The sequence below is a fragment of the Centropristis striata genome, chromosome 19, assembly GCF_030273125.1.
Source record: "Centropristis striata isolate RG_2023a ecotype Rhode Island chromosome 19, C.striata_1.0, whole genome shotgun sequence".
Classification (NCBI taxonomy): domain Eukaryota; kingdom Metazoa; phylum Chordata; class Actinopteri; order Perciformes; family Serranidae; genus Centropristis; species Centropristis striata.
The window spans coordinates 27942135-28228635 of NC_081535.1; the positions used below are offsets into that span (position 1 = coordinate 27942135).

At 38.0% G+C, this 286501-nt stretch overlaps 12 protein-coding genes across 13 annotated transcripts; 8 read left to right on the plus strand and 4 right to left on the minus strand.

Moving 5' to 3' along the window:
• The first annotated feature begins 565 nt into the window (after nt 1-565).
• On the plus strand, nt 566-10701 carry LOC131992649 (scavenger receptor cysteine-rich type 1 protein M130-like). Its single transcript, XM_059358284.1, has 9 exons — nt 566-815; nt 1852-2172; nt 2251-2289; nt 2398-2526; nt 5161-5475; nt 5554-5829; nt 5938-6267; nt 9008-9090; nt 9184-10701. The coding sequence occupies exons 1-9, from the start codon at nt 584-586 to the stop codon at nt 9235-9237; spliced, it is 1779 nt and encodes a 592-aa protein (XP_059214267.1). The 5' UTR covers nt 566-583; the 3' UTR covers nt 9238-10701.
• A 56635-nt stretch (nt 10702-67336) lies between these two features.
• On the plus strand, nt 67337-74852 carry LOC131992574 (uncharacterized). Its single transcript, XM_059358193.1, has 3 exons — nt 67337-67521; nt 71298-71713; nt 73001-74852. The coding sequence occupies exons 2-3, from the start codon at nt 71439-71441 to the stop codon at nt 73461-73463; spliced, it is 738 nt and encodes a 245-aa protein (XP_059214176.1). The 5' UTR covers nt 67337-67521; nt 71298-71438; the 3' UTR covers nt 73464-74852.
• Nucleotides 74853-91345: 16493 nt separating this feature from the next.
• htr1ab (5-hydroxytryptamine (serotonin) receptor 1A b) lies at nt 91346-92848 on the minus strand. The gene has a single exon (XM_059358275.1). It carries the CDS (start codon nt 92846-92848, stop codon nt 91598-91600), a length of 1251 nt encoding a protein of 416 aa, XP_059214258.1. The 3' UTR covers nt 91346-91597.
• A 2203-nt stretch (nt 92849-95051) lies between these two features.
• rnf180b (ring finger protein 180b) lies at nt 95052-107128 on the plus strand. The gene is made up of 8 exons (XM_059358108.1): nt 95052-95147; nt 97449-97522; nt 97967-98062; nt 99786-100529; nt 102404-102526; nt 102688-102907; nt 104044-104169; nt 106031-107128. The coding sequence occupies exons 2-8, from the start codon at nt 97466-97468 to the stop codon at nt 106228-106230; spliced, it is 1566 nt and encodes a 521-aa protein (XP_059214091.1). The 5' UTR covers nt 95052-95147; nt 97449-97465; the 3' UTR covers nt 106231-107128.
• A 5926-nt stretch (nt 107129-113054) lies between these two features.
• Nucleotides 113055-143879, plus strand: c6 (complement component 6). Its single transcript, XM_059357678.1, has 23 exons — nt 113055-113432; nt 113632-113804; nt 118036-118166; nt 119000-119138; nt 119241-119311; nt 122231-122312; nt 127978-128130; nt 129737-129896; nt 130062-130206; nt 131311-131452; nt 132375-132513; nt 134147-134347; nt 134633-134876; nt 136005-136127; nt 136262-136428; nt 136537-136762; nt 138063-138231; nt 139027-139138; nt 139534-139666; nt 139764-139958; nt 140924-141011; nt 141302-141546; nt 142661-143879. The coding sequence occupies exons 1-23, from the start codon at nt 113301-113303 to the stop codon at nt 142840-142842; spliced, it is 3552 nt and encodes a 1183-aa protein (XP_059213661.1). The 5' UTR covers nt 113055-113300; the 3' UTR covers nt 142843-143879.
• A 1188-nt stretch (nt 143880-145067) lies between these two features.
• On the minus strand, nt 145068-160105 carry c7b (complement component 7b). Its single transcript, XM_059358471.1, has 18 exons — nt 159912-160105; nt 158700-158761; nt 158496-158571; nt 157376-157517; nt 156755-156899; nt 156006-156144; nt 154709-154837; nt 153562-153805; nt 153347-153460; nt 152836-153002; nt 151819-152047; nt 150273-150444; nt 149748-149835; nt 148956-149088; nt 147384-147575; nt 147043-147139; nt 146405-146583; nt 145068-145510 (listed from the first exon to the last, which is right to left on the minus strand). The coding sequence occupies exons 1-18, from the start codon at nt 159915-159917 to the stop codon at nt 145338-145340; spliced, it is 2487 nt and encodes an 828-aa protein (XP_059214454.1). The 5' UTR covers nt 159918-160105; the 3' UTR covers nt 145068-145337.
• A 5260-nt stretch (nt 160106-165365) lies between these two features.
• On the plus strand, nt 165366-198697 carry ghrb (growth hormone receptor b). The gene is made up of 9 exons (XM_059357985.1): nt 165366-165573; nt 172143-172227; nt 182726-182861; nt 186055-186233; nt 187704-187882; nt 189575-189719; nt 191526-191616; nt 191821-191890; nt 194700-198697. Exons 2-9 carry the CDS (start codon nt 172152-172154, stop codon nt 195561-195563), a joined length of 1740 nt encoding a protein of 579 aa, XP_059213968.1. The 5' UTR covers nt 165366-165573; nt 172143-172151; the 3' UTR covers nt 195564-198697.
• Nucleotides 198698-199172: 475 nt separating this feature from the next.
• Nucleotides 199173-208602, plus strand: LOC131992628 (coiled-coil domain-containing protein 152-like). The gene is made up of 8 exons (XM_059358254.1): nt 199173-199553; nt 200893-200998; nt 201355-201423; nt 201715-201779; nt 202811-202946; nt 204404-204531; nt 205244-205348; nt 207328-208602. The coding sequence occupies exons 1-8, from the start codon at nt 199491-199493 to the stop codon at nt 207454-207456; spliced, it is 801 nt and encodes a 266-aa protein (XP_059214237.1). The 5' UTR covers nt 199173-199490; the 3' UTR covers nt 207457-208602.
• Nucleotides 208603-209400: 798 nt separating this feature from the next.
• On the plus strand, nt 209401-218240 carry nim1kb (NIM1 serine/threonine protein kinase). Of its 2 annotated transcripts, none has more exons than XM_059357341.1 (4): nt 209401-210994; nt 211811-212112; nt 214730-214998; nt 216192-218240. In XM_059357341.1, the coding sequence occupies exons 2-4, from the start codon at nt 211839-211841 to the stop codon at nt 216951-216953; spliced, it is 1305 nt and encodes a 434-aa protein (XP_059213324.1). In that variant the 5' UTR covers nt 209401-210994; nt 211811-211838; the 3' UTR covers nt 216954-218240. The 2 variants fall into 2 exon arrangements, with proteins under 2 accessions (XP_059213324.1, XP_059213325.1); XM_059357342.1 differs by having other exon boundaries at nt 211837-212112.
• Nucleotides 218241-220166: 1926 nt separating this feature from the next.
• Nucleotides 220167-221323, minus strand: gadd45gb.1 (growth arrest and DNA-damage-inducible, gamma b, tandem duplicate 1). Its single transcript, XM_059358162.1, has 3 exons — nt 221100-221323; nt 220777-220984; nt 220167-220668 (listed from the first exon to the last, which is right to left on the minus strand). The coding sequence occupies exons 1-3, from the start codon at nt 221240-221242 to the stop codon at nt 220555-220557; spliced, it is 465 nt and encodes a 154-aa protein (XP_059214145.1). The 5' UTR covers nt 221243-221323; the 3' UTR covers nt 220167-220554.
• A 4476-nt stretch (nt 221324-225799) lies between these two features.
• On the plus strand, nt 225800-226729 carry LOC131992595 (growth arrest and DNA damage-inducible protein GADD45 gamma-like). The gene is made up of 3 exons (XM_059358215.1): nt 225800-225915; nt 226024-226231; nt 226340-226729. The coding sequence occupies exons 1-3, from the start codon at nt 225815-225817 to the stop codon at nt 226451-226453; spliced, it is 423 nt and encodes a 140-aa protein (XP_059214198.1). The 5' UTR covers nt 225800-225814; the 3' UTR covers nt 226454-226729.
• A 16687-nt stretch (nt 226730-243416) lies between these two features.
• On the minus strand, nt 243417-277575 carry crb2a (crumbs cell polarity complex component 2a). Its single transcript, XM_059358263.1, has 13 exons — nt 277438-277575; nt 262034-262726; nt 258533-258728; nt 256712-256851; nt 256114-256284; nt 255909-256022; nt 252031-252984; nt 250810-251384; nt 249728-249893; nt 247071-247941; nt 246304-246420; nt 245013-245139; nt 243417-243847 (listed from the first exon to the last, which is right to left on the minus strand). The coding sequence occupies exons 1-13, from the start codon at nt 277502-277504 to the stop codon at nt 243626-243628; spliced, it is 4413 nt and encodes a 1470-aa protein (XP_059214246.1). The 5' UTR covers nt 277505-277575; the 3' UTR covers nt 243417-243625.
• Between the last annotated feature and the right edge of the window lie 8926 nt (nt 277576-286501).

Sequence of the window (286501 nt, forward strand, 5' to 3'; positions counted from 1 at the left end):
GGCTTCATTGGCACATCACACAGTTGATTGTAACATGTGCAGAGATTTATTTTGTGAGGCTGCACTATGAATAACACATGCCTGCAGGAGGAGGAGAGCAGAAAAGGGAAGGGGAGGGAAAGGCAGGAGCAAAATCAAATCAAATCAAATCAAATGAATTTTACTTATATAGCCCAAAATCACAAATCACAGATTTGCCTCAAAGGGCTTCACAGACTGTACATGGTACGACATCCTCTGTCACACAAACAAACAAACAAACAAAATCGCACACAGACAAGAGACAAGCTAGAATCATACTGGCAACCCTCTTGCCACATTACTGTCATTACACTTAAGTCCTCCAACATTTAGAGGAGTTGCTACAGCTAGTGTTTATTTTTTACTGATATTTATTATCTGATTTTATTCTCAGGATTCCAGGCTGAAAAAAAACTAAACTCAGGTAATTAGAGAAATGAAGCAGAACAATCTGGTTTACGTTTAATCTTCTCTTCATATTAAATGTATGTTATGTACTTGTTTCTGTGCAGAGTATCTTAGGTTGGTGGGAGGAGATCGTCGCTGTGCAGGAACACTGGAGATGAAGCATCAGAGAGAGTGGAGACCAGTAGAGGGCCCTTACTGGACCCTGATAGAAGCAGGTTCTGTCTGTAGAAAGCTAAACTGTGGCTCTGCTGTTTCTGTAGAATCAACAGAGACATCATCAGTGAGATCTATGTGGAAGATCACTCCGTATTGTATTTATAGAAACATTGAGATGATTTGTGCAACATCATCGATTTCTAACTCTAGCCTGGACCTCACTTGCTCAGGTACGTCCACAGTGACATCAACTGTGACATCATCTATACCAGTTATGTACCCATGTTGACACACGTGCATGCACCAGCTAGAAAGGCAGCAGGTTTTCTCTGGCAGCCATAATGGAGTTGGATAAGTGGTTGCCTCAGTAAATCTGGGCCACCGACCACCCAACCTGAAAGGACTCCTTCAGGTTCTTTGTACTAAGTTTGGCTTTCGTTTCAGGTATCTTCACTTCCTGCCCTTGTGTGTTTCCCGTCTGTGTTGATTACCTGCCTCGCCCTTGATTAGTTTCACCTGTGTGTATTCCAAGTGTGTATCCTTCCCAAGCCTTATCATCCCTTCGAGTTTGTCGGTGGTTGGTTTTAGAGTTTTCATTCAAGAGGGAGCAGAAGGTGGCAGTAATGCACCTATTGATATAATGAAAAAGAAGAAGAGTGGGAAGGCGGGCACTTGTGGTCTCGAGAGAGAGAGACATGAGATGGGAGAGACTGGAGCTCATCTGAAGATGAAACCGAACTTTTCAAACATGTTTGGAGTATCTTATAGTAACCTTTTTCTTTTCTTTTTAAATCCTCAGCCATGGAGTTATCCTCAAAAGAAAAGTAGAGAAAGTGTTCCAAGAGGCAGACATTGTCTCAACCTTTTGAGTCTGAAACAGTTCTTAGATGTCCGGACCACATCTTTCTGGTGTTGAGCACCACTTTGTTCCTCTGTAGTGGTGAAGTTGTGACAAAGGGCTGATTGTATCATATGATAGAGCTTACTTGGGCAGTTTATAGGTTGCAAAAAAGTAAAAAAAAAATAATAATAATAAAGTAAAAATAAAAATAAAAAACTTGCAACATGACAGCATGCTCGGTGCCATCTTTATGGAAATATTCAAATCACTTGTTTATTAAAGATGCATTCTGCTATTAATGATGGACTTATGTTGGATTGTGCTGCGTCAGGTTTAAAGTACTGTATTGTTGTTTCATGACACATTTGAATTTTGTGTCTGGTGTCTTTTATCTCTCTTTATTTTATCTTCTGTCATCCCTGCAGACTCTGTCAGGCTGGTGAATGGGAGCAGGAGCAGTCTGTGCTCAGGCAGACTGGTGGTGAAGTCTAATCAGTCCAACCATCAGTGGTCTTCAGTGTGTGAAGCTAACTTTGACCGGCAGGATGCAGAGGTGGTCTGTAGGGAGCTTGGCTGTGGGGCTCCTTCAGTCCTCCAGGGGGCGCTCTATGGAGAAGGGGAGGCTCCAATGTTAACCAGAGAGTTCCAGTGTGGAGGAAATGAGTCCTCTCTCCTAGACTGTAGAAGCTCAGACTCAGCTGCAAGGTCCTGCTCATCTGGCAAAGCTGTTGGCCTCACCTGCTCAGGTAGAAGAGATATGTTTCATTCTGTTCTGATAAAACTCACTTTGTCCTTTAACTAATGACTCTGTTGTTTCTGTTCAGCACCTGTCAGGTTGGTGGGAGGAAAAAGCCGCTGTGCAGGTGAGATGCAGCTGAAGACCGATGAATGGAGAGAAGTGAGCGACTTGACCCTGGATGATGCAAACGTTGCCTGTACAATGCTGGACTGTGGCTCTGCTGTTTCTGTAGGACGGGGAAAAGGGCACCCAGAAAGATCTGTGTGGGTGATTGAGCCTGAATGTGTTCAGTCCGGATCTGCTGTGAGGGAGTGTGTAATGTCAAATTCCTCTCTACTCTTCGTACATCTCACCTGTTCAGGTAAGTCCAACAGTAACATAATCCAGCCAAAAGTCTGGAAGAGGTTTTGAGGCGAGTTGACCCACACTGGGTGGGAGTCTCCAGCTGTTTGGCTGATGCAGAGCAGAGAGGGGGCGAGCAGGAGTGTAGGGTTTGACAAGGTCCTGGATGTAAGCAGGGCCTGAACCGTTAGCAGCGGAGTAGACCAGAGCTAGAGTATTGAAGTGTATCCACGCAGCAACTGATAACCAGTGGAGGGAGGGAGGAGGGGTGTTATGTGTGAAAATTTGGAAAGATTGAAGACCAATCGAGCAGCTGCATTCTGGATGAGTTTCAGAGGTTGGATGGCTTTGGCAGCCAGACCTGCCATGAGGGAGTTGCAGTAGTCCAGGCGTGAGATGACCAGCGCCTGGACCACGACCTGAGCTGCCTTCTGAGTGAGAAACGGGCTGATGTTATGCAGCAAGCATCTGCAAGATCTTGTGGTAGCGGTGATGTTTGTGGAGAGGGACAGTTGGTTGTCAAGAGTCACGCCAAGTTTTTAGCTGTTTCTGTGGAGGCAACCACTGTGTTCTGGACAGTGATGTGGAGGTCAGCAGTGGGAGAGCCCTTCCCTGGGAAGTAAAGTAGCTCAAGTGTTGTCAGATGTTGGCTGGATTGGTATGGTTGGCTTGACGTCCTCATCATAAACTGGGCAATCAGTGGGTGTCTCATTCTCTTTGTCCAATTGACCTGCATTTTCATCCACCTCCTGGTCACTGGAATCACTGGTGTCCGATTCAACCTCAAAATTGCTCTCTCTATTTTGGACAGCATCAATAACATCTTGCATATTGTAGTAAACATTTCTCCTTGCTGGTTGCATTCTGAGATGGAAATAATAACAGTTAAAGTTACAGTATGTGAAAGTCTAAATGATTTGAATGCAAATAAATCCTAATTATGTGATACATCCCACTGACGTTACACAATACTGTCTGGATCGCTAATTGTATTCTCTCCTTAGCATACTAAAAGGAACCCCCAGACCACGTACATCCCACACATTACAGAAAATTCACACCTTTCCCTTAGCCCATGCAGTAACCATCTCATATATTTTTACAAAAAGTTGATATATCCAGTCCAGTGAAACATGAAGTTTCCAGGAAAGTTTGCAAGTTGTACAAGTTCATGGCCAAGACCTATTCAGACATTTACGATCCAATGGCATTGCAAGACCAAACAATAGGACCTACTGAATATATCAATATGTTCTTTAGAGAAACAAGAAAGGGTTAAAGGAGAGAGTCCAGTTCCTATCCCGTTTAGAATTGGGGGTTGCATATATTTTCTTCCGTTTCAGAAGAACATGTGAGTACTGCAGGATCACAGATCATGCAAATCCATCCTGTCGGACTTCAAGCTTTGTCTTTGTGTCCGCACAACGAATTTGGCCAATAAGCATCCTGTGAGGAGCTACTGGCAGCTTTGTGATGACACAAACTGTCCGTTCAGGTTCAACACAACAATATGGTAAATGCATCATTTTTATCAGAACTTTATTAAATTAGAGATTTAATTAAAGGAAGCACAGAACACCGCACTGAAGCCTCTCCCAAGTGGTTTCACCATGGATGGTGTGTGATGGTGATAGATGGTTCATCCAATAACTTGCCTGGTATTTTTTTTTAAATTGTCTCCCCTTTTCCCAGAAGTGTTCTACTGATGGCATCTCAGATGGTAATGTGTATCAAAATTACCATCATCCAAAATTGCTGTAGTCTGTGGCGTCGATTGCATTTTGTCAAAATGTAAGTTTGGTCTCGTTTTCAAGCGGATCATCTGCTCATCAATTCCATAACTGATATGTTTTATCCAGAAAAGTTAGGCATGGTAAAAGATGAATAAACGCTTTTTTTTAAATAATCATCAATAATCCATATCTTGACTTTCAGAGGCCCGGAAGGGACAATTGAGTGAGATTCAGATGGGAGGGACACAGCTAGCAGATATCTGCACATTACAGTCAATGATGAAGTTATGGGGCGTTCCCGGTGGCACATCTGGTAGAGCGCATACCACAGAGGCCCAGTCCTCGTAAGCGGGCGGCCTGGGTTCGAATCCGGCTCGAAGCCCTTTCCCGTATGTCTTCCCCTCTGTCCACCCCCCCCCCCCCCCCCCCCTTATGTTTGAATTGGGCTTATTTGAGTTTGGGCTACATGTTGGTGTAGTGATTTGTACTCTTGCCTCACAGCCATAGAGACACCGGTTCGACTCTGGCCTGCGGCTCTTCTGTGTGGAGTTTGCATGTTCTCCCTGTGTCAGCGAGGATTCTCATCGGGCACTCTGGCTTCCTCCCACAGTCCAAAAACATGCAGCTTAGGTTTAATTGGTGACTCTAAATTGTCCGTAGGTGTGTATGAGAGCATGAAGGGTTGTCCGTCTCTATGTGTCAGCCCTGCGATCTGGAGACCTGTCCAGGGTGTACCCCGCTTCTCTCCCAATGTCAGCTGGAATTGCGACCCAGCGACCCGAGTAAAATAATAAGTGGTTATGGAAAATTAATGAATGAATAATTTGAGTTTGCATCAATGATTTGTTGTTTCATGACAAATTTGTATTTTTTTGTATTTCTTTTATCGCTCTTTATTTTATCTTCTGTCATCCCTGCAGACTCTGTCAGGCTGGAGAATGGGAGCAGTCTGTGCTCAGGCAGACTGGTGGTGAAGTCTAATCAGTCCAACCATCAGTGGTCCTCAGTGTGTGAAGATGACTTTGACCGGCAGGATGCAGAGGTGGTCTGTAGGGAGCTTGGCTGTGGGGCTCCTTCAGTCCTCCAGGGGGCGCTCTATGGAGAAGGGGAGGCTCCAATGTTAACCAGAGAGTTCCAGTGTGGAGGAAATGAGTCCTCTCTCCTAGACTGTAGAAGCTCAGACTCAGCTGCAAGGTCCTGCTCACCTGGCAAAGCTGTTGGCCTCACCTGCTCAGGTAAAAGAAATCTGTTTCATTCTGTTCTAATGAAACTCACTTTGTCCTTTAACTAATGACTCTGTTGTTTCTGTTCAGAACCTGTCAGGTTGGTGGGAGGAATAAGCCGCTGTGCAGGTTACCTGGAGGTAAAACAGGGAGACTGGAAAGGAGTAAGTGAATTTCGCTGGACCTTGAAGGAAGCAGATGTTACCTGTAGAGAACTAGACTGTGGCTCTGCTCTGTATATAGGACAAGAGCGTGCCCAATACAGCATAATGCAATCCTATGCTGACTGTGTTCAGTTTGCGGCTGTCTGGAGGAATTGCATAACAAAAAATCCCACTCCTTTCAATCTGAATCTCACCTGCTCAGGTAAGCCCATCAGTGTCAATATCGATGATATAATGGTTGACATCTTATTTTAGGGGCCATTGTATTGTTGGGTGAAGGTGACCTGTCATCATCTCTCTGTGTTTACAGATTTGCTGCTTCAGCCCAAAATCTCTGTGTCCTCCTTCATGGATGGGGACTCTGAGGCCCAGCAGCAGGTGTTTCGAGTGGTAAAGGGCTCCACCTTCACCATCAGCTGCTCCATCCAGCCCCAGTACCCAGGAGGCTCCTTCCAGCTCACCTTCACCTCTTCCGACTCAGCACACAACTACACTCAGCCAGCTGTCAACCACTCTGCCAATTTCCTGTTTCCTGTTGTAAAGCCCGCCCACCAAGGAAACTACAGCTGTGTTTATCACCTCTATGTTTTTTCTCATAACTTCTCCTCTGACAGCCGTCTGCTCTTTGTTAATGTCTTAGGTAAGCTAAAGCAGAAACACTCACTGTTCACATGCCGGTTTGGAAAACATGATTTGTCCAAACTGACTGTCAATAATCCAGATGATCCACTGTGACTACCCTCCCTCACCGTGTTATAGTGATGGTTCATTCACAAATGATTTGTTCCAAAGAACTCCAGCCCGCCCTTCTCTCCAGTCTTCTTCTTCTTCTTCTTGTGTTTTACCATTGGTTGGCATTCAGCATAATAGGTGCATTACTGCCACCTTCTGCTCCGGAGCTCCCTATCTCCCTCTTGGATAAAATGCCATTCACTGTCTAGGCATGGTCAGTCAGTGTTTGGGTTCATGTCCTCAACGTAATAGTAAAGTGAACAAGAGCCCTGATTAGATAGATAGATAGATAGATAGATAGACAGACAGACAGACAGACAGACAGACAGACAGATAGATAGATTACTTTATTCATCCCCGAAGGGAAATTCGGTTGTCACAGCAGTCCGGTATTCAAGTACAATAAAATACAATAGAATAAAATACTTAGGTAGCATAAATAAAAACAATAGAAAAAAACACAGAATAGAACAAGGACACTTAAGAAGTAAAAAAAAAAAAAAAAAAAAGAACATCGGTTGGTAGGATGGTTGACAAGATGAAGGTAATTATACTGGTGATATGATGGCAACAAAGCTATAGTGACTAGACGGTATATAATAATAATAGTACAGTATATATATTTAGCTCTCTGCCTCTGCAAACGCCAGTCAGTCATGGGTTAAGGTTAGGGTTACCCTAACCCAGTTTGCAAAATGTAGCTTTATCCAACTAAATTCTCAGCTCAATGGCTTATTCAGTTAGCTCACGTAGTAATCAGAACCGAACACTTGGCCGTGTTTCAGCTCTGTGAGTTCTGATACACAACCATAGCTGCGGTTAAGCACAGAATGATGCAGTGAACTAATCTTTACAAGTCTTTTTAATGTACTGATTCTAGTGATTCAGTACAGCGAACAGAACTTATTCTGTCCTCAGTGTGTGGGTGTCTGTACACAAATCGACAGATAGCGAAAAAGTTCCACGAGAAGGACAGAAGCTGGAGTAATGTTCAATGGTCTTTACTGTTGTCTTACAAAAATTATTTCATGAGAAAAACTAAAATGACAGAAATAATACAGCATAAATCACTGACTTGTTGGTCAAACAACACAATATACTAACAGAGACAACAATGTAAATAGCAGCACACAACATGACAGTTACATGCAAATAAACTAAACATTGAAATTATTGAAAAACATAAACATAACTCACAAGCGATCCTTTTCCTCGGCACAACAGTGGGAGGAAAATGATGAAGCTAGCTGGAAGCTACAAGCTGACCGCATGGCATGGAGAAATCTAATGCTTTAATGATCAAAGCCTCAACATTATGACCTGGCAGTGTCATGTGACCTAACCCACCTATCACAACAAAGGCTGGACTTAAACAAGAAAAAATGAATTACCCTTAAAGGCACACACAGGCGAAGCTTACACAGAATATGACAGAACTGTCATCCCACCACAACTGTTTTACACATGTTATATAGCAACCAAACTTGTAAAATGTATAACAAATAAAACAAAATATATAAATGGCAACACCAAACAATAAGAGCATGCTAGGTTAGCTCTGGTTCTCTGACAACAGAGAAATATTTCACAATGAGAAGCACCTTCTGACATGACCAATCACAAACACTTCACTGTCACTACATCCATCACTTTTCACACCTTAGTAAGAGTGTCATGACATACATATTGAAAATTGGTCGAAGTGTGCTTTAAATTTTTTCAGGGATGACAAAACCAAAGATTTGACCTTATGACCTTAGTGTGGTACATTTCAGAAAAATATGACACACAATGTAGCTTATTTTTATCAAGATTATCAAAGAAAATTTGATTGACAGTTGTCAGGGCTAGTGATGTGCCAATGAAGCTTCATGAACCATTTTCTTTATTTTCTGAGCCCACTAGATGGTGCTCTCTGTTCAACAAAGGGCTGAAAGTACATTCAGTTACCATAGCTTGAGCCTTTTTTTTTTTTTTTTAAATCAAGGGCGCCATCTTGTGGGCTCATAAGATAAAGAAAATGGTTCATGAGGCTTCATTGGCACATCACTAGTCAGGGTGTAAAAACCCACAATCTCCTGATAAATTAACAACTGATACTCTAACAACGGCAAAGCCTTTAGAGATAAAAAACAAAAAACAAAAAACAAAAACAGCTTTAATAAAAAAACTGAATCTAAATGTGACCTGAAAATTAAAAGCCCAACCCTCCACGTAAAGCTGCTTTTACACTGCCCTGTCAGTTGCCCTGAGAACTGCCTGCCCTCAAAGTGTTTTTGAAAGCGTCTGCTGGAGCTCACCATGTTGAGCTTCGCATGGCAGAGGAAAAATCTGTGGTCACTGCTTCATATCCCTACTGCCGTGAATAAAACCTGCTTCCCCTCAGTGAAATGACGGGATGCAGTCAGTTAGCATGCAGTGGTGTGAAGGCCCCTCAACAGAGTCCATTAATCCTTAATCATTAGTTGGAACGAGCTCATATGCAGTAAAAATGAAGCATTAAAAGTGAAGTTTAAGATACAAGTCTCTGGCACTGAATCAAACAGCTCTATGTTAAAGTGATGTTAGAAGACTTGAGGTCACCACAGGCTGTGTTTAACGGACTGATGATGTTGTGTGATGTAATAACTGTCCATGTGTTTGATCAGATCCAACACCTCTTATCATCAGAGCGGTTGTCCTGCCATTGACTCTGCTGCTGGTGAACACTGGCATGTACTTCTACTGTAAGGTACTGACATGTCTGTTGTTCCTCAGTCTGTGTTTATTGAATGGAGAGAGCAGTGATGCAGGAAGTCACATGTGTGCTGTTATGTCTCCCCAGGCCAGTAGGGGGCAGAAGCCACGCATACAGAAGAACACTGAGCTGGATAATTAGAAGCCTGTTTCAGCAGCTGAAAGGCCGACTGAAGAGAAAGGAGCTATTATGTGTGCATTTTCTTACTCTCATCGTCAAGAGACTGAAGCAGAATGTGTCTTTTCATACTTTGTGTGTTGTGTAAAAACAGTATAGTGGGTAGTGATGTTCCAATGAAGCTTCATGAACCATTTTCTTTATTTTATGAGTCCACTAGATGGAGCTCTCTGTTCAACAAGAGCTGAAATCACACTCAATTACCATAGCTTGAGCCCTTTTCTTTAAATTAAGAGCACTATCTAGTGGTCTCATAAAATAAAGAAAATGGTTCATGAGGCTTCATTGACACATCACTAATAGTGGGGTCCAATCAGCGGACGCAACTGAAAACCAAAGACACTCTGACCAAGGATGACTGGGAACAACTTTGATCAAATAAATCAAGATGTTAAATGAAATAAGCTTGAAACATTGTGATACATCTTTAGTATTACAATGCTCGACGTGAAAATAAAAAAATTGACAATTTAATCCTGGGATAACAGGAGGAACATTGTAGTTGCAGATCTGGAGCACATCTAGTGAGATGTTGAGAATCTCCTTCAAAAAATGAATCAGAAATTTGAGAAATTGTATCAGAAATATATGACCGGCGAAATAGGACCTTTGTGCTAGTTGGTACCTTGCATTAAGTTAAAAAATAATAATGGCAAAAAAAAAAAAAATTGAGTTCTAATCCTATTTGTTGTGTTGAAAGATTTAAATTAGAATTTAGGTTATTTTTCTGGTTAAGGAATATTGATATTGTCTTATTTTTTATAATGAAGGAATGTGTTTGTTTCATTAAAAATATATAATTTTGTATTTAAGAATAATTTCAGTTATTATAAAGGATTTTTGAATTTCATAATAAGTTTGCTTATTTGTATTAAGAACTTTGGTTAATATGGTAATTGAGGAATAAACCTATTTTGTAGGAATTTAGTTTCATTTTTTATGAGCAATTGTGTTTATATCTTATTATAAAGGACTTTGTTAAATTTTCTTAAGATGTTATTTCATAAGACGTTTACTTAATTCTCTTCTTCAGGATTTTTCTTATTTTGTAACAGTTTGGCTTATTTTTCTGTATTTCAGGACATTATTTAATTTTATGTAATTATGCAATGGATTGATATTATGTAAAAAGTAATTGTTTTCATTTGATAAGAAATGTACTTGGTTTCATAATTAAGTAAGCATATTATTTCATAATAAGAATTTTGTTTAGGTTTGATATTAAGATTGTTTTCAGTTTCAAAGGGTCTTTGTTCATATTCATATTTGTGAGCATTTTTCTTTAAACCAATAATAATAAAGAAGCCTCAAGGTTCATGAGGCTTTATTGGCACATCACACAGTGTGATACAACATATCCAAACAAATACTCTTAATAGAGATGAGAGATGAAATGATCAAGATCACTGTAATAAATGTGTTACTATTATCTGTTCAAAGAAAATAAAGTTACTTTAATAAACTTGAAACTGTGAATGAGCTCATTTTAAGTGGTTCAGAAGAATTGGAGGGTTTGTTTCTTTCCATTTAATTGTGTATTTTGGATATACCAAAGAAATAAACTCCAAAGCTTTGGTTGTTTGTAACCTACTATCTCATTAATAGATCTGATAATTACCATAAAACTGTCTGTTAAGAATGAGATACAGATGTAATTATGACAAAAGCTTAACAGTTATGGATTGTCACTATTTGAAAAGACAGAGGCATGATGGAGCTACCTGGGTTAATGGTGTCTTTATTGATTTTCATATTCAAACATCAAACATCCCATTCAAGACCAAATAGTAGGATTCAAAATCACAGATACAGGTCTAAAATAATATATATATATATATATATATGTGTGTGTGTGTGTGTGTGTGTGTGTGTGTGTGTGTGTGTGTGTTACATCCACCAGCTTAAAGGGGTAAAAGGAGGTAACAGGTGTTTTTAATAAGAAATAAAATAGCAGTAAGATATGTACAAACAAAAGGACCCTTCAGGCTAAAGGTTTAACAAAATAAAATAACAACAAAAACCAGGGTCAGTTTAACTGTTACACAATAACTAAAGAACAACCACAACTAATCACAGTGTACAATATAACGAAGCCGAGCACAGACAAAGGTTTGGGCGACGGTTCACATCAGATCCAGCCGCTCCTTGACTGAAGCTCCAGCCAGCCTTTTGAAAGTTGTGGAAGACTAATTGCCGAATCTGATTGGCTCCTGTGGTCGCCGGAAGCTCCAATCATCCTTCACCAGCAGCCTGAGGGGAGGGAGCAAACACACACACACGCACGCATGTGCACAGACACGCACAACCACAGACTATACGGCAGGGGCCGTAACAATATAATAATAATATTATCATATAATATATTATATGGGCGTCCCGGTGGCTCACACTGGTAGAGCGCGTACCATTAAGGCTGAGTAGATGGTGCTCTGTGTTCAACAAAGAGCTGAAAACACACTCAATTCCCATTACTTAAGCCTTTTTCTTTAAACCAATAGCTCCATCTAGTGGGCTCAGAAAATAATGACAATGGTTCATGAGGCTTCACTGGCACATCACTAGTCACCGGCCAGAGTCAAGCACACTCAAATTTTTTTTTGAAATTTTCTACTTAGCTTTTATTTCCTCCTTAATTTGAGACACTTGATGATTATGGGGATGGTTTTATTAGTTGTCTGTCATCTCAGACCCTTTTCCAGTTGTTGTACTATTATATTAACTGATTTAATCATACAGCCAGCTTTCTGATTCAGTCATCTTGTGGCTTTAAAACAACACATTCACCTGTAGTTCATATTGTTAGCCAGAAGAGAGCAGCATATTCATTTACAATACAACTGGTGGTTTAAGCAGAAGATTAAAGCCTCCACTGTATTGGTCTCTGTGGTATTATATGAGTGAGTTCGTACATTATATGCTAAAAAAAAAAAGAGTAAAGGAATGCCAAAGATTAAGAATATGTTTAAATATTGTAATACTGTATTTTAATACTTTTGATATAAATTCTGTTCTAGTACTTTGCTTTGTTTAAATTACACATGGGACCACAGAAAATGATATATCCCTAGTAGCCAAGTGCAAAGACAGAATGTATATTGATTTTTATTAACATTTATGGATGAGGCCTGCATGCGTCATTAAAGAAATAATTATCATATTTAAATACTACTAATCTGAAACACAAAATGTGGTTCAAAAGAAACACAATCTCACAGATTTATTTATTTTTAACAACGCAAAGAGTAAATATCTTGAATGTAAAGTCTCAAAATATTAATACCTAATGTGTCTCCAAATCAGTGGTGGAATGTAACTTAGTACAATTTTGAGGTAATTGTACTTTACTTGAGTATTTCTATTTTATGTAACTATGTACTTCTACTTCACTACATTTTAGAGGCAAATACTGTACTTTTTACTCCACTACATTTAGCTGACAGCTTTAGTTACTTTTCAGGTTGAGATTTAACATAAAAAAAAAACATGATAAAGTTAAAATGATTAGACATTTTTATAAATCAAACCTCATAAAAGTATATAAAGTAGGTAATATGAGCCCTATCTTTACATAATTAAAATGTTGCTTGCATAAATGCATTGAAATAATAATACAATAACATTTAGTTAGAATATATAAAACAATCTGTCATTTCTGCATAATGCATACTTTTACTTTTGATACTTTAAGTACATTTTGATGCTGATACTTTTGTACTTTTACTTCAGTAAGTTTTGAATGCAGGACTTTTACTTGTAGTGGAGTAATTTCACTGTGTGGTATTAGTACGTTTACTTAAAGGAACACTCCACCGTTTTTTCATATTAAAACATGTTATTCGGTCAAGTAAGACGAGTTGATACAGACCTCTTGCGTCTCAATGCGTGCACTCAATCGCCCTGGCGTGCGACGCCACTTGGCTAGCACTTAGCTTAGCCCCGTTCATTCATTAGCACTTCGACTCGGCGCAGTAATATCATCACTCCTGAAAAATCTTCTCCCCTCAGGAGTGATGATATTACTGCGCCGAGTCAAAGTGCTCCCAAGTGCTATTCCGCCATACATTATAGTTATCCTTTTTATCCGCTTAGAAAAGCGCCACGTTTTATTTTGTGTCGCCATACTTGGTCGTTTAACTACTCGTGTAGCTGTATTTAAATAGGGAAAACGTGGAGGAGTTTGGTCGCTTCTAACTGTCCATCTGTTTGGATCCTAATGAATGAACTGGGCTAAGCTAAGTGCTAGCCAAGTGGCGCCGCACGCCAGGGCGATTGAGTGCACGCATTGAGACGCAAGAGGTCTGTATCAACTCGTCTTACTTGACCGAATAACATGTTTTAATATGAAAAAACGGTGGAGTGTTCCTTTAAGTAAGGGATCTGAATACTTCTTCCATCACTGCTCTAAATGTTCACTGAAGTGTTATTACCAGAAGTAAAATCTTTTCCTCATCAGTTCCTAATGAAGTGTTTCAATAATCCAAACCATGTTTTTTTAAACAGCCAGCCCCCATTCAGACCACTCCTAGACCATTGTGCTGGGGCTTTTTAGCCTATATTTTTGTATACAATGTGCTAAGTATCAAGAATTATTCATCAGCAATTCCAGTTTGCAATGTACCCATTTATGTACAAACAGCTGTCCCTGGATTACTGTGACACTAGAGAAAACTTTGAAATGTTTCGTGTTATGATAATGATGTGTATTTTTGATAATGGCATCATGACTTCAAAACAAATCTTTGGACATCAGGGTTCCCATGGTTACGAAGAACCTGGAAAATATACATATATAAAATATTATCCTGGCCTGGAAATGCCATGGAATTAGTTAAAGCCCTGAAAGTTTTGGAAAAGTCATGGAATTGTGTTGGAACACAGATAACAGTCCATGTAATATACAGTCATGGAAAAAAAATATTAGACCACCCTTGTTTTCTTCAATTTGTTGCTAACAACAACCAAAATCATTATCAAGAAAACCATGGAACTATATTTGTTGTTATCATTATTTGTCCAAACAAATGTACCTTTATTTGTACCAGGCATTAAAATGAACAAGAAATTGAAGAAAACAAGGGTCAAATATTTTTTTCCATGACTGCATATACTGTATATATCATGTTTTATTTTTGTTTTTATTCTAATTATTTTATAACATTTATTGCCATACTGTTTTACTAGAATGACATCCACTCAGTAATGGAAATTTAATTATGGCTCCATGAAAGGTGATGAAAAAGTTGTTAAAATGTGTTGAAGTATATATAAAGATATCCTCAGAAAGTGTAAGTTACACCGAATAAGTTATGTCTGTGTGTTCAGACGAGTTATGACTCTAAATAGGAGGATGCAAATTGTGGCAATCGGGCGATAAGTAGTGATGTCCCAATGAAGCTTCCTGAACCATTTTCAGTATCTCCTGAGCCCACTAGATGGCGCTCTTGATTTAAAGAAAAAGGCTCAAGCAATGATTATTACGTGTGCTTTCAGCTATTTCTTGAACAGAGAGCGCCATCTAGTGGGCTCAGAAAATAATGAAAATGGTTCATGAGGCTTCATTGGGACATCACTAGCAATAAGGGTTTTTTACAATAACAAACTTCCTGCTGTTTTCTAGTGTCTCAGCATCATGTCTCTGACCTAAACCTTACCAGTCTCCAATGTCTCATTACTGGATGCCAATCTGCATATTGCATTAACTATTCCTGTTTGTCTTTTGATCTGCATGCTCATCAGAGGACTCAATGATAATTTATTTAGTGCTGAAAGGGTTAGGGTTGTCTGTCTCTATGTGTCTACCCTGTGATAGTCTGGAGACTCGCCTCTCACCCAATGTCAGCCGGGATCGGTTCCAGCGCCCCACGACCTGAGTGCAGATAAGCGGTTAAGGATAATGAATGAATAAATTATTGAATACGGAAATACTTTATTTACAAACTAACAAGTCTATATAAACAGAAAAATATTCAACAGCTGTTTTGATATTTATCTCAGATAAAACTTTATGTGTCCTTCAAGGTAGTGATGTCCAAATGAAGCCTCATGAACCATTTTCTTTATTTTCTGAGCCCACTAAATGGTGCTCCTGATTTAACCCTCTTGAGTCCATGAAAGCGCCAGAGCATGACTTCTTCATGACGTAAAAATGAAGCAGCATGGAGCCCTGCTGTCAGCTTTTCTCTAAAGTTTTGGCTTTTCCACAAGTTTCCATGTCCAATTTAGTGTGTTAACTCTTTTTCAGCAAAGGTTAAAATCACCACGACCAAGTGTAACGTGATTTTACTTTTACTGCAGAGATTTTTCAGATTTTGCAGTGTGCGTTTTAACATTTTTAATGCAACCTTTTTTTTTTTTTTTTTTTACTGTTTTTTGTGTGATTTTGGGCTATTTTTTGTGTGTTTTTTTGTGTTTTTTGTGTGTGTTCTGTGTTTTTATGGGGTTTTTTTGGTAATTGTTTGGTTTTTGTGTGTTTCTTGTATGTTTTTTGTAATTTTGTGTATTTTTTTGTATTTTTTTGTGTGTGTGTTTTTTGTGTTTCAAAATGTTAAATGATCCAGTGAGTCAAAATGACTTGATAATAATCAGGTGAGGTTGTGCTGAAAAAGATGATACCAGCATGGCATGGTAATTATTATTTAAGTTGCATATACAGGCAGAATGAAAAAAGAGTAAAAAAAACAACAAAATAGGGATATTGCATATGAATTTGACAAATTTGAAACAAAATCTTCTGGACTTCAGAGGTTTAAAGAATAGGGCTCAAGCAATGGTATTGAGTGTGATTTCAGCTCTTTGTTGAACAGAGAGCGCCATCTAGTGGATTCAGAAAATAAAGAAAATGATTCATGAAGCTTCATTGGAACATCACCACTTCAACGTGTCCCAGATAGAACATGATGAAGTGTGCTCTACAGCAGTGGTTCCCAACCTTTTTCACACACACACACACACATACACAGAGAGAGAGAGAGAGAGAGGGAGACATGGACACTTCTCTTCTGGACTTAATCCAGTGGTGGCTAAACTCCAGCCTCAATCAAACAGTCCATTTAAATTGCAGACCTTTCTCCACTCCAGGGATAATTACCCTCATTATTTCATTGATGAAGTGGCACCTGAAAAATCCCTTTAATGTTTTTATCCTCTTTGTATTTTGCAGCAGCAACACGCCTCTTGTGCTGCATAAACCAAAAAGTTCTTTAAAAAAAAAAAAAAAAAAGCTTGTAATGACTGTGTGGGCGCTGGTTCAACCTCCAGAAAAACCAAATGTCCACCTGTGTCAAACTGCATGAAAAAGGACACTAAACTCCACGTGCTGCTTCCTTCTTTGTTCCTTTAAAATATCAAACCATTGTATTCTGTGATATAACACAGAAAGAAATATGACGTTATTCCTCAAGCTTTAGAGAAGTATAGGTCTTGTTATTCATTCATACCAGCCCCTCCTGTACTGCCCTTCCCCACAGAGGTTTCAGTGGCACGGCAGCCGTCCTCATTTGTTTGCAAACTAATTCAGGGCTATCAGCAGCCAGGCCGATTAATTAGGCAATCGGTCGGGAGCAGAGGGAGTTTGTCACAGCGAGGTCACTGCATGAGGTGTCCATTATTCCCATCTCCCACTGAGGTGTATGTAAGCCTCTTACTGTTGGCTTTTATCAGTGAAAACAATACTAACCTACAACAGAAATGTCTTAACATTACTGTGCAATCAATTATTTTAATGCAGGTCTGATTAAGACGTGGCATTTCAGCTCAGGAAGTTACTGATATAATTCATCAACTACAAAAGTGCACTCAGTAGAGTACAGATCTCTGCCAGCTGTTTCTTCCTCTCCCCTGCCAAACAAAGAAAAGTTGAATGTCACTCAATTGTCCCGCCCAGATCCCTTAGGTCGCTTTCACAACCCAAGTCTGTTTGGTTCGTCCGAATCAGAGTGACATTGATGTATTTGGTTTGTTTTGTATTTAGTCTGGTTTGCGAATGTAAAATTAATGCAGTTTATGCTGAGGCATAATGGCTTTATTTTCCAGCCTGTCCTCTCCTCAAAAAACGTCAGTATAGGTCAGGGGTCTGCAACCTTTAAGAGCAAAACAGCCACTGTTGAACAAAAAATGAGTAAAAATGTTGGAATGGAGCCACAAAACCTTATTTCAAGTCTTACAATGAAGATAAAATGGCATACTAAGTTAAATTAACCTACCAACATTACTAATAGGTCATAATGAGCATTTATTGATATGATTTTGTAATGCAACCAGGACACAAATGCAAATTTGTAATTGAAAGCTATATGGAAAACTCAAAACTTGACTTAAAGTTTGCAGAATTTCGAGTTTCAGGCAACAGGCTGTGAGGTTTTGCAAGCAATGATAGACTTTTTAGTTGATTAGTAATGCCTTTTATAAGCTACACATTTTTATAATTGAAGAATACAAATTGCTTTGGGCCTAAACCAATGTGACAAATGAAAATGTAAAGAAATAACCATTTCAGTTTGTATAATTTTTTTGTCACAGTCACAGGGAGCCACTGCAGACAGCCTGAAGAGCCATGTGGCTCCAGAGCAGCAGGTTGCCTACCCCTGGTATAGGTCCTGTGTACAGGCAGCCAAAAAAAAGTTATATATTAACCTCTGATTTAATGTGTCTGCCGCCATCTTGCAGACGTAGTAGTTATTGACAGCAAGGGAAGTTCACTAGGAGGCTGGGGTGGTGGATGAGTCAAACAAATGGCAGACTTTCTCCCAAGAGAGTGGTGTTCGTGTTCCATGTGAAAACAAAAGTAAATTATTTTATTATTCTTGCTGACGTGGTAGTGATTGACAGCCAACCAAAGTTGAAAAGGTGGACTTCAACAAACGGCAGACTTTCACCCAGGAGAGTGGGCTTGGAATCCCATGTAAATTATTTTTAACTTAAGTTACGTTAATCACGTTTTTGAACGTAACTTATGTTTTTTAAGTAACTTGCGGTAGTCACATGACCCTTGTAACTTCACTTCTGGCATTTACGTACATTTATTCACTGTTTAAACCAGGGGTCTCAAACTCAAAATACCACACACAACACGGTAAAGTGGCATTCATATAAAACTCACATTAAACTTTCATATCAAGGTGGGGGCCACAAAATGTCGTCACGAGGGCCCCGAGTTTGAGACCCATGGTTTAAACTGTCTTACCAGGAAGTGTTTTGCCCTAAACCTATGTCAGTGGTTTTATAACATAAATCCACAGAAACTGCAGACTTGTTTACAACTGCAAGTGTGCGATGTGTGTGTTATTTATAGCATGCACCGCTGGACCGAGAGACGTGATACGTACATACGTGTCGTAATTTGTGGTGCTGACACACAATCTCTTCTGTCGTTTAGGTTGGAGAACATGTTTATATTTGCAGCATGACCTCATTTGAAGGCAACAATTATTTATCATTATTATTTCTGTTGGCAAGCACATTGCCCTGACCAAATAGTTGCCGGTGGCTTTAAGACTGTACATGGTACGACACCCTTTGTCTTTTTACCCTCACAACTGCCAGGGAAAAACTCCTCAAAAACCCTTTTAAAAGGGAAAAAAAGAAGAAACACAAGACTTTCAAGACACTCAAATCAAAACTCAACATTGTTATTTTAAGTTCCATGACTTACGTAAATTACAACGTAGTTACATGCAGAATGACTTATCTTGAACCTCTGATTTACAACATGGGTTGCAACAAGTGACGATAATTTTTTTTACTTCACATCTTTACATGATATGTATTTTATTTCTCAATATTTGTGTAAATGTGCATGTGTGTCTATGTGCGCCCCACTGTCTCACTAGGGGACTTACCCAAAGCCCAGTCATGCTGTGAAATATTAATTTGCAATACATAATCATTGAGACTGCTGAATATATGCAGTCTGTATTTTTAGTTATTCAATATTCATTTATTCAGCATTATATGTTAACGGTAGGAATCAAATCAAGAATTTCATCTAAAGAAAATCAAACTAACGATAAAACAATAGGTAAAACAAACTGTATTTCGAGTGTATATGACATTGAATCAAATGACAAAAGGTCACACAATTTTTCTGTGCAAGTTTGCCTCGCTGTAAGTGATCTGACACATCATACAGCTGCTCCCCGATGCAGCAGTCCCAGCTCTGAACATCTTAAAAAGGCCTGGCAATATTTTTGCTCTTAACAGTGCACAGGCGAGTCAGCTCATCCCCTTACGCTCGCCGTTCCAGTCTCTGCAATAGCCTGAACTTAATGAGCCGGTGACCTTTCACAGCATCATTTTGCACAGACAGTCTACTGCTAAGTCATAATCCACACAGCCTTACCAGATTGTATGATTTGCATTTATATTGACGGGAGGAATGTGTTGATTGATGCAGTGGTGGTTGCAGCGGCTGCAGCCTGGTCACTGTCAGATAAAATGACATATTGGATCATCTGGACGCCTTTTGGTCTCCCTAGCCGAGCCGAAAGCAGACAACACTTTCTTTCTGTTTCACATATTGTTCTGATGAAGTCCCAAAGGTCAGTGTGAAGATTGGGGTCGATGATGACGACCAATCAATAGCTGCTGGGAGAATAAACCAATATGAGAAAGTGCAGGGACATTATTGAAGAGTTTTGCTCTTTCTAACAGTGCTAATGACAATCACAAAAACACTTTGGATCAGAGCCGTTACAGCTGTTTTATTTCTATAAAGAAAAATGTATCAACTGACAATGTGAAACAATGTGATAATGGAGAGTGGTCACTCATACTAAAATATGCAGCTCCCCTTGGCTTTATGGAGCTCTATAATGAGTTTTAGCAAGTTTTAGTTTTGGCTTACTTTCACCACTATTATAGTCATTTTCAGCTGCAGCAAGCTGTAGTTGTGGAAAAACTTAATAATTCTAGATGACAAAAGTTTCTTCGAAAAACAGCCCTGTGCAGGATTCAATCCAAAACTACGGTGGCCCTGAGAGCTCACAGCGCTGCAACGTAAGAAATCACATGCAAATACACAAAACACAAGCAAATTAAGAAAACATTTTCAACACAAGCGCAGCATTTAGAAAATGCGCTGCAAGACCACAACACAATAAGTAAAAGCGCAGCAAATACACCACAACACAACAGAAGTGTTTCCAGAGGACACAAAGTGATACACATGTCTGGACAGGATATTACCACATTATTTCAAGATAATTTCTCTTTATTGAGAAATAGGTGTTTGATATACTGATATCTTGTAATACATTTTTCCAATGAAATCTCTAATATAATCCCTGCTTTTAATGGAGATAACCATGAACAAAACCTATGGCGATTTGGTTGGAAAAGAGAGTAGTAGACTATAAGACCTCAACAGTGGCGGTTCTACACAGGGACCTCCAGGTGCCACTGCCCCTATGCAGAAGGCCTTGGCCCCTGTTGTGGCCCCTGTGTCAAATTATAATAAAATGATCAATTTATAACGATGAATGACGGAACAATTCTTACTTATTGTTCAAACAAAATCTCACCCACACAAAAGGAACCCAGAATGTGTACATTGTATAATAGTTAAATTGTGCATAAAAGCTTGTATATAAATAACAAAAAGATCATTCTCACTATACTGCACTTTCAAAATAAAAAATTGTGCACAAAATGAGAAATGTCATTGTTGTACAAAAACAATTGTTTTTGTTGGTGAGTCTCATTGTTTCAATCAATATATTTGTATCTCCCAAATATACTTAAATGAGATTTAAAAAAAAAAGCTCAAATAAAGGTTTTGAATGCTTAAATATCATCTTTGCCGTTTTTTAATGTGCCCCTCTAATTAATCACTGGCCCTTCCTCGGCCCCCACAGTGAAATTGGTCTAGAACCGCCACTGGACCTCAACTAACCCAAATACAAATCAATTAAGTCAGACACTTTCTAATAGTTATTAGCATACATTCACTAACTACTTTGATTAACTATCATGAGATACGCAGGTGGATTATAAACATTGTGCTCTAAAAGCCCACTGTACACAGCATCGTCTGCTAAAAATGCAATTTCCATACAACCAAATAGAAATGTAGGCTACAGAGACACCACGTCATGACTTGTATTTGTATCTGTTCAACCTGTCTCTGTAACTATTCAGATAAAGGAAAAGTTTATATTGGATATTATTTCTCCAAAGGGGGAACTGGAAGAACACAGTGGTTGCGAAGTAAAAGATAATAAGGTGATGGCCATAAACCAAGATGCCGACAGCCAAAACACCAAACTCAACTCTTCAAAACCGGAGTCCTCAAACCAATGTGTGGTCAATGTGACTACATCCACTATTTTTATACATCCACCATTTCTAAACAGAATCGTGCAGGTAAAATATTAAAGTAGGATAATTATAGTTAGCTTTTTTTGATACTGGCTTTTTTTGCAGTGAGAGAAAGACAACGATTGATAATATTTTACAAAAACTAATATGCAATGATTTGTATTAAAATGTATACACAACAGTTCATTCACAACAGACATGCTATAAAACTCAAAATGCACGACAGAGATCTAGTTTCAATACTAAAAAGGCATTTATTCCAAAAAGGGTCGGTACACAGGCAGGCAGTCATACAGGAAAAAGGCAGTAGGCTATAAAGAAACATGCAAGGTTCAAACATGACAAGGCTATGACTATGAGAAATGCTGGAACGTGAGCTTGGAAGAACTGTAGCGATGCTGTCATACTTCCGGGAACGCCCCGGACTCGAGCATGCCCTCTTTTCAGCAAATCAAAAAAATGCCGGTATGGGGGATTCAAGATGGCGGCCCGCGGCTACTGATAAGGAAGAGGTCTAGTCCGTCCAGTGTCTGCTCCGTTAGCCTGCCAATCCCTGGCAGCGGGTTTTCAGTCCGTATTATATACTGTAGCGTTCGCTTCTCACCATTGAATTAATCCTCTTGCTCCAAAAGTCCTGGCTTCAACCCGATGGTCCTTCTCCGACGTCTGCCGGCAACTGGGAGGTAAAGCCGCGGTCAAAGCTGGTTTATTAGACGCCTGAGGTGGCACTTAGTTTGGGTTTTGGTTGACCAACTTTTATTTTCCAAAAACTGACTATTTTGTTTATTTATTGGGTACCTGAAGAGGGCTATTTTTGGTGTTTTGGCTGTGTGAATTATGGGTTGAATTTGGGACACTGAATTGTATAATACACTGTGTTGCATTGCAAATTCTTGTATTCGTATCCGTTTATTTCAGTCAATACATGTCATTAAAACAGAAGTAACAAACCAGAAAAAAAAACATTGATCAAAGTAAACAATAAGTAAACAGAGAAAGAAGATTGATAATAGACATTTGGACCGAAAAGGCGTAGGCCAGGGGTCCCCAAATTACGGCCTGCGGGGCCACTTCCGGCCCGCCAAAGCAATTGGAATGGCCCACTTAACTATCCCAAACAATCCCTCTAAACATGGCCTGTTTTTTTTAAATTGCATTTATTATATATTTGTTTATAAAATATCCACATGTAATGATTAAGGTAGGCGTTCTAATTAATATTGACCTTAGTTATGAATTATTTACAGTAGTGGCTAATTTTCACCCCCTCACACAATGGTATATTCCGATCTACGTGATGCCAAACCGTAAGCGTCAAGCTTTCGCGGGCAAGGCAAGCTAACGGAAGAGAGTCGGTCAACAAAATGTGGGAACGGAAAATAGATTCTGAATGCAGAATCCATTTTCACCTGTACCTGTAATATTGGGATTGTAAATAAGCTACTATAAGAAAAATAATCAGAAGCATTAAAAGAGCAGCATTAACCATTAAAAGGGCAGCATTAACAAAATAGCATTAAAGGTAATATAAGCTTGAGTGAATAGAAGAAGTATTAAGAAATGATTTTGTAGCATTAAAGGTAATATAAGCTTGAGTGAATAGAAGAAGTATTAAGAAATGATTTTGTAATAAGCACATAACACATCTCACATGTTGCAGACACAGACACACACACACACATAGATTCATATCTATAAGTCTTATAGGAAGTTAGAAGATGAACTCGAGATGGCCTTTTGGCCACACCAGATAAGCAGGAACCCAACTCGAGATGACCTTCTGGGCACACCAGACAAACAGGAACTCAACTTTTGAAAAGCATACCGTAAGTGATAAGACATGACAGTGGAAAATTACAAGACTAAGAAGTAGTTGATCAAAACCTTACTTTGAGATAAACATGCAGACACATAGGAAAATAGACAAAAAAACAACACCCTAACTGAGTAGGAGGAGACACAGCGAAGCATGCTATATTAACAAGACCACGCTAGACAACGAGCAGCCTTTTCTTATGTACTGGTTGATGTATGTATTGAACTGAGCTCCACACTTCATGAACTGTGCTTGAAGAAAACATTAAAGTGTTTTCGTTTGACTCTTCCACCGTCTCCTCGTCTGCTCTCTCTGCTCCATCAACAACTCGGAGGAGTACAACTGGTGTACTCAACAGTAACAAAATCATTGTTAACTGGCATCAGCTTGTGTTTTAATTTTCTACAAAATAAAAGGAATATCTATGGTACTTCAAATAAACATGTGAATACTTTTTATTACTTTTTTGCAAACCAACAGGTGGTGCCAAGGCCAACAAATGATCGTTATATTTACACAATAACACTGGTGGTCACTTTGGCCCATATCATTTCCTGTTATAGACTGACCCCGGCCCCCCATCACAGAAAGAAAAGTTGATGTGGCCCCCACTGAAAAAAGTTTGGGGACCCCTGGCGTAGGCTGAAGCACAGCTTATTACGCCTACCCTGTAACAACTGTATCAAGTAAATTTTAAAATTAGAAATGTACAATCTGTTATTTATTAATAAAAGAAATAAGCAGTCACAAAAGAAAGAAGCTGCTTGAGTTTTCTTTTTCCTAAATAGTAGCCGCATGGAACGTGTCACCAGTCACTCTACTGGTTACTACTAGTTACTAGTACTACTAGTCTACTAGTTACTCTAACTTATATAAATTAATCATCCTATTTTTAAGTACTTTTTTGAATAAGTTAATGGTATTGTGTGTGTGTTTTGTGTTTAATGGGTCGCCTTTGGAAAAGGTTTCTGGTTGTTAGTAGGGTCCATGCATGGGTAGGCAAGGGTCCTGTGTAAGTTTGACGAATCAAAAATTCAAAAGAAAATTGTCAGATTAGCTCTGACTGGCACCCCGGCACTGTCAAACCGCTACAGAACAATGAACTGGCGATGAGACAAGACACAAAGGGGGTTATATACAGGGCCAATGGGGAGTGATGAGACAGGTGTGGAAGACACAATCAGGGATCAGGTGCTCACAGACCAGGAGGGGGGCGGGGCAGACAGGAACCTGAAACAGAGACAGAAATGAGCAATCACAAAATAAAACAGGAAACACCAGACATGAAACATGATGGGGGAAAAAATTACTTAACAGACCGTGGAGTCAGGAAAAAGACTATTTAACGTTCTGACATGACCACACAGTTGCTGTTTTTAAAAATGTTGTGAACGTAAGATGGAATTACTTGGTTAAGTTCAGGCAACAAAACTACCAGGGTTTGGGTTAAAATAACTACTTCCATATGTAACAAATGGATGCAGTTCTGTAGGTGGTGCTGAAGGCTGTGTAGAGCTAGAGCTACGTATAGTGATGTGCCAATGAAGCTTCATGAACCATTTTCTTTATTTTCTGAGTCCACCAGATGGCGCCCTTGAGTTAAAGAAAAAGGCTCAAAATGGTAATTGAGTGTGATATCAGCCCTTTTTGAACAGCGCCATCTAGTGGGCTCAGAAAATAAAGGAAATGGTTCATGAAGCTTCACTGGGACATCACTAGCTATGTACACAAAGTTCATTTATAGGTAAAAATAACAAGTTTTACTTTCAAATGGAACACCCACTGACTCATCCTGCCCACCTTATACGGCCTTGTTCTGTCTTTATACTACGATGCCTCATTTCCTGGTTTTTCCCCCAGTCAGGTATTATCACTACAAGCATTTGAGGTCATCATCTGACAACAAACGACATTGTGGTCGTTATAAACTTCCTGACTCACAATTACATAAGTTATCTATGCATTACTTTTCGACTTTATGAGTTTTGGAATGCTGGTGCAACAAAGCTATTAGCTATTAGCTTTGTTGCACCAAAGCTAAACTATTTAGGGATGTCACGTTAGGCTTTTGGTGGACATTTTTTTACTGTTTTCTGACATTTTATAAACTAAAGAATAATCAGAAAAATATGTGTCAGAAAGTGTATACATTGTAAATATTCTTCTACGCCCTTGAATTTAATTTCAAGTTTAAATAGATTTGTTTTGTGCTGCATGTTCATTAATTTGACCCCCATTATGCTAATAATGACAATCCTATTTTATCTGTAGCTATTAAATTGTATATGAATATCATTATTTTTTATCAGAGATATCTGATATTTAATTAAGGTCCCATACTGTCATATCAGTCTAACCCAATTACTTTTAATAAGTTACTTTTAATTGACTGAATTAATAATGTATACAAAAATCCTGCAACTGCTGAGGCGTGAGCGCGCACACACACATACATGCATGTGCACGAAAACACACACATACAAACACATACACAAGTGTGCACACAGAAACACATCAACACACACAGGCGCGTACACACTCACACACACACAAACGCATGTGCACGAAAACACACACATACAAACACACACACAAACACACATCCACGTGTGCCTACACACACAAATGCGCATATACACACACACACACACGCAAACACCTTAGTGTTATTTTTACCTTCCCTTTTAATTACTTTTCCCTCGCAGCTTATAATGACTTTTGACTTTCTTGAATGACTTCCAGGAAGTTTGATTCCTCTGACACACAGACAGGTCTTATGTGATGTTAGAAGTTTTCCATGATCACATTTAGGGAAAGTTTCAGATGATGGCTCCAGTAGTTTTGTTTTTCCATATGTAAGCAGATGTATAATGTGAGAAGCTGCTAAGCCGTGTCAGGCTGGCAGATGGTAGCAGTGGGTGACGCCGTCTGTTCCATACTGCAGAAATGACTGGAGGACAAAAAAGGAGCAGGGGTCTGTGAATGACAGGAACTGTGGCATTTTGAGATTATGAAGAGGTCACGCTTTGACAAAAAAAGTACTTCCTGGCAGGTAATCACTCTTTTTTTCTTCACAATCATGCACCATTTGAATGCCTGGGCAACCTAAAAAAAATCCAACCTGGAAAATGCCACAGACAAAAGTGTTTTTTTTCTCTACTTATTCTGCCTTTAAATTGATTTCAGCTCTTGAGGAGGACTTTTCTGTTACTTTTAGTTAACAAAGGTACAGAATATGAAGAAGAATTCCATAGTTTTCCAATCTACAGGAGGTTGAAATCATATTAAAAGCAAGAAACCACCTTGAAATTGGATCACAATGGCAATTCAGACCAATTCAGAAGGCAAAGTGTGTGTCCTTTCCCCCTATCTTTGCAGTCTTGCTTAAATCACATCCATCTCGGTTAATCAGGTGTCCCACTTTATGTTGAACAGCACAGCACTTCATAACCCCATACCTTGTGCTACCATACGAAGGAGTTCAAGTATCTTGGAGTCTTGTTCCCGAGTGAAGGTAGAACAGAGCATGAGTTGGACAAGCATTTTGGTGCGGCGTTAGCAGTGATGCGGGCGTTGTACCGCACCGTTGTGGTTAGGAAGGAGCAGAGTGAGAAGGTGAAGCTCTTGATCAACTCCCTGATTCAGGCATATGCTACCTCACCACCATTGTGTTCTACCAATGAACGGCGCCTGGCTCTGCCAGCCATTCGTTCAAGGCAATCCAAACTCTTTGCATTTGTTGTTCCCTGTTGGTGGAACTCGCTACCAGTTCCTACCAGAGCAGGGGCGTCCCTCTCTACCTTTTAAAAACCTCCTGAAGACCGAGCTCTTCAGAGAGGACCTCCTTTCCTAGCACCACACCACAATTCTACTCCTTAAAGAATCCCCACTAGTACTTATCGCTGCACTAAGCTCTTATCGCACTTATCGCACTATAGCTTGATTGTTTCCTTTTTTCTCTAAGTTGCTTTGGATAAATAAAAGCGTCTGCTAAATGACTAAATGTAAATGGGTAGTGACCGAATAAACAAGATCGCAGGTTTAAGCGGCTGAAATTATTAGTTTCCTCCGTAAGGTGGCGTTGAAAGGAGCCAGCTGAGGTGGTTTGGGCATCTGGTAAGGATCCTCCCGGGCACCTCCCGTTAGAGGTGTTCCGGGCATTTCCACGGCCTGGGAACACCAGGAGGAGTTGGACTTTGTGATTGGGGAGAGGCTGCCCCTGCGACCCGGCCCTTGATAAGCGCCAGACGGATAAACTAACAACAGCTTAAATAGCTACATGCATTTAAGCTACAATAACAGTTACCCCCTGTCTTACAGGGCAGCACACTGTGATGGTAAGCTAGCACTGGTCATTTTTCCACACTTAAAGATGCAAAAAAGTAGAAATTGTGCTCAGTCTTTATGTCCTCTGGCCTCTCCTGTCCCCCCAAAACATGAAAGACAGAGTCTGTATCCAGATAAAAGCCCTCATCACATGGAGATGTGTACTTCTCATACAACAAGTGACTCCCATGTCCTTTGAACATTTACATGAGTCATGTCACTTATTGTGATCATTATGCAAACAATACACTCATTAAAGCAAGGGGAGGTAGAAATATTTGTTATCATCAGGCAAAATTTCCGGCATATTCCCCCACATAAACATAAATGGCTGATTGAAACCTAAACTAAAATGTAGCAATAGCATATTTAGAAATATAGTACATTTCAGAAATTCAGGTGATATGCGAAATCCTTGTAGCATAGCTTGCACACAACCATGCTCTTATCGACGCTTCCATCCGTTGGTTTTTTGTAACAAAATGTCCCATCATCCACGGGGCCAACCAAAGCGTCTCATCAGCTTCTTCCTTCATGTTCACTGTGGTTTGTTGTTGTCTGAACTCATGAACGCTAGTTGGTGCTCCAGTATAATCGGTCCGCCTGAAACTCATCCAGTGAGAAACGTTCTGCAGTGCAAAAATAAATGTGATTAAAACACGTCAATTTTTTTAACGCATTCATTTTTGTGTAATTAATTAATCTTAACGCGTTAATGTCCCGGCCCTAATATATATATATATATATTCTCTACCAAAGCTAAATTATGTGTTTTTAACTTTGTTACTGTCGTCAGTTTCTGGCTAAATGCATGAAACTTGAATCCTGAGTCATTTTTCATTTTCTGACCTTTGTCAACAAATTGATAATGAGTGTTTAGTACCCTGGGATATTTATGGTCCTTTATATTCATATAACAGCTAAGTCTGAACTCTGGGGTGACTTTTAGTCACAAAGACACAATGTGCCCACAGGAGTATGTTTGCCTAAAATGATCAGGACAACAGTTAACATGCTGGTCAACCCAATTTAGAGAAAACGCCAATTCATTTAACCAAAAAACTTTCTATGTATTTTAATGGATTCTTTCTGAAAAAGTTTTACAACTGAAATCAAATATGTTGTAATCAATTGTTATTGTTGTTATTTTCAGTCTGGCCTATTGTATGCACATGATTGCTTCTTTATCCAATCTATAACATCTCCAAGCGTGATGGACCATGATCGATGGCTCTAATAAGCAAGGTCAGACCTTCAATAGGGTGAGTGTGATCAATATGAGCAAGTCATGAAAAAAGGAGACACACACACACACACACACACACACACACACACACACAGAGGGATGTACACATGGCTGTGAAGGAGTGACATATGCTCCAAAGTTAGGCAAAATGTTGGTGAGTGAGTCATTTTCAAACAGTCCCTTGACCTTTGACTTCAAGACATCTAAAGCTTTTCCCAGTGGCAGTTCTAGACCAATTTTACTGTGGGGGCCAAGGAGGGGCCAGTGTTTAATCAGAGGGGCACATTAGCACATTAAAAAATGGCAAAGATGATATTTAAGCATTCAAAACCTTTATTTTAGTGTATTTAAACATCTCATTTAAGTATATTTGGAAGATACAAATACATTGATTTAAACAATGAGACTTACCAACAATAACAGTTTTTTGTATGACAATGACATTTCTCATTTTTGTGCACAATTACTTTTTTATTTTGAAAGTGCAGTACAGTCAGAATGATCTTTTTTATATACACACAATGTTTTATTGCACAATTAAACTATTATACAATGTACACATTCTGGGTTCCTTTTGTGTACAATGAGATATTGTTTGAACAAAAAAGGTTAGAATTGTTCCATTGTTCATCGTTATAAATTGATCATTTTATTATTAATTTGACACCGGGGCCATAGCAGGGGCCAAAGGCTTCTTCACAGGGGCTGTGGCCCCTGGAGGCCCCTGTGTAGAACCGCCACTGGCTTTTCCCATGTAGTTTTTCTGATGCAGACAAATGTACTATTTTTGACTATTTAATTTTAAATATATCTCCATACTGAGGTCCCTAAACAGTCTTAGAATTGCACAAAAGACTGGGAAGCTGAGCCCCTTGTTCAATGAGCCCTTTTGTAATCATTAGTGATGTCCCAATGAAGCCTCATGAACCATTCTCTTTATTTTCTGAGCCCACTAGATGGCACTCTCGATTTAAAGAAAAAGGCTCAAGCTATGGTAATTGAGTGTGATTTCAGCTCTTTCTTGAACAGAGAGCTCCATCTAGTGGACTCAGAAAATAAAGAAAATGGCTCATGAAGCTTCACTGGAACATCACTAGTAATCATGTGTGATGATGTTAGCCCCCATTGTCAAAAATTGCAATTCTTGAAGAAATTTTTAAAATGTCAAAAGCTTTTGATGCCAAATAAAAGAATGAATTTCATCTCAAACAATCTTCAAGTTCTTGCTGTCTAAATGTTGTAATTTGGAGAGATTTTTGACCATTTTGTTTCATTTCTCAAGTGGCCAGAAATGGTTACATTTAGTCCGAAATCTGTGTTTAAAATGGTATTAACACAAAAAATTGTTGCATCAATTTATGAGGCACAATAGAGCATGGGAAAGACCACAGTATACTAATGTTCTAACTGTCATGCCTGTTAATTCCTGCTATAAACACAGCAGCTTGTGCAGCCTACATCTCTGATTTAGGACATTAGAAATTGAGTGCAAGGTCTCTTGTTGTCCCTGACAGCTCCTTGTGCATTTTAAAGGGAATGCATGGTGTCAGTATCAGGAAACCTGCTTCTCCAATCTGAATTTACATATTACTTTGTGTATGCTAAGCATAAAGAACCTCATGTCCAAAGTTTAAGCCAACAGAAGTAAACTAACACAAGAGATGAAATTACCATTACTGTCATACATTGTCCTTTGGCTCACTGCTGACTTATGACAACATGACATACGTTTAATGGCAATTGTAACATTTTTCCAGTAAGATTTACTACCTACAAGTTATTGATTGAAGAGCATGCATTGAGTCTTTGACAGTGAATTTTATCCTCCAAAAAAATCTGAGGATGCCATGTAAACTGCTGGTAAATGTCAAGTTTTGTATTCTTCCATTTGCTTTTTAGAAATTGACACGGTGGTCAAAGCATATGTTTATTTCTGGTGTAAAATTGCAGTTTTTTTCATCGCTCTACACAATGTTTTGTCTTTTGGCAATTTTTGTCTGGAAAATTGAGTGGCATTTATAAGCACATGTGCCACATCTGATACAAGTGTTACATTATAAATGTTAAATTATAAAGCCAACTGTTCATAGCCTCATCTGGGCTGCTGGAATAATTAATCTGGTCTGATATTATTGGATTTAAAATGTGGATGATACGTCAGTACTTTCCTAGTAGAATCACAAGATCCAATTAAAGAGACAAGTCAGAGCAGTTGTAAACCTTTTAGCCCTGGAGACTTAACGTTAGCAGCTGGTATAAAACTGATAACAGTTAAACAATCACTTCCAGCTCTTAATAAAGAATAAGCAAACTGTGTTAACAGCATCTCCGAATCTATTTTCTCCTCCAGACTCGTTAAGCTTTCTGCATTTGTATTTTCCATAGACCATATATAAATAATGGACGTAGTCACCGTGACGTATAGTCACCCATTGGTTTGTGGACTGCCCGTTGGAAGCCTCCAGTTCAGCGTTACACTCGTCACCATCTTGCGTCGCCATCTTGTTTCCGATACACGGAGCAGACCATATCTGGACTGTGGAGGAGGAGAGGGATCTGATCACTGACTACAGCCTCTCTACGCCTCAACCTGACTGAGAGAAGCCACTGCTAATTCATGTTAGCATTAATTGAAGCATTAACTGGGATGTTAGTTTTGGCTAGCAAAAAAACAAAAACAAAATGTATGTTACTGACCTCAGTCCAACCAAAAGACATTTTTACTGAACAAAACGTTCAAATAAACTGTCATTAAGTGAAAATACAGTGAAAGGGTCAAAGTTATGAGACCAAATCGGTAAACGTCCTCTTCTCTACCTATATAACTTTATTGACACGTTGCCGTGGATACACATTGCTCTGCTTCTCCTGGTGACGGCACGCCCTGTTAGCCACCTGTCATTCAAAGGTAGCCACGCCCCAAATCATACGATTCTTTATCTTCTATTTTCTTCTAAATGGGGCCATTATTAGAACTATTAACATCAAATTGTCTTGAAGAAGATTTTTTCCTAGCGATTGAAACCATAGTGTTGTCCTGAAATATTTTTCTGAGGTAATAAATCAAGTGAGAAGTTTTCAAATTTTGCACTGAAATGAATGGGCAGATTTTTTTTTGCAGCCAAACTTAGCACCCCCTGCTGGAATTTTCTGTAGAATGCAGGTTTAAGGCACTTCCTGGTTAGCCTCCATGCTCAGACACGGAGGTTGCCGCCTGGTATTTTCGCACTGCAAAGCATTACGTTGTTTCACCGTGTTAAGTCTCTGTTTTTTATCTGCCTCCCTTCATGTGAGTTGGTGAGGTGCTCCCTTTGGCATGATAATCTTAATAATAATTTCTTGTAGTGAGAAATGCATGATTATTTTGAAATCATGTTTGAGATCTGTGAAGATTCTACATATGTGTTGAAGACAACCTGATTTCAAAATCTAAAACGTCTGTAGCCCGGGTGGCAAATACTGATGTGTTGAGCTTTAAGGAATAGAGATTTTGTGAGTATTATGAGCATTATAGCCTTTAGGTGCTGTACATTTTTAGCTCTTCTGCCTTCACTGCTTTTCAGAGAGCTTTACATTACAAATACCTCTCTCCATGTGTAGTCCAGAGAGAATAAAGCTTTGGTGGACCAGTAGAGGCTTCCCATACAGCCCTAGCAGATTTATATTCCAAGGCCAAAATGAGCCACAGGCTTCTTTTTCCTCCTCCTCTACAGGCAGAGCCCCATGATCAGCAGCTGGGCTCTGACTTTAAACTGAGGAAAAAATAGCTCACACGGATGTGGAAACAGGGAGGGAACTGGAAACAGAGTTTACACAAGCTGCAGCTTTGAAGTTGAGGCCATCTATCCAAACTACACCCATACTGTCCTCCTCAGCCATGTACTGCAGCTCCACCCGCTGTAACCTGAAAACTTCCCAGGAAACAGGCCATCACAGGCCTGTGTGCTCCCTATTCTGTTTCTGAATATGGTTATACACAGAATGGACTTTTTAGTTTTGCAAAACTATTATACTCCCAACTATAAGATTTTTTTTTATCTGGTAGCTTGTACAAATGTATAGATATTTTTAATCTGGTAGCTTCTAAAATTGTATAGATAAATTAAATCTGGTAGCTTCTACAAATTTATAGATTTTTTTATCTGGTAGCTTCTAAAATTGTATAGATACATTTTATCTGGTAGCTTCTACAAATTTATAGATATTTTTAATCTGGTAGCTTCTTTTAATGTATAGATTTTTTATCTGGTAGTTTATACACATTTATAGATATTTTTATCTGGTATAGCTTCCAACAAATGTATAGATTTTTTTTATCTGGTAGCTTCAACACATTTACAGATATTTTAATCTGGTAGCTTTTTCAAATTTATAGATTTTTTTTTCTGGTAGCTTTTACAAATTTATTAAAAAAATGTATCTGGTTGCTTCTACAAATGTATAGCTTTTTTAATCTGGTAGCTTTTCATTGTTCAAGTACTAGTTAGAATAGTTATATTTTGGGAAATACACTTGTAAAAATATTGATTTCCCTCTCATGTTTGTATGTCTGTACTTGGACAGACTTTGGACATTGTTAACTTAATTAGCATAAAGGTTAGAAACAGGGAGAAGCAGCTAGCTTGACTCTCTTCAAAGGGAATGTATAAATCTTACATATTAACATACTAAATCTGGTTAAGTTCATAAACCAACCGTTTTATGGAGATTTATATGGTGAAATTACTTCACAGAGAGATGAAGCCAGGCTAGCTGTTTCCCCCTTGCCTCCAGTCTTTATGCTAAGCTAAGCAAACCACATCCCAACTTTAGCTCCAAGCATTAAATCTATAATCGATCTGCTGGACAAGCTGGAAATAAAAAATGTTGTTCCACACTAGAAGGTGGCTCTGTGGAGTGTAAAACCTGCAGTCAGAGAGAGACACAATAATTGTGTACCCATTGTAATAACTAGAGGTGGGGGGAAATAGATACAGCATAGTATCGCAATATTTTGTGTGGCCATATTATATCGATTCATGGCCTCAAAGTTACGATATTTAGCGTTCTGACGCTGTTTTCCGTAGGCCGTAGCAGGTTCACTGTTAGGAATATACTGGAGATACTGGTATCATATGAAACTAGAAGATCTAAGGAATCTATAAGCATCAGGTGCATCAGGGAGAGCAGTGAAGCTTGTGAGCTGTCTCCAACATGTTAAATTATTCCTTCAATGGGCAAAACAAAAACCAAAACAGCATAAATTCATTTTTGTGACGGTCATTTTTATTATTTGGAAATAGAGCGGTAATTTTTGTTAAAGCCATGAGCACAGAGCAGAATATTTCATCAGTGTGAAGTTGAAACCTCTGATATAATTACTTTTTTCACCTGGGTCTCGACTGAATTACGTTTATGCGCTGAGGGGCCCACACATAACAAAGACCTGACTTACCATCATGTAGGTCACGACCCTGTCAGAGTCAGCTCTGCTTCTGCATATCATATGAACATATAAACTGTTCCCACACAGTGTTTAGATAACACTTTAGATTGCCCCCAATTTGGGCCTACATGTGTAATGTTAATCTGTCAACAACAGCATGAAATGTTCTCTGCCCCTCCACTGAGGGATGAAAGTCAGCAGTTAAACATACTTATTCATCATTACTTTTCAAAACAGTAAGTCTTTCAGTCTTTTACAGATGTATCTTGAGCCTTATGCAGTAAAGCAATTGCGTATTGCTTTCGAATATGTATTCTGCCATATTTACGAAGTTCAACCGAATGCACCATTCCCATCAGTGCCTACCGTATGAAACAATCTATATGGGCATGTTGTCGTAGCGGGTCCACAGTCATAAAGTGGTGGACAGAAGTACAGTTAGCCCATGACAAAAGAAAGTTAACTCTGACATACAGAAAAAGGTTCCCCTCCGAACATGTTTATACATTTTGGCTTGCAGCACAACTGTTTCGTTAGCTGGTAGCTAAGCGCTCATGGCGAAGTTAACACCAACATACATACTCTCTTCATCTTGTAATTCCACTGCAATTACAATGGGTCGTCCTTTGTTTAAAGCAGGTAGTCACATTAATCAAACAGAATGTTACCATTAATACAATATTCCCTGACAGCATAGCTGTGTTGTAAGCTAGTGGTTTACTTGTTAAGTTCGGACACAATACGGTAAATAATTCACCCTGGAAGGAATTTTACCAAAGTTTTGTTTTCATTGGACAAAAGGACAAAACGCATAGAAAATGTTTCAAAAGCTGACAGATCTATCCCAATAGTCTACATCCAGTGAGTCAAACTAACCCAAACCAAATAGTTCACAACATTAACCATGTGTTTGAAACTGGAACTGTTTCATCATCAAGTGTTCCAATTTGGGATCGAGTTAAATAGTATGGTCATATTTGTTGCTTTGGGAGCAGGCAGCAACCTCCTGGTCTGAGCATGGAGGCAAACCAGGAAGTGCCTAAAGCTGCATTCTACCGAAAAAGTTTGGTTCCAAAAAAAAAATCTGTCCATTAATTTCAGTGCAAAATGAGAAAACTTCTCATTTGATTTATTACCTCAGAATTTTTTTAGGACAACAATATAATCTCAATCACTAGTAAAAAATCTTCCTCAAGACAAGTTCATGTTAATAGTGTAAATAATGGCCCCATTTAGAAGAAAATAGAAGATAAAGAATCGTATGATTTGGGGCGTGGCTACCTTTGATTGACAGGTCACTAACAAGGCGAGCTGTCATCAGGAGAGAAGCAGAGCAATGCGTATCCACGGCAACATGTCAATAAAGTTATATAGATATAAAAAAGAACGTTTAGCGGTTTGGTCTCATAACTTTGACCCTTTCACTGTATTTTCACTTAATGACAACGTTTATTTGAACGTTTTGTTCATTAAAAATGTCTTGTTCAGCGTTTGGTTGGACTAACAGACACTCCAAGGAGTCGCTGTTCATTTTTCTGAGGTCAGTAACGTACATTTTGTTTCTGTTTTTTGCTAGCCAAAACTAACATCCCAGTTAATGCTCCAGTTAATGCTAAGATGAATTAGCAGCAGCTTCTCTCAGTCAGGTTGAGGTGTAGAGAGGCTGTAGTCAGTGATCAGATCCCTCTCCTCCTCCACAGTCCAGATATGGTCTGCTCCCCGTATCGGAAACAAGATGGCGATGCAAGATGGTGACGAGTGTAACGCTGAACTCGATGCTTCCAACGGGCCACAAACCAATGGGTGACGTCACGGTGACTACGTCCATTATTTACATACAGTCTTTGTTTGGGAGTAACTGGTAAATAACCTATTCAGTTGTTTAGGTATGATGGTGTTAGCTAGTTGATTAACTGACTGGGTGTTTTGCTTGGTCTGTAACTGAAACTGTATGTATTTTTCGGAGAGGCGGAGGATGTATTTAAGTCACCCAGCAGCCCCTGGACAAATACATCCTGTCCAGTTGGCGCTTTTAAAAGAAGCTAAGGCTTTCTACGTCATGAAACATTCCCAGGTCATTTTCAAGTAATTGTTAATTAAACCACAAGAACTTTGTTTTCAATTGAAAACACTGTAAATCCCTCTATCAGCCTCAGTAAAACACCCACAATGTAAATGTGAATGTGTGCTAACTTTCCTGCCAACAGACCACATTTTATCCCACGTGACATAAGATTGAATTTCTTGAGAACGACCGGCCGTGACGTGTTTACATCTTCCTGCACGAGTTGTTGACGTACGCAAACACTCTCATGTCCTCGCTTTCTCCCCTAACCCCCTCGCTCTTACAAACACACGCATGAATACAAAACGGCTGAGATTCTCAGACAAAACACCCAGACAGGCACGAGTCGAGATGACTATCATTACAGTGCATCTTCTAAGTATTCCAACTCAATCAGAGGTGATACAAAAGGCCTTATCAGAGCTGACGAGCTGTCCTCTCGAGTCCCCTTCTTCCTTCTTCTGCTGATTGCAGCCATCAGCGGCTGTGTGGGCGAGATGCCGTCTGATAACTCTCCCTCTCTCAAATGAGCCCATCTTCCACGTTTATGCTGGGTGAGGTGATGTCCCCAGTAGGTGTCATGCAAAAACACCATGTGGCGTGTGTACGAGGCTGAATATTTAATGTAGTGCACTTCATGGTTGAATGTCATACACCATGTGATGAGAAATAGGATCATGTTTTCATCAGCCTGTTTCCAATTATTGTTATTATATGGATTTCAGACCTGTACATTTATTGTATTTGGTTGTTTAAAAGCAAGATAGAAGGAAATATGTTCACTTCAGCAAGCTATCATTATTGTGTCTATAAGGACAAACACAACCTTTGATGCCAGGTTTGGTTTGTTGGTTGGTATGGTTTCTTAATATGACAAGTGATATCATGATCAAGTTGTTCAAGCCCCAGTCTGAGCCCCTTTAATACCGGTTTACTTTGATACACTGTAAAAAAAAACAACTGTTGTTTTTACGGTAAAAAGCCGGCAGCTGTGGTTGCCAGAACTTTACCGTAATAAATACGGTGCAACTTTTTGTAATATTATGGAAAAATGATATTAGCACTGTTGGTTTCCCGTTTAAGATTGCCATTTTATTCCATATTTTACCATAAAAAATAAAACGTTTTTCCATAAAAATAAATGCCGTTCTGCCATATAATTGACAAGAGAATACTTTATAAATGCTGCATAAATTAAAGATTTCACCAGTAAATATTACAGTATATTTCTGTTAGAGATATGGTGTTTAGTACATTTAACAGTAAGAAAAAGTATTAGTAGTAACTAATAAATTCAAACAATAAACAATACAAATTCAAATTATGTGATTCAAATTCATTTTTTTTTAATGCAATTATTAAAGTTAAGCAATTCAAATATAAATAATTTAAATTCAGTTTCTGGTGGCACATATTTCAGCCCATACTCCTACATTCAATTCCATAAGCTTCTCATGGAATTGAATGTAGGACCCAGAATTCACATCAGCTAATAATGTTTTCAAAGTTATTGTATAAGTGTCCAAAGACCAGAGAAAGACAGAACATAACACCAATTTCTCCTGATAAGCAGTGCATCTTAAAATACTCTGCAACACTGAGTCCAGAGAAGCAACAATGTTGAGTGAACAAGTTCTGGTACTATATTCCTTTACATTTTGGACACAGGGGTAAAGACGGGAATTAAGATCTGAAGCCTGATGTAAGGAGAATGCCCACAAGCATTGCTTGAGAACTACCTGAGCTAAATTACGCCGGATGCAAAAGCCCTGTATCTGCAGCCCAGGAGGGCTACAGCTGCGACAACATCTTTTCTTGTAAACTGCTGTTCCCCTGGGTATAACCCAGCTGTCACAGATGTTACCCAGGATGTGTAGAGAGGAAGGGACTTACACATCTTACACCAGCCATAGCCTGCCATGCTTATTTCTGTTAAGAGTTGAATAAAATCACACTCGAGGTTGTGATGTTGTACTGCACATTGGCTGTAATTCGGTCACTAGCCAAGAGCTGAAGACAATCACAGCCATGATGACAGAATAACATCACTCCTTTTCATGTGAATAATCTAGAGGCTTGGCTCCATCAGCTCTGCTAAATCTATGTTAGATATATCCTCTTGTGTCTATCTGACAAATATTGGTTAGTTTGGGTTCTTATTAGGGCCGGGACTCAATTAAAAAAAAATAATCTAATTAATTACAGTCTTTGTAATTAATTAATCGAAATTAATCGCATTGTAATCGCATATAAGTATTTGAACAGAGAACAGTGAGAAGTAATTTTTTTCACATGGATTTTTAGTCTAATGACTGAATACATAAGCTTAAGCAACAAAAATATTGTTTATTTTTGTTCAAGTCCAACAGACCAGTGCAATTTTTGCCATTAAGTGTAGCAATAGCATATTTAGAAATATAGTACATTTCAGAAATTCAGGAAGCCTATAGGTAGGTAGACCTTCTGTAAACTATAATACTTCATGTTCACTGTGGTTAGTTGTTGTCTGAACTCCATGAACGATAGTTGGTGCTCCAGTATAATCGGCACGGCTGAAACTCATCCAGTGAGAAACGTTCCGTGGTGCAAAAATAAGTGTGATTAAAATGCGTCAATTTTTTTAACGCATTAATTTTTGTGTAATTAATTAATCTTAATTAACGCGTTAAAGTCCCGGACCTAGTTCTTAAGAATTCACTTTAAACGCTGTAGAACACGCGTTTGACCCGTGAAATCCTTTGTTCCTACTGATGTCTTACTTCAAGGTCAAAGTTCACAGCTACTTACTTATGTCGCTGCACTCGGGCCCTTAACCTGAGCTGGCGCTATGAACATCATAGCAGAGACTGAAGATGAAATTGACAGATAAAGAAAAGGAGAGAGCGACCGAGCAAGAGGCCGCCTGACAAGAGTAAATCTTGGACTGGCTTTTAGACGTTGGCTAGTAAAATAAAATTCTACAATGTCATTTTGCAGACGCTTTTATCCAAAGTGATGTACATTTGAGAGTTAATACAGCACAAGCAAAGATGAAGTCAAGAAATGTGTAAAAAAAAGTGTAAGTGCCATCGGTAAAGTTTAAGTCCATTAGGACGCAAGTGCTTTTAGGTCGTGTTTGTTTTATTTTATTTATCATTCATCTGTGTAGATCAAGTGTGAAGGTGTTCAGTAAAGAGCTGGGTCATAGTCTTTGATTGATAGGGACTCAGCAGAATGGATAGAGTTCGGAAGTTGGTTCCTCCAACGGGGAACTACCGAGGAAAAGAGTCTTGTTGGAGACATAGGGCCCTTCAGTAGCGGAGGACCCAGCCACTTTCATTTGAAGAGCGTAGTGGGCGAGAGCTGGTTCAGGCTGGTTCAGGTTTGTGGACCTGAACAAAGGAGTTCTTAAGACTTAAGCCAGGCCTATTTCCTTGAGTTGTTCCTTGCATGAGTCTAACCATGTAACTAAAAGCAGAAATACATATTTGGTGACATTAGCAAAGATACTGTAAAGTGGCTCAGTCACTTTTTTAAAGTGGCTGCTCTAAAAGAATGCACAGTTTGTCTTTTCTGAACATGATGTCCAGCTTTGATCTGAAAGTGTATTGTCTTTATATATATAATTGTCATACTATGGCTTTACCACACGAATGAACAAACTAGCATATAATTATGTTCTGTTTTATGCGCATATTCTAAATGTACATAAACACAGGTGTATGTGGACATAATTGCTGCTATGCGCAGTTCTTTGTCACTTCAAATTGAGACGTTGTTGTATGTGATCAAGCGGCAGACGCTGTCATTTGGTGATGACAGATAATTAGCAGCCAATGTAACGCTTCAGTGGGCATAACAAAGCAGAGAGATTTCATAACCTGAGGGTAATGAGAATTATGATCATCATGTTGAGTGGGCAGCAGTTTGGACAGCTTGTTTAAAAACCAATCATCACTCAGTGGCGGTTCTTTGATGTGAGCTGGTTGACGAACACTGGAAAATTATCAGTGTGTCATCTCGTCAGAGGTGGATGGGAGTCGTTCACACTTGCATCACCCTGGGGTGACACACAAGAACCAGTCACTGCCTGGCACTCGCACATGATAATCACAGAGGCTTTTCATCAGCTGTGAGAGTCCCAAGCAAATATACTCCAAGACCTGACCAGAAGGTGAAAAGAACTACTGGCAGGTGGTGGATCTGCTGGTCTACATGTTTGTCTGCACTTCTGTCTCCATCTCTTCTGGCTCAAAATGTCTCATTTTCACTAATTAATTATCAAACAAACTTTCTTTTTGGGTTATCTTTCAGTTTATTATCTCAAATAAAATAATTAAAGCTTTTTTTTTTCAGGAAAAAAGGAGTTCAGTCAGATTATTATTATTATTATTATTATTATTATTATATTTGACAGAAGACATACCTCTCTACGGCAGATATCACCAACACTGGGTTACTCACACCAAAACAATCTAGATTGTTAAAGACCACTACAGATATTGATTTTGGGGTGAACTGTCCCTTTAAGAACCATTCAGAAAAACTGATGGTTTCCTGGGGGCCTGGTCAGTAATAATAAGAAGCATGCAATGTCTTGTAAGTGCATAAGTGTTTAATCGTGGTTGATTTTTTTTTTTTCTACAGGACTTTTCTTTGTCATTCCAGTGACTAGACAGTACACCTCAAAATTCAACATTATTGGGCTATCATGTAACATGTAAAACCTTTGTGAAAAATCTGCAATCACGTTCATTTCAACTATGAAGAAATTGCCTCATAAACACATAGTCACTGTATCTGTATCTTAATAACCCATCACTCGTCTCTTCTTAACGAGATGTGAAATGTTCTTTTTGCACAGTGGTAATTGATCCATTTTGCTTCTTCTTTCTCTAATTGACCACATTCATTTCGGAGTGACTCTAAATCAATGAAAAGTGATTTTACTATTCTTGTTGGCAGCCTTTAGTTTGGTCACTATTGATAAGTCTAAATTGGGAGTTTAGCTAATTAATGGATTGCCTTCTTTTATGGATATAATTAGTATAGAGAGTAGAGTAGTTGGATTGATTTTCTACATAGTTAAAACCCCAAAACATAGATTGTAAGATTGTAAAATACTTGCTCAGACTTTTTTTTTCATTTACCTGCACTTGGATGCTAACTCATCAGGGACAGACCAAAGTGACACCCCCTAAAATGCCCTTCTCACAGGTTAAAATGTGGATTGTCAGTGGGATCTAGCTTGCGGATATGGGGGAAAAACTCACCCTAGAATTTTTGTTGTCGCACTCTGTTTGACAGTGAGCAAAAATGGCAAGTAAGCCCCTACAACCGTAGTTAATAGCCTTACCACAAAAAGGTATTTAGCATGTCCCGATGTGTCAACCTTCTTAAAGAAATCTCCACCATTGAGGGCTCCACCCTCAATGTCCATAACTGCCTCAAGCTTCAACCAGTCCCAGCTTCACTTGCTTCTCATACCTGTCTCAATCATCTTTACCGAAATCACATTGCAAACATTCAAATGGATAAGTCAACTATCACAAATTTTGCCAACCCAATCTTGCATTCACTCAATTAATGACTTTTATGTTTTTGCTTATGTGATATCAACAGAACTGTGTGTGTGTGTGTGTGTGTTGTGTGTGTGTGTGTGTGTGTGTGTGTGTGTGTGTGTGTGTGTGATGGCGTTTGATTTTTACGACCAGCTAAAGGATTTTTCCATTCAGTTTCATTTTGACAGAGTTCCTATTTCCCTGTGAAGTATTGATGTACATATCAATAAAGGAACGTTGCAGGAACTTTACAACATATAGAATCCTTAAATATGCCTTATTTGTAAAGGTAAATTATTGAATTTATCAATTCAATGCAATTCAATTCAAACAACTTTATTAATCCCACAAGGGACAATTCATTTTGAGCAGCAGGTTGTCGTGGTTCATACGGCCCACATGGGCCACAACATAGTACAATAGTCGACACAACACACATTAGACAACATGGAGCTTAGAATGGACACATTATAAAAGCCTGTGATAGCCTACTGCATAGAGATTATTATAAGCCACTTTGCTTTAATAATTTAAGAAATAAGGAAAAAATGAAATGGAAAAAAAACCCTATGAAGAACTTAAAAGTCTTAAACTTAAAAGTACTTATGTTATGTACTGTATATTTCATCTGTATCTGTCTGTATACTGAACTGGCACAGTTTAAACTGGAAGTGGGTGAGATCTAAGTGGAAGTTGTTGTTTTGAGCCCGAAATAGGTGTTGATTGATTTGTGATTAAGTATTTTCTTGTCAGTTATATGGTAGAACAGTGCTTCTGTGGCTCAGTTGGGAGAGTTGGTTGGCCCCCAACCGAAGGGTTGGTGGTTTGATCCCTGACCATCGCAGCCTACATGTCGAAGTATCCTTGAGCAAGATACTGAACCCCAAATTGCTCCCGATGTGCTGTGTTCATCGGTGTGTGAATGAATTCCCAATGGTGGCAGGTGGGACCGTTTAGGGTTGCCTCTGCCACCAATGAGCGCAGTCTGTAGTGTAAAGCGCTTTGAGTGGTCGCAAAGCGACTAGAAAAGCGCTATATAAGTGCAGGTCCATTTACCATTCTTTCGATGGAAAAACATTTTATTTTTTTACAGTAAAATATGTAATATGTGAAATCAACAGTGCTAATATCATTTTACTGTCATATTAGAAAAAGTTGCACCTTGTTTATTACGGTATTACGGTATTAAGTTCTGGCAACCACTGCTTTTTTACTGTAAAATCAACAGGGGTTTTTTTACAGTGTAGTTAAAGGCTTTTGATACAGCTCAGCAATAACTGATGATGAATATAATCAATAATTGATTTGATGCCACTCTGTGTTAAAAAAAATGTGGACTTCTGTGGAAACCTAACTTAAGCTTACAAACAAATACCATCACAGGAGCTGGTCCTATGAATACTTAGGCAACACAGACAGTTTCCAGTAACAGGAAATGCTAATGTCATGTCATGTTATCGCTCATGTTTTCTCTTGGGTGATCCCCACTGTGTTCCTGCCCATTCACAGAAAAAATGTCTCAAAGTTACACCATAGAAAATGCAATGAGTGACTCAAGAGAAATGGTTTGCAGACAGTTATGAGAATAACAATAAAATACAATACTACTATAAACTCTTTATTGAAGGAACTGTTATACAATCCAAAGGAGAGGATGTTGGGGGGAACAAATGGGTCACTGCAGAGAAACAACAAAGGCGTTCGGGAGATTTACACATTTTTATGCACATTTTGAAGTATCACATTAGGAAAACCTTTTACACTTGCTTATGCTGATTCTTTTTTTTACCTTTGTCATAAAACAAGATGATGCACAAAATGGGTTATGGAAATGCAGTTGCCAAATGAGTTCTGAAGAAGAAAACATTTGGCTTACATGACTGAGAAGCTGTTAATGATGTTAGTGTCTTCACTGGTATTTTATTTGTCTTTGTTTTTGAACAGCATAAAAAATGGCCAATACTAGCTGACATTGAAGAACCATTAAAACATGCCCAATTTGTTAAAAATAAAATTAATTATATTGAAATTAAATTCCTTAACACCTCTCCATATTTCTTTTGTGGATAGGTTAGATGGCAAAGGCGACCAACTCCAATTCGCAAACTCTTCTTCTTCTTCTCTGTTAATTAGCAACTTAGAGCTTTGCTTGGTCTATAGCACCAACTACACAGTAGCTGAGTTTATTTGCTTCAAATCAGTTGATGGAAACTTGCCTAAGTCCATCCATCCATCCATCCATCTATCTATCCATTTTCATCCTCTTATCCATGGCCGGGTCGCGGGGCCGGCTAAGGAGGCATTCCAGACGTCCCTCTCCCCAGCCACAACGTCCAGCTCTTCATGGGGGACCCGAGGCGTTCCCAGGCCAGACAAGAGACACAATCCCTCCACCGTGTTCTGGGTCTTCCCCAAGCTTCCAATCAGGTGGACGTGCCCGGAACACCTCTAACAGGAGGCGTCCGGGAGGATCCTTACCAGATGCCCAAACCACCTCAACTGGCTCCTTTCAAGGTGAAGGAGCAGCGGCTCTACTCCGAGCTCCCTCCGGATGTCTGAGCTCCTTACCCTACCATTTGTATCCGCAATCTCGCACTTTTGGTCACTACCCAAAGCTCATGACCATAGGTGAGGGTTGAAACATAGATGGCCCGGTAAATCAAGAGCTTTGCCTTCCGGCTCAGCTCCTTCTTCACCACGACGGTACAACGTCCGCATTACTGCTGACGCAGCACCAAACAACATGTCCATCTCACGCTCCGTTCTACCCTCACTGCTGAACAAGACCCCGAGATACTTGAACTCCTTCGCTTGAGGCAGTACCTTCATCCCCCGCAGAGGGTAGAGTCCACTATTTTCCAGCAGAGAACCATGGCCTCAGAGGTGCTTACTCTTATCCCAACTACTTTGCCTAAGTCTTATTTCATTATAATCAACATCTGAAAAGTTTGCTTAAAATTAGCTAGACAGTTGATTCGGAAACATAACTTGTGACTTTCTAGTGGTACCATGTTCAGTCTGGCTACTGTGTTAGTGGTTTGTTTGCTGGCTTTAGGCAACGTTTACATGATGGCGGTCTGAACAGAAGACGCAAAAGTGGCGTTGCATCTTCACTTTTTATTCCACGTTTAGACGAGCGTTTTCGGGACGAAATCTGCGTGCATACAATGACGCAAAAGTGTGTGAATTGGATTGGGTTTGCATGCCAGACGGCATCGCTTAAAGCGATAAGAGCATCTTTGGGCATGCAGAAGTTTAAAGGCCATGCATTTTCATCAGCTACTCCTTCCACAAAGTTATCCACCATCCACTAGATCTCCCAGGTCTCGTCCAAAGCCGTCTGGCTCGCCTCCGACCAATTGGTGCATCCAAAATGTGCTAGAGGTAATTACAGATCCTTCTCTGTTCACGAATACTATCTGTACATATCCTGTACATTTGGTGGAAAGACTCCTGTAAGTTGATTAGAGCTGCCAGAGCAGCTTGATGTTCCGACGGATGGAAACAATCCGTTTGTTTATTTCCCTGTACTGGAGCATGTATGTGACGTAAACGCGTAGCAGAGTTTTGTGTCTTGGCAGTGTAGACGGACACGCTATGGCGCAGCGGATTCAAGTTTTCCACTCTGGAGGGTGGTTTCAGATTTTTGTGTTTTTAAGCCCTTAAAAACGCCGTCACCGTCTAAACGAAAGGCACTTCTGATCAAATATTTTGTCGTTTTTACCCGCAAGTGTCCTCATGTAAACAGGGCCTTAGTTCACCAACTAGCCCTGTAAGTAGCCACAATGTCACAATTATTCTAGAATCACATATTCTGTAAAGATGTGGTTTCTTTTTTTTAGAATAGCCAAAACTTCCAAATGAGCATTTCACAGTAGCTGAATGCAGACTGATGAGTCTAAAGAGAACACAGATTCTTCGACTTTCAAAAATGCAGCTTCACACTCCAGGCATCATCACACAGTGTGGTGGCAGGTCAGCGCTCATCCCCCATCATATAGCACATTAGGCACACAGAGGGCCTGTGGTTGGGCGGTGGCGGAGGGTCTTGGCCTGAGGCACCATTTGTCCGACAAACCTCTGCTGGATCCAGTCCTACATGTCCTGAGTTTGTTTTCTACGCTTTCATCACTGTCTGATCAGACTCAGCCACCACACAGGACAAGAAAGTTGCTGCATCTCCCTCTCACTCTGTTTGAACCCCCTCCCCATCACTTCAAATCATTATGAAGAAGAATTGCGTCCAGTAATAATTTCTTCCCACCTGCCATTATTCACATGAGCCATTTTTTTTTACATTACATTACATGTCTTTTAGCTGACGAATTTGTCCAAAGCGACTTAAAATAAATGCATTCAACCTGATGGTTCTAGCCTTAGACCACAGGAACCAAGTGAGTACATAACTTTAAGAGCCAACTGTAATCGCTACAGGAGTGCTTTACGTGAAGCGTTTTACGTGACGTTTTTTTACCGCAAAAAACCACAACAGGTTTTTTTTTTTTACAGTGTAGTAGGCTTCTGATACAGCTCAGCAATTACTGATGAATAGAATCAATCATTGATTTGATGCCACTCTGTGTTAAAAACTTAATCTTACCAACAAATTCTATCACAGGAGCTGGTCCTATGAATATTTAAGGCAACACAGACAGTTTTCAGTAGCAGGAAATGCAGAGTCATGTTATCGCTCATGTTTTCTCTTGGGGGATCCCCACTGTGTTCCTGCCCATACACAGAAAAAATGTCTCAAAGTTACACCATAGAAAATGCAATAACACAAGAGAAATGGTTTGCAGAAAGTTATGAGAATAAAAGTAAAATACAATAACAGAAAGGAAGAAAAGAAGAGCATTTTTTTTTTTTTTTTTTTTTTTTAATGTAGGTGACCATGACTTAACAGAGGTATTGTTGGAAGAGGTAGGTCTTCAGTCTTCAGTGGAAGATGTCTTGGCTGTCTGAGGGTTAGTGTTAGGGTGGTGGGAGTCTCCAGCTCCCTGAGTCTCCCTGTAGGGGTGTAGGGTTTGACAAGGTCCTGGATGTAAACAGGACCTGAACCGTTACCAGCGGTGTATGCCAGAACAACAGTCTTGAAGCGTTAACCAGTGGAGGCAGCGAAGAAGTGGTGTTATTTGTGAAAATTTGGGAAGATTGAAGACCAATCGAGCAGCTGCATTCTGAAGGAGTTGTAGAGGTCAGATGGCTTTGGCAGGCAGACCTGCCATGAGGGAGTTGCAGTAGTCCAGGCGTGAGATGACCAGCGCCTGGACAAGGACCAGAGCTGCCTTCTGAGTGAGAAACGGGCGATTCTTCTGATGTTATGCAGCAAGAATCGGCAGGATCTGGCGGTAGCGGTGATGTTTGCATTGAGGAACAGTTGGTTGTCGAGAGTCACGCCATTTTTGGTGCATTATGACATGATTTAACAATCAATCAATTAATTGAGTGACTGCTTCAGCGTTATAGTGCAAGACTTAGAATACATATCCCCGTACATTATTGAATATAGCTGCACTTGTGGGCACATTTATACATAATTCATTGGAAAATCCATACACTATTTATTCCAACCTATTTTTTCATGCACTTACAAAAAAAACCAACAGGAATATTCTACACCAGCCCCCAGCAGACACTGCATAATTACTTGATGTTTATATACTGAAGCAGCTGTTTTTTTTTTTTAATCTATTTTTTTTAATGAATTTGTGAATTTTTAGAGCTTGCTTTCCCTCTCTTTGTCTTTTTCTTGTGTTTTAACTCTGTTATTCCTTCAAACTGTCTACTTGGCTTTCTTTCATACATGCACAAATGCTGTGGAGGCCATGTTTTCAATCCTCTAGTGGCTAAATGATCTTAGATGGATGCACTTAACATGTACCGTTCTACGTTTTCCCACCTGGGCCATGTTTGTCAGATGTTCTATTCAGACCATTTCAGACCACATGACCCAAATTTCACTTAATGTCCACATGTTTCAGTGACAAAGTTGCACCGTTCTTCGTAACCATGGCGACTAAAAGCATGTGACTTTTGTGTTTGTCAGAGCATTTACACGCCCACCCTTTAAAGGACAAAGAGCATATTTCAAGAATTAGCGAGGCTGACTAGATGGAAAACACATTAGTAAACGGAAGGTTGCATGAGACGATGTCTCATTCAAACGTTGCGTTCAAGATCTATTTTTATTTCACGGAGAGGAACGTAGAGCCCTAACCTTCTACTGTAAAACAAGTACACATCTTATATTCTCATCTCATCCCTTTTTTTAAATTTAACTATTTAGATACCATTTCACACATTTGGACAGTGGTGGTTTATACATCAGTGAGGAAGATACATGGCACCATCTACACTAGACACCAAATATGTCTGAAGGAAGACAAATACACATCTGTGCATGTAAGCTTATGGAAAGAGGGTGGGATCTCCAGCTAGTCAAGGCTAGTCAACAATAACTTTGTTGCCATCAAAGTCTAATTGATTGAATCAATTTGAAGCAAAATTTTTAAATGTTGCATTAAGGAAAAAGTGATGTTTCCTTCAACTGAATAAACAGAGCTGCATAAACGTACTTTCACCAGAAGATGGCAGTGTGATGTATTAATGTAGGCTAATCCCAGGCCAACCAGGAAGTGCCTTAAGCCTGCATTCTACCAAAAATTCCAGTAGGGGGTGCTAAGTTTGGCTGCAAAAAAAATCTGCCCATTCATTTCAGTGCAAAATTTGAAAACTTCTCACTTGATTTATGACCTCAGAAAATTTTTTCAGGACAACACTATAGTCTCAATCGCTAGTAAAAAATCTTCTTCAAGACAATTTGATGTCAATAGTTCTAATAATGGCCCCATTTAGAAGAAAAGAGAAGATAAAGAATCGTATGATTTGGGGCGTGGCTACCTTTGACAGGTCACTAACAAGGCGAGCCGTCATCAGGAGAGGACAGAGCAATGCGTATCCACGGCAACGTGTCAATAAAGTTATATATAACGTTATATAGATAGAAAAGAGGACGTTTACCGATTTGGTCTCATAACTTTGACCCTTTTACTGTATTTTCACTTAATGACAGTTTATTTGAACGTTTTGTTCATTAAAAATGTCTTGTTCAGCGTTTGGTTGGACTAACAGACACTCCAAGGAGTCGTTGCTCAGTTTTCTGAGGTAAGTAACATACATTTTGTTTTTGTTTTTTGCCAAAACTAACATCCCAGTTAATGCTCCAGTTAATGCTAACATGAATTAGCTCCTCTCAGTCAGGTTGAGGTGTAGAGAGGCTGTAGTCAGTGATCAGATCCCTCTTGCTCCTCCACAGTCCAGATATGGTCTGCTCCCCGTATCGGAAACAAGATGGCGACGCAAGATGGTGACGAGTATAACGATGAACTCGAGGCTTCCAACGGGCCACAAACCAATGGCTGACGTCACGGTGACTACGTCCATTATTTATATACAGTCTTTGGCTAATCCGTCCGTAAAAAGTAGAAGAAGAAGAAGAGATTCATTCATACATTATCATTAACCAATTATCCACACTCGGGTCGCGGGGACCTGGAGCCTATCCCAGCTGACAGTGGGCGAGAGGCGGGGTACACCCTGGACAGGTCTCCAGACTATCACAGGGCTGACATATAGATACAGACAATCACGCTCTCAGTCACACCTATGGGAAATTTAGTCACCAATTAAAGTGCATGTTTTTGGACTGTGCAGTCCAAACCGGAGTACCCGGAGAGACATGGGGAGTACATGCAAACTCCACACAGAAGAGCCGCAGGTAGGAGTCAAACCAGTGACCCTCTTGCTGTAAGGCAAGAGTGCTAACCACTAGACCACCGTGTAGCCCTAGAAGAAAAGATAAAGTGCAAAAAAAAGGTTGCTAATCGGAGAACTTTGGCCACCCATGAGAGATAATAAAGAGAATTCTTCAGTAATTAGATTCAATTGGGCAACTTATAATTGTTCTTCATGTCAGAGCAGAAACAGCTGATCAGTCCTGAGTTAAATGTTCTCTACCTCAGAACCTATCTGCAAAAAGTGTTCCCATCTCCTGTTTAGTACATTAACTATTCTATACTATTCTTGTCTAAAAAGACAAAAAACACCTCAAGTGAGCATAAAAACTTTTGTGCATTTTCTAATTCTGGTGTTTCTCCTGCAAATCTTCAAAATGCACTTTAAAATTAGTTGATGGAAACATGGCTAGTGTCAGTCAACCTGCAACCTGATAACGCTCCTCTTGTTGGGTTGCGCATCAAGATGGGTAGCATGAGGTCGACCAGTAAATGATCCCTGATTAACATTGAAATGTTAAAGCCTCAGTAAGATCCAGACTCAGATGATGACTCTTTTGACCACCAACAGACTTGTTAGCTTCACAAATGACTGTCAAGTTGATAATAAGACAGAACAAAAAAATAATAATTTAAGACCAATGCACACAAGACAATAGTAATGACCCACAACAGAAAAACATGTTTTTGAGCAGGTGATCTGTTAGATTTCATCATTCAGTTGTAATGGAAAGGAAGAATTGAAGTACAAAGTCAACACTGTACTGCATTGTTAAGTTTTAAAGGTGTTTTCTTATGTTATTTTCTGGAAAACCACCAATTTACTGAGTCCTGTTTCACAAAACATGTCACAAGCACCTCAGGTTTTCCATTTCTGCTTAGTTTCTGTCTCCATCTCTGTTAGTTTGCACTTACTCTGATTTTAGCAGACTCGAGGGTGTGAAGCTTGGGGGATCATTTGGAACAGAGCCTCTGGATTTGTCACTGTGTACCACAAGCCTTTTGCATGAGCCACAACAGAGGTATTTTAGCAATTCAAATCTTCAGATGAATCCAAATCAGTTCAGCTGCAAAAAGATGCCCATCTGTGGATATAAATATGATAGGAGCAGTAATCTGAATCTAGCTTTATAAGCCACAAAACCACCTGCTTAAGAGAATAAACATATCACTTCACCACATACTTCTGCACAGTAGTCTAATCCTTTTAACAGTATCTCTCCTGTTTGTCTTACTGAGGGCAACATGAGGACACAGGAAGAGACGAAAGAAAGCACAGTGATTACAGTATGTCTGGGAGCAAACTAAATCAATTTCTCTGAATGTATCTGAGGTGTTAAATTTAGATGTGTGCCTCCTCTTCCACCTCCTCTGATGATGATGGTATTACAAAGTGAGGAAGTGGGAGCCGTTCAAATTAATGCAATTTAAAACCCTCACTTCCTGTAAGGGAGATGAAGAAAATTACTATATTGTCAGCAACAGTCACTGTTACCAGTATTAAAGGATACCCCAGGGATTTGGTATTGCACTTAGAAATTGTAAAGGGGCTTTTGAGAAATCTAAAAACTGAGGTGGCAGAAGTTGAAATATCTTGACTTTCAGCGCCTAGTACAAGTCAAGTTCCAAACACACTGGATCCTACACTTCTCATTCTGCAAGCTGAGCACATTTTTTTGGTTCTCCTTGCCTAATTGCATAAAGTGCCCACATCCTTCAAGCTCATCAACAACAATTAAAAAAAAATCTGTACTGGAAAAAGTCTTTAAGTAGTAGTTTTTGTTGTAGTGTGTATTGTGTTTGCATGTGTGTTGGACAGAAGTTGTGAAATAAGTTAACAAGTTAAATTTAATGTCCTTTTAATATTAATATTGGCTGTCAGCATTCTGACTAACAGTTAGAATCAACTGGACTTCTTCCATGAGGGAGCAAAGGTGCAACTAAAACAAAATGGATGGATCCATCCTTTTTCCTCCGCTTATCTATGGCCGGGTCGCGTGGGCAGCAGGATAAGCAGGTCATTCAAGGCACCCCTCTCCCCAGCCATAACGTCCAGCTCCTCCTAGGGGACCCCGAGGCGTTCCCAGGCCAGGCAAGAGATATAATCCCTCCATCATGTTCTGGGTCTTCCCCGGGGCCTCCTACCAGTTGGACGTGCCCGGAACACCTCTAACGGGAGGCGCCCAGGAGGATCCTTACCAGATGCCCAAACCACCTCAACTGGCTCCTTTCGACGTGAAGGAGCAGCAGCTCTACTCCGAGCTCCCTCCGGATGTCTGAGCTCCTCACCCCATCTCTAAGGCTGAGCCCAGCCACCCTACGGAGGAAACTCATTTCAGCTGCTTGTATCCGCGATCTCGGTCACTACCCAAAGCTCATGACCATAGGTGAGGGTTGGAACGTAGATGGACCGGTAAATTAAGAGCTTTGCTTCAGGCTCAGCTCCTTCTTCACCACGATGGTCCGGTACAACGACCGCATCACTGCTAAACATAACACAAGTAGTTTTGTTTCCTAAACCTAATTAAGTACAAATTTAGTTTGGTAACCTAACCGAACCAACTGGGCCGTTTTTTGGTTGTTGTTTTTTTCTTCATTTCACGACATTAAACATGTTTTAAAATGCAACCATGATCTGGGAGAAATTACATTTCCCTCAAAACATAATTGAGAGTCTATTCTCTTTGTATGGGAACATAATTTTGATGAGACAGGGTTGGGATAACTGGTTGCATCTTATTTTTTTCCCCTCAAGATTTGCATATGGAACTCTGTCTGACCCAATCACTGAGTAACTTCTGGAGAGTTGAGTACCTGTTCAGCCCGTCTTCTTAGGCACTTTGCAGACCTTGTCAGTCCACCAGGTACCATCAGACTTTACAGCTATGTATTTGCCATCTGGTACTGTATTGCACAGCTGCTCCTAATTAAATTCAATACATTTCTTGTTTGCTCAGTGACATTACATTCAGTCTGTAATCTGCTTCCTATCTCCGGACCTGCCTGACCCTTCTGGACTTGTTTGCATACTTAGACCCTCCTCATCTCAGCCTGTTTCGGATTTCTCTAAAAGTCCTCTTAATTCACCCTTCCCTGCTTACCTGCTTCTGTGTCTAGGTCCTTTTGCCATGTCCCCCATACCTGACCTTAGGAACATCAACATTGATTATATTGATTATAAAAAATAAAAATAAAAAAAACATTTAATTTTGATTGCAATTTATCCCTCAATAACAGTTAAAAATGAGTTGATAAATTAAATCAATAATTAAGTGTGTGTGTGTGTTTGTTTGTGTGTGCGCGCGCGCTTGCTTGCTTGTGTTACTGCATACAAAAGGAGCTGACAGGTGCTCGGCCACCTGCCTGACTGAAAATGCAATTAAAGTTATGAAAGTCATGAGTCAGAGCAGCAGAGACGAATTTATTCAGAGCTTCTTAGTGAGATGGCCACGTCTGGCTGAAAATGAGAACATGTTAATTATTTTTGTGGAGGTTACTGCAGGTCGGTAGACAGCCCACCTCAACGATACGCAGACATACAGTGGTTAGTTGTTGGAAATGATTGGGTGATCAGGTGATGCGTACACTACATAATGTCACCTACAAAAGACATGAAGTGATCTGGAAAGTTCAAACGAAAAGTTTTTTCTTGCCAGATCCTTGAGAGATAAAGCATATTCTGATATCTTCACACATAATACCAAATAATTAATAATGATCCCAATAAACAGTGTTTTTTTTTTGTTGTCTATGATTATTTAGTTAGAATTAGTTTAGTTTAGTAGATGTTTTATATTTTGTGTGTATGTTAATGTTAGCTTATATTTGTTTTTAATTATTCTTTTTAGAATTATTAATTATTTGCTTGTGTATATGCACTAGCAGCCATATGTTAATATGCTTTCTGTCTTTTTTCCTTTTACCACTTTGTATTGCATACCCAATGATATAAAATTATGAACTGAATAAAACTAATTTTTCTCATTTTGGCCATTGCCAGCTTGTTTTTTGGGGGGCCAGTTGTAACCATATTTGGACAAGGTTCTTGAGGTTAGCAGCCCAGTGGGCCAGTATCACAAATGCTAAATCAACAGCTAACACTAGCGTTAGCTACCTAGGTGGTTTGCTAGCTTCATCAGTTTGCATTGCCAATAATGTAACCTTTAACTGAAAACAACAAGTGGACATAGCCTAAATTTTAGCATTTTGGCTGTTGGCATCTTCTTTTTTTTGGAGTCAGAATGTGGACGAAAAGGTTGTTAGCAGCCCAATGGGGCCAAGTTGCACAAATGTTAAGTCAACAACCAATACTAGCGCAAGGTAGCTAACTTGCTAGAATGCTAATTGTGGCTATTGTTAGAGACTAATAAAATGAGCAATGGTCTGCATTATGACCTTTAGTAAAATGCTTCTTAGAGGTGTATTTGGCGGAGCATGGAACACACATTTTATGTGCCAGGCACAGCACACAGAAGTAAAGAGTATCAACAGAAAGGACATACTGATAATAACGCTTTGCACATCACCACATATTTGAGGGCAAGCAGATGAAAAACTGAAGCACTCTTTGTGCTACAACTCAAGGCCACAGGCCCAGGTGGAGATAGCCACTGACGAACACTAGACAAGATACAAAAGTTTGCTGTTAGCTTTTTCCTTCCACAGAGCATTCACCGGAAGCTGAAGCACCAAGAGGCTAGGACTAGCCTGTGTGCCAACGAAATGGGCGGGCCGAGTCTAAACCATGGTGCTTCCCCAATCAGATAGTCACACATTTAGATTATAAAACTCTGTGTAAAAGTAAGTTAGGCATCCTTTTCTGGGAGGGGGTTACAGAAGAAATCAGCAGCCTGTGATTTCTGAACAGAGAAGGTCCATGTACATGCTCACTCTTTCATTATTGTCTTAAATAAATAGTCAAAAGGATTTTACTCTCCTCTCATCTTTTCTGCAAAAAAACTAACCCTAACTATCAAAATACAGGCTTAATACAAAATTCACTCACTGAAAAAAATGAACAGCTAACCCTTAGTACAACTAAATGCTAAACAAGACATTATTACTTTGTTACAATTAACTTTTATGGACTTATAACCCATTAAGGGGTTAAAGATCTGGGAAGAAAACATAGACAACACCCAAGTTGGCATACTCTGCCTTATCCTCTATTTTACTCTTAATGGGACCATAATTTACAAAATGAACATCAGGCTGTATTGAAGAAGATTTGAAACTAGCTATCGAGACCATAAACTCATTAGGAAAATGTTTACTGAGGTAATAAATCTAGTGAGAAGCAGGTTAATTTCCAAATAGACATAAAGATAGATAGATATAAAAAGTTTAGTTGAGTTTTTAGACATTCATATTTACAGTTTGAGTTGGGAATGTTTAGCCTTTCTGCGGTTTCCAAGGTCACAAATGAACTTAACTAACTGAATCAGAATGACTGTCCAGCAGAAGAGTAAAACTTAACCGTAGAATGTATTGAAAGGCACCTTGACAATTATTCAAACTCTGACCTCCACGTAACTGACATGAATATGGAAATAAAGTTGTGAATTATGAAGGTTGATTGAACAACTGCCTGACGAGTGTGAAGCATTTATTAAGCATTTGGTTAGAGACTAATGAAAGCCTTTTCACCTCTCATCTCCATGTTGAAGCAAAACCAAGCCTGACACTAAAGTCCACTTTGAGTCACGAGGCATGAAAACTGATCCTTAAAACACACTCGCACCTCTAAAGCTGTCAAACATGTTGTGAGACGAAAACTTCTTACTCAGTTGGAAAGTTTTTATTTGCAGATGTGGACTCTGACTCTGACCATAATATATCACAAATTTTTAATGAATGCTTATACATGTATGTATGTTTTCATATTTTTTGCAAATCCTCATTGAAATCATTTTCAGGCTGCTAAAAAAAAAAGCAAGTTTTCACAGCTTTTTAGAAATAATGTATGTTGCCTAAAAAAACTTTACCTGACCTCTGTGTGTTATGGTGGTGCTGTGTATTTACTAGTGATGTGCCAATGAAGCCTCATGACCATATTCTTTATATTATGAGCCCACCAGATGGCGCCCTTGATTTAAAGAAAAAGGCTGAAGCTATGGTAATTGAATGTACTTTCAGCCCTTTGTTGAACAGAGAGCGCCATCTCGTGGGCTCAGAAAATAAATAAAAAATCCCTAGTATTTTCTGCAGTGTTGGGCTTTTTGGAAATGGGAAAGTGTTTATTGAAATAAAAAATCTGAAACAGAGCTTAACAGTGTGTTCCAGGAAGTTAATATAATTCCGAAATTCCGAATCAGGATTTAACCACAATGTTGTAAGCATCCAAGGTAGTCTTACCACAAGCTATGACATTGTGAAACAATGGTATATGATCCTGAAGAAGCCATGTGTGAATCAACCCTGTTGTAGCCCAGGTTAACGGGGTTTGTGTTCCATGTGAAAACAAAAGTAAACATTTTTTACATTTCTTACCCGGCTCACGTCACCATCTTAACTACTTCACTTATTTACTGTTTAAACTGTCTTATATAATGCCTAACCAGGAGGTTTTTTGCCCTGAACTTAGGTCATAGGTTTTGTAGCATTACTACCAAATTGCATTGTACCAAAACAGCAGCTTTTTTTACAACCACACGTGTATATATAATGACGTGTGTGCTATTTTTAGAACACTCGGTGTGAAATGCTCATATGGGTCATTCTGACAAATGGTCAGAAGGCCTACTGTCGCATGGTTACTTTGCATTTTAATTTTTTGCTTTTTAAATCTAGGATTACTCATGTTTGTATATTCCCACCCCTAATCATATTGTCTTGCATCGAGGCTTAGCTTTTTCCTTTTAGGGTTGGGGTTAGGGTTATTTAGGTTAGGGTTAGGTTATTTGCATTTGCGCGTCAAACAGCCCGTAGGCCTACATAGGCCTATTTGCCATGGAATTTAGCAGTAATGGTGGAAAAAGTAACAGACCGGGGAACATAGGGACCTTTTCGCGAAAAGCGTGGAAAAAGGGTCCCATGTTCCCCAGTCTCATACAAAGAGGGGAACAGAGGACCAAGGGAACATAGACACGCTCCCGTATTAACGAACGGTCTTTCCTGTCGTTAAGGTTGGAGATCTTGTTGAAATGTTCACAGCACCTGCAAACCGGTGAGTTAGCACTAAACTCTACAATCATTTGTTACTTTTATCACAGAGCAAGAGTGTCCATCTCCTCTCCAGATGGGGATGGCCGTTGACTCTTAATGAGTTCATCGCCCTTTGACAGGTCTTATTTCTTCGTCCTGCTGGATGTTCACCCACCCTTCTCATCAAGTTAAACCTGATGGGGTCGAAGGTTTAGCTGGCAACTCGACAAGGCAAGGACGCTTAGTTCCTTGAGGTGTTAATCCACCCGCATACAGAACAAATACTGATATGTGTTGTTTAAATGTTGTATGTGGTAATTTCTATTATGGTACAAGATATAAATTATTATTATTTTCTATGTGCATTTTAATCCAGGTGTTTATTTACTCATTTCAATCAAAACGACACTCGTGTTACAGCACCTTTTATTCTTTGCACTTAATACTACTTTCAATTCTGACTTTGTACTTATTATTTATACTGTAGCACTGAACAAACACAATTCCAGCCCGTGTACACTGAGAATTGAAAATGGAGTGATTGAGAATAAATTTATTTTGAACCTTTTTCATTTTGTCACATCTGTGGATGTAATGACCAGAGTGGCCTCTTGGGGACATTAGCAGGCTTTCAGACTTATCGTCTTGTCTCGTGTCTCTGTGTATGTGTGGGTTATTTGTGTGAGTTGAAGGGGTTTGCAAGGTCAAACTCTTCAGTGATCCTCAGTGTTTTCTCTCTGACACAGAGACACATTAGACAGCAGCACCAATTTCCGCCCAAGCAGTCTGATGATTACCATCAAGAGTCCTAAACAGCTCGCATTTTGTCCTCTGCTCGTCTATTAAGACTCGACTCATTCTCAACCTGTGCGTTGTCTCCGAGTAGTGGGAGGGGAGAGGGTCATGGCTCGGTGATCAGAGATGGACTCTTCACTGCTGTGTTGTCGTCTCCATGACAGACAATAAGCTGAAAGATACACTTGTACACTTTGTAAAGGATAAGACCTGCTCAGCCTGTGTTGTTCATGCCAGTTGTTATAATTGTATTCACATCTTTCTTATTATTTTATCCGTCTTCCACTCCCTCCGTGTTTTCCAACCTCCCTAAAGTAAGTAGTAACGTTACCTTGATTATAAAGTTAAAATTAGGGCCGGGACTCGATTAAAAAAAATTATCTAATTAATTAGAGGCTTTGTAATAAATTAATCGAAATTAATCGCATTTTAATCGCATATAAATGTTTGACCTGAGAACAGTGAGAAGTAATTTTTTTCACATGGATTTTTAGTATACCATTGAATAATGACTGAATACATAAGCTTAAGCAACAAAAATATTGTTTGTTTTTGTTCAAGTCCAACAGACCAGTGCAATTTTTGCCATTAAGTGTAGCAATAGCATATTTAGAAATATAGTACATTTCAGAAATTGAGGTAGCCTATAGGTAGGTAGACCTTCTGTAAACTATAATACTTTGTTTTTTTAAGTAAAACACAATCCCCGCTAGCTACCACACTAGCCGCTAGCTGCTATATGTTTTGCATTGAGGTGATACTTTCATACACCTACGGGGGCCAACCACGGGGCCAACCAAAGCGTCTCATCAGCTTCTTCCTTCATGTTCACTGTGGTTTGTTGTTGTCTGAACTCATCAACGCTAGTTGGTGCTCCAGTATAATCGGTCCGCCTGAAACTCATCCAGTGAGAAACGTTCCGCGGTGCAAAAAAAAGTGTGATTAAAATGCGTCAATTTTTTTTAACACGTTAATTTTTGTGTAATTAATTCATCTTAATTAACGCGTTAAAGTCCTGGCCCTAGTTAAATATAAAAATGCAATTTAACCATTTCCCCTTGATTCGTTTTGACATTTATTAAAGAGATATCCGGGATGTAATGGGTGTCATATCTTAATTGTAGTCAACATGCCAACTGGACACAAATATCTTATCTAAAGGTCCGCCTACTAAATTATTCCATCACATCTCATCTCATCGTCTTGCTCCAGCCCGATCTCACTAAATATATATGGAAATTATTACTATTAATTTACTCTCAAAAATATAGAATAATATTTTAGTAAGGTATATTGACTACTACGTAATAAATATAGCTAATGTATAAAATGTAAAGAATGTATAAAAGATCCTGATTTGAAGCTTTGCTATCTTTTATACTTTTGGTTTTATTTTTGTTTTTCTTTTGTTTTGTTCCTTTTTTCTTCACTATTCCCATTGTTAACTCTTTAAGTTTGTTTAATTTAAGTTGTATGTACTATATAGTTGGACCCCAGGAAGAATAGCTGCAGTTGTGCTGCAGCTAATGGGGATCCAAATAAAACAATAAACAATAAACTCCCAACCATAGACTATATATAAATAATGGACATAGTCACCGTGACGTTACCCATTGGTTTTTGGACTGCCCGTTTGAAACATAAAGTTCAGCGTTACAGCTGAAGAGAGACCATATTTGGACTGGAGAGGCATGAGGACGGGTGTATCTAAAAAATATACTGTTAACGCTAAAACAAAATGTATGATACTCACCAGAAAAAAATTAACCACAGTCTTGGAGTGTCTTTTACAGACATTTTTAAATGAACAATATGTTCAAAAAACTTTCATGAACTGAAAACACATGGGGAAAGTGTCAAAGTTCTTAGACAAAAACACAAACAGCGAAAAACACGTTCACAGCTTTTTAGATATACAGTAACGTGGATACGCTTTGTTTTGCTTCTATCCTGATCCTCGCCCCAAATCATACCCTACTTTATCATCTATTTTCTTCTAAATGGGACCATTATTTACACAATTAACATTATATTGTATTGGAGGAGACTTGAAACTAGCGATTGAGGTAATAAATCAAGTGAGAAGTAGTGTCATTTTGTATTGAGATAGATAGGACCGGAGTTATTTTGCAACCACCGTTGGTAACACATGTTGGAATTTTAAAAGAATGCAGCCTTCAGGTACTTTTGCTTCACTGCTCAGACCAGGAGCTTGCCACCTGCTCCCAACTCATCAGAGACCTGTGGTTTGTCACATCTCTCAATGCATACTGACGCATGCCCAATACATTTATTGTAAACCAATCTATGGTACTATTAGATGCTTAGAGTAACGGACTCTAGATTTCATACTTATTTCACTTTTATTTGTTTGCTGTTAATGGAATAGTTAAAATAATTTGGAAGAAAATATTAACTTTATTGCTGACAGTTGGATAAAAATATAATTTACACTCTCACAGCCATAAGGCTGTTAGTTTAGCATAGAGACTGGGAACAGTGGGAAAAGCTATCCTGACTCTGTCTAACAGAATATTCCTTCCTGTGCCTCAAAATATATTTAATTGAATACAGTATGTCCCGTGTGTTTAATCCATAAAAGAAATAAACAGAGTGTTAGCAACCATTTGTAGCCCAACAATGCACAACTTCATCCAGTTGGCTGGGTAGTTTATGACATTCACAAATGCCCAAACATTCACCATTGTATTCAGATTAAGTTAAGCTTTGAGTTTTGCATTTCTCCATACTGCTCTCTCAAACTCTCTCAATCATGCTTCCACTGTCGTCTTCCGGCAATGAGTCACCTCTTGTGAGATTTCAGAACAAGCCTTTTCCAACTTTAAATAATGTTATCAGACACTAAGAATACCACTCTGACCCTGTCAGTGACAAAAGAAAGCACTTTCAGTGGACATTGACATTGCAAAGTTGCCCCCAAGCTGCAGCTTGATTCATGGCTGCCTATTCCAAAAATACAGAAAATGCCTTTAACCTTTATGTGGTTCCATAACCAAGTAGGGACTAGGTCACATACATAATTATGTCGCATTGTGATTTTAAGCCAAACTATAATCAAAGGAGTTTGGTTGCCGAAATACAACAAAGCAGTTTTGGCGCTTAAATCTAACCGACCAGTTGTGCTTCATGTCATGCGACCATTCCATCATATATGCTGTTTTGACAGTTTCTGGCAAACAACCAATGTTGTCATTTAGGTATGCGGACATTTCGAAGATGGATTAGTATGGGTTGGGTTAGCTATTTCTATCCTGTTTCATCCATCCATCCATCCATCCATCCGTGAGGCATTTCAAGGCCAAATCAGACAAATAATTACTGCAACAGGTCGGCCCAGAGCTTCTTACCACCAAGGAGGCATACTTACATCTCTAAGGCAGCCAACCTTTGTGTGTGCAGTTTCTATCTGTTGATCACTCCCCAAAGCTTTAGACTCCATTTGTCTATCACTCATAAACAAGTCTTCCAGTTCCCCTTTAAGTCTTCCAGTCAAGCTGACTGTCTCCTGGCTGGAGCATCATATTCAATGGACAGATACAAGAATGGTATCAATCTTCTAATCTAACTGTGAGGAGACCTTTTCCAAATTCATCAACACTCATCCTTTAAGCTAACATCAATTAAAGTTAATACTTCTGACACAAATGTTTTACATTAAATGATTTCCAGTTGCTCGAGAAATCAACCAAATATTGTTGGGTTTTGTACTGCTGGTTGGACAAAACAAACAACTTAATGACGCCAATTTCAGCAGGAAATTGTAACATCGAATTTTGGGGAGATTTTTATCTGACATATTAAAGACCAATTGATTGAAAAGGAAGTGAAATAACAGTCACAGCCCTATATAATGGAACTGGTAAGACACCTCAGCACCTAAAACCGCATTGAACTTTACATTGATACTTAACCATCAATGAGATAGTAAATCATTCCCAGAATGTCAGAATGGGCTTTCAGATGGAGATATTTAGCTGTGATTGTGTTTGTGTGCAGAGAGGTGCCACCCTGACGGCTGGTGAGCGCAGGACAGCGGCTGACTGAGAATGAATGTGGACAGCTGAGCGACCGGGGGGCAGCCCCGGCCGAGGGTCGTCGTCTGATGACCTTGTGCTGTCTGCCGTGGAAAGCTGATCTGACAGCGCGGGGCCCGGGGCCGCGGACACACATGTGGGGAGCGCAGATAGCCACCAGGACGCAGAGAGACTGGCCGAAAGACGTGGTGTCGGAAGGATTGAGAGGACTTGGAGGCGTCGGGCTGTTAACAACGATGCTTTGCACGTCAATTAAACAATTAGTGCTCTTTTTTTTTTCTTTTGGATTGGCAGTGCAGAGTTGGTGGGGTTAGTAGTGACGCATTTTGCGGGTCAAGAGTTCTTGCCCTGCAGCCAGTCAGTGCTGAGATGTCCAGGAGCGAGATATTGAGCTCCTGAGATGTTGCTTCTGACTGTGTCTGCCCATCACCTCCAGAACAGTCAATAGATTAGGAGATACTAGTCCAAAAACTGCCCAACATGAGAAGTAAAACAACATTTTCTCCTCTTATGTGATGTCACATGTGTCACTGTTGAAGAACTTTAATGAACAGTTGTTGGCAGACCATTGTTGGTTTTGTTCTTAAGAATTTGTCATAAATCAGAACAATACAAAATATTAACGCCTTATACTTGAGTATGATACTGTAAATCTTCTGGGCCAACAAATACATTTACTTCACTGGAATGCACTTATTATTAGGAGTCAGAAACAACACGTCTCTTTTGGGCTTGCTGTGTTTAACTTAAACATAAAGAATTAATTTAATCAAAGTTTTCCCCATTGCTTACATCGCTAGGGTTTGATGAAGCAGGTAAAAAATCCTTCAAGTAGGAATTTGCTTCAAATGGCTTTAGCCCTCAGATAGTTATCTGTTAGCCCTGTGCTGTGTTATTGAGCTCAACATCAACAGCCACTTTGCTCCTGAGCTGTCTGAGCTCAAGCAATGGTTTCAATTTCCTGATATCAGTGTAACAAATGAATCACACAGTTTATAATTTCCTTCCACAAACACATTCTCTATCTATGAACTGTACCTGATATTATTGACAATTAAAACTCTGTGCTCGGTCCCTGGTGCAGTGGTCGTGCAGCTTGCCTGGCTGGATACTATTTAGGTTGGAATTTACATAAATGCTGGTAAATGGTTGACTCGACACATTAGGCTGAATTACTCCATTGAGATTTTCAGAATAGGTTGAATTACGCATTGAATTGACTCCTACATGTAAAGCGCTTCAACTAATAAATGCATTAGGTTTTGCATGCAGCTCAAAACTGTTTCATGTAGTAAACATCATATCTGGACATTAATTAACAGTGCTGGAGCTGAACACGTGCTGTGGGATCTGTACAAGACTTTCAGAAAATTAATATAGCAATAAACAAATACTTGATATGTAAACATATCGTGGCATAATCGGTGTTCATGCGTTCATTGAGCATGCTCTTATTTTTGGTGAACTGTTTCATCATTTTGCAACAAATTAACCTAAACATGAGCATTGTTAACTTTTGCAACAGTTGAGGCACGGGAACTAGAACCAGGACTAAGAATGCAGACTTTCAGAACCCTGTTGCACTTAAATGAGAGGTTTTCTAATGGCAGTCTAGTGCTAATTAAAACACTCGATTTTGTATATAGGGGCTGCAAAAAACTCAACACAAAATGAAAAATCCTTTTTAGTTACTTTAAATAAAAGTAAAAAGATATAAGCATCAATACTTGAAGTACCAAACTATTCACTGGACCATTTAAAATGTAAATATTACTGGTTTATATTATATTGATGCCTTAATATCCTTATCCCTTTAGTGTTGCAGCTGGTAAATTCGTAGCTATGTTAAATTAGTTCATATATTAAGCTTAACCTATAATATTACATCTCATAATACATCACTTGATTATTTAACTTATTTAAAGAAAAGAAAATTGTACTGCCATCACTGAAGATTGGTGAATCCCTTTAATGTTAGAATTGTTAACCTGTCTTTAAGATTTTTAGTGTCAGTTTAAATAATTAGTGAGTTTAAAGTCACATTTTCTACTAACATTAACATAAAAGCCCATAAACCAAACATTGTATGGTTATTTAAATATTAAGATACATTCTCAAGCCAAACAGTGTCTTAGTATGATTCTTTGTGGACACAAGCAGCCTGGCTTTCTTCCCCCACACTCCATCACACTTAAAGGCCTCTGAAGGTGGTTGTGGAGAGCAGGATGTGATGAACAGTCTTGTATTTAACAGTGTAGGTTAACAGTGGATAGCCAGTCAAAGAGCACTTCACAGCTCCCTGGTAGTCTTTAGTCATACACACAAAAACAGTCCAATCACTGAACTCCTACTTCAGCAATGCACTGACTCCGTCAGCCTGTCGGAGCGGCAGCTCCAACCATTAGCTCTTCACATGGAGAGCTCATGAATAGATTTACATATCTGGGATCATTAATGGAATCATTCTCTCAACTGCTTCACAATGTCTTTAACACACACACACACACATACACACACACAATCAGCTTCATTCTACTCATTATCATCATCAACATCATCTCTTCATTATTATTTTCACAATTATCATGGCCATTATCAGTCTCATCTTAATAATCCTCTTCCTGGGCAGATATGGCTCAGTTGGTAGAGTGGTCGCCCACTGATCGGAGGGTTGGTGGTTCGATCCCTGACGACGGCAGCTACATGTCGAAGTATCCTTGGTCAAGATACTGAACCCCAAATTGCTCCCGATGCTGCGTTCATCGGTGTGTGAATGAATTCCCAATGGTGGCAGGTGGCACCAGTGTGCCCTGGTAGCCTCTAACATCAGTATGAATGTGTGTGTGAATGGGTGAATAAGCGTAGTGTGTAGTGTAAAGCACTTTGGATAAAAGGGCTATATAAGTGCACCCCATTTACCATTTTACCATTTCCTCATTATAAACATCATGGAATCACCATCCTCGTTGTCTTTTGTGTGCACCTTAATAAAGAATAAATGTCAGTAATCATTCATTAGTGATGTGGAGGTCAAAACCTGGCTAAATTTAAATGTAAAATATAAGCTTATTAGATGTCTAAATTACATTTGACCCTTTTTATATATTAATATAATTTCATTTTTGATATATAATCATTCAGTAACCTTGGGTCAGAGCTATTATATGACTACATTAATTTGTAATATTGTCTGTATAGACGTCTAATGAGCTTTAAGTTTTCAACCACTTTTTGCCCATTAATTGATTAAATTAGATCTTTTTCATGATCCTCACTACCACCATCATCATCATTACCATCATCCTCATCATCATTAGTTTTTCCAATTCTCAGCAAATTGTCATCTTCATTCTCATTCCGCCCATCATTCTACTTATTATGGTCACCATCATCAGCATTATCATCATAATTAGAAGTAAGTGTTGGACCTTATTAGTCGTTATGTGCCTCATAGATATAGGTTAGAAGGGGCAGCTACTACAACTAGGTTCAGAAAACCAAAATCATCTATTCACATGGTAACTGTCACAGTTTTAATCACTTGGTTAACATTGTGAATTGAAACAAAACTAAGTTGTTAGGGTTGAGAAGACATCATTATTTAGGTTTAAAATAGTACTTTTGTTACGCAACTTAAATTTCACTGAAACTTTCAATCAATAAACAAATGACAAAATACAAGACTGCCCCCCCCGCCCAAAAAATCCCCCCATGTGTTGTTACGTTTACGTATGTTTATTGTTAAGTGGCGCCCTGTAGTGGCCATAGTAAGGATGACAGAAGTGAGGATGTAGACCAGTGTTCATGTCCCCAGTAAAAAACAAAAGTTGACATGGTTATTTTAAGTTACATATGTAATTTCACTTAATTGCAAAACTATATCATGTTTTATATCATGTAGGTAACTACAAACAGCAATAAATATTTTACACCAGACTATCTTTTCCGAAGCCTTACCATATGGATTTTTGCCATAAACCTAACCAAGTAGTTTTGCCACCTAAACCTAACCAAACAGTGACAATGCGACCATTATGTTTAGGTATGAGGACAGTTTGATGTACAAACCGCTACAGGTTGAGGTTGTAGTCCTCAGAGAGAAAGGGTTAGGGTACATATGTAATTGTACTTCAACACACAACTAAACCATGTATTATGTTATGTAGGTAACTAGCGTAACTGCCTTACAAAGGGCAATAGCTATTTTACACCAGACTATCCTTTTCTAAGCCTTACCATATTCTTTTTTGCCATAAATTTAACCAAACAGTGACAATGTGACCATTATGTTTAGGTATGAGGACAGGCTGATGTCCTGCTACAGGTTGAGGTTGTAGTCGTGTGGGTTTTTAGCTATTTCGTGGAAGGGGGGGGGGGGCAGAGCGGGAGACATGTAGGAAAGGGCACGAGCCAGATTCAAACCCATGCACGATGCATTTCGAGGACTAAGCCTTAATGATGGTAGCATCTACAGGTGAGCCATATCACTCTACCTGCAGGATATCCAGGTATCCAGGATATGGAAATTATCCAGATGGTGCAGTAGTTCTGTAGTATATGGGGAAAAATAACTAGACTTTTAATGCAGGAACCCTGCAAGATACAATTTTTATTTATTTTTATTTTGTCCATCCCCTGTATTTATGACCCTTCTCAACAATGTAAATTTTAGAATGAATAAACTAATGGAAGGTATCAGAATAAAGGCACTTGTTTCTCTTATCGTCTTTGTGATTTTAAGAAATAGAACAGCTCCTGAATCCTAGCAGGTTGTCTGGGTGGACCCCACCCACACCCCCTCTCCCTTTCCAAACTACAATTGGGCTTCTGATAACAGATCTTTTAATATTACTCTCTTCTCCAATATCGGAGGATTGTGAAGGTGCCAGGCAGGGATATTGAGTGAGAGCTAAGAGTTTCTCCCTTTCGGCTTGGCCCGCCATCAAAACTTATTAGACAGATAAATGAGAGCTGGACTTGCGTTGGCGCGGCCCTCTTTCTGTGCCTGTGTGTCATTTATTCGTCCCCTGAATACTGGCTCAATCAGATAGCGGCCAGCCTTTCACAGCCGCCACCATCTCTCTGCATCTGTTGACCTGCTCTGGCACAGCCGGGACTAATGTGAGCTGCTTTGGTGGCACTGAAACAACCATTTCCCTTTCACTTTGAAACTGCTTTTGTTAAATGTGTTCATTTTTCCTCAGATAAAGCTCAGACCTAAAGGTCAGACTGTGTTTTTGTGGCTCTACTACTCTATTTGGTGTTTTGTTCCCCGATTTATCAAAGTAAAGAAGTCTTGTAAGCCCCTTTAACACAACACCTGAAGTTTTAGACTTTTATTATGTGTAAAATAACATTACACAGCAGGGATTAGAGTTTATCTGTAAGACTTGCAGAATAATCTTTTTCCTCACCAGACTTGTGCAAACTACTGTTCATATGTGTATTTTCTTCAGACCCACAATCAACTCAAAATGAAGTCCTTAAAAAAAGACATCCTTGACCAGTTTCCTGTAACCATGGCAATAGGAAGTGCTCTCCAATCATGTCTCTGTATCGTGTGTTAGGGAAGTGCACTGTTTCCTGCTGTTTTCACTGGCTTCCTCCCATTGGTGTGTGCTTGGGATTGTACACTTGGTACTGGAAAGCCACCCACTTCTTAACCAGTGATCCCGTTAAGTTCAGTTTCATTTGTTTTTTTTAACGAAACAACGCCATCAGATTTGAATGAAGTAAGTTGCAATTTTCTTTTCAGACACACATTGAATGAGTTTTGGTTTAATGACAGAATTTCATTAGCATATTTTTCTCTTTCTTCCCTTTTTCTTGTTTTTTAATAGCTGCTTGGTTGTGTGATTACTTTTGAATAAAACGCTGAGATTAAATTACTTGTTTAAAGACATTGTCTAAATACTGCAACTAAATTTCAATACATTGAAATTATTGCCATTCAAAGCATGGTTGTTCATAAGATCATAATCATTTATTCCTTTTGCATTGGAGGTGATAGCAGGTCAACAGTTTATACCACATAGAATTGCTTTACCACATCTGAAAGCTGTGAAAGATCAATTTGAGTTGCAGCTCAACAGTGTGTCAACTAGTCATAAATCTAGTCATAAATAAAAAATGATTGATAATAACAATTATAATGATGATATTTGTGTTATGCAACTTTTTTTGGTTGATATTATAACCATTTGTTACCTAGATTCGCAGCTAAATTGGGTCAACTTTGACTGCTTTAGAAAAAAAAATGGTTACAAAAAACACAACTGCTGTGACAACCCCTTATTGTCAATGTACCCAGGAAAGCCACACATTATCTGCATGCTACAAGTCTCTAGTTTGTGGTTGTAAATATTCATGAGGCTGTGATTATAGTGGTAACAACTGGTCATTTTATACAGTGAGGTCAAGTTTAAATGCTCTCACTACAATGAAAAGATTACTATGGGGGACTAACATCATTACACATGAATGCTACTGGGCTCATTGAATCTACTGCAATTAAGACTGTTTCAGGACTACAGTATGCAGAAATATTCAATTATAATAGAGACATTTATACTGCAAGAGAAAATGTGCATTGTTTTACCCCAAAATGCACTCCATTTTCATTCAGATATCTTGAGGTCTCCCCTTTAAAAGTGGCCGAAATTTAGCGTTATTTTGTCACCTGACAAGATATCAGGCATGGTTGGTACCAGCATATTTCTAAGATCTACTTCTAGTTTCACATAATACCAACATCTTTTCTGTCACTTTTGTCTCTAAAAAAAAAGTCAACGTGGTCTCTGGGTGCCGTTGGAACCTTAAGTAGTTAAAGGTACCCTGTGGAGTTTTTTAACACCAATTAGTGCTAAGAAGAAAATCCTGTTTCTTTCATGCTATTCTTTCAATTGACAGTTGCTAATGGTTACACACCAGGAAACCTATGTAATGCACCTGCAAAGGCAGGGAAACGGAGACTGCTAGCAAGCAAACGTTTCGTATCAAAGCAGCTTTAATGGATATTTTAATGTAAAACAAAGTATAATGTTAGAGGGGTTGTTTGTAATGTGATGAATGAAGATGTTTAGACACAAAACATATTTAGATGTTCTAAAATATATTATGTTATAGTGCAGCTTAAACAATGAGTCAATTTACAGAAAATTGATTTATATACATTTTGATAATTGTATATTGTAAAACATGAATGGCTCCATGAACCTACCCCTACCCCTACCCCTAACCCCCAAGTTGTGACTGTTGGTTGTGAAGGTGTCATTTCAGGCTCTGTTGGCAAGTTGCAGCTTGATGATCAACTGTCTAGCTGCAACTTCACTGTTTTCATTCACTTTCATCACCCTCATGGTGTCAATTTCAGCCGAAGCTGACAGCTGTTTTCAGAGAAAACACTCTTAAACCCCACTGCACACTACCTGCTCAGCAGCAAACAGCAAACAAACACAGTTAGAGACTAGCTGGTGAACACAGTGGAGCATTTAGCAGCTAAAGAGACAGATATTTCCCTCTGGAGCTAGTAGAGAACAAAAACAGCTAAAAGAGTGTATAATATTGGGCTTATATGTATTGGTTCGTCCAAAACATGACTCCAAATGAATAATAATTTTGCTCTGTAACTACTGGATGTGGAAATAAATATTCTGGTCTGTTCGGGTCCGTCCAGTTCACTAAAATGTGAGATTTAAATGAACTCTATGCAAGGTAGATTTGGTACATCACTACTTTGAAAACCAATCACTGTCTAATTTGCAAAAAGTTTTAAAAGAAACATGAAACTTCCAGTGCAGAGCAGACATGTCAGTACAGAGAGTGAGAGCATAGTGTAGCATTGGGGCAGATATTATTGTGTTTCACAAACACTTACACTGTGTCAATCAGTGCCAGTTATAAGCTAACAAACAACATAAAAGATGCTAACAACAGTTACAGTTCTGGTGGGCAAGGCAAGGCCAGAAACAGAAATTCTGAATGAGTAAGAAAGACTATATGTGCTTCCCTTTTTGTGTTAACAAGCCATGTTAAATAAAATATTAATAATAGTAGAGTATTTTGACATACTTTAAAACATGTCTGGATGAGGACTTTAAATACAATAAGTCAGCTTTTCAAATGTATACAGAAGGAAATGCACTCAACACATACAGTGTATTAGGACTCAAGGATACACAGGGGTGAATTCACAAAGAATGGATTGTGGCCACTGATTGTATCATGAATTGCATATCTCTTGCAACCTCTATCTGCCCCATTGAATAACTCCCAATCTGACTGTGTACTTGGGCTGAGCTTGTGCTGTTTTTGTTTTCATAAACTGGCTCTGCTCATTTAACCACAATGATAAGTGTGTCTTCAGAGACAAGAGGGACGCAGTGCATATTTATGCACAAGACACAACAGCTGGTCTCCATTGATTATTTAAAACTCCAGAGTCAAACCTGCCGACCAGCCACACAGAAGTCCACTTTCACACAGTGAGCATATGTGAGCACATCAGCTATGGAAATCATAAGTCAAACTGAGCCAGAAATCTATTTGTATATTAACCTTATTAATTTCTCATGTATTTCACAAATGACACACAGGAGAGCTGAGAGGAGTATCCTGCCACTGAATCCCCCAAAAAAAGGAGTTTGAGTCGATCTTATATTCGTCCTTATAAATGTTCCCTGCTCTCTGAAGACACTAATAATTTCACTCTAACTGCTACAATTTAAAGTCCCCCTCCAGACATGTTTCAAAGTATGTAAAAAAAAAAATCCAGCTATGATTATAATTTTGTTGAACTTGGTTATCCAAATAAAAAGAAAAGAAAAAAAATTCTGAATCCAGCCTTTACCCCGCCCACCACCGCTGCTCACATGCCAGGTTAACTGGTAAAAGAACAGTGGAAGTTGGCCATAGTGGTCTCCAGACTGTGCCAGTAATGTTGGTCTGGTAATGGTAATCTGGTCTATTTTTTCTCCTGCTGCTGTTTGGCTATTAGTGCTGGTGTTTGTGAACTGGACTTTTTTGCAATGAGACTCTTTTACATGGAAAGGGGCCAATTTTGCACCAAATATATGTATATATCCTAATGCAAGTGCACCAAGATGCAATTTCCTTGGCAGTGCAGTTTGGGGTACTATTTACCCTTTAATAATCACACTTTGTTTTTGCCTAATTTACACATGTTTGACAGCTGCAAAAGATTTGCAATCTTTTTGTGAATTTGCCCACAATGCATAAAATTATTTTTCACCTCTGACCACAGTCAACAATGAAGCCTGGTTGCTCTGTTGCCCCTGTAGCTATGTCACTGTGTGCCAACACACCCTGGAGTACGCTTGTACATCACTGCAGCAATGTAAGAAGTTACTCCATTGGAAAAATAGGATTTTCAGTTGGTGTTAAGTGGGTGTGCTGCAAAAGACACAAAGTGCATGTGATTGAAAAGGACACACAAAGGCTTAGAAGCTTTATTCTGAAAAATGCAGTGATTGATCCTTTTACTTTACAGAGTACCCAACACTTAAAGCCATCTGAAGCTGCCTCCTTGGAGAGACCTGTTCACACTTCTGCGAGTGTATTCAACATGTAGAAATAATTTACATCAAACAACACTCCACCGCTCTTCCCCACTGGATCAAACCTGTCAACAATGCAGGCTGATCATCAGGTAACCAGCAGCACCTCTCTACAGATCCCTCCGAAGCCTGAGACTGCCCAGCCCATGCTGGCCCAGGCCATTATCAACCCTAAACGAGGCATGGAGGGACCCCTCCAGACACAACAGCCTCCCAGGACCTGCAGCTCAGGCGGACCTGCTGGGAAATCCTGCTGGGGCTTGGATGCAAGGGTGGCCATGCTTCTGGTGACTTTGGCTGGAGCTGTAATCCTGCTGCTGCTGTACAAGCTCTTACAGCTGAGACACAGGTATGTATGAGTCACAGAGTAATACGAGATGTAACAAAACAACTTGAACTACAACCCATGACTTCAAATTAATGTCTGATGGGGTAGCCTTCAGGTCTTTGCAAAACATGATGTATAGTTGTGACAAAAAAATATCACAGCATCATATAATATAGCGACTAAAGTAAATCCTTGCAACTTTTCCCATCAAGTTAAACATTTTGGACATGCAATTTTAAGAGACTGACCACTAGCAAGCTATGTTGTTTGCTTGTAGAGCTTGTTTTCCCCTCTATTTCTAGCCCTTATGTACAATCCCAAGAACAAAATGCAATAAGTGAATGGTATAGATTTACGCATCATGTTGTGAACTTTAACCCCACAAGTCCAGAAGCTGGTCGTAAGGTAACCAAAATTTCCCAACATGTAAGAGCGGTACAATGGCAAACAACAGCACAACAATAAGCGTTGTTGTCATCCCTCATGGCAGGATTGTACATCAGTACAAAGTCATCACGAAAGAGTTCAGTGCCTCTTCCATCTTCACAGTTGCTCGATAAACGATGGAATGCTACAATACTCAGGCTGTTTGCATCCACTGTTCGGAGATATGCATGCTGAAAATAATGCTCTGAAATTCAAAAAGGAACCCATGTTATTGCGAGCCAGGAGGTGCTGCTCATTTGATGTCAGGTGGCCAGGTGGCTGTAGTAATTATGATGACAATGAAGCATGAAGTGAGGGGAGGTAGATCGAAACAGACAGTCCCTTTAGGGCGGATGTGAAGGGTGGTGAATGGGTCCAACAAACACCGTTCGTGTCCCATTTGAAACTCAGTGGTCACATGGTTGGCCACCGCAATGTGACGACAGGTTGCGTTTAAACAAACTATCCACATTCAGATTAATGGGAGGACTGGCTTTTTGCTCCAAAGCCTGATTTAGGGTGAATTTAGCCCTAAAGATTAGCTCACCAGTAGTGATGTGCCAATGAAGCCTCATGAACCATTTTTTTAAATTTTCTGAGCCCACTAGATGGTTAAAAAAAGAGCTAAAAGCACACTCAATTATCATAGCATGAGCTCAGAAAATAAAGAAAATGGTTCATGGGGCTTCGCCAGCGACACTATTTAACCGCCAAGTTTTGAGTCATTACTTTGTCATTAAACTTCGATAATCTATAAACTATCATTTATTTATTATAATCTATGATATACTGTATATTTTGCTTAAACTAAAATGAATGAATTTTACTGGTGTGACCAGGCATTCCAGCTTTTTTCACATTAGTTTTTGTTGTGTCCTGCAGGCTGAGGTTGGCCAGGGCGAGGCATGCACTGGAGTACTACAGCTTCTACCACACTGCCACCTACACACTCAAACACGCAGGGTCCTGTCAGGACCTTCCAGCCAAGAACGGTATGATCCCTGAAGCAGCATCGCCTGTCCAAACTGTGACCCTGATGACACCCACTGTCACAACACTTCCAGCCCCGCCAGTGCCTTCTCCACCCCCACTGCCGCTCCCCCCACCTCCTGTCCTCCCTCCACCACTACTCCACACTTCACCATCTCTCACTCCAACTCCTTCTGTCCTGGCCTTCCCTCTCTCACTGCCTGTGATCCACACCACCCCGCCCAGCCCTCACCTGTCGTGGGGGGCCTGCTCAGACGCAGATGTGTACTCTCGGATCGGAGCTTTCAGGCCCTCCAGGCTCTCCAGCCTCTCCAACCACTCGAAAGTCATCCTCTTTGAACACTCCTCTCTCTGACCTCTGATGTAGACCATGACTGGAGATGTCAACATGTGAGAAGACTGTAGTGAATACAAACAACACATTAGTTTGATGAACTAAAAAATCATCTGAGGATGATTAAGTGTTTGCTTCAACGCATTATTTGAAGTTTGTAGCAAAACAATCTTAACTGTTTGCTCATCCTTCAGAGCCTCACAATCTACCAGGATCCTCTTCAGAGTTCTATTTTTCTGAATGTTTTCAATAGTAACTTTGTCTTTTGGGTTTGCAATTTTTACATAAACTGTAAATATGACGAAGTTGAGAAAGCATCATGAATATTTAGATAACAGACAATTTAAAGTCCCCCTCCAGACATGTTTCAAAGTACGTAAAAAAAAAACCCAACTATGATTATAATTTTGTTCAACTTGGTTACCCACATACAAAAGAAAGAAGATAAATTCTGAATCCACCCTTTACCCCACCCACCACCGCTGCTCACATGCCAGGTTAACCGGTGAAAGGACAATGGAAGTTGGCCATAGTGGTCTCCAGACTGTGCCAGTAATGTTGGTCTGGTAATGGTAATCTGGTCTATTTTTTCTCCATTAGAGAAACATGAGTGGGCTTCAAGACTGTGCACCCAAATCGGTGACTAGCAGACAAATCAGAATGAGAAATGCAGTTAGCATCTTTATGTTGATTGTTAGCTTGAAGAGATTTCAAACAGTGGCAGCAGTGGCTGACACAGCCCATGTGGTTGTGTAGGAGGCTTCAGGGTTTTTTTATGCACCTAGTTTCACTTTTGCTTATTTGGTTCTCAAATTTTAGGAAAGACCCATTCATCCCTTGTTATTCATTATACTTCTACCTTCCTGCTGGGCTTGTACACTCCATTGACAAATTACTACTGCACCGCCTAAAAATACAAGTTAATTTGGGAGGTGATAAGCTGCATACAATGACGTATGGGGACATTTTTTGGGGGATGACAGTCTCTCCGACAGTTATCGGTTAATGTCACAGTCAGGCTACCTGGTTCCCCCTGTTTTCAGTCTTTGTGCTAAACTTAGCTAAGCTGAGCACGTATCCCTCTAAGATCTTCTCATCAAATTCTCCAACAATGAATGAAAATGTGTATTTCCCAAAATGTCAAACTTTTTGCTTCAAGTTAAAGACTGAAATGAATAGAAGCCTTGAGATAGCTCTTAATGTAAGAGTGAGACAGTTTGACAAAGCATGCAGTTACAATGAGTTTGTGATAAAAGATGAAATGATTTATTAGGTTGGTTATGGGATTAATTTCCTTGCATACATTATGGTGTAAACTCTGTAAGTTTACCTGTATAGCACAACTGAAAAACACAAGTAAACAGGACATTCTCTCTTTCTAATGCATTGCAAACAAATATACTAAGTCCTGAAGTCTGGTGTGTTGGTATAATGTCTTTATTTTTACAGCGTAGTAATTGTAGGAGAACCCATTGTTTTCCCAAATCGGAGGCATTTCCTGAGCTGGTTTTCCATGGCAGTGTCCCTCCCTGTTTCACACCATTCTCAGCATTGTCTGTGTTTCCTCTAACTCTCTCTGTAGATTATTTTGCATTTCCTTCACTTACAGTCCTTAATTATGACTCTGAACATGTCCTTTATTAAAAACTAATGTCACAATTACAGACATGAATTTAACCTGTTAATTTGTCTCTTGAACACGTTGAAAATCACAGTACAACAAAGATATAATTAGTATGTGTGAATAATTTCTTCCTAAGTGACCAGACTATAACATTTATAGATTAGTACAAATTGATCTTTCTCTAAAGTAACCTTGCTGACACACAGGTAACATATGTCTGTTGATGATATGGAAACTCGAGCATCCACCTTGGCCTTAACAAGCTGTTAAGATGAATTTTCTTTCAATATTTAACCACGTTTTCCCAACAGGCCTCTCGTTTATAATTCAACAATAGTTCAAATTCATGAGGGAAACTGTTTTAGCTGGTGCTTGTTTGTTGCTTTCTGCTTGCTGGGGTGAAAACCGAGACCTTGTGTGACATTCCTCTTTAGTCTTTTCTGTATTTAAGTATGTTAGTGAGGCAACCGTCTCCATACTAAAAGCCAGTTAATTCAATCTGTGCATGTACTGCGGCATTGTCTCTTAATTGGTTGTAAGCTGAGCAGGAAAGACATTTGTAACAATATACTGCTGCCGCAATTAAATAAAACAAGGGTATGTCATGCAAGGATGAATATGAATGTGTTTGTGTTCTAGATGTGATTGTTATTAATTGAAGGTTTTCATCTGAAAATGTTATTTGTCCATTTGAGAGTGTTCATAGAAATGCTTCATACAGCAGTAAAAAATATACCCGTTATATTGTTGTCATTTTAGCGGTTATAATATACTATTTTTTTCTTTAATTTTGTTTTGGCCTCTTTAAATCATGATGAGCAGGTTGGTGTTATAGTTTTAAATGCAATTTAACCCTTGTGTTGTCTTAACTCTCTGTATATACCACTTGTCCTAAGGGTAAAAAATGACCTGCCTTCACTTAACCCCTTAAATAAAGCAGCTTGTTTGAATTTTTAAAACCCAAATCTATTTTGAAAGAGGTAACAAACTGTCATTCATCACAAACTTTGTGAATATCTAGGTTTACCCGCTTACACTGCAGATTAACTGGATTACATCAGTGGAATCACCCCTTTTTTATTACAACACACCTGGCGTAATTGGTTTACTGTTTTACTAAAGTGGGGGTTTATTTTCATTGGCAAAGGTACTGCAAGGGTGTAAACAATTTTTTAGCAAGCGTGCACGGTTTTTATGGTTTTGGGGGTATGAACATTATTTTATAGCTGCCAGGTCAAGAATGACCCTTAAAACAGGATTTGTCCCCTGTTGGTGTACAGCTGTCATGAAAATAAGAACAAAGGCAATGTTTTACTTTTTCTCATGTTGGGGTTATTCTAGGAAAAGTAATTGGATTTCAAGTTGAGAAAAAGATCATTCAGGGGGTTTCCTATGCTGTTTAACATAGTTGCGGATCATTTTTTACCACCAAGACAACAAAAGGGTTAAACATGAAAAGTGTAATGCACAGCACCTCAAATAGCTCGTTTTAAACTAACAAACTCACTCATTCATGTTTTGTTTCTCCACCAGAGGGAGCTGTTCTGTTTGCACCTTACCTGAGCATAAGAAAGAAGACCTGTATATATATATCATATGTCACTGTAAAACAATGTATAAAAAAATTCAATCTTAACAGCAAAAAGGTTAGAAAGATAGGTCCTCTCAATGTCAGTTTGTGAGGTGGGTCCTCACATTGTCATGTAAACAAGTGTTTACCCTCCCGACATAATTAGCAGTTGTAGAAATCGCTGTAGAACCCTACAGAACAGGGAAATGATTACAGATGTATCACTCATTGCTTATAGGGGGCGCTAGAGTGTGTGGCGACATTTGTTTGTGTGAATCTGCAGATATGTATGTCTGATGTTAGCTGAGCTTGGTTTCAGTACATGACATAAACTCAACATTTGTGTCCTTGTTCCTGAAATGAATGTAAACAGAGTTTTGTGAGGAACAGACTTGACTGATAGTCATCACTCTACTGTTTCATAAATCTCACCCTGACTCCCCGTAAATGACTGTTCATCCCAGAAGCCCTTGAATCAAAGTGCAGATTCTTGGTAATTGCATTTGTCCTCATTTTCTACTGTAAACTCTGCAGCCGCAATGAGAGGAAATGGTCATTGTTTCAATTGTCCTCAGTGTTGTCACTTCTGCATGACACCAAAACTTCACTTGTAAAACTGAGGGAGGCAAGTTAGGGGACGTGGAGGCTAAACATCCCCTGACCATTTCAATTTGATACACAATGCATGTTTGATATTGAACAAAATCTGATGAATATGTAAAAGCTGCTCAGGTTTGAAAGTAGGTTTAACTTTACTGTTCAGCATCAATTAATTTAGTCATATGAGTTGCACATCCAGACATTAATCCAATTTTTGTATTTTGTATTTCACTGTACATTTTATACATTAATTAGCACCACTAAGTATTGTATATTAATGGCACGGCTGACTTTTTTACTAGGTGAGGCTAGTACATTATAGGTTGCTCTATGTATTTTGGTAGTTTTTGTTGACATGTATAAGTATTTGAAATGTATTGATCATGTCACAGAAACCACCCATTTGCTCTCTCTTCCCCAGCTCTCTGATGCTCTGTAGTTGTAATCAGACTCTAATGGGAAAAGGAAAAATCTACTGCATAAAGGAAAGGCAAATTTCAGATGATGGTAATGGATAATGGAATCGTGCAGTAAAAATCTTGAGAAAACTAGACTTAACTTTTAACAACAATATGAGGCTTCCAGCTTCGGATGTGTCTGAAAAGGTCCAGACAGTCGGATTTAAGAGGCAGATGGAAAATGTCATGGATTGATCCGTCCTTAATAACTCTGAATGAGAAGGCTGGAAATTGCTCTGCCGAGTGACATACCTCGCTGTTTTCAAATGATGCTGTGCTTTCAGCATTTCAAAATGTTATGGTGTGATTTTAACATTCAGAGGTTCATTTTACCTTTTAGGAACCGACTGCAATGGATGAATGAAGAGTATAATTCTACCAGTCAATTATCATTCCTTTGTATGCATTTGCGTCTATTGTATGAGTGTTATTCAACTAGAATTTGATAAATTAAGTCCAACAAGATGACAACTTAGGCCCACTAGAGTCCCCTAGAGGATACAATTTCCATTACACCCATAGTAGTATATAGTAGGGTAATAGTTTCTACTGTATAAACTAATAGTAAAATGCAGTTGGAATGATATAAAATGTGTTGTAATAGGTGATATTTTAATTGTTGTCATATGACATATGTTGTCAAAAATGTCCTTATAGCTGCTCACAACTACATAATAGTGAGTTTTAATGTTGAATGTTTCTTAATCCTAAATATGGGGCTTGAAATACACTTTAAAGTCATTTTGGGATGAATTTCTTTAAATAAGCAAGACAAATGAGCTGAAATAATTGTCAAATTTTGTAATGAATCTGCATAACTTTGCATTTTTATATATCTTTTCATTTTCAATTCTCTTTACAGTGTTAGTAAGTGCGATCATCAGACACATCCGGACCAAATAATGGAGTTGTGCAGTTAACTTTTATCTTCTGGAGCTGGAGATGAGAATGAATGAGGTGGAGAGGAGAAGGAACACCTGCAGAAGGTATTAAAACAGCAAGACAACAAACAATGAGCCTCTGTTTGATGTCCCACTTAAAATGACTGCACAAACAAAGTGACAGCACTGACACCTGCCTCGGGTTCAGTGGGGTCGGGTTTAGGGAGCCAAAAACAGACCAGGCTTTAAGACTTAAGAGAGGATTGGAAAGAAATGTGAAACCAGCTTGTGAATAAACAAAACGTTGAATAATAGTTGGCAGATCATGGCCACTGAAGTTCAGATGTAAAATGTATTTTCCTTTTTCTTCATTTCAGTTCCAATGCAGGGCCACAGCAACAGATAAATTAGCCCTCGAGTTGGTGAAGTTCATTTAATAAAGATGTACACGTAATCAGTCGTGACTTCATGATTGTTGGAGGAGCCCTGTGAAACTTCACAACCTCCCAGCAGATACTTCATTTGTTTGCTGGAGAGACACTCATGCATGACCAGCAATCCATGTTTTACATGATCCCATCAAACAACAAGTTACACTTTGAAAACTGCACAATTTTCAATCTAAAGTAAGCTGAGTTGACCGAGTTACTCATAGATACTAATGTTATATCTCAAAAAAGCAAAGTATTTATGATATTGTACAAAAGAACCATGAGATTGTTAATTATACCTTAAAAAAGACAACTAAATGTTGATCAAGGTATTGTGATGAGATAATGATCCTTAGCTCTGTCATGACAAAACTTTGAGCCAAAATTTCAAGTCCAATGTAATTCTTGCAAGCAGAAATAGCAGATTCTTCCTCTTAAAAAGTTGATATTATGGTAGCTAACCTTTTGTAAATATGGTATATGACAACATTCCTAAACAAGTCGCAGCTTATTATGGACCTACATTGTAGTTAGGTGACGGCCTCTATTGGCCATAATAATTATGGCTGGTGGAAAGCAGGAGTTGAGGCGATTGAGCACATTGTTATATTACATTGTTATGTAGAATAAACAGCCGACTCTTGTATTTTTTAGTCCGACCAAACACAGAACAAGACATTTTTAAGCGAGCAAAATGTTACAGTCCTTTTGATGAACTGAAAATACACTGGAAAGGGTCAAAGTTCTAAAAGGAAAACACACAGTGCACTTTGGTAGCCAAATATTAATCATAAGATAGCCACACTCTAAAGTATACGCTGCTTTATCATCTATTTTACTCTAAATGGGATGGTCATTTATAAAAACTACAGATTTAGAACAATAGCCAAGTCTCATTTCCCCATTGACTTTCATTCAAATTGTATTCTTTTTGCCACCAGCGAAGTTGCCCCCTACTGGCCATAAGAAAGAATGCAGGTTAAAGGCACTTCCGCATTGGTTTCACTTCTCATACCTTTTCAGAATAAAAACAAAAGTTTTTTAAAAAACAATAAATAACTGAAATTGTATTGTGTGGTAACAAAACTGAAATCAAAAAATCAAAGTGAAAATGTCCTTCGTTTTCGTCTTTGTCAACTTTTTTCATACATAATCCAGTGTTTCTATTTCTCCACTGCTGAGTATGTGTATTTTTCGGATAGTGTAAACCGTTTAGTTATTATGGTAATCTGAAGTGCACTTGCGTAAACGTGTCGCCGCTGTAACGCTGTAAACTTTGGATGTTGTGCTTTCATTGTGTGCAAGTGAAAGTCTTCAATTTGGCCATGATATTAAAAATCACTTCTTTTTTTGGCAGAGCCCAAAATCCAGCAGCGGCGGCATATAGGGGCAACACTGCATAATCCTTTGTGGTTGATGTGAAATTTGTTTATTTAGCTCCGACCAAATAGCTGCTGGTTAGTGAACAGACAGGAACACATGGTAAATATGAGACTGGGATGTCTACACTCGAAAAATTCAAAACACCCGGAACTGTAAGAGTTAATAACCTTATTGGGGCTGAGATGGATAAACCAAAGGAAATAAAGGCAAAATGTATTATGACCTCTTTGAATCTCACACCCAACACATAGCCTATTACAAAAAAAGTAAAACTAACACTAAAACCAATAAAAACTAAACTTAAACTCACTCAAAAAACTAATTAAAACTAATTGAATTTGAAAACAAAAATTCACAACGAAATTAAAACTAAAACTAATGAAAAATCCAAAACTATTATAACATTGGAAGGTATGTGGTCATACAGGTTGGAGGACTTGTTAAAAATGATATATTTTTTATTTTTAGGTCCTTATGTGTCTGGTTCATATTTCCCATGGTTTGAATGGGCTGAATGCAAAACAAATTCCATTGAGAATGTCTCATTATTCTACAAACAAAAACTCATGCCACCAGAATAATTTAAACATTATTGTAAATGTAAGGACTCTACAATAGAACAGACAGGATCTGCATTGCTGCTTTGATTGCCACCCTGCAATGTCCATAAAAAATATACACTTATTTATGTAATGTTTGGTTTTTAAAGAGAATCGTCTTCATCTCCTGTTCTGCTGTTTGCCTCTAAGCTTGTTAACAACAACAGTTCCGAGAAGAAATCCAAAAAAGACGAGGAGGGTTTATCCCTGCGAGGCTGTGGAAGCCCGTAACGTAATTCCTCTGACAGCAGAACGCCACCGGCAGCCCTGCAAGGGAAACATGACGGAACAGTTCAAGAGCGTATGGATGAAATTTAATCCACACTCTTCACCTCCTCCAATACGCTCGCTGATTTACAGCCAAGTGCACTCAGCGGCAGTCTCTGAGGAAGCACAGAAAACAAACACGAATACACAAGCATCTGCAATTAGACATTAGAACTCTGTTGCAGTGCTTTAGAGGTTTTACTGTCGTCCTGCAAATTCTCAAGTATGTTTGTTTAGAGTTTGAAGTCAAATTCTTTAGTCAGCAGATTGTGTTTGTCCTTTGGATGTTGTTTCTGCTATTTTGAGAAATTATCTTTTGAAAGATTGTCCAAATCACCAATCTGACTGACATCCTGTTGTTTGGAGGGGAAATAATTTCAGAGTTGGGCTCTGAAGAGATGGCATGACTGTTGTGAAGGAAATGTATCTGTACCGATTTCTGTCTTTTTATTCAGCATGCAGTTTTTCTCAGTGTGTTGTTTTTCACCTATTTTTTTTTCCTATTGTATATTTGAGTCCCAGTAGACCTGCAGTCATAGAATTACATACATTGTCTGGTCTGACTGGAAGGCTAAGACTCTTGTGGATTCAATGAGCTCAGCGGTTAGTCCCCATCTCTACACTGTAAAAAATGTCTGTAGATTTTACGGTGAATAACTGCTAAGCCCTGACAGTAAAAGACCATAAAATGTTAAAACAAATGGGTTAATTCAGTTTCAGTAATAATGAAACACCGTGACTGTACAAATCTGCAACAACAGTATTTTTTTTAACCTGGTCTCACAGGAATCCGTGAAATAGCCACGGATTCGCTTAACTCAAAATCCGTGGAATAGCCATGGAATCACTCAAATTTCCGTGAAACTGACACGGATTTCGTTACAATGCAAGTTAATGACAGTCATATCCCGTGGCTATTCCATGGATATTTTTTCCGATTGGTTTGTTCCAAGTCACGTGACTTTTAAGGTCCCGGCGGTCAGAACAAAAAACATGGCGGACAGTTGTCTCATTTTTTGTGAAAAAATCAATATTTTGACTTAGTTTCTGCATAAAAATGGATTTTGATCACATTTCTAGCGAGAAATATATGTTTTATTTTCTAAATATTCACTCAGTGAATGCACATAATCACTTTTTATGTTGGAATAGCCACGGGATATGACTGTCATTAACTTGCATTGTAGCGAAATCCGTGTCAGTTTCACGGAAATTTGAGTGATTCCGTGGCTATTCCACGGATTTTGAGGGGGGTTTTTTTACATTTTTGGAGTGGAAAAATACATTACTCCACTGTAAAATACACTGGCATCGTGTTTGTAACAAAAATATACTGTAATATATATACAAGCCATCACTTTAATTTTTGTTTGTCCTTTGTATGTTGTTTCTGCTATTTTGAGAAATTATCTTTTGAAAGATTGTCCAAATCACCAATCTGACTGACATCCTGTTGTTTGGAGGGAAAATAATTTCAGAGTTGGGCTCTGAAGAGATGGCATGACTCTGTTGTGGAGGAAATGCATCTGTACAGGTTTCTGTCTTTTTATTCTTCACACCACACAATAAATATGGTAGCATACTGTGGGGGAATATGTATCGTTTGGATTGTCAATGAACACAATGTGCAAGACTGAAAATGTTTTTTATTACTGATTTGATCTGTGATATTAAAGGATTTCCAGACGGTCAGAGATGTGAGCAGACATTGCTCAGCTCAGTTCACACTTTATGATATTGTTGGTTAGTTTGTTTTACAGTAAAGCAACATATTTTATGAGCACTTTGCTTTTCAGGAAAACACAAAGAGACAACTGAGCTAACAGAGGTCTAAGTATCTGGAAAAGCCAATAACATAATTATATTTTTTTCTCAATTGTTCCTTTGAGAGAACAATTAATTAAACTATGTCTACAAATTGCTTTCACTCACACAGTATATCTGTGCATCTCAGCGATTCAGCAAGCATTGTTTTTTTCCATGTGTGGATAGCATAATATGCTAATTCATCAATTTGTACACTATGAATTTTTAGTATTATAATTTTTCAGAGTGTCAAAGCCTCTGTTGGTTTTTGGATGGTTTAGTGGTAATTTTGTGTCTCTTTTATAATTGTTTGGATCTTTTTGTAGTCGTTTTTGCCTCTTTCTGCAGTTTTTTGTCTCCTTGTAGTTGTTTGTTGTCTCATTGAAGTCAGTTTGTGTTACTTTGTGGTTGTTTTTCAACTTTTCATAGTCATTGTGAGTCTCTTTGTGTCTCGTTGCAGCTGCTTTGCATCTCTTTGTAGTTGTTTTGCGTCTTTTTTAGACTTTATTTTATCCCTTTATAATATTTTTTTGTTTTTCGTTGTAGTTATGTTGAATCTCCTCTTGGTAGGCCTGCTCAGTAATCCATCCATGATATCAAATATATTTTGGGGAAATTTTGTCCAGAATTAATGATCAAGACATCACAGATATTTCCATTTGTTTGAACATGAAGCATGAAAAAATTAACATTCAAAGTCTTTGATTTTGATATTATGCTGAATATAAAATCAAATCATCTAGCTTGAATGCAGAGCTGCACCAAACTGAAACAGAAATTAACCTTATTGAGTTACACTGTAAAAAAACAACATCTGTTGTTTACGGTTTTAAAAAATGGATATTGGCACTGTTTATTTCACATTTAAGATTGCTATTTTATTCCATTTTTTATTGTATAAATAAAAAGTTTTTCCATCAAAAGAAATGCTGTTCTGCCATATAATTGCTAAGAAAATACTTTATAAATGCTGCATAAATTATAAATATTACAGTATATTTTTGTTAGATATATGGTGTTTAAAACATTTAACAGTTAGAAAAAGTATTTTTTTAAAAAGATAAATGCAAAAATTACAGTGATGGCTTGTGTACATATATATATATATATATATATATATATATATATATAAATTGCAGTATATTTTTGTTACACACATGGTGCCAGTGAATTTTACAGTGGAGTAATGCATTTAACATGAAAAAAACTGTAAAAAAAATACTGTTTTGGCTGATATGTACATTTACAGTGTTTCATTTTAACTGAAAGTGAATTAACCCATTTATCATTTTACGGTCTTTTACTGGTCTTTTACTTTAGCAGTTTTTCACCGTAAAATCTCCAAACATTTTTTACAGTGTACCCAATGAGGAATAAAAGGAGAACACCAACTTTAAACAGAAAAAAGTTTGTAGCAGAGACCGTACGGTACAGTAACAGTGACTGTTTAACACTGTGAGGCCAAAGAATAGAAAAGAATAAACCCCACACCTGCTTATTGTCTGCAGGAGCTGCCAGCTGTGGGCCCCTCACACACACCTCTATTCCTGTGTCGCAGCAGGCCTTTGATCAGGTAATTGCCCCTTCGGCTCCCGGAGTTTGCATCCACCATATGTCGCTATGGCGACCACCTCTCCAGCATCCATCTGTGTGCCCCCTTCACAGCCTTTTTAAGATGGACTTATATGTTATGAGGCTGTGAGTGACGGAGGAAAAGGGCAGCGAGGCGCAACAAGAAGGACCCTGACCACTTCAACAGCAACCTTTTTATGTGTGTGTGTGTGCGTGTGTGTGTGTGTCTGTCTCTGTCTGTTCTCTGTCTGTTTGCCCACCCACTGTTACCCCATGGAATGACGAAATATATGTTTTTCCAACTGTCTTTGTTTCACAATCAGCCGTGAGAAGCAGCAGATCCTCACATGCATGTGATGAGAGGATCAGAGCGCGGGCGGAGCTCAGGGGAAACACTTTGGGGGCTCAGGTTGATGTCTGAAGACACTTTGAGGTTGACACATTTTCTGTTGCAGGGGATCAAATGATATGAAGATTATAAGATAAGGACTAAAGTCCCACTGGGATTAATTTACATTTTATTAACCCTTGAACATGGAGTTTTCTCCTCAAAATCACTCTCAAAGGTTATCAAAATATTTTTTCCCATGCTGTTTAACAGGATTACATGAATGTTCTATGTTATTTATTGAGCTCTTTATTTTAAGCTTTATGATGTTTACATGGTGATTAATCTTCAAATTGAAGACCTCATATTTTATCAGTGATATATTATTTATATTTTATTTTGTCTCATTTTATCGTATGTCTGCACCTTTACATTCAATTCAAGTATTTTATTTTTTCCAGGTCTTTATTGAAGCTTTATAATGTTTACATAGAGAGAAATGTTTAGCTCAAAGACCCCATGTTTTATTTTTAATTTAATTTAATTTAATTTAATTTAATTTAATTTAATTTAATTTAATTTAATGTTATTTTATTTTTTATTTTTTATTTTATCTTTTTTATTTTATTTTATTTTATTTTATTTTATTTTATTTTATTTTATTTTATTTTATTTTATTTATGGACACATTTTTTTTTATGTGGGTTGAAATACTGCTAATCCTGTCACCATTCTATCATGTAGCTCAGCGTGGGTGAGGAGGTTTTTTAGGCTCAGAGGAGAAAAAGAAAATCCACACCTGCTGGTCACAGCCTCCACTGGGGAAAGTGTCACATTAGTGCCTTGCTTGAGGGCAAAGCAGTAGTGGAGGCCAGATGTTTAATGCCATCATTTCAATGCAAACATCTAGATCTAGAATTATCTACACAGAAAGAAGAAAAATCTGGAAGAATAATACACATAGGATAAAAGATTCAAGAGCCCTTAGCCCTGGCCATTTACAAATGGGTCCTTTCACCTTTGACCTCAGAATATCTGAATGATAATGGTTTCTATGGACACCAGTGAGTCTGTCCTTGGACATGCGCTTTTTTTTTTGCTAATTTCATGCATTTTGGGCAAAAAGCATGCAGTTTTTCTCAGTGTGTTGTTTTTCACTTATGGTATTTCTATTGTATATTTGGGTCCCAGTAGACCTGCAGTCATAGAATTACATAAATTGTCTGGTCTGAATGGAAAGCTAAGACACTCTTGTGGATTCAATGAGCTCAGCGGTAATCATATATAATGATGCTAGTCCCCCACTCTGCACTGTAAAAAATGTCTGTGGATTTTACGGTGAAAAACTGCTAAGCCCTGACAGTAAAAGACCGTAAAATGTAAAAATAAATTGGTTAATTCAGCTTCAGTAACAATGAAACACCGTCATTGTAAATATCTGCAACAACAGTATTTTTTTTTTCCTTTTTTTGGGGGGGGGGGAAATACATTACTCCACTGTAAAATACACAGGCATCGTGTTTGTAACAAAAATATACTGTAATATATATATATATATATATATATATATATATATATATATATACACACAAGCCATAACTGTAATTTTTGCATTTATTTTTGTAAAAATACTTTTTCTCACTGTTAAATGTACTAAACACCATATCTCTAACAAAAATACACTGTAATATTCAATGGTAAAATCTTTAATTTATGCAGCATTTATATACTTTAAGTATTTTCTTGTCAATCATATGGCAGAACAGCATTTCTTTTGATGGAAAAACTTTTAATTTTTTTTACGGTAAAATGTGATATTTAAAAAAAAAAAAATCTTAAATGTGACATCAAAAGTGCTAATATCATTTTACCGTAATATTAGAAAAAGTTGCTTTCATTATGGTGAAGTTCTGGCAACCACAGCTGCTGGGTTTTTTTTACCGTAAAAAAAACAGTGTTTTTTTAATCAAATCAGAACATGGATTCTGTTACAGTATCTACAATTTCACAATTTTAATGAATATGTTGTGAATGAATTGTATTAAAGAATCATGAGTAGAGAAACATGACACAGTGCTGAGCTACTGGTTCCCACTTGACACTCCCCAGGACAACTTTATTCTTTATTTACAGAACAAGAAAAGGTCAAACAACTTAAACAGGACATAAGGTAAATAATCAAAATAAAAAGTAGATATTTACAACACAAGGTGATGTTAACATTGATTTCTGATGGTTAAGAAGTAGGAGGAGGGTTATTGTATCAGTATCAGAGCAGCTGAGTCTGTGTATCATTTTAAAAAACTTTTAAAAACCCACTTGTACAGACTGCCATTTGTGCAATGATTTCTAACGTTCTCACACATATTTTAATTTTGTATCCTATTATTTTTGCTTGTTCACTGTGTTTGATGATGCTCTGTTATTTTTGTTTTAACTGTTGTATTGCCTCCATGATAATGTACTTTGTAAAGCACCTTGTAACCCTGGTTTTGAAAGGTGCTATAGAAATATAGTAATAAATAAAATAAATTGTGTATCCATACATGTATGCTGATAAGCAGACAGACAGACAGACAGACAATCAAGGAGGTAGCCTGTGTGTGAATGTGTGTGTAAGTGTGTGTGTACTTTGTATTTAAGTGCTTGTATATATGTGTGAATATTTCAGGGAGGAAAAAGAGTTTTGTTGTAAAGTTCTGTGGAATTGGGATCAGGCTCTTGAATAAAGATAGGATAATTCTTCCATAGTATTAAAGTATTGCTACATGTGGAGTAATGGTATTGGGAGTTGTACTGCAGCAAACAGTAGGGGAGACGGGGCATGTTTGTAACATTAGGACGGTTATAACACCACACCAGAATGACCTGAGAGTCCTGTGAGACATGTTATGTATCTCCCCTTCCTTCCTGACCTTCTGTGTATGTTTCATAGCTGAAAGTAATCTACACTGTAAAAAAATTTTTTTTTAAATTAACAATAACTACTCAATAAAATTGAGGCAACAGATTGCACGCAATATTTTTAATTACATCTAACTACGTTACAAGTTGAGTTAATAACAATTTAACAGGAAGTGCCTATCAATTAAAAACGGACTAATTCTATTGTGTTGGATTCATTCAAAATTCTCTTGATTTAGAATTACATACACATAAAGATTATATTTAATGTGGTCAAAATAAGTAGATTCTATCTCAAACATTTTGATATTTAAGTTACTTCAACAACTGCCTCAAAATAAAGGACGCATTTATATTTAATACATTTTATCAAATATATTAAGTAAAAATGAAATTACTACAGAATCATTTATTATAGTGTATATTTTGATTAGTACTGATACTGTTGAAGTCAGAATGGTGAAAGTTGTATAAGATGAGAGAGTATCTTAGGTACATGTGTGATTTCATGCTCATTTCAAACCAGCTTGTTGCTACAGCTCGCTAAACAATGTCTGCTAGGGCTGTGGTTAGCTGAAACACTTGTGAGTCTCTTTGTGTCTCGTTGCAGCTGGTTTGCATATCTTTGTAGTTGTTTTGTGTCTTTTTTTATTTATTTTTTTTACCTCTTTGTAATATTTTTTTGTTTTGTTGTAGTTATTTTAAACCTCCTCTTGGTAGGGCTGCTCAGTAATCCATCCATGACTCACAGAAATGTCTTTGGACACAAATCTGAATGTGTCCAAATATATCACATATATTTTGAGGAAATTTTGTAAAGGAATTAATGATCAAGACATCAAAAATATTTCCATTTGGTTGAACATCATGAAAAAATCAACAAATAAAAGTCTTTGATTTATATATTATGTCGAATATGAGCTGAATACAGAGCTGCACCAAACTGAAATAGGGCTGTGGTTAGCGTCACACTTGTGTAATGCTATGACCCAAATATCAACTACACAAACGTTATTTTCTATATTTTACTCCATTTTTCAGCATGGCCAAGACAATAAGTGAGGAGAACTGAGATGAGTGTATGCTTGAACACTACCAGTCAAAAGTTTGGACACACTGTCTCATTCTCTGTTTTTTATTTATCTTTCAACATTGTGAAGTGTGAAGGAAATTTGGTGTTTCCTGCATGGTGGGACATGAAGTAGGCGGCGACCTACTTGATATTCAAGACACAAGGCATTGTGGGAACTGACTCTGTGAATTTAACTCTGACGACACCATGATTGAGGGGAACACGTAGATGAGTGGGGTCTGTCCTGAGGTGATGTATAGGGCAGGAAGATAGGGCCACATTGAGACTTGCTGAAGAATCAATGCTGGGAACTACAACACGGGACTTTGTTGTACTGTAAAAGAGCCATTCGGGATTGTGCAATGTATGGAATACGAATGCGCTAATAAAACTTGCTGAACAGAGTATTGAGTGCTGTGTGTCTGGCCAACTCACCCATTAACTTAGTGCAGTTTAACCCATAAGAACCCATGGTGACACCCGTGTAACAAACACTTTAAATCTTCTAGAATCTAAGATTAAACCCATTTAACAATTCTAACCATTTAATATGGTGTCCTGTATTTCATTTAACTTGTTCTGACCATATTTCCTGAACAAATTAAAGTCACAATTTTGATAAATGTTGTGGAGATGCAAAGAAAAAGGCAAATTTGTGTTTCTGTAAGCAGAAAACGTCTAGTTTATTTATTTTAAAATAAGAAATATTATAAACACAAATACTATAAACGGCCAATGTAACATTTATGTCACATCACAGATCCTTGACATTTAGGGGTAGTATTTTTTTTTTTTTTTTAAACATCATAAATGTGTTCTATGTGGTCAACTTGGTCTGTGGTATATCCCCCATAATTTTACTTTAAGGTTATTTGGGTCTGGGTTCTAATGGGTTAATACTGAGGACATCAGAACTATGATGGAACACATGGAATTATGTAGTAAACAGAAAAGTCTTAAACAAACCAGAATATGTTTTCTATTTTAGATTCTAGCCACCTTTTGCTTTGATGACAGCTTTACACATTTCTGTTATTCTCTCAGTCAGATTCATGAGCTGCTCACCTGGATGGTGTTCAGTTAAAAGGTGCGCCTCGTCAAGAGTTAATCTGTGGAATTTCCTCCCTTCTTAATGTGTTTGAGAGCATCAAAGCATCTAAGCAGCAAGTGTGTTTGTTTGTTTATTGTTTTCTACATAATTCCGTGTTCCATCATAGTTTTGATGTCTTTAACCCTCCTGCTATGTTCTTTTCTCAGGAACAGCAATAATGTTTCTGGGTCAGTTTGACCTGGTGCATGTTTAATTATCCAAAAAATCCCAATAAACATTGTTTATATTTCATTATTAATTCCATTACTAAACATTTCAATCAATATTTAGTGCAACAGTGTTCTTTAACTCTCACAGATCATGGTTCAATGAGGATAATTCACTCGTTTTTCATTTTTTAAAAAGCATGTTAAAACTTTTTTTATGTACAGTACATTGGAAAGGATTAAAATGGAAATTTTAACATTTTTTTTTTCTTTAACCTTGGAATGGGTCAGTTTGACTCACAACATAACAGGAGGGTTAATATTAATCTACAATGTAGAAGATTTAATAAAAATAAAATAAAAACATTGAATGAGAAGGTGTGTCCCAACTTTTGACTGGTACTATATATATATATATATATATATATATATATATATAGATATAGATATACGTATGTAGAAAAATCTGCATCAGATGAGGTGAGGCAGGGAAAGACAGTTAGATCTGTTCCCAGAGAATATTTTCTGTGTCTCATGTGACACCGAGCAGCACCAAACAGAAACACACTGCTCTGTTCGGGCGATCACAGCAGTCAAAAAGTCTTCAATGCACAGAAAAAGGACTTGACTGGAGTTGACTGAGGCAGCAGGCTTGTGTTTTGGACACTTGGAGGCACTAAGCTTGTGACAGTACAGGTTAGTTAGACTTTAGTAGGAAAAGGTTATACGTAAGTGTCCGTTTTTATGTGTAATTGTATAATTTTTCATTATTTTATTACCCAGATTGCAGTGTAGGTTGTAACAATGTAACTCCTTGTATCAGTTCCTGAATTATGGGATGTAGTTGGAGATGTTACTATCTGTAATGGGCAAATAAAGGTGAAAGTTGTAACTCTCTTATCCCCTATTGATTAAATATAAAAGTCTTCAGTTAGTGGACTGTCATAATCATATTTTCACAAGAGCCTGGGGCAACATCAGAAAATGTCTCCTGTTCTCTGACCCACATATAAAACAAATAAAGCAACAGAGTTTTACATTTTTGCTTAAATACTTTTATACTCTTTATTTATTTATTTTTTTACACAATTGTTATTTTCTACTGAGGTCAGTAACAGGAGATTTATATTCACGCTTATTTTTTTTAGAAACCAAATAATTTAAAGGTTTTAAAAAATCTGCACATACATTTTAAAATCACGACTTCTGGAAAAAAAAAAGTTCTGAGTATTTCTTTATTGAACATTACAGAACAGGATGAGGAACATGGAGCTTTACCTATGCATAGGCTACAGACTTCTGTGGGGAGATTTCAGTACTGATGATGATGATCGACAGAATACTCTCTGTGTTCTGCTTTTTATAGGCTGTCGGTTTTTAACGGGCTGTTCTCTCTTCCACCATCACGGTCTGCAGAAATGACACTTGATTATTTTCTTGAACGCGCTCTGAAAGTCTTTGTTGAAGTACGCGTAGATGATGGGGTTGAGTAAAGAGTTGGAGTAGCCCAGCCAGTTTATCACATCCACCAGCCAGGGGGGCATGTAGCACGAGTCCTGGCAGAAGGGCATCACCAGGGCGACGATGAAAAAGGGCAGCCAGCAAAGGATGAAGGTGCCCATGATGATGCCCAGAGTCTTCACCGTTTTGCGCTCCCGAGCCAGCGCGATCTTCCTCTTCGCCTCCGTCGCCTTCTCGTGCCTGCTCTCGAACAGCGGCACGGAGCTCGGGGTGTTGGGCAACGGCAGGTTGCCTTTGGAGTTGCTGTGGACTTCGATGATCTCCAGAGACTCGCCGTCCTCCGCGTGCTTCACTGCGCCGTTGACGCTCGGCAGCGGCCGGGGCTCCACGCTCCGTTTCCAGCTCTTGCCCTGCGCGTCCCCGGGAGTCTTTTTGTGGAACAAAGCGGGAGACAGCGCCAAACAAGAGTCGGACACTTTCTTTTTCTCCGTTTTACGCACTGTCCTCCTGATCCGAAACCTGGCTGCTTTAAATATCCGCCCGTATAAAACCAGCATGAGCGTGAGCGGGATGTAAAAAGCCCCAAAAGTTGAGTATATTGTGTACCAGGGGTCTTGCCGGATCTGACACTGCTTTGGGTTCGCCCGGTCCTCTGCCATGCTGCTGGGCTGGGAGCGCATGATCAACATGGGCGGCACCGAGATGGAGAACCCGACCAGCCAGGTGACGCTGATGAGGACCGCGGCTCTCCTCGGCGTCCTCTTCTTCATGTACTCTATGGGCTCGGTGATGGCCCAGTACCTGTCCAGAGCGATGGCGCACAGGTGCAGGATGGACGACGTGCAGCACAACACATCCAGAGAGATGAAGATGTCGCACGGAATCTGCCCGAGAGTCCAGCGGTTTAACACCTGGTAAAGCGCCGCCATGGGCAGCACCAGCACCGACACCATCAGGTCGGTGACGGCCAGAGAACCGATCAGGTAGTTGGCCACATTCTGGAGAGATCGCTCCAAGGCGATGGCCGCGACCACGCACGCGTTCCCAAATATTGCGCACAGGATGAGCGCGCCGAGTAGGAAAGACGTGAGGATCTGATAACTCAGCTTCACCTCCTCGTCTTCAGGTTCGGGGGTTTTGTTGGAAAAGTTGTCAAACTGAGGCCAGGCTGTCGTGTTGTTCGCGCCCTCCATTGTTCGTCAACTCGGAGTGTTTGGAGAGCTTCCGTTACTCGGTGGAGAGCCTGGTGCGCGTCACACCGTCGCACCGTGCAGAGCGCATAGTGGACCGTCGGACAGTCTGAACTGTGAGTGTCGGCTGCTGAAGGAGAATGATGCTGCGTATTTATACCAGTGATGGAAAATGCGTCATTTGTCTGTGAGGATGGAGCACAGAGGCTGTTTGGGTGTCTTTAGTCTGCAGCTGAGGCAGTGAACTTGTGGGAGTTATTGCAGACATATAGGTTCAAAAATTATATCTTACTGTCTATGCTTTACCTTTTATTAATTTTATTTATAATATTGTATTTGTTCATTTATTGCGCTTAAGGCTCTACGTCAAACCAACATGCTGTTGTTTTTTTAAAATCGAATTTTCTTGAAACAAGTGGATTTTCGAAATTTTCGTCATTTCGGTGAGAAAAAAAAAAGCATTGGGAAAAATTACCTTTTTGACAAATGAAACTATAGTGTCGTTTGTCAATGAAAGAATAAATGAAATTACACTGTTATCAAGCTTTTATATGCTTTACTGAAGATAATAATGAAGATATCAACAACACCAATAATAATAATAATAATAATAATACATTTATTTGAGTATAGAACAATTGTGTAATTTTAATAATAACAATACATTTATTTAAGTATAGAACTATTGTGTAGTTTTATTATTATTATTATTATTATTATTATTATTATTATTATTATTATTATAATAATAACAATAATTTATTTAAGTATAGAACTATTGTGTAATTTTAATAATAATAAATTAATTAATCTGGCTATTGAACTGTGGAATGGATTTTCCTCTACTATATGAAGAACTAGTAACATACCACAATCAAATGAAAAGCTTCAAGTTGACCCTGTTAGCAGTGAATATATTCTTCATTCTGACATTTTTATGACCTTAATGTCACATAACTTTGTTTTTAAAAGTAGTGAGTCGTTATCTTCCTGTTTTCAGCACCACGGTCAGCGCTGTGGGGCCGACAGGAGTCACACTGCCACCTGCTGCTGGTCTGCTGTTATAACACTTACAACACTGTGACGCAATCATTTATTATTTTTAGTGGCACTAACATTGTAGATAAATATATATACATATTCATGAAAAGACGGAGCATGAGATAAGATTATTGTATGCAATATAAAACACACAAAGCTACTTTGAGAAAAGGTGATGGGAATTTAAAAGGTTGATTATTTTAAGTTACCAGACTTTGTAGACTAAGTATGTGGATACATTGGATGCCATGATTTGTAATGACTTGTGAAAAGCTCTTATTTTAAAAAAAAAAATAATAATATTTTCTAACAAAGCAGCTGTATGTCATTCAGAAACACACACATATAAAAAACAGTTTGTTTAAAAAATAAGTTACAGATCACCAGCTTCTCCTTTCTCTTTTTCTTGCATCTCATGGATGAATGCTTTGTGTGTTTTCTGCAATTTAAGCACTAATAAACTTGGCAGTTATTCCTGATGTTGCATAGTCTACATGTGCTGTAATTTTCCATTAAAATGCAGCTTTGTGCAGGACAAGCCATTTAATATTGTTCCTCAGTGGTGCAAATTCCTATACAAATTAATCAGATTAGTTATGAACCATAAGGTCTGATAAGCTCTATGAGTACAATGTCAATGAGTAGACAATGTCTATATGTAAAATGTCAAATTAATACCATTTTATGCAACAAAAACAATTTTAAAATGGTGATACATTAGGCTACATTTAGCCTACAGTCCATTTATGTCAGTGCAGCATGTTGTCATGTTTTTGGCTCCCTCTCTTAATTTAATTAACCAAATTTTGTCTCTATTTTAAATATGTTCCAAACGCACAAAAATATTGTAATGTTGGATTTCTACTGTAAATGCACTCACAAATATATGCTATTTTCTTTATTTTAATGGACGGAGAATCTAATAGTAAAAGTCACGTTGGTGTTGTGTTTTAAAACACGCACACATAATATACTGCATTGAAATACTGCATTGATTTATTTTATTGCAGAATTTCCCGAAAACAAAACAAAAAACGAATATCTATCATATGAGTGTACCATTTCTGCAACTTTGGTGAACTGTCACTTTAAATTCTCAATGGGCGTCACACTTTTGGTCTATCAGACTTTCCGTAGAGTCCAAGTTTTTATTACGTCACAGCTCTGCTTAAAGCGAAAAGGCTCCTTAACTTTGTTGTTTCTGAGCTCAGACAAGCTTTTTCTTCATCACCACGACTCGAAAAGTCCTTTCAGCTCTTAGGTAAGCGAGTTTGTATCATAAAAGTATTCACATTATGAGTGTCATTATTTTAAGAGTATTATTTTGCGGTGAAGAAACGCCTCAAGTGAGCCTGTTGTTGTGATTACCAGAGCTAAGTTAGCAAGATATTGTTTTTATTTTGCCGCCGTTATTAGTTAGTATTAGCTGACATTACGAGCTGTAACTTAATGTGACATGTTAAAACCTCATACAAGCTGTGTTTAAAACATGAGAAGATCTGTCATTAACACTGTCAGGGACGGGGAATCCTCTCAACCAGCTACAGAAGCAACACCTGAGCACACATTATAACTCATTTATTTATTTACAGCCAGATGTTGCTTCAGATTTTAGAGCAGGGATGGGCAACTTAAATGAAAACCACAATTTTTCATCGCCACTACCACAGGGCCACATATAGGACCGTGTACTTAACCAGATATGATCAAACTGCAATTTAAATATGTTTACAGTGCAGCAACTTAACATATTTCATGCTCAAATGCATGTTTAATAGCATTTAGAAATACAAAAGGTTTGAAGCAAGGTTATAATAGTTTTGGATTTTTCATTAGTTTTAGTTTTAATTAATTATTAATTATTATCACAATTATATCACAATTAATTATTAATTAATTGTGATTTTTTTGTTTTCAAATTCAGTTAGTTTTAATGAGTTTTAAGATTGTGTTTGCTATTTTTAACTATTTTTTTTTTTTTTTTTTTTTTTTTTTATTAGTTTTAGTTTTTTTGTAATGGGGAATTATATAGTATATAGTTGTGTGCCAGATTCAAAAAGATCACAATAAATGTTGCCTTTATTTCCTTTGTCTGATCCACCTCAGCCCCAATAAGTTTATTAAGTCATAAAACCAGATAGATTAAATAGATTTCATATCAACCAAAAAGGTTTACTTATGAAAAAGTTCACAAAGACGAAAAACGAAGGACATTTTTACTATAATTTTAGTTAGTTTACTAGTTAGTTAGTTAGTTAGTACAGTTTCAGTTAGTTATCGTTTTTAAAAAAAACTTTATTTCAGTTAACGAAAATGTTTTTTTAATTCAAGTTTTCATTATTTCCTTAGGTTTCATTAACTATAATAACCTTGGTTTAAAGCAAATAAAAATAACCACTAACTGTGATTTTTTTTTTTTCAGTGCAATAACAGCAGACCAACATTTATTGCAAGAAGTAATTTTCTTTTTTTACACTGCATTTTAAGATTTCATGCTCAAATGCATGTAGTTGTACTGAGGGCCACTTCAAGTGAGGGTGTGCACCGTATGTGACCCCCGGGCCTCCAGTTGCCCATCCCTGTTTTAGAGCATGGTAGTAAATATTTGTAATTGCATGCAAAAAGATTGTGGAAAGACTCATTCACATACTTTGGTCTGCTTTTGGTTTGGGGCTGTTTCTCATGTTTTTTGTTTATTTTTCAGCTCCCTATGCTAAAGGCATACAGTAATATATTTCGTAAACAGTATCAACACATCATTTGTGTTTACTCAGTAGAATTGTTTATGTCTCTCATTTCTAAAGAGGTTCACTCCAAAAATAGCCACATCAATATAAATGTAGTCAGGTTGCAGCATCAGGTTACCTCATATGTATATAACTGCTCACTGCAACAGCCTCCTTATTACAACTCTTTATTTTTAAGTGTCAAGCCTGCGGTTTATGCAGCACTTCTCTATATTTAACCCTCTGGGGTCTGAGCCTATTTGCCCTTTATATATCACATAATATTTACTATACCAATGTTTGGTATTTGGTATTTTCTCAGCACAACTTCAACATGATCTGACTAAAAACACACAAAAATCATGAAATCTGAAATACAATTATACTATTTATGACAATAAAAACCACAAATAATCAATTAATTGAATAAATCATTTTTTAAAGACAATAAGTCCAAATTCTCTGATTTCAGCTCCTTCAATGTGAATATTTCTGGTTTCTTTGTTCCTTTATGACAATAAAGTGAATATATCTTTGGTTTGTGGACAAAACAAGAGATTTGAGGACGTCATCAAACACTGATTGATATTTTTCAACATTTTATTGACCAAACAACTAATCGATTAATCGTTTAAATAATCGTTAGTTGCAGCCCTACACCTTATAAATTAAACACTGGTACCAGATTTGTATTCAGTATTGGCTAAGACCAAAAGCCCAGGTATTGGTGTCGAAATCAGGGCTCAAAACGTTGTATCAGAGCTTCCAAACATGTAGTAGAGATGTCTGATTTAACTGAGCAACAAATAAAAAAACAACTTTTTCATCATCAACAGCCTGAAGAGAGAGAAGCATGCTCCGCTGCAGGAGGTGTCGGAAAGGCATCGTAGACTCAACATGTTTGTCAATGGTTGGTGAAAATTTTGTGTATCTGATGAGTTTTGCTCCTCTTTTGGCTTGTATTGTTTTTTCCTTCATCTCAGGAAGTGTTGACTCTCTCTGAAACTCTCTGTTTCTAACTCCTTAAATGCCAGTATTTACAGTTTTTTTTTCTGTTTATATAATTGCAAATTAAATATCTGAACTGTGATGGCCATTTTTCACAATTATGTCACAGTTTACAGACGCAATGATTTGCTAATAAATCCCCCACACGATCAAGAGTGATGATGGAAATCATTAGTTGTAATCACAGCTAATAGTCTGTGAGGTTTTTAGGAAACATCAGGGTTTGAAAACTCCAAGATAACAGCTTGTGTTTCAGTCATAAAAAAGACGGTGGCTATCAGTGTGAGAGAAACTGGGTCTGATGGGAGCTGTTCTCACTGATTGTGTGTTCTCTGTGTGGGAGCAGGTTGAGGCCACAGATGAAAGCTCAGCTGCTGTTTGCAGTATTTGGCACGTGAATGTTGACACGCTGCCAGAGTGGATACTGACCTCAGTTCACCAGGTTAGTCTCTCCGCTCAGTGAGCACAGTCATTCAACACTCAGTGCTCTTTTTTTCTATTGGAGAAACGCTGATGTGAAATAAAGTCAACTTTATTCTATGTCATTTTAGACTTTTTGTCAGATTTATATATAATCCTGAATTAGGGGTGTGCCATATCGTATCGTTCACGATAATATCGGTATATTTTTTTTATGGTTAAAAAAAATGCATATCACGATATTGTCAACGTTCCTACTTCTTGATGTAGTGGCGTAAGGTTGAGTGTCTGTCACCAGTCAGTCAAGCTTTCAAAATAAGAGCACAGTGTGTTAAGAGAATCCACCACAGAATTTACAAGAAGACTGTCAAAATAAGATAGCTTAAATAAAACATACAAGAACCTTTATTCTCATTTACAAAATTTCATTAAAATATGCCCCCAGATCCCCGAAATGGTTATTTTTATTATAAATATAAAATTATATTTTTAAGAGTAATTTTTTTGTATTTGGCAACTGTTGAGATTTGCACTTCAAACTACATTTTAGATTTGTATTTATTTATACAGACTAAAAAAAAATCATATTTTCTATATCTTTTTAAGTATTTCCTAATATCGTCTAGAATATTGTTATCGCAAAAATAGCCTGAAATATCGTGATATTCTTTTAGAGGCATATCGCCCAGCCCTATCCTGAATGATGTAATGTGTTTGTATTTCATTGTTTATGCTAAATGTTATACACATTTCCCAACTGGCTGTCCAAATAGGACAGGTGGGGGGAAAAAAAATTATACAGCATAGTATTGCAATATTTTGCGTGGCAATTTTAGATCAATTCATGGCCATATCGTTTATTTAGCGTCAGTATTTGGGGTTTTGGACTGCTATTCATTCCAGTATTAGTTACAGCCTTACATTTTATTCCAACCCCAATTCCAGCTGGGATGCTATGAAAAATATAAATACAGAATAATCTTATAGCTAATCCTCAGTGACCTGTATTCAGCTGAATACAGAAAACAATATATCTAATGGTCAATCTGAAGAACCTTTTTTTTAAAAGTAAATTCATCCATGTTCTGAACTTCAGTGGTGTAGTACATTAACTCAAGTACTGCACTTAAGTACAATTTTGAGGTAGTTGTAATTTATTTGAATATTTCCACATATGTAACTTAATACTGCTGCTTCACTATATTTTGAGGCAAATATTGTACTTTTTACATTTAGCTGACAGCTTTAGTTACTTTTCAGGTTGAGATTTAACATCAAAATCATGATCAATTTTTCATTAATTAAACCACATAAAAGTATATTAAGTAGTTAAAATTAACCCTACCATGACAACAGTAAATTAAAGCTTACATAATTGCATCAAAATAATAATACAATAATATGTTTGGACAATCTGAGTGGGTCCATTCTGCATACTTTTGATACTTTAAGTACATTTTGATGCTGATACTTAAGTTTTGAAAGCAGGACTTTTACTTGTAGTGGAGTAATTTTACAGTGTGGTATTAGTACTTTTACTTAAGTAAATGATCTGAATACTTCTTAAGCTAAGCTAATAGCTAAGCTAAACTTTCCCTTTAACGCATTCTGTTTTTATCTACTTTTTTCACATAATCCCAACTCTTTTGGAATCAAGGTTGTATACAAAACAATTTAAATGGATTGGGCGTTTAATTTTATCGATTTGGAGATTTTGCTGATTCATGTGTCGTGATTCTGTCCAGGCCCAGTGGACTGTAGGAAAACTCAACTGCCAGAACTGCGGAGCTCGTTTGGGCGGCTTCAACTTCATCAACCGCAGCGAGTGTCCCTGCGGACGAGACGCCGCAGTCCACTTCAACAAAAGCAGAGTGGACCGAGACCACAAACACTACGTCCTCATCGTCCAGCCGAGGAGGACGAGGCCTGAGAAGCAAGCGGCGGGTCTGCTGACGGACGGCTCTCAGAGCAGAGAGCAGAGGCCTGATCTTACCAGGACCCCTCTGGACAGCTTACAGCTGAACTGTGCTGCTGTCATGTCCCACATCAGCCCTGCCGAGGCCTCCAATTCTCTGACTGACAGTGAACACAGCCAGTCGTTCTCCTTCAGCCCTCTGTACTGCATCTCCCACAGGAGACGCTGCAGTTTAGAGGACGACACCGCCATCAGGTCCTCGTGTTTTTGCCCTTCAGTCAAATCTGCTGCTGAGAGTACAGGGAGCCACGAGTCGACACAGTCAGCGGTCTCGTATCCCACAAGTCAACAGTTTGACACTAGTGGCGAGGCGTCCGTCAACGCTGTCGCCTGCCGTTCATTTGTTCCTGGAAGGACGCGGTCACCTCTGGGTGGACGGCTGCTGAGAACTGTAGAGGAGGTGGAGTCTTCTCCAGAGACCACGGCCGTCCACGAGGACGTGTCTGCTCCAGCCCTGTTCCTCAGAGGGAGGTCCATCTCTGACAGTGTGGCCGAGCAGCACGATGAGGCCACGGTAGGTTTCTGGTATTAACACATTTCAATAACGTGCTTTCATTAGCACTGGTACTAATGTTTTTTTCATATGTAATCATGTTATATTAACATAATTCTCCCGTTCATTCCATTTTCTTTTTTAACCTCCTTTTACACATTAGATTTCACATGATATATAGCAGTGGTGGAATGTAACTAAGTACATTTTCTCAAGTACTGCAATTTTGAGGTACTTGTACTTTACTTGAGTATTCCAATTATATGTAACTTTATACTTCTACTTCACTACATTTAGCTGACAGCTTTAGTTACTTTACAGGTGAAGATTTAACATAAAAACATGACCAATTTAAAGTCATTATTAATTAAAACACATTATTCTTAGTTTAAATGAGCCCTACATTGACAGCAGTAAAACACTGTTTGCATAAATGCATCAATATTAATAATTATATTAATCAATCTAATTATATATTTAGAATATAATTATACAATTATATTATTATTATAACAACCTGAGTGGGTCCATTCTGTATAACGAGTACTTTTACTTCAGTGAGTTTTGAATGCAGGACTTTTACTGGTAGTGGAGTAATTTTACAGTGTGGTATTTGTACTTTTAGTAAGAGGTCTGAATACTTCTTCCACCACTGATATATAGTGACATACAAAGAGATATTTCCAGCCTATGGAAGGTATAGAGGAGCAAGAGGAACCATTACATTCAGGATTTACTCCAGTGTTTCATAGCAGAGGTTGACCATCTTACCTGAAACACCTCTTTCACTAATGTCACAAAAAATGGTATAACATAAAATATGAAACAAGCAACTTTTTCTTACTAACTACATAGGTATGAGACAGGATTTTTCAGTATCTGGGTGGATTATTACCATGACTTTCCTACAGTTTCTTCTGGGAAATCGTTCTGTTCCAAAAAAAAAGTAATAACATAAATACCAGGCAGGAGAGAAAGATTCAAATCAATACTGGCCTGTACATGCCTGTGTATCTGAGCATTATAGGATAAAATATGTCTATATGTAATAAAAAAAGAACAAAAATTTGTATTTTTGTTCTTAAAGAACCATGAACAGTAGTAACCAGACTTTCATGAAGTGTGCTGAGACATGTTCATGATGCTCAAATAGGGTAAACTGTGTTGTTTATGGTGACCTCTTGACCTTTTCTGTGAAACAACATTTCTGCCAAAAAGATCCTGAAAATCAATATTATGTAAAACTTTCTCAAAATAATGACTTAGTATCTTTTTAGAAAATTATAATAATTATTATTATTATCATTATTATTATATTGTTATTATTATTATTATTATTATTAATAATAATGATAATAATATTAATAATTAATTAGCATTATTATTAATTTATTTTGAGATACTAAGTCATTGTTTTGACATAAGTAGTTATTTTGAGATTCGTTTTGAGATAAATATGATTTATGATTTCAAGATAGTTATTCTTTTGAAAAAAGCTCCAATTATTTTGAGTTAACTTAGTTACTATTTTAAGCTACTAGGTCATTATTTCAAGATAAGTAATTATTTTGAGAGAGTTTCTCATGTTTATAAGATACTAAGTCAGTATTGAGATGAGTAAGTCATTAATTTGAGGAAGATTATTTTGAGATACAAAGTCATGCATTTTACTCAATGATAGCACTTTAATATTGTGGGACATATGGAACACTATAGAAAGACCTGTGTGTTGTTGTGTTGTTCTCACTTGGTTTCCATGTCTTGTAAAACTCAGAAAAGAATGAAGTGCTAAATTGTGTGTCAGTTGTTGTAAAAGCATGTCTTTATAAAGCAGTAACAAACCTTAATCTTCATCAGGGATTCTTTTGACGTGTGTGTGTGTCTTCCCCTCTCAGCCTCCAGCCTCTTTAGGCTCCCCCGCCTCAAGCAGGCTGAGCAAAAGAGAGAAGAACCGCCTGAAGAGTCTCCGGAGGAAACAGAGGAGGAGAGAGCGGTGGCTGCACAGCCAGCTGGAGCAGGTGAGACTTCACACTAACATTGTGTGTCTCATTCAAATTCAGTGAACGACACAATCAAATAAGATAGGATTTAATAGGATTGAGGTTGTTTTTAAAGCTGTGTGTGTGTGTGTGTGTGTGTGTCTGTGTCTGTGTCTGTGTGTGTGTGTGTGTGTGTCCAGGCTGAGAGTGTGAGCGGGTCACTGCTGGACAGTGAGGAGGAGGACAGAGAGGGCCTGACCTGCGCCGTGTGCCTGGACGTCTACTTCAGCCCGTACAGCTGTCAGCCCTGCGGACACGTCTTCTGCGAGCCGTGTCTCCGCACAATCGCCAAGAACCGACCGACCAACACACCCTGCCCTCTCTGCCGCACCCTCATCTCACACACCAACTTCCACAAAGGTAAGCCTCCTACACAACTGGACAAAGTACTGGAGTATCACACATACTGTCTTTTCCTGTCTGATGCCAGTTTTAAATAATTAGTAAATTGATAGACAGACAGACAGACAGATAGATAGACAGATAGATATCTATAAGACATAAGAAAAATCCTGAAAAAATTATAAAGATTTTTTTTAACCATTTTTAATCTACAGAATGAGCTTGCAAACAAATTATGACTCCTTTAATTATTTCTCAGACAAAAAAACAAAAAACAGATTTCTGAAAAAATCTGAAATATTCTGAAACTGCAAACTATGCAATGAATGCATTATAAAAAATAATATATAATATAAATATATAAATACTACAAAATACCATTGCACCACCCGTACATATTTTTACCAACCTGGTCATGTACATATTTTTTCGAATGACTTTTTCATTTATTATTATATTTCTTTAATTTTAATTTTATTATATTAATATTATTATTATTATTTGCTCACGTGAGAGCAAGAAAATCATAGTCAAATTCCTAGTATGTGTACACGTACCTGGCCAATAAAGATGTTTCTGATTCAGACTCTTATTCTGAAAAACTTAAACTGAAAAAAATATATTTTCTCTCATCTTTAACAAATGGAAGAGAATCCCTTTTTATTTGTGTAGTGCACAAACAATGCATACGTCCTCTTAAAATTGCAACTGAAGTTATATTTTATGTTAAATAACAAACAATACATATTGATTTTCAAAACAAATACCACATCAGAATAACACAAATGAATAGTTCACTTCAAATAAAAAAACTATGGCATGTGTTTCTGGGGTTAGTTGTAAATAGACATAATATTGATTAAAAAAAAAACTTCTTATTGTATTATTATTATGATTAAAGATGCCAAACAGTTGCTGGTAGCAGTTTCTCCAATGTGAGGATATGTTGTTTTATATTGTTGTATATTGTTTTATATGGTTTTTGGACTCCTGCTCAGGATAAGTGGGTATAGATAACAGATGAATAAAAAAAACATATTCATCACATTCATCGTTCTGCAGCCTGCCTTGATAGAAATGACCAACAATTCAGTATTAAGGAATAATGTGTCATTCAGATAGTGACTGTAGCTACTCTTCTCCTTCCTCTTCAGAGCTCAATCAAACAGCCAAGACCTTCTTCCCTAAAGTGTACTACGCCCGCAAGCAGAACTTCCAGAGTGCTTCGTGTGCTAAATGGCCTCTGCCCAGCTGTCGCAAACGCTTCCGGACCTTCTGGGGTGAGAAAGAGTTTGTAATAGTAATATCAGCAATATTCTTTTTTTTTCCAGAAAGTCGTTCCAGTCTCACCTTTCTACAGGGAAATCCTGAGATTACCACTAGATGTTGTGTAAAACACGTACCTGTATTACTGACCTTTTTTTCACCCTTTCCTCACATCGTCCATGACCTCCTTTACTTAGAAAGCAGACACCTTATTGCTTTCTTTTCCAGCCTAGCAGCAGTAATAAACTTTATCTTTACGATTCAACCCATAGTCAGCTTTACAGATAGTAAAACAGCAGTTATAAATATCCAGTTAGATAAATGTTTTTGCACAGTGAACTTACTGCTAGTGATGTATAGCGTCATATTTGAGACATTGCACGCGCGCAGATCTCTCTGCACACGCGCAGATCTAAATTATTTCGTGTCACGCGCACAGATTTCAACTGCCGCAGGCACTCGTCTGATCTTCGCACACATATTCAGCAACCGAGTGAAGCAAAGGTAGGTGTGAATATCAACAACTTTCCTGATGCACATGGTGCCTATAGATTCCTTCGATGTGCTAGTTTCATATGATACCAGTATATCCCACTACGGCCTCCGGAAAAAACAAAAAACAGTAACAAATACTGACTGCCCAACGGACGTCAGAGCACTAAATATCAATACTTGGCGGCCATGAATTGATATAATATTGCCACTCAAAATATCGCGATACTATGCTGTATCGATTTCCCCCCACCTATATATACACTGACACTGATAACCTTTGATAGTCTAATATCGGCTGATCATATCTATGGAGATGCCAATATTGAAGTAATTGATTTCAGAAAAATGACATTTTGTTTTGTTTGTTTAGTTTGTTTGTTCATTTGCATGTGTTTTTTTTTTTTTTTTTTTAAATGCAGAATCACTGCTGAAATGAAAAGTGTGACAAAAATAATGCGATAAATGGGAGATTTCCTTTTTAAATGATGGCCTAAAATTAGATCATTATAAAGAAAATGAAAAGGCAATGGTCTATATATTCCAGAAAAATGTGCATTGTTATGTAGTTGATGAGCATTGCTCATAGAGATAAATCCAATATACCTTATGTGTTCTGAAGTCTTTATTATATTATATTATGAGTAGTTTGATAGATTTGCAGACTCTAACCAGGAGTAAAAGACCTTATGTTTCAGAGTATGAAATTAATAACTTTACTCCCTTAACCCATTTAAGCCAGGAAAGCATTACTGCATTTCTACCATTAAAATCGGGGGCGCTGTTGCGTTATTCTACCATTAAAAAAGCAGCCGTTGTAGTATTTATAGTTTTTTCCACATATTTTCGGTCTCTTGGCCAATGAAATGCATCACAGTACATGTGGGAGTGTTGCAATGCAACACGTTGATTTTTTAAAAACTTTATTGAAGGTTTGGACAAATAAACTCAACTTCTCATGAAAGCCACAGGTCAAATACTTTTTGAATTTAATCTGCTCAAAGGCTGAAAAATCGATTATTTAGTAAGTGTTGACACTTCTGTTGAATCTCCAGGAAAAACTTCAGGTTTTAGGGGGTTATGTTAAAATCACCCATAGGTTTTACAGGCATTTTTTCCAGGCATTTTAGGCCTAAATGGGTAAAAAAAAATGTGGCATGGATGAAGAAAAAAAAAATCAGTCTCATGATTTGTTTTGGCTTCAATCCTTTGACTAATACATACAATTACATAAAATAACAGACATATCCTACTGCCTTCTTGTCATTCTATTCCACTGTGCCGTCCAGAAGGTTGTCAGTCTCCATGTGAATGCAGCTTAAGGAGACAGTGGTTGAACCTCTTTGAATACAGATGATCATTTTATTATCTGTCTGTCTTCAGGAGAGCACAGACAGGCAGCGGCGGCAGCAGGGAGACGCTGGCACTTCGTCCACGGAGGTTTCACGCTGGATGCTTTGGACTTCACCGATATGCGCGGCTGGCTCTTTGACATCGGCCTGGTCATCGTCTACATCCACTCAGTCAACTGGATCCTGGCCTTCCTCTTCCTGTGTTTCCTCATGTACTACTTCTTCCTTTGAGGAGTGGTTGAGAGTTTGCAGTGCAGGTTTATCTGGAAAGTTTACAATAACTGACTGAAAAGTAACTTGTGAGAATTTGAACAGAGCTTTTTTTTTTGCCAGTATTAAGTAATCATGGTGTAAGTGCAATAATGAACTCTGAGGTGTTCTGATATACAGAAATAATGGACAAGACTGAAGGACAAAAATATACCACTGCCTGAAGCAGAGTGGCATCTTCTGTTAATTATGTTACTTTGGACATCAGGAAAACCTTGTCAAACGCATGGTGTTTGGTAGTGAAACCTTTGGTTTCTGGTAGAACTATTTGGTATTAACGGTAGTGATGATCAGACGGCGGGAAAAGATTGATGAATGATGCATGATGTAATCCGACACTTTTTTTTTAACAAGGAATAGTTAAATATTTTGTGGAAATATTCTTGTTCCCTTTCTTTCAGAGAGGTAGAAAATCAATACGATTCATGTCTGTGCATAAAGTACAGTGTTGGTGCCGGGGGGCAATTAGCCTAGCTTAGCATGAAGACTGGAAGCAGCTAGAATAACAGTAGAAGTTGGAAGTTATGCGTTGAAACAGTATTTCTCGGCAAAAGAAGCTGGGTGCAGTGACTGCACAGCTTCCCATGTGCAGTTTGAAATATTGCATTAGAAAAGCTGTATGGAAAGGTGAAATTTAAAATTAAATGACCACATTTCTTACTCAAACTCTGTACTTAAAGGGATAGTTCAGGATTTTGGACATTAAGTTGTATGAAATTCTTGCCAGAAGTGTAGTGGCTGCAAAGCTATTAGTAGTGATGTGCCAATGAAGCCTCATGAACCATTCTCTTTATTTTCTGAGACCACTAGATGGTGCTATTGGTTTAAAGAAAAAGGCTCAAGCAATGGTTATTGAGTGTGATTTCAGCTCTTTGTTTAACAGAGAGCGCCATTTAGTGGACTCAGAAAATAAAGAAAATGGTTCATGAAGCTTCATTGGAACATCACTAGCTATTAGCTTCCTTTCTCCGTTTTTGACCGGTTGTGATGGTAGAATAGATAGTTCCAGCAAGCTAGCAGGGTCATGAAACTACAAGGTTTTACTCCACAAAACTACACTAAAAGGTTGCCCATTTCACCACAAAACAACGGTCCTCAAGCATATCAACTAACTTCACTTGGCACTATTTTGTTTCATGTAAAAGCCAGTGAATACAAGTAGTGCATGACAGCATGGATGAATATTACTACGCGCTAGTGATGTCCCAGTGAAGCTTCATGAACCATTTTCAGTATCTCCTGAGACCACCAGATGGCGCTCTTGATTCAAAGAAAAAGGCTCAAGCTATGGTAATTGAGTGTGATTTTAGCCCTTTGTTGAACAGAGAGCGCCATCTAGTGGACTCAGAAAATAAAGAAAAAGGTTCATGAAGCTTCACTGGTACATCATCACTACTACGCGCTGTACACTGGCCTGTACAATGTAACAGCTGCAGCGCATGGTAATATTGTTGGAACTATCTATTCTACTATCATAACCGGCCAGAACTCTGACACCAGGGCTTGGAAAGTGAGCAAATAACAATAATATAACAATAATATTTCATACAACTTAAAGTCCCGAACTATCCTAGACATAAAATATATATTTATGATGGATCATATCATTATAACTCTATAATGGAAAGCAAACAAGTGACCCTCCTAAATACTGAACTATTTCTTTAATGTAGCACAGGCAGGATGTTGGGAGAAAAACTGGTACTTTTCTGAGGGAGGAAAAAAAATAGATTTTTTTGTTTTGTTGAATGATGCTCAAAGTCAAAGTCAAATTTGCAGCTGAGCCGCACCAAAGTGCATAAAGTGCATAAAGTGCAATAAAATACAGAACTGACAAATGTGAAAGAAATAAAAACAAAACAAAAAGGGTTAAAAGACATTGCCTGCAAGGGTTAAGATAAATGAAAAGAAGAAGGCATCATTTTAAAGGCATTGTGGGATTACTATGGGACACTCTTCCCTAGCACTTGCCGGACGAAAACTTTAATTGAAGGAAAGAGAAAAGAGGTGCGTTTTTAAGTGAGATTTAAAAACATGTAGGGACTGTGCTGCACGGTGGAGGGGAGGCAACTCCAGAGTCTGGGGGCTGCTACTGAAAAGGCCCTGTCGCCCCTTAATCTGGACCTGGGCTCCTCCACCAGCAGCTGGTCAGCTGACCGTAGAGCTCTAGAGGGGGTGTGGTGGTGCAGAAGGTCAGACGGTATGTAGGTATGTAGGGGCAAGACCAGTAAACAGTTAGTAGAAGTTTATAGTCAATGTGGTGACGGATGGGGAGCCAGTGGAGCGATGGAGGACCGGGGTGATGTGATCACGTTTTTCAGTGCTTATTAAAATGATGCAGATTTAACATTGAATTTGAAGTGAGATGTACAGTAGTAGGGCTACACGGTGATGTAGTCTAGAGGGTCGCCGGTTCGACTCCCGCCTGTGGCTCTTCTGTGTGGAATTTGCATGTTCTCCCCGTGTCAGCGTGGGTTCTCTCTGGGTTCTCCAGATTCCTCCCACAGTCCAAAAAAACATGCACCTTAGGTTTAATTGGTGACTCTAAATTGCCCATTGGAGTGAATGAGAGCGTGAATAGTTGTCCGTCTCTATGTGTCAGTTCTGTGACAGTCTGGAGACCTGTTCAGGGTGTACCCCAAAGCCCAATGTCAGCTGGGATCTACAAAACGGACATCAAATAAAAATCTAAATCTTCGGTCTGGAATGGAAATTTCAACAGTAGCAAAAAAAAAGAAAAAAAAACATTCAGATTTATTGACATTTGACACCCGAGTGCGGTAAGCGGTTAAGGATAATGAAAGAATAAATGGATGAATGTACAGTAGGGTTGGGCTAGTGTAAACATGTTCAAACAAGATGGATACTAGGCCAGACACTGGACCGGATTGGAATAGCCTACTTGGTGGTGGTCATGTAACTCTCAGCTGGTTTTGCTAAAGAAGAAGAAGAGAGTGTTTTCATATTGGTAGTTTTAGTTTTCTTTTTTTAATTAATTTAAACAAAACACAACATAAATCACCAATGGACAAACACAGTAAAAAAAGAAAAGAAAACAAAAAGAACAACTACAAAATCACAAAACCAACGTAAATAAATAAAACAACAATAATAAATAAGAACTTTACCACATTAAATAACATTAAAACTAAACTAGACACAAACAAACATCAAACATAATTACCACATAAAACATACAATATATCAGTATGGTGATATCCAGTATGATGAACAGTTTTAGTTTTCTTTGACGCAAACTCTGACGTGACTTGTCTTGTCACCCTGAAAAAAAAACATGAACGGTATCATAAACTAACATATTCTCTGTACGCATCAAACTGGTTTCGCCGGAAATCGACCTAACTCTAGTGAGATACACTGCCGAAAAAATTTAGCTTCTACAAGTTTATATTTTATTTTAGAGGGATGCTCAGGAATCAAATATGTAGTGAGTGGAAGTAAAGATGGCAGCAGTTATGAATGGATATGAATGAATGATTGATCTACAGCATGAGCAGAAAACAAAAACGCAAACAAAATCAGATAACACAAATGGGTAGGAAGCCCATTTCAGTTTGGTGCCTTTGCTTAGTCTGTGCCTTCTGTCTGTAACAAGTAGCTTTAAGCTTTAAGTATTAGCTCTCTGGCACAGAATGTGCTGTATTCATAGGAAGTCAGAAATAAATTTAAATTAATGAAGCCTATACTCTCTCTCTGTTAAAGGACAAGGCTTCCAAAAGTCTGATTAATAAAAAAAATCTTGGTGTTCATCTTGTGTAGAGGTAAATGTCTTACTGAAACTAAATTACAAAGGCAGAAAGGTGTCTCATTGGCGCTCTGCATCTCTGCATTTTTTATTTGAACAAATAGGGGTAAGATTAGCATTTTGATCTTGAGAGCGATATTGTTTTATTGTATTATTGTGTGTATGGGGGGATACTTTTGTTCACGTTTTTTTTTTCTGTGGTTTAAGTTTTGTTTCCTCCATAGCTCAGTATGAAGTAAAAAAAAAATTGGGCCATATTAATAAATTAATGGATATGGTGTATGAATAAAAGTGTATCTCAGTAAAAGAAAAAACAAAACAACTGACTGATGAAGTCTTTCTTTTCGCTGCTCTTTCTACATTTAATATACCTGCAATACCTTTCAACAAACAACATGGCTTTTACCCAAAATATCAGTGTTTCTATCCCGTGTGAAACCAAAAGTCAACGTTGTTATTTGACAGTTATGTCACTTAATTTCCAGGTGTAGCCTGTGGTTAGCTCGTCATGACCGCACTTCTAGTAGTTAGTGATGTGCCAATGAAGCTTCATGAACCATTTATGTTTATTTTCTGAGCCCACTCGATGGCGCTCTCTATTTAAAGAAAAAGGCTCAAGCAAATATAATATAGAGTGTAATTTCAGCGCTTTGTTGAACAGAGAACGCCATCTAGTGGGCTCAGAAAATAAAGAATATAGTTCATGACACAGGGCCACAGCAGGGGCCAAGGGTTTCTTCACAGGGGCAGTGGCCCCTGCAGGCCCCTGGGTAGAACCACCACTAAGGCTTCTATAACTATTTGGGGAAAATCTGCCTTTGTGTAATTTATGTGAAATTTTTTAGACATATATTAGACGTATTGAGGAAAACCAGGTTGTTGTTTGCAGTCTTACTGGAAAAAAAAAAGGTGACTTTTTTCCTTCAACTACAAATCACAAATGGTGCTCTTCAAAATAAAGCCTACAACAGGGATGGGCCGCATAAGGCCCGCACCCTCACTTGAAGTGGCCCTCAGCACAACTACATGCATTTGAGCGAGAAATCTTAAAAGTGCAGTGTAAAAATGTACAAAACTACTTCTTTCATTAATGTTGGTCTGCTGTACTTGCACTGAAAAAAAAAGAAATCACAGTAAGTGGTTATTTTTTATTTGCTTCAAACCTTTTGTATTCCTATTTATACTGTTATACACTGCAAATTATTTGGTTATAAAACAAAGATAAAACAAACTTAGATTTAGAAGCGTTAGATAATGTATCTTGTTTTTTTTCAAGATTATTTTTTGGGGCATGTATTTGCTTTATTGAAAGTGATAGATTGAAAGGGGGTGATAGAGGGGAAGACATGCGGTAAAGGGAACTCAGGCCGGATTTGAACCCGGCTCCGCCGCAGCAAGGACTCAGCCTACATGGTAAGCGCTCTACCAGTGTGAGCCACCGGGACACACCAATGTATCTTGTTTTAAGAGTTAATTCCTTATTTTAAGCGTCCAACATGCTTATTTCTAGATTCAACAATCTTAATTTAAGAAATCTTGTCAAGTGAAATTATCTGTCCATGCAGCAAGATAATTTCCCTCAGATTTAGTGTTTTTATCTTGTTTTGAGACACACTGTTTTTTTTGCAGTGTACATGCATTTGAGCATGAAATATGTTAAGTTACTGCACTGTAAACATATTTAAATTGCAGTTTCATCATATCTGGTTAAGTGCACGGTCCTATATGTGGCACTGTGGTAGTGTCGATGAAAAATTGCGGCCCCCTCCAGCATTTAAGTTGCCCATCCCTGGCCTACAACAATAGGAGCAAAAATGTGCGTGTCAGTTTTTAATCTGTGACTTGTAAAATAGGATTTGTGCACCAGTAATTAAGAATTTGTGACTTCAAATTTACTGATATGCATACACAATCACTGCACACAACTACAGATTCCAGTTAGAGGTGCTCAAATTTTTTGCACCAATAATACCTTCATACTAATCCCCTTACATACCACACAGTGTGTATAACCGCTGCAGTGGCGGACAGTTGGAAAAAGCGCGATAAATTGCCCTCTAGAGTGGTGACAACGAGAGGAAGTGCCTTATTGGCTGCCCTTTACACATGCAAAAAATGATTTGGTGCCCTCTAGGGTGCCCCTTCATATAATAAATTATGATGATGTGCCCCTCAGTGCAAGAAAATTCGATAACGTGCCTTAATGAGTGCCCTTCTAGTGCCCTTTTTCCTGTTTGGTGCCTCCATGGTTGAAAAAGCGTGCGAAAGTGCCCTCTAGAGTGGTGAAAATGAGAGAAAGTGCCTTATTGGCTGCCCTTTACACATGAAAAAACGTATTGATTGCCCTCTAGGGTGCCCCTTTATACAATAAATTATGATGATGTGCCCTCTAGAGATTCTTTAATACGGTGTCACCCAACTGTGAATAATGTTATGTGAGATGTTTGCTCTCATTTAGCTCTCAAAGTGCACAAAATAGATGCATTTTACTTTAAAACGTACAAATTTCCCCCCGGACCCCCCTAGATGGTTTGGTTCGATGGTTTTAATTGTCAGTACCATATCATATACTTTGATCTGGATCTCCTTTTAACTCAATGCTAATATTTCATCTTTCATGATGCATCATAGCTTTTTGCTGGCTGGTGGGGCCCATGTTGTGCAGAATGTGCCCTTTTTATTTTTTCGCCCCTGCCCTTCTAACAGTCTGAGTCCGCCACTGTCAACAAGTACACAACTAATAGAGTATGTGACTTCTAATTTACTGATACGCATACACAATCACTGTACACAACTACAGATTCCACTGTTAGAGGTGCTCAGATCTTTTGCACCAATAATTCATACCAACCACACAGTGTGTATAACTGCTGCTTGATGCTCCTAAACAGTTAACAGTCAGTCGGAGGGTGACGACTTGTTTTGCTGTTGGCTCGTGCTGAATCCTCCTCACACGTGAGCGCGCGGCGGAAGACGGAGGAGCCTCCCTCTGGCCTTCAGGAGGCTGAAGGTGACTCTCCTCTCGGCTGGGATGCAGATCGAGCTGCTGGGGGTCCGTCCGGCCCGCGACACACTCCTGCTCCGGGAATAACGACACACACACACCTGCGGGGGGCTTTAAGCATCAACCGAACCCTCCCCGCTTCCGTCTGAGAGGCTCATTTTCTTCTATATAGAGGACACAGCGGCTACCAGGAAAGAGGGCATCTGTGTGTGTGTGTTTGTGCGTGCGTGTGTGTGTGTCTGCGGTGGTGGGGGTGCATGCATGTGTTCTGCACCGTACGGGCGGAAAAAGCGCCCAAGATCTGCAGGGAGCATTTTTCCTACCAGCAAAGTGGCGCAGACAGAGCTGGAGCGTCGGGAGAGCACGGAGGGGGCCGTGGACGGCAGCAGGATGGTCAGTGCTCAATAAGTCCCGTTAATGATTAGCAGGGGTTTGTTTGCTTTGTAGCTCTGCAGCACCAAGGACAAGCTTCTTGCATTTACCACAGAAACGATTTTTAAAAAAATCATGTGCAGGTGCAGCAGTGGCGCAAAGGGACAAAAAAATACCCCACAAGTGCTTTTAACCAACACTCGCTGCTGTTTTTCTCCAGACAGTGCAAGAATTCAACACCCTCGTCGCGCTGTACCGGGAGCAGGTCATATCCGTCGGGGAGATCTCCGCGGACTGTCCGTCTCTGCGGGCTCAGATGCACCACACACGGTCCAAAGGATGCTCCATGGCCCGGGCTGCACACCAAGACCTCACCGCCATCTCTGTTTCAGGGTAAGAAGGAAACAAAGAGTGAGTCATGTAAAAAAAAAAAGGAACATTTTAAATGTCCCCTTATCAGTGGCGGTTCTAGACCAATTTTACTGTGGGGGCCAAGGAGGGGCCAGTGTTTAATAAGAGGGGCACATTATAAATCGTCCAAAATTATATTTAAGCATTCAAAACCTTTATTTTAGCTAAAAGTCTCATATTTGGAAGAACTACATTGATTGAAGCAATGAGACTTACCAACATTAACAGTTGTTTTTGTACGACAATGACATTTCTCTTTTTTTTTTGCACAATCGCTATTTTTATTTTGAAAGTACAGTACAGTGAGAATGATCTTTATATTTAGCTTTTATTGCACAATTAAACTATTATGCAATGTTCACATTCTGGGTTCCTTTTGTGTACAATGAGATATTGTTTGAACAAAAAAATAGATAAGAATTGTTCAGTAGTTCATCGTTATAAATTTATCATTTTATTATTAATTTTACACAGGGGCCACAGCAGCAGCCAAGGGCTTCTTCACAGGGGCAGTGGCCCCTGTAGGCCCCTGTGTAGAACAGCCACTGCCCCTTATCCTTAGTTTTTCCAACACTGGCAGACTCAGGATGTTTTGGAGGCGCGGCGGGAAGAATAAAAAGGGCACCAGTTGTATGCTGTGGGGCACCAGTGCACAAAAAAAACAAATATTTTCTATTGAAAAGGCACTTCATCATGCAACATTAATGCACCAGGGAGTCTACCAGTGGTTTTAAGCCTCCTGAACCCTAATTTCTCCCTAAGTAGTTCAGCAAAATCATGCAATTACAATGTCTGACAAAGTGCCGGACTGATGTATCAGTTAACCCTTTTAGACCCACATAGAACAAGACACCAGAGAAGATCTTTACATTTTTACATGCTGTAGTGCCATTTTTTTGGAGTATTTTAATCTGCTTTATATCAATACAACCCTTACTTACCAAATTATAATACTATATATTAACTTAAATCAAAACTAATTAAATAAATTGCTTAAATGTGAAAAAAGAACACAAAAAATTGAAATTGATTTTTATTTTACTCACATTTTTCTAAATACATAAATGTCATAGCTATATCCCTCAAAAGTGTAAATGGAAAAAAGTTGCACATAATACTTTCAAACCACAGTAAATTTATTTTGAGTTTGTTCATAGCTTACTTTTTGAGATACACAATTTTTTTATAAACTATTCCAAAAACAAAAATAAAATGCACATTGTGCACCATTTTTGAAGTCACAGCATGTACATCAAAATAAACTATTTACAATAGTTCAATCAAATCTCTAAGTGTGTAGGGAGTGTAAGTGTTTTTGTGAAAAAGCAAAAGATAAAACGAGAACGAAAGTGAAAGTGCGACTCCGTGCTGAAAGACGTCTTTCCCGTGGAAAAACTACATTTCAAAATGATGTCACATCCTGTTGTCGCGGGTCGTGACACGCAAAAAAAGACGTGACAGTTCATGCTCACAAGCTGATGTCAGAAAAAAAGATAATGGCTTATTCAGAAATGTTGTCATCACGCAGTTCGTCCAGCAGAGTCAACCCTATAGTGTCATTCAACACAAGAAAAAAGAGTGTAAAGTCACTGTATTAAAATACAGCTGGTGTCAAGAAAACATCGACATTTGGAACATCAAACAGCAAGTTAACAACTACGAGCCCATTCTGCTTGTAGGTTATAACATGAATAGGACTCTATGGGTAATTTTACATGTGTATACATACTATATTAACTGAATTATCAATATCAGAATTTTTTAATATCTGTATCGGCATCATTCTCAAAAGATCCATTATCAGTCAGGCTTGAGTATGATAGCAATAAGGTTCCATATATGCTTCCTTTCCTTTGATGGTATATTATGCCTAAATTAATGATAAAATAAGTAACAGTAAACTTTTTATTATTATTATCACCTTTATTTAACCAGGAAAATCCCATTGAGATTAAGAACCTCTTTTTCAAGGGAGACCTGGCCAAGATAGGCAGCAGCAAATACAAAACAGTTACAAAATTACATAGTTAAAACACAAACCAAGGACAAACAAAAAAGCAAAAATGATTACATTACGAACAGATTAATCCAATCCAATCCACTTTATTTGTATAGCACATTTAAACACCAAAAACGTCTCCAAAGTGATGTACATATAATCATAAAAACAATAAAACAAGCATTTCAATCAGCAATAAATAATCAAATAAGTGCATAAATCTAAAATGATGCTATAAATAAAACAATAAAATCAAACAGATAAACATAGTCAAATAAATAAAAGACGTAGTTAAATGTAGTAAAATAAATAAAAGACACAGAGGACCACAAAACTCACGCAAAGCCAGGGAATTAAAAAAAAAGATTATGAATAAGTTTAGATTTAAAAGTGCTCAATGATAATAACTCAAACAACGCAAGCAACAATAGACATAACTAAAATATCCATAAGGTTCAAGATTCAATAATTGATTGCCATGTCAACACAGTTAATAGGAATTTGCCTTAAAACAGACAAACACACCAATGTACAGTGGCCCTGAAGGTCAAAACGCAACAATATTTAAGAAAACAAGACATTTCAGAAAAAGAAATAAACATTTCAGGAAACAAACCTATGAGAGGCAACAGTGTGCTGCAAAGCATCCAGTCAGTCAGAAATGTAAAAGAAGATTAAGCTTGTAACTGACTGACAGGCAGAGCGTCCAATCAGTGATGAGGAATCATTGTCCAGCACCTCCCTTCTCCAGTTTGACATAAACAACAAAAATAAATTAGAACATGATTGAAATGGACACAGAAGTGGGCTGTTCCACAAAAAAATTTAAATCAACAATAAATAGAGAGAAACCACCACAAACGTTAAAACAATAAATAAAAAATAAATGGTTCAAGTTAAAGTGGATGTGTTGAAATACACCCTGTTACTGTGATAAAACTATGACAGTTCATTCTGCAACTTCCTTTAGTTTATTTGTAATGAAATTAGTGGAAAACATGCAAAAACTGAAGTCTGTGACACTTTATCAGCCTGAATGTAAAGTCAACATTCCCCTTTTCTGTTTGTCTGATTGTATCTCCCTCTCTCCTCCCTTTCATCCTCTCCTCCTCCTCCTCCTCCTCCTCCTCTTCCTCTTCTTCCTTTTCCACCTCCTTCTCTTCCTCCTCCTCTTTCTCCTCTTTCTCCTCCTCCTCTTCCTCCTCCTCCGCTTCTTCCACCTCTTCTCTCTTCCTCCTTCTCCTCCTCTGTCTTTTTCCCCTCTTCCTCCTCCTCTTTCTCCTTCTACTCCGTCTTTTTCCCCTCTTCCTCCTCCTCTTTCTCCTTCTCCTCCGTCTTTTTCCCCTCTTCCTCCTCATTTCCTCCTCCTCTTCCTCCTTCTCCTCCCCTGTCTTTTCCCCCTCTTCCTCCTCTTCCCCCTCCTCTTTCTCCTCCTCCTCTTCCTCCTCTTCTTCCTCTTCCTCCTCCTTCTCCTCCGTCTTTTTCCCCTCTTCCTCCCCCTCTCTCTCCTCCTCCTTCTTTTCCCCCTCTTTCTCTTCTTCCTCCTCTTCTTCCTCTTCCTCCTCTTCTTCCTCTTCCTCCTCCGTCTTTTTCCCCTCTTCCTCCCCCTCTCTCTCCTCCTCCTCATCTTCCTCCTCTTCCTCTTCTTCCTCTTCCACCTCCTCTTCCTTCTTCTCCTCCTCCGTCTTTTTCCCCTCTTCCTCCTCCTCTTTCTCCTCCTCTTCCTCCTCCTCCTCTACTTTCTCCTCCTCTTCTTCCTCTTCCACCTCCTTGTCCTCCGTCTTCCTCCTCTTCCTCCTCCTCTTTGTCCTCCTCCTCTCCCTCTTCTTCCTCTTCCACCTCCTTCTCTTCCTCCTTCTCCTCTTCTGTCTTTCCCCTCTTCCTCCTCCTCCTCTACTTTCTCCTCCTCTTCTTCCTCTTCCACCTCCTTCTCTTCCTCTTCCTCCTTGTCCTCTGTCTTCCCCCTCTTCCTCCTCCTCTTTCTCCTTCTCCTCTTCCTCTTCTTCCTCTTCCACCTCCTTCTCTTCCTCCTTCTTCTCCTCCATCTTTTTCCCCTCTTCCTCCTCCTCTTTCTCTTTCTCCTCCTCCTCATCTTCCTCCTCTACCTCTCCCACCTCCTTCTCTTCCTCCTTCTCCTCCTCCTCCATCTTTTTCCCCTCTTCCTCCTCCTCCTCCTCTTTCTCCTCCTCCTCCTCCTCCTCCTCCTCCCTGCAGGCCAGAGGACGGGGAGATCCACCCTGAGATCTGTCGGCTCTTCATCCAGCTGCAGTGCTGCCTGGAGATGTTCATAACAGAGATGCTCAAATCCATGTGCCTGCTGGGGGTGCTGCAGCTGCACAGAAAAAGTACCATCACAAAATTATTATGCCACCAAAGTTAAAGAGAAAAATATAGGAGTAATTGAAACCAGTTAAGTAATCTGGGGATTTATGGGAATAAAACCAGCGCAGATTAATAAACCAGTAAAAATCTTTGAAATTGGCTTTTTTTTTCCCACAGAGTCCTTAAAATGTAATTTCAAACTGTATTTTCAACATCATTACAATCTAAATATGCAGCACTTCCAATGTAATGTGGCCATAAAACCTGAGCCAGCAGAGGGCAGCAGAGAGCTGTCAGTATGGTCAGCATGAACAGAGGAGCTTCATTTATATTATATTGGAAAAAATCTGATTTATACAAATACAATTTAAACAAAATAAAACAATACTTATTTTAGATTGAGAGAAAAAATTGTCTTACATTGATAGAAAAATCGGATGAAATGAATTATGAATTTTCAGTGAACATGTAAGATAAGATAAGACTTTATTTATCCTGCAGTGGGGAAATTTAGTTGTCACAGCAGCTCAAGATGCAGACACACATATATATAAAAACAGAATAAAGAATGTAAAATACATACATTCTATAAATACATTTCTGCTATTTGGCATTTATTATTCATTTATATTTTTTGAGTTTTTTGTTTTCCTGAAAGTACTTTGCATTTTACAGATATTGCACATTGGAGAAAAAATATTTTAGCCTGTTAAATAGGTTAAATGGGTTGTTGCATGTAGTATCTGACATACTGTACAGTCCTTGCAAGGCTGGACACTTGTAGAAATGTTACAGTAATACCCAGAACGTGTTTGACTTGCCCTTGTTGACGCCTCATTGCTGCTGTCTCCTGAAGGGACGGACTCGGAGCCCAGACTGGACTTCAGGGTGGATGAAAGCTCTGACGTTCCCATCCTGGAAGAACGTTCGTCCTCGCCCATCGACTTTCCTCAGGAGCAGTTGCTGGTGGGAATGGATATTGAAAATATAGAGAGGTACTTTTTGAATTCCTTCTCGTACTGATAAGCTGTATTTTTCTACTGTTAATGAATTCATCCAAAGTGTGAATGAGTCTGTTTGTTTGTTTGTTGTCACAGAGATATGCGAGAGATGAGAAACCTGCTCAGCAAACTCAGGGACACGATGCCATTGCCACTGAAAAACCAAGGTATGTATACTGTGATGGATGAAATTCATAACATTGTTCATGTTCCGGTTCAAACTCACTTCGGGCACCTTGAGCAACACGATAACTTCCATATCCACAAAAACATACTTTGGTAAAAAATGACATGGTGTCCAGTACAGTTGTAGATGCTTATTTATTATAGGGTGACCATATTTTGATTTCCAAAAAAGAGGACAATCAGCACGGCCTCGAGACACAAATTCAGACAGGCTTCTCGGAGGTTGATGAACATGCTTTATTATGCTTCAGTGGTGCAAAATTAACTTCTGTAATAAAATAAAATGAAATCTGTAAAAACTTGTAACAAAATAATAGCTCTCGTAGACTCTTTTCAAATAAATGAATAAATAATATGAAATAATGTTCTAAAATCTAGCTTCAACAATATATCTCTTAATAACTGCAATAAGATAAATAATAGCTGTTGTGGTGTTTCACAGTATGAAATGCCATTCTCCCACAAGGCAGCCTCTTGGTAATTACGTCTCGCAAAATTGTGTGCAAAGTGCCGGTCAATTTACGTGCACGTGTACTGGTCCTATGAAAAACAGTGAACACCGGACATTTTCGTGAATTTATAAAACCCGGCCGGACGCCCCGGACAGGACGTAAAAAGTGGACATGTCCGGGCAAAAGAGGACGCTTGGTCACCCTAATTTATTATACGCCTTGTAGAAAGTATCCAAATCTAAATTCATCATTCAGGAAAAACACAAATAAGGTTTTGGAAACAGATGTGCTTGCTATGTCTCTTTCATTGACATGTTGGTGTGTCAGATCAATTCATATCATAATGGATAGCATCAGGATTAAAATTCTCGTCTGTTTGCAACATCTTTGATTTCACTTACTATTGAAGTGAATAAGAGAGGCGGACTGACAGAGAGTGGAAGAGAAGGTGTTTCTTTCAATTATTAATAAGTTACTTGGAGCTCTGTTTATTCACTTTTTGGCTACCCAAAGCCTTAATACTTTCTGCCAGGCTAACCTGAAACGATTGATGCGCCAATAAAGCCTCATGAACCAGTTTTCTTAAATAAAGAAAATGGTTCATGAAGCTTCATTGGGACATCACTAACTGAAACCACCCAAGACACAGGTTGCGTAGGAGTAACGAGACAAAAGCCTGCAATCTATACATTAAAAAAACAAGTTCTCCAACCTTAACCACAAAATAGATCGTTTGTCAATACCACCCATAAGGAAACATTTGAGTGTCCAAATGAGCGTTTCACAGCTAACGGTTTAGCGGAGCGCTCTAAAAAATAGCACACACGTCGTTATACATACACGTAAAGTTGGCGGTTGTTATAAAGGCTGCAGTTTCTCCTCCTGATAAGGCGTTAATTAAAGACAGTTTAAACAGTGAGTAAATGTACGTAAATGCCAGAAGTGAAGTAGTTACCAGGGTAAGGTGAGCCACGGAAGTTACGTAAAAAATGCAAGTTACCTAAAAAGTAATTTCATTTTGTTTTCACACGGGACACAAACCCCGTTCTCCTGGTTTGTAAATTTGCCATTTGTTCGACCCACCCCCCTCCATGTGTGCCATCCTACATTTATAATCTGCATCACCGTCAATCATTACTACTACGTCAACAAGAGGGCAGTGGATGACAGTCTATATCAGACCTGGGCCACATCGGCCCATTGGCTGTCCTTCTCCGGCCCGCTTGAGGTTACCCAGAAATTAGAAATCAATACAACCGCAGTGCTTTTATTTTGAAGGCGATTTACGTATATCTGAGTTACTTAGGTAACCTTGTCAAAAACACGCATTGCTTTTTGCATAAAGTTAATAAATTACTGGTTTACTGCATGACATACATGCTCTATATTGTTTTTGTGGTTTGAATGTATGTTTAGTAGCAATCCTGGCTGAATGATGGTCGACTCTTTAACTGAGATAACTAAGATTTATTTAAAATCGCTCCATGAACATAAAAATAAGACATTCTTTGGTCACCTTGTGAATCCACCATAAGAGCTACGAGGTGGAAAACAATAACAAACATTAGCATTAGCACTTGAGAAAACAAACACTTTTGTTATAGTTAAGACAACAAATATATCCACTAATATATATGACAGAAGAAAATAAACTTTAACAAACCTTGTTCCTGTCAGCCAGCTATAGAAGCCTTTTTGATACTTTACTTTATACTTACTTACTTATTTACCGTTCGTTTTTCATTTTACCGTTCCACCTGTTATTTCCCGTCACTACCTTTCAAAATTAAAACACCCGTTTCACCTTTTCAAAATAAAAGCATCACAACATTGTAAAACACCTAGAAAATTTAAAAAAAGAAGAAAAAAAAGCTATATAATATAAAAACACCAATAGGAACCTTGCTAAAGGTCATTTACAGTTGTGTTTAAATCTATCAGTCTATATTTGATTTACTCCACATTATCCATCAGTCTATATTTGATTTACTCCACATTAACAGTCTTATCATAACATGTATATGTAGCAGCTCAAAACCAGATAATTTACTGTATTTTATAAAGTGGTTAAATTAATATTAAGCACCATTTAGCTCAGAGTTTTGGTCCGGCCCCCACAACCTTCGTGGTATTGGTCATGTAGCCCCTTGGGAAAATTAATTGCCCACCCCTGGTCTAAAAATAAAGTAAATATGAGTCGTATTTTACTTTGTGTACAAACGCCTTATATTGTTGATTTTGAGGGGAGACCAGTCTCTCTCTGTGTGCTAATTCTCTCCACTTACAAAACCCTGGTCAAAATATAATCTAACTCAGCATCACAGGAATATAAGATTATTCCCTGTCCTTCCACAGCGGGCCCAGGTTCAAATCCACCTCTATATTCTATACATCTATAAAAACTTTCTCTAATGTTTGTATGATGAATATAATTATTGTTTGTTCCAGACGACAGCAGCTTGCTGAATCTGACTCCACACCCGCTGGTCAGACAGAGGAAGAGACGCTTCCCTGGACTCTGCTGCATGGTGTCTGGCTGAGGCAACACACATAGGAAAGGACTTTCATTTTATTTTATCACGTATATTAAATAAGAAATACACTAATCTTATTTCTTATATTCTTTATTTAATTCCAGTATTTTTCCTCATATTATCTGAAATTGTAATCTTGTAGTACCTGTCAACTAATTCAATGCCATTTGTCTTATTCATCTCGATGTTAAAGTTTTTTTTGCTTGTTGGTCATTCTGATGTTGAGTCCTGAGACTCTCCTGGTTGGGTTTTGGTCCATTTAGTGCGCTTTCACAACCCAAGTACGTCTGGTTAGTCCAAATCAGAGTGAAAATGATACATTTGGTTCTTTTTGTGTTTAGTCTGGTTTGCTTTCACAGTGCAGAAATGTAAGCAGACTAAATAAAAAGATTTGAAGAGTGGCGTGGTCGAAGGTGGAGGGCTGGAAATGTATTATTGGTTGAAAGATTGGCGGTAAAAAATGTATTTTAAAAAAAAGCAAAACGGAACAGAGCGCAAACGAGTATGTTTGATTATACCGGCCGTAATCTGCTCTGGCGTTCCGACCAAACTAATGTGGAGAGAAACGTACAGAACGAGCTTCTGTTGAGGCTCTGGGTCGTCAATAATGTGTTGATCCATTATTTCCACAAACGTTGTGCTGCGATCAGACAGCTGTAGAATTGGAGAGGGCGAACCTTGATGCTCCAACCACAATCTGCTTTTTTGAGCAACATGTTAATAATACTGCAATTACAAATTAGCTTTAGCTCAGTGTTAGCCTACAAAGTGAAACCAAAGGACACAAATTTAATCTTTATGCTATTATCTGTGTACATCTCACTAAATGCCCTCGCAGGTAACCCACAATCCACTGCGTTTTGGTTAATTTCCTTTAATTGGGTCAGATTCTGCTCGGATTACGTTCACAGTGCAATCCAACCGCACTAGGGGCCGTTTGGAAACGGATCGAGACCCTCTCTGCAAGTGGTCTCGGACCAGTTTTTCTGTTCAGCACCAGAGTATGATTGGAGCGTTCACAAGCAACCAAATAAACCGTAACAAGGATTTTTACCACTAGAGTTCGATTAAAACAGACTACACTTTGAGTTGTGAAAGCGCCCTTAGTGGCATAAAATGTTTGGATCGAGTTTGGTTGTTTTCAAAAGTATCTTATCTTCTAGGTAGATAGTACATTCACAATGCCCAGTGGAAAAGGGCAAATAGTGAAGCCAAAGGTCTGTATTAGCTTCTTACAGTCAGAAGTAGGGAAAAGGAGGTACCGATATTGTACCAGCTAACGAGTACAGTGGTAAACTTAAGGACGCAGACCAGGTTGGGGTTCATTTTTAAATTCATGGAGAACTCTGTTTTGTTTTCTGGTTCTTTTTCAGATGAGTCATCTTTGCATTTTATTTCTTTTTTTCTTCTCACATTTGCAGCCATCCCTCCTTATCTTTCTGTTTTGTGCCAATTTATATAACAAAATAATTAAAATGTACATATTCAGGCTATGCACTGGCATTTCTCGTGTTCAGCTGTCTCACTGTGCTTGTTTCACGCCTCCACGTTCGAATGTGTCACAATATGAGATGTTTTAGTCCCAACGACCTCCTGATGGATCCATCTGAACATCGTTCAGTAGAGGCTCTTGCCAGCTGAGTCTCTACTCGCCTCTGTGGTGTGACACCCCGTAGACAAAGCAATTCATACAGTATTATGATCCATACACTCAACTATATTCATGACATTTTCTTTTTCTATAGGAAAAAAAAAGAGTTTGAATTTATTCAGCAGCACATGTGTAAAGATAATCATTATGTGAGCTAAATAGCTTTGCCTAAATTTTGCCTTTTAGACATCAAGAGTAGATTTTCTGCCTATCTACTTTCCCAGATATCAGCATTGCTGGATTAAGATGTTGTCCAGTACTTTGACATACTGAGGTATTCAGCTACTGGTTACTTATGACACTTAGTTGATATCTGATCATTTAGGTTACCCCCCAGAACTTTTTAAATAAAGATCAACATTTCCAATCGAGCAACAATTTTGTCCACAGCTGAGGACCTTAAAAAACAATTAGCAACATATAGTACATACTATATGGCACTTTCATTAAATCTGCTGTGGTTATTCATGGTTCCCAGAGGATGAAAGCTAATAAACTTACTGAGTTTTGCAGCCATAAACTTCCATTTGTGCCAAGACACATCAAAATGTAACATTTATATCTAAAAAAACTGAGCATATTGAATATGAAATCTATTAATCACAAGCTTACTCCCCAGAGGATAAACCGCTGTTATTTTAATGGTGTGTTCACACCAACAGCTAAGGAAATATTTTCATCCATGCAAAGTCAATGCAAAGATGCAAATGGACATATATTTGAGCCATGTGACACAAAATGATGCAGACTGCAAAAAATGTGTGTAATTCGCGTGGCTCTTATGTCACAAAAGCCTATTATTATAGCATTTAATCTACCCAATCTAAATATAAAACACATGATATTTTGTTCTCGAAACATAATTTGTACGACTTATAATATCAAAACTTTGTCTTGTAAAATTACAACTTGTAATTTTACAGTTGCTCTAACAGGAAATAATAGCTTAGTCATCACTATAATTTGTCCAACACTTATTATACTTATTATTTTCACATATTTTGGGGTGTAATTATCATTGCAGTCTCCAGCGAAAAACTAGCCGGGGTTTAGTCTTGTTTTTCATGAATGTGCAGCATGTCATTAGCAGTCTTCCTTGAAAAAATTAACAATTTAACTCTCAGCTTTGATTTCAAGGTCTTTGTAGGTGTTCCAATACACAAACAACAACAACAAATAGCCACACACAGACTAAAAAAAATTAAAATTGAAATCCACCGATTCATCTGAAGCACTCCATTAGAGACATTTTCCATTGAATGTAAGTGTAATTTGTAAATTCGTGTTTGTGATGTTTTTTTTTCTTAATTTATTGTAATATTAACTGTGATGTCTAAATTGCTGAATTCTTTGTTTTGGCATGTATATGACTCTGAGTACGCCATGTGTAGTTAGTGTGTCCTGCAATGTAGAGAATTCACAGCTAAAGCTATGTACAGCTTAGGACATTTTATAATGTGAATAAAGTTTTATATACAAATAAGATCATATTCACTTTTTATTGGCTTAAACTTCAGAGACTAGTTCAACATTTGGAGTATAGTTATTTGCTTTCTCACCATGCGTGAGATTTGGCAGCGGCTAGCGGTGCTGCTTGCGCTAACAGTGTTAACACTGCTGATAGAGCTAACAGTGCTAACACTGCTAACAGTGCTGATAGAGCTAATAGTATTAATAGAGCTAATGGTGTTAGAGACGGAGCACATTGAAGCCCCGCCCCCTCCAGAGGAGAAAACAACCCATTGCTTTCCACGTTGTCCTTGTTACTTCACTTCTGGCATTTACATGAATTTATTTGCTTTTTAAACAATCTTTTATAACGCGTAACAATCTTTTACAACAGTAAACCTTACGCTAATGTATAATCATGTGTATGCCTTTCTAAGAAATGCTCCGCTCTGTACCAGCGAAAATACTCACATGGGTCATTTTGACAAACCGGTGAAATGCTCATATGGGTCGTTTTAGGTGGTTTTGACAGACAAACTTTTCTTTTGGAGATCTTGTTAAAATAATCATATGATATGCTTTTTAGCCTTTTGTTAGCCTTTCAGCCAATGGTTGTGTATTGCAGCACCAATAGCTTTCCCCTCCAGTGGGCGTGGTCTCAGAGTACGATGCATGCCGCTCTGTCTCTATGGCGGTTAGCTCACACTCGCTAGTTGACGATGACCACCAACATCACTAACAGTGCTAGCAACATCAACAGTGCTAATGGGGGTTAGCCATGGATGCACTATGAAACTGGATACATTGCCACCACTTAGCCTTTGCCGCCAATCTTTACCAGTGGCTTCTGGTGGTATTACAGTGAAATATTCCCCTGCAGCCCAAAAAGCATTTCACCCATAGACCACAATGGGCTAGTAAAACTGTTGACAGGACACCTCAAACTGCAAACACTGTCAGTTATGACAACACCATTCCACAAGGATGACACTTGATTAGCTAAAATGTGGGACATAGCCAGCTGGGCTACTAAAACAGAGGACAGAGAAGTTGGGATCACACACAGAGGCAGTGTGACGTCATTCTCAGGATGCAAATTTTTTTTTTCCTTCTATATTAGGATTAAAGGTTAGGATTCTTTTTTGCACACTGAAACAGCAAGCAGTGAGTTTGTCCTCTGCAATTAACCCATCCTTTACACACAAGTGAACACACCATGCTCGGAGAAGTGCAGCACGTTGCTGTGCCTGGGGAGCAGTCAGGGGTTAGCCTTGCTCAAGGGCACCTCAGCCTTTGACCTGTAAATCCTGCGACCGGCCACCCTCAGGTTACAAGCCAGATTCCCTCACCTTTAGGTCACGGACTGCCCTAGTGATGTTCTGAATGTCTATTTTTTTGTGTGTGTTCCACATCCTCTGACTGCAAAGTTCACAATCAAATATATATATATATATATATATACTTTACTCATATTTTAAGGCGGTATCATCTTGCATTTTGCAAAAAACCTACACTAAAATACAAAATTAGCTCATTATGGCATTTCATGTCTATCTTTTGCAACATATTTTCCTCCTGGAAAAAATAAGCATTAACAACATTTTATTTGGTAGTATATGACAAAATGTTCCAATCCTACAATTTATACATTTCTCATCATTTTACGAATGAGGGTGAAATCACTTCAATGCCTTTTACAACATGGATGGACTGTGAAAGTGTTTAGTGCCAGATTGTGCAAATCCTTGCATAAGTAAAGAAAGTGTGGAATGAAAAATGTTCCCCTCCTCCGTATCTACAAAGTGTCAAGTCTCCAACATCTGGTTTTCGTCTCTGCAGCCGGGAAACTCCAGTTTCTCCAGAATTCTGTACTTCCCGTAACAATGAGGGACAAGAAGATCTGTTTAAGTTTTGGAACACAGATTGGGCAATGTAAGTCAAAGAACAACTTGACTCCCATGAGATATCACAGAGGGAGGTTTTATATCGCTGCCTGAAACTCAAGTCAGATTGAGCTCTACTTGCAGTGCAGACTGGACTGCAGAACTCTTTACTGCCAATATATCCATATACAAAGTCAGGAGCTACTGAACTGTATGCAGTAATATCTGCTGAAGAGGACATCAGTGTTTTTGGTAAGTCAGATTTTGCTTTTTTGTTGACTAAACTTCAGAAATATAAAAAAAACCTGTATCAATATAAATGTGTTTTTCATGCTTGTGCATCTTTTGGGTCATTTTTGGCTTTTTCATATTTTTTTTATCATTAAAGTTGTGTTAATGCATATGGCAAAAAGTTCCCATATGAGTCCATATTCCAAAAATATAGACACTCAACACACTGTTTTCTCATGTTTGCCCTATGGGTCAAATACTTGCGGTTTTTCTGTTTGTTTGTTTGTTTTTTCGCACTATTGCTGCTGTAGTATGGAGCACTGCAGCTGTCAGAATAAAAATTTAGTAAATAAAAATAGCAAATTAGTCAAATTTGATTAATGTAATGACTAAAAGAAGACGTTGTTGATACTGCTCATCAAATACTTAACAGAGGAGGTGAACCAGGTTCCTGATGGCTCCCTGCAGCCGGTTGCTTCTGCTGCTGCAGCTCCTCAGCTGGATGTCAGCTGGCCTGGCCTGTTTCTGTGAACGCTACCCCTGGGGATCCTGGTCCGCCTGCTCCAGGACCTGCAACCACGGAACACAGCTCAGGCGCAGGTGAGACACACAGACACAGGTGAGACAAGACAGACAGGTAAGACAGGGCAGACACAAATGAGACAGAAACAGGTGAGACAGGGCAGACACAGGTGAGACAGACACAGGTGAGACAGCATAAAAATGGGTGAGACAGGACAGACACGGGTGAGACACACAGACACAGGTGAGACAGGACAAACACAGGTGAGACAGCATAGACACGGGTGAGAGAGGGCAGATGTAGATAAGACAGGACAGACACAGGTGAGACAGAACAGACACAGGTGAGACAGACACAGGTGAGACAGCATAGAAATGGGTGAGACAGGACAGACACGGGTGAGACACACAGACACAGGTGAGACAGGACAAACACAGGTGAGACACACAGACACAGGTGAGACAGGACAAACACAGGTGAGACACATAGACACAGGTGAGACAGCATAGACATGGGTGAGACAAGACTGACAGAAAGACAGGGAAGACACAAATGTGACAGAAACAGGTGAGACAGGTCAGACACAGGTGAGACACCATAGAAATGGGTGAGACAGGACAGACAAGGGTGAGACAGCATAGACATGAGTGAGAGAGGACAGATGCAGGTGAGGCAGGACAGACAAAGGTGAGACACAGACACAGGTGAGACACACAGACACAGGTGAGACAGGACAAACACAGGTGAGACAGCATAGACACGGGTGAGACAGACACAGGTGAGACAGAACAGACACAGGTGAGACAGCATAGAAATGGGTGAGACAGGACAGACACGGGTGAGACACACAGACACAGGTGAGACAGCATAGAAATGGGTGAGACAGGACAGACACGGGTGAGACACACAGACACAGGTGAGACAGGACAAACACAGGTGAGACACACAGACACAGGTGAGACAGGACAAACACAGGTGAGACACACAGACACAGGTGAGACAGGACAAACACAGGTGAGACACATAGACACAGGTGAGACAGCATAGACATGGGTGAGACAAGACTGACAGAAAGACAGGGAAGACACAAATGTGACAGAAACAGGTGAGACAGGTCAGACACAGGTGAGACAGACACAGGTGAGACAGCATAGAAATGGGTGAGACAGGACAGACAAGGGTGAGACAGCTTAGACATGAGTGAGAGAGGACAGATGCAGGTGAGGCAGGACAGACAAAGGTGAGACACAGACACAGGTGAGACACACAGACACAGGTGAGACAGGACAAACACAGGTGAGACAGCATAGACACGGGTGAGAGAGGACAAACACAGATGAGACAGGACAAACACAGGTGAGACAGCATAGACACAGGTGAGAGAGGGCAGATGCAGGTGAGTAGGAGTATAAAGTTGCCTGAATTGGGAATACTCCAGTTACATTCCAACGCTGCAGGAGACACACACAGACATGTGCTGGCGTATGAAGCCAGAATTAAAAGAACTTTGTATTATGCATTTTGCAAACAGTTAATAAAATGGAGCCAAAGCATTTGTGTAATCAAAAACTACTTTTCTTCTTTCCTCTGCCCTTTTCACTTATAGTTGTGAAATACAAATACCCAATGCAGATGAGGCCAACAGCCACTTTATATAAAGTGACTTTCTCACTTTTTTGACAGGAATCCTAATACTAACGATGGTTATTACTGGAAGAACAGCTGTAGACAGCTGTGTCCCAACCATGACACAAGATCTTGTAACGAGCAGAGATGTCCAATCAACTGCCTGCTGTCAGAGTTCGGGCCTTGGTCTGACTGCTCACCCTGCGCCAAGAAACAGGCAAGAAGCACACAAATCACGCTGCTTAACCCTGCAAGAATATTTCCTGTCACAGCTCTGTTTACAGTCTATGCTTACGGGTAACAAAATAACCTCACCTTGTATCTCATTGCCTTCGCTCAAGTAAATGGAGCTTCTTCTTTCTCTCACATGTCATCATCACAGTTAAGGACGCGGTCTGTCGTGAGGCCGTCCCAGTTTGGTGGATCGGCCTGCAGCGTGGAACTGACAGAGGAGAGGGACTGTTATCCCTCCACAGAGTGCAAGTTACCACCCGTCGACTGCAAAGACGACTTCAAATGTGACAGTGGTAAGTAGTGTTTTTAAACCAATGATGTGTGGATGAAGTAAAAAGCATCACATCAGCATTTTTTCAGTCACAGGATACACATGTATCACTTTTGTGGACATTACATTAACTTACAATAATTTCCTGGAGACTAACCATAACCCTAAAATTCTTATATAGAATCTTAACACTTTGGGAATTAAATACTTAAATTAAATGTTCTATTAAGGGAATAAATACAAATAAAAAATACTAATATTTTTCTGCTTTTAATGAATTTTGTGTGTGATTTTTATTTTGTATATGGTTTGATTTTATGTTTTTATGGTACTTATTTGTTGTTATTTTTTGTTTGTTTTTTAAAAATATTTTTACTTATTTATAGCACTTATTTTTATACTAACAGAGCAAACTGTATTTATTTTCTTATTAAACACATTGAACATTGAGTTTTAATCCCACAGCATTTATCCCACTACACCTTCTAAATTATTATTCTAAGTAAGTAAAAATTTTCCCCCTTATTATTTATTGTTATTTTCCATTTAAAGGTGTTATTGTTGTAAATTTTACTCAACTTATAATCTCCTCTTGGGAATTGAATGTGGAACATAATATATAAATTATTTTTATTAATAATAGATTTCATCAAATGAAGAATATGTTGCTCCTTTAACCTGAAAGCCTTAGCCTCTTGTCTCTATCTTTTAAATTACTTTTTAGATAAAGGGCACTTTTTTAAAAAGCTTTTGCTAACTTTTTAAAGGAACCTTTTAAGTAGTGATGTCCCAATGAAGCTTCATGAACCATTTTCTTTATTTTGTGAGTCCACTAGATGGCGCTCTCTGTTCAATAAAGGGCTGAAATCACACTCAATAACCATAGCTTGAGCCTTTTTCTTTAAATAATGAGCGCCATCTGGTGAGCTCATAAGATAAAGAAAATAGTTCATGAGGCTTCATTGGCACATCACTACTTTTAAGTATATATTCATACGGTCCTCCTGTGGCCGTGTATTAACCAAGTCTTCAAACTAAAGTATAATGATTAAAAGGGCAGGCACGTCCCCATAATACACAAACACAAACACACACACACCAACATTTTTTCTTCTTTCTGCTCCAGGACGCTGCATCAACTCAACGCTTACATGCAACAAGCAGGACGACTGCGGAGATAACTCTGATGAGAAGGACTGCAGCGAGTTCACAATTGTGTGTCCAGCGGACAAGAGAGTGGCCCCTGGTGCGGACCTGGTTCAAAATGGGTAAGCTAAAGGTCAAAAAGTCACTGCTGAGTTTACAGCATTTTTAACATTCCTTGCTGTTGTGTTGAGAAATCACATTCCGTTCTGTCAAGTACTCTTCTGGCATGTTTCTCCTCAAAACGTTTTTTATTAGTGTGTCTTAATTAAACTGTTTGCACAGTATTGCACTGACTTAAATACTCTGTTAGGAACTTTACAGTGGTGGAATGTAACATTTACTGAAGTACTGTACTTAAGTACAATTTTGAGGTACTTGAACTTATTTGAGTATTTCCTTTTTATGTAACTTTATAACTCTATTCCACTACATTTAGAGGCAAATATTATACTTTTTACTCTACAGCTTTAGTTACTTTTCAGGTTGAGCTTTAACATTAAAAAAAAAAAGCAAGATTAGACATTTTTATAATTAACCTCATAGCAGTATATTAAGTAGTTGAAATGAGCCCTATCTTTACAAAATTAAAGTGCTTACATAAATGCATCAATACAAATATTCTAATAATATATTTGGAATAAATATAACAATCTGAGTTGGGTCAGTCTGCATAACGAGTACTTTAATACTTTACTTTTGATACTTTAAGAACATTTTGATGCTGATATTTTTGTACTTTTGCTTCAGTAAGTTTTGAATGCAGGACTATAACTTGTAGTGGAGTAATTTCACATTATGGTATTATTACTTTTACTTAAATAAGGGATCTGAATTCTTTTTTCACCACTGTAACATTGTTTTACCGCCACTCGAAACAGCCCAAAGTAAATTTTTGTAAACATAATTTTGTAAATATTATATGTTAAAATATTATATCTGAATAATAAACCTGTTTATTTTTCTGTAATTTCTTTTTTTTTGAATGGTTCTTTATCGTACAAGAAAAGCCAGTGAGATTTGACATTAACACCTATTTGTGTTAAGGTTTGATGGTCTAGCGCAGGTGACGAGGGGAGCGGTACTGGACAACATGTTTATGGGAGGAACTTGCATCATCAGGAGGCCTCAGTCCACACTGATCTACCATAGAGTCCCTCACAACTTTGAGGCCTTTGAAATTAAGGTAGTTTTTTTGTTTGCAGTATGTCATTTTTACAGCCCTTCAGTAAAGCTAACCGTGCTCCAGATCTGAATTGCCCTTAACTCTCATATTAGCCCGTTTCATAAATTATTGGTAAAAAATTCAAACCCCCACTGCCAAACAGAAATCAACTCACATCGGCATAATGTTGGGCTGAATGGCTGAATTGAAATGAATTGAAATTATTGTCCCCTACATAATTACCCAGATTAAAGCAAACCATAGTTTAGACCAGAGGACTAGTGATTAGTAATGTGCCAATCAAGCCTCATAAACCATTTTCTTTCTTTTCTGAGCCCACTAGAATGCACTCTCTGTTCAACAAAGGGCTGACTCAGGCTCACACTTAGGCTGTCCCAGAAGATAAAGAAAATGGATTAAGAAAATGGTTCATGCGGTTGTATTGGCACATCACTGCTGTTATGTGTGCCAAAGTAGTATTACTGCTGTCTTGTTTTTGGCCTGGTGATTAATTGCATTGCAATTACATCTCAAAAATGCTTTAATGCAACATTTAACTTAAGGTTAGTTGACTCAGCTCCTTCAGGCTTTAAACAGAGGTTTTGATCCACAAAACCTGCCGTTTCTCTGTTTCTTTCTTTGTTTTATCAAAGTTTTAATGTTGGTAGTCAATAGCCCCTTTCATAGTGCGGTCCCGCAAATGTGCCACTATATTGCCAGAAAGATCTGTGCCAGCTTTTCGCCTTAGGGCGTTCATAGTGATCCCACGAAGGCGAGATATTCTGCCCTTTCATAGTGCAGTCTGGCGTCGCAGAACGAGGTGGGAGGAGTCGATATGCAACAGAGCAGCAGTAGTGTTGCACAGTACCACAGTGCTAATAGGCTAACAGTTAGCTCTGTAGCAGTACAGTATGTATGTGCTGCAATAGTATGTGTTCAGTTAGCAACTTCTGTTTGTTTACAACAAGCAGCAGACACTGTGCACAGTTAGCGACAGCAGCCGCAGTTGTTGTGTTGCTGCTGAACAGTGATTCGATGACTGTCGGACCAAGTGGGAGGTGTGTCTGAGACGTAACACGCAACATCAAATATTTTGCTTTCCATGATGGCCTGTTCATAGTGGTCCCGCTTCCAACACTCCCACTCATTTTTCGCCACTGTGACTACCTTGGAAGGCGGAAAATTGGTGAGATCACTTGATCCCGACATCCCACTTCTGGCGGTGTCATAGTGCAGGTGAGACGTTACAGAGCCCTAAATATCCCGGCATGAAACGGCACTATGAAAGGGGCTTTTGCCTCTGAACCCGCCTCCAGTTGCCTGCCCTCCATCTGAAAAACACACTTTAGTATGACATATGTGCAAAATGGTTTTACATTTTTGTTTATGTTTGAGGCTTTATTGGCACATCACTTAGATATTGGTAAGAGTCTTGGTCATTATTGCCGTCTGCTGTAGTCTGCTGTTTTTTTGTCCACTAGGAGAAGCCATAGTTTTCATTTTCATATGCTACACATAGAGGCTTCAAGAGAATATAAAAAGTGTTCATCAGTGGTTTGTGGCAGATCTCTTCTCAGCTTTGGCTTTGTTATTACTCTTCTTGTTGGTATATACAACTTTACTCTGGTTAATGGATTTGCTTGTGCTTGTAAAGGTTGCAGAGCTGAACGACTTCAGCACCGAGCCCAAGCCACTGAAAACCGAAACCATCAGTGTGAAGAATTCCCGTTCGTCTGCAAGTCAGCAAGATCCATCTCGTGGAACCCTTTTTCTCCCAATTCTTTTTTTCCTCCATAGAAGCTCTCGGAGTTATGTCAGCTCCAACAAGGAAGCTTTTGAAGCTTCAAAGAAAACGGTGAGTCTAAAACAACAACGCACAAATGTGTCATTTTTATATGTGTGGCAACGTTCGTCTACATAATGCATTCCCTAATCCTATATAACCCTAACCTTGACATAAGTAGACAAAATCTCCCCATTTCACAAAAATGTCCTCACTCTCACATGTGAAATGTGGTGCCCACAGCATACTATAGGTACAAAAGCACACACACACACACACACACACACACACACAAATCCATGCACACACAATGCTGGTTGCAAATAAACTTCTTAATTTCCTATCTTTCTTCCGTAGGACTCCAAGTTTTTCCGAGTGCACCAGGTTCTGCCTACATCCACGTTCAAAGTCAGGAATTACAAGGACCTTGTCCTTACACTGCCTTTTCTCCAGTTCCTTCACGCTCTTCCTCTGGACTACAACTACCCGCTCTACAGAGACATCTTCCTGCGCTTCGGGACGCACTACTACAGCTCAGGGAAACTGGGAGGCCACTATGACCTGTTGTACCAGTATAGCCGAGAAGAGCTCCGAACCACAGGTACAACAGCACTGCCAGGTGGTCAAAAGTCAGAATGACTCCCTGGACTCTGGAAAGTCAAATTTTGGAAAAAGTCAATTACAGTCATACATACTTAGGTCACATAGAATCCACAATGCAAACTTTAGTAGAAACATTTACAAGTTATGTTGGTATCTAGCTGCAGGTTGTATCTTCAAAGTAGTAATGTCCCAATGAAGCTTCATGAGCCATTTTCTTTATTTTCCACTAGATGGCGCTCTCTGTTCAACAAATGGCTGAAAGCACAATTAATTACCATAGCTTGAGCCTTTTTCTTTAAATCAAGAGCGCCATCTAGTGGGCTCAGAAAATAAAGAAAATGGTTCATGAGGCTTCATTGGCACATCACTATATATACTATACTATATTTCACCTTACCGCATTGAAATGTCAAAACATTACTAGAACTATCTTACATATTTGGCTGAGTTGTGTACCTAAATTTACTTACAATGGCCAAACCCAGGGAAATCAGTCATTTTAACCAAGAACATGTGGCCTGTGGCCATATTCACAGGTGTCGATTGTGTGTTATCCCCTTTATGCGTGCCACAAATTGTCAAAAATGTTTATTTTATCCAGTTTTAAGCAATATTCTGCGATACACTCATGAAGACTTAGGTCTTCATTTTTTTACTTTATATTTTAACTGGATGAAGAAAGTTTTTGGATGTCCGGCACTTAAATTATCAGAGAAACAAGAGAGACAGAAAGTTTTTCAGAGACCACTGTGTATCCAGTGTTTTTACTGGTTTTAATCATTTGGAGAGGAAGTGACCGCTTCAGATAATTCTGCTCCCAATAAAAACTGATTGCAATTGCTATGTCTTTTGCTATTGTTTTAATTGAGATAACCTTAGCAGCAGAAAATGTGATTGTGTCTAGTTATGCTAAAAATAATATTACCAGATTCTTATCTTCATGGACAAGACAATTGTTAACAGGTTGGATTATAAATTGTTAAAGTGAAAGAACCCCTAAATGAGTGGACTGAAAACAGGGCTAAAATAAAATAAAATCAATTTAAATAGCATAGTAGTGTAGTAGTAAAGTGCTTTATAAAAACAATAGTTGTTGCTTTGTTTCTACCCTCTTGCTCTCCAACAGGTGAAACAGAAGAACAGTTCAAAAGCTGCATGGGGAAAGAGACCACCTGGTCCATCATCCTGTACACAGAGCACAGCAGTGTAACCCGATGCAAGGACAACAGAATGACTGAGAAATATGAAGGTTTCATACAAAATCTGCCCGAAAGCGCATCTTTATTCCAAACTCTACTGTTCATAGCTTACTGTGTGAAATGATCTTACTATCACCATGCACTTTCCTTTATTCAGTATTCATTAAACATTTCTTTGGTCCAGGCTCATACATTCAGTCATCAGAAAAGTCTTTCTCCATGGTGAAAGGAGGTCGACTCAGAGAGGCAGCGGCTCTGGCCTGGGAGAGGCAGGGCCCAGCTCCGGGCCGAAAGGCCTACAGTGACTGGGCTAAGTCAGTCATCGAGAACCCTGCTGTGGTTGAATTTGAGGTTAAACCAAACATCACTGAAATGTCTTTAATTCTAGGTAACATTCAAAAAGAAAAAAAACAAATTTGGTAAATCTGACGTTGTGTTCACATGTGTGTGTTTGTCCAGGACCATCTCATCATAGATCTGGTTCGGGGGATCCCATGTGCTGTCACAAAGAGGAGACATCTCAGGAAGGCCCTGCTGCAGTACCTGGATGAGTTTGATACCTGCAAGTGTTCACCCTGCCCCAACAATGCCATGCCTTTTCTCTCCGGCACTGAGTGCAAGTGTATTTGCCAAACTGGCACATTTGGCTCTAACTGTGAGCAACGAGCTCCCGACTACACTTCAGGTACAGCAGGACTGCATAACAACACACTATGTTTGATGTTCAAGTTAAGTTGCTGGGAATGATCAATAAAAGGGTAGAAAACTAAAGTTCAGCATTGTTACCAGCCACTACAGCAAGGTATGTATTGTTTTCACCTTGCGATTTTTGTCTCTCTGTCTGTGGACAGATTTAGTTTCTGCAATGGCGTTGCAAGGTTTGGAGGTGGGTGCAGTCCCAGCAAGGCAGCTGGAAGTAGGGGGCAGGAAGCAGGGATATTACTCAGCAGCCCTTTGAATTCGAGTCATAGACTGCACCCATTCGTTTGTGAACTGCCTGTTCGAGTTCATCGTTAAACTCGTCGATATCTTCTTTTTTGTATGTCGCCATCTTGTTTTCGACACCACACTACACGCCATCTACACCGGCAACCTGACTGAGCAAAGTCACTGCTAATTCATGTTAACATCAACTGGAGCATTATCTGGGATGTTATTTTGGCGAGCAAAAGACAAAAACAAAATGAATGTTACTTAAAACGAACACCTGACTTCTTGGAGTGTCTGTTAGTACAAAGAAACGCTAACCAAGACATTTTTGAATTAAAAAAATGTTCAAATAGACTGTCATTAAGTGAAAATACAGTGTGAAAGGGTCAAAGTTATGAGACAAAACCCAACGAAAACACGGACAATGACAAACAAGTTAACAGCTAATTAAAGCATTGTTCCGCTTCCCTCCTGATGACGGCTCACCTTGTTAACCACCTGTCAATAAAAGGTAGCCACGGCCCAAATCATACAATTCTTCATCATCTATTGTCTTCTAAATTGGACCATGATTCACACAACTAACATCATATTGTCGTGAAGAAGATTTTTTACTAGCGATTGACGCCATAGTGTTGTAGAGGTAATAAATCAGCTGAGAAGTTGACTCGTTTTGTATTGAGATAGATGGGACCAAAATGCTTCTGCAACCGCTTCTAGCGATGCATGTTGGAATTTTTGGTATAGTGCAGGCTAAAGGCACTTTCGGGTTTGCCTCACTGCTCAGACCCTGAGGTTGTTGCCTGATTAGAGTGTAGCAACACTAGTCCACTTGATGGCAGTAATGCACCTCGAAGCTGGTCTGCCAGTTGTCAGTGGACAGATCTTGGATGTGTCCAACACTTTAATAATGTGTGATGTGAAGAACACTGCAACAGTACTAGACTTTTATGCTAAAATATGTACACAGTACACAGTCTGTACTAGAGAACAAACGGATTCTAACGCAGCTTAGTTATGTTCGCACTGGACATGTTTGTGTGTCATATCTACAGACGCGCAGGATGGTTACTGGAGCTGCTGGGGGTCTTGGAGTAGCTGTGGAGGCTCAATGAAGAGACATCGGACTAGGCGGTGTGATAACCCAGCCCCCCTCGGAGGTGGGGAAACCTGCAAGGGTCCTGCCAGAATTGAGGAGACATGCCATATCTCCATCTTTGAGAAGTAGGCCAACAATTTGTTTAACACGTGTTACTGCTGTAAGAGCAAAGTCATTGTTGGCAATTCCAATACCACAAAGCCCATGGAAGATAGTACCTTAACTTAACACTGCATTATAATCAAATTAAAATGTTTTTCCTTAGTGAAATGTTGACATTGTTTACCATTATCAATTGTGTTATGATATATGCAACCAATATGCACTACTACTGCTACAGACATTAAAAAATGTCTAGGCTGGATGTTGGCTTCAATGTGGATGTACATCAGCGCTCAAAAGTTTGGGGTCACCAAGAAAATGTCTATGTAGTTTTCCATTGAAACAAACAGTTTTATTCATGAAATGAGTTACAAAAATGGATTAAAAATTTAGTAAAGACATTGAAAAGGGCAGAAATAATCATTTAACCTGTACAAATCTCCAGCGTTACCTCTAGATGCTCAACTAGCCTGAAGAAGGATAATTTTTATTGCTTCTCAAATCAGCACTAAACAGTTTTCAGTTGTGCTAACATAATGCTCAGGTGTTTTAATAATCAATTAGCCTTTCAACACTATAAATGTGGATTAACACAATGTGCCACTGGGACACAGGAGTGATGGTTGCTGACAATATATAATAGATATTCCATAAGAAAATCAGCCTTTTCCAGCTTTAATAGTCATTTGCCACATTAACAGTGTCTGTTATTTTATTTTTTAAAATTGTGCTTTTCTTTAAAAATAAGTAATCCCAAACTTTTGAGCAGTTGTGCATATAACACTGGATTTACTGTGTGTTTATGTTTTTGTGTCCAGAAAGGACACCTGTGACAATGATGATGACTTCACTGTAGGCTGGAAGGACGAGCTGCCTCCTGGTGTTCAGGGCTGTCTGAGGCCACAGAGGCCCACCAACAGCTTCCTAAGGGTAAACACGAACCATCCAGTTAGTTTATTGTTTATTTGGATCGTCATTGCAGGAGTTGTTACCCAGGTAAAAGTTTACAGGTAATCTTCCTGGGGCCCATATTAAACCAAAAACCAAGCAGCAACCAGAAAAAGTTCCTTAAACTTGTATTCTTTGTTAATGTCCAGCAGGGGGCGACTCCACTGGTTGTTAAAAGAGGTCTGAGTATATGAAATCTAATAAAATAATTTATAGCCCAGTATTACAATTGGAAAGGCAATAGTGACAAAGCAGTGAGAAATGCAAGAAATTGGGAGGACACATATAATACCAAGTACTATTAAAAAAATCTAAACGAAGGGTTTATATTTGCATCCTTACTCTAATTTTCTGTATTTATTCACTTGCTCTGGCAGAAATCAAAGCAGTATTATAACTTTGGTGAGGATGAGGAGTTCCAGTGCTTCACTGGCTTTGAACTGGATGGTTTTCAGTACATCAACTGTCTTCCTGATGGGACATGGAGTCAACCAACTGGAAGTTGCCTCAGTAAGTTTTTTCCACAGACAACTGAACAGTGATCAAATAACTGCTAATTTTGTTACTCATTGTTTCACCATTCATATCTGTCCTCCTGTTGCTTTAGGGAAACTGTGCCTTCCACCTGAGATCCCTGATGGCATGACGCTGTTCCCCACCAAAGAACAGTACAGAGTGGGGGAATCGGTGGGTTTGAACTGTGACGAGCCGAGCCTAGCGCCGGTGCCAGCAGGCTTCTATAAATGCAGCGACAGCCTCACCTGGGAACCTCCATTACCTGCTGACTTACGCTGCTCTGACGGTAAAGTAGAATACTCTGTCGGAGTCATGAAACATTGGGAAACCCATCCAAACCCAAAACTTTAAATCCAGGTGTGTCACAGGAGCTCAAAACCTTAAAGAAAGTAGGATTCCCATAGTTCCGTTAAATAAATATACACAAGAGTTAGAGCTATGATTGGGTCCAAAGAAAATCACATGGTAGCAACTCAATGCATTAAGGCATGTAGACATGGTGAAGACGACCTGCTGAAGTTCAAACCGAGCATCAGAATGGGGAAGTTCGGTGTCGGAGTTCTGGACAGTTCTGACCTTAGAATAGATAGTAATATTACTACGCACGTATTTACTGGCTTTTTCAAGAAACAAGATGAAGTTGGTTTCTGATATGCCCAAGGACCATTGTTTTGTGGGTGACCTTTTAGTGTACACATAGTTTTGTGGAGTAAAACCTTGTATTTTCGTGACCCTGCCAGCTTGCAGGCACTATCTTGCCTATGATTGGAACCAGCCAAAACTCTGACACCGGAGCTCGGAAAGTAAGCTTAGAGCTTTTCATCCACTACACTACTGGCAAGTGTTTTATACAACTTATTGTACATAATCACGAACTATCCCTTTAAATGACTTTAGACAAGTTGTGGTTGTTGGTGCGAGACAGGCTGATCTGAGTATTTCAGAAACTGTTGATCTACTGGGATTTTCTCTAGGGTTTACAGAGAATGGTTCGAAAAAAAGAGAAAATATCCAGTGAGCCTTGTTGATGGCAGACGTCAGAGGAGAATGGCCAGACTGGTTCAACAGTAACTCAAATAACCACTTGTTATAATTAAGGTCTGCAGAAGAGCATTTCTGAACGCACAACACGTCCAACCTTGAAGCAGATGAAGACCACACCACCACTTTATTAGGTACAGGTAATAAAGTGGCTGGTGAGTGTATATGTATATAACTCAAAGGACTCTCTTGTGTATTTCCTGTGTGCAGAGCAACCATTTGTTCCTGATGCCCAGTGTGGTCCAGGACAGAAACAAAAGGGATCTAAATGTGAATGTATTGAACGAGAGAGCTGTCTGTAAGTTTTTTATGAACTTTTTAACTATGCTTTTTTCTTTTTCTTTACATTTTATGAGCATTTCATTTAAAAACAAATAAAGGTTATTATTTGAAGGGCTGTCAATTACATTTTATCTGTTGTGTTTTATGAAAGGTTATTTTTAATGAAAACAAATGTAAAATAAATTTGGGTGTTTTACGTGAAACAACAGCTACGTGATATAATCAGTTATTATTGTTTTTATCAGCAACTTAATGACTTACTGTGTGCATGTGTGTGTGTGTGTGTGTGTGTGTGTGTGTGTGCAGTTCACATCCACCAAGTCTCTGCGTCCTGAACACGAACCTTGGTGTCACCGTGTCAGTGTCCCTGTGCTCCTTCAATGCTGGTCGTTGCCACGGTGATCCGCTCTTCTTCGTCGCCGAAGGTGTGTGTGACTCGGTGGACGCGGCCAAACTGGAGTGGGCCAAGTTCAGAGCCAATATATCCTCTAAGAGCTCAGTCCAGCAACCCTGCGATCTCGACACGTGTTATGAATGGGAGACCTGCTCTGGTGAGTTTGTCTGATATGAAACCATTTTTATATTCAGTTTATGGTTTCAAAAACAGTTTTTTTTTCCAAGACCAATTTCAAGTTGACCTCAAGGCACTTTTTTTCCTTATCCAGTCACATAATGTCACTAGGGTTTCAAAGGGGTGGAATATGTCCGGTAAATTTCCAGAAACTTTCCATGGGAAGTTAAACTGGGCAATTTTGGAAATATTCTGCATAAAAAAACATGACATGTCAACAGATTTATTTGTAAGTAGAACTTTATCAAGTTTAACTATTGTAACAATTAGTTTGATATTACTCTGAAATTAAAATTTAAACTCAAATTGATTGTGATTAAAGATTATGCTAAAATATATGTTCCCCAACTATATTCAGTACCTTCAATTTTGCAAATTCACGGTTTGTTCCCGTAAATTCCCCTGGAAAGTTTCCAACTTCTACAATTCACGGAACTTTGCAACCCTAAATGTGGCACTTCCCGGTGTTTCCAGTCAATGTTAAAAATGTTAAACAAATGTGGTTTTAATATTTGTAGACTTCACATACACTACCCGTCAAAAGTTTGGACACACCTTCTTATTCAATGTTTTTTAATTATTTTTGTATTATTTTCAACATTTTAGATTAATACTAAAGACACCCGAACTATGAAAAGACACGTATGGAATTATGTAGTAAACAAAAAAGTGTTAAACAAACCAGAATATGTTTTATACTTTATATTTGTTGACAGCTTTGCACACTTCTGTTGTTTTCTCAGTCAGCTTCATGAGCTGTTCAGCTGGATGGTTTCCAGTTAACAGGTGCACCTTGTCAAGAGTTATTTTGTGCAATTTCTTGCCTTCTAAATGTGTTTGAGAGCATCAAGGCAAAAGGTTAAAGGTTACTCTGAAGAATCTAAAATATAAAACATATTCTCGTTTCTTTGACATTTTTTGTTTACTACATAATTCCATACGTGTCTTTTCATAGTTCTGATGTCTTCAGTATTCATCTCCAATGTAGAAAATAATAAAAATATAAATAAAACCCATTGAATGAGAAGGTGTGTCCAAACTTTTCACTGGTACTGTATATTAAACTATTCTCCAAACTCACATCTGTTTTTCAGCATCTAAGAAGTGTGAATGCAAAGTTGGTCGGGACTGCCCCCGAGATGGACCGCACACGTTCTGCTTGAACCTGACCAGAACACAGCGGACCCGCAGCATGAACCTTTGTTCTATGGCCGCCCTCAAATGTATCAACTATGAGTTTGAGATTCTCAATGAAGGCGATTGTGAGTCCAGCTGATCCTTCAAAAGCTTTTCTGTGCTGTTGTACTCTGAATTCGTCTCACACCTGGCCTTATAGTCATTCGCACATCTTTCATTGTATATTCTTTAAAAATGTACATCTATAAAAGAGACTGGTCAGCAGGTTTACTGGGGTCCAAGAACCTGAAGCAACTCCTAACACCTAACCAGAGTGATGGGAAAGCCAAGTCTTAAATTTGGCTTAAACAGGTGGTTTAGGATTCACGCATATACTTGGGTGGGCTGCAGTTAAAGTACACTTTCCGAGCAGCAGGAGACAGTGGGCAACAAGTCATGTTATATACAACTTTTTCAAGAAGAGCATTATTGGATTTTCACCAACTTTGCTATAACAATACTGGAGGGTTCCAACTCTAAATGTAACATACTGCCCCCTAATTTTTGGAATGGTTAATGCGGGGTACATATTGGATGTGCATAACAAATTTGCGTAATTTGGAGGATTGGTGATTTGGAGCGAAAAGCACCATTTGATGTTGGTTAGTATGACTAGACTGCAGGATAAACTGGGTAGGAATGTTACCTGATATAAGAGGGAAACATTCTGTGTCAGATGTGTTGGACCAATAGTAAATTTGACACAAATTTGTCTGCAGCAAAGCATTTATAGTGACTGGGCCGCTATTGTCAAGCTGCAACTAGTTTATCAAGGTCCAATTCAACAAAATCTCATTGTGCTTTATGATTGTGCTTGATTTTTTATCTTTGTCTTTGTGAATAAACTGAATTGAACTTTGCTACACTGTATATGATTTCATTTGGAGGGTTTATTAATGAGATAAAGGGGCCTGTTTACATGATCTATAGCAGATGGTCTAAAGTGCACAGTGCAAGTGCATATAGGTTGTGTCCTTCTCCACATTTGCAAAATAAATGGCGAAAGGAAGATGCATTTAGTCTATGTTTGTATTTAGCCTCTATACTTAGATTTGCATCTCTCTTCATTGACTTTGTATTAAAAGAAGGACCCTCTTTGTCTAATCTGTCTGTTAGAAAACAACAAATAAATGTCTAAAAGCTGCCGTGTGGTAGTGTGTAAAGTACACATAACTAAGTTTTTCTAAGCTTTCTAAACAAACTGAAAAAAACTGAATATGATTATATGTATACAGATGATAGACATCAGCAGTTACAATGGGGAATCCTCTACGATCCTGAAACTCAATATATTTAATGCTAACTTACTTATGCAGTGCATTTTGTCCCTAAGTCATATATCTAAAGTCAGTTTTAGGCTAACTACATTACTGTAAGTTAAACTAAGCATCTGACAGGATGTAACTCAAGTTGTACTAGAATATGGATAAATTAGAAAGCTATGCAGTATTAGGGGCCTTAGCTTGCTAACACATAGCTAACATTAGCTCGCTAACACATAGCTAACATTAGCTCGCTAACACATAGCTAACATTAGCTTGCTAACAGCTAACTTGTCTTTTCTAGTAGACAGAGAGGGCTAAAATAATCACGTTTAAATCTAATGGTTTTAACTAGAAACATTCGATTATGTTGACATACTGTAGGTCAGATAAAAAAATACTGTTATAAGCTTAAATTTCCATTTAGTAAGTTAGAAATCAGAGTCAGAGTCTCTGAAAAGAGGCCTGCTGCTGATAAAGCATGGACATGTTGTAATTGTGATACCTAGTTTAATTAGGTCAATTACTTAAGTTTTTAGTGTTTTTAGCCATAAGGGCTTTCTGACGATGCTGATATCGAGCTTTGGTCACATTAAGCCTTGTGATCAGATGAAAAGCCTCTCAAACATCTGTGACATGGCATCACTGTGAATCTTGTAGTTCCTTTTTGATTCTGACAGGATGTAACTTGTGTTGAAGTAGAATGTGGATAAATCAGAAAGATATGCAGTATTAATCGCCTTAGCTTGCTTAGAGCCAACTTGATCTGTCTGGTAGACAGAGAGTGCTTAAATAATCATAAATGTTGAAATCTAATAGTTTTAGCTAGAAACAGACATTTTGATGATGTTTTAGCTCATGGTTGTACATTATGCTACAGATAGTTCCCCCCTCCTGTGTCTCTATAGGTGTGTTTTGGTTGTAACATTAATTAAACCAACCATCTACTCCATTCAACTGAGGAGAAGGGCTGATGTGCGTCCTAATGTCTAAAAGAGAGTAGAGGAAGTAGAGGAATAACCTAAAATATCTGATAACATAACAAAACCAAGAGAACAAAAGCTTGTTCTAAAAAGTAATTTATTAACATCCTATAGCAAAATACAATTAATAACAAAATACGTTATTTAAGATTTTATCAGACTTTCAGAACAGAGCCTCATGTTTACTTGACATGCAAATGTTGTCTAACATTAGTCCTTTGTGACAAATATAAAAAGAAACACATATTTACATTTAGTGAAAAATTATTAGATTCTATTTACAGTTGAATTATTTAGAAAAAACAAGTGCTCCCTTCTTAATGTACAGCGTTACAGTTCAGCAGCCGTCTTTATGCTGGACAAGCCTCAATACTGACAACATTGACCTGCTCCCCTGCGCACCGTTTGGCCCCCACCTCACATTCAGTCATCGTCACGGTAGCACTGCCGACACCGGAGCTGACGCACAGGGGGGCGGAGTCTTTAGGGCAGGCCGACGCAATCTGACAAACGCATTTGGATTCTAGAAAAGAAGAATAATAGTGATTATATGTACTGATGTAATCACACAAGTTGGGATGTTGTCCAAAATGTAAATAAAACAGAAAGTTAACAATTGTCTAATCATGTGTGACATGTATTTTATTGAAAACTGTATAAACATTTTATGTTGAAACTGATCTAATTAGGGTTATTTATGTTAGGGTTATTTATGTAAGGGTTAGGGTTATTTGTGTTAGGGTATTTTATGTTAGGGTTAGGGTTACATTATGATAGGGTTAGGGTTATTTATGTCAGGGTTAGGGTTATTTATGTCAGGGTTAGGGTTATTTATGTCAGGGTTAGGGTTATTTAAATTAGGATTAGGGTTATTTATGACAGGGTATGAGTTATTTATGTCAGGGTTAGGGTTATTTATGTTAGGGTAAGAGTTATTTATGTCAGGGTTAGGGTTATTTAAATTAGGATTAGGGTTATTTATGACAGGGTATGAGTTATTTATGTCAGGGTTAGGGTTATTTATGTTAGGGTAAGAGTTATTTATGTCATGGTTAGGGTAATTTATGTTAGGGTTAGGGTTACATTATGATAGGGATAGGGTTATTTATGTCAGGGTTAGAGTTATTTATGTCAGGGTTAGGGTTATTTATGGTAGGGTTAGGGTTATTCATATTAGGTTTAGGACTATTTATGTTAGGGTTATAGTTAGGGTTGTTTATGTAAGAATTATAATTGTATATAATTAGTATATAATTAGTCATTTATGTTATGGTTAGGGTTATTTATGTTAGGTTTAGGGTTATATTATGTTTTACGCACTGTCCTAACTTTTTTTGGGTTGTATAAAAGTTGAATAACAAAAATAAAACCCAAGCTGTAATAAGTATTGTGTTTAAAGATGGTCCAGCAGACTCACCCTGACAGACTGTCCCTGGTTTGCAGTTCTCGCAGGACGTGAACGTCTCCGCTGGCCAATCACAGTTGCTGTTAGTGGCCAACTCAACGCTCCGCCCCATACACCGCAGAGCTCCCAGCTGACAAACACTGAGCAAACGGGTTCTTGTTCCCATCGTGGCACACAACTGCAGAGAAGTCCTGAAAAAAGACAATACATGGAAAGATTTAAATTAATTATTATTATTTGTTTTTTTTAATGATATTTTTTCCCCTTGGAAGCATAGTGCATTCACATGAGAAAAACATATTTGCAGTTTTTCTATATTAACAAGATTATTATCGCAGATTTCTGAGGGAAGCTTTATTGGAAATAAAAATCTGCTCATTTTTTTTAAATAATGACATTTTCAAGCAATAATAATAATAATAATTCAATTGTTAACTTTCTCATTACAGAAATTAAGGGAAAAAATCAGAAAAAAAATAGCATACTTCTTTTTTCAGGAAAAACATTTTTTGCAGAATTTTGAGCTATTTATCTTATTAATTCAGAAAAAAAACTCAAATCTTTTTTTCTCATGTAAATGTGTTATACCTCCATATCTCCACATCTCTGTTTGTGTGCTGCGATAAAAAAAGATCGAAAATCATACTCACAAGCACTGAAATGGCATTTTGCACACACACTCATCTTTTCCTATGCTCTCCCATGGCTTACACTTCAAGTTGGCTGGTGGAGGGGGAGCTGAGGGCACTGAGAAGAAAATATAGAAAGCAGTCATAGTTTTTTTCTGCTTCACTCTAGGGGCCAAAAACTCAGTAAATACTCAGTAAATGAGATTTAACTTTAGTTATTTTAATTAAAGGTGCAGAAATTTATTTTTTTGCCACTAGGGGGCAGTAAAATGGAAAAAGAAATATCTCACAATATATTGTAATTATATTTTTAAGTATGAACCTGTTGAAGCTTTTTGAATCTGGGAATAAAAATACTGTACCAGCGTTACAGTGAGCCCTGTCCGGTGAAGGAGACCACTGCAGACTGGGACTACACATGCTATGTGACTCCTCTGCTTCCAGCACTGACCCCTCAGGACAGGACAGGGACACACGGTCTCCAATATGATAGGCTACTTTGGTGGGCGTGGCTATAACTTCACTATTGAGCTGAGGAATCCCACACGTGGAACCTTTGAATGGAAGAGAGGGATTTTGAGAAAAGAAAGTGAGGGAAACAGCACAACTTTATGATTCCTACAATAACAGCTTGAGGGTGCCTGAGAGTGAATATGGAATAGTATTTAGAAATGATTCATCCTGTCACGATGATGGTAAAATATGTATATGCTTAACTGATGGCAACAAAAGTGAATCACCTTCATCAACCTCCAACTAAATTCCATTTAAATCTCTGACAGTAAGTGGTTTCTTTGAAATCCTGTTGAGGAAGAAACAGCAAAACCAAACCAAACTAGTGATGTCCCAGTGAAGCTTCATGAACCATTTTCTTTATTTTCTGAGCCCACTAGATGGCGCTCTCTGTTCAACAAAGTCTGAAATCATTTACCATTGCTTGAGCCTTTTTCTTTAATTCAAGAGCACCATCTGGTGGGCTCATAAGATAAAGAAAATGGTTTATGAGGCTTAATTGGCACATCACTACCAAATACGACAGCCCCTTTCAGACTGCCGTTTCAAGATGCAATATTTACGTCTCTGTGACCTTTTCGGCTTAAATCTGAACAGCCCAGAGGCTCTGTACCGCCTTCGGAGTTAGTAACAGGCGTTAAATGGGCGAGACTGTTCGAGGCGAGATCAACGTGAACCGACAAGACAGAAAATATGTGACTCTGTCATGATTCCACTGTCTGTTAAGTAACTTATATTCCCTTCATGTTTCATATCTGGTGTTTCCTGTTTTATTTTGTGATCACTCACACCTGTCTCTGTTTCAGGTTCCTGTCTGCCCCGCCCCCCTCCTTCTCTATGTGCACCCAGTGGCAGCAATCTCCGTGTCTGAGCACGGCTGAAGACCTATCTCTTCCAACAATACCTCGGTTAATTCGTGGGCGCCTAACTTAATTAAAAAAATAAAAATAAAAAAAATAAAATGCTCTTCTTCTTTAACGTAAAGCACTCCTGTAGCAATTACAGTTGGGTCTTAAAAGTTATGTACTTACTTGGTTCCTGTGGTCTAAGGCTAGTACCATCAGGTTGGATGCACTTATTGTAAGTCGCTTTGGACAAAGGAGTCAGCTAAATGTAATGTAATAAAAAAAAATGTTTTGAATATTGGAACCTGATGTCTGTCGTTGCATTTGAGTCCTGCCTTCTGATCTGTGTCCCTTGACACACTCAGGTAATAAGGAATTACGTGGACTGTATCATCAGAAACACGGCTCTCACTTGAGTCCAACAGTAATCAAATCATCTTAAGAATCCAGAATCTCTGCCACCGTTGCCGTGGGGACGCAAGTATTATGCCGTTGTGGAACCTGAATGAACGTCCTAAGGAGAAATGACAGCAGAGCTATAACCTCCCTGGCAGAGTTAGTGGAGTGCAGACGTACTTTTACAAAGCTTCCCTCCAGTCCTCCATGTCTGGTTTTCAGTGCATTCAGCCACAGCGTCCCCACTGAGGTGATAATCATTTATGCAGGAGTACTCCACCCTGTTTCCAACCAGGTAAAAGTCTTTGGGACTCTGAAAAAAATACAACAATAGCAGCTAAGCTCAGTCACCTCCTGTGTCATACAGTAACTAGAACAACCTGGTCTCACAGAAATCCGTGAAATAGCCACGGATTTCGCTTAACTCAAAATCCGTGGAATAGCCACGGAATCGCTCAAATTTCCGTGAAACTGACACGGATTTTGCTACAATGCAAGTTAATGACATGTCATATCCCGTGGCTATTGGTTTGTTCCAAGTCACATGACTTTTAAGGTCCCAGCGGTCAGAACAAAAAACATGGCTAACAGTTCTCTCATTTTTAGTGAAAAATCAATATTTTGACTTAGTTTCTGCATAAAAATGGATTTTGATCACATTTCTAGCGAGAAATATATGTTTTATTTTCTAAATATTCACTCAGTGAATGTACATAATCATAATCTGTCATTAATTTGCATTGTAGCGAAATCCGTGTCAGTTTCACGGAAATGTGAGCGATTCCGTGGCTATTCCACGGATTTTGAGTTAAGCGAAATCCTTGGCTATTTCATCCTTGGCTAGAAACAACACAGATTGTTATTATTTGTTTATTTCAAATATACTACAGATTTGAGAACCCAAAGGACCCAAAGGGCCTGCTGGTCTCCAAGCTGTAAATACATGTTAACACATCAATCAGGCCCACCCACCTGAATATATCCGTTCCTGAGGTTCGGAGGTGCTCCACATGTCTTTGGTGGAGTCACAGGGAGGCCGAAGCACTGAGGCTCCATCCTCCTGCACACAAACATATTACAATGAGAAAACTGAAATAGTAGACACCTGCTGCTTATTTAGCGTCTCTGATATTCCAAACAAGTGTGTGGATTAGATTAGATTAAACTGTATTGGTTTATGAGGACCTGAGTTCCTGAGTCGAACCAAGTATTTCTGTTGCCTAAACCTAATCAAGCTTTGACCAGTGGTGGAAGAAGTATTCAGATCATTTACTTCAGTAAAAGTACTAATACCACACTGTGAAATTACTCCACTACAAGTAAAAGTTCTGCATTCAAACCTTACTGAAGTAAAAGTACAACATACAGTACTTGAGTAAATATACTTAGTTACATTCCACAACTAGCTGTGACCAACATTAACTGTATAAAAATGTGATTATTAGTAGTCTATGTTCTTGTATGGGTTGGAGGTTCAGGTAGAGCCTTGTTTCTTACTGTAAGTGCTGGATGTCTGTGTCCTCACAAGGCTTCTGCTCCGCCTGGAGTCCGGAGCAGTGCTGACCACCACTCCTGGGGGCGGGGTTGTTGCAGCTTCTGGTCCTTGACTTTTGACCTCCAGAGCAGGATCCCCAGGAGGACCAGCAGCTCCAGCTGCCATGGATCACCCCTGAGAGAGAAAGAGGGATGGAAACAAAGACATAATAAATGAAAGTGGGTTAGACCTATTCAGTTTGTTGAGGACTTCAAACCTGGATTAAATTTTGATTTATCTAATTGAGATACATCACATTTTAAACTAAACAGGATTATTTTAATGCTTTCTTTACATGTTCATTTAAGGTCATCTATTGTGAGAGTTTGATGACTTTTTTCTATATCATGAAGCAGGTTTAGGTGCTATATAAATATAGAGAGCAAAAGAAATTATGTATTATTGTAGGCCAACCTGGAAGTAGCATCACCATTGGGTCTATTGTTTGAATTAACCTATGGGATTTTTGCATTGGATTTTGGATGATTGCAGAAAATAAGCTCAGTGGTAAACACACGTTTCTGATAGAACTGGGGGAAAAATCGTCACAGCATATTATCACGATATTTTGCGTAGCAATATTATATGGACTTGTATCCACCATGTATCGTTCAGCGTTGCCAGGATATCATGTTGGGAAGTTGTTGGATGAACGCTGCAAAGTTCGGCTTTTTTTGTTCCATTCAAAAAAATTGAGAGCAGTGAAGCTTGTTGTTTTTGAAAGTTTGATAAAATGCTGCAGTTGTTGTCGTCCATACATGTTTGATATCAGTTCAGTTCAGTTTGACTGAATACTTTGTTGGTCAGTCTGTGGGTTTGACTCTCATTGTGGAGAAATAAAAAAACTGAAGTGAGATGAATACACTCAGAATTTTTCTTATTGGACAAAATAATTCTTGATTGAATGTAATTTTGTGGACACAAAATGCAGCTAAACAGTTAAATCGCAATATATTGTATCGCAATACCCAACATATCGCAAAATGCTTAAAATCACAAAAATATCGCAATAAAATCGTATCGTGACTCAAGTATCGGGATAAAATCATATTCTGGGGATTCTGCTGATTCACACCTCTAGTTTCTGATGCTTACGCGTTTTGTTCAGCAGGATAATCTTCACAAATGTCATTAATCATTAATCATTCACCACTTTTATGATGTTTGAAGCTTTAATGCAGCCGACTAAAGTAAAAAGCTAACGTTATGCAGCCCATATTCCACCTTCAGGCGTCAATACTACTGTAAGCTTCTGATGTCACAACTGTCCTATATATAGGTGTAGGTTAGATTATATATAAGTGCCGCTACAGTGTTACTGCTGCAACAAGCCCCCAGGAACACTGTAGGGATTTGAAAACAATTTGACACAGTAGTCAAACCATGCATTAATAACAGCTAAAACAGATGTCTGTAAATCAACTTCCCAGTCAGAACTTTTGAATTAAATCTGGTTATATTATATTTAGCATTCTCCATTCTCCCCTCAGGGTTTTGTGGTTGTTTTACCCGGTTGTTCTCCGGTCACAGCCCCTCTCTCGCAGGCTCGTCCTGATGTTCCTGGCCGGCAGACGCAGCGACACGTGGAGCCTGTCAGCACCGGCTGCCCGTTGTTCTGGCAGGGCCGGCAGTGACAGGGATGCTCCTCCGCCAGGTACTCCTCTGTGGCTCTTTTCATGTGGAGCTTCTTCAGACCTGCACACTGCACTTCCTTCACCAGCTCATAGAGAGGACGGAGCTGGAAGACAAGTTATTATTAATGAATGTGCTTATATAGAGAAGGAAGAACTACACGATGTACTAGAAACTAGTAAAATAATCAATAATTACCATATTTGCATAAATATATGAATAAAAATGTATTTTATTTCCATCATTACTGTAATAATTGTACAGAAAAAGAATCCTGTAACTTTATGTACCCATGTAAACATTAGTATGTCTGGTAGGGTCATCCCTATGCTCGGGGAACATAGGACCCTTTTTTAGAAAAAATGTCCTATGTTCCCTGTTTTTCCCAAAAAGGGTCCTATGTTCTCCTGTAGCAATACATACCGTATATGTTCCCCGGTATGTATTATAGCAATCTATCAATCTTTACGGTAGACTCTCAGCAGGCCTACCGTCACATGGCCCACCTTAGCTCAAGCAGCCCAAAACTAAATTTGCACAGCAGCTACTTTCTGGTTACTTTGCAGTTCATTTTTTGGGGTTTTAAAGAGGGTTAGGCCTATTTGCCATGGAATTTGGCAGTAATGGTGGAAAAAGTAACAGACTGGGGAACATAGGACCCTTTTTGGGAAAAGCGGGGGAAAAGGGTCCTATGTTCCCCAGTCTCATACAAAGAGGGGAACATAGGACCTGCTCCCTGTCTGGCTAACTAGCTAGCTTAACTACCTACAGTAGTAACCCTGACCTTTTTGTCTATTTGGCATACCCGAATGAAAAAGCTTATATTAAAAGAATAAGACCAAAATGCAAAGATTTCATATCAGTCAAACACTAAGATACAACCAAGCTGTGTACCTTCTGGTCTACGACTTCAGGGAAGTCTTTGACAGACGAGGCCCAGTTATCGTAGACTTCTCCGTTAGCTTCTGGGTTGTCCAGATCCAGAAGAGACAGAGCGCTTTGAAAGGCTATATCTCCTCCGAACGTGTTGACCTTAATGGGCATCTTGTTCACACTGTGTTCTGCAGACAAAAAGCAACAAAGTTCTGTCTGATAGTCAAGTTTAAACTTTTTTAATGATGTGCCAATGTAGCCTCATGAACCATTATTTTTATCTTATGAGCCCACCAGATGGCACTCTTGGTTTGTTTGTTTTTAAAAAGGCTCAAGTAATGGAATTGGTTGTTGAATAGAGAGTGCCATCTAGTGGGCTCAGAAAATAAACAAATAAGTACATGAGGCTTCATTGGGACATCACTATTCAAATCTAAACTTAGGGGGAAAAAAAGATTGGATAACTGATATCTTTGACCGTTCAGGGCACATTGTGTAAATTTCCACTCTAAATAAGAAAGCTTTCACTTACGGTTGCTGGTAGCTAAAGCTTTTGTCAGTTTTTCACAGACGGTCGTGACCTTCTTCCTGAAGAGACGGCGTTTCACCTTTCTCCAACACCTCTGGTAATCTATATTGGTAGTACCTTTACAAAAACAAGGCAGGAGCAAAATAGTAAAAATAGCAATGTAAAGGAACTGATAGCATAAGCAACATTATTATTATTATTATTATCAAAGTTCTTACTGGACGATTGGAGCGCCTGGCGGTCTAACTCCAACATGGCTTGGTATTCCCCTCCGAGTGAGCCCTCGGAGAGGTAGTGTGTGCCGTATGTCTCAAACAGCTGGCGGTAGGCTGAGTAGTCGTATGTGTACGGCAGCGAGGACAAGGCCTTCCAGAAGCCTTCAGACAGAGTCAGATACTGAGGGGCCGAGTTCTGGAACTGGGCCAGCTCCACTTTATTCTTCAGGATTATGAGTTTGTAGGCCTGCATGATAGATATGTTAAGACTGGGATGTCATTGTCTGTAAGTATTAACAAAGCCCAAGGACAACAGTATGAATACCTTTCACGTCCAACTTGTACAGTAACATGTTTAAAGTAACTGATTAGTGAAGCAGATCAGGTTAGATATGACTTTATTTATCCCGCAGTGGGGAAATTAGTCGTCATAGCAGCTCAAGATACAGACACATAGGTATAAAAAACAGAAAACAATAGTGTAAGTGTGATAATATTACAATTAGACGTGGGAATCAGCAGAACCCGCAATACTATTTTATCCCAATACTTGAGTCACGATACGATATTATTGTGATTTTATGCATTTTGCAATATGGTGAGTGTTGCGATACAATATATTGCAATTTAATTGTTAAACTGCATTTTGTGTCCACATAAGAGAAAATTCTCAGTCTATTCATCTCACTTCAGTCTGTTTATTTCTCCACAATGAGAGTCAAACCCACAGACTGACCAACAAAGTATTCAGTCAAACTTAACTGAACTGATATCAAACATGTATGGATGACAACAACTGCAGCATATTATCAAACTTTCAAAAACTTTAAGCTTCACTGCTCTGAATTTCTTTTAATGAACCATAAAAAAAGCCTAACTTTGCAGCGTAATTTCGACAACTTCACGACACGATATCCTGACACACATGATGATACCAGTATCTCCAGTATATTCCTAAAAGTGAGCCCGCTATGGCTTCTGGTAAAAAAACAAAAAACAGAGAAAATACTGACAGCCTGCCATTGGAACGCTAAATATCGATACTTGGTGGCCATACATCAATATAATATTGCCACGTAAAATATCGCAATAATATGCTGTATCGATATCGACAATATAGGTATAATAATACAGTAAAAAAATGCATTACCTTATCCTCAGTGACCTCTTTATGAAAAGAGCGGCGGTCGTGTCCAAATAAGGCGTTGGACGTGATGTGCTGCATGTAGGACCAGGAGCTCTCGTAGGATTCATCGCTTTCTTCATTGTTTACTGTCACCTGCAGCACAGAAGTTCAACATTTGGTTTATTTAGAACAGCTGCTGTGAGAATAAGTACTTTTTTATTAGCCATGGCTCCATGGATGACATTATTTGTAGTGATGTTCCAATGAAGCATCATGAACTATTTTCTTTATTTTCTGGGTCCACTAGAGGGCGCTCTCTGTTCAACAAAGGGCTGAAATCACACTCAATTAATATAGCTTGAGCCTTTTTCTTTAAATCAAGAGCACCATCTAGTGGACTGGTTCATGAGGCTTCATTGGGACATCACTAATTATTTGTGTGTTGCTCAGGCTGTGAGGTTAATGAAGGCAATATAAAATACTGATGACTGAAAGGGTTACAGACTGTGGCCAAGTCTGGAATACCACGTTTATTTTTTTTGCAGTTTGAAAACCCATAAAATTCTCACTAATGAAAGACTGTTTACCTCTATGGGGAGCCAAATGTTAAAGGTTGGTTACAGTTTTCTTGCTGACAGTTATTAGACTCACTTTCCTCACATTTAGTTAATTTTTCTCACATTTGAGACAGAAATTCTATTCTATATCTTTTTTGATTTGTGAGTAAATAAATTAGATTTAGAGCTACTATTTAGATATAGATTCAATATTTTGATTTAAAAAAAAATTTTAATTCAACATTTAGATTTAAATTTATCTTTTTAATTCAACATTTAGATTTAAATGTATCTTTTTAATTCAACATTTAGATGCATTTTAATATTTTTATTGTACATTTAGATGTATATTTTAGATTACAAATAAATTAAATATAAATGGAATTTTTAGATTTAACATTTAGATTTTGATTTTATAATTAGATTTCATTTCTAGATTTAAATTACATTTCAGATCAAATATCTAGATTTAATATTTAGATTTAAATTTAATTTTTAGATCTAACATTTAGATAAATATTTTAGATTTAAATTAAATGTTTTAATCACATTTTTTGATTCAACATTTAGATTTAATATTTAAATGTAACATTTATATTTACATTTTAGATTTATATATACTATTTATATTTTATATTTGTATTTAAAAGTTCCGTCTCAAATGTGAGGGGAATTAGTTAATTTTTTTAAGTAGATCAGCTGGAAAATTCTGTATTATTTATTTTAAAATATCTCACATTTGCTAAGTTTCTTGTTGGACTCACCTCAAAGTTGTACCTGAGGATGTTCTGTGGCAGTCTGAAAAAGACTTTATGGTCACCACTGAACACCTTCCTGCACTGCCCTCCAAAGCTCAGAGTGTTGATCACACCTGCTCTCAGTTTGCCTGTCAACACGTTGTACCTGTAGAGCACGACACAACAGCTGTTATTTAAATTCATGAACACTGTAAAAAAAACAGCTGTGGTTGCCAGAACTTTACCGTAATAAATACGGTGCAACTTTTTCTAATATTACGGTAAAATTATATTAGCACTGTTGATTTCACATTTAAGATTGCCATTTTATTCCATATTTTACCGTAAAAAATAAAAAAGTTTTTACATCAAAAGAAACGCTGTTCTGCCATATGATTGTCAAGAAATTACTGTTTTGTTATAGATATGGTGTTTAGTACGTTTAACTGTGAGAAAAAGTATTTTTACAAAAAATAAATGCAAAAATTAAAAGTCATGGTTTGTATTACAGTATATGTTTGTTACAAACATGGTACCAGAGTATTTTACAGTGGAGTAATGTTTTTGTTTTTTTTAAATGTAAAAAAAAACACTGTTTTGGCTGATATATACATTTACAGTGTTTCATTCTTACTGACACTGAATTAACCCATTTATTATTTTACGGTCTTTTGCTGTCATTGTTTAGCAGTTTTTCCACCGTAAAATATACAGGCATTTTTTACAGTGAAGGTAAAAACCTGTTTTTTAGCTGTGTTGTGGTTATAGCTACTCACCCTCTGCCTGTGAAGTCAGAGTTGGGAGGAGTTTTGTCGAGATCACATGAGTAGTTGCTGCCGTCTGGATCACAGTTTCTCTCATCCAGGCCGTCCTCACAGTCCTGGTCCCCGTTACACACCAGAGACCGGCTGATACACTGACCTGCATCATTTCACATTGCAAGAAACATTTAGGAAAAAAAAAAAAACAGTGATGTGATTGTGCCAATGAAGCCTCATGAACTATTTGAACTATCTTTATCATTTGAGCCCACTAGATGGCGATCTTGATTGAAAGAAAGACTCTCAGGCAATGGTAATAGAGTGTGAGTATTTAGCCCTTTGTTAAACAGAGAGCGCCGTCTACTGAGCTCAGAAAATAAAGAAAAGGGTTCATGAAGCTTCACTGGTGCATCACTAGACACTAAACACTGAAAAAGGTCCTTCTTTTATCATATCTGTAAAGTCTTTTTGAATTTAAGAAGAATGTGTAATTAAGTATTCAGACAATGGAGAGATAAACCCAGCACAAACTTTAAATAAATAAATAGATATTGGGCACTTTTTCTCCATTTGACCAATAGTTATAAAAATGTAATTAAAAACTTTTTGTTAAATACGATGTATATCACAACATACCAGAGGTACAGCGGAACCTGTCTCCACAGCCTATTGCCAGGGGACATGTCTTCGTTGGGACACATGGTTGTGTTTGCGTAGCTTCTCCTACACATGGCAAACCCCCATACTGGCCGTACACCTCCACATGGCGAGTCCGCACCTGAGAAGGAAGAGACCATAAACATGAAATGAATTAAAGACGTGAACAAATGAAATTATCAGCAGAGTCTGAATTTATTCACTTTTTTTATTTATGCTGGCATCAATTTAGATGCAATGGAAGGCACACTGAATACGATGTCATGAAGCTGTAATGAAACAGTGATTTTGTACTTTTTGTCAAAGATGGAGGCAACCTCTATTGGATTATATACCTCTAGTACATATATTTAATACGTCTTCAAATATGACAAAAAAATATCACAGTATCAGTCTTAGAAATTTCCAGTGACCATGCCTGCATTTCAAGCTTAAATATATATAAGGCTGAAAAAATAATCCAAAGCAAAGTGTCAAAACTGCAGTTTCTCAAATGCTCACGATCCCCATAGATCCCCATGAGAAAAAATACCCACATTTTCAGCAGACATAAACATGTTTACAGCCTGGTACAAATATGGTTTTGGTCTCTCTAGCTTAAATCCATATTCATAACAACTATACAGGGGTATATGCTAGGTTCTTATCCCAGTCTATGAGTCACACCAGTATTGAAATTGGTTGTATGTTGCAGCAAATATCACTTATTTTTAACGGAATCTTTATTATAAACCTGGATGGGAAATTTACAAATCTGCACAAATCTTCAGTTTTGACTCAGGAATTTGTGCCTCTGTTGGAATTATGAAGGGTAGTTTAAAGCTTCGGTTTCAGTATTTTGCAATTAGTAGTGATGTTCCAATGAAGCTTCATGAACCATCTTCATTATTTTCTGAGTCCACTAGATGGAGCTCTCTGTTCAACAAAGATTACCATAGCTTGGGCCTTTTTCTTTAAATCAAGAGCGCCATCTAGTGGACTCAGAAAATAAAGGAAATGGTTCATGAGGCTTCATTGGGACATCACTAGCCATTAAGGTTACCTTTAATCACACCTCCAGTGTGAGTCTAAATAATGTTTCACATGTGAGTATCTGTACCTTTGTACTGGAGCAGCCATCACACTCAGACCACTCTCCATAAGAGCCCCATCTGCAGTTTACAGGCTGCTGACAGCTGAGAGGAAAGGACACCAACCTTGTTAAAAATATTTTTATATATCTGACTTATACAGCAGCAGTAAAATATGATTAGGTCAGTGAAACTAAACCACAGGTCTTTAAAAACAAATGTTGTGCACCTACCAAGCTGGGGACAGGAAGATGACTAACAATGCCAAAGAAGAAAGAGCTGCAGGCAAATTCAACTGTAAAGCAAGAAAACAGAGAACTCAATGAATCTTGTTAAAAGATAATCAGAACAAATGAAACCACTTATAACGTCCCATTTTAACAGTATGCACCATTCATAAAGGTCCCATTTTCTCCATAAAGTTCAGATTATTATTGGTTATAACAGACAATATGCTTTAAAAATGCTCATTTATATTAGCATAGATAAAAATGAATGTATTAATTGTATTTGTGTCACAGTCACCATCCTGTGGCGTTCAGAAGATGAGGCACTGAAGAAGGACATTAAGTTTTGGAAATAATTTCAATACATTGTTATATACTGTAGCTATGGATACTAGGTTAGTTTAATTGTAACTAATACGTCAGGAATTGATGGTGCCTCCAGCCAATCACAATTGAGTATTCGCCCAAACTATTGATCAAATAAATTCACAGAGATAAACCAGGCCAGATTCACAAAACATTCTTAAGAAGAAAATGCTTCTTAAGTGCCACTATTTTCTTAACTTTGCTCTTAAAACAAAGTTTAAGAAGATTTGGTATTCATGAAGAAATGCATATCTTTTCTTTAGTTTTTTTTTCTGAATTTTCTTCTGAATTTTTTCCTAGGATAGAACTTCAGAACATATGAGATTATTGAAAACAACATTCTCAGATTTCTTCTCATATTTCTTCACAACCTTAAGAGAAGTCCTCACCAGTCTTAAATCAGCTACAGTGAAAAGCAAAGTCTTGATATGTATTTACATGAACATTTTTTTAATTAAATTTATTTGATTTCTTTAATATTTAGTTTAGCCCAAGACAATGTGTTAACAAATTTATTATTTTGGCAGTTGACATATAATTGAAACGTCCTTTCAGTCTGTGTGACATGTTGGCCTATTCCTAGATTACACTACAATGTACTCTTAGTAAATCACTGACGTAGTTTTTATATTTGATATTACTTAATTAATGATCTAGTGATCTTAAGTTAAAAATCTAAGAACTTCCTAAGTGAGAAAACTAAGAAGACATACGACAGTTCTTAAGAAAAAAATGGTGAACATTTAAGAACATTCTTAGGAACATGCTATTTTTTTCTTAAGAATTTTCTTAAGTTTTATCTTAAGAAATTTTTTGTGAATCCGGACCCTGAATAATAAATGTTTACAGTACCTTCATGATGTTCTCCTCTCGTCTGGTCCGGTGCTGGAGCTTTCTGGGTCATATAATGAGTCGGGGAGGGGGGATTACACAACAGATGCCCAGTCAGGAAATTCCTTGTTGAAGAAATTTAGATTCATCCCCATCCACCCCCCTTTTGTTCACTTGTTGAGTCATGAACAGAGGTTCATTGTTTGTTTGTTTCCACAGCTTCAGTCCAAAGCCAGGCGTCTTGCTCATTTACAGTAATGTGCACTCAAATGTTTCCAACACTAACTTTATGTCCAGATACAATTCTGATAATCATGTTTACTTTGACTGTTGAAGGGTACAAAACTAAATGTGCTGAAATGTGCTTTTTTTGTAGTGTGTCAGGACTGGTTGCGCAACATTTATTGATACTGGCCGTCCGGAGCTGCAGCAGAGTCTGCAGGATTTGGGCAAAGGTCAAAAAATTCCCACCTGGCCCGAATGTTAATGCTGTTGTTCTGTAAAGACAGAAAGCATGTGGCAATATCATCCAGATCTTCACAATTTTATATTTATTCCAGCATAAAAATATTAATTTAATCCACATTTTATATGTATAGCCATAAACACAGTATGTATAAGTATTAATCTGCAGTTATCTAAGAATTTTTTTAAATTTTATTTTAAAGTTTTATCTGTTTGTTTTATATTAGTTTGTTAATATGAGATAAGATTAGATAAGATTTTCTTTTTTATTAGGAAATTTCCAGTATTATAGCAGCAAAGTGAGAGGAGCTTCAATAAAAATAACAATAAATAGTAAACAAGCAGTATAAAATAGAAATATAAGAAAGGTATTAGCAGTCAAACAAGTAGAAAATATATATGTTTTAAGTATTAACAATATATAATTAAACAAGTAGAAAAATAAAAAAAAATATCAATTTAAACAAGTAGAAATATAATAAAAAATATTAACAATTTAGACCAAAGGAAAATAATATATATATATTATTTTCCTTTCGTCTAAATTGTTAATATTTTTTATTATATATATATATAATTTTCCTTTCGTCTAAATTGTTAATATTTTTTATTATATTTCTACTTGTTTAAATTGATAATATTTTTTATTTTTCTACTTATATATATATATAATTTAATCTCCACCAATACTACATACACACTGCACAAGATATCTAAATATTTTGTAGAAAATTGAATGTCTTATTTATTTTCATCTTGGACACAAACTGATGAGTTATTTATTATGTGTCACTTAAACTCACTTAACTACAAGTAAACTCAACATTCTGCACATTCAAACACAAACTAATACATACATACTAAGTAACATACGCGGTGGCCCATAAAAGTTGGAATAAAATATTTTTCTTTCCTCTTTCCATGAAATGATTGTGATTTATTCTTCACAGACAAAGTGAATAATATCTCAAAACTCAAAGGTGTTCCAACTTTATGGGCAACCTTGTATAAAGAGGAATATAATTAAATAAATAAAATAGAAGAGAATGGAAAAGCAACAAAAGAAAAAATGAGAAAAAAATTAAACAGCAAAAAGACAGCACTAAACCCCATAAAAACAACAAAAAACGTAAATGGACAATTTAAATGCTAAATGGACACGTACCTGAGGTCATCATGCCGTTTGCTCCAGAGAACAGGACACAACGTCACAATGAGTCCCTTCTGACCTGGATCTTATCCAATTCGAATAAACAACACCAGGGAGGTCTGACCAGGCTGGAAATTTACAAAGTACATTTTCTTCTTTTAAACGTTGCTGCACCAGGTTGTGGTATTGGAACCAGGTCCTTTATGTATCCACTGCTGACACATACCCAGTGGTGGAAGAAGTATTCAGATCTCTTACTGCAGTAAAAGTACTAATACCATACTGTGAATTTACTCCAAGACAGTAAAAGTCCTGCATTCAAAACGTACTGAAGTAAAAGTACAAAAGTATCAGCATCAAAATGTACTTAAAGTAACACAAGTAAAAGTACTCGTTATTAGTGATGTCCCAATGAAGCCTGATGAACCATTTTCTTTATTTTCTGGGACCACTAGATGGCGCTCTTGATTTAAAGAAAAAGGCTCAAGCTATGGTAATAGAGTGTGATTTCAGCTCTTTGTTGAATAGGGAGCTCCATCTAGTGGACTCAGAAAACAAATAAAATGGTTCATGAAGCTTCACTACTCATTATGCAGAATGGCCCCACTTACAGGTTTATATTCTACATATTCCAAATATATTATTGGATTAAAATTGATGTATTTAAATTCTCTCAAGGGAGGGCCAATTTTAACAATTTAAAATACAGTAATGAGGTTTAATTTAAAGAAAATATGCATAATCACTTAAAATGTATCATATTTTTTATGTTAAATCTCGACCTGAAAAGTAACTTAATTAGCTACATCTGAATGTAGTGGAGTTAAAAGTACAATATTTGCCTCAAAATGTAGAGGAGTAGAAGTATTAAGTTACATAAAATGGGAAAACTCAAGTAAAGCACAAGAACCTCAAAATTGTACTTAAGTACAGTACTTTAGTTAATATACTTAGTTACTTTCCACCACTGCATTGCATTTTGTTAATTGATTTTTTTTAAAACCTATTAACTAGTGATGTTCCAATGAAGCCTCATGAACCACTTTCTTTATTTTCTGAGTCCACTTGATGGCGCTCTCTGTTCAACAAAGAGCTGAAATCACACTCAATTACCATAACGTCAGCCTTTTTCTTTAAATCAAGAGCGCCATCTAGTGGGCTCAGAAAATAAAGAAAATGGTTCATGAGGCTTTATTGGGACATCACATAGACTGTATATAAATAGGGACATCACTACTATTAACATTTCTATTTTTGTAAGCATTCTTATTTTACAGCATTTTTTCATACCTGTCTGAGACTTTTGCACAGTATTGTATATGTTTCAATTTTGTCCAATAAACACAGTACAATGTCTTTAACTCAAGAAAAAGTATGACTGCATCAAAGTATACTTTGACTCAAGTTCTGGAGTTGTATACCTTGTCCACCACTGTGGATGACTGGGTGGAAACCAGTGAGCAGTGAGTCTTCACCTTTATACAGTCTATGGTCTTCACCCACAGTTTATAACTAGATGTGGTCGCCATCTAGTGGCAACTGGTGGTCTTCTTTGGGATTTAGCACCAAGACATGAAACAGTATGGCTTCAGTGCATGTCTACCAGTTTTCACTCAGTGGTGGAATGTAACTAAGTACATTCACTCAAGTACTGTACTTAAGTACAATTTTGAGACACTTTATACTTCTACTTCACTACATTTTGAGGCAAATATTGTACTTTTTACTCCACTACATTTAGTTGAAACCTTTAGTTGCTTTTCAGGTCAAGATTTAACATAGAAAATAGGATAAATTCAAAGTAATTAGACATGTTTTGTAATTAGACCTGATAACAATAGGTCTATGTTAAGTAGTTAAAATGAGCCCTTCCTTGAGAAAATTAAAATGTTGCTTACATAAGTGCATCAATACGAATAATCCAATAATATATTTAGAATATATAAAACAATCTGAGTGGGTCCATTCTGCATAACGAGTACTTTTACTTTTGATGCTTTAAGTACATTTTTATGCTGATACTTTTGTACTTTTACTGTTATGGTTTAATTTGAAAATGAAATCTTATCACTTTAAATGTATGTTGATTTTAATGTCAAAAGTAACTAAAGCTGTCGGCTAAATGTGGTGGAGGAAAAAGTATAATATTTCCCTTAAAATGTAGTGAAGTAGAAGTTACATAAAATGAAAACGCTCAAGTAAAGTACAAGAACCTCAAACTTTTACTTAAGTACAGTACTTGTGTCATTTATTAGTTAGTTATTTTTCACCACTGGTAAATACACAAGTTTTCCATACTTCGGTTGCCACTGCCCTCTAGTGGCCAAATAATTAGGCTTTTGTTAAGATGGTAGTCTTACACGAAGAGTAACTAGTATTTAACCAGGCTTACTGCAAAGACATTAAGCCTGTGAATGCATGCATCTCAGCCTGTGTATGTGTGTGTGCTATGCAAAGCATGTGCAGAGTGTGTGGGTGGTCCCTGCAGTCAAAAACAAGTTGCTGACATGTGAGTGGGTGAGACTCACATGTTCCACAGATTGAACATGACCTGAAATGGGACTCCACAGGCTGAGAAATACCCCTCTAAAACTGCCGAGGAGCACTTCCTTTACATGTAGACAAACTACATTTCGAGTTATGCAGTAGAACAATGCAGTATAGTTGGACTTTATTCAGTTTAAGTAGGTGTTATTTACCTTTTTTTAGGCTGATCATAGTTTCCACATTATTTTTTGCACAGGTCAAGGATTGCAAAGGAATTTGCTCACTGCTCCTAAGCATGGTGTGTTCACTAAATGCAGAGGTTGAATTTCCCCATTGTGGGACTAATAAGGGAATATTAATCTTAATCTTAACCGTAATACAAGTTAAGTATAAAGAGATACTTTATGTGAGCATTTCCTTTTTGGGAAACTTTTTTTCGTCTCCATTTCACAGAGAATTACTGAACATATTTCACTGGATGTACTTGGTGGTTGAAGTTTCTGTGCAGATTGACCCTATTATTACATTTTACTGCTAATACTCCTTTACTCGTAATTATATAATGTGTTTAATGTTGGACTTTTTCTGGTAATATGGTATTATAATGACTTTATGGACTTCACTTTCAAATTGATTTACAAGTTGGAATGAAATATATAATGTATATATATATATATATATATATATATATATATATATATATATATATATATATATAAAGTTTTAGTTTTCGAGATACTAAGTCATTATTTTGTCATTAGTCAAAGTCAAAGTCAACTTTACAGAAAAAAACAATAAAATACAAAAAGTGCCATATTTAAAATAGAAACAATAAACAACACAGGTGGCGCTTGACTGTAAGAAAAAAGTAAATATTGTGTACATATAAATGTGCAAAAAAGCCATTTTTGTCATTAGTCAAAGTCAAAGTCAACTTTGTTGTCAATTTTCCATATGTACAAGACACTTGACATTAAAAAAATGTTTCCCACAGAAAAAAAGACATTCAAAATAAGGATAGAAACAGGAAAATAAACTGAAACAACTTAAAAAAAACAATAATTGCAATAATTAAAATAAAAACAATAAACAACACAGGATTTAATGTAAACAAACAAACAAAATTTGCAATATTTTGAGATACTAAGTCATTATTTACAGAATATTTTTTCATCGCAAGGCTAAGTTTTTATCGCATTGTTTTATTTTATTGGCGCAGTTGACCTTCCATAGATCCTGCCGCTCCCGTTTCAGTGAGTATTCCTGGAGATCTCCTGCTTGTGTCCCTGCTGTAGCCGGACTCCACCGACAGATGTCGCCCTTCTCTCCGCCCCAGCAGCAGCAGGGGGACTACAGCTGTGCTGCGGTTGAAAACACACACACACAGTGTGTGAGTCAGTGTGGCAGGGTTTCTTCGACAGCGTTACCACCCTGCATGCACCTCGACTAAACACAATCCCAGCAGGTTTTCAGACAGCGGTCGCGGATTGTTGGAGTTCATTTGTGTGAGCGAGTTTTCGATGTTGTTGCTTTTTTATTAAGCAAAGCTGTGAGACCTTACAGGACGGAGGACAGACTGCGGTGAGTTACTTTTCACGTCTGTCCTGCATGACATGTTTTCGCAGCATTCCGCAGGTAAACCCACATAATCTGACAGCGTTAACTCTTAAAAAACAACTGAAACCACGTTGGAGGCAGCTACAGACTACTTGTTGTTGTTACCGTGTTTTATCAGAGCTTAATCTAAAATTTCCCCCTCCTGTAATCTTGCACAATCTCAGAGAGCACATAGGGACGAAAGCCCACACTGTGAAATGGATTTGTCATAAACTTATTTAACTGAAACTACAGTGAAAGGGGTTGCCAACAAGTTATATTAACTTTTATAGGCAGCTGTTCAACTTAGCCAAGTCAGTAAGTCAAACCTACAGGTGGTAAAGGCTGGAAAATAACATAGATAGATAGATAGATAGATAGATAGATAGATAGATAGATAGATAGACACCATGCATGCATTAAAAATACAAATAAACTTAACCTATAAATAACAAACCTATGATAAATAAATCTGAATTTACATTAAAACCTTTAAAATCTAGTAAAAAAAACCGTAGCCTATTTCAATCAAGACTCCATCAGGCTCAGTTTTCGGGAGTTAAGTCAATAGTTCTATGTTATTTAGTTATTTATTTAGTTAGTTAGTTAGTTAGTTAGTTAGTTAGTTCAATCAGACTTTATTTGTATAGCACTTTTACATAAAAGAGGAGAAAGTGATAATAATAATAATAATAATATTAAAATAAAGTAAGGTAAGATAAAATAAAATTAAAAATAAAAATAAACAATAATAACAATAAAAAGTCAAAAAAAAAGCTAGATAAAAACAATAAATAAATAATTAAGAAGTAGAGCATGAATATATATATATAGACTAATAAATAGTAGCAAATAGATAAATAAACAAAAGACAAGATGTTATAACACTAAGATGCATGACCAAAAAAATGGTTCAAGTAAAAGCCGAATTAAAAAGGTAAGTCTTAAGTTTGCTCTTAAAAATATGAACAGTTAATTAGTTATTTAGTTAGTTGGAGGTTGGTAGTTTTCAGGCAGGGTCCGATGGGCAAATTATGGGCTCAAGTACTTGATTATTTACAATTTATGCTACTCTAAACTTGTACTCTGCCACATTTCAATTTTAAATATTGAAAATGTTGTACTATTGTACTTTTTACCAAACTACTTTTAATTGACAGCTTTACTTACATTGCACATCCAGATAAATCTAATCAACTAAAGAGCTCTGATATGATTACAGGTTGAGGGTTAAGCTACACAGTGGTAGGCTATATAAATAAAAATAAACATTATTGTAAATTGTGAAAATGAGCTCCACCTTTACTCGCTGCAACAGTCAAGTTATGAACACAATAATTAATCAATAATTGGGCTATAGTGCAATTATATATATATATATATATATATATATATATATATTACATATTACATATGCCCTAATCTGCATTACTGAGTTCATACTTTTGATACTTTTTTGTATATTTTGATGCTTTTACTTGTGTATTTTTACATCAGTAAAATTTGAATGCAGGACTTTTATTTCTGCACAGCAGCATGCTACTGTTTTGTTTTAACTTTATGATTGTGCAGTTTTTAAAAAAGTGTTTTATTGCTTATATTCAGAAGTGAAACAATTAGTGAAACTGTCAGCTGGTTGGTTGAGCAAGTATGAATCGTTAATTAGCAACTTTTTAAACTATTATTTGTGTAATTTTTCAATGAAAATGCCAAACATTCCCTCGTTCCAGCTCTTACATTGTGAATATCTGATCATTGTCTTTGTGTCATGTCATGTCATGTGAGTATTTGGTTTAAACAGGATATAATTTTGTGGTTTAAGATATTGCATTGGGCTTTTGTTTCACTGTTTTACATTTTACTGAGAAAATAAATGATGAGTAGATGATCAGTTATATTGTTAGCTGCAGCCTTAGTAATATTAGTATGTTTAACTAAAATGTATTATGCATTTTAATGCATAAGTTTTTAAGGCTATATTACAACCCTGATTCGACAAAAGCTTGTAAATATACACTCTGAATTCGATGCATTCTATTTATTTATTTTAACACAGCTTTCCAACATCTTTGGAATTGTGGTTGTAGTTAGATTGTAAAGGAAAAATAGCCTATGAAAGGCTATTTGAATACTTTGTTGGTCAGTCTGTGGGTTTGACTCATTGTGGAGAAATAAAAAGACTGAAATGAGATGAACAGACTGATAATTTTCTCTAATTGGACAAAACAATTCTTAATTGAATTTAATTTTGTGGATACAAAATGCAGTTAAACAGTTAAATCACAATATATTGTATCACTATACTCACCATATTGCGAAATGCTTAAAATAGCAATAATATCGTATCAGGATAAAATCATGTCAAAATCACACCTCTAGTGTACACTCGTTTTAATTGTGTAGTGTATACATTTGGACAGGTTTGTGTTGTCTCAAATGTCAAATTACAGGAAGCTCAGTAGATCGGCTGTTGATAGTCAGGCCATGGACATCACCGTGTATCAGCAGTAATTCAATTCAGAATGATACATTAACCCATTAAAGGCTTCTGTTTGACTACAGTATAAGAATAAACTTGTACAACTTGCAAATTAGCAGCAATGTAGGAAATGTTTGGAAATGCCTCATTTTCGCCTTTATCAGTTTATCCTCTCTTGGGGTCTGCTCTGATTGGTCACTGATTCCACGCCTCATTCATCTTAACTGAATGTGTGTTATCTGCAGCTTTGAGGGTTGTTGAGTCTGTTTGTGTGTCTAATCAGCATGAGACATCCCCTTACCCAGAGTGTAAAATGGTTTGATCTCAACAGAGCTACAGTGGTGAACACGAGCAATAATACTTTGACTACAGCACATCCTGATTCTCACTCCAGACACTTATAATTATGTATCTAGCTCCACCCAACACAAATTATAAAAGATGATGTAGCTATTTTTAGCTTATTGTGAACCTATTGAACCTAACACAGAGCCTGACTGACACTGAAATTATCAAGTAGACAATGGAGAGGATAACCAAATGAGTACAAACACTCTTTTTGGCAAGTAGCCTTCATATCTGATGAATATAGAGCTGTTTGTAATGATGCAGGATACTGTACAGATTAATTTGTTTATTTATTGTGGCTGAGTGATATGGCCAAAATCATACACTTACCTAATAAAGTGGTGTTCTTCATCTGCTTCAAAGTTGGATGTGTTGTTAGGGCTGGGCGATATGGACCAAAAGTCATATCCCGATATATTTAGGCTGAATATCGATATACGGTATATATCCCGATATTTTTATTATAAAGTGAGAGCAAATGTTCAGTCAAAGTCAAAGTCAAATATGACATGTCACAAGTAGTTTTATTGAAAACATTTAATTAAGCGAACATTAATACTGTATACCCACAGGAGTACCTTTTTTTTTTTTTTTTTTTTTTTAAATCAAAGCTCCATAAAGTGCAAATTTAAATAAAAAAATATGTTAAATAAAAATAGCCTATGAAACTTTTGGATAAAAGTGTCTGTTAAATGATATTGTAGAATTGTAGAATTGTTTTGACAATATATATCAGTGATCATTTAGCCCTATCATCAGTCAAAATCAAACCCTATTTAACCTTTTATCCATGTTTTGGACAAAAGTATATGAGTTGAAGGAGTAGACTTCACTGGAAATCCAATTATTGTAAACAATAACATAAATAAGTTAAGCAAAAAGAAGATAAGCAAAATTTAATTAAAACAATATTTCTGTAATTAGTTATTATCGCTCTGCTAGCATATCAATCAAGCTCAAAGTCACATACATAAAGAGCCCATATTCTGAGGTTAAAAAAAATCTGCTTTATAAGATAAAAATGATATGAATCATGTGTACAAGGCTGAGTAAATAGAAAGTTAATGAGGACCAGCATTAGTAGTGATATATTTTGCATGTGCAGGCAGGAACACAGCTGTGCTGACAGGATGTGGATGTTATTATGGGAACAAAAATGTTCTCTCCAGGAAAGTTAAACAGTATGAATACCACAAATAAAATCTGAATGAAACATGCTGAGAATCTGATTTAGATCTGCTGTTCCTCCCTTCTGCATAATAATGTGTGTGTTGTACTAATATCCATCACTAAGATTCTTATATGGAAAAAGATATGAGACATTGGACAGGTCTAACTTTTCTAAATAAGATGTACGTATTCTTGCCTGTTATGAAAGACTGCAACAAACATTTACATTACATTTCCCAACATATTGAGTCTTTGAAGATTGTGAAATGACAACAATATGAAAGATGATCAGGAAAATGAAGGTGTATCTGAAGGTGAAGCACTGAAATGAGTTGATATGCCAGTTGTTAAAGTTTTAAAGTTGAATAGGGTGTTGTAAAAAAGTCCAAGTGTTAGGTTACGTGTAGGCATAAAAAATCCAATAAAGGAATTAAGATTTCTAAGTGGCAGTTTAAATTGAAGTGCTGAAAAGAGAGAAGTTTAAACATGCAAGCAGCGAATGAAGCTGAAGTGACCATTTAAGTGTGAGCACTGAGTGAAGTTAAAGTGCAGTAGTAGTTGAAGTGATGCTGAGAGAAGCCGACAGTAGCAGTGTTTCCATAAACAAATTTCAAATGATAAAAGCTTGATGCAAACACCAAAATTCGTCAAAACTTTAGAAAATGTGCATACAAGTTTTTACGCTCGCTTGAGCCTAAAAACTTGTCTTTTTCGAAACAAAACAGGAGATGGAAGCGCTTTTTGCAAATAAGTTCTGATGTAGATAACATTTAACCCACATGGCTGAACAGCTGTTTCCACTCTGACATGAAGAACAATTATAAGTTGCCCAATGGAATTTAATTCCTGAAGACATATTTTCTCTTGTGCTGGCCAAAGTTGTCCGATTAGCAACCTCTTTTTAAAATATTTTCCTCTCTTGCTCAATCTCTTCTTCTTCTACTGTTTACTGAGGGATTAGCCTGCAGCGACACAATACACTGCCATCTTCTGACCAAAGTACGTTCATGCAGCTTTGTTTATTTGCTCTAAAACAGTTGATGGAAACGTCCCTAATTCGCATTTTCTTTAATGCAACATTTCAAAATTTCGCTTCAAAATTTGATTCAACTTTAATGGAAACACAGCTAGTTACAGCTGATTTGTAAACTTGAAGTTAAACTGAATACAGTAGTTTCAATGTTAGTTCAAGTATATATAATAACAATTTTTATAAAGCTGCAAGAGTTGAAGTTATATTCTGAAATGACTTTGTGTCAGTTCAAGTGTAAACACTGAAAGAAGATTTCTTAAAGCAGTTGAAGTGGCAATTAAAATGGACGTGCTGAAAGAAGAAGTTTTAGTGTAGATACACGGTGGCCTCACAGCAAGAGGGTCGCCGGTTCGACTGCAGCCTGCAGCTCTTCTGTGTGGAGTTTGCATGTTCTCCCTGTGTCAGCATGGGTTCTCTCTGGGTTCTCCAGCTTCCTCCCACAGTCCCAAAACATGCACTTAGGTTTAATTGGTGACTCTAAATTGTCCGTAGGAGTGAATGAGAGCGTGAATGGTTGTCTGTTTCTATGCGCTAAGGATAATGAATGACTATGAGTATGTGTTAAATAAAGTAGTTTCAGTGTGAAGTTAAAGTACATTAGTAGTGAAAGTGAAGCTGCAGAAAGGTGACTTTAATGGTCAATGCAAACGTGGATAAATTACAGCCATGTACGCAAATACATAACCCCTCCACTGCCACTGTTTTTGGGGGACTTGACCCTAAACAGCTTCTCATTGTTCCACAGTGGAGAACTCTCTGCTCTCTAGAATTCCTGGAAAGCCACTTCACTAGAAATCTGCTGGCTGTTCTCTGCGACTCTGTGCGGACGGCTTCGCTGTTGTGCAACACATTTCATATTCACGCGAATGCCAAAGCAGCAAACTATGCTGCTGAAAGGTATTGAAAGTGGTCGAAGTGCAAACATAAGTAAAAGCAAAAAATGGAGTTGACATGTGAGCTAAAATATGAGTTATAAAAAGAGATGCAAAGCTGCAGATATCAGTAAAAGTGCCAATAATTCAAATTACTTTGATGAAAATCTGAAATAAGATCATTTTAAAGCTACCAAAGGTGTGACTACACATGCAGAAGTCAAATAAATCAAAGTCAACCTCATTAACTTGGATGTCTGACAGCAGTGCAACAATCGCTATTATCCATCTTAAACAGGTTCAACAGGTTCAGGAGACAAAAAGGGGGCCTCTTGAGTTCCTGACAGTTCAAATTTCAAGTCTTCAGCTACATATTTGCAAAGTGGGAACAGAGTGAACGTTAGGATATAGAATAAATAAACAGATAAGCTGCTACGTGTGCACTGGAGTTAACAAACTGAAACATTCAGTCTGTCGTTGAATGCTTGTATCTAAAGCACTTTGCTGTTATGTACCTTATGTGGTTTTATCATGGGTGTACCCAGCCCCTCTGTGTGTTTAATGGTGGTGGTGGGCTGGGCCTTCATATATTATGTGGTTCAGCTGGGTGGACTGCACTGAGAAAGTAACATTCGCCACGTTTCCTCCACAGCTCAACACCATGGCTGCCACTCTCACCATGCTCCTGTTCCATTACATCGTCACTTTGTCAGTGTTGGGATCAGCCTCTGAGCAAGGTATGATTATGAATATTTATTTAATATGTTGGGACTTGAACTTGGAACTTGAGAAACACTTGTAATTATTAATATTCATCCAGTTGCTATATTAACGTGTTGAGTTGTTTGAAACTTTTCTCCTTGGCATTGGTGATGGTTTCTTTGACATCTGGGGTCTTCTGATGCCCAGATTTTTATAGTTTGGCTCGGAATTAGAAAGTTGTGCAACCCGAGATGGAGCACGTTTTTGAGATAAATCAGCTTTTAAAGGGCCACAGGACAATTCCAGCCCAGAATAATACAAAACATGTGTAGTTATCCCTACTGTGTGCTCTGTGCTGCTTTGGCATTCATGTGAATATGAAATGTGTTGCACAACAGCGAAGCCGTCCGCACAGAGCCGCAGAGAACAGCCAGCAGATTTCTAGTGAAGTGGCTTCCCAGGAATTCTAGAGAGCAGAGAGTACTCCACTGTGGAACAATGAGAAGCTGTTTAGTGTCGGGCCCCCCTCTCTACAAAAGTGCTCAACAGTGGCAGTGGAGGGGTTGTGTATTTGCATACATGGGCTGTATTTTATCCACATGTATAAACTGGGTCTGCATTGACCACTAAAGTCACGTGCGGACATCCTGTGCTTTGTCTTGTTACATAACTCTGTCAGGATTTATGCCGAGGTGTTGACCAAGGAATGGTTCCCCTCTATTCCTGTTCTCCTGCCATATGATTTTATTCTGTTGTTGTTTTGAATGCCTTTATGAACAAATCTGATGTGCTCTGACATGCATGTTTTCTCCCTGTGGGAAAAAAAGGGAGTGAATGCTTTTCAACTTGCTGCCAGATTGTTCACTGAAACCTATGGTGGCTCAGATAAGTTCTTTTTAGTTTTAAAAAAGTTGCCAAATCTGTATCAGATTTGGCAACTTTTAATAGCCTGCAGATTTGTGAATCGCTGCCTTAATCACACATTTTGTTGAGTGATTCTAATGGTCTGGTGTCACTGTGTGTATGGCTACATGCTAATACAAAAAATGAAGAGCAAATATCAATTTAATATGTTCATAGTCTCAGTATTTTCAAAGAGAGGTTTAGTTGTAGTTATATGAGAGAGGTGGTTACCAGTTCTAGCTAGCTAGCTTACTAACTAGGGACAAGAGTTGAAAAATAGCAATAGCTATAAACTCTTTGTACAGCACATCTGTTGCACACTTTATATTGTGCTATGCTATGCTAAACTGCATTCTACCTATTTAAATAAAATTATATTCTTCTTCTTCTTAGCTAGATGCATCAGTAAGTAACCCATTAAGGCCTAAAACGCCTGGAAAAAATGCCTGGAAAACTTATGGGCGATTTTGAAAGAGCCCCCTAAAACCTGAAGTTTTTCTGGAAATTCAACAGAAGATTTTTCAGCCTCTGTAGCAGATAGAAATGAAATAAAAAAAAGTATTCGAGAGCTTATACCCGTGGCTCTCATGAGAAGTTGAGTTTATTTGTCCAAACCTTCAATAAAGTTTTTTAAAAAATCAACAAACTCAGCAAATGTTACATTTGACTAAATAAAAATCCTGTGCATAAGACTAATACATGCCCATTAGCAAGATGCAAACATGATATGGCCATTGGAAGAAATAGACATAGTTCTCATTAGCCTACTGTAATAAAAATAATAATTATCATAATATAAAATTATAATACATTTTATCTATATTGCACTTTGCAGGGTACTCAATGACATAAACAGTCATGATTTCTTATATCATCATCACTATCAATTATTATAATTATTATTATAATTATTAATATTATTATTATCTCCAGATGGCCACAAATCTCTCTGTTCTTCGGTGAAAATATCTTGTCTAAAAACATATTCCTCATCCATAAATCCCAGTTGGTTGGTTCCGAGGGTTCAAAGTCCGAATCAGCAATAAAATCATCGGCACTGTTTTCATCAAGATCACTTCCGTCACTTACTGCTGAGCTCCTCCGCTATAGTCGTCTTCCGCCATGATTTCAAAGTTCTGGAAAAGTCCGATGTTACATTGCGACACTCCCGCATGTATTCTGATCATGATTCTGATGCATTTCATTGGCCAAGAGACCGAAAATAGGTGGAAAAAAATACAAATACTACAAAACGACATATCCGCTGTCCCGGCCTTAATGGTAGAATAACGCAACGGGTTCCCGGTTTTAATGGTAGAAATGTGGTAATGCTTTCCCGGCTTAAATGGGTTAATGTTTACTGCAATATTGAAAGGGTGCTAATTTTGGCTAGCAAAAAACTGGCTTAAAACAAAACATTCTCCATCCGTCCATCCATCCATCCATCCATCCATATATCCATCCATCCGTCCATCCATCCATCCATCCATCCATCCATCCATCATCCATCCATCCATCCATCCATCCGTCTATCCATCCGTCCATCCATCCATCCATCCGTCCATCCATTCATCCGTCCATCCATCCATCCGTCCATCCATCCATCTATATATCCATCCATCAGTCCGTCTGTCTGTCCATCCATCCATCCATCCATCTATATATCCATCCATCCATCCATCCATCCATCCATCCATTTTTTTCCACCTAACCAAAGATGGGTCACGAGGGCAGCAGGCTAAGCAAAGTATTTCAGATGTCACTCCCCTAAGCAAAGTCTTCCAGTTGAGGTGCTCCCACGCCAGACAAGATAAATAAACTCTCCAGCTTGTTGTGGTTCTGCCTCAGGGCCTCTTATTAGTTCAATGTGGCCAGAAAAAACTCCCACGGGAGGTGACCGGGAAGCCTCCTGATCATGTCCATCATTTGATGTTGTCAAAACTAACTTAACTGGTCCTTGGCTTCACTTTTCAGACCTGGTCCAAACCTAAGTCCAGTTTTGTATCCAGTCTATGAGTAGAACCCAGCCATTGTGGCTACATCCGATACCTCCAAGGATACACAGGCTTCTATTAGCCACCTGGTGGTTTTCCAAGGACTAGGATCTTTCTCAGTTCTTGCGGTGCAGACTCAAAAAAAGGTGGTTTCTTTGAGTTATATTGAGTTATATTATTGTTATATTCTCAGAACTATGAAAATATTCCTCTGGTCCAAAAGCATCAATTGTGTCTTTGCAGAATGGACTGCAATTTTTACTTTGACTATTTTAACACGAGTGGCTTAAAATAGCTCCTTTTACCGCCCAGCTATTGTTGCACCAGCCGCCGGAGGTGCCAATTCTACAAATTGAATGGTCCCTGTACGGCTGAACATGTGTTTTCTTGTTGCTCACCACCTGAGCACCACTCTTTATATCTCTCCGCAATCAGGACATTGCTTCTTGATGTGATTACTAGTTCAAACTGTCAATCCTCACTTTGTTTGTTTTTCCTATTTTCTCTTCATGCTTTGCCCATAAGGCTTGTTAAGTTATCGTAAAAGGTTCTGTAATTATTGTTGAGAGCATTGTGGCTCTTAGCCAAGGAAGGAAATGGCTCTTTTTAAATGCAGAGGATGAGGTATTTCCTCCTGAGAGTGCACTGATTGATGTCTGAACACGTGACTCTCTAAATAACCGTTTGCTCAGAGGAAAGCCATTAATGAAGGCTTCCCACTAGCACACTGTGCACACATTTATGGATGCTTTAGGAGGAAAACACACACTAAAACATAATGGGCTTGTTCTCCCTGATAATAGAGGTGATCTGTACGAATGAGTCCTTTAAAGGAAATTAATACTAGCTGCTCGCCTGCTCCCCTTCCAAATTGTGGCTGGAAGGAAACGCTTATAAAAACAGATTGATAGAGGATGTTTTGCTTCACCCTGAAATAGGCATGACGTGTCGGCAGGCCTCAGAGAGAAAACGTGCTGTAAACATGTTTACTTTGTAGGCTTGTGGCAGTTTGTCTCAGAAAGAGGAGTCCTGTAATGAGAATACGCTGTAAACTGATATTACCATCACTTCAATTGTGTGTGTGGTTTGTGGCTCTGTCGGCTGTGTTCACAAAGTGCTCGGCTTCCTCCGCGCACATGTTTACTTACACCAGGAGTGAACTCGGCCTGGCAGCTGGTGAGCAAACACAGCAGCACTTACTGTGGAAGCACAGAAGCAGAAAATGAAGGTTTAGAAAGTTAATCTAATATGTGAAGGTGTACAGGGTCAGAAATAGCTATTATGGAGCAATACGGTCTTTTCCTCTTTATTAACCTTTCTCACTCTCACAGATCTAATACGTAAAAGTAGCAAAACCACAATGTCAAATAAGTCCTGCATTCAAATAAAGGATTATTGTCAGCAACATGTACAATAAAAAATACTTAATTGATTAAAGATGATCAGAAAGTGGTGAAAAAGTTTCCAGATGTTCTTCAAACTCTATTATGTTCATGTCCGAACAACGGTTAAAGTAGCCTATACATTTTACAATCATATATAAATAAGTGGTGAAATGTACCTAAGTACATTTACTCAAGTAGTGTACTTAAGTACCATTTTTTGTGTACTTTACTTGAGTATTTCCATTTTATGTAACTTCTACTCCACTACATTTAGCTGACAGCTTTAATTGCTTTTCAGGCTGAGATTTAACATAAAAAAGATGATCAATTTAAAGTGATAAGATTTTTTTTTAAATAAATCTCAACAGTTTATTAAGTAGTTAAAATGAGCCCTGTTGTTACTAAATTAAAATGCTGCTTACATAATTGCATCAATAATAATAATCTAATAATATGTTTGGAATATATAAACAATCTGAGTGGGTCATTCTGCACACTTTTGCTACTCTAAGTACATTTTGATGCTGATACTTTTGTACTTTTACTGCAGTAAGTTTTGAATGTAGGACTTTTACTTGTAGTGGAGTAATTTCACAGTGTGGTATTAGTACTTTTACTGAAGTATGAGATCTGAATACACATTTAAGCAGGAAATCTTAACCTTTTGAACCAGAAAAAAAAGTTATTAAAAAACTGGAAATACATTTTCTGTGGATCAACTTATCATATATAATTATTTCTGATCATTATTATTTACCCATTTATATGTTAAGCATGCTATGTTAAGTCTATAGTAAACTATTTGTAGGCATTCTTAATTCAGAAGATATTTAAACACATGTTTTGCATACAGCCCTAGTACTAGTGCTAGTAACTAAAGTCTCCAAACAAACAACTCTGTCTCCTTGAAACTCTTTATCAGCATTATGAGGAAACATTAATTAACCTGTGGCAAGCTGCAAAATGTTGAAATACATCATCATGTATCATCTGATCTCACCTGACATTTGTTTGCTTTAATATCTTCTCTCTTGTGCAATTCATGTTCCTATCAACTAAAGAATGAATAAACATTTTTTATGGATATCTTTTGGCCCTGTGAGCACTTAAGCTCTTAGTTTATTGAAAATGTCAACAATGACATGAACCACAGGATGTTTTTACTTAGACTATGTAGCTGCCTGAGGGTAGACTACGCCCTTACAGCTGTGACTTCAGCTCACCACTGTCACTACCTCCGCTGCCGGCTCAGAGGTGGAAAAAACCTGTCCTCCTATTCCACCTCCATAACCTTTTATACAGATGGCTCAGCAGACTATTGCCGCCTGATGGTCAATTTAATTGACAATCTACAATGGTTTGAATCAATTCACAGTGCCTATCTAGTTGTCGATGCATTGACGATTTTTTCTTGCCACAAAAACAATACCAATGTAGAATTTTAAAGTGTACATACAATATAAACCTTTTTCGACCAAGATAGTTTGAGGGCCGGTTCAAAGCCGGTGCCTGATGTCAAACCAGTTCTTTGCACTTCGACAGCTAAAGAAACTGGCTCTCGGCCAGGAAAACTGGATTCCAGTGTGGCACCAACTCTTTGCTGGTCTTGAACCTCAAACTGCTTTTGTCATGGGCTGGGGGCGGGATTATCGTGACCAACAATACCAACTAAAACTAATTTGATTTCTTTAGCTACAATTTGATCGACAGTGGTGAAAAATGTATTCAGATCTCTTACTTAAGTAAAAGTACTAATACCACACTGTGAAATTACTCCACTACAAGTAAAAGTCCTGCATTCAAAACGTACTGAAGTAAAAGTACAAAAGCATCAGCATCAAAATGTACTTAGAGTATCAAATGCAAAAGTACTTGTTATGCAGAATGGACCCAATCAGATTGTTTTATATATATATATATATATATATATATATATATATATATATTTGATTATTATTATTGTTTCAGTTATGTAAGCAGCATGTTAATTTCCTCAGGATAGCGTTCATGCTAACTACTTAATATACTGTTATAAGGTTAATTAAAAAATGTCTTATCACTAGTGATGTCCCAATGAAGCCTCATGAACCATTTTCTTTATTTTCTGAGACCACTAAATGGCATTCTTGATTTAAAGATAAAAGCTCAAGCTATGGTCATTGAGTGTGATTTCAGCTCTTTGTTGAACAGAGAGCTCCATCTACTGGACTCAGAAAATATAGAAAATGGTTCATAAAGCTTCATTGGAACATCACTACTTATCACGTTACACTGATCTTGATTTTTTTTGTTAAAAATTGACCTGAAAAGTAACCAAAGCTTTCAGCTAAATGTAGTGGAGTAGAAGTATAAAGTTACACAAAATCGAAATTCAAATACAAAGTACAAGTCTATCAAAATTATACTTAAGTACAGTACTTGAGAAAATTAAAGTTACATTCCACTATTGGTGATCGATTCCAGTTAGTGTGAGCTAGGTAGCTAGTTATACCTAGCGGGCTAGCGTTAGCTTACAACAAAGTCTAACACCAACATCTTATTGTTTAAAAAGAATGTAATTACGGTCCATAGCGATCAAGACAAACAGCAGAAACATGTTGTACCAGTCCTGTTTGGATGTCAGCGTAGGCTTGCAAAGCCATGAGCTAAATTTGTAGAGAGACGATGTAGTCCACTGTTGTTGTTATTATGCTTGAAGTTGGCGCTAGCGTTTCTGGTTAAACGGAGACATATACAGTAGTGATGTTCCAATGAAGCTTCATGAACCAATTTCTTTATTTTCTGAGTCCACTAGATGGAGCTCTCTGCTCAACAAAGAGCTGAAATCACACTCAATTACCATAGCTTGAGCCTTTTTCTTTAAATCAAGAGCGCCATCTAGTGGTCTCGGAAAATAAAGAAAATGGTTCATGAGGCTTCATTGGGACATCACTAGTATACGGACACATACGGTGACGTAGTAAGAATTCAAGGTAAAACGGGGTGAGTAATTGATATACGAACAATCACTTTTGGGGGTGAAGTATTACTTTAATTCAGATTTATAAGTAAATAATGTATAATAATAATAATAATAGTATATCAGGAATATAGCAAAGTTATCTCACAGATTTCAAAAAACCCTTATAAACCCCTAATAAATCAATATGAATATTCCCTGTCACACACACAACTTAGAAACCAGTCACATGTTCTCATATATCATGTTGAAGTGAGCCACCTAAATGCTCTTCATAGCTCAGTGTCAAATTGATTTTTCTCTTAATCCTGAGCTAAGCAGAGTTCCGAGGAGCAGTCACGGATCGGGTAAACAGGTTATTTTTAACCTGTAACTCCCCTTCCCTGAAGTACCCGAAGTGGGCCAGAGGTATTCAACATCCTCTCAGAGCGCTGCCTCTGGGCTGTAAGGGAGCCGTCGTGTCCCCACATGTCTCGGTGGTACTCAGCCAGCACGGCTCATGTGTTGTTCCTCTCTGACATGTTGATGAGGTCAACTGATTCCCGCTGCTGTCCCCAGAATCATTTATCATAAAGCCTCCTGGTAATCAGCAGTGTTTACTTAACCGAATGTGAAACGGCTCCCTCAGCTGCTTGTTTAAAGGGCCGGTGTGCCCACATCTCACACACGTATTTTCTCACTAAAGCCTGGATTATACGCTGAAAGTGACGTACATGGACAGCTGCAGTTCAGTTTATATCACTTTCTACAGTTCGATTGGAGGTCGCGCTAAATGAGCATCTACAGGATTTAATATAACTTCTTACCATGGATAATATAATAATTGCCCTTCATGAATTGTTGCACAAAGAGCCTATGCATATACCCTATGATGATGAATATTAAAAAAATTGTATAAATTAGAGCCCGGCCTACATGGTGGGCTTTAATAAAATAAAATAGACCTTTTTTCATGTGGATTGTGCAAAGATTTTTCACCACTCTGCACATGTACCCTGAGAGCTACTTTCTCTATACTCAAATAAACTATAATATATAAAATTGTGATACATTATTATTACAATTATTATATATTATACAAACAGTGTATTACTTTCCCAGCCAATTCTATGACTGAGAAAAAAGAGAATAAAAATAATAAAATAAATAGCTAAATAAACAACATAACTGTTCAGTGTTCACTATTAAATAAATGAGGATAAAAAAATTATAATAGCAAACAACATTTCTGAATCATGCCAAGCAGAATTTTCTGAATTATATATTGCGTAAAAAAAAAATCATAACGGCACATATCAGACAGTATATACACCTACACCGATCAGTCAACCAATATACTGTATCAGTTGGGCTCTAATATAAATATATGTACAAATTATCATTTTCTGTGGGAAAAAAGATTAAAATGATCATAGTCAAGGATCAGTACCAAACAAAGATTTCTCATTAAGTCTGAAGAAACCAGATCAAGACCTCTCTGCACCAAAACATTTAATTCAGACAGGCATTTTGACACATTTTTCACAAAACAAATATTGCGCCTTTCTGCAATTGTAATATTGCAACAGTCAGGACTGCGACTTTGAGAACATTTTGGACATTTACAGCAAAAAGAGTAATCTCTGATGGACAAACTATGCAATGGCAACACTGTCTATGCATTCCCAAAACCCTCACCCTAACACGAACCTCTACAGCCTTACATGGAGTAGCTTCTAAGAAAGGCCCTGGAGGTTCAAGTCCAGTTGCTGTGTCTGCAGCTTATGAGTGAATCATCCAGTACTGCAGATTACAAATTATTGCATATCTTGGTTTCTTTATTGTAATTCCATGTCACGTAAACTGATAAGCTAATACCTGTCGACAGTGTCAGCCTGGTTAATCCACAGTCAGCAGTTTTCATGGGAAATTGTGCCCATATAATCTTAAAACTGCTGATGGTGTGCTTTGTGGAGTAACCAGAAGAGTGTTTTGTGAAACAGATGTTTCCATGTTGTGACTATAATAAAAAATAAATCTGATATACATCTGTCTTGTATAGGAAGGATATCTTAAAACCTGAGCAAATAAAATAAGCCTATGTGCATGGCTCCATTGGAAATGTTTCTCAAAGTTAAAGAAAGAGAAATGTTCTAAATCGATGATGCTGAAATCTGCTATAGTATTCCATATATTATTTCTCCTTATAAAAAACAGGTTTCCACTATCCAGCTATTTTTTTAGAACTTTTTCCGAGATTTTTCTTTGGGCCAATAGTGTCGATTTACAGCACACTTTAAACCTCGGAGGTCCAGGAAATTTTGGTTCAAATTTGTCAACTTCCTATACATTAATTTCTGTCTCTGTTTAGCATCTTTCAGTCTGTCCTTACATCACATGCATGGCTCCTTTTTCTCCACACAAACTTGGCTATCAGTCAGTTTTTTCATTTTATTTTAATAAACAAAGTATTAAGCTGCCAGGAACCCAAAATACAAACAAAAGACACAGGTTTCTATGGAAATGTACCATTTTTAAAAAACGTTTTACCATTTATACACACAAAAACAGCAGAAAAACAATAGATAGTAAACCTACAAAACAGTTGCATTTGCATGTAAATTAAAAATAGTAATAGTTTTCATTGTAGAAAGAAAATCCACATTTTAAAAATGGGCTCAATGCATAAATGGCACACTGTGAAAGCTCCTATGATTGAACTTTCAACTGGCAGCTTCAGCTTGTCTACATATCATATATAAATAAAGTTATTACTGTAAATAAAAGGTGTATTTTCAATAAATAGATGGACTCCAGAGGGTTAAAGTTAAGTCATTTTCTCCATGTATAGGACTGTCTTGTCCATTTCACACTGTAAGCACACTGCAGACAGACATGAATTAGACACAGCTATGGTCTGTTGTAAGCGAGTAGTAGAAATGTGCTCTGTGCACACATGGTTTCAGTGTCGGCAGCTAGTAAAACAGGATCCAAGTAGTACTTTCTGTACACACGGTACAGAGAGAGCAAATAGCTCATTCCACATGCAGCGTGGCCGTGATGTTCCTGGCTGCAGCTTTCTCTTGAAAAGCAGTAAACTGACTTCCAGGAAAATGCTGATATTTTCCCTGTGGCTCGGCTGCCCCCTGGATTTATGTTACAGTCCTTGAACCCTGAACTGCAGCAAGACCTTGAGTCGTAACAGTTGCAACAAAGAAAAGAGCGCAAACAGATGTTTTTATGTGAAAAATAATGAGATATGTCATTATTTTTTCTCTCTCTTTCCATTCCCTTTGCTTTCTGTCCCCTACAGTCCTCCCCCAGTCACACCCACACCTCACAGGCTGTGTCTCTGCCAACATGGAGACTTTCCGCTGCAGATGGAATGTCGGCAATTCCCAGAGCCTCTCCGAGCCGGGAGATCTACGCTTGTTCTACAATCACAACAAGTAAGAGAAATAAGCGCACAAACTATACTACCACATGTATCAACACAGTATAATTGGGCCATTTCTAGCATTTTTTAAGGCATTTTTCAAATTCGACAATTTTTGACAGTAATCAACATACTATGGCATTACTTTTTTCCGTTTTTGGACATCCCATTATATGGTGTTTTTCTGTCTTTTCTGGCCATATTATGCTCTTATAATCTGTGTATTTTTTAATAAAATCAGGGTCCCAATTTAAAAAATAGACCAGAATATATATGTGTATGTATATACATATACAGTATATGTGTGTAGCCTATATATATATATATATATATATATATAGGTGTGTGTGTGTGTGTGTGTGTGTGTGTGCATATAAATATGTGTGTGTGTATATATATTTATATATTTATATATAATTTATTCTCTTTTTATTTGGATTTAATTAGGACTTAGAGTACAAACAGTGTTGTCATTACAACTAAAGCCTATAAAAAATATACAATAATTAAAAAACTATCCACAAACAACACAACAAATAAAAAGTAGCTTTAAAAGAAAAATATATATATTTTAAAATTTTGAAAAATGTGTAATATATAGGTGTAAAGTGCATAATAAACAAATTTAAAAATTAGCATCAAGCACAATACAATACAAGACAGAACGATGAATGAAAAGAAACACAAAAATTAAAAAAAGAGATTACATGCAAAGTTAATGTATACATGCTCTATATGTCTGATAACGAAAGGGAATGGAAGTGTCAGATGCTAGAAAATTCTTGTAAGTGAATGTAGGACAGAGTAGTAAATGATTTGAAAAATTCCACTCCAAGGTGAAGCAGGGTCCCTGCTGTTACAACTGCACATTGTTGTGTCTGGGCCTTATCTGCACCTGCTCACTCTGTGTTGACAAGGCAAAGTCCAGGTCAGGCTCATATAGTGCTTCAGCAGGGCAGTCCGTGGCCTAGAGATTAGGAACTGGGCTTATAACTGGAGGGTTGCTGGTTCGAATCTTAGGACTGAAGTGCCCTTGAGCAAAGCAATAACCCCACACACACAGCTCACTAGTGTGTCAAAATGGATGGGTTAAATTTAATTTAATTTAATTTTATGAAGGATGCCATAGCAATCAACTAGTCTTCCTCGGGTCTGTAACACATACAACATACAATACAATCACAATTAAGAACTATACAAAAACAAAAATATCAAATAAAAACAAACCAATACATACAATAGAAAATAGACGAACCCACACAATAGTTGACAATATAATAAAATTACTAAACCTACCCAACTAAATACAACTGAGTTATTCAAAACAGATCATTCCCACAACACACCCAACAGATGAATTACTGTCTTAGATAGACTTTAAGTTTCCTTTTAAAAACTTAAAAATTTACTGTCAAGACAACTTGATTATACAAAAACAAAGGAGTTTTACTACTAGTGACCGACTTAAACATTACTAGCGTGTCGAATGATAGTCTCTTCTCCACTGTGAGCCAGGAGAGGCAGTCAAATGCGGGGTTGAATTTCCCCATTGTGGGACTATTTTTTTTAATCAATTCTGGATTATGCTGATGTTATCTATAGACATGCTTCTGCCTCCACTACCTCATTGGACTCTGTTTATCACTCTGCACTCCCATTCATCACTGGTGACAGTTACTCCACCCATCATTGCATCCTATACAACAAGGTGGGACGGGCACCTTTATCTACGTTACGAGACATGCACTGGTTCCTTCTCATTCATAAAGTCTTGATAGGTCAACATGCCACCATACCTCAGCACTTTGGTAAACTGGTCACATTAGTGATGTGCCAATGAAGCCTCATGAACCATTTTCTTTATTTTCTGAGACCATTAGATGGTGCTCTTGATTTAAAGAAAAAGGCTAAAGCTATGGTAATTGAGTGTGATTTCAGCTCTTTGTTGAACAGAGAGCTCCGTCTAGTGGGCTCAGAAAATAAAGAAAATGGTTCATGAGGCTTCATTGGAACATCACTAGGTCACATAGTAATTATCCCACATGCTCAAGTTATTGCTTATTGCCATGATAACCAATAAGTCTGCCTTTCATTGTAACTGTTTTCAATGTTTTCAATTGTTTTGTCTGTGCTGTTTGTTCTTTCATTATGTGTTCTTCTGTGTTCTCCACATTATTGTAAATGAGGGGTTGCCCTCAAGGATTCCTCGAGAAATACATAAAGGATAAATGAAAATTAAATAATAAGGGAATCTTAATCTTCACTACTCAGTACTTCTGAGGATACACCGTAGTTTTTCTCTCTTTTTGAATATTTAACATGACACGAGTGGACAAGCGAAAAAAGGTTTTAAATCCTCATGTTAATCTATTCATTTACCATTAATCTATAGATGGACTAAATAACAAAGTTTTTCATTATTTCATATTTAAATGAATGGGCAATAAAAAGAGAAATTTACAAATAAAATATTAATAAATCAATAAATAGTTTTTTCAAATAACAATATAAAATGGTCAAGAAATATGCCATTAAAAAATAATTATTTCATGAATATTACCTTTTATGTATTTACAGTAGTGATGTCTTGATGAAGCTTCATGAAGCGGTTTCTTTTTTTTCTGAGCCCACTAGATGGCACTCACTCACTTAAAATAAAAAGACTCAAGTTATAGTAACTCAGTGTGCTTTCAGCCCTTTGTTGAACAGAGAGCTCCATCGAGTAGTCAAATGGTTCAAATCCCCAAATAATGTTTCCAGAATCTTCAAACAGAGACATTTATTAAAAATCTTTTTTATGCAAAACAAAAAGTGTTAGAAAACACTAAAAACACTGTTGCTCACTTACATTTCAATTCCCCAAATGCATTCTAAGAAGCACTTTCATTCCATTTATGCAGTTTCGTGGTTCAGCAGATATAATTGATTAACCATTAACTTATTGACTTTCTGAATCAGTATTTAATCAGGAATGCAGCCCTGTGGACAAAATACCAGCTCCGTTTCCAAGCTGTCTCATAATGTAACACATTTACATTTACTGTGCACATGCACGCTCCTACTCCTATTTTTACAACAACTTTTTCTTTAACATCAAGGCAAACTTTACATTTACATCAGCCCCACTACTGGTCTTTAGTGGTGAATTAAAGTGGTTTCCTGTCACCTCCTTCCTCTCGTTCACACGTTTTTTCCCTTTCTTCCAGACCTCCCCCAGCTTCTATGAAAGGCTGGACCGAGTGTCCTCAATACAGCACCGACAGGCCCAACGAGTGCTTTTTCAATGAGAACCACACAGTTATCTGGACTTATTACCATGTCCAGCTGCGCTCCAGGGACCAAGCTACCCTCTACGATGAGAACCTCTTCCATGTTCAAGACATCGGTCAGTTTATTGCCTCACTGCAAACCTCTAATGATCCAGCTTCAGGGGCCACCATACGAATCCCTGCTCCCAGGTGCCAAAATCTAGTTACAGCAAGAGAGTCGCTGGTTCGACTCCAGCCTACAGCTCTTCTATGTGGAGTTTGCATGTTCTCCCCGTGTCAGCGTGGGTTCTCTCTGGGTTCTCCAGCTTCCTCCCACAGTCCAAAAACATGCAGCTAAGGTTTAACCTCCTGAGACCCAAGCTTTTGTTTTGTATGTATTGTTAGTTTCTCCTAGATATTTTGGATCAGTAGGACCTGATTAGTACCAAAACTAAGCATTGTCTTTGAACAGGAAGTCGTTTTTGAAAAAAAAAAGATTGGTTAATTTTACTGTATAACACAATTAATTCACTAGTTTATAAAGCTGTTTATTTCTTTACATTTACACCCTCTCATTTAAAGAACGATAGTAAAAGTCTATTCGTTCTCAAATGAGTACTTCCTGATTAGCAGTGTCGTAGCTTGTTGCTATTGCTAAAAAAAATTTTAAGCACAAATAAACAAGTTTTAACCATAAAATCTGATCAGTTTTTGTACCTGGTCCACTTTTTTCTGGGGATAAGCTGCTGATTGACTTTACCAAGATGCTGCCATTTGATTTTTATACTGATTAATGTATTGACTACTGAGGACAACAGGTCATAGTTAAGCAAAATTAAGTATTAGGTCCAGCAAACCTAAAATTAAATGTCCACATATGAGGACGCTGGGTCACAGGAGGTTAATTGGTGACTCTAAATTGCCCGTAGGAGTGAATGAGAGTGTGAATGGTTGTCTGTCTCTATGTGTCAGCCCTGTGATAGTCTGGAGACCTGTCCATGGTGAACCCCGCCTCTCACCCAATGTCAGCTGGGATCGGCTCCAGCCCCCGTGACCTGAGTGCAGATAATGAATGAATGAATGAGTTTGAGTGTGAGTTTATTATTAAGATCCCCATTAGCTGCAGCAAAGCTACAGCTATTCTTCCTGGGGTCCAACAGTATCAAATATACAGTTAAAAACACAAAACATAAACATTCTTAAAATTAAAAACTGAAAACAAACAACAAGTGAGCAATATGCTTCACCTAACAAAAAAAACTGGGTGAGAATTTTACACTTCTTAACTGTGCTTCATTCATTCTTTGTTATATTAATTATTCACATACTAATCCATATTACACACATTTCTACATATCATATATGTATACATCATTACACAATCTACTAACACATAATACATATCATATACATTCATTCTACAGCATATACATTATAATAACACATATCATATATCTATAGAAATATTCTACATACATATAAATATACCTTCTTATTTTGATAAATACTGTTTTATTAATATTTTGAATTGCTTTATGAATGAATGACTCCAACTAACATGCCCTCACTACCCTTAGATAACAGAGCTATTATCTTCTGTGCCACAGTGCAGCCCGATCCCCCGTTCGGCCTAAACTGGACGCTGCTCAATGTGAGTGTGACCGGCACTTACTATGACATCATGCTGAGCTGGAAGCCGCCTCAGTCTGCAGACGTGGAGACGGGCTGGATGACGCTGCAGTACGAGGTCCAGCACCGCAATGTAAACTCCGACAAGTGGGAAACGGTGGGTGTCTTCTCAGCTTTAATAGTGTGTTAGCCTGGGTATACCCATACTGCCTTGCACGCTCGATTTAATTTTGAACTGCAAGACAGTCTAGTGTCCATGGCTGATTCTTAGCCCTGTTTTAGGGATCCAATCACAGAACGGGGAGGGACGGAGGGACGATGACGCGTACTATTGGACAGATGGAAGCTTGTAGTTTTGTAGTTTTCTCACGGATCCAACATGGCTGCAGCAGACGCGAAACCATCTTTGGATCTAGCTGTAGACAGTGTTCTAGGTAGTTTAGAGACAAAGTTTATTTTAAAAGAAGAACGTTTGACTTTACAACTTTTCCTGTTTCACCACCAAAAAGGATGTTTAGCCTTGCTTCCGACTAGCCTGGGTATACCCATACTGCCTTGCACGCTCGAATTTCATTTCAAACCTCCACACAGTCTGGAAACTACAGCCGTGTCTTAGCCCTGTTTTAGTGATCCAATCACAGAACGGGGAGGGACGGCAAGACGATGACGCGTACTATTTGACAGACGGAAGCTTGTAGTTTTGTAGTTTTCTCACGGATCCAACATGGCTGTAGCAGACGCAAAACTCTCTTTGGATCTAGCTGTAGACAGTGTTCTAGATAGTTTAGAGCCAAAGTTTATTTTAAAAGAAGAACAACGTTTGACTTTACACTCCTGTTTCACCACCAAAAAGGGTGTTTTAGCCTTGCTTCCGACAGGATTTGGCCAAAGCCTAATCTACCAACTAGCCCCGCTACCGCTCACTGCTGTAACGCCGGGGGACAGCGGAGCCGCCCAGAGACCCGCACGGCTCTGGAGGATCGTGAACCACGCCTCCTCTACGGAAAAATGTATTGGTTGCATCCAGACTAGATCTCATTTGGGATATAGTCTGGCATTAGCCAGGCTAGTAGTGTGTGGTTAAGTTGAATTTTTCTATCATATTAAGTAAAGGTGGGGGGAAAAATCGATATTATAACAATTCATGGCGGCCAAGTATCGATATTTAGTGTTCCGACGGCCAGCAGGCTGTCAGTATTTTCACAGTTTCTTTTTTTTTTCAAAGGCAGTGGCGGACTCACTTATATGCTGGAGATACTGGTATCAAACTAGACGATCTAAGGAATCTATAGGCCCCATATGCGTCGGGATATCGTGTCAGGAAGTTGTCGAAATAACGCTGCAAAGTTTGGCTTTTTTTGTTTCATTCAAAAAAACAAGCTTGTTGTTTTTGAAAGTTTGATAAAATGCTGCAGTTGTTGTCGTCCATACATGTTTGATATCAGTTCAGTTCAGTTTGACTGAATACTTTGTTGGTCAGTCTGTAGGTTTGACTCTCATTGTGGGGAAATAAATAAAAAAAGTGAGATGAATAGACTTTTGTGGACACAAAATGGAGTTAAACAGTTAAAATGGTAATATATTGTATGTCAATACTCACCATATCGCAAAATGCTTAAAATATCGTATCGAGACTCAAGTATCAGGATAAAATCGTATCGTTGGGCCTCTGCTGATTCACACCTTTAATATTAAATCATACTTTTACATGCATCAGTTAACCTCAGTTAATTAGTCTATGATTCATATATATATTACGCCTTTTATAATTGTCAAAGGAAGCATGTACATTTGTGACTCTGCAGCACTGTCTGCTTCTGCTATTTGAACCTTGTTTTCTTCACCACAGGTCGACCTTGTGAAAAGCACACATCGCTCCTTATTTGGGTTTCAAACTAACATGAATCACGAGGTTCGGATCCGCTGCAAAATGTTCGGTGGGAGAGACTTTGGAGAGTTCAGCGACTCTGTGTTTGTTCACGTTCCGTCGAAAGGTAAATACTAACTGCAGTGTTTACAGGCTGGATAGACAAAGCTGTTACAGACATATATATAAGGGTATAATGGTTTTTCAATTGCACATTATAGCTATAGAGGCTGCAGCTGAGTGTCCTTGTCACTGTGAATAGACCTCTTTCTATTCCTGCTTGCAATTCACCTAACAGCTTCCTTCTGCTGAGCATCAGAAGCATTAAATGATGATAATAGGATATTCCAGTCATTGCCTGGTATTCTTAATGTTTCAGAATGTACCAGTAAGTATGTAGTAATCCCTTAACCCCATTTTGTGCCTAAATATTTGATCATTTTACATTAATGAGCCACAGAAAGCCATTGGTTTTGTAAAACAGCAAGCAGAAGAACAAATATTTCAGTATTTACAATCCTTTTGAAGGTTCCCATATTGCTAAAAGACATTCCTGCTACAAAAAATGTTCCCTTCATGTTGGCAGCCATAAAAGAACGCTGCTTTCAGTTTTAAACCACTTGCTAAGTGTTCGACCTTGGTATTTTCAGTTCGGCACATTATCAGGCTAACCTTTGTGCAGCTGACGCTCATGGCTGCATCATTCAGTTTGCAAATATTTGGTCATGAATTAAAGTGTCGGGACCACTCGTATTATTACAATTCATCTTTAAGGGAACATGCTTATGTGTACTGAATAACAGTCTGTGATATTAGGAGCATTTCCCTCTTCCATATGTTATGCAATTTATGCAAAAAAAAGTGAGTGGAATTGGCTTAATTTCAAAATGTCTTGAATTATTATAAAGCACTTTGAGTTGCATTTATATGTATGAAAAGCGCTATATAAATAAAGTTTGATTGATTGATTGCAAAAAAGGAGGATATAACAAACAGAAATTTCTACATTTTCTACATTGTTTTTCACAGTTTGAGGTTTGACTGAGGCTCTTTTATCTATTCCACATAACAGTAGTGAATGGAAGCAAGCATTCATTTCAATTTTCTTTTGCCATTAATTTTTCGTAATTCAAATACATTTGGATGGAGACCTGGCTGTAGACTGAGTAATGGAGGTAGCCTCTGGGTCTGAAAAGTGAAGCCAGTGCAGAATTGCCTTAAACCTGCATTCATACTAATGGCCAGCAGGGGGCGACTCCATTGGTTGTAGTTGTTGAAGTCAGTGAGAAAATGACCCTACTTCTACACTTTATCAATTACCTAAATAAATTGTTTTTTTTCATCTCAGTCTCTAGTTTCATCTCTTCAATAGGCTACAACATGATGTTCATTTTTTAAATAGAGTAAAATAGACGAAAAAAAAGCAGGATACTAATTAGTCAAAGGCATAGCAATGCGTATCCATGGCACTGTGTACATTTAAAGAGCCGTGAAGTTGTTTCTGGACGTCCATGTGTTTGTAGCTATCTTTGTTAGCGACTTCGTACATCATAGCCAGTGACATTACTAGTGTTGTCCCAATGAAGCTTCATGAACCATTTTCTTTATTGTCTGAGCCCACTAGATGCCGCTCTCTGTTCAACAAAGAGCTGAAATCACACTCATTTACCATAGCTTGAGCCTTTTTCTTTAAACCAATAGCACCATCTAGTGGTCTCATAAGATAAAGAAAATGGTTCTTGAAGCTTCATTGGGACATCACTAGACATTACTGTGGCTACATCCACTTTCTTTGTACAGTTTTTAGACTGGACCAAAGTGGTGGACTAAATCGCTAAAGAAATAAACATAAAACTTAACATAGCCTTTTCATTTTTCCATTTATTTGGATTACTTTAAAATGGTGTTAATTTATGTGCTTTACTTTTCCCAGTGTCCAGATTCCCAGTAGTGGCCCTGCTCATCTTTGGAGCCTTGTGTCTGCTGACCATCCTGATGTTGGTCATCATATCACAGCAAGAAAAGTAAGTATCTTACAGAAGAGCAGTGAGCAGCACACTGTGTGGGCTGCTGACCTTGAAAAACTGCCTCGTTGTCTGTGTTATCAGGGGTGTCATTCACAGGAAACAGTGTGTATACTGTATGTACATACTGAGGTCTGGAGTCAAGTGGGTTTTATTTTCTAATGCTAGTCACGTCTAAAACTGTCCTTTTTTTCTTTCTCTAAGGTTGATGGTTATTCTTTTGCCTCCTGTACCTGGACCTAAAATAAAAGGAATTGACCCTGAGCTACTCAAGGTACTTATCTTTATGTTATGATGCTCAACAGTATATTAAATCATTTTTTATTCTGAAAATTTATAACAATAATAGGCCCACAGAAAACTCTCACTTAAATGCGACTGTTCAGATTTTCGTTCAGTGGGTATCCATCTGGTTTTCAACGTTGGGATCCAGAGTCCCAATGAAGCTTCATGAACCATTTTCTTTATTTTCTGAGTCCACTAGATGGCACTCTCTGTTCAACAAAGAGCTGAAATCACACTCATTTACCATAGCTTGAGCCTTTTTCTTTAAATCAAGAGCGCCATCTAATGAGCTCATAAGATAAAGAAAATGGTTCATGAGGCTTCATTGGCACATCACTAGTTAACATCCCTAGAACCAAGTCCAACAGAGCAAGAACACAAGCTTTCAGATAATAAAGGAAGGTTTTGGTGTGTTAATTCCACTCACAGAGTGTTACATTTAACACTTTTTCTGAGTTTATATAGTTCTCACGGATTCTGAGTTAAAATTACACTTTGAAAAGTGTTAATATTTTAACTCTTTAATAGTTTTAAATATTTGACAGCCTTGGTGTTTTATGACACCACATAAGTACACTTTTAACTCCAAATTGTGTTATTCCTTTTCACTTTGAGTGTTAATTTTTATATTATTAACATACATCATGTTACTTTGACACATTAAAGTGTATTTTTAACCCTAAAATCATGTTATTTCCTTTCACTAATGTGATAATTAACATTCATTGTTTTGTTTTGTTGTTTGTTCAAAGTGCATTCTGTCTTTAGCCGAACATACAAGTCACAAAATCTGAAAATCAACTCCAACTGAAGTGAATCTAACTCAGGTGTCAGGTGTTAACATGTAACAACGGAGCTTTTTGAACAACTACAAGTGTTAAAACAACTCCAAATCAACACTAACCAACTCAAAATGATCAACACTGAAGAAACAACACTACTGATTTTGCTGTGTATCTGAGCCATTTCATTTGACCTCATCTAATATTGTTTTAGTTCCCAGTTCTCAGCAATTAACTTTTTTTTAACAATATAATAAATACAATATGTAAATATAAAAGATACAAAAATAAAACCAAGGTTATAATGTAGTGGGATCAACCCTGAAGCAGCCAAACAAACTCCCCACCTGTGTAATGCTGGGCTTACACCAAACGATTTCCCCAGTCCCAGACTAAAAACTGAAAGTCTTTAGTAAATCTGGAGTTTTACTGGAGTCACAGTGCTCCCGTCATCTCCATCGTTAAGTTTAAGGTAGTAATCTGCTCTGTTTCATATCAGTCTTTTCCTAGTCTTGGGTTTGGATCATATCAAACGTGTTTGATATTATCTCAAGTCTCAGTGACGTAACACAATCACCAACCAATAGATGAGCGGGGGAAAGGTCCCCGGTTCCAGACCGGCCAGTAAAACCACTTCCACAGGAAAAAGGAACATCACAATAATGTTAGTAAGCTCAGTACTAAATAAAAATATAGTGATGTCATATATTTAGATTTTTGGGGGCGCAACTCCTTAATGTTGTCTTAGTAAAGACAACATTAAGGAGTTAAAATGTATACATAAATGTATACATAAATAACTCATAAATAATCAGTGATTAATGTATGATTAACTAAATGAAAGTTGATAGAGCTGATAAGTATAACTATTCAATTAAACAAAGTATAATTAAATAGGACATAAATGTATATCATGAATTCATTTCTAAATGTTCCTTTCCTTTATTCTTCCTTAAATCTATTTTACTGTAAAATAGTCAACTATTCATGTCAGAAAAACAGAAACCCCTTTTCAGCTTTGTGAGGGGCATTTTGTGGCGTCTTCTCTTCTTTTTGTTGTTTTCTTTTTCAACACAAATCACTGCACACACAAAAATTGCATAGTAGGTAAAACATGCTAAAGGAAATCTAGTTGTAGTCTTGTAAATAGTGACTCTGAAAGATTGACAGTCTTTGTAGAATCTCAGTCTGAGACTAGGCTGGGACTAAAAACTCTAAACGCTTGTCTTTAGATGTGAGCAGGTGTGAGCTGATTGCAGGAGTCTTTCCACATCTTTTCAAAGTCTTCTGGTGTATAGGTAGTGTAGGAATAAAGAATATATGCGGATTGGCTGAGTTTCTAAATTATGGTCAGGGTTACTTTAGAAGGCATGTGTAGGAGTTCAGCTCAGGCCTGGGCTGTGATGAGAAGCAGGATAGGGAGGAGAGAAAGGATGAAAGCTTCAGCAGACAACAAACACACACACACACATAGATTTGAAAGGTCGAGGAGATGTCAAATCCTCAGGTGCACGGTTAAGGGGGGCAACCGAAAGCATCCCACAAAAAAATTGACCAATTGCGTTAAAAAGCCCACCCAAATGGACAGGGTGTGCCCAACCCAAGAAGAGGAATGTAGAGAGAAAAAACTAAAACAAAACAAAAAACACAACAACAACAAAATCACAAAACCAACCCAAATAAATAATAATACATTTTGTTTTGTTTTAGTTTTTTCTCTCTGTGTTTGTCCATTGGTGATTTGTGTTGTGTTTTGTCTAAATTAATTTAAAAAAAGAAAGAAAAAAAAAAGAAGAGGAATGTAAAAGTTGTAATCACTCTGTCTTGTGGTGCCATGGAGATCACATTGCAGAGTCCAGCGCTGAGCATTGTATTTGGCTATTATTCTTTCAATAAATGTTTCACTTTAGAGTGTTTTGTAAGACCAAGTTAAGAAAAAAGAACCCGGGTGAGCGTGGGAGGTTTTATAAGTCCGTGCTCTAACAGCAGCATAACTCTGTTTTCTTGATCACACAGAAAGGGAAGCTGAGGGAGCTGACCTCCATCCTGGGCGGCCCCCCTGATCTCAGACCGGAGCTGTACAACAGTGACCCCTGGGTGGAGTTCATTGATCTGGACATCGAGGAGCAGAGCGACAGACTGACAGACCTGGACACGGATTGTCTCATGGAGCGCTCCCTGTCCTTCAACTGCTCTCCCCTCTCCATCGGCTTCAGAGACGACGACTCGGGCCGGGCCAGCTGCTGTGACCCAGACCTCCCCAGCGACCCCGAACCGTCCCCTTTCCTTCCTCTCATCCCAAATCTGGCCCTCAGTAAGGAACTGGCGTGTCCCACTGCCTGTGAGCCAAGCTCCCCGGTCCAGAGCCCCGCGGCTGGGGAGCCTCCTTTTGTAGCGCCGGACCTGTACACCCAGGTCACTGAGGTGAGGTCTTCTGGCAAGGTGCTGCTGTCACCTGAGGAAAAGACCGAGGTGGAGACAATCACAAGCAAGGACGCGGAGAAAGACATCATGGCGGAGAAAGAGAAGGAAAAGAAAGAATTTCAGCTCATGGTGGTGAATCCAGATCATGGAGGTTACACCTCGGAGCTCAACGCGGGGAAAATGAGCCCAAGATTGTCCTCAGGAGACATGAGTGAGCCCTGCCAGACCGGAGGAGTCTCATGTTCTCCACCGTCCCTGTCCCCTTACCAAGAATCAGACATCGTGTCCCCTCTCTGCCCTGCTCCCGTCTACACTGTGGTCGAAGGCGTTGACAGGCAGAACAGCCTCTTACTCACACCAAACTCGACACCTGCCCCCCAGCTGATAATCCCCAAAATCATGCCGACACCAGATGGGTACCTGACCCCCGACCTTTTGGGAAGCGTCACACCATAGATCAGCGGTGAACTGTGCAAAGTTAAGACTGTTCAATCAAAGGCACAGATAAGCTGGGAACGAGCTCGGGATTGACTGTTGAGGGTCCCAGGGTTGAGTGTTTAATATCAGGTCTCCTAAACTAGTTGGGAGGTATCTGTGGATGTGGTGCCACCTCCTTGTACCTCCTCTGCTCCTTCCGACGGGGCTGTTAAGGGTTAGTTAGATGTTTGGTCTCAGGGAGGAAGAGCATAAGCGTTGTGTGTTTTACTGCAGTTGTGGAATGGAAGAAGAGAAACTCTATCTTTCATCTGGAGTCGTTTTTCTGTCCAGTTAAAGAAAGTTAGTCCAATATTTAGTCTCCCTTGTCCCTGGTAACCTGTTCTGGGTTGCATAAAACCACTCAGCTGCCCTTTTCATCTCAGGACGCCTTAGAAAAAGAATAATGAAAAAGAATGCACTTCACTATGTGAAGGACGTACGCCAGGCAAACTGGATGAGGTGAATCACAACTCTGAAAACCTTACAAAAATTGAAAAAGAAACCTGAACCCTCCAGTACATAGCGGGCTTTTCAGTACAAAGAGCGAGATCGCACCGTAACGTCATAGCAGATGATATTGTCTATTCAACAACCACTAACACTGTGTCAGCCACTGACTGTTAACAACCTTATCAACGACATAAACGAGCTGAAAGATGCTCACTGTACTTATCTTTCTGATATGTCTGCTGGTCATTGACTTCAGTGCACAACAGACTCCTCGTCTGAGTCTGGAGGCTCGCCGTTGTTCCCTCTAAAGAAGAAAATACAGTTGTGTGCAAAAGCTTGGGCACCCATGACAATTTTTATTATTTTCATTTATAAATCATTGGGTGTTTGGATCAGCAACTTAACTGATCTATCAAATAGGATTGATAGAATTTTCAACTCGATACCGATACTCAGGAAAATATTCGATACCATTTTCGATACCACAAGGATAAAAACAAAGACCCCAAAATTTAACAGAAATATTTTTATTAACAAGAAAAATGCAACATTTAAAAATTAACAGAACCACAGGTTAAATATTTATCATAAAAAAACAGTTGTGCAAGAAGAAACTGCAACTATGATAACAAGCTTCAGATACTCTATACTTTTGAAAATGAGTATTGTATCCGGATACAACGTTTTAGTATGGATACTTTTTTGAGTATGGATACTTTTTTGAATATCAATAGTTTTGACAACCCTACTATCAAATAACTGATGGACACAGCAATATTTCAGTAGTGAAATTAGGTTTTGATGGATTAACAGAAGATTTACAATAGGCATCAAAACAAAATAAGACATAAAAAAGGTGCAAAAACGTGGGCACACCACATTGTAAGGTTAATGTTTGTACTAGGAACTACGTAGCTTGCTAGACAAATGTTAATATCACAAGTCACATATCTTCCAAACATTCTCACACTGATATGTTTGGGGTTTTTTTAACTGACAAATTAGGAGATTTACTTTGTTTGACACATTTCTCAATCTCAGCAACAGACTCTTGCAGCACAAAAGCAGCATTAACTACCATTTGTGAACTATTTTTCTGAATATTAAATGTTGCTATTACATTTACTATTGACATTTACTACGCTTTTTTTTGTAGTAAAGTAGCATATTAACTTGGATCATGTTATGTAACATATCGATTTTTGTCTTTTTTTTGTATCGTCTTAGTTGTCCAGTTGGAGAAGCTACACTGTAAATAATCGCTGTGAAATCTACAGTCATTTACTGATTTTTACAGTATAGTGCTGTATAATTTACATAAAAATTGGTCCTTGTGACAAAATCACAGAAGTTAAAACATTACTGTAGAAATTACTTGCAATTACTAGTTATTTCTATAAAAAGTAATGATGGAATTATTACCAAATTAACAGCATTGTTTACTGTGCCATATTACCATATACAGTACCATTAAAAATCACAGTGTTAAACTGTTTTTTATTCTTACAGTAAACAAATCAGTACTGCAAACACAACTAAAAATCAGTGTTTCATTTTTTTTATTTTACAGTAAAGAAACCAGTATTGTTAATAAAACTAAAATCAATGTTTAATGTTTTTTTTATTTTACAGCATAAAAAAACAGTACTGTAAATAAAAAATACAGTAGTTCTACTGTAAATAATAATTACAGTAAGTTACTTACTAATTGCTGCAAATAAGTTACTGTAAAAATCACAGTAAATTCTTTACAGTGTAGCAAAAGCTGACAGCAACGCTGTCGAGTAACGTAAAAGGATGTGAGTGAAGCGTAACTATGGTAACTGTGCACATGTGCTGACAGTAACTACCGTGAAAGCCCCAGTCTAAAAACTTAGACAAGAAACGATCTAAGCGCCTTTCTGAACCTCTTAGCTTAGGGAAATATTTTTTCTAAAGGGACAAATTTAAGTGTTAAATTAAAGTAGTTATGCAACCGGTAGTAGTCATTTCATAGAATGTAAATAGAAGAATAACTCTCTTTAAATAAAAGTTATTTTACTGTCACATGCTTCAGTCCTTTATTTTGTACATATCAAAAGCTTTATTTTTAAGCTTAAAATTAGGTCATATGTCATTGATATTCTCTGTGAAAGAGCATGTGCCCTCTTTTTATAAATTCAATATTTTTTATGCTTTTCATAATGTTTTTATTCCTTTACAGGCTTTTAGACAAATATTCCCACAAGGAAAATGTTACTAAGCCAATAACATACTTGGTGTCATTGGGGTTCATATATAATGTTGTTGTGAACACACAAACTACCAAAAAAGTGAAATAAAGCATGAGCTGTACAGTACGTATGTAAAAGGGTAAACTGGAGCAAAGGGTTTGTTTTTTTATTTGTGTATTTGTTTCTGAACGCTGAAATGTTTTTAGAGCTGACAGCCAAAATTATTTGGTTTGTTACTCTTATGTCCAGTCAGTATTTCTTCTTGGGTGCATGGACTGTAAGATTTTTTATTTTTTAGTTGGTTCCTGGTTGACAATGTATTTTATGCTAATTAAAAGTTTGGGGAACATGGTCATCAGTGTTGAAATTGTACAGTTATTGCATTTTAACTGTTACAGTCAGTCTTAACTGTTGTAACAAGTGTTACAAATAAACAACTTTCATAATTTTGCTATTTGTCTGTCTTATTAATATCAGCTAATTTTTTACTGCATAGATGATAATAAAGAATTGGAATCAGTACATATCATTTTTTTAGGGGTATAAGTAGCAGCCTCAATTGGGAGAACACTAAATTAAGGCAGATATCCTGCATTGAAATTTAATTCAACAAAAAGTTAACAATTATGTAAAATGTATTTAAGTAATTGTGAAAAAGCATGCTATAATTATTGAGATCAATCACATAACTCTACATATAAACCAGTGGTGGAAAGTAACTAAGTACATTTACACAAGTACTGTACTTATGTACAATTTGAGGTACTTGTACTTGAGTATATCCATGTTATGTAACTTTTTACTTATACTCCACTACATTTTAAGGCAAATATTGTACTTTTTACTCCACTACATTTACCTGCAAGCTTTAGTTAATTTACAGGTCATATCCGTTTTGAGTTAAATGATCAATAAATATCATACGTTACACTTTTGGTTAAAAAATTTTGTGTTTCCTGTAAAACTTGAAAAAATTACTTAGGCGATTATTTTAACAGGGAGACGATATGTAACCATGTCTATGTATGTAACTGTAATCGAACCTGAATAATGTGCACGAGCACACAAGCACGAGCAGTAAAGTGTAAGCTAATGTTAGTTTAAAGGGCCTGCAGCCAGCAGCTAACTGTCTTTATTTATCAACAACGGTAGCTAGCTCATTGAAACTGAAGCAGTAATAGCATATTTTGTTTTTCCGTATAACTAGCCGTCTTTTGCTCTTTCTTGGACTATCGTTACTAACATGACGAAGTCAACCTGTGTTAATCTTGACAGGTTTATGGACGAGTTTACACAACTAGAACAGGTAGCTAATGTTAGCTATGCTAACTCACTAGTGGCTAATAATGGCTGTCTGTCATTAAGTTATTGGCTGTTGTTTTTGTGTTTTTGTAATGGTGGAAAGTAACATTTGGAAACATGTGGAAAGTACATTTAATCAAGTCCTGTACTTAAGTACAATTTTGAAGTACTTGTACTTTACTTGAGTATTATGAGTTACATGTTATGTAACTTTATACTTCTACTTCACTACATTTTGAGGCAAATATTGAACTTTTTACTCCACTTCATTTATCTGACAGCTTTAGTTACTTTACAGGTCAATATTTAACATAGAAAATAGGATTAATTCAAAGTAATAAGACATGTTTTGTAATTAATAAATGAGCCCATCTTGAGAAAATTAAAATGTTGCTTACATAAATGCATCAATAATAATAATGATCCAATAATTAGAATATACAAAACAATCTGAGTGGGTTCATTCTGCATTCTTTTACTTTTGATACTTTAAGTGCATTTTATTGCTGATACTTTTGTACTTTTACTGTTATGAGGTTTAATTTTAAAAAAAATCTTATCACTTTAAATGTATGTTGATTTTAATGTCAAAAGTAACTAAAGATGTCAGCTAAATGTGGTGGAGGAAAAAGTATATTTACCTTAAAATGTAGTGAAGTAGAAGTTAAATAACATGGATATACTCAAGTAAAGTACAAGTACCTCAAATTGTACTGAAGTACAGTACTTGAGTAAATTTACTTAGTTACTTCAACACTGCTATGTGATTGATGTCAATAATTGTAGCATGCTTTTTCACAATTACTTAAATACATTTTAGATCAATATTTAACATGAAAAACATGATCAAGTGATTCGACTTTTTTTTAATTAAATCTTTTAACAGCATATGAAGTAGTTAATGAGCCCTACTGTGAAAAAATTAAAATACTGCTTGCATAAAAGCATCACTACAAATTATGTGATAGTATATAAAACAATCTGAGTGGGACCGTTCTGCAAAAGTACTTTTACTTTTGATACTTTAAGTACATTTTGATGATGATACTTTTGTACTTCGGTAAGTTTTGAATGCAGGACTTTTACTTGTAGTGGAGTAATTGCACAGTATTGTATCAGTACTTTTACTTAAGTCAGGGATCTGAATACTTTTTCTACCACTGCTTCTTAGACATAAACATAATTACTCACATCATATTGATATTCATATTCTGATAATTTCACAGAATTTCTTAAGCATAATGTTTGAATTTAACAATTGTCAACACAATGACAGCGCTAATGAGTCTGAATTAAGTCTGAAGTCTACAGTACTTTCACTTACCTTTGGTTTTATCAAACAGAAAATTACAGAAGTAAGTGGCAAAAACAATGTGTTGGAGATCATGTTGGAAGATGCCAATAGACTCATAAAATATCATCTGACCAAGGAGAAAACTCTGATTGAGGGTGAGTTTTTGTCCTTTCATTAGAAACCTGGAAGTAAGCATTCGTTTATGGTGACATTTTTACAACAGTGTTTGTTTTTGAAGATTTATGATCCTTGAGGTGTTTGAATTGGTGTTTGTATGTCTCCCTCTGCTGGTGATTTTGCATTAAAGTGTACAAATAAGCTGATATATAAGAGATAATCTAATTTATTAGTTTTAATTGATTAATTTAAAAGACAGCTTGTTATATTTTTATACAGTACTCCTGTCATTTTTATAGTACATAAAGTCATTAGTTGTATTAATGTTTTGTCCCTCATAAAACATTTTTTTTAACTGTACATATGTATGGTACCTAAAAATCATCTGTTGCAGAGAGAGACAGTCTTCTTGTCAGTGTGAACAGACTGCAGCAGACTCTGCAGGAGCAGTGTAACCTCAGAGGTAAAAAAAAAAATACCCCAGGATATTTTCAATACTCAAATCAATCTTTTTCAGGCTGAAGACCTATATGCATGAATAATACTAAACGTTCCTGTAGCACAGGCAGGGTATCTGCGGGCTGTTAAAAAGTCTTAAAACGTCTAATAATTTGAATTTAAGGCCTCAAAAGGGCTAAAATTCTCTTAAAATCTCATAAAATGTCGATTGTTAATAACGCAATAGCAATACTGCAATGGTAATTTACATTTAGTAAAGTATAAATGCGGATGAAGGATTTTGTTCATGTTGTAGTGGAGAATGAGAGACTGAAGAACGATATGGCTGACCTGAAACGACAGAATGAGAAGACAGCAGAGGTAAGAAGTGAGGAAGTCATTTAAAGTAAATTGAATAGAACAGTTGAACTGTTTCCATGGCGTGTGTGGACAATGTAATGTTCTGTTGTCTGATGTCTGTTTCTGTGACGTAAATGTTGTGTTTAGAGACATTTATTTAACAATGTAGTTTGTACACAATAGCTAGTCTACTGTGCAGCTCCCACAATATAAGTAAGAGAAGCTCTGAATCAATCAAGCTACACTCAGTTTTTATAACAGAAATGTAATATAAAATGTATGTTTTGATTTACAAGAGTTTACAAGAATTTACAAGAGAGAAAAGTTGTACTTTTTTAATATGTATTCTATTTCTACTATTTTTAATAAAAGTACAACTGATAATTGATCGAAACATTGGTCCTCAGCAGTGGTGGAAAGTAACTAAGTACATTTACTCAAATGCTGCACGTACAATTTTGAGGTACTTGTACTTTACTTGAGTATTTCCATTTTATGTAACTTTATACTTCTACTCCACTACATTTTAAGGCAATTATTGTACCGTTTACTCCACTACATTTAGCTGAAGAAGAAGAAATAGATGCATTTTTTTCAGTTTTTTCCCCCCCGATTACTCTTAACCCTTGCTTTTAATCAAGTTTAAGTGGACATCTTGCAAAAAACAAAATTTTATTTATATTTTTAATTTATTTTATTATATTTTTAATTTATTTTATTCTATTGTTGCACTGTGTTTATGTATTTTAGTATTTTAGTTTTTACCGTATTTCCTGCAACTGTGCTATCTGTACAGCACTTTGGTCAACCCCGGTTGTTTTAAATGTGCTCTATAAATAAAGTTTGACTTGACTTGACTTGACTTAAATTGAATTACTGTGCCATTTGACATCACATTTATCAGTTGATTTTTTTATCCGTAATTGTGCATTTTTACTAATATTTTAAAGCTTGTTGGTGTCTTTCAATACCTTATAATTAATAAGCAAATTCCAAATGTTTGCTTAAAAGTACTTTCAACTCAAGCATCAGTCGGCGGTGTGTGTCATCAGGACGGAGAGGCTGAGCTCCAGCAGCTGATCAGTGAAATGAGAGCAGAGGCAGACAGACACCAGAGGGAGCTAGAGACTGTCAGGCAGCAGGGCAGGAGAGAGGTGGAGGACGCCCACAAAGAGGCTTTCAATCAGTGTAAGGCCAAAACAATAACCATTTTTCACTGACACTTTATCAAAGTAACATTGTGAGAGTTTAGTTACAATAACAATGGTGTAACAGCAAACACTGGACTATTAATGACTGTTGTTTGAACGTCCTGTTTTGGTTCCAAAATAATTTTAAAAATTAAAGTTGTGCACATATCCATGATGTTACCTGACCATCAAATGGACATCCTGCCTCTAGCAATGTCAAAATAGGTCTCTACGACAACGGGCATACTCAGCAACAAATTTAGTCAAAATGTTCACACACAGTGTGGAAATCATAATAACTGGAAATAATAATGCTAAATCCTGGTTTTGCTGTCTGCATGACAGAGGATATGAACTCCAATCTCCATGTGACAGTGCATATCTCTTTCAGTTTACTCTGATATCTATACTCTGTGACCTGACTTTTTGGCAATCCTCAAAGCAATACTTCTAATATACAATAAATACAGCTTGAATAATGACATGTGGCTCTTTTAAACACTGCAGGCTTAAAACCACAAGACATAAAGATATTTTTCATGTAGTTGAAATAACGCTTAAAGAGATAGTTTGAGATTTTGGATATTAAGTTAACAGTTAACAGGGAAACCACATGTACACTAAAATGTCACCAATTCCACAAAACAACGGTCCTCGTGCATATCAGAAACCAACTTTTTACTATTTTTTTCACTATTTTGTTTTTTGAGAAAAAGCCAAATATTTAATGTATTTACGTAGAATGGCCGTCATCTGATGACAACCAAATAAATTGTCAATTGTCAATCAAATAGCAGTAATATTATTAACACTCAAGTTCTGTATTTAAGTGCAATTTTGAGGTACTTGTACTTTACTTGAGTATTTCCATTTTATGTAACTTTATAGTTCTACTTCACTACATTTTTTGGCAAATAATGTACATTTTACTCCACTAAATTTAGCTGACAGCTTTAGTTACTTTACAGGTTGAGATTGAACAAAAAACATGATACATTTAAAGTGATTAGACTCTTTTTTTTTTTTTTTAAGTAAACCTCATAACAGTATGTTAAGTAGTTAAAATGAGCCCTATCTTAGGGAAATTAAATTGGTGATCAGTACAAATAATCTAATAATATATTTAGAATAGTGTGAGTGGGTCCATTCTACATAACAAGTACTTTTACTTTTGATACTTTAAGTACATTTTGATGCTGATACTTTTGTACTTTTACTTCAGTAAGTTTCGAATGCAGGACTTTTACTTGTAGTGGATTAATTTCAGACCACCATTGGATATGGAAACATGTCACCATGTTGCCATCCACTGATAACTGTGGTGCAGTTTTTGGCGTCTAACTGGGACCGTTGTTGCCCAGGGACACAATGTCACTGTCCGAGCAACGTTTGCTGGGTATATTAAGGAGTAACCTATGTTTGTCCTGGGCCTGTTGTTGTGTTGTTTCCTGGCAGTGGAAGCTAAAGATGCTGAAGTACAGAATCTGCTGGAGCAGAAGGATGTGGATCTGGAGGAGCTGAGGAAGAGGCTGAAGGAGCAGGAGAGGGAGAGGCAAAGCGAGCTCCTAAAGTTACAGATGGAGGTACATTTAGATTTAAAGCTCCCTCCCAGGAGTGATTTTATTCAATGAAAAATATCAAGAATGTACTTTTTTAGTAACTTTTTGAGTTTAACCCTTGTCCATCCCTTTAAAGAAGTTGTTCGGAGGATCCTTAGAGAATAAAAATATGAATTATTTTCTGTATACTAAAAGCTAGGGGAATTATTTTCAATTTCTGGGGTTTGTAAATATTTCGCAAACAACACTGATTTTGATACATTTAATTTTTCCAATAACATAAAGGAAAAAAATGTGATACTTAAGTGAATACTTTTTGTTTGAGTGCATGATTTGATGCTGAAATTTTGCTTTTAATGATTTTCAATGTTTGTTCTTAAGGGTCTGACTGTGTATTTTATTATGATGAGTTCATTATAGACTTATTGTTGGAGCTGAGGTTGAACTGTGCATTAACATAACCAAAATGATTGAAAATGTTCAAATTAAAATGACAAAAATGCCCCTAGTGATGCACAAAATCTTATAAAGCTTTATAACACTGTTATAAATTTGATTATTTTTCATGCATGGACACCATAACATTGTTTATATCAGTTCTGAATATTTTCAGGCAAGATCTGTGAAATAAGCAAGAAATGATTTCAAGATAAAATACAACTTTGATTTTGTTTTGAGTTGCCAGTTTCAGCATCTCTCTGACCTTGTTGGTGTTTTGCTTTGTGTGTTTTGGCAGTTTGGTGCAAAGTTAGCCAGAGTTCAGAGTACAGCTCAGTGCAACCAACAGCAGCAACAACAACAGCACAGCTCCCACCTTCTTCCACAGAGCGTCTTCAAGAGGGTGAGCAGCTCAGTCTGTAACTTTTACACTATAGAAGTTTATGTGGTGGGTTTTATCAAATAGTTGGTTTGGTTTTTACGGGTGTGAATGCTCAAACAAACTCTGGTTTACTGAAAAACTGGGGTCTCGGTTAATTTCCAAGTGCACCAGAATTTGGTTCGCTGCAGGTAAGAACGCAGTCTGAACTACAGGAAGGAAGTGAACCACAACACAGTGCATTCTGGGTTGAAGGTGGGTGAAATTTTGAGAATCAACACCAGGCAAGGTAGTAGCTGGCCTAAAAATTGTCTCGTGGACAAACTTGGTCTAATGATGAAGTAGTGGCCCTTACTGGAAATAGGCTCAGACAATCACATAACACAGTTGCTTGTGGCTACACACGAAAACAACAAAGTCATCAAATGACTTAGCGACTGAATGGTGGCTACTAGATTCATTGCACAGCAGATTATTGCAGTAAAAGTGAAAAAACTCAGCCATCAATAGATTAAAGTCTCCGACTTGCTTTGAAGAAGTGTCAGCTCTTTTTAGAGGCCCACAATGCGATTTTATCCTGATACTTGAGTCTTGATACGATATTATTGCAATTTAAAGCATTTTGCAATATGGTGAGTATTGAGATACAATATATTATGATTTAACTGTTTAACTGCATTTTGTGTCCACAAAATTAAATTCAGTCAAGAATTGTTTTGTCCAATAACAGAAAATTCTCAGTGTATTCATCTCACTTCAGTCTTTTTATTTCTCCACAATGAGAGTCAAACCCACAGACTGACCAACAAAGTATTCAGTCAAACTGAACTGAACTGATATCAAACATGTATGGCCGGCAACAACTGCAGCATTTTATCAAACTTTCCTCAACTTCAAGCTTCACTGCTCTGAATTTTTTTGAATGAACGATAAAAACTTTGCAGCATCATTTCGGCAACTTCCCAACACGATATCTTGACCCACATGGTGCCTATAGATTAGATCTTCTATTAGATCTTCTATCTATCTTTCATTTGATACCGGTATCTCCAGTATATTCCTAAAAGTGAAATACGGCTTCCAGAAAACAGTGAAAATACTGCTCTGTCGAAACGCTAAATATCAATACTTGACGGCAATGGATCAGTATGATATTGCCACGCAAAATATCGTGATACTATGCTGTATTTATTTTTCCCCCACCTCTAGCTCTTCCCCTTACATATTCTGTCCAATAGACGAAGGATATTTGTTAACAATGCTTAGTGTGCTCGGTGAAGCAGAGTATGGAAGCAAACCAAACCAAATGAAAGATGCAACAATGTTGCAACTTCACCACTGAATCACAAGACTTTATATGTGACAGCGACCTCAGTGATGCTACTGATGTTTGGTCCTGGAAGGTTTGGGTTCGGCACTTTGTATCCTTTGCATGCAAACCTCCGCTGAGGACAAAGCAAATTTGATTAGATTTGACCTGCATGTCTCATCCTATTATTCCCCACCTTCTAAAGCCATTATCAGACTTGGCATTAAGTGATCAGACCAAGACAGACAAAGAGACAGCTGTAAGTACGTCAGTTCACACCTGGCAGAGTTCGTCTCGGTCCCCACATGCGCCTTTCGTGACCACTTGTGATTGGATCTCGCTTACCTGCTCTATATGCAAATGAACACGGAGTAAACATGTGGTTAACGTACGAAGGTTGTGACGTAAGATAACTGGAATGTCAATTGTGTCACCTAACATATTATTCGTTTTAGCTCTTAGTGGTTTCTGTGACATGAGGAAATGCAGCAGCATAGATTCATTTACACAATAGGAAGCACACCACAGTCATTTACTAAGTGCAGCCCTTCACAAGATTCACTGAATAAGAGATTTAGAATCAGTGGGTGGTTTTATGGGTCATCACTGGGCAGTTCAATACTGGGAAATGTGATGCATGTCATGTTTACATTGCTTCTTTCTAGTACTGAGTGTGGATTAATTGTGTCCTCAGAAGCTGCAGTTCTTCCAGGAGGAGAAAAACAAGGAGATTGTGGCTCTGCGTCAGAGAATCAAAGAGCTGGAAGAGAACCAACGTGTAGGCGTCTTCAATGATAACCGCCTGAAGAAGAGAAAGATGTAGTTTGTCTAAAGACTAGAAGCTGCAGGACTGTCAGCTCTGCAGGTGCATCAATCGTCTGACTTCCCAAAGGCCAGAAGTTATGTGTTAAATTAAGTGTTTTCATATTTCCAGATTTGAATTTCAGTTTAATTTCAGAGTAAAATTCACTTCCCCAGAGTTGCTGACCAGTTGTACACATCACTTTTCATTTAACTTGGCTGCTTCTTGTGCACTGTCATGCTTGACTAGATTAGCAGCTTCACCACATTGTTTGCAGGTGACCAGTGTGCAGAAAAGCACATGGAAACACAGGCCATGTTCGTTTCTAAGGCTTTAATCCAATCAGACGCCCGCATGGTAGGGCAGGAGGAGGAGGAGCTAAAAACAGGAGAATCGCACCTCAGAGTGAAACAGATAGCTGGAAGGACAATCCCATTCAGAGAAGCCAACCTGTTAATCTCCTTTCATTCAGAGATCAAATAACTCATTTAACTCTCTCATTTCTCCTGAAGTCAAACTTGTGTTCTGCTAATCCGGACATTTTAAATAGTAGTGCTCTAGAATTTAACTTCCTGTAATTACTGTTGATGTTTAGGAAAGTAAAAGCTGCAAATGCCTGATGTTCTCAGTAGCCTAACACTTTTACCTCTGCTGGAATAAATAAGTAAGAAGAATTTAAGATTTTTTTTATTTTTGGTGAGAACATTCATGGTAATGCCCCAATACCCTGAGTGGTACTCCTGCACATCTGATTTGGGTCCAGAAGAAAATCCACATCTGCGATTGATTATACAACATTTAAGATATGTTGGAATTTCCACATTCCAAATGTATGCTGAATTTTGGAGGACTGGAGAGATATTTGAGAGTTAAAAACATCTAAACTAAGATATATATTGGTGGATATTTGTTTTACAACATGTTTTTAACTAATAACATTTTGAAACGCATTGTAAGTAATTTCTTAAGCATATATGCCAATTAAGTTGCATTGCACCCAAGAAGTTCTCTAAAATTTTCAGCCTGGGATTACTTTTCTGCTTTATAAAATGTACCTGGAACAATAAGTTCCTCAAAAGGTTCCTAAAGTCCCTGGGGAAAGGTCTTATGGTTGAAAAGGGGGCTGCTTCCCAAATGTGAGGATTTGCATCTCTTTTTAGACTGTTGGTTGGGGGAAAAACAAGCCACATGAAGACACCATCTGAGAAAATAATATCAGTCAATAATAAAAAACTAGAGACTATCTCACAATGAGATGACACCAGCGATGACATCATTTCAGGCCAGCAGCATAAAAGTTGGTGCCTCATTCTCTACCTTCTACGCTTCAACTTTAATGTCCCCTTGCCCCAACCACACCCGATCACAGTGACACAACCTGTCGAGTCCTGGACTTGAGTTGGACTCGAAGCCTGATTTTCCGGACTGGTGACTGGATTCGGACTCGCACTCTGATGACTCGGATTTGTGCATTCTGGTGCACAATGACTTGGACTCTATATGCTCGAGCATATTTAAAAAATATATTTTTCTCAACAATGCATATCGTCCCCCTGTTAAAATAATCGGCTAACTCATTTTTTCAAGTTTTGCAGGAAACACAAAAAACTTCACCAAAAGTGTAATATATGTCATTTATTGATCCTTTCACTCAAAAAGAATGTAACAAAGGATGGCTATTGGCATAGTAATAACACTGTGTGTAAATTATGTCACTTAAGAGAAATAAATGACTCAGGCAATTTTTTGAACATGCCTTTGTGACTTAAGCAAGATATGGTAACACTTTATTTTGAAGGTGTCTACATAAGAGTCACACAAGCCTGTCAGAAACATGACATGACAAGTATCATGAGCATTAATGTTACTTCAAAGTGTCATTAATGTTCATGACACAGCCCATGTCATGTTTATGACACGCTCATGTCATTCTTATGTAGACACCATAGAGTCAAGTGTTACCAATATTAGTGTCAACAATAAAACACTGATAAACTAAACTGATAACTAAACAATCTGTCTAAATTATCAGATGCCTATGAATTTGGCAAATTGTCAAAGAAGTGATGATATTAAAGGGGTAAAATCACATGATGTGATCAACTGAGGATGTAGGCGATTTTACCATAGGTGGCCGGCGTCATGAGGAGATAATTTAGGCTAAAAAACAAACAATTTTGACAAAAAATGATACAGGCGATTATTTTAACAGTGTGACGATATTAGGAAATGGAACAACCTCACGGATTTTGGACACAAACTCAGGTATAAATGACTCGGCTCACGAGTGACTCGGACTCCAAATTGGTGACTCGACTATAGCACTCCCACAGACAAATAAACCTTTGGCAAAGTATTCAAAACCACTTTTGTGGTAGTTCCTGCACCTTTAGGAGTCTCCAGGACACCAAGGTCAAAACAATGGAAACCACTCACTGTTGTGGATTCTAATAATGCTCCTTCAAAAGATTAACAATTCTTTTCCATAACTAGGCTAGCTTTGGATTCCATATTTGCACTTGGGTCCTTGCTACATTCTGACAAAATCATATTAATAAATGACTAATAATAAGACCCATTAGTAATGTTGGTACGCTAATTTAAACTCTTTTAAACAAGGTTTGCAGATCCAAAGCAACATTTTTTCTCTAAACAGTGGCTCTTTGGTTAGCTAAGGTTGCCGACCCCTGACCCACACAATAAGAGAATAATAGAAATTAAATGATAAGCTAAAAGCATGAATGTGCTCTTATAACTGTCCTGATGCCTTTGAGTGTCCCCCTGTTGTCTCTGCACTGCACCTCACGGGGACAACACACCTGAATGAAGACGCTCCACCCTGTGCAGCGCTGACCTCATGCTTTGTAATCTCTTTATCTGTGCTGCTCAGCCAGCGTCTAAAGGGGCCAGAGCTAATCCCTATGGGAACATTGGGTAATAGTATTGCATAACATTTCATCTTCACAGAAGCCAAGAGATCAACCTTAGCTGCATAACAACCATGTTCCTAACACAGGTGTGCTTTGCTGCACCTGCAAACCAAACCACACCACTCGTACTGTAAATACTGGGGACACAAATGCATGTGCACATTTTGTGGTCTTTTGCATCCTTGCGGCCTCATTTTTGCCGCCCTGCACAATAATAACTATTTGATGGGATTGGCTCAGACCCAAATGAAGCCAGGATTAGAGTTCATGACACCACCTTAATCCTTCATCATTGAAGAGCAGAGGCAGAGGTGAGCTGTGAGGGGTGTGGCCAGGGAAGCTCGACAATCCGTTCCCTTGTCTCAAACAGACGTGCCCCCTCCCCTCCTGAGTTGTTGGCCATCGGTGTACAGTAGTCTGTCAGAGAGGACAGAGGAGCAATGAGGGCATCATTCTGCTTGGTGCATTGCAACGTTCTGCAATGATCTTGACACAAACCGTCAGACTTCAGCATGTAAGTGAAGGACAGTCGTTTTTCTAGGTCCTTCTGGGCCAAAACAACTTCATATTGCTGTGTGCGATGGATTCTATGGCCGGGTGTTGATGCAGAGCTGCGGTTTGGAAACTTGGTAAGAAAACAAACATTTCTTGATCTCTTTTTTATTAAATTTCTCCTGTCTTTTTGCTGCTATTTGAGCATACCAGTTTCTCTCTAGAAAATTTACATTCATTCGTGTGGTAACTGTGGGGCGGCTGTGGCTCAGTTGGTAGATTGGTCCACTGGTCGGAAGGTCGGTGGTTCAATCCCTAACCATGGCGGTCTACATGTACGTTCATTATTGTGTGAATTAATTCCCAATGGTGACATGTGGCACCAGTGTATCAATGTGTGTTTGAATGGGTGAATGAGTGCTGTCTCTAGTGTAAAGCGATATATGTAAGAGCCGGCCATTTTACCATTTACTGTTGCATAACACCTCTGAGAATTTCTATTTATTTTGTTGAATCTTAAGTGATATAGCCTCAGTGAAGCACTGGAAGAAGCAAGTGTAGAATAATAATATGTAATGTTACTTTTTACTTGAGTATTTACTGTTTAATTAATGATGAAGCTGTTTAGTGTTTCCAGAAAAGTAAATATGGGTCTCTACACCGTATGAATGGTAAATGGAGTGCATTTTTTTTATCCAAAGCGCTTTACACTACACACTACGCTCATTCACACACCAGTTCACACTGGTGATCGAGGCTACCAGGGCACACTGGTCCCACCTACCACCATTGGGAATTTATTCACACACTGATGAATGCAGCATCGGGAGCCATTTGGGGTTCAGTATCTTGCTCAAGGATACTTCGACATGCCCATATGAGAAATTTAAGGGGGAAAAAGTAACTACTGTAGAGTACGTCCAAACCATAAAGACCTCATTGTGTCCTTGCAGATGACCTTTTCGTCACCCTGCTGCAGAGATGCCTGGAAGCCAGTACCAGGTGACAAAAACCACTCGTCACCACAGCCTCTACAGCCTGACGGACAGCTCTGAAGTGGGCCCGGAGGATGATGAGTCCGAGTCCATGCCGTCCCTCACCCCCCTGCAGAAGCTCACCACCGACATGTGCAAAGACGAGAAGACCATCAAGGACCTGATCATAGGCCGCAGGGTGGGCTTCTACAAGGTCCGAGGGGAGATCGGCTCCGGGACCTTCTCCAGGGTCAAACTGGCCTTCCATGCTCTGACTAGAGGTACGCTGTGTGTTAGCAGACTGTGCTAGGGAAGTTAGCTTTTACAAGCACAAAGCATCATTAACCGTCTGCTTCATTTCTGTTCTCTGTTATCAAGTCCAATCTCTTCCATTTGCCTGTGTCACGGATTCTTTCCCTCATTCATATTTCTTCACTGTTCAGGCCACTGTCACTCCAAAGTGGGGGTCCCGACCTGCGGAAACTTTGACATATGTTCTTAAATATGTCTTTTATAACAGAAGACACAATGTAATGAATAGAGGTGGGGGGAAAAATCGATACAGCATAGTATCGCAATATTTTAAGTGGTAATATATCGATTCATGTCCGCGAAGTATCGATATTTAGCATTCCAGCGGCCCGTCAGTATTTTTGTCGTTCTTTTTATTTCCGGAGGCCGTAGCGGACTCGGTTTGAGGAACATACTGGAGTTACTGGTGTCATATGAAACTAGAAGATCCAAGGAATCAAGGCACCATGTGCGTCAGGATATCATGTGTTGTTGTTGATATAACGCTGCAAATTTAGGCTTTTTTTTTTTGGCGTTTCATGGTGAAAGTTTGATAAAATGCTGCAGTTGTTGTCATCCATACATGTTTGATATCAGTTCAGTTCAGTTTGACTGAATACTTTGTTGGTCAGTCTGTGGGTTTGACTCTCAATGTGGAGAAATAAAAAGACAGAAGTGAGATGAATAGACTGAGAATTTTTCTCTTATTGGACAGAAAAATTCTTGATTGAATTTAATTTTCTGGACACCAAATGCAGTTAAACAGTTAAATCACAATATGTTGTTTCACAATACTCACCATATCGCGAAATGCTTAAAATCGCAAAAAGCCCACTGAATATATGCAGTGTGCATATGAGATTTTATGCTTTGCAGGGTTCAACGTAAATTTTTCATCTACAAGGTGGGAAGAGTGAACTGCTCTATTTACTAGCCATACAAAGAAGATGGCCTACTTTCTCATTAGAGTTCCACTAAAACCTAAAACTGGCTCCTGTCCTTCAGCTGGCCAGACTAATGCAATGATTTGGCTACACACCTTTTTCCTCACTGGGCACTGCGTGTGCCAAGTGGCTTAGGGTAGTTAGGAGAGCTACTATAAAGCATGAAGCAATTGGCACACACACACATCATTAAGTGTGTATATATTTATGTTTTAAAGACTTGCAGATGTCCAGATGTCAGATTTTTGTGACTAATCTAGCCATAATATATTGTATGTCACATGCTTAAATAGAGACTTTACTATGAGTCATGCATTGATATACATCATTCTCAACCCCAGCAGTCATCATTGCATATAACAAAAACACCAAAGACAAGACAAGAAAACCATGATAAAAATAGGTTTGCCTTTTCTATCACATATTCCTAATCACATTTAGCGTGAGGTCTTCTTATAACACAGGTGTATTTCCCAAACTGAATCATTTGCAAGGGCCTGATCTCCACCCAACACATTTGCTTGAGTGCAACTGTCTGTATTCACACCCCTGCATATCACTGAGACATTTCTTAATAAGTTATATTCAAAAAATTAACCCAATCCCAAGTTTAATGCCGCAAATCAGACAGCAGACTCTAGACTGCAGCTCCTAACAGTGTTAAATAAATGTTCACTGTAGTTCAGCAATTTGTTAAATTTCTCACATTGTATTTTATTAGATGCAATGAAAAAAATGAAATCACCCACCCTGTTCTCTAAATATCTGCCATTAAATGTCTGCTATTAACCCTCTGAAATCTTGGGCTATTATGCCTGTTAAAAAATCTGTTAAAAAACTTTACCATGCCATGTTGGTATCAGTTTTTTCAGCACAACCTCACCTATATGTCCTGATAATTAATTTTTAACTTTGACTTACATGATCAAAATTTTGAACCCAAAAGAAAGAAAGGAAAACATAAAATCTGTTGCAAAATGTGGCAAAAATGAACACAGGTTGCAAATATAACATATAACAGGTAGAATGAGGATCATATCTAGTTCTATATTTTTATACTAAATATATTTGACATTATCTCCCATTTTACTTGGCCGGATATCATCAAAAAAAATATCTGGTATGGAGTTTCAAGCCAGAACTTTAGAGGGAAGCTGAGGGCAAGGCTCGACGTTTCATTTTTTCATTTTTAATAATGTTCAGTTTACAATCATATGAAATATTTGTCACGACCTGGCTCTAAAGCCATGACAAAAGATTGGGAAACGCAGACAAAAGGCAATTTAACGAAGAATAATAATCGATCAAAACACAAACCAAAGACACGATGAGGTGTGATTATCAGTAGTGTATGCATGAGTGTAGCTGTAATGTGAAAAGAGGATGTTGTGTGTCCACAAACAAAACAACAAATGCATAAAAGGAGAGAGAGCGCCAGGTTCCAGGTAAGCGGGGATGTATAATTACTATATCAACTAATCATCAGTGGCGCTCGGGCTCCAAGGCACCTGATATAATCAACAATCAGTCAGGGGACTGTCACAGAGAGTATTAAATCTGGCATTGCTTAATTTTCTGTCCATTAACAAATTGTTTCAGCACAAGTTTTGAGACTTTTCCCCCTGAACTCCTTGTTGACAGATGTTTAATGTCTCTCTCATAGACAAAGTGGCCCTAAAGATCCTGGATAAGACCCGGCTGGACAGTCACGCCCAGCGTCTGCTTTCCAAAGAGATCAGTAGCATGGAGAGCCTGGCGCACCCCAACGTGGTCTGTCTGTACGAGGTGGTGGATACGCCAAGTCGCCTCTTCCTGGTGCTGGAGTACGCAGGAGGAGGAGACCTCCACAACAGGATCTGCACTGAGGGAAAACTGTCTGACAACATCAGTAAGATCACCTTCGCACAGATCCTCTCTGCCATCAAATACATGGTAAATGACAGAAACATTTCACTTTGTGCTTGTTTTTTCCAGCATGCAGTTGTATTTATATTTTTAAGCAGTGGTTCGGGTTTATTGAAGTGTTGTATTAGGTAGCTTACTATAGTATCTATATCTATATATCTATAGTATCTAGAGTATATTTCCTACAGTAGATGGCTGTCAGGTGGAAGAATAAGGCAGTAGTAGAATTTAGCTAACCGAAAAAAGGATCACCTAAAAAAATCTATATAAGTGTATGCTAGATTTAGTTTCAAAAGCCACCAGACTTCTTTGACAAAAACAGTCATTTTTACTTCCTGGGAATTGATGGTCTACTGTCCAGTGTTACTAGTAATGTTTTTGTCAAAGTAATCAGATGGTGACTTCAGTTCCCTGTTGAAAAAGGGCTGTCTGATGATAAAGGAGTGATATATTCCAAATATAAGGTTAGGGTTAGGGTTTCATATCGTTCTGTGACTCCCTTATGTATTTTAATCCAAACATTCACATTTTGGACCACCTATGCATGTTTTAGCATTAAATGCTACTTTCCGGGCCCTTCTGAAAGCGTTTTCCAACATGACCTGACCACCTAAAAAAAGGAAATGTACATTAGTTTAAGTCTGCATAATATTAAGAATATTTTACCATGCCATCAAACAGCCCTTTACAATGGAAAGCTGAAACTGTTATCTATGCTTTAATTGAAAGAAAAACATTGACAAAAACTGACATTTTTAATTTGCAGAACATGGAGTGAACAAGGAGTGGCTGTTCTAATGTTACCACAACCTTGTTCAGTTACTTAATTATTGTTGTTGTGTGACTTTCAGATCCATATCAGGGTCCACAGCAGAACATTTTGTGCTTTGATTTCCAGACTAAGCCGTGACTCAGCTAGTGTTATCTTTCACAACATACTGTAGTTATCTACATTACTGCTTTTTGGGAAGGCTCAGTGGGCATTTCCATTTCAAAAGTACAGAAAAAAATGCAGGTCAAGTCGCACTTAAACTAGTTTTGCTGCTGCCTCCCTCCACATACCAATGAAACTAAACTATCATGGTAAAATCAGACATTTTTGAAGCACACCGGGCTGATCGCCAAGACTTTCAAATTACGATCCATGTTTAAAGACAGAAAATTTCAGATTTCTTAGATATTTAGAAATAACTATCAAGTTGTTGTGTTTTTCTGTGCAGCACAACAGCAACATCATTCACAGGGACCTGAAGGCGGAGAACGTTCTTTTCACCAGCTCCGGCTGTGTGAAGGTGGCAGACTTTGGATTCAGCACGCGGGTTTCGAACCGCAACGACGCCCTGGACACCTTCTGTGGCTCGCCGCCCTACGCCGCCCCAGAGCTCTTTAAGGACGAGTGCTACCTGGGGCCCCCAGTGGACGTTTGGGCAATGGGGGTCCTGCTCTTCTTCATGGTGACAGGCACTATGCCGTTTCGTGCAGAGACCATGGGGAAGCTGCGGCGCTGCATTATTGACGGCATCTACACCCTCCCTCCCTGGGTGGCGGGCCCCTGCCAGAGGCTCATCAAGGGCATCCTGAAGGTGGCCCCCGCTGACCGCTACGCTGTGGACCAGATGCTGGGCTGTGATTGGCTCTTACCTGTGGAGTATCCTTGGGCGTTGGTGCCTCCCGAACCATTGAGCCCTCTGCAGGGCCTGCTGGATTCCCAGTCTGGGAGCATGGAGGAAGAGATGGAGGAGGAGGTCAAGGGCTCCCTGGAGGAGCTGGGCTTCACCACGGAGCACCTGCGGAACAATCAGCCCAAAGACAGCCGCAGCCCCGTCACCGGGGTTTATCGGATCCTGCTGCACCGAGCCCAGAGGAGGAGGGGCTGCGACAGCCCCCCGGTGGTCCGAGGGATGGTGAGGGACCCCAAGAGGGAGGGGCTCCGGGCCTACAGGGGCCTCAGACACACCTCCAAATTATGTGTGCTTTCATAAAAGACTGGGACAGACGCTTGGTTTTTATACACACTGCTTTTATACAAAGATGAAATCAGTAGAAACACTGAGTTTTTTATGTTGCATTTTATATTGTTAAAATAATTGTGTTTAACTTCTTCCAATTCAACTTTTATGGAAAGCCTGAGGATGGAGTCTACTGGAGAACTGCAGCAGTGTTGCTTCTGTTGAACTCTATAGGTTAAGCAGATGAGATTCAGCTTGTTTTCTGAGAGTTGCATGTCGGACAATTAGAGTAATAAGCATAATGAGCTAATATATAGAAACGGAGCACACGTAAGCCCCGCCCACACAAGAGGGTTAATCGCCTGTCTGGCTCTAATCTCCTCTTGACGTGTGTTGTGTGAAGGTGCTTCCTTGTCAATTCCGGCTGCTGGCCAATATCAGAATAGTGTTTAAAAGCTGCTGTGAACTACTAACAGAACCCAGAACTAAGTTTTTATAAGCTGAGGAACTAAGAAAAGTGTGATCTCCTGAAACTCAGTATGCCTAACGTTCTGTGTTCAGCAAACATTTTGTCCCTATATCCAAAGTGAGTTTTGAAGTTTACGACATTTCTGTAAGTTAAGCGAAAGCATTTTGACAGGTTGCAACTTGCATAAGAGTGGAATGTTGATAAATGTCAGTATTATGTTTCCAAGTGCCTTAGCTTAGAGTACAGCTAACTTGTACTAGCATACATCTAATGTATGTAGCTTGACAGGCGCTTTGTTAGTGTTTTGGTGAATATTCTAGCCCAGTTATTTTCTCCACCGGCGAGTGTTGTCTTCAGAGTAGTCTATATTGCAAGAAACTGGAATGGCTATTATTTTTCTTTCTGTTAACTTAGACAGGTGATCTAAGAGTCTAAATCCATGTTTGTAATATCATGGAACTCAGTTGTTATCATGCTGCAGTCATGCAACCATTCCTCTTTAGTATATTTAGCATAAATTATGTTAAAAAAAAAAAATGGCTATATTTTTGCTTTTAGTCAACATAGAAAGGTGATCTGGGCAACCCTCATTCCCTCATAGTTGGGATTTAAAACAGAATGTGAACTTTTGTTTTTTGCAAATATACACTCACACTTTCTGTTTATATTTACAATTTACTTTTTGGGAATCAGGGTTGTATTTACAATAATTAGCTCATTATCAGGTAGAGAACAAAATCAAAATCAAGAAAGATTTCCCAGAATTATTTTATTTTATGGTGATGTACTGCATAGTGCATAAATGTAAGAAAACATTTCTATCCTCATTGTTGTGCCTTATAAGCATAATCTTCATCAAAGTAACAACAAAAAATCTAATGAAAATTAAAAAATGGCCCAAATTAGGACATTTGAGTGCTTTGTATGTTGACTAAAAGTAAAAAATATAGCCCTTTCCCAATGTTTACCTTTACATGATTCATTGTTACTATGTGAAAGAGGCAGGGCTGCATGACTGCACCAAGATGAATTTCAGGACATCACAAACACGGACTAGATCTCCTTTACAAGTTAAATAGAAGCAACATTAGTCCACCTCATCATGCTAACCACTCTAATTGCCTTACATGCAGCTCTCAGTAACCAAACTTAATCTCATCTGCTAAGCCTGTAGAAAACATTTCAATGACAAAGGTTCATAGGAAACAACATCGCTGGGTTTAATAAAGCCACTTAGGGCTTTCCAGTGGACTGAACTGTTAAAGTGCCTGGTGAAATTAAGCTAAAGTAAAAGTTGTGAAAGAATGCATATAAATTCATCCTAAGAGGGTTTTTTTTACTCTCAAATTATTTAACTGAGATTATTTTTAGAGGCCTCAAGAGGTGAATGTATCCAGTATTTTATATAAGAAAAGTATGTGCAATAATACAATAATGTAAAATATATTTGTGCAGCTGATTCTAGCTTTTCAATGCTTTGGATTTAGTTAATGTGAACATTGTATTAAAGAGAAAGCCTGCATCCACTTGAAAAGACTCTTATATTAAAAAAAAACTGAATAAAGGGGTAAAAAAGTTTTTTTTTTTAAACGTGAAGCGTCACGCAGCTTTCATTGAGCAGGTGGCTGCTGCTGCTCAGCTCGCGTCTTTGTGGCGTGTTTACCAAAGTTTCACTAATTGCCTGCGGGTAAACAACAGCCCGACAGCAGCTGGCAGGACACCAGATGATACTCGGGACCTCTTTCTCTCTGCATCTCCACAACCGGCCCAAACCAGCCAGACCCGACCCGGCTGCCCCCCTTCTCTGGCACTGGAGAACTCAGTCACCCTCGGCCCCTCCCAGCCCTGCCCTGCCCGACCCCCACCTGCAGGAAGCGGCAGATGGCGCGGCGTGGCTGCGGAGACATCTGCAGGCCGAACAATAGGCGCTCTGTGCGGACCGCTGGAGCTGACAGGCCCGGAGCTCCGCTATTGTGCGCCGCGCCATACACATGCAGATGAGTTCTGCAGGAGGAGGGACCCAGTTTTTTTTTTTGTTTTTTTTTTACTACTGCAGGGACAACAGCAGATGACAGCCCTTAGCGCCTTCCATGCAAATCTGCTGAGTCCTAAACTTTTGTTAGTTTTATACCCCCCCCCTCCACACACACACACACACACACACACACACGCACACACAGCACAATACACACAGCTCACGCTTTGCAAGAGAAAGTGACGACACATCACACAGAACATATGAAGTTATTGTGTTTTATTAAACATTTTCCACTTACAATTTCCAAAGTGAAACTGTTAGAGACATAAATTAGTTTGTTTCAAACATTGTTCCAACAGGATCAGAACATCAAGAGTCAAAACATTTCAGTTCAAAAGATAATTATACAAAATCTTATCGTTTTTTACTTTAAATTAATTTAGCCATTTTCTAACGTGAAACCATTAGAAAACACACTTTTTGTCTTTTTTTTTAGAATATTATTAGTCATTGTTACATATCTAAAGTGAAACCTTTAGAGAATAAACTTTTTCTTTTTTTTTAATTTTAGAATAATATTAATCATTGTTACATTCCTAAAGTGAAACCTTTAGAGAATAAACGTCTTAATTATTATTTTTTTATTTTTTAGAATATTATTTGTCATCGTTAAATTTCTAAAGTGAAACCTTTAGAGAATTAAGACAATTCTGGAAAGTGGGAAACATTTGCGCTGATTGCAACTGTTGTCGTGTTGCTCAGCGAAGAGGACGTCTTTAAAAAGTCCCTTTTTAAGAACGCCTCTTCCTCAGCACCGCTTCTTCTCCTGCTGCGCGTGCTTCAACGTGCTTCAACGTGCGACGTTTGCTCTGTGGGACCACAGGACGCACAACTCGCATCTCCTTCCTCTCCAAACCTCATCCGCACAAAGAATGAGGGTCGATGTGTCGCTCTTGTGGCATACCTGACCTCATTCACATAAAGAATGAGAGTCATCTTGGCATGGACGGGACAAGAGGCGACGGTTCACGGGGGGCCCCTCGGGCCGGCGCCGTGCTGCCTGGACGGGAATCCTCCTCAGGAGTATCCAGGGATGAGTAGAAACAGGGTCATCCTGTTCAGGATGAGTATTTCCAGATAAGAAGCTTCACAGCATCTGAGCAACAGAGAGGAGCCGAGGCCCCGGATCAACGCTCGGGCAGGCTGATCTCAGGGACCCAGTCGTTCAGACGGCGGCTCTCCTCACAGAACAGGTGCAGCTTCTCCAGAGCAGGGTCCTCCCAAGACCCGTCAGCTGGGTTCTGTTCAAACAGGAAGAGGAAGCAGGCTTTAGTCACATGGTTCTTTCACAGAGCATCACAGGTAGACTTGTGGGGTGATGTAGAAGGACATATCTGAGCTCTACATACCGTGATGAGGACGCAGTGCGCATCTTCCAGCTGCTCCGACTTGTCACCAACAATCTCAGCCAGACGCTGCATGTCGCTCACTCTGACGATGCTGATGTCGTTGTCGAAGCAGAAGGACTGGATGAGGGTGAAGTGGATCTGCAGAGCGATGTCACACTCAAACTCCTCATCCACGGCCAGGACGCAGAAAGACACGCTGTCCGGGTCACTGTGGAGACAAAATAAAAGAAAAAGGCGCATAAGATTCCATCCAATAAACACCCAAAGCATGTTATATGATGACTGAAAATGTGATAATCTGTTAATATTCAGCTCATACTTACAGATTCATAACTTTTGCGCACTCGTAGACGCCCACGGTGAGAGAGTCGTTGTCTTTAGCGGACACCAGGACCTCCTCCAGGGCTGAGCCGGTGCACTGAGCACGCTCGGTGGGTTTCTGGATCAGAACTTCCTCAAGAGTCATGATGAAGGTGATGAAGATATTCCACACAGGGAGAGAGAGTTTGTCAAGAGAGTAAATCCGAGAAAGAAGCAGAGTGCTTTCAGAGCTGCAGCCTCCCTCTTTTATACCCTGCAGCTCGTGCGGCGCAGTGAAAGCGCTGCCTCCTGATTGGCTGAGGCTGAATAGTGTATTGGTATGATAATGCTATTGTCACAGTCCGGCTCGTGGCAGATTGATGGGGGTCATCGAGCCACGCACGCTCCCCCATCTGAGCCCTGCAGCCTGGCCTCAAACTAAAAATAGCTTCATTAAAAAAAAAGTTTGATCATTCTGCAGCACTTTTGTGCATATAAGAGAAAACACATGCGGTGATTCAAACTGCAGATATGCATGTTTGGAATCATTTGCATGCTTACATGCATTTATAAGAACTCTTAAACCGCACAGAAGCTGCATGTTCTCCTTTTTGCAAACACAAAAACAAACTTCTGGAGCACTTTAAGCTCTATAATTCATGTTAAAACTTAATAAACCTAAAATACAAACTCAACTTAAGTAAAACTTTCTTGCATTTGAGGTTTTTGGTGACATTATTTCAGCACAAACATGGAGAAAGTGTAAAGCGCCCCTTCCCCCTCCAGCAGAGAGAAAGGGCAGGTGGATGATGCCATCTGTGGACTAGAGGCTGGCCATAAAACGGCCTCATTGTGCGCACAGAAGCCCTCTATTATCACGGTCTCCCATACAAATGCAAATGAGCAGCGCGTGCCAGAACGCTTGCGTGCTGCGCAATCTGCGCTGCTGGCCCATGCTGACCACGTGGCCATCAGCTGTCCAGAAAATCCTTGCTCGGTTTTTATTTATTTACTCTGGGGAGTTCAGGGTGCCACACGTACTGAATTCTGAAGGAGAACTTGTAAACTTTATTGCACTTTTGTTTGCTGCGTAGATCCAGCAAATGTTTTCATCTGTGGTTTTATTTAAACCTTTTCCTGAACTTTTTTTGTAATTTTGCAATCACTTTTAAGCTAAACTACACTTTTACGCACAACTCTATTAATCTTTGGTGTTTATATTTACTAAATGTCTTTTCTGTGTTTGAATAAACTTGTTCTGACAACTTTCTGTTCAATTCTGATCCTTTTACGCACGAAAAAACTTTTACGCACAGTCGTATTCGGTTATATTTAGTATTTGGTAAGTAAATTAACCAAATGCCTAAGCTGTGAGTTTGAGTAAAGTAATTTCTGGTATCCTTTGATTAATTTCTGATCACTTTTACCAACAACAAAACCTTTACGCACAGCTCTATTTTGTTAGATTCAATATTTTCTGTGTGTATCCACTAAACGTCTTTAAACAAACTTGTTTCTGACAACCATTTATTAATTTCTAGCACTTTTATGCACAGTTCTACGTGGTTGTATTTCGTGTTCGGTGTGTAGAATTACTAAATGTCTATCTGTGCTTTTGAGTAAAGTCGTTTCGGACAGCCATCTATTAATTTCCGATCACATTTACGCATGACAAAACTTTTACGCACAGTTCTGTGTCATCTGCTCCAGTTTCTCCATAACAGCTCGTGCTCATTTGGTTCTGTTCTATCTGCATAATAATCCAAACCCCATCTTGCATCAGGTCAGGCCTGCTGCCTCTGCTGCGTAAATAAAAGAGGGGGGCTGGAGCGGAGAGGCTGTGCAGGAGACACAGGTTGGCGGTGATTGATTCGACTCTATTGTTCAGAGCGGCAGATGGAGAACTGTCGCTATGAGGGACCCCCCTCCTCTCCTCTCTCCTAAACCCAGGTCAACCCCGACCCCAGGGCGCGCCGATCTTTTGTCTACAAGTCTCCACATTCGCCAGTCTGTTGTCTGAGTTTTGATTAAATTTGAATGCCAAAAGAGAACAGCTTATGGCCTAAAGTTTCACAATGAAAAGTGTTATCTCCTAAAGATGCCAGACGCGTAAAGACAGATAGAAATCACTTTGAGTTTGAGCTGTAAACACGCGCAAGAATGCTGAACGTGTGTTTTGTTCAATAACAGAACTCTTATCTGCGTGTTACTGCAGCAACAACCTTATTTACTTCTCAATCGCTTTCAGTTTCTGCCCGTGAATTGCATGGGCCAAACTTGGATTCGGATCCAGCTGAGATACACTCAAACACTGAGCTATTTTAGGAAGGATCAGCTTGCATGGCCACAGGGCAGGCGCGTGCAAATCGATACCGACCTATTGTTGCTGCAGCACATCTGCCAGACGGAGACCTCCCCGGCAGCGCGCGACAGGTGTTGGTGGTCAAAGCTGTGTTCTGGTGACCTGCGGCCACTCACTGAAGACCTGAACCTCTTTGTGAGGACAGAACGTGTTTAAAGCTGCAGGATAAGATATCTGGATTTTTATCTTGTGGTGTGTGTAAATATAATTATAGGTGGATAGCTTGAAAGTACCATAATTGCTCATTTTTCAACTTCAAGAATCGTTTTTTGAGCCATAAAACAAGCAAAACTTTATAAACGTCAATGTGATTTAGCTAAACTTCTGCAATCGCATTTTATTTAAGCTCAAAACTTTCTTAAATCATATTTACAGAGGGGTTGAAACACTGCCATCACGCCCAGCAGGTGCTGCCTGACTTCCTTTGTCCAGCCTTCCCTTCACCTTCCCCCCGGGGACAGATGGTATCTCTCGGTTGCTATGGAGAGTGATGCAGACAGAGAGATAAAGCATGCAGGCATCCCCAGATGCCACGCGCCTCAAGTGAGGCACGGCTTTAGGCATGCAAAGCAGCGGCGCGTGCCACTGCCCAATCTACAAAAAACAGTAAATGCATAGTGAAATTGGTCACGAGTTATAAAAGTCTGTCTGACATCCAGGGCAGTTGGGATGTTTGGCATCTTTATATTATGACACATGAAACAGCAGCAGACTGCAGCTAACGAGGTTTTTATCAATATGTAAATGAATCTACTAAACTTCCAAAATTTTATTTTTTATGCTCTTATACTTGTAGATTATCTTTGAAGTTTCCCCTGCAAACCTTCTGCAAGTTAGTAAGAAGCATTTAAAGGACCAGGCAAGTGTTTTTGCCAAGTCTAGAAAAGCACTTGTTTTTCATTTTCATATGCATGCTGTACAGGTTTATATTTGAAATGTATTTTCCAAGGTAAAATTGCACTTTGAAATAATATAAGAATGTCAAAAAGGAAAAACATACAGATGAAGGCAAATAAAGAAATACGTATTTCTTTCTTGATAAAGAAATACAAATCTACAAGACACTTAATTTGAAAATCTTTAACATTAGATAAGGTACAGTCAACTCAGACTTTTATTATGTAAAAAAGTAATTTACTATGGTTAAAATATAGTTGCAGTGTAGTCTTCAAAAAGGTGATATCTCAGATGTTAATGTATATTTCTGACCAGTCCAGTCAACCATTGACTTTCATTCATTTTTCCACTACATTAAATAAATCAGCAGATCTTGTAACTTGTTTGAATTGTGTGTTCAATCACAGAAAACATAAAGTCTGTATCCATTGGAGTTCCATTATAATTGTATGGTAAAATCTAAGCTTTTTCATTTGTAAGTGCAGATTCATTGTTTAAAACACTGATATTGCATTACCTCATAACAATCATTTAATTTAAATTTTGATGGACTTCAAATGTCTGCTAATTGATTTTCATGTTGTATAGAAAAGAATGTAAGTCTATGGCTGACTGGACTGGTAGTGGAAATACATTTTCAAATGTAAAAGTTCTAACCTAAATTGTATTACTGTGCAATTATAGTGTGACTTTGTCAACAATGCAAATGACTGATTGGACCTGCAGGGAAATACATTTTACAACCTGAGTCTTAAAATATGAAACAATATAGAAGGACAACAACAAACTAAAAATTGTAGCATTTTTTTAAGGCGTTACTTCAGCTGTTTTGTTGTGTTGTTCCCCTGCTCCAAGCAGCCATTGATTTCCATTCATTTTCTGTGCAGAATGAAAAATCAAATATCAGACTCTCGTAAGTCGTTTGAGCTGACAAATCCATTACAAAGAACATCAAATTTGCAAAAATGTAAATAAATAAAGTAAAATAAACAATAATAATGAAAATAAATGGCTGCCTGGAATGTTAAAAACAACAAAAATGTTGCAAAATGTTCAGCTGTGATGTAAAATACTGTGGATATGAACTTGGAAAACTTCCTGTATGGTCCCTGTTTGAGTGGAAGTTATCGGTCGCTTGTAATTCTTCCAAAACTTTATGGACTTTGATGACAACAGTCTGGTCTTCCTGTGTGGTTTCATTATTCCTGAAAGCTACAAGAATAATTTAAAGGTCAGAGAGTTTCTACATCTTATCCTTTGAACCAAAGCTTCCCCCGACTTTCTAAGACTTTTCTATAGGCACGCGTCCCTGAGGGTGGGGAGGGGGCTGTAGGCCTGTTGTCACCATTGTGCCCCGAAGAGCCAATGAGAGGGTGAGCGTGTGCCGGCTCTGCAGTATAAAAGCTGGCAGATTCTTGGATGCAGCACAAACACTCTTCTTTGGACTTTGTGACCACATCAACTGAACTGTGAGCTAAAATGCAGTCTCCTGGAAAATCACTGAAGGAAGCTTTGCTCTGTGCTCAGAACGAGGATCGACTCACTGTCGGAGTCTACGAGAGCGCTAAAATTATGACTGAGTAAGTTAACTAAACATGACTTTAAGATGACTTTGGTTTCTTCTTTGAGCAGCTAGCATTATTAGCATTAAACAGGAGCTAACAAGAGTTCTTTTTTTGTCCCCACAGTGACCCGGACAGCGTGTCTTTCTGCGTCCTGGCCGTGGATGAGGAGTTTGAGTGTGACATCGCTCTGCAGATCCACTTCACCCTCATCCAGTCCTTCTGCTTCGACAACGACATCAGCATCGTCAGAGTGAGCGACATGCAGCGTCTGGCTGAGATTGTTGGTGACAAGTCGGAGCAGCTGGAAGATGCGCACTGCGTCCTCATCACGGTATGTAGAGCTCAGATATGTCCTTCTACATCACCCCACAAGTCTACCTGTGATGCTCTGTGAGAGAACCATGTGACTAAAGGCTGCTTCCTCTTCCTGTTTGAACAGAACCCAGCTGACGGGTCTTGGGAGGACCCTGCTCTGGAGAAGCTGCACCTGTTCTGTGAGGAGAGCCGCCGTCTGAACGACTGGGTCCCCGAGATCAGCCTGCCCGAGCGTTGATCCGGGGCCTCGGCTCCTCTCTGTTGCTCAGATGCTGTGAAGCTTCTTATCTGGAAATACTCATCCTGAACAGGATGACCCTGTTTCTACTCATCCCTGGATACTCCTGAGGAGGATTCCCGTCCAGGCAGCACGGCGCCGGCCCGAGGGGCCCCCCGTGAACCGTCGCCTCTTGTCCCGTCCATGCCAAGATGACTCTCATTCTTTATGTGAATGAGGTCAGGTATGCCACAAGAGCGACACATCGACCCTCATTCTTTGTGCGGATGAGGTTTGGAGAGGAAGGAGATGCGAGTTGTGCGTCCTGTGGTCCCACAGAGCAAACGTCGCACGTTGAAGCACGTTGAAGCACGTTGAAGCACGCGCAGCAGGAGAAGAAGCGGTGCTGAGGAAGAGGCGTTCTTAAAAAGGGACTTTTTAAAGACGTCCTCTTCGCTGAGCAACACGACAACAGTTGCAATCAGCGCAAATGTTTCCCACTTTCCAGAATTGTCTTAATTCTCTAAAGGTTTCACTTTAGAAATTTAACGATGACAAATAATATTCTAAAACATAAAAAAAAATAATAATTAAGATGTTTATTCTCTAAAGGTTTCACTTTAGGAATGTAACAATGACCGATATTATTCACAAATATAAAAAAGAAAAACAAGTTTATTCTCTAAAGGTTTCACTTTAGAAAATGGCTACATTAAGTTAAAGTTAAAAATGATGAGAATTTATGATTATAAGATTATCTTATAAACATTTCATTATACTGAAGACAGATGATTAACAATGGCAAAAATCTTCCTTAAAAAGTACTAATATTAGTATAGTCAAAGTAATAATACTAGTATAGAAAATATACTAGAAAGAAATACTATATAGAAGTGTCACTTGAGACATATAACATTGAGATTTTAAAAAAAGTGTTCAAATGAAACATGTTTGAATCTGAAATATAAAAAATAAGAAAAAAAAATGTAGTTGGTTGAGGTTTTTACTTCAGCTTTATTTATGTCAAATAATGAAATATGTTCAATGTATATCTGATTTTTCCCTTTGTTTTGGAAAATGAAAGCACAGAAATAAAAATATTTGAATGAATTCTTGCCTTCTGACTGTACTTTTGACTTTTTAATCTAAGGTTTAAAAGCAAAAACGGAGTCCAACAGACATTTCTTTCTTGCAAATTGGCTGCACTAAGCACTTTTTAGGGCAGTTTTACCTTGCTTTAAAATATTGAGCAACACAGCTGTAAGCAACTCAACAGCAAGCATGTCAGCTTTATCTGTGCACTTTCACACAGCTCTGGAGAGACTGCAGTATTTGCTCCCTTGTGATATGAGATGCTTCAACAAAATCCACCAAGTGTCCTGCACGAAGATAGGAACCCATGAGACTAGACGTGCATGCAGTCATTTGAAGGTAAGAGATAAAAAGTAATAAAAGTTCCGCATGTCAATGAAGAAAATAGTCAAAATCTCTGTCAGTGAATGTGCTGATTCCAGTGTAAGTGTTTGATGATGGTCATTTTTAGTTTACTTACTCATTTATTTATTGAGAAAGGTGTCAACTCGATGCTGTAAAATGATTGACAGTTTCTCTCCATCATGAACAAAACTCCTTCCAGCTGACCACACAGTGGCTGGTAGCGTTTTTCATGAAAAGAAAAATTTAAATGTACTATAAAACATTTTTTTTTTAACCAATGTCATGTAAAACTATTGTATTTTATATGTAGGTCTTTCCAATGTACATGTACCCAAAAAAAAGTTTGAACATGCATCTTTTTAATGAAAAACTAGTGAATTATCCTCATTGAACCTGATCTGTGAGAGGTAAAGAACACCAGTGCACTAAATATTAATTGAAATGGTTAGTAATGGAGTTAATGATGACATAAAAACAAAGTGTATTGGGATTTTTTTTAGTTCCTGACACTTAACAGGACATAACAGGAGGGTTATAATGAAAAAAATATTTGGAAACTTCTGTTTTCTCATAAGCAGACTACCAGAATCTCTGACTAAATTTAGGCTAAACAACATTTCTAAAATCAGGCTTCTATTTATGTTTAGAACTCAAAGTTTAAATGGGTGGTTTCATGTAGAAAATGTGCTTATGTGCAGGCAGCAGGCGGTTACCTAAGCTTAGCTTAGCATTAAGACTGGAAACAGCTATCCTGGCTCCATCCAAGGGGAATAAAATCCACCTCCCAGCAGCCTGAAAGCTAAATCATTAACATGTGCTATCTTGTTTGGTAAATCAAGCAATTTGAGGGTTTTTTTTGTGGGGGGCTAAGCTAACACCTGCTGGCTTTAGCTGCATATTTACTGCACAAATACAAGAGAGAGGGAGAGAGAGCGAGAAATAGAGAGAGAGAGAGAGAGAGGTCTGGCTCTTTGGAAGAAAGTGAACAAGATAAGATATAAGATAAGATATTCATTTTTTAGGAAAATTTCCACTAAGCACATTTCCCCAACATGTTGCCATGCCACCAGTTTATAGCAGTTAGCTTACCACAAGCTACTCATTCATTTCAGTGGCTTTGTTAGCGTAGCAGGGGTGCAGACACAGGCTGGGTCCCAAAGTCAAGGATCCTTCCTTGGTAGGATCCTAATTCGGAGTCGGGTCCTCCAGAGACGAGGCAAGAGTCCTTCCTTTCACTGTAATAACGCACAAATGGAACAGCCTTCAGTGTGCAGCTGTGCGTCATTGCGTAATTGGACGTCCTGCTTAAATTCAGCGCTGCAATTTCAAAATCAGTTCATAACATGATGTGTCTTTGGCATCAGCACTCTGACACATATTGTGAAAATGGAAGAAGATGCTTTAAGGTTGAATCTCTACGATTTAGTAAGTAAAAGCCACAAAGTGGATTAAACCTGAACATTTCACTGATCCTGGCTGAATTTGGCCGGTACTTAGTTTCATAAAAGCAGCGGCGCATAATTCACCATGGAAATGTGTTCTGTGATTTAAAAAAAATAAATATTTTGCAGTACAGAACAATAACAGTTATTTATAAATAACAATAAGGGATTATAGCGGACTGTCGGTCTGTTAACACAATAAAGAAATGTTTAACTTTCTGAATGGCATAGCTACGTATACTTTACATATAGTACATCATCGTCTGACTCATATAAATTAATTAACAATAACTTTAGCGACTGAGACGGCATTAATTAACTTAACTGGCAATGTATCAAGACGTTTATTATCTTTGTTTATGTATATGTTTTTGCTTGACTTTGAACACGAGTTTTGTAAATTATGTGATAACATTCAGTGTAAACTGAAAATACTTGTATATTTAAATGCATATTGCGCCGCCGGTGTCGCTGTTTCTACGCTCTACGCTAGACCGGTGTGCGCAAAGCATTATGGGTAGTCGGGGCGCACGTAGGATACACACATGCATCCTTGGAATTTGGGCAAAAGAAGGACTCTGTCCTCTGGAGGATCCTGGACATTGGGACAGTCCTTCGGCGGATGTCGATGATGTAGTATCCTTCAAATCCAACCGTTTGAGGATCCCTCCTTGACATTGGGACACAGCTAGAGAGGATGCATTAATCCTCTGGAGTCCACGAAAGCGCCGGAGAGCTCTGCTGTCAGCTTCCCTAAAAAGTTTTGGCTTTTCCATGTCCCATTATTGCGTCAACTCTTTTTCAGCAAAGGTTAAAACTACCTCGACCAAGTCTTACATGATTTTACTGAAGTTTTTGAAGAGATTTTTTTTAATTTTGCAGTGTGCATTCAGCATTTCAATGCATTTTTAATGCAATATTTTGTGTTTAATGTTTTTGTGTTTTTATGTGTTTTTAATCAATTCTTGTGGTTTTTTTTGTAATTTTGTTTTGTGTTTTTTTTATTTTTTTTAATGTCATTTCATGTGTGTTTTTTATGTTTTTTGTAAAAAAAATAAAAATAAAAAAAAACCTGAACCTTTACAGTCTGAGTGACTGTACTACTGTAGCATTATGTTAACTGATAAAAATATTTCTGCCATAAGAACTTTGCTGCAGCATCTTGGCATCAGGTAAGACTTCGCTCTGGTTCATATCTTTATTCTGCGGAAGAGGATAATGAGAGGAGGAAAAGACTGAATAATTATGCACTTGGAGAAAAACGTTGAAATGTGGAGAACAAAGTCAACTTTTTGAGTTCAGTAAAGTAGATTACAAGCACTACTACACCCTTAAATATTGTGCTTATTGCTCATTTTATGACATTGATGAAAATCAGTGTGGTGGCCTGTTAGTTACTTGTTACTTTTAACTGCTAAAAAACACTGATGCCTATTTAAAAATGACATAAGAGTCAAGAAGTCAAATGAACGTTGAAGAAACATGATATTTAATACAGCAAGCTACTCAAAAAATATCTACAGTTCTGTGAGAATTGTTTACTCAAAGTAAAGAAGCAGTAAAGAAAAAGGGAAGCCCCAAAAAGTAGAAGTGAAGTGCCGTCAAATCCATCTGCTCTCCCTCTTTATTCTCCAGAAACCGTTTTTCCTCCCCCTTACGTCATGACTCGAACTCCCATCACATTTCCAGCAACATGATTTTGTACAAGAGATTGCAACAAGATTGCATAGCTGTTTCTGGTCTGGTGTTTTTCTTTAAGTGGAGTGAACAAAGGTAAAAATGAGAACTAAGCTCCTTTACCTGGACTAAGGACAAAGCAAGATATTACTCTTCTGATAATTTTAAAGCTCCTGATTAAACATGAAAGTCATAACATTGAGTTATATAACTTTCCCTTCAGAATATATATATATATATTACATTTATGGGTGGTATGTTTTTTCCACAACATCAGATTGTAGCTGCAGTAACTGTTGGATAGAAAACAATGTTCCTCTGATGACTTATTGACACAGTAACAACCAATCTGTGAATATCTTTACAACTTTACCGAACACAAAAAGTTGACTTTATTTTCGCCATTTTTACTTTTTTCTTGAACTGCATAATGCACAATTCTTTCTTCTTCTTTTCTTTTGAAAACTGATATTTTGGGTCATGTACCTGTTTTCTTTTTCAGGACTTAAAGGGACAGCTCACCCCAGAATCAAAAATGCGTATTTCTCCTCTTACCTGTCATACTTTTTATCAATCTAGATTGTTTTGGTGTGAGTTAGTGTTGGATACATCAGCTGTGTAAATCCTGAATATAAATAGATTAGATAGCACTTGTCTTGTGGTGCTCAAAATCCACAACAGCAACGTCTGTCTCCAGAAATCATGACTCAGTTACAAGATAATCAGACCTAATTGTCGACTGATAAATAACACTACAGATAAGTGGTTTTGGGGCAGACTGTCACTTTAATTTTTTAAATTTTTTAAATTTTTAATTTTACTCTTAGCTGCTGAGACATTTTTCTGTCTCTCATTGTGAAGTTGAGAAAAATCAGCCTAAGTGAAGCTGCAGCTTAATGAAGGTGATCTTTTGCTCCTGGCACACGTTGCTTTTTCTTGTCTTTCTCTCATCTGTGATTCAGAAGCTTAAAGAATCTTTTGTGTCTTTGAATTAAATCTCTAAAGTCACTCTGACCTGCATGTTGCCTGTCACTGCAAACTATAGTGGAGCCAACAGCTGCTGCAGCCCCCACGCCCCACTGTGACACACACACACACACACACACACACACACACATACATACACATACATACACATGCTTATTTGATATAATGCAACATTACACCGGAATAAAAATAGACCGAAGAAGAAGAGAGACAGATTCTGAGTCTGCATAGTTGTACCATATGATTAAAACTGTGCATATACACAAACACACACTGTGGACAAACACTTTTGTCAAAAAAGAAAAGAAAAAGTGGACCACGTAGGACCAGCTGAAATGCAATCACCCCTCTAAATCTCCACGGCAACCAACCCAGCACTCGCTCCATCTGCTGTCCAATTAAATGATGAGGATAAAGGGAGAGAGAGGAGGAGGACGGGGACGAGGAGGTGTGCCTGGCACAAGCCGGCTGCCATTCATCCATTCAGGAGCAAATCCTGACTCAGAGCAACATCCCCCAACAGTCAGCAGGAAAGTGTCTGCAGAGAGGAGCTGACAGCATGAAAACAAACTGCAGACGAGAGGGCTAAACATTTTGTGGCTTTCCTTCTAAAAGTGAGATGAGATGATTAATAGTTATGTTATATTTGCATGTGAAGTATGTCCTCCCCCCAAAAACACCCCATATAGTAGGTCAGTGATACTCAAGGTGGCCCACGATAATTATCTAATTTTCACTAAATGCAAATAACGTGCCAGAGTGCAAGCCCTGAATTTCCTCCAATGCTAGAATATTATACCTGACCAACGCTGCATAGAGCTGATGAATATCTGATAAATATTAACAATATTGTTCCTTTAACCTCTGGAGGTTTTGGCTATAATCTTAGTTTTTTTAGTCATTTTCATTCTGCCTGTAATATATAGTGAAACGGGCTGACAGAATCATGCTCAATGAAGAATTTTAAATGTTGGTCGCATATATAATATAGAGGCGAATAAATAAGCATAATATCTTGTTCTATATTTTTATATGAAACATATTTGACCTTATCCGGTTTAACTTTCACTCCGGTTTAACGGTCATCATCAAACAAAAACTGGCATGGAGTTTCAAGTTAGTACTTTAGAGAGAAGCTGACGGCAGGACTCGATGCTGCTTCGTTTTTACATTGTGACATCATGAAGAAGTAATGCACCGGTGCTATCGTAGACCCTAGCTCTATTTTACATTTCTAACTATCATTTGTAACCCTAACCATGTACTTTTTTCTATTCTAACCTCAGAGAAATATTTTTGTTGTTGTTTCAGCATGAGGACGCGTTGATGTCATACGCTAATTTTGGTAATGCTCTGTGGGTCGTATTAAAGGGTTGGAACCAATAACATTATGTGGTCTTATTATGCTTGGTTAGCTTAGCTTAGCATAAAAACTTGAAGCAAGGATTTCTGTCTCTTTCCAAATAAAAATAAAGCCTCTCAACACGTCTAAAGCTCACCAAATACCTGTAAACTTATGTGCTTAAACAACTGTCTGCATATGAATACAGAATTTGAAGGCAACAGGACCAGATTTTACTCCTGGAAGTGTTCTGGTTTCTGTTTGCAGTCGAGTATGGACCAATCACTTTTGAGCAGGCTTGCAGATAAACATCAGAGCAAAAACGGCTGCAATAAATCAACTGAACCCACCAGCTATCATCTAACAAATATTTAGTTGTTTACTAGCTTAGCTAATTTATCTAACTGGCTATTTGTCGTCATAGCCATTGTCTCTCAACTCTAACTCAAATCTTACATCTCAAATTGCCAATTAGACTGTAAACAATAACTGCAGCACAAAGAGGAAGTGTCGGCTCAGATATCCACTGGCTACAGAAACTCTAGCAAAATATTTATTTTATCAGTTGTCACCCACATCTGTCATGAGACGGATAGTCAGTGACTTCAGAGATCGACTGCACCCCGACCAAAAAGTAAATAACTTGTATACTTGTATTTCCTCTCTGAACTCTTTCACCCTGAGCAACCTCGGCTGCCCTCTGTCTCAACCCCGGTCATAAAGCTCTCTGCTGCTGCTGCTGCTGCAGCCACATGCTGCTTCTCAAGTGTCCTTTCAACATAAAAGCTCCTCCCAAAATCTTTTCTGTGAGCTGGAGAGCTGCAGCAGATGGTACAGACGGGCTGCAGGCTGAGTGTGTGTGTGTGTGTGTGTGCGTGCGTGCGTGCGTGCGTGCGTGCATGCGTGCTTGTGTGTGCATGCAGAGTTTTAATCATGTTACAACTGTGCAGAGTCAGAGTCTCTTCTTTGGTCTTTTTTATTCTGGTGAAATGTTGCATTATATCAGGTAAGCAAGTTTTTCTGAGCACTCTGTGTGTGTGTGTGTGTGTGTGTGTGTGTGTGTGTGTGTGTGTGTGTGTGTGTGCTTTTTCTGTGCTCTTAGTTTGATAAGACACAAAACACAGCTCAAATTCATTTTCTGTAATAATCCATTTATTTGTAGAGGCATCCTCACAACATATTAACACTAAAATATCTAAAACTCCATTTGCTACTTCTATGTCGGAACAAGGCGAGTTTGTAAAGAGTGATCCATAGTTGCAGAGTTGAGAGGTTGATGTCTGCTGACTCTGTCTGATAACTATGCTAATATAGTTTCTAACTATGCTAATAACACTCTCCCTCATTACCATAAGCCTGCTGCTGTTGTGCTGCAGGTCACAGCAGGCTCTGGGTCAAACACACACTCACACACACACACACACACACACACACACACACACACACACATGCACACGTTGTGTATTTTCAGTCAGATCTGTGTATGCACGCCCATTCCCTCAGTCATCAGCTGTTGATGCTAATTCCTGCTTGTGATATCCATCAGTGGGGCCTGTGTCAGCTCATGATGAATCTAATCACTAATTACATTTACAAACCTGCAGGCTGCTACTCTCTCACTTAAAGACCAGGATTCAAATGCTTCTTCATTTGCATTATTCGATACATTTGTGTGAGAATCCAAATATCATCATTGTGATATAAAAGAGGCTAAGGTTTTTTCAAAATAAAAGTTGTGTTTTCTGTATACCAAGTACTACTTTAGTACAAAGTAAGGTAGATAGGAGTGAAAGCACATCTGTTTGTGTCAGATTTAATCTTTAAAGGAACAAGAGTGTAAATAAATATAGAGATAAACTTTTTTTTATCTGTTTACATCCACAGGAGCAGCTTGTAAACACAGCTCAGACACAAACACATACGCACACACACACGCACACACACACACACTCACACACACCTCCACACTCATCGCACAATTGCACACTGCCAGCTGTTGCCTAAACACTCCCCTCCTTCTCCATTCAATGCTGGGGCCCTCAAGGGCCTCGTTCAGACACAGCAGCAAAACAGTGTGGTGGTGGTGTGTGTGTGTGTGGATAGACTATATTGAATCTGGAGTGTAAAAGTTAATCTTTTTTAAGCAGTAATTTGACTGAATAAATAAATAAATAAGTCTAAATCAAGGTACACTTACTAGCTTTTTGCAGAGCTTACACTCACATATCACACAAGATTTAAAAAAAAAAACCCACATATAATCTGTGCTTGTGGAGGTTTGCAGATTGTTGTGCATGCAAAACGAGGCCAGAGTCACAATAATGTGGACTGGAGACGATACTTAGTCACCTATCTGTACTTGTGTGCATACGTGCAAAGTGCGTGTGCAGAACCAGATCAGATGGCTAAATGTGCTTGTTCTGACCCCCCTCACATCCACTACACACCCTCAGCAAAACAAAACTCAGACAAAAGCTACAGCCAACACTTGTACACCCTTATCAATGGGCACAAAGAGCAGAAAAACGACAGGAGGGGCTCTGCACAAAGGTGCACCGAGACCCCGGCCCTCTCTCCTCTTTTGTGCTGAAGAATGGAAAGGTCCAGGAGCAGCTGCTGTTGGCTGCACGGGACATTTGAGACGGTCCCTTTCACTAAAAACAAAGTCTGGAGCTGTGAGTGTGCAGGCTGCAGGGCTGCAGGGGTGAAGAGGAGGAGGAGGAGGAGGAGGAGGGAGGCTGTATACACACCCAAAGGCACACTTTGCCTGATCAACGTAGAGCTGACTGCCCATTCATCCTGCAGATCAGCCACAGAGGGGGCTGGGGGAGGGTCTTAAAGTGAAGGAGGAAACCTTTAAAGTTGACGTGAGCCACATCAGTCACAGCACAAAGGGGTCCCCGAGGTCTGCCATATGGAGCAGGATCATCATCTGTTCAGGAACCACTCAAAGAAATCCAGCCAGAGCCAATAGGAGAGCAAGCTCTGCACCTTTCTCTACCCAGAAACACATCCCTGCATTCTGATTGGCTGCAGAGGTGTCGTCATTAACACAGTGTCTCAATTAGCCAGATAGGTAGGAGGGCACTTTGTTGTTTTAGTGCTTCAGGATGCTCTGTGTCCCTTTGATTGGATTTCCTCTCCTGGTTACTGTTATGTGAAGTTCTCTAAAATGTCCTATGTCACTTTATATCAGTGTTTTCTAAGCACATTTCCTGACTCACTTTTGGTACCACTTTTTAAAAGTGAAAAAGTTCTCACAATTTTCTTCTTTGTATGCTTTTGTTAATAAAGAGACTTTTTGCTCAGCTGTTTTCTCCTCAGATAAGAAATAAAATAATGAATTTGTGACAGAATGGAATCAATCAATGACAAAATGCATCTAAGACTAAAGTCAAACTCCAAAATTATTATTATTTTTTTTTTTAAACATCTAATGTCATCATTTCAAAATAGGAAAATAAGACTGCAGCTTGTTTTCAAATGACTGAATACTTATTGTGAAATGTACTGTAGCTGACACAGTGTCACTACAAAAAAACAAATCTTTTTCTTTTGGATATTCTTAACACACATCTGCCTTAAAATTCAGAAGATGAAAATGTTATTTGATCCACCTAAAGAACAAAAATGACTTTTTGTTTTCTGCCTCACTCAGTGGTGTTTGCAAACAGAGGAGTGCAGGAAACATCTGACAGCAGAGAACAGTTACAGCGCCCCCTGGTGACAGAAGACTTTACTGATCCGCATGGAGGAGATTCACGTTTGAGCTGCACAAGAAACAGTTAAGAGGCAGGAAACAAAAATGAAACAACTATGGAGAATTGATTAATTTAGAAACAAAGATTACCCTGTAGACTGAAATATACCTCATAGGCTTTTATGATAATGTGCGGACTTTTAAAAATATTTTAAAATTTCATAATTTCCAACACATTCTAATCCCAACAGGTCAGATAACAACCCATTTGCTTTTGTTTTGAACATGTCAGTATTCACTAGTTTATCCTTTCAAAATAAACTTTAGTGTTTTTAAGAAACAGTTTATCATAGGCAGTGGTGTAATGTAACTAAGTACATTTACTCAAGTATTGTACTTAAGTACAATTTGAGGTACTTTACTTGAGTATTTCCATTTTATGTAACTTTCTACTTCTACTTCATTACATTTTGAGCCAAATATTGTACTTTTTACTCCACTACATTTAGTTGACAGCTTTAGTTACTTTTCAGGTTGAGATTTAACATGAACAAATACATACATTTAAAATGATTACACAGGTTTATAAATTAAACCACAGTGTATTACATAGTTAAATGAGCCCTACCTTGACGTCATTAATAAATGCATCAAAATGTATTAACTTTATTTGGAACATATAAAACAGTCGGACTGGGTCCATTCTGTATAACGAGTACTTTTACTTTTGATACTTTAAGTACATTTTGATGCTGATACTTTTGCACTTTTACTTCAGTAAGTTTTGAATGCAGGACTTTAGTACTTTTAATTAAGTAAGGCATCTGAATACTTCTTCCACCACTGTTTTTGTTATATATTTATCTACCTCAGTTGCGATGAAAACATTTAAATAAACTGTAAAAAAAAAAAATTAAAAAAAGGAAAAACCTGGATTGGAGTTTGTATTGAAGTATGCATCAGTTATATGGTTTCAGCTCTGCAGTTTGTGTGCATTGCTGGAGAATCATTTGTCAATATTTGCACACAAAATGCATGCAATGACCACTTTGAAACAACTGAAACCCATTAAAAAACACTTTTTTTGTTTTCTTCTTCACCATTCTACAGTATAAAACCATGCATTCTATCATATCAGCTTTCCAGAGCCCTGTTTGCAAAATTATAGTTTTTACTATTTTCCACTAGGTTGGTTCACATGTTTGCCTAAATACATGTTATTCTCCTGCTTTCCACATGCCGTATTATTGAGCCATGCAGTGTTTGATGCAATACATCAAAATCAGTGTTCATGATCAATATGACATATCTCAAACTGTGTAATAATTTCCCCTAGAATTTAACTTACAGAAAAAAAAGTAAACTCATACCAGCAGTTAAGTTATGTAAAAAAAATATATAAAGGGTTTTATACTGAAAATAAATAATTATTTGGTCATTTTCAGGGACGATGTTGATTAAAACTTTTACTAAGTGAAAGTGGAAAATAATAATATACATTGTAATTCTATTGCAGTTTTAAAAGAATACTGAATTTGTACTGAATGAATGGAGTCCTGACAGATCTTCTCTGTATGTGGTGCGCCATCCAATGGTGTGGCCGTGGTACTACACACTGTAATGTCTCAGCATCACATAGAGTAACAGCTCCACCTGGTGGCTGAGAGCTGCTCCTGCATCCCTTCATGTTTCATGGTTCAGGGCTTCACTTGACCTGGAGGTTGCTGCTTGGTAGTCTCTTAGCAGTTTGTAAGAAAGCTCTAACATCACAATGACATCATCAGGGTTACTTTCTCTTATTTGACAAAGCTTCTCCAGGGCCACAAAGTAAATGTTTGGACACTAATTCCTCAAAAATATTTTCATGGCACATTAAGGTATTCACTAGTGATGTGCCAATGAAGCTTCATGAACCATTTTCTTTATTTTCTGAGTCCACCAAATGGTGCTCTTGAGTTAAAGAAAAAGGCTCAAAATGGTAATTGAGTGTGATATCAGCCCTTTTTGAACAGCGCCATCTAGTGGGCTCAGAAAATAAAGGAAATGGTTCATGAAGCTTCACTGGGACATCACTAGTATTCACCTCCTCCCTATTACCTTATCTGTCACTATCTATCCCAGATGTTTCCCAGCTGATAACAAGCACACTAACACAACTAGTTATTTCATAGTTATTATTTCAGTCACATTGATTGGGATGCACAGAGAATAAAAAAAAAATAGTTTATATCTCTGGACATAAAGTAATTAGAGCCTTTGTTTTAAGTTTAATTTAGTTATATTTTTGGACAAAATTGCCACTACACATACTATTATCCTCAACAAGGATTGTGGTTTTTTAGCACCTTGGGATTGCTTTTAACAATTAAAAGTGCTTTACAAATGAAATGTATTATTATTATTATGGTTGGGTCCATGCTGTTTCTGTGCCTGCTGCGGTCCTGCTACAGAAACTTCTGCTGTCATTTTATTTTCACTGCTACTATGACTATAACCATTAATCCTATTCCTTGTGTTATTACTGCAACTATGACTGTTACTACCACTGTTATTTGTTATTTACCAGCACCACAACTACTATCATTAGTCACAGACTTCATTGTAGGGTTAGTGCTGTTTTTGTTATCATTGTTCATATTTTTCTTCTCGGTCTTACTCTTTTACGATGTTGATCTGTTCTGTACGAACAACATCTATTGCACGTCTTTCCTTCCTGGGAGGTGGATCCCTCCTCTGTTGCTCTCCCTGAGGTTTCTTCTTTCTTTCTTTCTTTTTTGTTGTTTTTCCTTGCCCACTGGGAAGGGTCAAAGGTCAGAGGGTGTCATACCCTGTACAGTCTATAAAGGTCTTTGAGGCAAATCTGTGATTATGTGCTTTATGAATAACATTGCATTGCATTTGCATTGAACTGAATTGGATTGAATTGAATTGAATGGGATTGAATTGGATTGAATTGGATTGAAGTGAGATGAAGTGAAAAAGCAGAAACAAATAATAATTTTAACTTTTATTTGTTCAGAGAAGGTTCACTGGGAGAAGCCTAACTTTTTTAGGAAAGCCCTGATCCCATTCACTGAGCAGCTCCAATGCTCGAGGCCACCTCCAAACTTCCAATCTCAAGCTTACATCTCTAATCGTTAGGCCACCACTGCTCCAACACACTTTAGTTCATCCCTGTAGCTGTTGTAACCTGCATGGCATGGCAAACCTACTTGCTGGCAAACTTACCTACCTGCTGTAATGAATCTACCATGCTATGTAGTTTACTTTAGTTGGTTCTGGAAAGCTGTATGGACTGGAGTTAAATGTTAAAGCACCAGAACAAATTTAAAAAATGGAGATTGAAATAAGAAGCCATCCAGATTGACACATTCAAGAACTTCCTTTTAACTTTGTTGTACTGTCCTCAAGAAATTAAATAAGATGCAGTTAAACAAAGTGATGCTGTGAGTGACTGTTAGCCAACACGGTGCTATGGCTAAACGCCACATGGGATGAGAAACACTGAGGTGGCCACAACCTGTCCAGTTGTATAAGACCAATTTTATTTTTGTCCTGCATCAGTACCCAAACTGCCCATGTGGCTCCTCACTTATAAAATGGAGTAGTCCAAAAGCTCTCTAAAAAAACAAACAGAGCAGCTCATGACAAGCAGGTGTGCTATCTTCTCAGGAGCTCATTTCACTCCGGTTCCAGTGTTTGTCAAGGTGCTGTACCTTTCCTGCTGCTTTCCTGATTTAGTGACAGAGCTGCTAAAAACTGTTCTGTGCCCAGGTTGTCATAGAACCATAATGTTGTGTATTATGAAGACTTTTCAGTAGTGATATTCCAATGAAGCTTCATGAACCATTTTGTTTATTTTCTGAGTCCACTAGATGGCGCTCTCTGTTCAACAAAGAGCTGAAATCACACTCAATTACCATAGCTTGAGCCTTTTTCTTTAAATCAAGAGCACCATCTAATTCAAAATAAAGAAAATGGTTCATGAGGCTTCATTGGGACATCACTACTTTTCTTGTCTTAAATTTGGATTATCCAGTAGCTGTCGTTTTTATCAGCTAGTGGCAACATGCTTCACAAGTACCAAATTGTGCATGAATATTTGACCACGTTTTGAGGACACAAAATTAAATTGAGTTGAACATTGAGAGAAACGTGTGTCCAATGGCATTCCAGCACCGACAGTAGGAGTGAGTTACTGTGTGAATTTGCCAATTTCACTGCTAAGACAATGTAGGATTGAAGAGTACTGTGGAGTTTGTAGCATCCTGGTTAGCTGTTGCATGGGATAGTAATGCTTCATGTAATCCTACTCACTACCTTGTAAAAACCATGCAAGTTTGAATGTTAGATGTGAAGAAAAGTAAAAGTTTCACAGAGGTTGTAGGAATACAATCAACCATTGTATTGTGATTACTAGAGGTTCATGGAAAAAACTGTTGTTGGAGCTGATTTTGCTGGTAGGAGCCATTAAACCATTGCGGTAGAAGACACAGCAAGACGACAAGGATGATGATGATGAAGATGATGATGATGATGATGATGATGAATCAAAAGAGCTTTAGTTAAGGACATGGTTCTGTTTTTTATTGTATGTCCAATATTTGCTCAATGCAATGTGATCACTCTCCTGAGCTTCATAAATAAATGAAATGAAAATGAAATGGAAACACACTTCATTCAACATACCTTCTCACAGTAATACTTCTATTTTGACTGTCATGTCTTTTAAGTTGAGCAGTGTTTTTTAAATCAGCATCATTACAAAAAAATTGTGGAAAAATAAGTTGTCTTTCTTACTTCTATTAGAATGGTTGGAGCAGTTTCCCATCACTCCAGCCCACAGAGGAACTGCTGCTTTACAGTAGTGATGTTCCAATGAAGCTTCATGAACCATTTTCTTTATTTTCTTAGTCCACTAGATGGAGCTCTCTGTTCAACTAAGAGCTGAAATCACACTCAATTACCATAGCTTTAGCATTTTTCTTTGAATCAAGAGCACCATCTAGTGGTCTCAGAAAATAAAGAAAGTGGTTCATGAGGCTTCATTGGGACATCACTACTTTACAGTACTGTGCATTGGCTTGTTTGTGCTGGATGCTGCTGAGGCATCTAATAATAATGCTTTCCTAAGAATGCAACCCATTCTCAAGCAGCATCACAGATAAGCCATTATCTTTTGACTAAGGAAACACCAGAACCCAGAGTTAGTGTGCTTGTAGTGCCTCACTGTGCCATGATTCTTTAAAGACAGCCCTTTAATTGTCCTCTATGCAATAGTTAGGACTATAGAAACAGGTGAGGGCCCTGCCATAACAAACTAAAGTTATACAATACAATAAATTGCTGCTGTTTCCTCAGACGTCCTTTATCAGAAACACAACACCTATATAGTTAACACATTCCATTAAATTATGACATACAGAGCAGAACACTTGGTCAGTACCTGGTTGGTTCAAGTAAGTGAAAATATGAGAACCCTTTGAAATGATCTAGTTATCTGCATGAATTTGTCATAAAATGTGATCTGATCTGCATCTAAGTCCCAAGTACAGAAACACACAATGTGCTAAACCTAATACCACACAAACAATTATAATATTTCATGTTTTTATTGAACACATGTAACATTCATAGTGCTTGTGGAAAAAGTCAGTGAACCTTTGGATGTAAAAACTGGTCGAAACTCCTTTGGCAGCAATAACCTCAACCAAGTGTTGAGACTATTACAACCTGGCTACGCTAATATCAGATACTGGGTCTTCTGGCATATGGCAGGCCACTATGAAGCTGAATCACTGCAGTGGATCCACTTGTTGGACTCATGTCGGAAAGTTTTAAATCCATGGCACCTAAACTCTGGAATTCTCTGCCTTCACCTTTACGGTCTGCTGTTTCAGATAAAGACCCTTTTAAAGCCTTAAAACCTTTTTTTTTTAAGCTTTTGAATGACCCGTCCGCACTGTATATATTATTAGGGACCGAGCAGGCAACAACCTGCGAGGTCCCTATTGTATTTCGAATGATTATTTATTTTTTATTTTGTATTTTGAATTGTGAATTGTCTTTAAATAATGTATTATGTTCTCCATTTTTCTGAAAAAGCACTTTGTGATTTTATTTGTGAAAAGAGCTCTATAAATAAACTTTACTTACTTACTTTCATCAGCAGATGCTTCCTGTTTACAGCAAACTCAAAAGGTTTCAGTGTGTTTTATAGGCCTAAATTACACCTTAAACAAATCTCCAGGTCTGCCAGCTCCTGACTCCAATAAGCTCTTGATGGGTTAACTTAATTTTTCCACCAGCACTATAAATGTTTCATGGATGTATTCAATAAAGGCATAAACTATTGTAATTATTTGTGTGGAATTAGGTTAAATACACACAAACTGTTATTCTATAGTTGGGCATCAGATGCAGATTAGATCAAATTTTATGACAAATTAATGCAGAAAAAACTCTGAAATTTCAAAGGGTTCACATACTATTTCTTGCCACTGTATGTAGTATCAGTCCAGAGGATCTTAAAGTTTTACAGTGAGTCATATGCACCTGCCTGCAGTGCTCAGATCCCCTCTAACACCCTTTATTGCTCAGCGTTTGTGTCAGATGAGTCTTTCTTCTGGTGGGACTTTGAGCATGCTGTCCATCTCGAGCCGAGCTCCAGCCACCTCCTGAGCACTGGGGCTGTAAGCGCCCTCTGACTGGCGCTTCTTCCTGGCCGTTAGCAGCATGAAGGTCATGCCGATGATCAGTAGTAAGGCGCAGAAGCAGAGCAGTGGGATAGCAACCACCAGCCAGGGGATCCCTTGTTTATGGGCTTGTTTCTGCAAAGGCACAGGGGGCAAAGATTTGGGTCATCAGTGAAAATATATATATATATATCATGTTTCAGTTCAGTGTCAGTGTGTAAAGCAGGGATGGGTAACTGGAGGTCCGGGGGCCGCATACTGCCCGCACCCTCACTTGAAGTGGCCCTCAGTACAACTACATGCATTTGAGCATGAAATCTTAAAAGTTCAGTGTAAAAATGCACAAAATGACTTCTTGCATTAATGTTGGTCTGCTGTTCTTGTACTGATAAAGAAGAAATCACAGTAAGTGGTTATTTTTTATTTGCTTCAAACCTTTTGTATTCCTATTTATACTGTTATACATGCATTTGAGCATGACATATGTTAAGTTACTGCACTGTAAACATATTTGAAATTGCAGTTTCATCATATCTGGTTAAGTGCACGGTCCTATATGTGGCCCTGTGGTAGTGTCCATGAAATATTGTGGCCCCCTGCAGCATTTAAGTTGCCCATCCTTGGTGTAGAGGGTGCTCGGCCAACATGAAGATTATAAAACATTTTTTAAATGATATTTTCTGAACTTCTGTCCTTCAAATTAGTGGAGGAAGAGTTCATTTTATTAGATGTTTATTCAGATTTTTGTTACATGTTGCTATGTGCTGTATGCTTTGAGGCATATCTTAACCACAACATATATGCAACAAGTAAACAATAGACCAAGGTTATAATAGTTTTGGACTTTTCATTAGTTTTAGTTTTAGTTTGATTTTTTGTTTTCAAATTCAGTTAGTTTTAATTTGTTTTTATTTTTTGGAAAATGCGTAGTTTTAGTTTAGTTTTTATTAGTTTTAGTTTTTTTGTAATGGGGTTTTCATTTCTTTTGTCTGATCCATCTTAGCTCCAATAAGTTTATTAAGTCATAAAACCAAATAGATGAAATAGATTTCATATCAACCAAAAAGGTTTACCGGTAAGTATGAAAAATGTTGACAAAGACGAAAACTAAGGACATTTTCCATATAATTTTAGTTAGTTTTAGTTAGTTTTGTAACCACACAATTAAGTTTCAGCTAGTTATCATTTTATTTCAATTCTAGTTTTCGTTATTTTGTTTTCGTTCACTATAATAACCTTGCAATAGACATGGTTTGATCTGTATGTATAAAGCTAAAGAAGATAAATATAATGAACATACGTTAGTGTCACAGATTGCTCCACTGTAGCCAGGCGGGCATTCACACACAAACATGTTGAATCGATCCAAACAGGAACCACCATTTCGACAAGGGTTCGACTCACACTCATTAATCTCCATTTCACATCTGCAACACAAAAAATACATGAAGGCACATTTTGAAAAGACCATATAAAGAAAATATTATAAGCCACTCCACACATGTTCAAAGGCATTTATGTAACAAGTGTTATGAGTGTTTGCTACTATTACTTTATCAGTATTTAAACACATTTTAGAATGAAAGTCAATTCAAATTAGTTTGTTTTGCTCAAAGCATTGGAAAATTCCATGTAACCTGTTCAACAGCAACATGTCTTTGCATGTCTGTCCCTGTACAGAACTCACACGTAATATCACTGACTCCGGCTATCTATTGAGGTGACTTTTGTCATTTAGAAAAAGGTGATATTTATGCTTTTCACATCTTTTTTCAGACATTTAGGCTGCTGGAGAACAGCACTTAAAAACTTATGGAAAAAAATAATCTTAAAACATATTTTGCCATTGAAGCCTTAATTAATGACCATGGTGAGCTTATACAATACTTGGCCTGTGATGCTGACACACATAAATGGTAAAAAGCAACTTATTTGTATTATTAATTACACCTGTGCTTTTACAGCTGTTACATGTCAAAATGTCTTCTGTGAAATGGTCTTTTACATTGCTCATTACATTGTTCCTATACATGTTACATTAATAAAACACAAACAAAATTCTGTTAACCCCTTATTATTGGGTCACAAAAAAAATATTGTGTTTTGTATGAAAAACTTTACTTTAAGTTAATTATTTAAACAGCATTTGTATAGGACTGATTCTGATCAAAATTATGATAAAAATGGAAAAATACTACTAATAGTCTACTTTACTTTTCACAGTACTACACTGTCTACTGTGTTTTTTCTACAGTAATGTTTTAACTACTGTAATTTTGTCACAAGGACCGATTTTTATTGTAAATTATACAGCACTATACTGTAAAAATCAAACACAGTGATGAACTGTGTATAATACAGTAAATAACTGTAGATTTCACAACGATTATTTACAGTGTAGGAAAGAAACTGAAGTTTTTGTCTACAATTTATATTTCCTGAGCATCAGCATGATGATTACCTCTTCTCCAGATACAACTAAATTGAAGTAAATTAAATAAATAAAAAATGGCTGAATCATTTAGGACTTGGCATTGGAGTCAAAACACAAGATTTTTAAACTATACAGAGTTGATCAAAAGTGAGCTCACCTGTTGCCTGTAAAACCTGGCATACATGTACAGTTAGCTCCCCACAACCCATCATTGCAGATCCCATCATTTTCACACTGGACATCTTCACCACACTGTATCGGGGGATAGTCCCACCTGTTGGAAAAGGTATTACTTTGATGAATGAAATGTTGCTTTGTGTGGGCACTGCATGCTAAAGCTACAGGAACCTGGTCTCACAGGAATCCGTGAAATAGCCACGGATTCGCTTAACTCAAAATCCGTGGAATAGCCACGGAATAACTCAAATTTCCGTGAAACTTACACGGATTTCGCTACAATGCAGGTTAATTACAGTCTTATCCCGTGGCTATTCCATGGATATTTTTTCCTATTGGTTTGTTCCAAGTCACGTGACTTTCAAGGTCCCGGCGGTCAGAACAAAAAACATGGCGGACAGTTGTCTCATTTTTTGTGAAAAAATCTATATTTTGACTTAGTTTCTGCATAAAAATGGATTTTGATCATATTTCTGGGAGAAATATATGTTTTATTTTCTAAATATTCACTCAGTGAATGTACATAATCACTTTGTATGTTGGAATAGCCACGGGATATGACTGTCATTAACATGCATTGTAGCGAAATCTGTGTCGTTTTCACGGAAATTTGAGTGATTCCATGGCTATTCCACTGATTTTGAGTTAAGCAAATCCATGGCTATTTCACGGATTCCTGTGAGACCATGTTGAGCTACAGCTTCTACCTATTCAAACCAGTAAACACATGGATGAGAGAGTACTCACTGGCAGAGAGGACCACTGTAGTCCTTGGGGCACACACAGGTGTACATGTTGGGTCCATCCTGGCAGGTGCCTCCATGTTCACACATATGATGCTCACACTCGTCAAGATCCTCATCACAGAGAGTTCCACCATATCCAGAGTGGCAATTGCACTCAAAACCGGCTAAGTAGTCCCTACAGCTTCCATGAACACAGGGCTGAGACGCACAGTCATCAGTGTCTGTCTCACATATTTCTCCCTCCCAGCCCAAGTCACACATACAGCCAAATTTATTAAAGAGGTCTTCACAAGTGGCTCCATTTATACAAGGATCTGACCTACAAACGGGGGCACTGGTACAACCCAGACTAATTTTTGGTTTTCCAACCAAGTGGAACTGAGACAGCTGAGGGGCATTGTAGTCATCCACAAAAGGAAGGTAGACGCCACCGACCCTCACTGCACCCAAGCACCCAGTGAAGCTCTCTGCAATAGCCAGCATGCTGCCCTTCTCATTGAGAAAGTGAATGCTTCCTGTGCGCTCCGGCACGCTGCTGGCGTCTGTGATTCCATCCACAGTGATGACCCAGGGGGAGACTTTGCGCTCGTTGTCAGCCATTGAGATGTTCACACGATGCCAGCTCCCATCAGCCACCCTGCGAACTCCCGTAAAGGTCAGCGACTCAACACTGTTGCCGATGTGGATCTCCACCCGGACCGAAGAGTCCAGCAGACCCACCATCAGCAGGTCAGATCCTGAGGAGGCCCTCAGGAGCACAGCATTCTCTGAGCGAGTCCGCAGCTCCATGTATATGTTAGACACAGGTTCAGCCAGGGAGCCTCCAGCACTGTAGTGCACTGGGTTGTTCTCAAACGTGGCATTATACACACCTAGGAGTCAACAGGGAGGAATAGTTTTATTTCATTATTTGTATTCCTTTTATTGTGAGGAACATTCTGACAATTAAGATTTGCATTTGTTGTTAGAAAGCCATTTAACTAGGTATGCATAGGTATGCAACTTTTTCTCTTCCAACACTGAAAAAAGGTGTGTCCAAAAACAAGATAAAAACACTAAATCTGAGGGAAATGATCTTGCTGCATGGACAGATAATTTCACTTGACAAGATTTCTTAAATTAAGATGATTAAATCGAGAAATAAGCATGTTGAACGCTTAAAATAAGAAATTAACCCTTAAAACAAGATAAATTAAAGCTGCAAGCAGTGATGAACTGGCCCGAACAGAGTGCACTGACAATTATTTGTTTCTTGCAGAGATTAAAAAAAAACACTTTAGATTAGAAGTGTTAGATACTTTATCTTGTTTTAAGAGTTAATTTCTTATTTTAAGTATTCAACATGCTTATTTCTAGATTTAACAATCTTAATTTAAGAAATCTTGTCAAGTGAAATTATCTGTCCATGCAGCAAGATCATTTCCCTCAGATTTAGTGTTTTTATCTTGTTTTTAGACACTCCTTTTTTGCAGTGAATGCTGATACCACAACTAATAATATCTGTTGAACCAGTGAACTTATTACCAATTTAACTGGTAATACCAGGAAATAAGGCTCTGACATTTTTTTCTTTGCCAGAATAGATTTCTTTTACCTGGGAAATATAAAGTTGGGATATTTGGCTTAATGCCTTTATTCAGTTACCAGCACAGCTGGAATTAATCCATTTTCAATATGCCTGGGAAACCTCTGAATGCTCTCATTCTGTAGTTTTCGGTCGTTAACTTTCACAAGGCTGTGATTAGCCTAGATTAGCCCTTTAACGTCTGTAAAGGGGGGAGTTGTGGGTGCCCATTAATCCAATTGTAATGCAGATATCTTGAGGTCAGAGGTCAAGGAACTGCATGTCAGTGTTTCTCTTTCCAAAATGTATTTGGAGTGTTACTAAACCTTGTTCCTGACAAGACATCATAACATAGTAGGTATCAATGGATTGCTGTGATTTTTAGATTATATCTAGCATTAAGACTTTGTCAGCTACATTCTTTGCAGTCTGAACTTTAAGGTATTAAACATGATAAAGAAAACAGCTGATAGAGGGTTTCTTACATCATTGCTCTGTATAGAATAGTGCACAATACAGGCAAGGTGCAGCAGTATTACAGGCAATGTAAGTCAAACTGTTTCAATTTGCATGCAGCCTATGGCTTTGAGTGCATTATCAATTTTTACTTATTACTAGTACTACAACAATGAAAATAATCTATTGTTACTTAATAAATCTGGAATCATATTGCATATATAATCTTGGTAGCTAGTTACCTATGCCATTTGCCTATACAGAAAATAATGTGTCTAATAAAAAAAAGGGGGTACTATTTTATTTTGATTTCTTCTAACGTTTTACCTTGTTTAGCTGTAGGAAACATCTATACTTTATCTTACTAATTATTGCAAAACAATGCACTCACTCCTTTAGTTTTATATGTACCGGTAACTAAATGTATAATGACAAATAGTTTTAGTGTTATATTGTATATTCCCCAGGAATTATATATTTTTTCAACAATGTCAAACTCCTCATGTTACTACAAATAATTATTATGTGCTTGTACAGCATTTTCTTCGCTGTATGAAAATCTATAATAAGAGCACTAATAATGCACAAAAATATGACAATGATTAGCCATAGTTATAAAATGATAAAGATGTTCTTACATTCATATCCATCAGGAAGGTCCACACAACGGCTGCCATTGAAACAAGGATCACTAACACACCACACACGTCTTTCGCAGGTCTTTCCGGTGTATTCCTCCAGACACAAACATGTAAAATCGTTGAATGTGATGGTGCATTCTCCTCCATTTTGACAAGGCTTCATCTGAAGAGGGAAGCATTGACACTTGACATAATGCAAATAATCCTCAGAACATGAAATTTAAAACTTGAAACAAACTGTCAAAGGTCAATTCTGTGTTCCGGTTTTGGGGAGGCTCATTTCTATATTCTAATTTTAGTGATTGCATTTCACCACATTGAATACGGCCAAGACTTGCTAAACAAAAAAAGTTGGATAGAATTTAGAGTATACCTATGCATCTATAGGCCCTTTCATACTGCTGTTTGCCATCCCGCCTGCACTTTGAAAGTGCCAGAAGCAGGATGCTGGGATCAAGTGATCAAGTGGGACTGTTGGAAGAGGGATCACTATGAATCGGCCATGTGGGCATTTGACGTTGCACGTGACCTCAGAAACAAATTATGTTCAGCAGGATGCAAAACAACTGTAGCCGCCGTCGCTAACTGTAACTACTAATTGTAAACAAACCAGCATGATAACTGTGCACTGCGTGACAGTGTCCGCTAGGGATGGGCATTTGGAATTAACCTGCCAACTCGATTATCTATAACGTTAATGATCAATTAATCGATTAATGAATGCATGCATACATGGGCAAAATAACAGATATATATATATATACAGCACTATGCAAAAGCCTGTTTTGATAATCCTGTCAATCGTAAAACTAACTCACTGTGAAGGGAATATGTTTTAACACTTTGGTGAATCCTCTGTAGACCATCTCATGTGGGAGGAGGTGCAGGTTTAGCATCCTGGTTTTAAGTCTCTTACTGCAGAATGCAGATTTTTTTCTTGTTTACAGCAGTTACCATCATAACCATGTTGTGCATCACCAGGAAGCAGAACTGAAGCAAAATACTGTCAAATGTGTTTCTCACATTAATTGTGACAGTCCTAATGTAAGAACAAAGAAGCTTAAGGGTCTTTTCCCTACCTTGCAAGTATCATCACTGACGCAGCCCATCTTTACATTTTCAGCATCACTTGATAAATACACCTCCTCCTCGTCCGAGCCGTTCCAGGAATCCACATCTAGATGCACTGAGTCTAAACGAAGGTCCTGCAGGCAGCCTTTGTAATGTCCCCCCCACATGTCTGAGTCCCAGTCTCCTGGAAGCCCCCCTACATAGGCCTGATCCCCAATGTTAATGTTCACTTCAGGGATCTCTCCTATTCCATAGCGAAGGCCTGCATGTTCAAAAATCACCTGTCTGTGGTTGACTTCTACCTGTAGAAGTTGCTTCTCACCAGAAGTCACAAATATTGGAGCTGTCAGTGGGCCACTGTAAGGCAGAGAGCTGACAAAAACCCTCCCCATGCCCAAGTAGATGGAGAAGTAAACCTCTCCGCCCTTTTCCTCTGTGGGCCTCCTCAGCTGAAACAGCAGCCCATCTGGCTTTAATGACCTCACGAAAAAGGACACACTGAAGTTGCTCTTGTGGCTTTTATCTACATCGTAGACACTGAAACTGACTGTGTCCTCATGGCTATATGTCCATGAAGGGAATTCTGAAAGGAGAGAAATGGAGGTTTGGATTAATAACACATAAATACATTTAGTGAAAAGACTTTAGTAGCAGGAATCCAACTACAATGTAACAGTTCACAAAAGGAGAGAGTTTAGCCTCTCTCCAGGAGTTTGGATCCATGCTATGCGTGGAGGTGAGCCCAACTATTTCTAGCTGGTAACTAGTGATGTGCCAATGAAGCTTCATGAACCATTTTCTTTATTTTCTGAGCCCACTAGATGGTGCTCTCTGTTCAAGTGCTGAAAGCACACTCAATTACCATAGCTTCAGCCTTTTTCTTTAAATCAAGGGCGCCATCTTGCGGGTTCATAAGATAAAGAAAGTGGTTCATGAGGCTTCATTGGCACATCACTATTGGTAATGCTCCACTTCACGCACAAGCTCGAGCTCCTTCCCCGCCAGCAAGGTGACGTTCCACATCTCCAGAGCTAGCCGCTGGAACCTGCTGCCCGGCTCACAACGCACCTTATGCCCTAATCTGCGGGGGGCCCACAGGTCACTTTAAGAACATGATTCTCATAATACTTCTGTATATTCTGAATGTTATATGACTACTTTTATTTAAGTCAATTACACCAATTAGGATAGAGTTGAACACATTTGTCAACAGCTTTTGAAGTGTTTACCTTCAGAGCAGCTCTCACTATGGAAGGGACGGTAGCAGTCACACTGGTAGCTGGTCCACAGGTCCACACAGCGTCCATGTCCATAGCAGGGGTCAGGCTTACACCACTCAGTCTTACTGCAGCCCAGCTCATGGCCTTGGTCTTCTGGAAGTGATTGCGGTAAGATAGGCTTAGAGTCGATCATCAGGTCTTCCATACATCCAATGAAGCCTGCACCACTCACAGAGTTCTCCAACAGCTCTGTTGGTGCTCCACCTACATAAACCTGAGTGAATGCTTCAGAGGGCCTGAAAGGTGGTTCATCAGCACCACCATCTGTAACTCTGCACCCGTCCTTGTCACAGCCACGGCCTTTCAGAATCAAAACCAGGCCTTCATTATTCATAGACACATGAGCATCCCGCCAGTCTCCATCACTAACCAAACCAGGAAATGTTACATCCAGTTCAGACTCCTCAGAATAGGCTTTTGCTTGAAGACCTCCATTCACAATCTCCAAGATGAGATGATTGTCCACATCTCCTCTGTAGAACAGCAACATATTGGGTATGGTTGTCCGAAAGCGTAGCTGTACCTCAATATCGTGGTGAACCTGGTGCTGAACCTCCCTCCGGCTCCTTTCTTCTAGGACAACCTGGATGTGGATGAATCCAGAAGTAGAGAAGGAGAACGTTGTTCTCGTGGAGCACTGCTCATCATAGAAGCCATGAGGGCATAAACACGTGTGTCCGTGTTCTCCATCCTCCAGCCACGGGTGACAGGTGGCTCCGTTCTGACATTCATGGTTCACACAGCCGTACAGTTTCACATCACAGTGATCACCTCCCCAAGGAAGTTCTCCTGGCTCCACCTCAGGGCAGTGGCAGGTGTAGGAAGCCCTGCCGTCCTCACACCAGCCGCCATTCTGACAGGGCTGGCTCTCACATTCATCAACGTCCACTTCACACAGCTGACCTGGGTGGGAGATGACACACAGAGTTAGATGGTGGACATGCTCATGTTTTCCACTCATATTATTCTTTTAGATTCTCATCACCTTCAGTTGTACTTAAATATCATGCTAAAAAGCTAAACTAACCCTAAGAAGTTCATTGGGATATTTTGTGCCATTCAGTTTTGTTGTTTTTTTCCCCGCCATTTTGGCTGTGCTGAATGAATATAGCTCAAATTTCCCACAGGATATTAATTTCTAAAAATGTTAAGAATTGTCATCTCACATTCTTAAATTAGCCTAAAATGGCTAAGCTACACAAAAACAGACACACTTGTTCCTAGCAACAAAAATGTCCCATTGAAAACCAATGAAAATGCCTTTTTTGATCCCGCATTTATCTAAACATTAACTAATGCATTCCTTTATGTTAGGATTCCACTTCGGACTGCTGGCTTTACATTTTAAATTTTTATATTTCTCCACCAGGTCCATGCAGCAAAATTGCACACTTTTTCCTACTGAAATGATAGGTGTGTGTCGCTATTGATGTTGGATAATGATAATCGTTATAGGCTAAGATTATTTACTTTAATCTGCCATTGCAGAAAAAATAATGATGCATCAAAATCAATGTTGTTATATAAAATGTCCCAAAAAAAAATCAATGTTGCTGCTAATCATTGACCCATCTCAGGGCCTCATAATAATAATAATAATAATAATAATGGACATGCTCATGTTTTCCACTCATGTTATTCTTTTACATTTGATTTTATTAATCCCAAAGCGGGGACATTTCATTGTTACAGCCAACCACAAAAATTGCACACAAAATAATTTCCCTTTAAGAAAAAAAGATAAAAAAATAAACAATCTAAGAAAAAGACATTTAACAATATACAATATACTATATACAACTTAGTGCTAATTAAGTGAAGAATGTGCAGAGTGCAAATTATATGCAAAATGTGCAGAAAATAAAGAAAGAACACTACAACACGTTCAGGTTTTTGTCAACAAATCTCAAACAAACAAACTTAAACAAATGTATAAGTACTTTAAAAGCCTCATGAATACAGTTTAAATTTTACATTTCAGTTAAATTTTGAAAATCAGTTGATCTACTTTTAATCAAACAGTAGTGCAAACGTTTGGGGACTCTTTTCACCAGCTGACTCATTTGACTCAAACATTTGGCACTCTAATGGGTTTACCTTTATTTTTTGCCCTGTATTTTTACAAAAATCAATACTTACTTGTCTCCACACGTACTGACTCTCTAAGAGCAACACTCAATACCCACTAAGTTGCTGCCAAAGTAATCATAATCATAAGTAGCAAAGTTTGTAATAAACAAAATTTGTGATTAAAGATGGACAACCATGTGATTTATTCGATTATATATACATTTTCAACAGCTTGAAATTAGTGATGTGCCAGTGAAGCTTCATGAACCATTTTCATTATTTTCTGAGCCCACTAGATGGCGCTCTCTGTTTAACAAAGAGCTGAGAGCACACTCAGTTACCATTGCTTCAGCCTTTTCCTTTAAACCAATAGCTCCATCAAGTGGGCTCAGAAAATAATGAAATTGGTTCATGAGACTTCATTGGCACATCACTAGTTGAAATACTGCTCATTACTGTGCATCAATGAGTTATAGCTCCTTATGATGTGTACACAAACCCAAGACTCTATGTTTTAATTCTATTATAGAAGACACAACATGAGGAGACAATAAATCCCTGACTGGACTTGAACTGGGGACATTGTGATGACATGGTCAGTGTCTTTGAAAGCTCCTGACTAGCAGGGCATCCTGTTACAGATTTGATGGCTGTGGCTCTTGTGGTCCAGTGAGCCATCCAGTAATTGTGTTCCTTTATAATCTCCACTAGACTGTTTAGCTGCACAGCATGAGTTTCCCACCAACTGATCAGTTGGATTTAAGGGATTAAAATACGTATTGAGCTTGTCTGTTAATTAATGTTACCCTTACTTCTTGTTTACTTTTCTTTAATCTTCTTTAATCAACACCAACATCGACATGGCAATGTACACCCAACTTAACACTTTCTTGGTTCAAAAGTAACCTCTCCGACTAATTAACCTTAGGTCAAGGGGACACGTAGTATCAACTTAAATATTACACATGAAAAGTATATAAGAAATTAATAGTTAAAGGGCCATAAATGATTATTGTACATAACAGTGAACTTAAAGTATTAAAAATAACAAAAACTATATACTATTTTGTAGAGGTGTGGGAAAAAAATCAATACAACATAGTATCGCGATATTTTGCATGGCAATATTATATCGATTCATGGTCGCCAAGTATTGATATTTAGTGTTCTGGTGATCATAGAGGGCTCACTTTTAAGAATATACTGAAGATACTGGTATCATATGAAACACACAAAGTTAGGCTTTCTTTATGTTTCATTCAAAAAAATTCAAAACAGTGAAGATTAAAGTTGAAGAAAGTTTGATAAAATGCTGCAGTTGTAGTTCAGTTCAGTTTGACTGAATACTTTCTTGGTCAGTCTGTGGGTTTGACTCTCATTGTGGAGAAATAAAAAGATTGAAGGGAGATGAATAGACTGGGAATTTTCTCATATGTGACAAAATAATTCTTGACTGAATTAAATTTTGTGGACACAAAATGCATTTAAACATTTAAATCGCAATATAGCACCATCACCATATGCTTTAAATTGCAATAATATCGTATCGTGACTCAAGTATCGGGATAAAATCGTATCATGGGGCCTCTGCTGATTCACACCTCAACTATTTTGATAGTTTTTCTGGTCCTATTTTTTCTGTTAATATCCAGCCTAGTTCATGTTAATGAAAGTAATGTTAAGATCACCAGCACTGCCACTGACATAAAGGCTATAGTTAGTACATACATTCATCAATTGAAGCGTTCAAGACTCACCTAGAAATCCGAGAGGGCATGCACAGGTGTAGCCATTAATCTTATCGTCACAAGTGCCTCCATTCTGGCAGGGTTCAGACTCACACTCATCAATGTTGACAGAGCAGTTCTCTCCTGTAATGGGAAAGAAATTATGTCATTGTCAGAAGATTTAAAAGGTGTGAAAAAGAAATTACGGCTTGTTGATTTCTTCAGTTTTACTTGCCGGCAAACCCTGGCTGACATTGGCAGATATATCCTGCTGCATCTGCAAAACTGAGCTCCCAGTCCAGCTCCCAGTGAGAAGGATCCGAACGCTCGAAACACTCCCCATCGTTCTCACAGGGCTGCTCAGCACACTCATCGATGTCAACCTCACAGTTTGGTCCTTCATAACCTAGGGAAAAAAGAAAGGTAACACTTTACAATAACCATCATTTAAAAATGGTAAACAGATAGTTTATTAATGTCTAATCATCATTTATAAACCGTTTATAGGCTATTTAGAATGGTAAATACATATTTTTATGACTGTCTAACTAACTAAATAATTTATAAATGACAAATAGATGGTATATTAATGTAAGTTTAATTGAATTAATGCAGTTTTCCTTTATGAGTTACTGCCAGAGCATTAATTAAAACATATGGCTTCAGAATTAAACAAACATATTGTGTACACTTATGTATATGTTAAGTTATGTATCATCATTGCAGGCGATTTTTGTTTAGTTTTTTCGTTTCACTGTGGGCAGTTTGGGTCTCAGTGGACAGTGGGCTCAGTTTCTAGAGGAATGTCTGATGTACAGCTTGTAGTTCAGTACCTGGCCAGCACAGACAGGTGTATCCTTTGACTCCCTCCAAACATGAGGCACCATGCTGACAGGGGTCAGAGGCACACTCAGGGATGTCCACTTCACAGTAGTCACCCTGGAATCCTGTCTCAGCACAGTCACATTCATAGCTGCAAGATACACACATTTATTTTTGTAAGGCAGGATACAAAATCAGATGATGAACAATATCTGTATACTAGAACTATAGAGAATGCTGTTTCTTCTGTTTTAACTACACAATGTAAAAATGTTTGTAGAAATTACAGTAAAATACTGTCAAATTGCATCAGAAATGGGGTGTAAAATAAAAAAATTTATATCACCGTAGTAGAGACTTTTAATAACCGTAAATCAAAGAATAGCACAAAACTTTAACTTTTACTGTCATAAACTGTAGGAAACACACAGTTTTGCTGTAAAAATATAAAATTTTCATGTAAAATTAATGGAGATATACCATGATGTGTGAATGAATGACATAATTACCCTAAAAAAAAGGGACTTTTCAGTCTAAATTACAGTTTTTGCTGTGACTTTTGCTGTGCTTTTTTCACAGCTGCCGGTATTTTACTGTAAATTAAACAGATTATTTTTTACAGTGCAGTGGAAGACATGAACAGTCCCTTGACTTTTGTTGCTCCAGTAAAAACGATAATAACAAATGGTAAAGCACAACCCCAACCCTTTAAACAGATATACTGATGGCATAAACACTGCATGCACATTAACTAACAGTCTTTGATATAAACAGCAAAAAGCTTCACATTTTCAAATTGTGACCAAAACCAAAATCATGTAACCATACATTTAAGAGAGAAATTTAAAAATACATAAAATACAGTACACTGTAAAGAATTTACTGTGATTTTTACAGTAACTTATTGGCAGCAATTAACAAGTAACTTGTATTTTTATTTACAGTATTTTTTTTTATACTGTAAAATAAAAAACAATTAAACACTGTGATTTTAGTTTTATTTACAATACTGGTTTCTTTACTGTAAAATTAAAAAAAAAACAATTACACACTGTTTATTAATTAATCTAGTTGTGTTTACAGTAATGATTTGTTTACTGTAAGAATAAAAAACAGTTAAACATTGTGATTTTTAATGGTACTGTATATGGTAATATGGCACAGTAAACAATGCTGTAAATTTGATAATATTTTCATCATTACTTTTTATAGAAATAACTAGTAATTGCAAGTAATTACTCTATACACTAAAGAAAATAATATTTTATTGTTTATTGTTTTACAATTGATTTCCATATTGTGTTTTGTATTAAAAACTTTAAGTTAATTATTTAAACAGCATTTGTATAGGACTGATTCTGATCAAAATTATGATAAAAATGGAAAAATACAGTAGTCTACTTTACTTTTCATACTGTCTTCTGTGTTTTTTCTACAGTAATGTTTTAAATACTGTGATTTTGTTACAAGGACCGATTTTTATTGTAAATTATACAGCACTATACTGTAAAAATCAACTGTGATTATACTACTACTACTATAATACAGTAAATAACTGTATATTTCACATTGCTTATTTACAGTGTACCTACAAAAGTTATTAATGTTGAATTTATTTATTTATTCAAAGATTGACAGAAATTTATTTTTCAGAAAAATGAATTACCTCTGTGACTTGGAAGGACAATAAATGAGAGGAACAGACTGGGGCTTGGTATGATATTAGTAGGGAAAGGCAATATTTGATGGGGCAGCTTCAGGGTATTTCAACATCACAATCTTCTCTGTTGTAGCTCCTACAGACAGATCATTGAGCAGGATGATTGGCCTACCTGTTCACCATGTCATGACAGACAGCTCCATTCTGGCAGGGCTCACTGGCACACTCATCAACATCAACCTCACATTTAATGCCGTCAAACCCTGGCAGACACTCACAGGAGTACATGCCGATCAGGTCTTGGCAGGTGGCTCCATTGTAGCAAGGGCTGGACTCACACTCGTCTATTTCAACTTCACAGTTGACTCCTGGTGGAGAACAGGAAAGTCAACATATAAATAGAAGGCACTGGAAGAGAAGCATGAAAGCAATGATGATGATGATGACAAGAAGTTGTCATAGAGTCAATATCAACATAAGTTGCCTTTGAGACTTCCCCATTTCCAAAAAAAAAAGTTCAGATTTTCCATTTAATTTCATATTTATTGTATTAAGTAGAGGTTATGCTGTTAGAAATACATGTTGGTCAAGCTCCCACACTTTTTTTAAATAAAGTAATTATAGGCAGACAATATACATGCAAACAGCAAAATATGTCGTCCCTTATTGGGCTAATTTTAGCATTTAATTTAACATGGATGGACCTTCAATTAGTAACGTTAGCAAGTTAGCAAGTTGACTATTTACTGATTAGAAAATATATTTCAGATTTCAGAAAGGTTTTTATATTACATGATATTTCACTATGACAGGGTGGGCATGTTAAGCTTGACAACATTCAGCTACACACATATTGTGATGAAAATTACTAAATATAAGCGTAAATACTTATTTTGCAACTAGCCACTGTTTCATTCTCCATTAAAGAAAGACAAATTGGCGGGAAAAGCTTCACTGAGAGCGTCAGAGGGTTTCTTAAAGGTGCAGTGTCCCCATAATGACAGGGTGGACTGCAACTTCAGGGACACATGAAACATGTTTAAAATGATTATGAAAATAAAATATATATGATCAAAATTACTAATTTTATCAAATAACTTGTTGCAGACAATATAACCGTGTAATTGTTTTTCTGAATTAGTATCATTTAACCACTAATTACACACACTGTAGTAGGCGGAGCAGTGTGTGGGACATGCCAAAATCACGTACATCCAATGAAAAAAAAAAAGTATAAAGTGAAGGAAACACAGGTAACACTTTACAATAACCATCATTTATAAATGGTAAACAGATAGATTATTAATGTTTAATCATCATTTATAAACCGTATATAGGCCATTTAGATAGGTAAATACATAACTTATGAATGTTTAACTAACTACATCATTTATAAATGACAAATAGATGGTATATTAATGTAAGTTTATAGTTACTTTACCATTAACAAACAATTAAATTATAATTAATAGTTTATTAATAGTTTTAGCTGCACTCATTTTAACATTTTAACACCATATTAAGTATGTTAATGATTTTTGAAATTATTTATACACCTTTAAGAAATTGGTTGAAAACAATTAAAGATTAAATATGTATAGCACTTTGTAAATCTATAAACATCACTTAGTTGGTTATTGTAAAGTGTTACCGAAACACAAGACCTCAGAGTTTCATTATTTTGCTCCATTTTCATGATGACTGGGCAATTCTGATGAGGACACCAAAGGCACTTTATAATGATATTGAGCCCATATCTTGTAAATGTCTCTATTGTTTATGTTAAATTATCACTTATATTTTTACACTAATGTCTATATCAGTATGTCTATTCTTGTCTTCAGATACGCACAATGAAAAAAAGCAGTTCTGTTCAGTCTCCAAACAAACTGATAGTGACAGGGAACTGCAGCAGTGACGATCTAAGCAGACCACTCACAGATAAAACAAAGCTCCTCTGACACAGAGCAGGCTTGTGAAGAAAGGACATTAAGGAAAGCAGGATGGGAGTGTTTACTCTCCTTTACACAAAGCCGCAGATAAGATGCCTGACCAACTATATCTTACTGTGCACTTAAAATAGTCTTCATGCCCAGTTTATCGGCAAAATTAAAGCACTCAAATTAGTCAGCAAGCGATGGTGAGGAACAAGAAGAAGCTGTCAGCGAACAGAAAGTAGCTGATGTGTTCTTAGAGGAAATGATTAATGATGATGATGATAACGTCATTAAAACAAAAGCAAACACGTCATACAGGACACTGAGCTTCTATCTCTGAAACAATATGAGTTATATGTATTTAACCCATTCTGTTTTTCCTGAATCATCATTACTACTTGTAAGTGTGATTGTGTTTTGTGTGTTCATCTATAAGTTCTGCTTTCTTATAAACAATCCCGTATGAAGCTGAGATTCTGTGTAACAGCTGATCTGTGTAGATATGCTGCAGAACATAGTAAATGAATAACTGTCAGGTCCTGATGATCCAGTGGACCTCACAGCCTCTTCCTCAGTTTGGTGTCTGAGCGATGGTCCAGTCCTGATATACCTCAACATCCCTGTTATAGGCGTATAGGCGTTATACGTGTACGTGTCACTATTGTCCTAAAGCCAACGCTTCAGACGCCTTAACGTGTCACTTTAGACTGAAACAGCCTCAACTGTTTCATCGCTCTCTCTTGGTAATACATGGACTGCTTGACTTGTGAAGCAGCTGTTAAACTCAAAATTCATCACCATAAAGTTGAAAATTATTTGTACATTAAGATGAGCGTGCGCACAGGCGTCCGCTACGTTCGCTCGTGGCATGACACTTGTCATCCGTCACCCCTTCATTATTCAGTGTACTTGCAATACGCCTGTGCACACGTGTATTTATCATCTTTATGCAGGTGTAGGCAATGCGGTTAAGGCCTTTTAGTATTCTGCCCTACAAAGTCTAACTGCAGTAACTACATTTTTGGTCAAAATTGAGTTATAACTAAAAATGAACTCCTTGATGTCTGTTTTATCTTGTGATGAAGTTTTAGATTTCTATAGAATTTTATAGAATTTTGCTTTATTTCAGAGAAATAATGATATAGAAACCACAAAATCCAACTCAAAGCAGTAATTGCACTTACCACAGTCTGCTTTGGATATATATATATACTAATTCAAACATAAAAATAATATAAATTATAAGTTTATTTGATAGGGGACTTAGTATCTAGATAGTGATCAAGTAAAAAAGTAAGATAAAATTATATTAAGACTAAAATATAACATTTCTTTATAATATTAAATCTAAAATACATAAATCTTTGAATAGAGTTGTTTAACACTTTTAAATGCACTTATAACAAAATCAATTTGCTCTGTTTGTGCATTACTATTAGAACCTTTTACAGCAATGCTGTAACTACATTTTTGGGGTCAAAGGTCAAATACATCATCATGATTTTTCAGCATAAAAATGACATCATCAATACATTTAGAAATAAGTGTCATATCACTTATCTACATATAACTCGTTTGGCTGGCCAGTTTAAAAGAAACTTTAAAGCAGTTTTTCTCAGTTTTACCTTTTGCGTAGTTACTGCAGTTAGACTTTGTAGAGCAGCAAAGTAAGAGAACAATTGCTCTCCCCTGACTGTGTGTGTGTGTGTGTGTGTGTGTGTGTGTGTGAGATATACCTGCAAAGCCCACCGGGCACTCACACTCATAGTGGTCCTTTTCATTGATGCAGGTGGCATTGTTCTCACAGGGTCTTGATGCACACTCATTAATGTCGATTTCACAGTTATAACCCTGGAAGCCAGGCACACAGAAGCAGTGGAACTCTGCCACTCCGTCTATACAGATGGCTCCGTTCTGACAGGGCTCTGATGAACACTCATTCACATCTTCCTGGCACGTCTTCCCCTCGAACCCCGCTGCACAGTGGCATTCAAAGCCCTCTGGTCGTAATAAACAAGTCCCATTGTTCCTGCAGGGTTCATCGATGCAGTCAGTCACATGTGTCCTGCAGTCCCAGCCACCATACCCAGCAGGACATCTGCAGAAGTATCCGTTCAGCTGGTCCACACACAGGGAGCGGGGCTCAGAGCACGGGTTGCTCTGACACTCGTCAACCTCCTCTGTGCAGTTATCACCTGTAAGTCCATCTGGGCAGATGCAGTAGTATTCTGTGGTGCCAGGGGTGCTAGTGCAGTCTTCACATGGAGCAAAAGAGCAGGCATCATAGAGTTCATCACAGTTTTTGCCCATGTATCGGACCCCGTCTTTGGCACAAATACAGGCATAGTCGTCCATGGTGTCCACACAAGTAGCTCCATTCTGGCAGGGAGCAGACAAACATTTGTCTGAAGTGGCTGTGCAGAGGATTCCTGAAAAACAAAGGAAATGATTCATGTATGTTAAGAACACATACTACTGAGCAGTGTTTCCTCAAGGAATGCCAAGAGAAAAAAAATTTTTTTGTGACTGGTGTGGTCCATCATTCCAGTGCAGGACTTGCCTACACACATGCAAGAGTTTTACAGGAAACAATGCATGCATGTACTCTGGTATTACTATTCATAATCTCAATCCCTGATCACTCTTCTACAGCAGTATCAGATCTGAATTTCATGTTAAGATGCTTCAAATACAAACTTACCACAACAAACCACAGTGTTGCCTTATAATAATAATAATAATAATAATAATAGTTATTATTATTATTATTATTATTATAAAAATAATAACTGACACGATTTATTTAGCACTTTTTAAAATACAGTGGGAAGAAATGTGTTTAACCTTATACAACACAAACAATTATGTCTATATTTCGGACTTAGATGCAGATCAGATCACATTTTATGACAAATTAATGCAGAAAACCAGGACATTTCAAAGGGTTCACATTCTTGAGACACGTGAGTAAATAGAAATACAAAATACAGTAAACAACAACAAAATTTTGAATTTTTTGAAGAGGCAGTGAGAGTCAGGTGTTGTAGGCTTTCTTGAAAATGTGGGTTTTGCAGTTGAATTTTAAATGAGATAAATTTAAAAATCAACTGTCTGTAGTACTTACTGGCATTGAGTCAGTAAAACTAAATATATTGATTGACATATTTAACTAAGAAATTTGCATTAAGCCATTTAGGCTTCATTGATTTTGACAATAATCTACAGTAGATAAGAATGATTAACGTTTGCAAATTTGTATCTGCCTCCAAATACATATAATGATGGTAAATTGTAAATGGACTGCATTTGTATAGCACGTTTGTACACTGCAAAAAGAGATGTTTTAAAAATGACACATGTTGTCATTTTTTAAGAATTTTAACACATGTAGTGAGTGTGCTCAGGGACTACACATGTTGTGTCAAATTTAACACAATAAATGTGTGAGCCATTTTAACTCACAAATTGTGTCAGGTGATTTAACACACAACATGTGTCATTTCAACACATTACATGTTGATTATGTGTAACTGAAAATTACCAAAAACTACTACTTAATGTGTTAATATTGCAACTTGATGTGTTAACCATGAGGCATTTGTAATTTTAAATATTAAAGGCACAGACAGATGTAAAATTGTTAGCCATTTAATCAGTGGTCAAAGGTTGACAGGATACAGAACAATGAGCCCACAAAAGTACTTTAACAATTATCTTAAAGTATTATAGTCATAGTACCAATAGCAACTACTTGAAATGCTTTTACTCTACTGGTCAGTAGTTCACACACACACACACACACACTCACATTCCTACCAGGGCACACTGATGAGACAGCCTTTAACCCTTTATCAGGCGAAGAACCGTATTTGGTAACTTCAGCTGATATCCAAAATAAAAAATAAAAATATTTTGAGAAAAAAGTTGCAAATTTACTAGATTAAGGTGGCAGATCTACAAGAAAAAAAGTTGCAGATTTAAGATATTTAAAATAGCAAATCTGCGTGGAAAAAAGTCACAGATTTATGAGAAAGAAGTGGGAAAAAAAACTTTTCTCGCAGATTCACCACTTTAAATCTCTTAAATCTGCGACTTTTTTTCTTTTTTGATTTGCCACTTTAATCTAGTAAATTTGCAACTTTTTTCTTGACCCCATTTTGATATCCACTGAAGTTACCAAATATAGTTATTCGCCTGATAAAGGGTTAAGAGCAATATAAAATCAATACAATCCTTCTTGATATAAAATTAAATTTAAGAGTTTTCACATAGTGATGTTGCATAGTGATGTTGTTGATGATCTGGCTCTGTTTCTTGGCCTATTTTCTCTGTCTGTTTGTGTGATCCCTGTTTTCCCCACCCCTTGACCTACTTTCCACAGGAGCCTGATCCGTGGGCGTGGCCTCCAGTTTTCCCGCTCCCGCTGCAGGCAATCAAGCTCACCTTCAGAGCCCTGGATTCTCCACTAATTCAGTGCCACGATGTTTGCCCATCAACCGCTAACTCTCCTGGCTCTCTCAGCGATTTTCCTATGCTTATTTTTGTTCCTACCTTGTTGTGATTTTGCTTCCATGTTACACTGTCTCTTCTCCCTGTTCCAGTTACCTGCCCAGTGTCTGCAGCTCCACAGATCAACCCCCCTTCGTTTTCCCTGTTTTTGTCTCGAAGAAGAAGCACTGTCTATTCTATCTTTTTCGTACCTTTGTCAATAAACATTCTGCCATCCCTTGTTCTGCTCTTGGGTCCGTTAAACAAACCCTTACTGTTACCGTAGCATGCCGACCTTCAAGCTCTTTTTTGCTGTGAAACAGGAAGTTGTTGTAACTCGGATGTACTTTGTTCAGTCTGCCCCAAATTACTTATGCTTGGTAAATCCAGGGGCTTCATGTATCAATGCTACGTACACACAAAAACATTGCTTCTGCTGTTTTTTTCCCGCACACGCCACATGTATGAAAAGTGAACTTGCTGTGAGAATGTGCAGTGGCACTGCAAACTTTTGTTTGGCGGAAACTACTGGCTTTTATGCTCTATTTAAAATGTGTTTCACATCTAAACTAAAACTACACCTACTGGCATTGTGTTACAGTTTATAGCTCTCTGACAATGGAGGAAAATGCCGTTTCTACCCTCAATAACCCGTTCTAAATATAGATGATTTTTATTATAATATATTTTATATTTCACCTGCGTACGGCTGCTTATTTGTGCAATAATAGTATTTTGAAGTCTGCATAATTCATGAGTCCGTTTATTTGTATAGGCTATGCATATTTAAAAAGGTTGTTTATTTTTTTTTTTGTATATTTTCTTAAGTGTACATATTTAGCTATTTCTACTATTATCATATATATCATCATATATATTCTCTATGTCTTTCTATTCTTGTTGGACTAACTGGAGGAAACAGAATTTCATTCCGGGGATCAACACAGTATTTCTGATTCTGATTAATATGGAGCGCAATATAAACCTAGTGAAACAAATTTTTTACAGATAACAACAGGCCTTATTTACTGTGTCAAAGTGCCGATCGCCGACTGTTTCCCCTTTGGTTTAACATGGAGATGTTAACGCTGCAGGTGCACAGAGATCCATGATGCACAGATCCCTCTCTCCCCCCCAAAAAAAACATGGCCGTGGGAAAATGCATTCAGAATGATTCAAATGGGTGCATAATTGATCCCATATGTGATGCTTTTGGCACACATTACACAATGGCTTCTCTGTTGGTGCTGGAGGACATAGACAACGGTTTTGAGGGAGCGTGTGTTTAGGGACCACACTGATTTACTGGCCCAGGATGATGACTGACTTATTAGCAGGTTCAGATTGCCAAGCGCCATCTTCTTGGGACTCTGTGCTGAACTTGGCCTAGACTTAAGACTGATTTCCAGCGGGCGCGGAACGGCTGCGGTCGCCGTTGCTGATCGCTGCCACTCCAATCAATGAGACCATCCCCACCGGGCGCGCCGTGGGACATCTCAGCACGAGCAAACCGTAGCATTTCTATTTTCTCCGCAAGCCGTTGCTAAACCACGTCAACTCAACAGAGCAGATTGCACCAGACAGGAAATCCCACTCAGAATCAACGTAATACACTTCCAAATAAAACACAATACGCAGTTCATGCAGCCTAAAACAACTTCACATCAACATTATGTCATGACCAAGGGATCAATCAATCAAAGGGTATCAGAGGATCGGCGACACGAACGACAAGAGACTGATTGTTGAAGTGGAACAGCATACAATCATTTATAACATAACACATTCTTTTAAGGATAGATGGTCAGATCAACAGATCTTCCATGTCAGAGAAGTAAAGTAAGCTGTTTATTGTTGTTGTTTACTTTATACACACAGTTTATAATGGAATCTCGCAGTCTACCGTACGTTCAGGATTATCGCATGTTCTTTTTATCTCGATATCCTGTCAAGATGTTCGATGGCCTGGAACATGTTGACAGGTCATCTCTCCACCACCTCCTCCAATGTGTCCAACCTGGCTCCAACCACAGAACCAGCTCTTTAGACCAGTCTGTCCAACCGCCTTCATCTCTGTGTGTGATGCTGCCTCCCCAGTGGACTGCAGCATAAAACAACACACTACCACCACAGACTGATAAAACATCTGCAGCATATTACTACAGATGTCCAGAGATCTGAGCATCCTTAAGAAAAAGAGGCGGCTCTGCCCCTTTTTGTAGAGGCCGCTTTGTTTAGGGATCAGTCCAACTTATTATCCAGGTCTACTATATACTTATAATGTGGCACCACCTCAATGTCCACCCCACAGTCTGTGTTTCTACAGAAGTTGATGTGATCAGTAAAGCAGTCAACCTGTCTGTCAATGACAGTCTGTACATTCAAAGCAGTCCTTTAGCCTCAGTTGCCTCTGGTGTCCATTTCCTGACTGAAGTTCTGATCTGACCTTCCAAGTGGTGGTAAGGCAGTAGCTCTGTAAGCGTGTTTGACATTAGCATACAGCAGATCAAGGGATTTATTTTCTCTAGTGGGACAATTAACAAACTGTGTAAATCCAGTAAGGTGGGAGGAGAGGGAAACATGATTGAAGTCTCCTGATATGATCGAGAATGCTTCTGGGTGTTTAGTCTGTATCCTAGCAACGAGGTCATGTAGAACTTCACATGGAACTTCAGCAGCTGCCTTGCGTGGAATGTACACGTAGTATTGTTATGAAATGACTGAATTATCTTCGTACATAATAAGGTCTCATACTAACTAAACAATAATGAATATCTGGACAGCAAATCTTCTCCTTGATAGTAACATTTGCAGACAATTGCTGAAATACAGCAACATAATGTGTATTTTGTGCTGCACCCTTTTCTTTAGCTGAGCCCCCTTTTCCCTTATGAGCCATTCGTTGTAGACACTTGTGGACAGGAAGTGGTACAAAATTGGCAATACATCATTTCCGGTGCCACACACACACCACAGGGAAAATTATATCTAACTAATGCATGCAGTGTCCAATAGTTGTCTGGATCTGCAGGGCCATGTAGGCACCCTTTATGGCCTAAAGGGGTCAGGAGTGGAACTTTTAGTGTTGTTTAAAAAGACACATCCAGACACAAGTTTTACTTAATAAACACTAGACCTGTTTCTTTCATTATCTAATCGTGCTTCTCATTTTAAATAAGCTTGTAGTCAGTGCAAACAATGACAGGTACTCTTTGAACCCATGGGGCCATTCTGTATGTGAATGTGAATAGTAGTTTAGAGAGGAGTTACAATACATAAACTGTCTCCCCTCACCAGCCAATGCGACGAGGTCTCTGGGGCATCAGTCCACATTCCTTTTATTAGGGCAATCTCAACCCGTCCAAAATACCCCCATCCACTAGTCCCAGCCCCCAACACTTTGATCAGTGCCCTCTTTCCAAATTCTCACTGAAGTGGAAGATATTAACAGTGAAGGGACTTATTTCGGGGGAAGAAGGGGGGCAGACAGACAGGCAGAGAGAGAGGAGAGAGGGCGAGAGACTATTTAATGAGATGAATTTGCAGTGAGAAAGTCACTATTATTAGTTGCGAAACTTCACCATCATTGGATTTATTGCCGGTACGAGACAGATAAAATCATATCATACAGATTTTGACTGTTTTCTTTCTTTGACTCTTCAAAAGTTCATAAATCTGACGCCACTGTGGCCCACTTAATGTGTCATTACAGGCAGAGGATTTCAGAATTTCAGGAAAAAACAATTTTGTCAATCAGTCTCTTACTATGACTAGTAGAGTGCTACATCAACACAATCATTTCTGTCACAGTTATAGTATTTTGGACAGAAATATTTTGCGTAGTTTTTGCTTTGTTTTGCCTGTAATGTCAGATACTTCTTTTCATTTAAATCCGGATCTGATAACAGATCTAGGACTGTTTCCAGCAATGTAAACTGACAAAAAAAACATGTGTTATGGCTGTGTATTGTTTGAATAAAGGTAGAAATGTATTTCAGAGTTTGAGGATGCAGCTTGTTCTTCCACTTGTTATGTCTTTTCCAGTGCATTATGTTGTTGTTTGTCAGAAAAATAGAAGAGCAATTGAATGTGGGGATATACTATATCTGCTCTGTTTCCTTCTGCTCTTGAAAAACACTGATACAAAAATAAAATAAAGACAAAGCACAATGAGAGAAATAAAAGAAACAAGAAAAACACTATTCGCACCATTTTGCACTAATGGATGAGCATGCAACTCAACCATTGGCTTAGTTTCTAATATCACAATCCACAGATTATTACTATATGGAGACTATGGATAATGATAAAAGATAATGGATAGATTATGGCACAGGATCAAATGTTAAAATAGTTAAACTCATCACTAAACTGTAAATGCAAGCAGCATTAATAATTACAGTTTTAAATATAACATACAGATGTACAACTCAGATTCCAAAAAGTTAGGGCGCTGTGAAAAACGTGATTAAAACAGAATGCAACGATTTGCAAATCCTGATATATGTTCAGTTGAATGCAGTACAAATACAAGATATGTTACGTTCAAACTGGGAACATTTCCAGCAGTGTACTCATTCTTAACACTTTATCGGGTGAAGAACCGTATTTGGTCACTTCAGCGGATATCCAAAATAAAAAATAAAAATATTTTGAGAAAAAAATTACAAATTTACTAGATTAAAGTGGCAAATCTGCATGAAAAAAGTCACAGATTTACAAGAAAAAAGTGGGGGGAAAGCCTCTTTTTTTGTCGTAGATTTGCCACTTTAATCTTGTAAATTTATTTCTCAAAATATTACCCCCCTCCCCCGGGTCCGTATGTTTTTTTTTTTTACACATTCTGGCAGTATGTAATATCCTCCAATATTCTCTAGGGTTGAAATTTGGAATTTGCAAGTATTTCAATGAGTGCCGTATTAAGGGTTAATATTATGGATTCTGTTTTTATTTACATTTTACTCAGCGTCCCAATTTGTTTGGAATCTGGGTAGTAAGTGTGTCTAAATAATTTCAAAATTCCTACAAGAAGTCAGCACCAGTTGTAATACCATACCATAACCCACAACAATATAATTGATTATTTTCTATATATTTAATATGCTCTTTGGCAGCTGGCCTCAGGTTCCTGGTAAAGGAAGCTTTACGACTGTGGCCCAGTGTCACCCTTTTGAAGCAGAAGGTTGTTGTCATTTCCAATTCTTGTTGTGGTGCATCTTACCCTCAATCTGAACTGTAGACACTAACTGTGTTTGAACTTTACAGATTACTGTGGGCGGCATGAAAGTGTTAGGCACCTGCAGACGAGAAGAGTCCCAGATGGCTGTCAAGGGTTTCAAGATTAGGATCAAGTGTTCTTGATGCGAGAAGGAGTCCAGGATAAACATGTTAATTAACTGAGGAGATGATCCTCTGCTTGCTCGATAAGAAACTCAAAAAAAGGCGCTGTTGGGTCAAACACTAGAGAAATGCTGTTCAGCCATGAGTCATGTCAGGCCATCTTTAAGGCATCTTGATTAATCTTAAACGGAGCTAGCTAAGACTTCTTAAAGAAAGTCACTTCGGCTAAGACTTGGTTGGGGGTTAGGGGGGATCTTAATATTACAGCAGCACTGGGTCACACCTGCCTGCTCCTCAGAATTGGCATTCTCTATGCCCAAAACTGAAAGCATTCTGGAAGGAAGTGTTTGAAACAGTTAATAAAATATTTGGTGGAAATATTACTATGGATCCAATGGTGGCCCTACTAGGTCTATTACCAAAAGGCATTGAAGGAAGAGCCAAAAAATATCTTTTACAGATATTACTAGCAACAGCAATTAAATGCATTACAGTAAGGTGGTTGAAGCCTGACCCCCCAACATATAGTATGTGGTCTGAAAAAATAAAGGAAATATATCAAATGGAACAAATAACACACTCCTTAAGACTTCAAAAACATATATTCACTAAAAGGTGGAGCCCAGCTATGGGTATACTGATATAATTTTATTTATTTTATTCCATTTTCATTTATATTTTTCGTTGTCATTATAGTCTCTGTATTTTTTTTTGATGTACCATAAGTGTTACCATGTGTATGAAACAGCAGATATGTTGAATATGATTCTGTACACGATTGTGAATGAAACTTAAATAAAAACTAAGTTAAAAAAAATAATAATTGGCATTCTCTTGAATGTGAAGTATATGTGTTGTTGCATGTAGCCACTCAGCGCAGCACAGGCTGAATTTGCAGCAGGAAGTGACCTGATTACTATGTGTCTAAGTTTGTTTCATTCCTCTGAATAGAGATGTGTAATAATCTAATGTTAGTTAATGCTATCATAACAGCTGCATTGGTGGCAAATGTCCGATTATTGATTTTTCTGCATTAAGACATAATCTTTTGTAATCAACTCAGTATTTTAGTTGCTTTCCCCTACCCATAAAATAGTCTTTATTGACCAAACCTTATTTTAACCATAATTCATTTTACAGAACCACAATCTTTCCCATACCATACTACCCCGCACAGACATTATAGAAAGTGTGTATTAAAAATATATTATCACGAAAATTAACCGAGGTTTGAGGTTAGAGAAAGACGATTACAGTTTATAATAAAGCAAACATTTATTGCTTTTATACTGTTGTTGTTAATTGAATTCTAATGATGCTGTAAAAGTAAATAAAATTCAAAACTGCCGTAGGATATGATCACACCAGCATTTCTAACATCAATAATATGGGTCAAAATCAATTAATTTCAATAAAATCACGACAAACTGATGGCAAAAAAAACCCTAACCCTTAATAGAGTTCATGTTTGACCCCAACCTGCAATGTCAGTCCAAATCAACAACAACAAAAAGCATTTTCGTAATATTTCCTAAATTAATAATTATTTTGTGTGAAAATAATAAAATATGTTCTGTTTTTATTTGTATTTAGATGTGTTGCCTTGTTCATCACTTTTTGTTCTCACCTTTTTTTGTCCCTGTTCTTTATTACTGCATTTGTTTTTATTAAGCACAACTTTTCCTTCTTTTTCAATGCCCATCTTCACCATCTTCTCTTGATTAAGCACCCGATCCTAGTCTTCACCCTACTTCTTTCACCTCACCAGGTTTGATGGCCTCCTTGACCTCCAGAGCCTTTCTATGTTGTAATCCCTCTGGCCTCTTTGGACCAATCCCCCTGCTCCTCTAATCTCTGGGTGGCAGGATACCTGCACAGATTAGAGCCTCAAGCTTCAACCTCTAGCATGTGTTCATTCTCTGCCACCATGCCATCCACTCCTTCTTCTGTCACGTTGCCCTCACATTTCACCAGATTCTCATACTTAACACATTTAAGCCAGGAAAGCGTTACCGCATTTCTAACATTAAAACCGGGAAAGCGGATACGTCATTTTGTAGTATTTGTAGTTTTTTCCACCTATTTTCAGTCTCTTGGCCAATGAAATGCATCAGAATACATGTGGGAGTGTCACAATGCAAAAATGGACTTTTCCAGAACTTTGAAATCATCACTAAAAAAAAGACACAAAATGACCAAAAAAAAAAGACACAAAAGAAACAAAATGACTGAAGAAAGACACAAAAAGACACAAAATGACAATACATGTGGGAGTGTCGCAATGCAAGATGGGACTTTTCCAGAACTGAAATCATGGAGGAAGACGACTATAGTGGAGGGAGCTCAGATATAACAGGTATACGCTCTCAAATACTTTTTGAATTTCATTTCTATCTGCTACAGAGGCTGAAAAATCGATTATTTAGTAGGAAGAGTTGACACTTCTGTTGAATTTCCAGAAAAACTTCAGGTTTTAGGGGGTTGTTTTAAAATTGCCCAGAGGTTTTACAAGCATTTTTTCCAGGCGTTTTAGGCCTAAATGGGTTAAACCCACCCAGCAACATTTCACAGTCTTTAACAGTTTATTTCCCCAACATCACACCAAACCTATAGCTATAGTTTATAACTTCATCTGAATCTATTTCTCCAATAAAACATGCTGCAGTTATCAGATATTTATCAGGTATTAAGGACAACGTTTAAGTTTTGAAGCAACTGATGGAGAATACATTTTTTTTTAAAGAATATAGTGTGTGTGGCAGGCAAGATTTAATCTCCAACTTTATTTATGATTGCACTAATACTCTCATGACTGCCTGACTATTCACAACATTCACAACTCAACATTAATTAGCATCTTCTTTTTTCCAGAGTGAGACGTTAAGCCCAATGAGTATTTGGTAACACTTTATATTAGGGAACACATATTCAACATTAATTAGTTGCTTATTAGCATGCAAATAAGTAACATATTGGCTCTTAATTACTCATTATTAAGTAGTTATTAATGCCTTATTCTGCATGGTCTTATTATCCAACCAGTAGGCCATTAATTGGATAGATGATTGGATGAGGATTGGTAGATTGTAATGTCAATCATTACTCTACGAAGTGGGTCACTGGTAAACTAACATTTGTGCAAAGTGAGCCACTTTGTAGAGTAATGATTGACAATCTACCAATCCTCATCCAATCATCCAACAGGAGCCACCAATCACGTCAAAGGTCTGGAGAAATGTGGCTATTTGCCGTTTCCATGGTTTCGTTCACCGCTATGTAGAGACTTATAAAGTCCATACAAAGTCAAGCATATTAAGATCATAACTCATATACAACAACTTCCTTACTTATTACTAATAATCAATAATTCTGAGGTTATTGAGGGAAAACTCTTAGTTAATGGCTTCCTGCTTGTATAATAAGGCCATGCAGAATAAGGCATTAATAACTACTTAATAATGACTAATTAAATGCCAATATGTTACTTATTCCCATGCTAATAAGCAACACATTATATATATATATATATATATATATATATATATATATAATATGTGTTCCCTAAACTAACGTGTTATCTTTTTCTTTTACCTTGAACCCAGACACACACAGTACAACATTATGACCTGTCCAATCATACGTGATAATCCACAGAATGCACACACAGGGTTGATCCTGATTATTCAGACACCTGTACTACTAGACGTAATGCAGAGGACACAGATCAGACAGTGGCAGCCATGGGGACAGATGTCTCATTTGCCTGACACGTTCCTAGTTAATCTAGTCACAGCCGGAGTGCCCTGGTAGCTCAAGACACATGCTATTACTCCTCTCTCCTCCTGTTTCCTGTCTGCCTCTCTACCATCAGCCATACAATAAAGGTGAGAATGCTCCAAAACTGTTTGAAAGAATAAGTCACAGTCTTGTTCTCCCTCACACGCACAGCTCTGCTTCCTTTAAGGGGCCTGTAGAACCTGATAATGTAACAAATACCCGATAATGTAATAATCCGGATAATGTAATAAAAAACTGCACTTGAGTCCATTGAAAATGTAATAAAACCTGATAATGTAATAACTTCCCGATAATATAATAAAATGCATTTCCCAATAATGTAATACACTTTTTTACCAATAATGTAATAAAGTATAACATTAATGGGAGGTTATTACATTATCAGGTTAGCCTTCATTTCGCAAGTCCTGATAATGTAATAATTCCCCAATATTGTAATAATTTAACAACAGACCACCCAATACTTGGGTTCAAGTGGTGATACTGTGTAGGCAACACTAGCTCAAGAGCGGAAAATCCAATATGGCCGAAAAACCCCATTGAGGATGCATTGAGCTTGGATTGGCCCAAGGGTTCCAGTGATACATCCTGTGTGAAAAATGGATGAACAGGTCAAAAGTTAATAAACATTCAACTTTGACCTGTTGGTGGCGCTAGAGCTCTTGAGCTAGAGTTGCCTACACAGTATCACCACTTGAACCCAAGTAATGGGTGGTCTGCTGTTAAATTATTACAATTAAGATTCCCTGATTAGTCCCACAATGGGGAAATTCAACCTCTGCATTTAACCATTTTTTACATGCCAGTGAACACACCATGCTGAGGAGCAGCCGTGAGTTATAAACCATTCATTTAAAGCGTGTCTACTGCTGATAACTACACTTTTCAGCTTTGTGCCAGTACATGTCAGATGACCTGGGCCCAGAGAAGTCAGTGCCATGTCTTGTATGAGCAGATGTCTCTGATTCTCTCAATCTTTTCATCATGTTATGGATTGTAGATGGTGAAATCACTAAATTTCTTGCAATTGTGCGTTGAAAAACAGTGTTTTTAAACTGTTCATTTTTTTTGCATCTTTGCTCCATCCTTGCTTGTGAACAACCTCCATACCCAGTCATGGTACTATCACCTGTTACCAATAAACTTGTCTACCTGTGGAATGTTTAAAACTTTTTTTTTTTTTTTTTTTGAGCACTCTTTTTCCAGTCTTTTACTGCCCCAATTGCTGTCCCAACTTTTTTGGAATGTGTTGCATGTCTCAAATTCAAAATGAGTGTCAGTGAGTATCAGTCAAGTATGTTTTTGAAGCATATCATAAACACAAACACAAATCAGTTGCTTACTGATGCAATGCTCAATTAGTGAGTTTTATGTTCACTGTAAATAATCAATGTGAAATCTACAGTTATTCACTGTTTTATTCACAGTTCATCACTGTGTTTGATTTTTACAGTATAGTGCTGTATAATTTACAATAAAGTCACAAAATCACAGTAGTTAAAACATTACTGTAGAAAAAACACACTAGACAGTATAAAAAGTAAAGTAGACTACTGTATGTTTCCATTTTTATCATAATTTTGATCAGAATCAGTGCTACACAAATGCTGTTTGAATAATTAAAGTTTTTCATACAAAACACAGTATGGAAATCAATTGTAAAACAGTAAATGTATTAATATAATTTTCTTTAGTGTATAGAGTAATTACTTGCTATTACTAGTTATTTCTATAAAAAGTAATGATGACATCATTATCAAATTAATAGCATTGTTTACTGTGCCATATTGCCATATACAGTACCATTAAAATCACAGTGTTTAACTGTTTTCTATTCTTACAGTAAAAAAAATCAGTTCTGTAAACACAACTAAAATCACAGTGTTTAATTGTGTAAATAAAAATACAGTTCTTCTACTGTAAATACTAATTACAGTAAGTTACTTATTAATTGCTGCCAATAAGTTACTGTAAAATGAACATGAAATAAATCTTTTGAACCATTTCCAAGAAGTGACATCATCACATCACAGAACGCTTCCTACTATGTAAACACAAATCTCCAATTGTCAACAGTCATCCCTGAGTCATATGAGGGTAGGATAAGTTTGCCTGATATTTCTTTGTCATTCAGGAATCAAACTTGATGGAACATTACTTTAACAAACCAAAACTTCTGGACACTATGTGACTTCATTCTACATCTCCATTCATGTGCAGACAGATATGAATGAGATTCTCTCCACTGCTCTTATCCCTGTGTGGCCTGTTTGAGTGCATGACTGAGGACCACTGCCTTTCACTCTGAACCAGTCGTGTGAAACCTGATAGAAAGAGCTAGTTAAAAAAAATACAGAAAAATAAATGTAGTTTCTCAAAAATCCTTCTACAACTGCAATTCCAAACAATTGGACATTGTCTAAAACAGAATTTGTTTAAAATCTGTGTATCATTCATTCTTTCCATTTTCAATTGGCAATCAAAAATCAAATAATGAAAAATTGACTGGTTATTTTTGTTATTTGTTTTTATTATAACACAAAAAATGAACAAAATGCTTGTTTTGATCTAAGCCTAATATTGAAATATGAAAAAACAAGCATTTTGTTCATTTTTTGTGTTATACTAAAAAACAAATAACAAAATAACCAGTCAATTTTTCATTGTTTGATTTTTGATTGCCATTTGAAAATGGAAAGAACGAATGGTACACAGATTGTTTAATTCTACACAATGTGTTATTCAATATCCAAATTGATTAACCTACATTTTTGTAGATATACATTGTGAATTTTGAAATTGATGTATTCTATTTTTATTCTTTTTTTTACATGGCATCCCAATTATTTTGGAATTGGGGTTGTACAGTCAACGAGTCAAACATACACCAGCTACTAATGTTTCAGTTTTGAATCCAGTTCAGATCCAGTCACTACAAGACATCACACAGCGCTGGTACATAATAAATATTACAATAACTCTCCACAAATGCTCCAGGTTTCCCAGTATTGTGAAAATTAGCTGGAAATGAGCCAGTCCCCTCATCATTGTTCTAACTGACAAAGGACTCACCGCCCCCAACTTGTCTCCAACTATTTGAGTCTCCTAATATAGTGGGACACAGAACAGCCCAATAAGCACCTCCCAAAAACCACTTGTGCGGCATTCATAGAGAGCACTGGTGACATTCCTATGGCCTACTAGTGTGAACCGTTAGATCATGAGAATCCTCAGGGATCCTCTCAACTAACCAATGAATGATACAATGCTAGCACTAATATCCATTTTGTGTAAGTAAAAAGTTGTTCATTCCTTGTAAATAACTCTTTCCATGCCACCTGTTGCTTTAACAGCAAAGGATTTACAAGCATCTAGCTACACAGAATCTTTCATGGGATTAACAACATGACTTTCTTCAGTACTGAGGCATTTAATTACAGTTAAACAGAAAAGGAACACTTTAAACTGTCCTTCGAACACACGCAAGAAAATAGACCTCTGTCGTTTTACTCACCCCATTTAAACATCATCATCGTCAGCAGTGCTGTCTTCAGATTCAGATGAACTTTCCCCAACTCCATGGTAAAACCACTGACCTGGATCTATACCAAGGTAATGCGTAGGAAGAAATGAAGTGAGAAGTCCTAAAGTAGTGACATTCTTCTGTGTGATGGAGAAGCTCCTCACTATGTAGCTGTTCCCTTGTGTTTAGAGGTGGGCATGTTATACACTGTCCATGCTTGGCTACTAATGAGTGCAGCAGCGGAGGCAAACAGACAGCCCTCCCTGATCTGGACTCACAGTGTGTAATCAGCCATGAGAGCAGAGAGACGACGGGAAAACATGAGCTGGATTAACACCTGCTGATATGGATGCTGATTCTCTGAGCCTCTGTTGAGAAGAAGATTCTGTGGGTAGGCATGACACAAAAGGAGGTGGACTGAAAAAGAAGAAGGTGAAAAATATGTTCTGTTGAACTGTTAAAACTGTTCAGTTTTTTTAAAGGAGATATAGCTTTCCAGTTTTATCCTCTTTAAAGCTCTGGGGTCGGATATAGCACATAATATTTACTATACACATGTCTGGTATTTGGTATTTTTTTTTTAGCACAACTTCAGCATGATCTGACTATTATTTATTTCACTTTAACCCACTTTATTAACCCTTTGGAGTTTGGGGCTATTTTGATGGGTTTTGACTATTTTTCATTCTGCCTGTATAAACCACTTAAAAATGTTGGTATTGTTTTTTTCAACACAACCTCGCCTGATTATTATTTTTTCATTTTGACTTACTGGATAAACATTTTGAACACACAAAAACACACACACAAAAAAAAATACAAAAACCTCACACACACAAAAAACATAAAACACACAAAAAATTTTACAGAAAACATACATAAAAACACAAAAAATACACAAAAAATGATAACAAACAAAGACGCGAAAAAAATACACACAAAAAAAAAAAAATTGCAACAAAAAAAAACCACATTAAAAAACACAAGAAACACATAAAAACACACAAAAATCACACACAAAAAAAATTAACATTTGCTGTAAAAGAGTTGATGCGCTAAATTGGACATGGAAACTTGTGGAAAAGCTGACAGCAGGGCTCCATGCTGCTTCATTTTTATGTTGCAACGTCATGAGGTGTCATGCTCCGGCGCTTTCATGGACTCCAGAGGGTTAATTTGAAATGAGGGGTCATGAGTTAAATTACACTAATTACTGTTAAGTTGTAACTAACACTGTAAGCCCTTTACTGGTCCCATCCAGGGTATTAAAAAAATGGGAAAAATAATTATAATTTTGGAAGTCTTAATTTTATTTGACACAAACAGCAACACTCAAATTAAGCCAAATGATACAATTATGGATTCAAACCCTTCTTAGCCAACAGAGGGAAGCAGCTCTATTTCCCATAAGCAGCATTAAGGTTGGAGGCTTCCCAAAGCTGAGCACAGTCACTTCAGCTGCTTTAACTGGCTCATTAAACAAATACATGCTCGAAATAAGTAAAATTATCTGCCAGTGCAGTAAGTAAATGTTTCTTTGTAACAATTAAATGAATAAGTAAAAATATCTAGGCTGGAAAAACCAATGATGTCTTGAAATAAATCCAAATATACTTATTTTGAGCAATTGTGGCTTGAAAAGCCCAACTGTAGTAACATTAAAATAAGCCAGTGATACTTGAAACGAGCATGTTTTGGTGGTAGAAAATGCTTTTGAAATAACATTTAAACTACATGCAACTAAAACGACTCAGATATGTAAGTGATGCAGAACATGGCATAGAATGTGACATATCCATACAGAAGGCTAACAGGCTAACTGAAACTATGTTGATTTCACAGAGGGCACAAACATCTGGGTCTCCTGGGTTTGTTTAACCCATCCACCACCAGTCCCAGCCACCACTACTCACCTCCACCTCCCCATCCACTCTTAACAGACTTTCTCTGTCTTTATTTAAAATCGCTGCACTTCCTCATATCCTTGTGTTGCCACCTAACAACAAATGTCATTTAGGGTCAGAATAGCCTACAGGGTTCACAATTACATGGAGTATCTATAAACTAGAGTACTACTTACTTACTTACTTACTTACTTACTTACTTACTTACTTACTTACTTACTTACTTACTTACTTACTTACTTACTTGGGTATGTAGATTAGGCATCATGTATGTATGTATGTATGTATATGAATATGAAGAAATGAGAAATTATATATGTAAATATATTTAAATACAATATATATGTATATATATATATATATATATATATATATATATATATATATATGAAGATAGTCTATAAATTATAATAATGAATAGTATTAATAATAATATAATAAGCAGAGGAGAAGGGTAGGATTTTATAAGTGTACACTTCTTCCTACTCCCTTTTGAACATGTAGGATTTCATTTAATCTGTTAAGAGAAATGAACAACTGATTTGTATATTTCTTTTCATTTCACTTTTATTTTATCTTATTTTTAGAGTTTTTGTTGACTTTTACATGTTCGAAATAAAATTCTCAATCAATCAATCCAATATGTTGGCTTGAATTCACCTGACGTCCCAGTGTGAACCAATCAGCCTCTGGCACCCAGAGTTTGGACACCCTTTGTTAAATCTTAGTTTGCTTTGTTGGTTTTGTGAAAGCTTATGGTTGCTGACCTCTTTTTGTTCTATAGTGTTTTCTTTAAGCCAAGAGTTTGGTAATTTATGTTAGTTGTATATTGTATTGCCTATTGTCAGCCCCATACAGCCTCTTTTTGTTAGATTTTGTTGTGAAAGCTTTCTCTTACTGGTTAATAAAAACCTGATTTAACCAGAACCTCCCAGTGTTACGTTCCACCTTCATTTCTATACCTTTTCACATGTTACTGCTCTCAAAATCGAGCCGGGTCGTAACATCAATCCAATATGTTGGCCTGAATTCACCTGACGTCCCAGTGTGAACCAATCAGCCTCTGGCATTGTGTTCGGTCCAGGGAATCCAGGCCTGGTTTTAGCCACTGGCTCATTAGTGCCTTCAGCAGCTTAAGTGGTTCCTTTGTAGCATGCAGCTTAGCAGTCAGACATCCATCATTTAGCATGTTAGAGACTTGTTACCACCCTCTACTCCTTCCTCCCCCACCCCTCCCCAACACCAGCTGTGCCTGACACCCCACGGCCCAGCAGAGAGATTTATACTGAACTTTGTGTCACCTGCAGTAACTGGCACATCATTAGGATATTACACATTGTGCATCTGGGTGCAATTATGTAAATAATTTCAAGGTTTTAAAATCTTTGGATCCAACTTTTACTGGATTTTATAACTCTTAACTTATCAACAGTCATTGTGTTATAATAATATTAATATAATATAATAATAATTATACATTTTATTAATAGAGCACTTTTCAAAACGCATGTTACAAAGTGCTTTACAAAGACAAGTTAAAAACAGACATGAAACAACAGATAAAAATAATGTTAGAGAATGACATAGTTCTGTGCAATTAAAAGACAGATCAAGAGAAGGTAAAGTTCATGTAAAATCAGGAAAAGCTCTCTATGGGTAACCCTTTATATTAAGGTCCTTGTAATAACCATTAATTAACAAGTAATAAGGCCCTTGTGAGTCCTTACAAGATGCTTATAAACATTATTGTGTGTTTATAAGCTTATATAAGTGTTAATAATGGCATTATAATACAGCTAATAGCAGGCTATAAGAGATTTATAAGCACTAATAAAAAACTTGTGAACAGTTTGCAAATGTTTAAGAACATCAGTAAAAGCCTCATGAGTATCTTATAATTGTTCATAATGGCATTACAAACACCCATGACCCACCCATTATGTCTTTGCCATGCCTTTATTAATCTTATTTTGTTTGCTTGTTGATATTAAAATATACTTTATTGCTCATCTATTATAAGTTAACTATAAGTTAACTATGCTTTCTGCAACTTCAGGATCTAAAGCGAGAACAATGTCTTATTACTTGTTAATTAATGGTTATTTAGGACCTTATTATAAAGCGTTACCAAAATATTTAGATAGTTTTAAGAAGAGATTTAAAAGAGATCACTGACTCAGCCGACCTGATTTCCTCAGGCAGGTTGTTCCAGAGCCTCGAGCCCTGACTGCGATCACTCTGTCCCCCTTAGTTTTCAGCCGGGCCTCTGTCAGGAGACCTCTGCCCGAGGATCTCAGAGTACGGACTGTGTAGGGTGTTAAAAGGTCAGAGATGTTGCAGGGAGTGAGGCCATGAAGGGCCTTAAAAGTAATCAGTAAAATCTTAAAATCAATTCTAAAAACATACTGGGAGCCAGTGTAAGGACGCTAAAACAGGAGTGATGTGATCATGTTTCTTGGTTCTGGTTAAAAGTCTGGCAGCTGAATCTGGACAATCTGTTATCTGTGTCAGTACTGATGTTTCAATACTAATACTCATTAATTATGAAGTTTTACCAGAAACCAATACCTGTTCTGATGTCATACACTGACCACAGTACTGGACAGACCAACACAACAAATGACTCATGTGCTGTTGCGCTGATGTGCTGTGATAAGTGACTTTACAACAAACTTATGTGTACTGGTAGTGTATGTTTGCTGTTCTAGGTCAACCCAGTAGTGCATTTTGTTGTGTTGGAGCACAACACTGCTGCCTCACACCAATAGGGTCACTGGTTTCATTCCAGTTTGCGTCTCTTCTGTGTGGAATTTGCATGTTCTCCCTGTGCAACAAATGGTAAATGGTAAATGGACCTGCACTTATATAGCGCTTTTCAAGTCACTTTGCGACCACTCCAAGCGCTTTACACTACAGACTGTGCTCATTCACCCATTCACACACACATTCATACTGGTGGCAGAGGCTACCTTAAACGGTCCCACCTACCACCATTGGGAATTCATTCACACACCGATGAACGCAGCATCGGGAGCAATTTGGGGTTCAGTATCTTGCTCAAGGATACTTCAACATGTAGGCTGCCATGGTCAGGGATCAAACCACCAACCCTTCGGTTGTGGGCCAACCAACTCTACCAACTGAGCCACAGCCGCCCCAACAAGTTCATGGGTTCTCTCCAGGTTCTCCAGCTTCCTCACGCTCCCTGCGACCCGAGTTCGGATAAGCAGTTTAAGATAATTGATGGATGGAAGTGGTGTTCTCTGGGCTAAAGAGGACCATCTAGTGCAGGGATGGGCAACTGGAGGCCTGGGGGCCGCATACGGCCCACACCCTCACTTGAAGTGGCCCTCAGTACAACTACATGCATTTGAGCATGAAATCTTAAAAGTGCAGTGTAAAAATGCACAAAATTACTTCTTGCAATCAATGTTGGTCTGCTGTTCGTGCACTAAAAAAAAAAAAGAAATCAGTTTTTTATTTGCGTCAAACCTTTTGTATTGCTATTTATACTGTTATACATGCATTTGAGCATGAAATATGTTAAGTTACTGCACTGTAAACATATTTAAAATTGCAGTTTCATCATATCTGGTGAAGTGCATGGTCCTATATATTGCCCTGTGGTAGTGTCCATGAAAAATTGTGGCCCCCTCCAGCATTTAAGTTGCCCATCCCTGATCTAGGGTTACCAGCTCAAAGTTCAAAAGCCAGCATATGTGATGGTATGGGGGTGTGTAAGTGCCCATGGCATCATGGGTAACTGGCACATCTGTGGCACCATTAATGCTGAAAGGTAGATACAGGTTTTGGAGCATATATGCTGCCATCTAGATGGCTTATACAGGGACGTCCCTGCTTATTTCAGTAAGACAATGTCGAGCCACATTCTGCACATAAAATCAACATGGCTAAAAATGAAATGTGTGCTGGTACTAGACTGGCCTGTTAAGCAACACAAGTCTTATATCAAGCAGGAACGGCTCTCCTCAGTTCCTAAACACCTACTGAGTGTTGTAAGGTCTTGCATGCTTCAAATTCAGAATGTACATTTATAATAAACAGTAATATTTGGGAGTCTTTCTTTAAAGTATATTGCAGTAGTAGGTGGTAGTTGGCATCATAGATACAGGATGAAACAGTAATGATGAAAGTGAACAACTGTCCTATGGAGCTGTTCACCACTAACAGCACACAGCACCACAATTTCCTCCCTCCAAATGCTTTATCACTATACAACTACCAGTAAAGTGATTAAATGTGCACATTACTTCTTCATGACTGGAGACATAAAAATGAAGCAACATTGAGCCTTGCGATCAGCTTCCCTATAAAGTTCTGGCTTGAAACTCCATGCCAGATTTTTTTGATGATATTCAACCAAGTAAAACCGGAGATATTGTCAAATATATTTAGTATAAAATACTGAACTAGAGATTATCCTCATTTTACCTGTTATATTTTATAAATGCAACCTGTGTTCATATTTTCAATATTTAAAATTCTGTGTTTTGTAACATAATTTTCAAGATCAGATTTTATGTTTCTTAGTAGTTTCTTTTGGGTTCAAAATTTTGATCAAGTAAGTCAAAGTTATAAATTAATAATCAGGACATATAGCTGAGGTAACACTGAAAAAAAATGATTTAATCTAGTGTTCTTTTAGTACATACAGTAATGTTGATACAAGCTGTGCTGAAATACAGCATGATGCATGCTAAAGAAGACTACTGCATCACATCTGTTGTTCTGTCCTTAAGTTCCCTTACTTATCAGTTAGAGATACAGATAGAGTGGTGAAGTACATGAGGAGTGAGCAACATAAAGCACAATTTATTTAACACCATCTCTAAGTCATCCATTATGTCAACTGAAGGGAAAACGCTACTTGCTTTTTTGTTATTATTTTATTTTCCCTTTTTGGTGTCAGCATTAGAAACACGTTTCCTGTTTACCAAGAGGAGCTGATCAGGACGGTACACTCTGTGCCACGTGCATAATAGCACAGATATGACTTCTGAGCGTTTAAGCAATGGCTAACTTTATATGCCTGTGTCTCTTGTGTTTTTCCTACTTCACTGGATAAACTCACAGCAACACCTCAAATCTACTCACAGCCTTTCATGAATCATGCTGTGGTTTGGATGCACAAGTGACCTTTTATGCACTGTATGAACCGTCATTTAAATGCTTAGAGATAAGATGACTAAACTGTTTGGCCTGTAACTCTTTTCCAACATACATAGAAACTGTTACTGGTTTATCACAATATGATATTTCCAGAAGAGCTGCCATGTATTTTTTGTGTTTTTTCTTTTCAGTTTTAAAACCACAAGCAAAATTGTTTTCACTCAGGTATAGGGTGACATTGGGACAAAGCAGTGTATTTTTCCTTGGGCACCCCAGCAGCTTGAGATATTCTTTGGAACAGGTTACCTGGCCCACTCAAATCAGTCAGAAGCATAAGCAGTTTTAAACAAAACTTGAAAAAAAGGTTTAGACACCAATCTTAGACTGTAGGCAATTTGTATTTGTCAACTGTAATTTCTGTTTTTATGTCTCTTATGAGTGATTGATGTAAGTATGAATGTATGTATGAATGATACATTTTTAATGTATGTATGATATGCTGCTACTGTCCCCTGTCTCCTATCCTATAGGGACCACAATGGAAATAAGCCTTAGGGCTTATACATATATATATATATATATATATATATATATATATATCTATATATACCTATATATATATATATATATATATATATATATATATATATATATAGTCAGGGATGACACAATAAAGCCCTAAGGCTTATTTCCATTGTATATATATATATATATAGATATATATATATAGATATATATATATATATAATATATAGTCACGTATGGCACAGGTTGCTGTTTAATATGGTCAAATAAAATCAATCAATCAATCAGGACAGGTTTATGTTGATGTCTGAGTGAAGGAGGGAACTTTCACTCACCTATCATTTAGTAAAGTTTATTGAAATTACTTTTGTCCTAAATTAAAAAAACAGATGTCTATGGAAGCCCAGTGAAAAAAGGGCAAATTGCTTTGCCAGGTCATATTTCCATGACTTGGGTGGTGTTGAACCGGTGCCTGAGCAGTTACCCACTTCACTAGAATTTCAGTCTTAACAATAAGATGTAATGTGAATTCTTGTTCAAAGATGACCTAACCTAACTTCAGCCCTGACATCATAGAAACATGTGATGCGGCATGAGTCTTATTTATGTTTTAGTTTAAGTCAGTCTAATCTGTAAGGTTCTATAAATATTGTGGAAAATGAGACTCTTGGATTTTGATAAAGCATATGGAGGTGTGGAGTTTAAATATGTGGGCATTAACCAGGCAGGAAGGCTCTAATGCAAAGACACTATCAAGTTGCAACTTGACATACATACTTTATACTTTATATTCTCTCAACTTTACAGAAGTAATACAAATTCATGCAAGTGCCTCTTGAGATGTTATAATACAGCAGTCTACAAAAACAGATGTATTACTTTTATGTTACTGTTATTTTGAATCCAGGCCCTATAGCCTGATTTGGCATTGCAGCTTGTATGAGCCAGTCTGTATGTAATATTTTATTAAATATACTGTAAACATTGCATAGTTAGTACAACGCTACTGGGACTCAAAGTTGACTACAAGATTCATTCTTAAAAGTCTGACTGGATCGAGCACTGTTCTAGACCGGTCTCTAAGGCTGGTATAAGTGTGGGACCAAAAACAAACTGGATCTTTAGTTTAATAATAATCTAGTTTAGAGAGTTTAGAGAGAGATTGAGTTTGATATATGTCATCTTAAATGATTCTGAATGATCAAGATAGATCAATGTTAATCTAGCATTTCCAGAGACATGGACCTAAGAGTGTCCCAATGGAATAATTATAGATTTTTATAACCACTTAATAAATTGAGTTCTTATTGGACACATTCCTGTTGTCACATAATTTATGGATTACCAGGCCACTAGATTCATTCTAGGAGACACCTTTTTAAAATTAAGGTGAGCACAAAATGTAAACTGCAACAGTTAATGCAGGAAACAAATGAAATGTTATATTGAGAGTGAGACACAAAACTAAAAAACACTTTTAAAAAAACACAAGGAAT

Bases quoted from the DNA above. Each gene is read 5' to 3' on its own strand.
- gadd45gb.1 (XM_059358162.1), bottom strand. From the start codon at position 221,242: ATGACTCTTGAGGAAGTTCTGATCCAGAAACCCACCGAGCGTGCTCAG. The intron at 220,985-221,099 runs GTAAGTATGAGC...TTGTCTCCACAG, and splicing joins TGCGCAAAAGTTATGAATCT to TGACCCGGACAGCGTGTCTT. The intron at 220,669-220,776 runs GTATGTAGAGCT...CTGTTTGAACAG, and splicing joins CGCACTGCGTCCTCATCACG to AACCCAGCTGACGGGTCTTG.
- ghrb (XM_059357985.1), top strand. From the start codon at position 172,152: ATGGCTGCCACTCTCACCATGCTCCTGTTCCATTACATCGTCACTTTG. The intron at 189,720-191,525 runs GTAAATACTAAC...TACTTTTCCCAG, and splicing joins TGTTCACGTTCCGTCGAAAG to TGTCCAGATTCCCAGTAGTG. The intron at 191,617-191,820 runs GTAAGTATCTTA...TCTTTCTCTAAG, and splicing joins ATCATATCACAGCAAGAAAA to GTTGATGGTTATTCTTTTGC.
- crb2a (XM_059358263.1), bottom strand. From the start codon at position 277,504: ATGGAGTTGGGGAAAGTTCATCTGAATCTGAAGACAGCACTGCTGACG. The intron at 258,729-262,033 runs GTATATCTCACA...GTTCTCCACCAG, and splicing joins GTGCCCGGTGGGCTTTGCAG to GAGTCAACTGTGAAGTTGAA. The intron at 256,852-258,532 runs GTAGGCCAATCA...TGTATCTTGCAG, and splicing joins TGTCATGACATGGTGAACAG to CTATGAATGTGACTGTGCTG.
- c6 (XM_059357678.1), top strand. From the start codon at position 113,301: ATGTGTTCTGCACCGTACGGGCGGAAAAAGCGCCCAAGATCTGCAGGG. The intron at 134,348-134,632 runs GTGAGTCTAAAA...TTTCTTCCGTAG, and splicing joins TTGAAGCTTCAAAGAAAACG to GACTCCAAGTTTTTCCGAGT. The intron at 139,139-139,533 runs GTAAACACGAAC...TTGCTCTGGCAG, and splicing joins CCACCAACAGCTTCCTAAGG to AAATCAAAGCAGTATTATAA.
- LOC131992574 (XM_059358193.1), top strand. From the start codon at position 71,439: ATGCAGGCTGATCATCAGGTAACCAGCAGCACCTCTCTACAGATCCCT. The intron at 71,714-73,000 runs GTATGTATGAGT...TGTGTCCTGCAG, and splicing joins CTCTTACAGCTGAGACACAG to GCTGAGGTTGGCCAGGGCGA.
- LOC131992628 (XM_059358254.1), top strand. From the start codon at position 199,491: ATGACGAAGTCAACCTGTGTTAATCTTGACAGGTTTATGGACGAGTTT. The intron at 201,780-202,810 runs GTAAGAAGTGAG...GTGTGTCATCAG, and splicing joins AGAATGAGAAGACAGCAGAG to GACGGAGAGGCTGAGCTCCA. The intron at 202,947-204,403 runs GTAAGGCCAAAA...GTTTCCTGGCAG, and splicing joins CAAAGAGGCTTTCAATCAGT to TGGAAGCTAAAGATGCTGAA.
- LOC131992649 (XM_059358284.1), top strand. From the start codon at position 584: ATGAAGCATCAGAGAGAGTGGAGACCAGTAGAGGGCCCTTACTGGACC. The intron at 816-1,851 runs GTACGTCCACAG...TCATCCCTGCAG, and splicing joins CCTGGACCTCACTTGCTCAG to ACTCTGTCAGGCTGGTGAAT. The intron at 9,091-9,183 runs GTACTGACATGT...ATGTCTCCCCAG, and splicing joins GCATGTACTTCTACTGTAAG to GCCAGTAGGGGGCAGAAGCC.
- c7b (XM_059358471.1), bottom strand. The intron at 156,145-156,754 runs GTGAGTAGCTAT...CGTGCTCTACAG, and splicing joins TCTGACTTCACAGGCAGAGG to GTACAACGTGTTGACAGGCA. The intron at 147,140-147,383 runs GTACAGTATTTT...TTTTCTTCTCAG, and splicing joins CAGGGCTCACTGTAACGCTG to TGCCCTCAGCTCCCCCTCCA.
- rnf180b (XM_059358108.1), top strand. From the start codon at position 97,466: ATGCTCCGCTGCAGGAGGTGTCGGAAAGGCATCGTAGACTCAACATGT. The intron at 102,527-102,687 runs GTGAGACTTCAC...GTGTGTGTCCAG, and splicing joins TGCACAGCCAGCTGGAGCAG to GCTGAGAGTGTGAGCGGGTC. The intron at 104,170-106,030 runs GTGAGAAAGAGT...GTCTGTCTTCAG, and splicing joins ACGCTTCCGGACCTTCTGGG to GAGAGCACAGACAGGCAGCG.
- nim1kb (XM_059357341.1), top strand. From the start codon at position 211,839: ATGCCTGGAAGCCAGTACCAGGTGACAAAAACCACTCGTCACCACAGC. The intron at 212,113-214,729 runs GTACGCTGTGTG...TCTCTCTCATAG, and splicing joins CTTCCATGCTCTGACTAGAG to ACAAAGTGGCCCTAAAGATC. The intron at 214,999-216,191 runs GTAAATGACAGA...TTTTCTGTGCAG, and splicing joins TCTCTGCCATCAAATACATG to CACAACAGCAACATCATTCA.
- htr1ab (XM_059358275.1), bottom strand. From the start codon at position 92,848: ATGGAGGGCGCGAACAACACGACAGCCTGGCCTCAGTTTGACAACTTT.
- LOC131992595 (XM_059358215.1), top strand. From the start codon at position 225,815: ATGCAGTCTCCTGGAAAATCACTGAAGGAAGCTTTGCTCTGTGCTCAG. The intron at 225,916-226,023 runs GTAAGTTAACTA...TTGTCCCCACAG, and splicing joins AGCGCTAAAATTATGACTGA to TGACCCGGACAGCGTGTCTT. The intron at 226,232-226,339 runs GTATGTAGAGCT...CTGTTTGAACAG, and splicing joins CGCACTGCGTCCTCATCACG to AACCCAGCTGACGGGTCTTG.